This window comes from Podarcis bocagei (genome assembly GCF_964188305.1).
Source record: "Podarcis bocagei genome assembly, chromosome: 8".
NCBI classification, from domain to species: domain Eukaryota; kingdom Metazoa; phylum Chordata; class Lepidosauria; order Squamata; family Lacertidae; genus Podarcis; species Podarcis bocagei.
Window position 1 is genome coordinate 86,898,113 of NC_138133.1, and position 288,358 is coordinate 87,186,470.

Consider the following 288,358-nt stretch of genomic DNA (forward strand, 5'->3'; position numbering starts at 1 on the left):
GTTGTTGTTGTTGTTGTTGTTGTAGAATTAGAATGGGTCTTGAGTGCCTAATATGTACTGCAAAATGAGCGGTTCTTAAAGTCAACATTATGTCCTTTATTTTGTAAATGTGCTTCTTAGTTTTCCAAAACTGAGTTTTTTTGACACGTGCCTAAAGTAACACGCAGTTTTCTTGCAGGATGCCCACATCTTCTATAATGGACAAGCTTCTTGGGAAACGGCAAAGAGCTCCAGATCTGCTTCATATTTTGTGCCATTTGCAGTGTGCATCATATCTAGGTATCCCTACTTCAATGCCCTCAAAGACTGTCTGTCCTGGTAAGGATTATGATCTAAGCTACTTCAATGGCAGTAACTTGCACCCATGGCTGTGATTTTATTTGTTACAGAAGCTGTCAAAATATTCTATATCACAGTAAGAGAGCTTTTAGTGACCAATTACAACTGTTGGGAGGCAAAGGAAACCAAATTAAGGCAGCAGATTCACCTATTTGTAGGCAGCGCTGCAGCATTTTGCTTGAACGGTCTCTGTCTTCACAGTCAGTGTGGAACAGGAAACGATTTATTTTAAAACTGTCCTTCCAAGTAGGTTTGCAGATTGGAAGGAAAGTATGCCCCAACAGGCAGTGCTATAATTAATCAGTGTCCTTATAGGTGGAAATTAATTGGGTTCCCTGTGTTCAGAACGGCACTTAAAATGTATTTTTTTTCAACGGTTATTCAGAGGTTAGTGATGGTTGTAAGCATGGATTTAGTCTGTTGCAGTTACGTATATTGTGATGCATTTTGATTTATTTAACAAAATTTATATACCGCTTACTCAAGCTAAAGACAAACTAAAATATTCATCAAAAACTTATGAAAGCAAGGCATGTATTTAGATACATTTTAAAAATATATATCTAAACACATATTTTTAAAATATATCTAAGTATATTTTGTTGGAGCAAAGCAGTTTTTAGCAGGCACCAAAAACAACACAAAGAAGGACTGCAGTAAGTTGGTGGATATATACTGTACAGAAGAAAACATACTTTGAAGGAATGAGAATTTTACTAAAACTAATTTTGCCTTCTACTGACATATGCTTCACTTCTATTTGCTTTTTTATTATTTCAGCTTATTGGCACAATTGAAGTCTTACAAGGATTTAGATGTTGATAACTATATAAAAGAATTCGCCGCCAGACTGTGTTTAATCCCCACTCCTCCTCCAGGACCTTTGCACTTGGTAATTCTGCAAGATACTACATTTTATTCTGCTGTATATTAGCTTCCTTAGTGTTTGTCTGGAAATGAAGGAACTTAAAATAACCCTGTTCTGAAGAACTTGGTTCATGACTGGTGCTCAGAAGAGCAAAGGCTCATGGCCACTTTCCCTTCCTCTCTTATTTTTCCCTAGGCCAGCATGGTGTAGTGGTTAAGAGCGGTGGACTCGTAATCTGGTGAACCGGATTTGCTTCCCCGCTCCTCCACATGCAGCTGCTGGGTGACCTTGGGCCAGTCACACTTCTCTGAAGTCTCTCAGCCTCACTCATCTCACAGAGTGTTTGTTGTGGGGGAGGAAGGGAAAGGAGAATGTTAGCTGCTATGAGACTCCTTCAGGTAGTGATAAAGCAGGATACCAAATACAGTTAAATCAAATCTTCTTCTTCTCCTCCATTCTTCATTTTTCCCTCCAGACCAAACTTACCCTTCAATTTGTTGTCTACAGTGGTACCCTGGTTCTCAAACTTAATCCGTTCCGGAAGTCTGTTCCAAAACCAAAACGTTTCTAAACCAAGGTGTGCTTTCCCATAGAAAGTAATGCAAAACGGATTAATCCGTTCCAGACTTTTAAAAACAACCCCTAAAACAGCAGTTTAACATGAATTTTACTATCTAACGAGACCATTGATCCATAAAATGAAAGCAATAAACAATGTACTGCAGTCGTACAATCATTCAATCAGTCAGTAGCTGAACTGGGTTCCACACAGTCACAAAAACAAAACAAAAAGAGCAGCAAAAACAAAAATGCAAAATAAATAACAAAAACAGACAGACCTCAGTGTAACACTTAAAACGGAAGTGTGGCACTCAAATTGGAAGCGTAACAGTCAAAACACAGCATGTTTGATTTCCAGAAAAAGTCTGCAAACCGGAACATTACTCTAGACTCAGGTAGGTAGCCGTGTTGGTCTGACGCAGTCAAAATATGTATAAAAAACAAAAAAAAATTATGCAGGCCTAGGGAAAAATTAAGAGAGGAAGGGAAAGTGGCTTACAGCAATTTTAAAAACACACTTTCGGAATCAGTTAAAACAGATTACAGAATGAAGGGGCGAGGGCGTGTCCTAGAATGCATATCTCAGTTGTCAAAGAGAGGTGCACTTTCAGTGTATCAAGAAAACTACGCGATGAAGGTGCCTTGACACCAGACAGCAGCAGGCTTGTGTCTGCAAATTCAGGTCACCCCTGAGGCGTGTCCTGCCTATCTACTTATTCTGCCCAGCAACATCTCTGTGTGTGTGAGAGAGAGTCAGTCAGTCAGTGTATCGGAGAGAGTGAGAGTGTTAGAGATCCTAGAGATAAGATTGCTGCTAAGAGCAGCTGCAGACTCTCAGTGTAGCATTGATTTATGCTTAGAATACTCAGCTCTGTATATAGTTTTGTATCATAGTTGTAGTTATAGAATAAAAGGAAGATATTCTACAGAGCTGCTCTCCGAGTGGTTTATACTCTGCAAGACTCTGCAAAACTCTGCTGCGCAACGACTGTATTATTGAGACAGTGAATCCGGTGCTCTCAGCTCTAAGCTGTGATTCCACAGCACTGTGACCTGTTCCTGTGAGAAAGGAGGTCTCTGGCGGTGCTACCCAGCTCGCCTAGCCCAGTCGGGGTTGAGGTACATGAGTCCAGTTGGCGCACTGGCTCTAGGGCGATGCTGACAGAAGGTGCCTTGACACCCGACAGCAGCAGGCTTGTGTCTGCAAATTCAGGTCACCCCTGCCATTTGCAATAATATAGGACAGTGGAGTTTCAGTGGAGAGACAATGGTTGGGAACATCTTGTCTCTGCATTCCCTCTCTCCCTCCCATGTTATTTTGACTGTAGGGGAGGGAGGGGTTGCAGGGGGGAAATGGGGGTGTGTGGGAGGGAATGCTTTAGCTCTCCCTATCTTCTGCTTTTCCTGCTGGAAATCACTTTTCCTTCTTCTTTACTGCTATTTGGCAGTAATCCATGTTTGAAGATTCAAGTTCTGTTCCTGTCCTACACATTTCTGCCTTGGGTGTTCCCTGTCTTTTAGGACCTCTATTTCTACTCTGCTTTTAGGACTGCAACGTTTTTCTGCCCACGCTGGGATTTTTAGGTAGTGGCGCTGTGGGTTAAACCACAGAGCCTAGGGCTTGCCGATCAGAAGGTCGGTGGTTCGAATCCCAGCGATGGGGTGAGCTTCCGTTGCTTAGTCCCTGCTCCTGCCAACCTAGCAGTTCGAAAGGACGTCAAAGTGCAAGTAGATAAATAGGTACCACTCTGGCGGGAAGGTAAATAGTGTTTCTGTGCGCTGCTCTGGTTCGGCCACATGACCCAGAAGCTGTATGCCGGCTCCCTCAGCCAATAAAGCGAGATGAGCGCCGCAACCCCAGAGTCGGTCACGACTGGACCTAATGGTCAGGGGTCCCTTTACCTTTAAAGAGGAATAATGGAGGTTATCCTTATTTTGCAGGACATGACATAATTCATTGAAGAATGTGTGTTTCTGGGTATTTTTGTTTTCAGTGCAGACTGTAGGAGTTTGCATTCAATCTTCATTCTCTCTCTTTGTCCAGAGCCTGTCTAGGGTCTGGGTTGAGCCTTTGTCAATAGATATCTGATCACAACAGTTTTCAGGGTTTATTCCAGTATTTGGCAATCATGGGAATACAGAACAGTTCTGTAGTCTCCCCTAGGACCTTTAGTCTGTCTGAGAACTTGTCACCGAGTGATGCAATTTAACGTAAGTTTTCTGTTTGTGTTATAGTATCTGAGCCTGTACTGCAACTGCTCATGATTGTGCTTGAAATAATAATAATAAATAATAAATATAAGTTCTACAGGAGTTATTAACTAAATCTCATCGTACTTAACACCAGAATTTGCATTTGTTTTCACGGTTCATCCGCTCAGTAATGCAACTGTTATTTTCTCTTACTGCCCCCTCTCACATGAATTAACATTTCCTTGCTCAGAAAGGGATTAGACTAGACGGCTCATTATCACAGTAGATGTCAGATAAGTTTAATCTATTGTCAAATTCTCCGGTTGCTTTGTTTAGTCCCTTCCTGTAGATGAGCAAAAAAAATACAAAAGCTTGTTCATTTGGACCAAGAAATGTGCTATAATACTGCAGATCTGTGAATGTTCTGCATGCAAAAGCAGTCTTCTTGTTCCCGATTCTTAGGCCTGTTTTCACTGTTTTTGTTCGTAAAATATATTGTAGTTGCAGTTTGTGGTTATGACACAAAAAATAGCTGACCACCCACCTCTGTTGTTCCTCCTAGATATTTAATACGAAGCCTCTCCAGGTAATATTTCCATCTCAGGAGGATCCTGACAGCCCACTTATCGATCTGGATCTACACCTTCCCTTCCTATGCTTCAAACCGGAACAGGTGTTACAGGTATAGCATGGCTGTCTTGTTTTAAGCAGGTGGAAACTGGATCCGTGTATAGTTTGTGGGAGTTGCACAGAATTACTTTGCGCTCCGAGGCCCCCAAGCCCTTCCCCTGAAAATAACTTCACACTGACACGTAATTTTAGTTTAAGTTATTGGGCAAAATTTAGGCCACAACTTTATCGATTACAGCAAAGTGAGCGGTGTTGGCTTAGGCATTGGCAACAGACTATAACTGACTCCTGCCTCTCTGGCTGGAAGTCTGAAAGGGTAAACACCAAACGAGGGAGCCACATCGGTGAAGACCAACGAAGCTCACCCCGGGGTTCCTGCGGTCCTGGCATGGCCCTAGCCCCTCAAGCGGACTTCAGATGAGATCCAGACCCCCAGATTCCTTTACCGGAATACCCTTATTCATGGAGGGGCAGGTGAAGGCCGCACCTCCCCTCCCACACACTTCAATAAGCCAGTGCTTAACCGCCAAACCTTAGAAAGTTGTGACGATTGCTAAGGGGGTAGGCGAAAACCAAGTGGCCAAAGCCAATCTGCCAAATGGAAAAATTCCTACACAGCTCTTGCTCCAAAACAGGCGACCCAACCCAAAGCAAGGCCAAAGCAGCAGCACATAAAATTAGGGAGGGAGGGCAGGTGTTCGGCAGCGTGAATGCAAGTAACCCCAGTTACGCCGCCCTGCCGCTTTTATAGGCCCCAGGAATCGCGCCAACTGCCCTGATTGGCCCAAACAGCCTGGCATGATCCCGGGGCCCAACGGCTAAGGCTTGGGCCACTCCCGGCAACAACTCTCCCAGCGAGGGTGCCTTAGGGGCCCACGCGCAACCAGGACCCTCATTAAGGAGGATCCCATTTGTAAATAATTTCAGCCTAATGCCCTTGTTCTGAATGAGTGAAATGGGCCTCTGGCAGGGAGCATGCGAGAAGACATACCATACTTTTAACAACGGGAACACAGCGATCCCCATAACCAGGCAAAGTCTCGCCCGCCTTTCCATAGCGAGACCAGGGCTTTGACAGGGTTGCCGTAAATACTGAATGCTCATAGTGGCAGTGAGAGTAAGAAGTCAGAGGGATGTTGCCAGTTCAATTCTCCTTCCATCTTTCTGCTAGACGGGATGTAATAAGAGTTACTGAGATGAGGGCCTTCTCGGTAGTGGCACCCGCCCTGTGGAACGCCCTTCCACCAGATGTCAAAGAGGAAAAACAACTACCAAACTTTTAGAAGACATCTGAAGGCAGCCCTGCCTAGGGAAGCTTTTAATGTTTAATAGGTTATTGTATTTTAGTGTTCTGTTGGAAGCCACCCAGAGTGGCTGGGGAAACCCAGCCAGATGGGCGGGGTATAAATAATAATTTTATTATTATTATTATTATTATTATTATTATTATTATTATTATTATTATTATTACTTTTATAAAGTATGCCAAGCACTTAAAATTTGTTAAATAAATGATAAGGTGCTGTTACGCTGAAGCTCTCCCTATATGGAATTTATGGTGGCCTGTTTCCCTCCCTTTCCAGATCATAACCTGCATTTTAACAGAGCGGAAGATTGTTTTATTTTCCTCTGACTGGGCATTGCTGACCCTCATATCCGAGTGCTTCATGATGTACATCCACCCTATTCAGTGGCAGCACACTTTCGTACCCATTCTGTCTCATCAGATGTTGGATTTCGTCATGGCTCCTACATCCTTCCTCATGGGATGCCACATTGATCATTTTGGAGAGGTTTGCAAGGTCTGCTGTGGGTCATTTCCAGTTCTGCTTCTCTGCTTCTCTCACCTATAAAATGCATTCAGAGGTAGAGGTAACTCCACATTTGTGCTGGAGTTGTGTTCTGGGTTACTGCCCACTTGCATGGGATCAGAAGCCCATTGAAAAAGGCTGTGAACCCCTTTTTCTACCTCCATTCCACCCTTTTAGTGACGTTCCAGTAATGTCCTTATGACTTATCCAGGTCACTTCCAGGTATGTATTTACGGGACCGCCTCTCCTGGTCTGCCCTGCAGAAGACCTTAAGGTCCATGAATAACCATAGTTTAGAGGTCCCGGGCCGTAAGGAAGTCAGACTATCCTCCACCAGTGCCAGGGCCTTCTCAGTGATGGCTCCGGTCTGGTGGAATGCTCTGTCCCATGAGACTAGGACCCTTCAGGATTTAACCTCCTTCCGCCGGGCCTGTAAGACAGAGCTATTCCCCCTGGCTTTTAATCTGAATTCAGCCTCATCTTTTATTTCCCTTCTCTTCCCTCCTTCTCCCCTTCTATGAAGATCACCCACTCTGAGACCCCACAGCTAATTCTCCCCTGGCCTCCTCGCTGGCCCAAGTAGGACCAATTCAGCCAGCTAGCCCTGGGGATTATCTAATGCTTATCTAATACGAATTAAAAATGGAAAATGGTTTAGATGAACACATGGTATTATAGATAACTGGGCCCTTTTGAAGAGATTACGCATTTAATAATATTCGTCATGTATGTAGTGCACCCATTTACCGTATTTTGCGCCCCATAAGACGCTCCGGCCCATAAGACGCACCTAGTTTTTTTGGGGGGAAATAAAGAAAAAAAATTTTATTTCCCCCCCAGGTGCGGGGCTGGAAGAACCAGGTCGGGGAACAGTGGGAAGGCACGCTCTGCCTCCCCGCTGTCCCCCGAGCTTGTGGGGCTGGCGATGGGGAGAAGTGCACCAGTCCCGCGATGGCAGGCAGCTCTGTGCCGCCATCCCGAGCGGGGCGGGACTTAGCGCCCCGCTCGGGATGGCAGCGTAGACCTGCCTGCGGTCCCGCGACGGCAGGCAGATCTCTGCCGCCATCCCGAGCGGGGCGGGACTTAGCGCACCGCTCGGGATGGCGGCGTAGACCTGCCTGCAGTCCCGCGACGGCAGGCAGATCTCTGCCGCCATCCCGAGCGGGGCGGGACTTAGCGCACCGCTCGGGATGGCGGCGTAGACCTGCCTGCAGTCCCGCGACGGCAGGCAGATCTCTGCCGCCATCCCGAGCGGGGCGGGACTTAGCGCACCGCTCGGGATGGCGGCGTAGACCTGCCTGCAGTCCCGCGACGGCAGGCAGATCTCTGCCGCCATCCCGAGCGGGGCGGGACTTAGCGCACCGCTCGGGATGGCGGCGTAGACCTGCCTGCGGTCCCGCGACGGCAGGCAGATCTCTGCCGCCATCCCGAGCGGGGCGGGACTTAGCGCCCCGCTCGGGATGGCGGCGTAGACCTGCCTGCGGTCCCGCGACGGCAGGCAGATCTGTGCCGCCATCCCGAGCGGGGCGGGACTTAGCGCACCGCTCGGGATGGCGGCGTAGACCTGCCTGCAGTCCCGCGACGGCAGGCAGCTCTGTGCCGCCATCCCGAGCGGGGCGGGACTTAGCGCCCCGCTCGGGATGGCGGCGCAGAGCTGCGCTGGTCCCAGGAGCGCAGGCAGCTCTGCAGGGCCACCGGGAGCGGGGCGGAGCTTCTCCCCCGGCTCCCGGTGGCCGGGCAGAGCTGCGCTGGTCCCAGGAGCGCAGGCAGCTCTGCAGGGCCACCGGGAGCGGGGCGGAGCTTCTCCCCCGGTTCCCGGTGGCCGGGCAGAGCTGCGCTGGTCCCAGGAGCGCAGGCAGCTGTGCACGGCCACCGGGAGCGGGGCGGAGCTTCTCCCCCGGTTCCCGGTGGCCGGGCAGAGCTGTGCTGGTCCCAGGACTGCAGGCAGCTCTGCGCGGCCACCGGGAGCGGGGCGGAGCTTAGCGCCCCGCTCCGGATGGCAGCGCAGAGCTGCGCTGGTCCCAGGACAGCAGGCAGCTCTGCGCGGCCACCGGGAGCGGGGCGGAGCTTAGCGCCCCACTCCGGATGGCAGCGCAGAGCTGCGCTGGTCCCAGGAGTGCAGGCAGCTCTGCAGGGCCACCGGGAGCGGGGCGGAGCTTCTCCCCAGGCTCCCGGTGGCCGGGCAGAGCTGCGCTGGTCCCGATATTGCAGGCAGCTCTGCGCAACCCTCGGAGCCGGTCTCCCGAGGGTTGCGCAGAGCTTCCTGAAGCCTGGAGAGCGAGAGGGGTCGGTACGCACCGACCCCCCTCGCTCTCCAGGCTTCAGCGAAAGCCTGCATTCGCCCCATAAGACGCAGGCACATTTCCCCTTCATTTTTGGAGGGGAAAAAGTGCGTCTTATGGGGCGAAAAATACGGTAATCTGCTTCTTAGCTGTGCTGTAGCTGCAACCCCAGATAACCAACCGAGTGGCAAGGGACGAACTTCTCTGCCACTGCCCCTACCTCCTGAATTCTGGCTCTCGCTCGCACTGCTATTGCCATGATTGCTCTGTAAATCCCCTGACATTTCTCATAATTGCTGCCACCACCAGTGCAGTCTCAGGTCAGACCCTTTCGCAGGGGATTATAAATGTTGGTTCATCTTCCAGGGAACCCTGAGAGTTAGCTCATTTCCTGTTTTATAGGGTTGTGGCCGTGCTCTAAAGAATCAGCTCCCATTGTCAGCCTTCACATCTGAAAGGACTCTTCAGTCTTTTCGGAATGGGAAGATTTGTGTAGGATATTTTCGCACGAGTCCAAGCGGCTCCCCAGCGAGGCTGAGATAGACTGGATGGAAACGCAGGAAGTTGCCTTGTTCTGAGTCAGACATTTGCTCCATCTAGTTCAGTGCTGTCTACACGGACTGGCAGTGGTTCTTTGGGGTTTCAAATGGGCGTCTCCTGTAGTTGCCGGACATTGAACCAAGACTTTTTGCATGCAAAGTGTGTGCTCCACCACTGATCTCCTCCCCTCGGTTTGAACTGTGTTCTAATATTTTATCCACAGATAAGATCAAGATAAGATCAATGCTTTTGTTCATAGATTATTGCTCTGTGACAGGGTGGATTTGATTTAAATCAAATCGATTTAAATCATGATTTAAATCACTTGTCAGTAAGACTTGATTTGAATCCCCCCCCTTTTTTTACAGAAAGACTCATTCTTGCAGGTATAATCTTAATATTTACAACCAGATGAAGGTTTCATTTTTGGAATAATAAATTTTCAGAGCAGTTTTTACAGTTATATCAAAAATTACTGATTTGGTTATACTATTAGAAATACATAGGCAGGTAATTATGAAATTATTGTGAGGTTTAATAAGTTAACTGTTTATATCTGGACAATTTTTCTGCTGTACTTTATTGGAAGGAGAAAAATAATCATTTCCTTAATAACAATTTATTTAACTAAAACAATAACATTATAGCATATATATTCATGTTTGTTAACTGATGTGGTTAAACATTAAAAAACAAACAGCTTAGACTGAGTTTTAGCACACATGAAAAACTAAAAACAAATCCTTTTTTCTTGATGAATAGCCTTTGGAGTATAATGTAACTTAAATAGAAAACTATATTTGGAAAGGTTTTTCCTCCAAAAGCATTTTATTTTAACAATCCAATTTAAATTTTTTAAAAATCCAATTTAAATTTTAAAAAAATCCGATTTTAAAAAAATATTATTGATTTTTATCTACCCTGCTCTGTGACCAAAAATTTGAAACCTACGTATTTTTATTCATACGGGGCTGGATTCAACTACCTGGCTTCATTTGCAGAAGCCAGAGCATGCCAGCGCAGCAGGGCTTATTCCCTCCCCTTCCTTACTGTATTGCCCGCTAATTCATTCTGGGGGGTTGAGAAGAACCCCCAGAACAGTGTACAGAAGGAGGAAAGGGGAGAGCATCTCTTTGGCCAAGCAAAAATGATTGCACAAAACAATCTCCTAAGTGCTGCATTGAATTCCGCCCACGTTAAGTGAGATACATCGTGTCGTATTCAGCTAAGCATTGCTCAGGGTAGACCCACTGAGATTCACAAAATGAGGTTCATTAATTTCAATAGTTCTACTTTTGAGTGAAACTTAATTTTAATTGCGTCTTATGGGTGGTATTCAGTTATTCCATTGTTAATAGCGTCATAGCTTGCATTTTGCATTACTTCTTCCTGCTTAATCCATATTGTTTTAAATGATGAACCTGTCTGTCTCTCAAATAAAAAGGAAGCCGACGACTTAATTCTAATTAACATCGACAATGGCGATATCGCGCAATCCCAGTCATCGGAAGATGAGACTGAAATTCCAGATATCCCACTGGAGGCGGCAAAAATCTTCATAGCAAGGTAGAAATAAATGCTAAGGATGAAAAAATGAAATTGTTTGGCAAAGACACATAGTGCGATTTTTGTGCACCTGCTCATTCTCCTGCTTGGCGAAGGGGTGTGAGGTAGTGAGTTGCGCGGGGGCTGAACTTATCTTCATCCAGTGCGATTAGAAAGATGGATTCCTTCGGTGGATTGAGGGACCTGGGGTGGGGGGCAACAGGGCGCCTGAATGGGGGGAAGTGGTGTGCGTTAATTAAGTTATGCCATTCACCCAAATACACGCACAGAGATTGTTGATGGGTTTTCTGAAATAAACACCCAAAAACTTTGAACTGCAAAATTCTGATAATGGCGCATGATCCAGTAAGATAAAGAGTTTGTCTTCTAGGTAAAGGGACCCCTGACCATTAGGTCTAGTCGTGGCCGACTCTGGGGTTGCGGCGCTCATCTCGCCTTATTGGCCAAGGGAGCCGGTGTACAGCTTCCGGGTCATGTGGCCAGCATGACTAAGCCGCTTCTGGCAAAACCAGAGCAGCGTATGGAAATGCTGTTTACCTTCCCGCCGGAGCCTTACCTATTTACCGTATTTTTCGCCCCATAAGACGCACTTTTTCCCCTCCAAAAATGAAGGGGAAATCGGGGTGCGTCTTATGGGGCGAATGCCTGCAATCCTCGCGCGCCCGGCAGGAGGTCCCACCGGGTGCGCAAGGCTTGGGGCGGCAGCCTGTCGCCCGAAGCACGGGGAGCCCTCCGGAGGGCTCTCCCTGCTTCGGGCGAATGCCTGCAAGCCTCGCGCACCCGGCAGGAGGTCCCGCCCGGTGCGCGAGGCTTGGGGCGGCAGCCCGTCGCCCGAAGCACGGGGAGCCCTCCGGAGGGCTCTCCCTGCTTCGGGCGAATGCCTGCAAGCCTCGCGCGCCCGGCAGGAGGTCCCGCCCGGTGCGCGAGGCTTGGGGCGGCAGCCTGTCGCCCGAAGCACGGGGAGCCCTCCGGAGGGCTCTCCCTGCTTCGGGCGAGTGTCTGCAAGCCTCGCGCACCCGGCAGGAGGTCCCGCCCGGTGCGCGAGGCTTGGGGAGGCAGCCCGTCGCCCGAAGCACGGGGAGCCCTCCGGAGGGCTCTCCCTGCTTCGGGCGAGTGTCTGCAAGCCTCGCGCACCCGGCAGGAGGTCCCGCCCGGTGCGCGAGGCTTGGGGCGGCAGCCCGTCGCCCGAAGCACGGGGAGCCCTCCGGAGGGCTCTCCCTGCTTCGGGCGAATGCCTGCAAGCCTCGCGCGCCCGGCAGGAGGTCCCGCCCGGTGCGCGAGGCTTGGGGCGGCAGCCCGTCGCCCGAAGCACGGGGAGCCCTCCGGAGGGCTCTCCCTGCTTCGGGCGAGTGTCTGCAAGCCTCGCGCACCCGGCAGGAGGTCCCGCCCGGTGCGCGAGGCTTGGGGCGGCAGCCCGTCGCCCGAAGCACGGGGAGCCCTCCGGAGGGCTCTCCCTGCTTCGGGCGAGTGTCTGCAAGCCTCGCGCACCCGGCAGGAGGTCCCGCCCGGTGCGCGAGGCTTGGGGCGGCAGCCCGTCGCCCGAAGCACGGGGAGCCCTCCGGAGGGCTCTCCCTGCTTCGGGCGAATGCCTGCAAGCCTCGCGCGCCCGGCAGGAGGTCCCGCCCGGTGCGCGAGGCTTGGGGCGGCAGCCCGTCGCCCGAAGCACGGGGAGCCCTCCGGAGGGCTCTCCCTGCTTCGGGCGAGTGTCTGCAAGCCTCGCACACCCGGCAGGAGGTCCCGCCCGGTGCGCGAGGCTTGGGGCGGCAGCCCGTCGCCCGAAGCACGGGGAGCCCTCCGGAGGGCTCTCCCTGCTTCGGGCGAGTGTCTGCAAGCCTCGCGCACCCGGCAGGAGGTCCCGCCCGGTGCGCGAGGCTTGGGGCGGCAGCCCGTCGCCCGAAGCACGGGGAGCCCTCCGGAGGGCTCTCCCTGCTTCGGGCGAGTGTCTGCAAGCCTCGCGCACCCGGCAGGAGGTCCCGCCCGGTGCGCGAGGCTTGGGGCGGCAGCCTGTCGCCCGAAGCACGGGGAGCCCTCCGGAGGGCTCTCCCTGCTTCGGGCGAGTGTCTGCAAGCCTCGCGCACCCGGCAGGAGGTCCCGCCCGGTGCGCGAGGCTTGGGGAGGCAGCCTGTCGCCCGAAGCACGGGGAGCCCTCCGGAGGGCTCTCCCTGCTTCGGGCGAGTGTCTGCAAGCCTCGCGCACCCGGCAGGAGGTCCCACCGGGTGCGCGAGGCTTAGGGCGGCAGCGGACTGCTTGCGCGCACCTAGAAGCTTGGGGCGCGCTGAGCTCAGCACGCCCCAAGCTCCTGGTGTAGCGCAGCGATCCGCTAGCCCTGGGAGAGCCCCGCGGCTATCCCAAGGATAGCGGACTGCTTGCGCGCACGCAGAAGCTTGGGGCGCGCTGAGCTCAGCACGCCCCAAGCTCCTGGTGTAGCGCAGCGATCCGCTAGCCCTGGGAGAGCCCCGCAGCTATCCCAAGGATAGCGGACTGCTTGCGCGCACGCAGAAGCTTGGGGCGCGCTGACCTCAGCTCGTCCCAAGCTTCTGGATTAGCGCAGGGGTCCGCTAGCCCTGGGAGAGGCGCCCAGCTCTCCCACGCTAGCGGAGACCTTGCCTGCACGCAGAAGCTTGGGGCGCGCTGAGCTCCGCACGCCCCAAGCTCCTGGTGTAGCGCAGCGCACCTGGGGGGGGGAAATAAAAAAATTTTCCTTTATTTCCCCCCAAAAAACTAGGTGCGTCTTATGGGCCGGTGCGTCTTATGGGGCGAAAAATACGGTATCTACTTGCACTTTGATGTGCTTTCGACCTGCTAGGTTGGCAGGAGCAGGGACCGAGCAACGGGAGCTCATCCTGTTGTGGGGATTCGAACCTCTGACCTTCTGATCGGCAAGTCCTAGGCTGTGTGGTTTAGCCCACAGCGCCACCCGCGTCCCTTTGTCTTCTATAATACACCTAATCCCATTTTCTCTTGCGTACTGACACCTGACTGGTGAGCAAATTCCCCCACATATACTCCAAATTCTCTCTTAAGTCTGATTGCTTGTCGAGACAGGCATAGCTTAAGGCCCTTGGTTTCAAAGGATGCCCTGAAGCCATTCCACTCTGCTTCTCCCTTTCCCCCATCCCTGGGGTTACCATTGGGGCTGGGTGAGTTTTTGACTCTTGAGAAAATGCCTGTCCTGGCATCCCGCCACATCTCTCTTGGACGGGGAGTGGAATCCTCAGACTCCCCCCACCCAGGGTGGATTTGACTTAAATTTTAGGGAGTTAACGTGTTCTTTTCCCCCCTGCAGGGTTGAAAATCTTCAGCTGCACTATGACCTGCAGCTCTCCCACCGTGCTTCCTGCACAGACCTTGGTGAAGTTCAGCTGCGAAGGAGGATTTGGCAGCAGAGGCTCAATTCTGAAATTCAACAGATTACTCTGCAGTTAATAGTCAATATCTTTAGGTAGGTGCTGAAATAACCCTTGCACAGCGCATGATTCTGGAACTCAAAGCATTTGCACTTTCTCTCTCTCTCTGTCTCTGAGCATCTCCTGCTCCCTTCTGTACTAAAGCGAAGAGTTCCTCGATTCGGTGAAGGAATAAATGAGGCGTTGAATCTGAGGCTCAGTTATGGCAGTGTTTCTCCTGGGCATAGGGTTGGCTCCAGCAGTTGTCTTTCCACAAGGGCCGACATTGATGCCGAAATCCAGCATCACCTGAGCTCTGCGAGTGCGGCTTTCTCCTGATTGAAGTGCAGAGTGTTTGAGGACCGGGACATTCGCAGGTAAACCGAAATGCTTGTTTACAAAGCTATTGTACTACCAAGCTTGCTGTATGCCTGTGAAACATGGACCACTTATAAACGCCAACTGGAAAGATTCCATTTTGTCTCCGAAAAATCTTACACATCACTTGGGAAGACAGGCGAACTTAGGTCAGTGTACTGGAAGAAGCAAAGATCACCAGTGTTGAAGCAATGATTCTTCAACATCAACTTCGTTGGACTGGTCATGTTGTGCGGATGCCTGATGATTGTCTTCCAAAGCAACTACTCTATTCCCAACTTAAAAATGGAAAGCGTAATGCTGGCGGTCAACAAAAGAGGTTTAAAGACTGCCTCAAGGCAAATCTAAAAAATGTAGTATAAACACCAACAATTGGGAAACACTTGTCTGCGAGCGCTCCAATTGGAGAACAGCCTTTACCAAAGGTGGACTTTGAAGACACTCGAACTCAGGATGCAAGGGAGAAATGTGCTAAGAGGAAGGCACATGTGGCAAACCCTCACCATGATCAAATCCGGCCTGGAAACCAATGTCCCCACTGTGGAAAGACGTGTGGATCCAGAATTGGCCTCCACAGTCACTTATGGACTCATTGTTAAAACCGTGTTTAGGGAAGACAGTCTTACTAGGCTACAAGTGATCGCCAAAGAAGAAAGAAGATGGGTGGCTGTTGTGAGAGCAAGATGCTGGACTAAATGGGCTTCCATTCTGATGCGCCAGGGCTCCTTTTAACTTCATACAGGTAAAGGTAAAGGGACCCCTGACCATTAGGTCCAGTCGTGACCGACTCTGGGGTTGCGGTGCTCATCTCACTTTTTTGGCCAAGGGAGCCGGCGTACAGCATCCGGGTCATGTGGCCAGCATGACTAAGCCGCTTCTGGCGAACCAGAGCAGCGCATGGAAACGCTGTTTACCTTCCCGCCGGAGTGGTACCTATTTATCTACTTGCACTTGACATGCTTTTGAACTGCTGGGTGGGCAGGAGCAGGGACTGAACAACGGGAGCTCACCCCGTTGCGGGGATTCGAACTGCCAACCTTCTGATCGGCAAGTCCTAGGCTCTGTGGTTTAACCCACAGCGCCACCCACGTCCCTTTTAACTTCATAGTGAATGTTAATTACCCTAATTTACGTTAGGTGTACTTTTAAGCTGCCCGGCTGGAAAGTGCATCGCATTACTCATCAGACTTGCAGCTGGTTGGAGGGGGGGGCACTGCAAACAATTCAGTGAGTAATGTTATGAAGCTCCCCAAGCTTCTAGGACTTAGTCTTGAGGACAGAATCATTGTTAAGAGAAAGGGATTACATGCTTGTAGCAAAGGACTTTTTTATGCTGAGCTTTCAAGTGGGTTTTTGGCTGTTGCCAGTTGACTCTGTGTGAATTCATTGTAATGTGGCGACTGAGGGTGGAATTCAAATAAGTTTTACTTTGAATAGACCTATTGGATGGGCTTTAACTAAGTTGACGTGTGCATGGAACGAGGTCCATTCATGTAGCAGGACTTCCTCCCCCCCATCTGCTCTGGGGGGGGGGTTAACTGTGCCTAAATAAGGTTAACGGTCCACCTGAATTTTGGCACTCATTTGACATTTGCCTTTGTACCCATGCAGCTGTGACATTTCCTGATGCCTTGCTAATCTTAACTGTGGTTAAAATAAATGAGAGCATCCTACAAGTTTGTGTTCTCTCTTCTCCTGCTCAGTTCCTCCCCATCCCTTTCCAGTGTTAACTATGGGGTTGCATAGGTTGCTGACCATAGTTTGCTTCCAGTGAGAGCTAGAAATGCTCTTGAGTTGTTTTTAATGGTCACTTCAGTGCAGACATGATTCTGCTGAAAAATTAGTGGAGTTTTGGTGGAAGAAGATGAGGCGGTGTGGAAAGAATTAGAATTTGGAATCGGGGGGGACGGGGACGCTAGGGATGTCTTTTTCAAAACTGCAATATTAATTCACTGCACAGAATTGGTACCCCTAGCACCATAGTCAATCATACCAACACTCAAGGGAAATTATTGCTGCTTTCATAAATATTTGAGCCAATGCTTTCTATGAAGAGGTAAAGTGTTACAGTGCTAAAGCCAGTCAACGTTCTGTCAATGGGCTTGAGATTTTTGTTTCGTCCTTTTCTTCCAACTTTCCCTTTGTTCTTCTTTTCCAGTAGTGTCTTTCCTTTCTTCTACTGCTTTATGCGCCAGAATCCAGGACCAAGAAAAATACAAATGCGAAGCGTTTGTTGCTCGCGAATCGCGATGTGTGTGTTTGCAATAATTAACAATAAGGTATTGCTTGCAGACCATCTTGCTGTAATAGCCACTGGGGCAGATGGCTTTAAAAAGGGGTTAGACTGATTTGCAGAACATCAGTCTTTGGCTTCAGCTATTATACACAAGAGTGATCCTTCATGTGTATCAGTTTCCTAAACCTATTTGTGTGTGCACGTTCTGCGCTCTGAAATGCATTTCAAAATATGCCGAAGTGTGCTGTCCGATTGGGAGCTGTGTTCTGATCCACAAGCAAGTTAGGGAGTGTCAGGCCAGTTTGGTCCCCTGAGATAGCTCAGTCAGTCCAGCAGGAGACTCTTAATCTCAGGGCTGTGGGTTCAAGCCCCAAGTTGCAGGGGGTTAGGATCCCAGCTCTACACTTCTATGATTCTGTGAAAAGTGACCCAGACAAATTCCTTCTCCACCCCTAACTTGTACACTTCCATGACACAAGCCTTTTTCCTGTGTCATTTATATGTGGTGGGTGCTCTGTGCTGTATTAGATGTGTTGCTGAAGGTTTGCAGGTTACAATAGAATTAAGGGGGGGGGGGAGCGTGGGTTTAATGATTCCACCTAAAGAACTGGGCACAATTACTAAGGACTTTTATTCATGATTGATTTTGATAATTTTGTTTTACCAATAGGGAGGTGAAAGATCATCTGAATTATGAGCACAGAGTATTTAATAGTGAAGAATTTATGAAAACGAGAGCAATGTGCGACCAGCAGTTTTACAAAAAGGTAAATCTTCAGAACTGATTTGTATCATTTTGTCACTCAACATTATAAGCAGAGTTTTAAAGAATTCGGGTATTTTGGATGTGGCCTGTAGCTTTCCTTCACAAGTGTTCTTTTATGGGAAGTACATGAATTCAATGATTTATTTTTTTAAGCCATTTAGCTTCTAGCTGTTTATTCATTCATCCATCTCGTTGTATGTCCTTTGGTCTTACCTGTGCAGAACGGTTGAAAGAAGGATTTTACCTTTTGGCATAGCATTATGTAATGGGAGAACCTTGACTAAAACCACTGGAAAGGCCAGCTCCCTGAGTCCTCCTTCTGCCCTCTCCTCTGAGTGGAAGAGTCTGGACTATGACGTCTGTTGTCAAGGACCAGGAAACTGCCATGAATACCTCAGTGGTAGCTGGTGGACCCTGGACCTGGTAGGGTGAATTTGTGGGACCCAGAAGGATGAATTAGGCAGCGTTAGTGGACTGTTAAAAGTTGCCACCCACAACCTATAATAGGGGCTTCCTCAGCCTTCCAGACCTATGGGAAAAGATAATTTCCCCCCGGTCTATACATTCACTTTTAGGCCTACTTCCCAGATTATGAAATGAAGTGGTGGGATATTACTTGGTCTAGGATCTGGGAGACCACGCAGCCATGAGGTTCACTGCAAGATCTTGGGCCAAACACTGGGTTTGGCCCCAAATACCTACCCCACAGGGTTGTTGTGAGGGGAATGTGGGGAAATGAAAGACCATAAATATAAAACAAGAGGGGACATCTCCAGTCTTTCTGTCCCTGACTCTGAAGGGGATGGGGGAGGCTAGGCTTGGATTAACACGAGAACAAAAACTCAAGCATGACTAAATCTATATCAGTTAAATCTCTTTTAACATGACTAAATCTGTATCAGTTATTTGTTTAAACGTGCCATTCTAAGCTGTGAGATTGTCACACTTCGGTCTCAAGTGTGTGAGGACAAGTGTCCGACAAGGGTCCAAATTTGAGGGACCTCCTTGGAGCTTGTGTCTCAGATCCAAATGCCCCCCACTTCTTCCCCATCCCTCAACGCCATAGGTCGTGGTCATCCGTTGAACATAAGCCACCAGCATTGTTTTGGAAATGGATAACAAGAGTTTGCAGGGTGTCTTATCAACAAATTGTTGTTTGCGTGATGAAATTCTGGCGAGGCTGTCAGTGATGACTGCAACTGTTGTGAAGCCAATATCCCATGTCGATAACATGCCACCTAGTGGATGAACGCAGCTAAAAAGGCACATAGAGAATAAACAGAGAATTAGAAAAGAAGGAATTCCAACCCCCCTCCTTTCAGTTTTTCAGCCCTTGCATTGAAAAAGCGTAGCAGCTCTGTCTCTTTACGATCACGTGCCTGTGTTCCTTTTCCACAATTTTGGCCAGTGTGCCAGCTTTGCCTCTTCTTGGAGAAGGCAAATCTGGCTGCTGTCACGTCCTGGTTGAACTTTTGCAATTTGCTCTATGTGACTGCAATAGCTCCCAGGCGGCTTCTCCTCACATGAACCCACCCGGACCCTGTGATCATCAACTGAGGCCCTTCTTTGTCTGCCTCCTCTGTGAGAGGTCTGGAGGGTGGCAACACGAGAACCGGGCCCTTTCTGCAGTGGCTTGTGGAATACTCTCCCCAGGAAGGAGATTTGAAAGCTGCATATATATGTATATATATATAGGATGCGGGTGGCGCTGTGGGTTAAACCACAGAGCCTAGGACTTGCCAATCAGAAGGTCAGTGGTTCGAATCCCCGTGATGGGGTGAGCTCCCGTTGCTCGGTTCCTGCTCCTGTCAACCTAGCAGTTCGAAAGCACATCAAAGTGTAAGTAGGTAAATAGGTACTGTTCCGGTGGGAAGGTAAATGGCGTTTCCGTGCGCTGCTCTGGTTCTCTAGAAGCGGCTTAGTCATGCTGGCCACATGACCCGGAAGCTGTACGCCGGCTCCCTCGGCCAGTAAAGCGAGATGAGCGCCGCAACCCCAGAGTCATCTGTGACTGGACCTAATGGTCAGGGGTCCCTTTACCTATATCTATACCTATATATATACACACACATATATATATATATACACACACACACACACACACACACAAACATTGGTGCCTCGCAAGACGAAAATAATCCGTTCTGTGATTCTCTTCGTCTAGCGGTTTTTTCGTCTTGCGAAGCAAGCCCATTGAAGGATTAGTGGATTAGCGCTATTAGAGGCTTTTAGAGGCTTTTAGCGGCTTATCTGCTGATCGGATCAGCTGATAAGCGGTTTAGCGCTATTAGCGCTATTAGCGGCTTGTCTGCTGATCGGATCAGCTGATAAGCGGCTTAGCTCTATTAGCGCTATTAGCGGCTTATCTGCTGATCGGATCAGCTGATAAACGGCTTAGCGCTATTAGCGGCTTTTAGCTGCTTTTAGCAGCTTATCTGCTGATCGGATCAGCTGATAAGCAGCTTAGCAGCTTAGAAAAAGGGGGGAAAGGAAAAAAAAACCAGCAGGAACTCGCAAGACATTGTCGTCTTGTGAAGCAAGCCCATAGGAGATTCGTTTTGCGAAGCACCTCCAAAACGGAAAACTCTTTCATCTAGCGAGTTTTCCGTCTTGCGAGGCATTCGTCTTGCGGGCACCACTGTGTGTGTGTGTGTGTGTGTGTGTGTATGTGTGTGTATATATATATATATATATACATATATATATATGCAGGTTTTGGTGTCTTCGGGTGTCTTCCCGTGTAAGAGTTGGGGTGTCTAGGCGACGTTTCGACGAGGTCTCACTCGTCATCTTCAGGCTGGTGCTTTCGGCTTCTTGTTACTAGAACAGAGCAGGATCTCAGTGCTCTGTTCTAGTAACAAGAAGCCGAAAGCACCAGCCTGAAGATGACGAGTGAGACCTCGTCGAAACGTCGCCTAGACACCCCAACTCTTACACGGGAAGACACCCGAAGACACCAAAACCTGCATTCCTGTACCCGTGAAAATCTACGAAAGCAAATATATATATATATATATATATAGTGTTTTTCACCCCCTTGGTGCTTTGTTTGGCACCCCATCCCTCAGCAGGGTCCACACTTAGCGAGCTCTGGCTAAGTTTATCATTGAGCAGCATTATGCAGTTCTCTCTGTGGTCCTGTTCCCTGGGTTTGAGCACATGACTGCTCCCAGGGAGAAGATCCTGTTGTTTTTGTTTTTAAAAAGTAGCAGCAGCAACTTGGAGAACCAATGGGTGTGATTAAGAGCAAAAAGGGAAAGGGGGGGAAAAACAGCAAAAAGAAAAACAAACGCAGTATTGGGAATAACCATAAATAAATAAGAATAAAAATGTGACCCCACCACCGATACCATTCCGTTGTAACTATCCAACCTCACAAAATTCAACGCCTCTTGCAATGGTTTGACCCCTCTCCACTTTAACAGTACGAATTCTACAAACACTCTCCATATCTCCTCAAAATCATTTCTCCTTCATATTCCCCGTCTTACCTTAACGGCACGTGTTAATTTATCATTAATAATTATACTCCACATCTCTTTATACCATTCTTCCATTTTATATTCTGCTTGCCCCTTCCACTTCCTGGCTATAATAATTTGCGCAGCTTGTCAATAAATTTGTGAGCAAGTCCTAGCCTGCAAACCTTCCACCACATCGTAAATGGATAATAATGCTACCTCTGGTCTTTTGATCAGAGCATTGGGAAGTTTCTTAGATAAACGCTTCTCCCCTTCCCCTCACAAAAAAACTAAGCAGGTGAACTTCTGGTGTGAAGCACTAATCCAGGCTTTCTCAACCTCGGCTCTCCAGATGTTTTTGGCCTACAACTCCCATGATCCCTAGCTAACAGGACCAGTGGTCAGGGATGATGGGAATTGTAGTCTCAAAACATCTGGAGGGCCGAGGTTGAGGAAGCCTGGTATAAAGCAATGGACCTAGCCCAGGCACCCCCAACCTACAGCCCTCCAGATATTTTGGCCTACAACTCCCATGATCCCTAGCTAACAGGACCAGTGGTCAGGGATGATGGGAATTGTAGTCTCAAAACATCTGGAGGGCCGAGGTTGAGGAAGCCTGGTATAAAGCAATGGACCTAGCCCAGGCACCCCCAACCTACAGCCCTTCAGATATTTTGGCCTACAACTCCCATGATCCCTAGCTAACAGGACCAGTGGTCAGGGATGATGGGAATTGTAGTCCCAAAACATCTGGAGGGCCGAGGTTGAGGAAGCCTGCCCTAATCGTAAGTGTGCAGACATACAAGTCCAGCTTTAATGGGACGCTTTGGGGCTGTTTCACGTCAGTGAATAGCTAGCCCTTCAAATATGTCAAGATACTAACGTCGCTTTCCTGTTACGCTTTGCAGGTCCTGGATACCTATATATTTCACTTTTTCCTTAAAGCTCGCCTTAACAGAAGGATGGATGCCTTTGCCCGCCTAGAGCTGAGCACTGAAGCTGAGAAAGACAGGTGAAGAAGCCTTCTCACTATTTATACAGTGGCTGCATGGCAAAATACCCTTTTCTACTCCGCTGAACACATGGCCACTTTACTTTTCTTTTCAGGAAGTTTTGCTACAGAAGCATGATTTAAAATAATCTTTGAAATCCCTTGTCCCACTGCATCAAATAATTACATGGGTTGGTAAATGTCTTTGGGTTTGTGAAACGCAGCCTGGGCTATGCCCTAGCCTAGGTTTTCTTTTTTAAAATAATTTTTATTAAATTTCCAATTAACAAACCAATCATATCACATTAATTCCAAATTATACCAATACATAATAAACTCCAAATATTAGCCGAATTTTAAATTTTTGTTGGGGGTACCCATGCTTCGAGTTCAGAAAGGGTCCAATCATCTCATATTTCTGCTGCTTTGATGTTCACAAGTCCCATCTTTCCATCTCTTTGTTGTTATCCTTTACAAATCCCATCTTCCAATCTTCTTCTTGTTATCATTTTTCTTTCTTTATAACCTCTGAGATTATCTCCACAAGCGAGTTGAAGCAAACATTATTATAGTCCTGTGTGGATTTTCACGATGATCCAAAAGTTCTGTTCAAACGGCAGGCGCCATTTCAGCAGTTCCCATAAAATACAGTCTAAGCGTCTGCTCATTAACTTTCCCAGACCAGTTGCTCCATAAATCAGCCTTTCCAGGGGAGTTGTTGCCAATTCAGCCATGGAATTCAGATATGATAACAAAACCGTAGCACCTCTCCCCCTTTGACTGTAAATCTTGCAACTAAGTCTGTCTCATAAAGCCTGGGTTTTCCTGATGGCCAGAAGGGCAGAGAGTTTGTTGGATCTTGCAAGTAGGTTAGATATATATTTATGTTGTTATCTGTAGGTTAACTTCAGTGCTCAGCCCAAGGAGGCCAACCATGGAAAAAGTAATTTCGAGAAGGTTTAATCCTCAGTACATGATGAGCAGGCGAATGGGACTGAGCTTGCCTAATCTGCAAGAGATCGCGCCAAAGGATGGCCCGACGAGGAATTCGTCTCTTCGGCGTTTAGATGTGAAGCAAGGTAAGAGGAGAACTTAACTGGGCTGCTGTGGTTGTTTCTCTTCTCATTCCAGTGTAAATGAAAAAGATAAAATAAATGTCAAATACAGCACCCCTCTCTTGAACTACATTCTGAAGACCAATCCATGGCTGTTAGGGAAAGGTTGTCAGGTCTCAGAATCCAGTTTCGTCCGACTGCAAAGCGCTGTGCCGTTACTTTCGCCAGTCTCCTTGCGATCCTTTTCAGAAGAGTAAACATAAGCAAGCCTTATGGGGCGTTGAAACCAGTGTGGGACAAGCAAAACAATAGTCAATGGCCTATTGCAGGCATAGGCAAACTTGGCCCTCCGGATGTTTTGGGACTACAACTCCCATCATCCCTAGCTAACAGGACCAGTGGTCAGGGATGATGGGAATTGTAGTCTCAAAACATCTGGAGGGCCGAGTTTGACTATGCCTGGCCTATTGCTTCCTAATCTTACTTTCATTATCTTAATCTTATTTTTATTATTTGCACCTTGCCCATCTGACTGGGTTGCCCCAGCCACTCGAGGCAGCATTCAACAAATATAAAAGCATAATAAAACATCAAACATTAAAAAAAACTTCCCTATATAGGGCTGCCTTCAGATGCCTTCTAAAAGTTGTATAATTATTTTTATTTAGTTGCATTTGTTTTAGTTGTAAGCAATTGTTTGTTCCCTTTTCTAGATATGAGATCAACCTCTAAGTCAGTGACTACTTTCAAGATCCCAGAAATCCACTTTCCTCTTCTGAGCCAGTGTGTCTTTTCTTACTACCTTGAATTTAATATTCATCTCAGCAGAGCTATAGATATTTTGTCTCCCGATAACTCTGCGCTTCTGGCAAGGTATTTCTACCTCCGGGGACTTATTGGTTTGATGCAAGGAAAGCTTCTGAATGCGCTTTCGGACTTCCAGAACCTTTATAAGACAGACATACGGATATTTCCCACAGACCTTGTGAGGAAAGTGGTGGAAAACCTTCCTCCTTCCGAACGTTCCCAAGCGGATCAGAAGCCGGAGCTGAAGAGGCTGATCAGTCAAGTGATGGATAACCAAAGGGAGATAAGCAAAGTAGATGATCGTGTGAAAAAATTCCAGTTGCCGAAAACACACATGCAGCTGGATGACTTTGTGAAGTTCGTTCAAGAATCTGGGATTGTCAGAGACACAGACACGATTCATCGGCTGTTTGATGCACTGACAGTAGGTAAGGGGTAAAAAATATGCTCGAATGCAGTTGTTTTCGTCAGAATTTTTCATGCCTACCTTTTTCCTTCCTTGAAGATTGCTCTTACTGTTGACGTAAAACATGTTCATTCCCCAATATGTTTGTTGCTGCGAAGGAGATGCTGGCAAAGCTAACCAAATCAGCAAGGTACTGTACCATAAATATGGGATGTGGGTGGCTCTGTGGTCTAAATCACTGAGTCTCTTGGGCTTCCCAATTGGATGGTCAGCGGTTCGAATCCCCATGACGGGGTGAGATCGCATTGCTCGGTCCCAGCTCCTGCCAACCTAGCAGTTCGAAAGCACACCAGTGCAAGTAGATAAATAGGTACCGCTGCAGCAGGAAGGTAAACAGTGTTTCCGTGCGCTCAGTTTAGACATGATGGCCACATGACCCGGAAAAGCTGTCTGTGGACAAACGCCGACTCCCTTGGTCTGAAGCGAAATGAGTGCTGCAACCCCAGAGTCACCTTTGACTGGGCTTAACCGTCCAGGGGTCCTTTACCTTTACCCTTATCTGCTATAAACACAACACTCTGCACTGGACTAGAGCCTGAACTCAAATCTCTTGCTTGATCATACAGATCCACGGTGATATGCAGGTTCTAGGGTGTGCCAAGGCTCCACAAGCAGGGTGAGATTTCTCCTCGTGATGTAGAAGCCCATTGCCTACCAAGTGATTGCATGCATCCTGCAACCAATAGCCACTAAGCAAATACTGATCTGCACCCGCCTCTTCTTAGTTCTCCATTGCTAGCTTGCTGCATAGTGTCTGAGATGATTACTGCAGTGCAGACAACAACATTAGTAATAATCACTGATGACTGGTTGGATTCATATTCAGTTGTTACTTTGCTTCCATAGAATCATAAGAGTTGGAAGGGACCACAAGAGTCACCTAGTCTAACCCCCTGCAATGTAGGGATCTTTTGCCCCACGTGGGGCTCAAACCCACAACCCTGAGATTCCCAAGCTCTACTGACTGAGCCATCTCTCCTTCTCTCCATATTTCGGTGTTCTTATTATTCCTTCATGACTTTTACAGTCGTACCTCATGTTACATCCGCTTCAGGTTGCGTGTTTTCGTCTTGCGTCCCGCAGCAACCCAGAAGTACCGGAATGGGTTACTTCTGGGTTTCGCCGCTCACGCATTCGCAGAAGCACTAAATTATGCTTCGCGCATGCGCAGAAGACCAAATCGCGCTGCGCAGACGTGGTGCTTCAAGTTGCAGGCTTTTCGCATTACGGGCGGCCTCCGGAACGGATCCCATCCGTAACACAAGGTACCACTGTACAGTGGTACCTCGGGTTAAGTACTTAGTTCATTCCGGAGGTCCGTACTTAACCTGAAACTGCTCTTAACCTGAAGCACCACTTTAGCTAATGGGGCCTCCCGCTGCTGCCGCGCCGCCGGAGCACAATTTCTGTTCTCATCCTGAAGCAAAGTTCTTAACCTGAAGCACAATTTCTGGGTTAGCAGAGTCTGTAACCTGAAGTGTATGTAACATGAAGCGTATGTAACCCGAGGAAACACTGTACTGTGTTTGCCCTATTCCTGCATCCGTAGCTTAATAACGGTAGGAATGAAATGAGGCCAGTCTTGTTGCAGAGGAAAGTCTATGAGTGAAAAACATGGGATACTTTGGCTGATTCTGTTGCTTCTCTGCAGCGCTATCATCCAAAGTGAGATGGATTTTTAAAATGGCACCTACCTGGTGCAGGCAAAATTGCCAGCTTCACGTGGTTCGGTTGATGTCTCATTTTACACTTCTAATAACCTGTGCATGTTTGCTACTGAGAGCTGGCATGCTTTCCTGGGCCAGGTCTGGAATCTGTCTCTGTGTATATTGGCTTGCACTGCCTAGGCTCAGTGGGAGACTGCAGCTATGAAACCGGCAGCAATTGCAGAGTTACTTGAACCATACTTAAAATGGTAAATTGATAATAGCTGCTGAGGTATTTTTTCAGAAGGCAGTTCTGCAGTCACAGATGGTAGGTCTAGTAGCAGCTGATTTTGGTTTTATCTGTGGGACATGGCGGCAGGTTTAGCAATTGTTTTGTGGATGAGGTTTAGCCATCGCCTTGCTGTTGCTTCTCCATGTCTTGCTGCGGATCCATTTCTCCAGTTTCTTCTGCGACTGGGTTGCCCACTTAGTCTCACTTGCCCCATCTCTTCTTGTAAAGCCAAGTATTTATGAAGCCACTTCTTCCATTCAGAAAAAAGAGGATAGATACTTGAATTCGAGATGTTATGGGCCGTAATGGCAGAGGCAGCTGGCCAGGAAGAAGAAAAGCGAGAGCTTACTGTTTTTATTTATATATTATTGGAAATTTTCAGTGGAGAAATAAAATGGAGGAAGGAAGGAAAGAAATACAAAACAAAAAGAGAAAAGTGCTTTAAACTGTGACAAAATACAATGTACGGGTATATAAATAGTATGATTATTCCAATTAATATAAAATTATTAACAAATCATTATAATTTTTATAAATGCATTCCAAATATCATTATATTTATCTATACACAATCTGCATCTAAAAGCAATCAGTTCATATGTTGAGTTATCTTATATCCATTGATCTAAGGTATTCTCTTTCCAATGAACCAATATCAGTCTTTTGGCTGCAGTAAAGGTGCAAAGACTCCATCTAAGTTGACCCGCTGTCAGACCCCATATTGTTGGCATATGGTTTAGGATAATATTATCATCTGACAATTTTTATCCCCCACCCCAGTAGTATTTATGCATCCTAATAGGTAAAGGTAAAGGTACGCCTGACCATTAGGTCCAGTCGTGGCTAACTCTGGGGTTGCGGCGCTCATCTCGCTTTATTGGCCGAGGGAGCCGGCATAAAGCTTCCGGGTCATGTGGCCAGCATGACTAAGCCGCTTCTGGTGAACTAGAGCAGCGGCGTTTACCTTCCCGCCGTAGCGGTACCTATTTATTTACTTGCACTTTGACGTGCTTTCGAACTGCTAGGTTGGGAGGAGCAGGGACCGAGCAACGGGAGCTCACCCCATCACAGGGATTCGAACCGCCGACCTTCCGATCAGCAAGTCCTAGGCTCTGTGGTTTAACCCACAGCGCCACCTGCGTCCCTATGCATCCTAATACTTTCCTCCAAAAATTCGTAAGCTTTGGACATTGCATAAACATATGCTTCAAAGAATCATTTTCCCTATTACATCTCCAGCGACATGTTGTCGTAGATAATCCCTTTCTATATGAATGAAACAGAGTCCAATAAATTCTAAATGTTGTAAGGTGTGGTTTATAATCTCAAAACACATTTGCCACAGAAGCTAAAACCTTGTCCCACTGCTTGGGTGAAAGGAGGAACTAATTTGGCTTCCTGTGTCATGTTGAACCAGGTTAGCCTAACTTTTCTCAGGGTGTCTCAGGTTGTGTAGAAATGTTAACAGGAAATAATGGTTCCTTTCATTTAAGGACATCAGAAACAAATAGACCCCGAAACGTTTAAGGACTTTTACACCTACTGGAAGGAAACGGAAGCAGAAGCTCAAGAAGTAAACCTGCCCCCCAGTGTGATAGAACGCTTAGACAAAAACGAATGTGTCTACAAGTTGTCGTCCTCTGTTAAAACGAACAAAGGAGTTGGGAAAATAGCCATGACTCAGAAGCGCTTGTTCCTTCTGACGGAAGGAGTCCGGCCCGGCTACCAAGAGATTGCAACTTTCAGGGACATAGAGGTGAGTGCGATGTAGACTCAGTAGCTGAATTCCCTAATTTTGAAGATATGTATTATACGACTGCAGATTTGGGGCTACCTTATATCCCAGTTGGTGGCCTTTATAGAGGCCTTTTATATATTTATGTGCTTTAGGGCTGATGGTGGTATGCACAAGAAATAGTTGAGGCCATCCTATATCTGAAACAGTCATTATCATCTTGTGTACGTGTTTGGCTTTTAACATCAGTTTTGCCACGCCAAAGTTTAATTTTTCGGGTCAGTTGTGTCTGGGGGCATGTTTGGCAACCTGTTCAGCCCTGGAAATACTTGCCATCTCTTACTGGAACTCGCGTGCAAACTCTCCCACCCCCCAGTATTTTAATAATATCGCATACAATACAATCCAGGGGGCTCTGTTCCAGGTTTGGAGAACCTTTGACCATCTGGGTGTTGCTGCACTTCAGTTCCCATCAGCCCCAGCAAGCATAGCCAATGGCCAGGCATGATGGAATTTGTAGTTCAGCAACATCTGGAAGGCTGGTGGTTTCTCCCCACCTATGCTACTGTGACCATTGTTTGTTTAAAGCAGCCATGGCCAAACTTGACCCTCCAGCTGTTTTGGGACTACAATTCCCATCATCCCTGACCACTGATCCAGTTAGCTAGGGATGATGGAGTTGTAGTCCCAAAAACGAGCTGGAGGGCCAAGTTTGGCCATGCTTGGTTTAGAGAAAAGCAAGTCTCTGGAAAGAGCTTAGAATCCGAGGAACTGAAAAAGTTAGGGGGAAGGGATTTGGAGGAGACGGCTGTGTAGCTGTACTTTGCCTCACTTCAGTTTTAAGTTCTAATTTCTCTGTCTTCTCCCACTGCCCCCAAACCCAGGAAGTGAAGAGTACGACAGTTGCTTTCCTGCTTCTCCGGATTCCCACCCTAAAGATAAAAGCCATGTCCAAAAAGGAGGTTTTCGAAGCAAATCTTAAATCTGAATGTGACCTGTGGCACTTGATGGTGAAGGAGATGTGGGCTGGGAAGAAAATGGCGGATGATCACAAGGTCTGGCACTTTGAATTGGCAGTTGAAATACGTTTTGTATTGTCAAAAGAAAAGTTTTGTATGCTTTTACTATCTCGTTGACTTTCCAAATTCCCATGTTTCGTTCGCCTTCAGTTGTAAAAGATTAATTATTAGAGAAGTGAAGTGACCAATTTTGCCAAGACTGCAGCCATCGTTACAAAAACCACGATACTGTTGATGAATGTGCCTGACATCTTCTGTATCCATATTTTAAACAACTGTTTTATTGTATGGCTTCCTTGGCGCACATTTCAACCTGATTCTGGATGGATTGGTGCAATCGGTTTTTACTGTTAATGGGATGGTAGTTTAAGGTCCTGAAGGAAAGTATTTCCTCCCCTAAACTTAATAAGTAAATAAACAAACACTTCATATTGTTAGATTGAATTTGGTAATGTGATTATATAGAATATTGGAATATGCACACATGCAAAGCCGAATGGAATGATCATGGACATACACATTGGGAGATAAGCATGGGCTTTTTCTTAAAACAAAAGGAACAGAAGGCAAAAAGCAAGTATTATTATTATTTATTGAATCTATATACTGCCCTATACCTGTAGGTCTCAGGGCAGTTCACAGAACATAATGGCTTCTTTTCATTTTGTCCCCTAGGACCCTCAATATATTCAACAAGCACTTACGAACGTTCTCCTGATGGATGCAGTCGTGGGTGTATTGCAGTCCTCTAAGATCATTTATGCTGCTTCCAAGCTATCTTACTTTGACAAGATGAAGAACGAAGGTGAGCTGGTTTGTGGCTTAAATGCTCCTGCTAGAACCGTTCTGTATCTAAGAGCATTGTCCAGAACTCTGTTGGTTCAAGGCATCTCCAATCATGCACCAAGCCCAGGAATACCTAGGGGCCAGAGTACATTGTGTCAGAGTTTGACTGCACCCAAAGGCCCAGGGCTAATAGTGGGAGGAGCAGAATAATAAATAATAATAATAATAAATTTTATTTATATCCCACCCTCCCCAGCCGAAGCTAGGCTCAGGGCTGCTAACAACAATAAAACAATACAACATTCTAAAATCATTTCATTATAAAATTAATTCAAATTGAATTGATGGCAACCATTGAGCTAGAGTTCTGTGAAGATTGCCAAAGGAGGGGGTCAGACTGTGCCCTGGCCAAAGGCCTGGTGGAACAGCTCTGTCTTGCAGGCCCTGCGGAAAGATGTCAAGTCCCGCAGGGCCCTAGTCTCTTGTGGCAGAGCGTTCCACCAGATCGGAGCTACAGCCGAAAAAGCCCTGGCTCTAGTTGGGGCCAGCCTAACCTCCCTGTGGCCTGGGACCTTCAAGATGTTTTTGTTTGAAGACCGTAAATTCCTCTGTGGGACATACCAGGAGAGGCAGTCCTGTAGGTACGAGGGTCCTAGGCCGTATAGGGCTTTGAAGGTTAAAACCAGCACCTTAAACCTGATCCTGTACCCCACCGGGAGCCAGTGCAGCTGGTCTAGCACCAGGTGAATGTGATCCCGTGGCGAGGACCCTGTAAGGAGTCTCGCCTTCTGCATTCTGCACCTGCTGGAGTTTCTGGGTCAGTCTCAAGGGCAGCCCCACGTAGAGTGAGTTACAATAATCCAGTCTGGAGGTGACCGTCGCGTGGATCACAGTGGCTAGGTCAGGGCGAGAGAGGTAAGGAGCCAATTGCTTAGCTTGGCGGAGATGAAAAAATGCCCCCTTTGTTATAGCTGCAGTCTGCACCTCCATGGAAAGGGAGGTGTCGAAGATTACACCCAAACTCTTAACGGACGGCGCTGGCACTAATTGCGCCCCCGCAAGAGATGCTGGGACCTGTTGTGTGACTATTCCGACTGCCTTCCAAACGGACTTCTGTTTTCGTTCTGGCCTTTATTTCTTCAGGCATTTGCATGGGTTTTTCCTCCTGGGCCTGACAGTAACTTTGAAAAACAACAACATGTATTTGTCTGCTCTTCTTCAGTGCCCATGATGGTCCCCAAAACAACAAGAGAAACACTCAAGCACAAGATTAATCCGTCAGCTGGGGAAACTTTCCCACAAGCAGTAGAAGTCTTACTTTACACACCAGGTATGGAATACTGTATTCCTGGAAGGGCTGCGTGTCAGGGAACAATTGGAATTGGTGGCACTCAGTGACATTACAGCACCCCAGTGTGTCGGGATGGGGCATGTTGGCTTCTTAACCAGTTGGGGTAGATAACAGAAAGAGGCATCCTGGTGAGATACATGGCCGAGGTGAGGAGGCAATAAGAACTCTGATACCCTCATTCCAAGGCCAAATATTTATCTCACTAAAAAGGGACGCAGGTGGTGCTGTGGTCTAAACCACTGAGCCTCTTGGGCTTGCCAATTGGAAGGTCGGCAGTTCGAATCCCCACAACGGGGTGAGCTCCTGTTGCTCGGTCCCAGCTCCTGCCAACCTAGCAGTTCAAAAGCATGCCAGTGCAAGTAGATAAATAGGTACCGCTCCGGCGGGAAGGTAAACAGTGTTTCTGTGCGCTCTGGTTTCCATCAAAGTATTCTGTTGTGCCAGAAGCGGTTTAGTCATGCTGGCCACATGACCTGGAAAACTGTCTGTGGACAAACACCGGCTCCCTCGGCCTGAAAGCGAGATGAGCGCCGCAACCCCATAGTCGCCTTTGACTGGACTTCCAGGGGTCCTTTACCTTTTACCTTTATTTATCTCACTATTCTGTGTAGGCTAAATCAGGGTTTCCCTTAACTGGGTCTCCAGTTGTTTTGGACTACAATTCCGATCAGTGGTAAGCCACTGGTCCTGCTAGCTAGGGATGATGGGATTTGTAGTCCAAAGAAGAAAAAGCTGAAGACACAAGTTTGGAAAACCCTGAGCTAAATGACACATGACAGAGTAGTTCAGGAGTGAATACCATACTGCAGTGGTTCTCAGAGGCTGCGGCAGAAAAGGATGACATTCAAGGACAATCAAAGGAACATATAAGCATTTCAGTTTAGTATAGCATAGTATCAAAATAATTTATTTTCGCTATGCAACCAGAAAAAGTGTTTCTTCTCTTTGTGCTCCTCCCAGTCTAGAAAGTGCCAGTACTTTAAGCTGAAGAGTGGATCTTATAATCACCACCTGTGTTGGAAATAGTTCAAGAGCAGGTCTTCCGTGTAAAGCTGATGGATTGAAACCTGCATCCTCTTCATTCTTGGCTCTGTTAAGCTTTGTAAAATACAGGGACTGTCTTGAACAAAAACACAGTGAAAAAGGTAACAGCTGAGGGAGACGTTAATAGGCATCAGAAATACAGCTGCTCTTCAGTGTTCCCCAGTAACCCAATCTGTAAGATGGCATAGCCAGATGTATACTCTTAGATAGTTACATTGCTCGATAATGTATTTGGTTCAAACGTATTTTATATCAAGTGTGTCACTGTTTTCTCCTTCCAACGCTTAGGGCAACTTGATCCAGCAGAAAAGCATGGGGATGCCCACCCAAAATTATGGTGTGCCTTAAATGAGGGGAAGGTGGTCGTGTTCGATGCATCTACATGGTCCATACAGCACTATCTTAAAGTAGGAAACTCTAAACTGGTAAGCAACACTCTGCAAGTACCGCATAATTTTTAATTTGCTAGCAAAAAAGTATTGAAACGCACATGGGCGTTTTGATTTTTTAAGCTTTTCCATCCTTTTAGTTTTTGCTTTGGTAGATGTGAGTTGTATTGGGGGTTTTTCTGTTTCATTGTTATTTATGTGACAATATATTCTGTCCAGATATACTGTATCAGGAAATCCAGGGAATGGCGCAGAAGGAAAACTACCTATGTTTTCTTCTTGGTGGCTTGCTGCTAATGAAATTGACGCACACTGTTTAGAATTCTTCAAGGCTTCACTGAGAGATGGGGGCAGAGAGATACTGCCGGGAGGACCTGAGAGGCTCAAGTTTCTAAGCAGCATATATCAGAAAGGGGTACAGGTGTTTCCTTAAGTTCAGTAGAGACAGATGCTTCTCCTCCCTCAGAGAACAGTGTCTGGGATAGGGAACTGCCCATCCAAGAGACTCAAGGTTACAGACAGTTAAGTGGAATTTCACCTCTGGAAACCATTTGTGTGTCTTTCAGAATCATCAAGGCTTTTCAGGGATTTAACGTTTTGGTGTGATATTGAGAGCTTCCATGTTGCAGTGATATAGTCTTGCTGAGTATTTCTTCTTCTTCTTACAAATGCAGAATTGTATGGTAATGGTGGAACAAAGCCAAGTCTGGATCGGTTCTCAGGACTCCATTATTTATTTGATCAATACCCACAGCATGTCTTGCAATAAGCAGCTGAACGACCATCGCTCCGAAGTTGTGGACATCATCGTGAAAAATGGAGATAGCAGCTCCAGGTCAGCTGAATATATAGCATGGCAGGTTCTCTTGTTCAAAGACCAACTGGGATTGTATCCTGAGTGTAAGGGACCAGGGGGAGAGAGAGAGAGAGAGAGAGAGAGAGAGAGAGAGACTTCTATTGGTGGACCCTCTTTTTTTCAAAGTGTTTCCCTCAAAAGGGGACTATGATATGCTGCCCAAAACCAAACTGTGAACCTACTGATAAGCAGTTGCTTGAGGAATTTCTGAGCCCCTGTTTCTTAGGACCTCTTCTTTTCAGCCCACCTCTAGGTGAAAAATGGAGAGCAGCTTTGAATTTATTTCCCCCCAAACCTAGAGGACACAGAAATTATTAACAAAGCTTAGTGAGAACTATTGTTGGAATACAAGGGGGTAGCTTTACAACCATGCAGTCTCAGCATGTGGGGAAAATTTTAGTGAGAAGTTCATTTTTTTAAACCCAATGAAGCCAAATGTCCAAGTACAGTGGTACCTCGCAAGACGAATGCCTCGCAAGACAAAAAACTCGCTAGACGAAAGGTTTTTTCGTCCGCGATTTGCCTCGCAAGACGAATTTCCCTACGGGCTTGCTTCGCAAGACGAAAACGTCTTGCGACTTTGTTAAGCCGTTTAAACCGTGCTTCGCAAGACGAAAAATTCGCTAGATGGCAAAACTTGCGGAACGAATTAATTTCGTCTTGCGAGGCACCACTGTATGAGGAATTTCATGGGGAAGGAAAAGGAAACACAGTAAAAGGGTTGCACATGAGAGCTGTGGGAACTACAACCATTCATGGCTTTTGCGAGAGAAGCTGGATGATGCACCAGTTTGTAAAACATTTCTGTTCTCTTGTGCATGTCTGGGTATCTACTTGAAATATTTCACCTATAAATTTTAAGTGAAAAACAGACGGGGAGCCTGCAGTCCTCTTGTCGTCCTGCACTACAAAATCCCTGACTCCTGGTCATGCTGGTTGTGGCTGATTGGGAGGTGAAGTCCAATAATTTCTGGAGGTCCAAAGGTTCCCAAAGGTAGTGGCTGGTTCTCTCCTGTCACCTGCAGAACTTTCTAATCCATGAGATGTGTCAAAATAGCAAGAAAACTCCTTGCGAAGAGATGAGCTTAGAAACTAGAAAATGTACGTAATTCATCTTCCAGTCACATTTTCGCCTTTTGTCCAGGTGGACGTTGGGGAGGTATGAGTACATTTGAAATAAGAGCAGTCCAGTTTTGAGCCGAGGTCTTAGTTCCAAAAGCTGGTTCCTCAGTAGTGTGTGTGTGTGTGTCAATATCTAATTCAAGAGATCGGATATAGTAGGCTATTTTACGGATATAAACAGCAGCGCAGCCCTAAAGCAGGAGAAATGTTATTGGACAAGTTTTAGTTCACTCCTTCTGCATTGCATTGAAGGGAGGCTAAAATCTAGATACCACAAAACTTGGAATGTGATCTTTTTTTTAGCTTAAAAGCAGGAGGGGTAAAGGTAATGTTTGAAGACTGAACAATACACACCACACACACACAGACTTCTCTGGCAGATAGTGACTCATGAATAGAATTATATGTTGTTACCTCAACCACAGTACAGTGGTACCTCGGTTTTTGAACGTCTCGGAAGTTGAATGTTTCAGTTTTCGAACATCGAAAACCTGAAAGTAAATGCTTCGGTTTTTTAATGCTTTTTGGAAGTTGAATGTGCCACACGGCTTCCGTATTGAGTTTTGCGTAAGTAAATACTTCGGTTTTCAAACGTTTTGGAACTCGAGCTGTCTTCCGGAATGGATTATGTTCGAAAACCGAGATACCACTGTATTAATTTTTATGTCGACTTGTTAATTTTTTTTGTAACACATGTCCTAACATCACGTACTTTCCTTGCGCATGCGCAGTGAGGCCTGTTCTTGCAGCGTGGATGGGACAGTGATTATGTGGGACATCAGCACTTTGAAAGTGAACCACAGATTCCAGCTGCCCTGTGAAACTCTGACTGCTATCAAATTCCACAGTAACAGGCTTTGGTGCTGTAAGTTTCTGCGTCTTCACCTACCTGAAAAGAATGTGATTTAAAAGGAAGAGGGTGGGGAAGCCATATCTGACTTTGATTCATAAGAAATCGGCCACCTTCAGCCTTCCCCTGCTCTTTCTTGGAGACCGTCACCCAAATGCTTATAATAACTTTAGCGGACTTCAGCTGAAACCGTGGGACTCATTAATTTAAATTTCATTTCTGGGAAGACTCTTCCCTGCTGCAAATGTAAGCGTGTTGTTTCAGTGCTTAGTCAGAAGCATTTCTCTGCATTAGGAAGAGAGCTTACCTAGTGCTCATGAACCTGACAAACTCCTATCAGAAACAGGAGTTTTCCTAACAGCGTTGGTATTTCCCTTCAATGCTTAATAGGAAGAAGGCAGCACCAGAAAATAGGGGGAGCCCCCAAAAGGTGCAGTGAACCAGATTAGGGTCCCAAACATGTTCTCTTTTCTTTCCTATGAATCATTTTTCTTTCCTGTGAATCAACGGCTAAGGGAGCTGGGCATTTTTAGCCTGGAGAAGAGGAGGTTAAGGGGTGATATGATAGCCATGTTCAAATATATAAAAGGATGTCACATAGAGGAGGGAGAAAGGTTGTTTTCTGCTGCTCCAGAGAAGCGGACACGGAGCAATGGATCCAAACTACAAGAAAGAAGATTCCACCTAAACATTAGGAAGAACTTCCTGACAGTAAGAGCTGTTCGACAGTGGAATTTGCTGCCAAGGAGTGTGGTGGAGTCTCCTACTTTGGAGGTCTTTAAGCAGAGGCTTGACAACCATATGTCAGGAGTGCTCTGATGGTGTTTCCTGCTTGGCAGGGGGTTGGACTCGATGGCCCTTGTGGTCTCTTCCAACTCTATGATTCTATGATTCTATGATTTACAGTGGTACCTCTAGTTACTAACTTAATTTGTCCCGGAGGTCTGTTTTCAACCTGAAACTGTTCTTAACTAGAGGCGTCCTTTTACTAATGGGGCCTCTTGCTGCCGCTGTGCCGCCGGCACACAATTTCTGTTCTCATCCAGGGGCAAAGTTCTCAACTCAAGGTACCGTATTTTTCGCTCTATAGGACACACTCCCCCCCCAAAAAAAAATTAAGGGGAAATGTGTGTGCGTCCTATGGAGCGAATGCAGGCTCCCTGGCTTCAGCAATAGCAACGCGAAGCCTCTGAAGCGCAGAGGGAGCGCTCCCTCCACGCTCCGGAGGCTACGCGTTGCTTTCGCTGAAGCCTGGAGAGCTAGAGGGGTCGGTGTGCACCAACCCCTCGCTCTCCAGGCTTCAGAGATAGCTGCCTGAAGCCTCCGGAGTGCAGCGGGACATCGTGCTGCACTCCGAAGGCTTCGGGTTCCATTTGCTGAAGCCGGGAGAGCAAGACTCCTGGCTTCAGCAGAGAGGGGGAGCTGCGCAGCGCCCCTTCAGCGAAGCGGGAAGAGAAATGGAAGGGGCTCCATTTCTCCTGCCGCTTAGCTGAAGGGGCACTGAGCAGAGAGGGGGAGAATTTTTTTCCTCTTGTTCTCCCCCTCTAAAACAAGGTGCGTCCTATGGTTGGGTGCGTCCTATAGAGCGAAAAATACGGTAACTTTTCCAGGTTAGCAGAGTCTGTAACCTGAAGTGTTTGTAACTCGAGGTGCCACTGTATATCCTTTTGCTAAACTATTCCATAGTTAAGAATATTAGTGTTAAGGTTAGAAACAGAAATACAAGGTGTGACCGGAAAGTTGGGTGAATGGTCACAGAAATCGGACAGAAATCTGATACAGTGCACCATTGACAATGTTCGTAGAACTTTTGGAAACTTCTGGAGAAGTCCTCTTTTCATACTGCTTTCAGTTCCCTCGTCACAGCAGCTTGGACATGTGAAATGTTGGGAAATCTGTGCCTTTTCAGGGCAGATTTCAGTTTTGGAAAAAGAAAGAAATTCGGTGGAGCCGGACCGGGAGAATATGGAGGGTGGGACAACTCAGTAACCTCAGGAACTATTTCACATGGGATATGAAATCCTTTTGCCATCCTTCAGATGGCCAAACGTTGATCCCGCATCAATAACTCTTCAACTCTGTTGCCATTTGCCGCTGTTCTGCTTGTTGACAGTCTGCCACACTGAGGGTCATCTTCAGTGGTTTGCCGCCTGTTATGCCTATCGGGTGGTTGCTCGAGAGCGAACAGGCAAGATCCCTCACTGGTCTTTTCAAAAGCTTTATTATTGGTGCAAAGCATTTACAGTGCAGAACACCTAAACTCCACGTCTTCCTCAGTCACTAGCAGAATCTGAGAGTGGGCAGTCCTTAAACTTACCCCAGCAGAGTAGTTTCTTGACCCCCAGCCGACGCCTCCCCTCTCTGCGCGAAAACCTACTGCACAGGGAAGGCTTGGGTAAAGGGGGACGTCCCTCCTCCCCTCTTTGCTCAGGCACGGTGCCTTGGCTCTTCCTTTCATCCTCCAAGCCCTGCAGATCTTCCCCACTAGAGGCGGGGCTTCCTTCCTCCGCTGAGGAGGTGCTGCTTCCCACGATCTATGGGGGCTCTCTGTAATCCATCCGCACTTCCACCTCTCGCCTCTGAGCTGATGGCAGTTCCCTGACACCTCCCTTCACGGAAATGCTTAAACCACTCATACGCTGTCTTTCGGGTTACAGCTTCATCTCCGTACACAATTGTGAGCATTTCGTGGGTTTCTGATGCCAATTTACCCCGTTTGAAACAGAATTTCATATTGACTCTCTTCTCCGTTTTCAATCACAACGCACTGCACTACTAACATCGCAAGGGATCTTTGCCTTAGGAGAGCGAGAAAAATTCTCCGGGATGACTCACAGCCCGGCCATCACCTCTTTAATCTTCTGCCCTCGGGCAGGAGATATAGAAGTATAATCAGCCGTACCAACAGGCTAAAAAATAGCTTCTATCCGTGGGCTGTTAGGCTGTTGAACGGAAAATAACATAGCGAAATTGACTTGTGAGGTGGTGTGTTGTTTGATAAGAGATTGAGTGTGTGGGGGTGGGGGAGGGAGTCTCGTTTAATTTCATTGTACACAGGTTGTACAATGACAATAAAGGTATTATTATTATTATTACTAAACAACCCCCAGGTTGGACAGGTCATGGCCAAGAGTTTAGACTAAATGTGATCCACCTGCAGAAGGAACTGGAGAACCACTCCAGTATTTTGCCAAGAAGAAAGTGAGAGTTTCCAAGGCATGCTCTGGTTCATGGGGTCACAGAGAGTCGAACACGACTAAGACGACTAAACAACAACAAAACAGCTGTCACATGAACGTAGGCCGTCAAATAAATGCTGAGACACATGCCCCTATGGTAGCTGAGATACAGACAGACACCTCCCACATGTCTCTGTGAATCCAGCAGTTCCAATTATCACGTACAGGGGTGATTCACCCTACGTTTCGGTCATGCCTTGTATTTACTTATATAGTGTAAAGGATCCATGCACCACCATCTTCATTTCTGCTTTAATGAGACAATAATATCTTTGTTACTAAGCGCTTTATGAATGTTTGTTTTAAGGTATAGGGAGCTGTATTCTTGTCCTCTCAACAAATGGTATTATTCGGCAAAGGGTACAAATGGAAGACAACATGAAATCTATGCCCTTCCTCTGTTTCCAGTTGTTCCCCGAGGTATGTAACAGTAGATTGCGGCAGTCAATTTGTTACTACCACCTTAACCTAGACGTGCTAGACAATCCTTTGCATTAATATGAGTATTCTCCTGCCCTTGTCTTCGCTTTTGCCTTAGAGTGAGCAAGTGCTGGCATCATGTTCAGCGAGCACTGAGTTGTATTTCTGGAACATGACTGATCTCTCGACACCCTCTCAAAAGATCAGCTTGCAAGACTGCTCAGAGATCACGTGTATGATGAAAGTTAAAAACCAGGTAAATCGGATGCAAAGGAACTCTGTTTGCCTCTTGTGGCTTATTCAGTGATCTCAGCTATGATACAGAAGTCCGTCTAGGTTTATGCAAGAGCTGCTTGCTAACTCCATTGAATTGTGGTTCATTGAATTAACTTCTCCCCTCTCTATAATTACGAGCTGCTTTTGAAGCTCCTCTCAGATTTGCCACATCACAAATCTAAAGTTCGGTTCGGCTCATGGATTTGGTTTCAGGGTTCTTAAGCTACAATCCTCTCATTGTTTAATGAACCAGCTACACTTGGAAAGTATTTTTTTGTATTTTTCCTTCAAGGTCTCCAAAATGGCATTGCGTAGCTTTTTCATGATGCATCCAGAATTAGTGAAGGCAAAATGGTGTGTTCTGTCATTTATCAGTTTGCTTGTATCTGACAGCCTGTGGATAACCATACTCTCCCCTTCCTAGTTATAACTACCAACTATTTATAATTTACTTACAATGGAGTGGGCTGTTTCAATTACCTTATTTTAATTTAAATAACAATTACCGTACTACTCCGTGTATAAGACCAGGTTTTTTTATGTAAAATTTATGTTTAAAAGTTGGGGTCATATACATGGATAGTGCATAGGGTGGACGTTTGATTGGTTGTTGCTGCGGCTGTCAGCGGCTTTTGGGTGTCTTATGGTCATTGCATCAATGGCCGGTGTTGATTGGCTGGCGCTGTGGTAATAAGGGCGGGTGATTGGCAGCTTCTGCCAGCAAGAGGATAGTCAAGAGGCGGATTTTGTGATGCGTGTTGGTGAGCGATTTTTGGGATCCCCCCCAAAAAAAGGTCAATAACCCTGGGTAACCCCCCCAAGCTCAACAACTCTGTGCCATCTCCCCCCATTTTCTTAAATTAGAGCCCCCCAAAATAGGGGGTGTCTTATACATGGAAAAGTACGGTAATATAATATACTGTATAAAAGTATGGTAATATACGGTGATGCTAGCTGACATGGTTACTAAATAAAGAAATTCCTTCCAGTAGCACCTTAAAGACCAACTAAGTTAGTTCTTGGTATGAGCTTTCGTGTGCATGCACCCTTCTTCAGATACACTGAAACAGAAGTAGCCAGATCCTTCTATATAGTGAGAAGGTGGGGAGGGGTATTACTCAGAAGGGTGGTGGGAATGGGAGATTGGCAGATAGCTGAGATGAGCCTGTTGACGACTCTTAACGACTGCAATAGGTCTTACAGGAAAAGGCAAGGGGTGAGAAGGTGAAAAATGGCCTAGTCATGTATAATGAGATAAGAATCCAATGTCTTTGTTCAGACCAGGTCTCTCCATGGTTTTAAGTTTGGTAATGAGTTGCAATTCAGCAGCTTCTCTTTCCAGTCTGTTTCAGTGTATCTGAGGAAGTGTGCATGCACACGAAAGCTCATACCAAGAACTAACTTAGTTGGTCTTTAAGGTGCTACTGGAAGGAATTTCTTTATTTTGACTATGGCAGACCAACACGGCTACCTATCTGTAACTGGAACCATGGTTCCTAAATGTTAAACTTCACTTGGTTATGCAGCTAACATGTTGAGTTGATCCATATTACTATGTAGTTCTCTGTTTTCCTGTTTCAACAAAACATCTCAGAAAAGTATGCTGAGGCATTAAAGATGAGATATATATTTGTGTCTCCTGAAGGTGATCACATCTGCCAAAATAAGTTGGGCATTAGTACTTGTATTAATAAATTAGCTATTAGTCACCAGTTTGAGGTCTCCCCCATCTCCTTTCTTGCAGCTGCTCCTGTTACTGCTGGAATAAATGATTAAAATAATGCATATTTACATGCACAATGGAAATACAGTATTTTGTTTTAAAAGTACGTGTTTGCCTTTCAGATATGGGTTGGCGGCAGAGGTCTTTCTCAAGGCAAAACCAAAGGAAAGATCTATGTGGTTGATGTGGAAAAGAAAACAGTGGAGAAAGAATTGGTTGGGCACATCGACACGGTGAAAGCTCTTTGCTCAGCAGAGGACAGATACGTTCTTAGCGGCTCTGGAAAGGAAGAAGGGAAGATAGCAATCTGGAAGGTTGAATAAAGTTCAGTGTTTCAGTTTTGTTTAATTCAGTTTTTAAGGCTGGGCACAGAGAGCCCCTTGGCTTCAGTCTTGTGTGTATCTTGTTCTTCCTTCAATGTTTTAACTTATCAGATCACTTTTCAGGGTAATTGTTCTAGAATTTCTGTTCTAGAATAGCAGAAGTAAATTTATATTATGACCGTGAATACACTGAGTCAGAAACTTGAAAATGCACTAGGAAATCATTGAATGAGTCTTTAATATAAAATTGTAGATACCAGCTGAAGTTTATTATTTGCTGCATTGTAGGATCAAAGGCACCTTGTTCAGACAGCGTAATCGGGTTCTGTGCTTCCTGAATGACAAACCGTTGCAGTGCAATTAATCCGTTAAGCTTAGAAGGGTGAATGATGACTATTGCCCTTAAGACTATATAGGGTCTTTTAAATGGGATAAGTTGGTTGACAGAGACCTGTCTTTTCCTGGCTTACCGTTGTTGATCTCAAGACTCGTTCCAGGTTGAGTTACTCCACTGAGAATGAATGGGGATGCTTTTGCAAGAAGGGAGGTTCTCACTACACTGTAGAGATCACTATAGTAAAATATAAGCTTTCCCCGCCCAAGGTGCTGCAGTCACGAGACTTTTCCACTAGCACCAGTGCATTGAAGAAATTTCCCCTTCTGAGGATTGTGGTTACTTGCTGATCTGAAAGTTAATTGTAAATCAGGTTCTCAACTCCCTAAAAGTGGGACTGCTGCTTTCTTTGTTTATACGTTTAACACACTCCAGTGAGATGGAATAATTTTATATTGTACCTTAATTTTCAAAGGTGCTCCCATTTATTTGCGAACATAAGCTATGCCACTCCTCCCTTTTCAAATGCTCTTACTTCCCGCAGCTTTTCAAAAAGTTTGTAAGTTGCATTGCCAGGTGCATCACACAAAATGCCGACTTGAAGCAACTGGTGCTCTGATATGTTTCCCTTCAACAGACATTCACACCAAATGAGTCATTCCCCTGCCATTTTTTTGATATTTATAGCTGAAATGTAAATAAGCAATTCTGTCCTCCAACTTTTTAACATATAAAGCAATTACACAGAGAGCCTGAAGGAAACTTTTGACGGCCTTAACTTTCGTATTGGGATAGTGTGTTGGATAGCGTTGTAAAGACAGAAATGTTTGCTATTTTTGTAAACAGTTTAATAAAAGATTGAAGTGTTACAAATTGCTAATTTCATATACCCTGTGAGTAACAGAAGGATTTCTATCTACTAATAAAACCATGCCTTTTTTGAGTAGCTGAAGCTAACCTTTCATTTTCTTAGCTACTGAAAAATCTGTACTGAATGTAACGGGTTGGGATAGCGAATACACAGATCGGCTTGAGAAGGACGGGATTCTTACTTCAGCTGACATCAAACATCTGTATCCATACACATGTGGAAACTGTGACTTTTGTATTGCACTGCCATCTCTACCTCTAAGAGGAGCAGATTTCTCCAGCAGATTAAAAATAAAGGGTAAAAGGATCCCTGTCGTGATCCAGTCGTGGACGACTCTGGGGTTGTGGCGCTCATCTCGCTTTACTGGCCGAGGGAGCCGGCGTGCAGCTTCCGGGTCATGTGGCCAGCAGGACTAAGCTGCTTCTGGCAAACCAGAGCAGCGAATGGAAATGCCATTTACCTTCCCGCCAGAGCAGAAACTATTTGTCTACTTGCACTTTGACGTGCTTTCGAACTGCTAGGTTGGCAGGAGCAGGGACCGAGCAACGGGAGCTCACCCTGTCGCGGGGATCCGAACCTCCGACCTTCTGATCGACAAGTCCTAGGCTCTGTGGTTTAACCCACAGCACCACCCGCGTCCTTTCCAGCAGATTGCAGCAGTGCAAAAGTTAACGCATTAAGATAAATGGTAGCATTAATAATAAATAATAATAATAATAAATTTTATTTATATCCCGCCCTCCCCAGCCACAGCCGGGCTCAGGGCGGCTAACAACAATCAAATAATCAGTCAAATAATCACACAATCTAAAAATATTTCATTATAAAAATTAATTAAATCAAATTGATGGCAACCAATTAAGCAGAATTATGTGCAGGTTGCCAGAGGAGGGAGTCAGGCTGCGCCCTGACCAAAGGCCTGGCGGAACAACTCTGTCTTGCAGGCCCTGCGGAAAGATGTCAGGTCCCGCAGGGCCCTAGTCTCTTTTGACAGAGCATTCCACCAGTTTGGAGCTGCAGCCGAGAAGGCCCTGGCTCTAGTTGAGGCCAGCCTAACCTCTCTGAGGCCTGGGACCTTGAGGATGTTATTATTTGCAGACCGTAGGTTTCTCTGTGGGGCATACCAGGAGAGGCGGTCCCGTAGGTACGAGGGTCCTAGGCCGTATAGGGCTTTAAAGGTTAAAACCAGCACCTTAAACCTGATCCTGTACTCCACCGGGAGCCAGTGCAGCTGGTATAATACCGGATGAATGTGGTCTCGCAGCGAAGACCCCATAAGGAGTCTCGCCGCGGCATTCTGCACCCGCTGGAGTTTCTGGGTCAGTCTCAAGGGCAGCCCCACGTAGAGCGAGTTACAATAATCCAGTCTGGAGGTGACCGTCGCATGGATCACAGTGGCTAGGTCAGGACGAGAGAGATAAGGGGCCAACTGCTTAGCTTGGCGGAGATGAAAAAATGCCGCCTTTGTTATAGCTGTAATCTGCGACTCCATAGAAAGGGAGGTATCGAAGATTACACCCAAACTCTTAACGGCCGGTGCTGGCACTAATTGCACCCCCGCAAGAGATGGGAGTTGCCCCCTCGATCCCATATCGTCCCGCCCCAGCCAGAGGACCTCTGTCTTCGAAGGATTTAACTTCAACCGGCTCCCACGTAACCATCCAGCCACAGCTTCCAGACATCTGGTCAGTGTGTCTGGGGCCGAGTCAGGATGGCCATCCATCAACAGATAGAGTTGGGTGTCATCAGCATACTGATGGCAACCCAGCCCAAAACTCCGGACAAGCTGGGCGAGGGGGCGCATAAAGATGTTAAAAAGCATCGGGGAGAGAATTGCACCCTGAGGCACTCCACACACCAAGGAGTGGCGTGATGACAATTCCCCCCCAAGCGCCACCCTCTGTCCCCGACCAGAGAGAAACGAGCGCAGCCATTGAAGGACTGTGCCCTGGATCCCCACGTCGGCAAGGCGGTGGTCCAGGAGTTCGTGATCGACCATGTCAAAGGCTGCTGACAGATCTAGAAGGATCAGCAGCCCTGACCCGCCTCGATCCAGCTGCCTGCGGAGATCATCTGTTAGGGCGACCAGAGCCGTCTCGGTCCCATGACCAGCGCGGAAGCCGGACTGGAATGGGTCCAGAGCAGATGTTTCATCCAGAAACCTACCAAGCTGTTCAGCAACCGCTCTCTCAATCACCTTACCCAGGAATGGAAGATTCGAGACCGGGCGGTAATTGGATAGATCTGAGGGATCTAATGATGTTTTCTTTAAGAGCGGACGCACCACCGCCTCCTTCAGTTCCCCTGGGAATATCCCGGTGCCAAGGGACAAATTGATGATATCCCCCAGGGGGCCCCGCACCTCGTCTGGACACGCTCTAATCAGCCATGACGGGCACGGGTCAAGAGGACAGGTGGTGGGCTTTCCAGCTTGGAGGAATCTGTCCATTAAGATAAATTAAACATTGTAAACAAGTTTTGATGGTGTAACAATGGATTACCGAATGGTTTAGTTCATATAAAATATGCAGGGATGTATTGTATGCACAATGAACCATGGAAAGAGAAGAAGGGAAGTAATTGTTTTAAGGTCTAAGTGAATATTTTGAAATGTAAATTATTTTTTAAAAAATTATATATATATGAGCAAGCAGGTCAGCACAGAGTAAAATTTAATTGGAACCCAAAGTATTAATGGCACCAGAGACGAGGCATACAGCCTTTTTGTAGACCACCACCAAGTGAAATTTAACAAGCCACCTGAATTATTAGCAGCCAGTCTTTCAAAGATAAGTAGTACACAGCTGTTGTGACTTGCCTTCTTCGTTTTCGAACTCTGATAGCATCGGAGCTTTGAGCCAAAGAAGCATTTGTGCTGATTCGTACTCGTGTTGCTTGCATCAAATGAAAGGACATATCCTAGGCAGCACCAGCAATGGACACAGCAGTCGCTGTTCTGCTCACCGTTTGGTCGTGCTGATCGGCTGACACACAGCTCTTGAGGTTTGCAGTGTAAGAAGGTGCACCGGGGACAGCAAATGTGTCAAACTGGTACTGGGCACCTTCTGTATTGCTCACTAAGCTGGGCACAGAGCATCCTCCACAACACTCCTTGCAATACAAGGGCCATGCGGCCAGTCAATGCAGGGAGCAAAGTAAAGAGAAGCTGTGGTGCTCCAGTAGGTGCTGGAGAAAGGACATAAGCAAAGCCTTGCTGAATTTATTGATTAGATTCCCCTCCCACCTTTCCTCCAGGGAGCTGTATCTGCTGGCATGTATCACCCCCTCCCCATCTTAATCTCACAACACCCCTGTGAGGTAGGTGAGACTAAGAGACTGGCTGGTCCAAGGTCACCCAATGAGCTTCTTGACTGAATAGGGAGTGGTTCCCCATCCTATTCCACTGGGAAGCAATACAGAGAGGCAGCGGTCCTTGCTTACTAATGCTCCAGTAATTGGCATTCAATAGCGTGCCATACTGTCTCCGAAAGGTCCAAGTAACTATCAGAGCTAAAAGCTGTTGACAGCTGTCAAAGCCGTTAACAGATTTTGTCCTGTCTCCCTTTAAAGCCTCCTGGCCCAGCCCCCATCACTAAATAACAGCTTGTTGGAAACAGCAGGAGCAAACCCAGTTGGTTTTTCTGTAGGCTTCTGGATTGGAAGCGGGTGAGGGATACTGATATGGCACAACCCTCTGGTCTTGATAAAATGGCCTTGTCTTTTGCCTTGCAGCTTTTCAGGCAGAGAGAAGCCTTCTTCTCGTCTCCGCTTAGGAAAAGGGAGGGTGTATGTGTTAAATAGTCGCTCGTCTCTTCTCACCCCCCAACATAAACTTTACTAGCGGAGTGAAGAAACGGAGCGTAAGGATGACATGAGTCAGGAGCAGAATCCTGCCAACGCATCATTTGCCTTTTAAGTTGGTCCTCCCTCTCTCTGAAAAAAAGCCTGTCTTTGTAACGTGACTGATAACTCCACTTTAGCAGACTCTGGCAACTAACACAGGCACTGCTTGAATAGAGGCAATACCACCCATGGGGTTTGTCACTGCTGCTGCATTCATCTGCATAAATGCTTGGAAAGTGCCTCTGTCATTGCCAGGCAGTTTGGCGGCGGCGGGGGGGGGGGAGCAGCACACTCATAGGGGAAGAGATATTGGGAAAGGGATCTGAGGAATGGAGCGTGTGGATTGCAGCTGGCCCAGCACTTAGCCAGCAGGAGGGGCAGGGATAGCGGCAGATGTGTTCCCCAAAACCAGGCTGGCCCTGACCTTTAAAGCCCTAAACGACCTCGGCCCTGTATATCTGAAGGAGCATCTCCTCCCCATTGTTCAGCCCGGACACTGAGGTCCAGCTCCGAGGGCCTTCTGGCAGCTTCCTCACTGTGAAAAGTGAGGTTTCAGGGAACCGGGCACGGGGCCTTCTCGGTGGTGGCACCCGCCCCGGTTGAACGCCCTCCCATCAGGTGTCGAGGAGATGAGTAACTACATAACCTTTAGATGACATCTGAAGCCAGCCCAGTATAGGGAAGGTCTTTAATGTTTAATGTTTTGTTCTGTTTTTATATATGCTGGAGGCCTCCCAGAGTGGCTGTGGCAACCCAGTCAGATGGGCGGGGTACAAATAATGAAATTATTATTAAAATTCTTCTTCGCCAAGCACTTGGTTGCCAAGTTTATTATGTGTACATTACCTAGGGAGGAACTTCCCATGCTCCCTGTTTGGTGCTGTAGTGTCAAAAAGAACTGTCAGAATTCTAGTTGCAGATAGAATTCTAACTATGACTAAGCCATTTCTCACCTTCTCACCCCTTGCCTTTTCCTGTAAGACCTATTACAGTCGTTAAGAGTCGTCAACAGGCTCATCTCAGCTATCTGCCAATCTCCCATTCCCACCACCCTTCTGGGTAATACCCCTCCCCACCTTCTCACTATATAGAAGGGTCTGGCAACTTCTGTTTCAGTGTATCTGAAGAAGTGTGCATGCACACGAAAGCTCATACCAAGAACTAACTTAGTTGGTCTTTAAGGTGCTACTGGAAGGAATTTTTTTATTTTGTCAGAATTCTATCCTCCCCAACTCATTGATGATATGTGCCCATCAATATTTTCGCCCTCTCCAACTTAGTCTTCCAGTCACAGAATTGAAAGGGGACTTGGAGGTCACCTAAAGTCAACCCTCCTGGTGTCAAAGTGGGATGTGCCGTGCAGGAAGCAATTAGTGTGTCTCTGAGAAATGTGCATTGTGCCACCGAAATACTACAGCAAAGGAGAGGACCCCAACTCTCAAACCAATCTGTTCCATTGTCAAACAGTGCTAAGAAGTTCCTCCTTACGTTTCATTGAAAGCACAGAGGTACAGCTCTACCTGATCTGCGTCCCTTAGCGACTGGTCTACACCAGCTCTCAGTAGAGGCCGCTCATTGTTATGGTACAAAATTCACATCACAATCAGGCTGTTTCCACAGCTGGCCATTTCAGGAGTGACAGCAGAGGTTTTTCGGGTCTGGCGTCTCAGGAAACGCTGCATGGCAGCTATTAGGAAAAGGAACTGCTGCATCGCGTTCAAAGCCCTTTGTCCGCCTCCATTCTTTTCTGCTGCTCCCTGGGCTAAAATAATAAAAGGTTTTGCATCATGGCTTCAAAATTAAAGGAAAAGCGCCCGATAAAAAAATTGAATGGACAGAAGCCTGGAATTACGGGATGAAATCCGGTCCCATGAGTCAAGAGCAGTTGAGTGAATGTTCCCCTAAACAGAGAGCAGGGAGGGCCAAGGCTACATCTCTCTGCCATACTAGGTCAGGGCCTATTGTGCAAAGCATCATCACATTTTAAACAAGTGCATGGCTGACGTCACCTGTGCGTCTGGCCAGGCAGAAATGAGTCAGCCTCTTTGGCTGCTACTGCCTTCGCTACTGTAATTTAGCTAGGGCTTGTGGGAAGCACTAGATCGCCAATCTGGTACCCTCCAGGAGTGTTTGGGATCCCTCAGTGTGGGGTCTGTCCCAAGTAATTTATGGACCTATCCAATGCCTCCCCCCCCCCCTAGAAAAAGAGGTGCAGGAACTCTCACTTCTGTTTGGATGGACAACCCTAAGTTGTCGAGTATTTTTTAGGGGGAGCCAAAGTTGCTGAGCTTTTTTTAGGGGGGGGGAATGCTTTTTTGGAGGGGGCGGACCCTTCTCCGCCTGATTGCCCCGCCGCCAGCATCGCTGCGGCCACATTACTACATCGCCTCTGACGTGCTGCCCCACAGCCTCTGACACAAAGCCAAGAGCGGCATGCAGCCTGAAGCCTCTGAGCGCAGCTCTGGCTACAAAGAGGTGCTGCAATTCCCCAAAGAGGTGGCGTTCTGGCTGAAAAAAAGCCCTGGATCCCTCTGTGCTGTAGGGCACACCCTGGACTTGGTTTTCTGTCCCATCAAGCCCTCTGCAGCTTAAAAAGGTAACGGGACCCCTGACCATTAGGTCCAGTCGTGGCTGACTCTGGGGCTGCGGCACTCATCTTGCTTTATTGGCCAAGGGAGCTGGCGTACAGCTTCCGGGTCATGTGGCCAGCATGACTAAGCCGCTTCTGGGGAACCAGAGCAGCGCACAGAAACGCTGTTTACCTTCCCGCCGGAGTGGTACCTGTTTATTTACTTGCACTTTGACGTGCTTTCAAACTGCTAGGTTGGCAGGAGCAGGGACTGAGCAACGGGAGCTCACCCCGTCGTGGGGATTCGAACCACCGACCTTCTGATCGGCAAGTCCTAGGCTCTGCGGTTTAACCCACAACGCCACCCGTGTCCCCTCTGCAGTTTAGGTCCAAGCTAATTCTATCATTGTAGAGTTGGAAGGGACTGTGAGCATCACCCAGTCCAGCTCTCTAAAATGCAGGAATCTTTTGCCCTAAGTGGGTTTCGAATCCACAACCCTGAGATTAAGAGTTTCATGCTCACATAGGAGAGGGCCTTCTCCGTGGCTGCTTCCACACTCGGAAACTCTTTCCCCAGAAAAGCCAGACTGGCTCCTTCCTTGTTGTCCTTCTGCAGGCAGTTAAAGACCTCCTTGTTCCAACATGCATTTGGGGACGGACTGCTTTTAGTAAAAAAGCGGTGCTGTTGTTTTTTAACTGTAATCACTTGGATGGTTTTAATAGACTTTTAATGTGTGTTTGTGTGTGTGTGTGTGTGTGTGTGTGTGTGTGTTTGTGTGTGTGTTGTTTTATTTCTATCAGTGCTCGCTTTTAAATGAATGGCTTATGCCAATGCTTTTTATTTTATTTTATTTTAATACCCCGCCCTTCCTGGTTCAGAAAACTGGGCTCAGGGTGGCTAACAACAAATTTTAAATACTTAATTGATGCAACAATAAACAGCATAAAATACAGTATAAAATGTGATTAGCAATAAATTCAGAATTCAAAAATCAATTTAGGGGGAAAATCCATCCAATAAACATTAGATGGTCACCAGGGCTAGCTGGCTAAATTAGTCCTACTTGTGCCAGCGAGGAGACCAGGGGAGAATTAGCTGTGGGATCCCAGAGCAGGCAATCTTCATAAAAGGGAAGGGGGAGGGAAGGAAGGGGAATAAAAGATCAGGCTGAATTCAAATTAAAGGCCAGGCAGAATAGCTCTGTCTTACAGGCCCTGCGGAAGGAGTTTAAATCCTGCAGGGCCCTGGTCTCATGGGACGGAGCATTCCACCAGGTCGGAGCCATCACTAAGAAGGCCCTGGCCCTGGTGGAGGATAATATGACTTCTTTAGGGCCCGGGACCTCTAAACTATGATTATTCATGGACCTTAAGGTCCTCTGCGGGGCTGACCAAGAGAGACTGCTCTTTAGCTGCTCTTTTTCTTTAATCTGTAAGCCACCTTGTGTTCCTGTCAGAGAGGCAATGTGTAAATATGTATCATGACGATAATCTTTTCTCAAATGGTATGAATGCTGTGCTCTGCCCGGCTGTTGTCCTGGATCACAGAACTGAAGGGAAGGGCTGCAATATCAAGGGGGCACTAGGTAGGGTTTTCCCCACCCCTTCTGCATTGCTCGAGGGTTTTGTATGCAGCCTTGGAGATCATTTGGCCGAGTGGGGTGTGCGTGCATCAACCTGGAATACAAAAATCAAATTAAAGCTATCGGCATAGTCTGTATGCTGGGGGCTTCTAATTTGTTAACAGCTGGTTGATGCAGATTAAAAGACTTGTTTCTGAGACTTTGTTAACCATAATTCCCTGGGAGTCTTGTCTCGTTGAACTCGACTTTTTTGAAGTCGTCAGCGCCGTTTGTCTGCTGTAGGCCCAGAGGTGGCGAGTCTTGCCCAGTGAGCCCAGGCACCAAGATGCCTTGGGATGTCAACAGAGTAGAGCTCGCCGCTTTCACGCCAGCATTTTGTATATGTGAGCATTGTAACTGCTCACTTGGCACAGACAAATGTCAAATGGTGTAGCTAGTGAGAAGGGAGGGAGGAGTTATTGGGCTGCTGCCACACACAAGCAGCCACAAACAGCTTGAGTACCAGACAGGCTGCTTTCCTGCTCCTTGGTGGTGTGAGTTTTCAGTGCTGTGGACATGCCTGTCTGTCCTTTTGTTTTGCGTCTACAGTTTCAAAGGCTGGGAGAGTCAGCTGCGCAGCAAGAAGAGGGATGACTTTGGACTTTAGATGGAAGCAGGGAGGACGTGGGGGTGGAATGAACCTGCAAAGGAACAGTGCACACTCTGTTTAGGGAAGCTTTTAATGTTTAATAGGTTACTGTTTTTTAATATTCTGTTGGAAGCCACCCAGAGTGGCTGGGGAAACCATGTGTGTATGTATGTATGTATAAATATTATTATTATTATTCCAAGCTCCTTGTGTAATGTCTGAAACCACCTTCCACTTCCCAGGGGTAGTGGGAGGAAGTGTGGAAAGAGAGAGCATTACTGCGGCCTTAGTTTGTACAAAGGTGCAGTAACATTTCATGCCAGGCCTAGGAACCTAGAATCCTGGAATAGGGACCCCAGGGTCATCTAGTCCAACCCCCTGCAGTGCAGGAATCTCAGCTAAAGCATCCATGACAGATGGCCATCCATCCTCTGCTTAAAAACCTCCAAGGAAGGAGAGACCACCACCTCCTGAGGTTCCACTGTCGAACAGCTCTTACTGTCAGAATCTCCTTTCTTGTTAACTCGAATCCATGGGTTCAAGTCCTGCCTTCCAGAGCAGGAGAAAACAAGCTTGTTCCCTCTTCCATGTGACAGCCCTTCAGATATTTGAAGATGGCTTTCATATCTCCTCTCACTCTCCTCTTTTCCAGGCTAAACATGCCCAGCTCCTTCAACTGCTCCTCATAAGGCTTGGTTTCCAGACCCTTGATCATCTCGGTTGCCCTCCTCTGCACGTCTTCCAGCTTGTCAGTATCCTTCTTAATTTGTGGCACCCAGAACTGGACACAATATTCCAAGTGTGGTCCAACCAAGGCAGAATAGAGCAGGACTATTACTTCCCTTGCTCTGGACACTAGACTTCTGTTGATGCAGCCTAGAATAGCATTAGCTTTTTTTGCTGCTGCATCACACTGTGGACTCATGTTCAGCTTGTGGACTATTAAGACCCCGAGATCTTTCCCGCATGTACCGCTAGTAAGCCAGGTGTCCCGCCATCTTCTTATTACTGAGGGGCTGCGTATCAGAAGACAAGGAAGAGGGACCGAAACATTAGCGGACAGATTTGGAGAGGAACTAAGGCTAGAATGGGCTGGCTCTCTTAAATTCTATGTGCACCCAATTATTTAGATTTATGTAAAAGCAGGACTGACTTATTTCCCATTCTCCACGAACACAAAAACCCAGATCCATGGCTCATATTGAAATGTTTATTAAGATTGAACTGTAGAACAATGGATTGAACACATGTAAATGTGAAATAGTGGTTTGTTTTCTCTTTTAAACTCTACATTCAGCCATTTCTATCCATAAATGGGTGGGTGTGGGGGAAAATTACAAAGAGACCAAAAGTGCAGAACAGTTAAACTGTTTCACATGCAACAAGTCTTTACCTTGAAAACCAGAAAAAGAAAGCTCTGTGTCAAAATTAAATCCCAGAACATTCTGCCATCTAATCCACTCAGACACATTCATCGGTCACATTTCTTATTTATCCCTTTTTCCTCGTTAAACTCGAAACATTTATGTGTTTAACACACACTTATAAACATTGCTAAACTCAGCAAGAGCTACTATACTGCCCCAACTTAATAAGTTGATAAACAAGAAGTTGTCATATGGCCAGTTCACAATGGAACTAAATATATATATTTACTTATATTTTTTTTTCATTAAGAGATGCCTATATGCAGCTTTTCACTAGGGGAGGCATTTATTTTATTTTATTTTAGTATTCAAGCTGGCCATTTGGCTACCAAGAAGGTTTCAGGTCCATGTTGCAGCAGAAATTCAACAACAACAACAAAGTACATAGCGTAGGAAAGATCAGATGATCAAATTGTATTATCCAGGAGGAGGTTAGGCTTCTATCAAATTTAAAAACAAAACAGAACTAAAAGTCAATACTAACTCGGGTGATGACCAAGCCAGACAGAGCTGAGATTTTCTGGGTTCTAATTTTATGAAATTAGACGCTTGACACTTGATCAATGAAGTAAGCTATTTTGTGACCTGAAGAAGAAAAGGAGTTTACATTGTAATTCTCTCCCCCCCCCCCCAGTTTTATTTACCTGGGCGCTTTTCATAGGAAGTTAATTTACTGGCAATTATCTGGAAAATGCATAACCTCTACACCACCCCTTCTGTTTATCAGAAAGCAGCATGGTATGCATGTCCTGTTCTCTTACACATCAGACGAGGGTGCCTGCAAGACCTATCAGGTATCATTTTGTAACTCCAGGATGATCCCTCAAATTATTGCACCAGAGCTTTTAGGTGCACGTGGAGAGAAATTTACTGAATCTTAAGAGAGATGTGTTTAGAAGGAATTCCAGCAACTTTTGCTTGTTCCACAGCTCTGTATAGTGAGAAGTTGCAGTGGGTGGAATTCTCCCTCTTAGGCAACTGTTTGTTTTTTTCCAAAAGAGCCCTCAGGCAGTGGATTTAGTCTTTGCTCTCTGGAAACGGATCATAAAAACGCCCTTGATCAAAGGTGGCCTGGTCTACAAACTGTGCAGAAGCATCTTCACAGCTTCTAGCAAAGACCACCTTGAACACGCACAGAGAATTTGCACAGCATGTTTTCTGCACCCAGGAATTATTCCGGCAACTTGAAAAAACAAAACCAGCACCTTAGGGCTAGCCTACCTGTCAGAAGTTGCTGAAAGGAAGAATTCATCCCATCTAAGGTCCAAGTGTCACCTGACTCTTGAATTAAAGCCAAACCATTTCCCCCTCTGAATTTAATTGCCACAAGGAAGTTGTACATGTAAGAACTCTATGCTCCTGGAATTCATGTGGGTGTCTCCGAGACCCTTCCTCAATAAAATAAAATAAAATGGGGGCATAAACAAGTGTTTCAGCAGAAGATACATCCTCAGTAAAACTTTTTATTATGGGAGCAACATGAACCACAGAACTCTGGGTAGATAATATCTGCTTCTTTTTGTTCCGTTTTGCAAATGGCATTCCTCCCTCATTGCAGTCTTAAAAACCTTGTAGCTTGGCTGTTTAAATGACAAAACCTGCACGTTTAAGAATCCATAGTTAGGAAAAGACACACACAGGTGAAATTTGGTACCCTTTTCTTTTTTTCTTCCCAAGTCACACTTTCCCCCATTTCTGTGCAATATTTTTTGTGTCTTGTTACATTTATTTGGCCTATTAACGGGGGGGGGGGGGAGACAAGGGGTAGCCGCAAATGAATAAAAACCAAATCACTCCCCCCCGGCCCACAAAAAGACACTTCAGGTACTCAAAAGTTGCTACATGTGCTTACGCGGGGAGTCATGCAAGATTTCGGGTTGTGTAAGAAGGAACGGATGGATCTAAGTCAGAGCTGATTGCATCCTGCTAGCAGGCAGAAGGAAAGGGCAAGGGCAGGGAACACCATGTTTCAATGTACAGTGAAAACAGCAGCAGAACGAGGCCCAAACCCGTTCCGTTTTAATTCATCCTTAACCAGGCCCAACCGCTTTTCATTTTTAAAATAAAGAAAAAAGCTTTCCTGCGACTGAATGGCGAAAAGGTGGAACCAGAAGAATGCCTGGTGCCCAGGTGAGCTCCCCAAATTGAGCTGCAAAGAAGAAATACCCTGCTGGGTTTTAGTTATCATGCTCTGTTTTGGGGTGGAGGGATGGGTCAAGCTTTGGCTTTGCAGCCTAACAGCTTCACTGCCCCCTCCCTCCACAGCACCAGAGAGTGCCTTAAACTGGGTACCGAAAGCCGCCTTTAAAGATGGCACAAATCAGACCGAGTGGCACTAACTTGCCTTTCAAGACGATGACTCCATGCAGTCAGATGAGGTTATTTGCCACTCTCATGATATGGTCCGATTCTGGATTGCAGACCAGAAATTGCAGCTCTTTTGCCACAGCCTTCTCAAACGGGTTTCAGCAGAATGAATTCAAAACTGGAACCCGGGGCAGTTGATGCTATCCTCGCCCCAATGTATCCTGGCTAAGATTTGCCTTCTGGAAAATCCAGCCTAGGGACCCTTCGCCGGAGGTTTCATCCATAGGAACCGACAAGGAGGAAGAAAAGGAAACAGATATTCCCGGCAGAGACAAGATGGTGATAGGGAAGCCTCATTCACCGGTCCTTTAATGAGAGCTTATCCTCCACTTTCATGGAATGGCCGAAAGTAAAAAAGCACACTGAAAAATCACACGGGTCTTCCAATCTCCCAACAGCCTCGTCTCCTAAGACAGAAAGAGGAGGATTAGTCGCCCACATGGTGCGGTTGGGAATCTTGAAGAAAGCCTGGCTGACGGAATAGGCAGGGGAAAGATCAGAGTATCAAAAAGAGCATTTGGGCTCAAATCCCCACGTGCAAATCAGGAGGAAGAGGTTATTGCTTTTCTCTCCACAAGCTGTCATAAATATACAAGCTTGAAGTCCAGCTGGATATTGCCACAGGAAATCAATTTGTGTGATTTCTTTTTTTTAAAAAAAGATTACATATAACCCTATCAAGCCCTACAAAGTCCAATAAATGCTGCCCACAAGACCAGATATCTGATGGCAACTACAGACGATTTTCAGGGTGTTAAACATGTCTGTGAGCCAGACGCTCCACAAAGATTTGGTTGAAGGTGTGACGTCTCAAAATCAGCGAGGAAAAGGAAATGTCCCATTCTAACAGTATGCTTTGTAAGAGACAGATGAAAGAATGAGACGTGTGCTCATGATGTAAAAAACTCAGCGGCTGACGCTTCTCCTAAAGAACACTGGAAATGGTGGGGTTGTTAGGATGTGGGGGATTCAGAGACCCCTAAGCCAAAACCGGACCTACAATTCCAGGGTGTGTTGGCCTTAGATCTGCCTCATGCCTTCCTATGGCATGTCTGAACAGCTTTCACAGCCGGCAAAGGAAGCATACCGATAGCTCCCTCCACCTTTCCAAAATCAAGACGTTTCCCAATTCAGTTCTGCTCAACTGAATTTGAACTTCAGCATCTGAAGAAGGCAAATAGGAACGATGATGATCCCGTGCTGGGATTTAATGAGTCGGCACCAAGACACTAAATGCATCTACAAAGAGGAAAACACAACACGACTGGCTCCCAGACAGAATTTGGGGCTTGCCCTTTCCGCCTTGGCTCTGGGCTCATCGAGGCCCATTTGTTCCAAGTTCTTTGCATCTCTCCACAGGCAGCAGCACGTCTTGGAGGCTGCAGTTCAGAAGCCCTAAAGAGTAAATTCTAGAGCGCAGGAAGGGAAATGCTATTCAGAATCCTATGGCATAAATGTTGAAACAAGGAGGGTTTAAGCCCTGCTACAAGGCTAAATCTCTCGTTTGCCCATCTTCTCTTCACAAGGGTCCAAAAAACCAGAAAGCTCACCAAGACCTGGCAATTTTCTCCTAGCACCACAATGCACGATCGCGTTTCAGATTCTGGCAGAGCCAACCGTGACGTGAAAATTGTGACCCCGCAACTGCAGAGCTGGTCAGAAAGCCAGTGTTCGTAGGAACCAAGGAACTGCCAGGAAGCCTCCAAATTTCGACGTGCTCTTCTAAAAATAAGCTTTTGAGTCCTCTGAAAAGAAAGCTTTTTCCCATTTTGGAAAAAAAACACTTGCCTTCCTCATCCTCAATAGTTCGGGCAGAGCAAGGCGGAGTCAAGGGGGGGGGGAGAGAGCTTTCAAGGAAAAGAAATGTCAGAGCCGAATGGGTGACCTTCAAACTGCATCAAGGGGAAAGATCCAACTGAGGCGTTTGAGAGTGTTCCCTTTTCGCCTCCTCTTCAAAGCGTAAGGCAGGATTCAAGCCGCAAGCGGCAGCTTCCTATTTTTACAAGCCTTCGAGAGCGATGAAGTGGGGTCCTTGTAGAACAAGGTGCAATTTACGCAGAAAACAGCTATCTCAAATTAATGCCGTGGAGTAGTTTTTCAAAAAATAAAATAAAAAAGTGTAGTGAAAGGAGACTTTAGGTGGAGGAGGGGGCTCTCTTGGCTACAAGCTCCTGCCCCCCCCCATAACTGGATTGCTTCAGTAGTCTTATACTGTGCTCTGAAAAGAAGTTTCAAACAAAATGCACCAAATAGTCATCTTTTTTTTGGAGGGGTGGGGGACATTTAAAAAACAGTTTGTGAAACCCTGTATACAAAATGAGCATTCATGAAATCCCCGTGGCCTCTAAAAAGCCTATGCAAACCCTGTCCGCCCCCCGCCCACCTACAGAGGTAAAAATATGTAAATTGATGGAGAGCTAAGAAAACAAACAGGAGATGCCATCAAACTACCCAGAGATGCCAGCCAGGCGATTTCCATTTCAGCTATGTCAAACATACATACAATTGACAATTCAAGTAATTTATTAAAAACTGCTTTTCATTCTGAAATATATAGATAAGATAGGATTTTTGCTTTCGAATTGCTATACTTGCAGCATGGTTCAAGGCATGCATTTTAAATAGGTGAGTTTGAGGCAGCAGAAATCTCTCGCAAGAAAGAGCAGCCCGGGTTCACTGCGGTTTCAGCCTGCAAACCAGCTGCGGCCTCTTTTGGCTCCCACTGCCTGCAAGGCGCAAGGGGAACGTGCAAGGAGAAGTCCCGTCCCCCCCCCCCCATTTCTAAAGAGAAGGACCTTCTAAGCTGGCTGTTCTTAAGGACATCCTCTAACAGGCTGTCGATCCCCAGCAATGACACCTGGCTTGGTACGAGAGCCTGGCTTACCCGACAACCTGCTATGTGTGTTACTGCTATTGTCCTGGACCCGGAATTGGGGAGTTGGGAGGGGAGGGAGTCTGGGTTGAAAGGACGTGGGAAAACAGCTTAGTAAGACTCCGGTATACCTAGGAATAAAGTTACAGCATTATTTTTTTTTAAAAAATGGTGAATTTTGTTTTCTTTAAGGCCCAAAGCTGTTTCAAGATACATTTTCCTTTTTAAAAACAACAACAACAACAATAACAACACACGCAACACTCTCTCTCTCTTTCTCTCCAGGCTGCAGTTATCAAGAGGTAGGCCTTTGGTTTACGCTTGCGGGAGCGAGACTACCTTTCGAAAACTCTCCGCTATCGCAATTTCCAGCCCAGAAGTTCAGAAAAAAGTGCAATCGACGACCCCCTTTCTAAACAAAGGGGAAGCTCACAGCCCGTCTGCAGAAACTGACAGCGGGGAATCCGTGTCCCCATTAGCAGCTTCGTCACAAAGGAGATGATTGGCTTTCAAACGCCACCAAAAGATGAAAAGAAAAATAAGTCAAATTCTGATCGGCTCGCCGATCAAAACAGGTCACAGAATGTTCCACTGGTGCTCCTTAGAGCTACACATGTTGCCTCTCACCGTCCCGAGGAGAGCTGAAAGTCCCTCCCAACCACCAAAACATCGCCATCTCTGCGGCGAAGAGATCACACTCGAGGAATCCTTGGCAAGCAACAGTCGGCGGGGACGGGTGCTCCAAACAGCTTGAATCAAAACCAAAATAATAATAAAAAAATAAAGCGACAGCAATTCTTGCAGTAACTGATGCAATACGTCCAAGGGAAGTCGGGGGTGGGGAATACTTAGTAGTAATTGCACGGAAAAATAATGAAATCCAGACTATGGTTCAAAGGGGGGGAGGAACATAAAGCAGAGGCTGTCAGCCTAATAATAATGGCATCAGTTTTAAAACACACCATCCTACTGAACTTGCAAGGTCTGAAGGAGTCAGAACAAAAAAACAGAATACTTTTCTGCAAAAGCCACAGCCAGAATTGCTTTCGTTTTTTAATTACAGTTTTTAAAAATGGTGGTGTTGATGGAAGGGAAATAAACAGTCTAAATGGGTAATTTGAGAATTTTGAAAAACCGCCACGAGGTCTTAAAAAAACAAAGCAAACCACGCAAGAACGTTTTCCTGCCCATCGATAAAAGTCACCTTGGAAACGCGTTTTCTCGCCATTAAAAATACCTCTAAGAAAGGAGATTTTTCTGGATTGTAGAGAAAGCAATCAGCATCAAAGCTACCTATTCAAGGCTACCCTAAGACTATGGAATTTCATCTACATTTTTGCATGAAAGAACCATTTCAATCCGATGCTGCAGCAAGGATGTCCTTGGAAAAGTTCAGATTCTGCTTTGCGAGAACGTCCTGATTCATGCACCTGAAACGGCTTGGAATGTGTGCAAATGGTGGCGGTTCGCTCAAACGGCCGACTCGTTTTCCACTTCTGTCGTGGAGGCTTCTTTCCGAGAGAGCTTGATCACGGTTGGCTTCTCCCCATCTGCGTCGCCGCCGCTCTCGGCCGCCTCGGGAGGCGCCAGCCCTTTCTGCTCTTCCTTCGGGCTCTCGCCGACGTCGGGGTAAATCACCAGGAACGTGGCCGTCAGGAAGCCCAGGAAAGACCCTACCGATGCCACCATGGGTATGACCCGCACGGTGCCCACGGCGTCCACCACTCCTCCCAGCGCAGAGGCCACGAGGATCTGGGAGATGTAGACTTGGCAGGACAGGATGGCGCAGTCTATGCCAAAACCTCGCTTTGAGTTCCCAGGGCTATGGTGGATATACTGAAAGAGAAAGGGACAGGAGATGCTATCAACAAAACGGGGAATCGGGTAGCAGAGCACACATCGCGTTGCAATATCTGAAGCAGCTTGCTTTGGGGACTGACACTCTTGGGACAAGTCCTCTACGTCTGTGGTCAGGAACTGCAAAGAGGTGGAGGGAACGTTCTTTCATATGTGGTGGACTTGTAAAAGAGTACAATCAAACCTCGGCTTGAAGTTGCTTCAGGTTGAGCACTTTTGGGTTGCGCTCTGCGGCGACCCAGAAGTAACGGAATGCGTTACTTCTGGGTTTCGCCGCTTGCGCAGACATTCAAAATGATGCCACACGCATGTGCGGAAGCGGCGAATCGCGACCCATGCATGTGCAGACGCGGGTTGGGTTTACTTCAGGATGCGAACGGGGCTCCAGAATGGATCGCGTTCGTATCCAGAGGTACCACTGTATTGGGAAATAATCTATAATGAATGGGGGTGTGTTTAAAATTACTTTTCCAAAAAACCCAGAGTGCTTTCTGTTGGGGACAATTCAGAACGAAATTCCCAAGTGTCAAAAAAGAAGAAGGTTATTTATGTATGCAACTACTGCAGCCTGTGTTCTGTTAGCCCCAAAATGGAAAACAAGCAAGGTCCCTACTGAAGAAGAATGGCAACTTAAGTTGACGGAATATGCACAGCTTGCAGATTTAACATATGGAAGTAGAGAACAAGAAGAACATACGTTTAGAGAAGATTGGAAAACGTTTATTGAATATATGGGGGGAGCTGTGCACACCTGAAAAGGTTGGAAGCATTAAGATAAATTTGACAGTGTAAATAAGGTTTGATGGATGTATTGATGGAATATTTAATGGTTTAGTTTTTGTAAAATACGCAGGAATCTATGATATGAAAAACAAACCATGGAAGGAGAAGAATGGAAGTCATTGATATTTTAATGATGTTAAAATGAGAATTTTAAACTGTATAACAGAATATATGTTTGTGTGATATGTATATGTATATGTATATGTATATGTATATGCATATGTATATGTATGAGGAACTGGCAATCCTCGGGCCAAAAGCAGCCTGAAGTGTTGCTTGCTGGATACTGGGCTTTCCAGCTGCAAACTACAATTTGACGGGCTTGTCTCCCTCTCTTCCCATTCCCTGAAGGCTCTCCAGAGTTTAAAGACTGACTCCTGCAGGTCTGTGTATGCCGTGGGATGCCTTCAAAGCATCAAACCCCCTTCGTGCTGGCTGGGCCTGATGGGAAATGTAGTCCAAGACACCTGGTCAGGGAAGGCTGCAGCAGACAGCGGCTGGGCTGGGTGGATCTGGGGTCTGACTACATCTGTCCATTTGGTTCTTGCCCAACTCACGTTCCCCAACACCCGGCCCACGGCCACCTACCTGCTTGATGTCGTGATACTGCCCTAGAAGGGCGTAGGGGCAGTAGGATATACTCATGGAAACGATGCCCATGGAGCTGATCATGATCATGGCGACGTACACATTGGGGAACATGGCCATCACTGCCGTGCCAATGGAGAAGCCCAGAGTGCCCAGGATGTAGATCACTCGGATGCTGAGGTCGTAGTTGTCCAAGTATTTCTGTAGCAAGGCTGCAAAAAGGAGGCCAAGCATGTCGCCATTAGAGAAAAGCGCCCCGCGCTCTGGGTGCAATTAGCTACCCAACTCTCCCTCATTAAAGCACTTCGTGGCCAGGGCCTTCCTAACTTCCCCCGCTCAGTCCCCTTCCTCGATTCTCTTATCTGTCAGCCGCACACGGCTTCTCTGGTCTGGGGTGCAGAGACTTTCAGCTGCCAGCACAGAACCTCTTACCTGAACACACAGCTGCAGTAGCGGCATAGATGACCAATCCCCAACAGCCCATCTGAACGCCGGCACTGTAGGCATGCAGTTCGGTGGAATTTGAAGGGGCCTGCAGTGAAGCAAAAGAGAAGGAGTCAGCACACTTTTCCAGCGGGGGCCAGTCCACTGTCCCTCAGACCTTGTGGGGGGCTGGACTATTTTTTTTTGGGGGGGGGGGGAATGAACAAATTCCTATGCCCCACAAATAACCCAGAGATGCAGTTTAAATCAAAGGACACATTCTGCTCATGTAAAAACACGCTGATTCCTGGACCGTCCGCAGGCCAGATTGAGAAGGCGATTGGGCCGGATCTGGCCCCCAGGCCTTAGTTTGCCTACCCATGGCTTAGAGATTTAAGCAAAGGCCACACTATGAACAAGAGCATGGAAGTGTCAATGTTTGCACCTCTCTGCCTAGCCAAAGATTGATTGACTGATTTTATTAAATTTGCATACAGCCCTTCATCCGGATATCTCAGGTCGGCTCAGAACATAAAAACATTAAACAGATAATAAAAACAAGAAAGAAGAAATATCCCTCCCCAATATATTTAAAAGGACACAGAATATTAATCAGCCAAAGGCCTGGTTGAAGAGGAACATTTTTGCATGGTGAAATCTAAAAATCTAATGAAGGTGCCAGGCGAGTCTCCCTGGGGAGAGCATTCCACAAACGGGGAGCCACAGCAGAAAAGGCCCTGCTCTCGTGTCGCTGGTCTCTGAACCTCTTGCGGAGGAGGCACACAAAGAAGGGCCTCAGAAGATAACTGCAGGGTCCAGGCTGGTTCCTATAGGGAGAGGCGGTCCTTGAGGAATTCTGGTCCTGAAGCACTTAAGGCTTTACGGGTCAAAACCAGAACTTTGAATTGGGCCCGGAAACGAATCGGCAGCCAGTGCAATTGGGCCAGGATTTCCACTTTCGCTTATTCATCTGGCTTATTTTCAACCTGTGTTTCAAAGGAAGATTCTCGAGAAAATCGGAACGATAAAAGGAGTGAAACCGAAACCAAATCGGCCATAAAGCAATGCAGTTTTAGGCCACAAAGAACCAAATTTCAAAAGCCCTCGTCTGCCAGGTTGCCTAGAGGCGACACCCCAAGGCAAACAAACCTGGGACCCCGACAAACCTGGGAAATTTCTTTGCAGCGCCCTCTGCTTGGGCTGAGCTAATTTGCAGAGCGATGCTAAATATCTATGGACCGGAGGAGTGACTCTGTAAGTAGAACACGTGGCGGAGGCGACTCACCTTGGGGTCGCCGTTGAAAATGACCTGCCCCATGAAGTCGGTGTAGAACACGGCTTCGGCGATGATGGAGAACCAGGTCAAGAGGTGGCAAACGCAGAGGCGCAGGAGCTCCTGGGGCATCTTCAGCATGGACAGCCACAGGAGCCGGACGGTCGTTTCGGTCTCGCCTTCCTCGCTCTCAGTGTCGCCGCTGGAGTTGGTGGTTCCACTCTGGTTCCTGTGCCGGCACCTCTGCCGCTGCCTCTTCTGCATGTCGTAGATATCGTTCATGCTCCGCGAGGACTTGATCAGCACGATGGCGTTGGCCCGCCGGAAGCGGTAGCGGTGGGAGCCGATCTTGCCGTAGTAGGAGAAGGTGTGGGAAGGCTGCCGGTAGAACATGTGCTTGCGCCTGCGCATGGAGTTGGAGGTGCTCGACTGCTTCATGCCGATCCTCGCGTGCCCGTTCAGGAGGTCTTTTGGTAGGGAGCCGTTGCTGTTCGGGGCTTTGGCTTCGTTCAAGTGATTATCAAGTAACATGTCCTCCTCCTTCTCGTTCTCCCTGAGGAAAGCAGACAGGCGGTTGAATTTGGACTTCATGTACTCCTGGCTGGCGCTGTGCGGGGTGTTGGGGTAGGAAGAGTCCTGGAAGATGGAAGGCTCGATTTCGTGGAGGAAAAGCAGCTCGGATTCCATCTCCAAGGTGGCGTCGGGCATGTGCAGGACAGAGTCGCTCTTGCTGCGGACAATGTCCACGTCCAGGAAGTCCATGTTGAGGTCCTGCTCAGACTGCACCTCGTCCCGGTACATGGAGCTCCTGTAATGGTCTTCCTCGCTGATGACGTTCAGGCGGCTCAGGGGAGGGAGGCTGCCGCTCAGCTTGACGCTCGAAAGGGTGTCGGCCTCGTCATCGATCCTGTCCTGCTGGGGGTTGTATTGCTCCTCCTCGATACTGCAAAGGTGGAGGACGACGGAGACGGAGAAGATGATGGCGGCAAAGAAGAAGAGGACTTGCTCCTGGGAGACGAAGATGACCCCGAAGAACGTCTGCATCCAGTCGAGGCCTCCCAGCATGTAGCCAATGGCCCCTCCGAGACCTAAGGAAGGAGAGATGGGCAAAAAGTTATGCGCTGGCTGCTTTGTGAAAAGGCTGGGAACCACTCAAGTGGACGAGGCAGCGGTGCCTCCTATCTGGCTGCTACATAAAAGAGGAGAAAGGTTTCCAGGCTTGACTACTGTAATTCGCTCTACGCGGGGCTGCCCTTGAAGCTGTCCCAGAAACTCCAGCAGGTGAGGAATGCTGCAGCGAGGCTCCTCACAGGGTCTCTGCCATGGGAGCATATTCACCCAGTGCTTTTCCAGCTGCACTGGCTCCCGGTGGAGTACAGGGTCAGATTTAAGGTGCCCAAGACCCTCATACCTACGGGACCGCCTCTCCTGGTATGCCACATGGAGGACCTTAAGGTCCATTAATAGCAACACCCTAGAGGTCCCGGGCCCTAAGGAAGTTAGATTGGCTTCAACCAGAGCCAGGGCCTTTTCAACACTGGCTCCGGCCTGGTGGAACGCTCTGTCTCATGAGACCAGGACCCTGCAGGATCTGATTTCTTTCTGCAGGGCCTGTAAGACAGAGTTGTTCCACCTGGCCTTCAGCTTGGAATCAATCTGATTCCCTCCCCCTCTTCTTTTTTCCTTTCCCCTCTTCTGATGGAACCCTATTTGGGGACTTCCCTGGCTTTTTTCTGGCCCATGTAGGACCAGTCTGGAAAGTTAGCCTTGGCGACGACTTGATGTTTTCATCCCCCGAAAAGTTTTTGATTTGAGTTTCCATTGAAATGTGGCTGTATTTTAATATTTTAATGTTGTATTTTAATCTTGTTTTTAAGTTGCATTTCAATCAATTTGTTTTTATATTGGGTGTTAGCCGCCCTGAGCCCGGTCTTGGTTGGGGAGGGCGGGGTATAAATAAAATTTATTATTATTATTATTATTCCTTTTTGGAATCCATCAACAATGGGGGCACAGGATCCGCATCCGGTAACAGTAGCTCCATAAATATGATGTAGTTAATTTGTTTAGTTCAGCTGAGAACTGCAGCTTGCCAAACGGACAGACCTTGCTTCTGGCACAGCTGCAGACAAATGAATGGAGCCACAAGCAGTCATTTCAGTGATGAAGCCAAGCGACAGTTTCAGGTTGACCATGGTTCGGAACCCAAAGCGTGGTGTGAACTTCCAACCATACAGTAAAGCCAGAAGCATTTTTCTCTCAAGTTTCCTTCAAACCAAAGCTTCTTTGTTCTGCTTTGCTGGCTGATCAACCCCTCCCCCCCCCCCAAGAACTCTGGTGACTTTCCATAACCATGGTTTGGTGTCATCTCAACTGAGCCACCTTGGGAAAAAGGGTGCAATCTTAAAAGGGAAGCGCTGATGGAAGTTTAAGTATGCTCTTCTATGGAATAAATTGAAATAAAAATTATTTAAGGGACACAGGAAGCTGCCTTATACAGAGTCAGACCCATATGGAGTCTAGCACTGTACAGTCCCACACTGGCTGGCAGCAGCTTTTTGGAGTTCCAGGCAGGAGACATTCCCAAATGCTACCTGGAAATGCCTAGGACAGAAGGTGGGGCAGGTGTCCTTACAGAAAAGAACAGACAGAATCACATACCAGCTGAGAAGGCGTGGATGTTGAGCGCCATGTCCTGTTCCTCGCTGTCCACCACGTCCAGCAGATAGGCCCGGATCGGCCCCTCCGTCGCGTCAGCACAGAAATCCAAGACCACCACACCCAGCACAGTGAGAACGATGCCGATGGGCTGCTTGTCTGGGACATCTCCGATGGCCAGGCCTGGCAGGAAAGAAGAGCAAAGAAAACAAGGAGGGCGTTTTCTCTCTCCCTTTTTCTTTTCCTAGCAAAGAACCGACCCAAGAACAAAATAACAGTCCTTTTTATTATTAAGGAAACAAACGGATCTCCTTAACGGATCAGCTGCCAAGAAGAAATGCTGGAATTATCCCTTGGCCGCTCTGGCTGGGCATTTCAACCCTGCGGCATGGGTTAGGCCAGGGCTGGTTTGAGGGCTTGTTTTGCCTCGGTCCAGTATACCTGAAGGAGCGTCTCCACCCCCATCGTTCTGCCCGGACACTGAGGTCCAGCTCCGAGGGCCTTCTGGCGGTTCCCTCGCTGCGAGAAGCCACGTTACAGGGAACCAGGCAGAGGGCCTTCTCGGTAGTGGCACCCACCCATAGCTGACAACTTTTCCCTTTTTCTTGCGAAGAAGCCTATTCGGAATAAGGGAATTTCCCTTTAAAAAAGGGAACCGTTGATTGACACCTATGCACCCACCCTATGGAACGCCCTCCCACCAGATGTCAAAGAGAACAACAACTACCAGACTTTTAGACGACATCTGAAGGCAGCCCTGTTCAGGGAAGCTTTTAATGTTTGATGCATTACTGTATTTTAATATTTTGTTGGAAGCCGCCCAGAGTGGCTGGGGAAGCCCAGGCAGATGGGTGGGGTATAAATAATAAATTATTATTTATTATTATTATTATTAGGACTGACATGATGTGTTTCTGATGAGTACATTTTTATTTTGCCTTGGGAGCTCTTGATTACCTGCTTCTTCCCTTGTCAGACAAAAGTTGGCCGAGAAGGTCAGCCCAGGTTAAGGTGGTGTTTGAAAATTTTATTATGCAATTTGTGGGAGGTGGGGGGGGGGGGAAACCGAAACAGAAAAAGGAGGAAGTAATGAAATGTGCTTGGCTACAACAGCACAACAGAGTGAGGAATGTACTCTTCTAAAAAACCCCAGAGCTGCCAAGATTTGAAGCATTTGCTGGCGGGCGAGGGGGGCTTTTAAAATACACGTGTTGCTTGTGCTCAATTGCAGGCAAAGTCTTGAACGTTCTAGTGGGGCAGATCGAATGTTCACGGGCTGAACCACCTCAGAGAGATCAGAGCTTGCAGGCTTTCTAAGTTCAGAGCGGGAGGAAGTGCTTCAAGTCAAGCAGGGGAGAGAGGCTGTGAGCTCTGCATTCAGAAGCTGCGAGGGGCAATACCTGACATCTCTGGGAAGGGCTGGGAAAGACCCTAGATCAGTGCAGAGAGACAGCCTTTCCCTGCAGAGAACAGCTTCGTACGTTCCAACACATTCACTTTCCATAAGCTTTGGGAGCCTATTTTACAAAGCGTGACACTTGATGCTGCTCCCGTCCTCAGGATGAGAATGGCACAGAAGCGGGGGAAACTAATTGTTTTCCAAATTTGTTTATTGTTGTTGTTGTTTAGTCGTTTAGCCGTGACCCCATGGACCAGAGCACACCAGGCACTCCTGTCTTCCACTGCCTCCCGCAGTTTGGTCAAACTCATGCTGATAGCTTCGAGAACACTGTCCAACCATCTCGTCCTCTGTCGTCACCTTCTCCTTGTGCCCTCCATCTTCCCCAACATCAGGGTCTTTTCCTGGGAGTCTTCTCTTCTCATGAGGTGGCCAAAGTCTTGGAGCCTCAGCTTCAGGATCTGTCCTTCCAGTGAGCACTCAGGGCTGATTTCCTTCAGAATGGAGAGGTTTGATCTTCTTGCAGTCCATGGGACTCTCAAGAGTCTCCTCCAGCACCATAATTCAAAAGCATCCATTCTTCGGCGATCAGCCTTCTTATATTCTGCTTTTCCTCCAAGGAGCTCCAGTACAGGGTTTTCCTCCTCCCCCTTTTATCCTCACAACAAGCTGGGGTGTGTGTGTGTGTACTGTTTTGTTTAGTTATTGTTTTTATTGTGTTATTTGTGTTTTTATCTTGCATTATTATCCTGCGAATCACCCCGAGATCTACAAATGAAGGGTGGTATACTACTACTACTACTACTATTACTACTACTACTACTACTATTACTTACTACTACTACTACTACTACTACTATTACTACTACTACTATTACTACTACTATTACTACTACTACTACTACTACTACTACTACTAATTTAGGCTTAGAGTGTGTGACTGGCTCAAGTGCAGCCAGTGAGCTTCATGGCTGAATGGGGATTTGAGAAGATCAAACGCATCCATTCTGAAGGAAATCAGCCCTGAGTGCTCACTGGAAGGACAGATCCTGAAGCTAAGGCTCCAAGACTTTGGCCACCTCAGGAGAAGAGAAGACGCCCTGCAAAAGACCCTGATGTTGGGAAAGATTGAGGGCACAAGGAGAAGGGGACGACAGAGGACGAGATGGTGGGACAGTGTTCTCGAAGCTATGAACATGAGTTTGACCAAACTGCGGGAGGCAGTGGAAGACAGGAGTGCCTGGCGTGCTCTGGTCTATGGGGTCACGAAGAGTCGGACACGACTAAACGAATAAACAACAACAACTCTCAGGTCCTAGCCCTGCGCTCTTAACCACTGCACCACCTTGGCTAATACCCAGCAAATGTGAAGAGTTGCCAACGGAGTTCGCCTTAGGCTGAATCCCCAAAGAAGGTAAATTCCCAGCTTCTATTGTTTCCCCAGTGTGTTGCTCTAACAGCGCCGACAGAGATGAAGGAAAGAGTTATTCTTCCCCCTTTTAGTCATTTGATAAACAATTTTTAGATCTTGCCGTGTTCTCCCCCCCCCTCCTCAGCCTAAGAACAGAACAAGAAAAAGCGAAACGATCTTTTTGTCCTTCTTTCCCCCCCTTTTCAAATAATGCTGGAAACAGGATATGTTTGCCAGATATGCATTAAAGGGAAATCAGAGCACAACAGGAAACATTTCCCTGTGAACAGGTTCCTACAGTTTTCCCATGCCAAGAGCTGCAGTCGTTTCAGACCTGCTAGGATTTTGCTGGTAACCACTGAATCGGTGGGAAGGTGAGCTTGCAAATGCAGCCACCGCAAGCCATCACGATAAGCCCGGCAGTCGCTTCTGATGAGAAGAAACAGAGGCCAAGGCACTGAAATTAACAAGCCTGAGTAAGTAGGACTAATGGTGGATACCACCCAAGCAAATTAAGACAACTTTACTTTCTGCAGCTTTTCCCAGTCACAGAATTCAGGTGCTCGGTAGCAAAATCCCACAGCGTCTCCGCAATTAATGCTTTTTTAGCTGGCTGCGGAGTGCGGTCCTTTGCTGCTTATTGGAGCAGACAGCACAGTGACCCAAGAATACCCCCCGATTTACCTATAATGGAGCCGTTCAGGAAAAGGGCAACTCCAAAGAGAACACCAATGCAGAGGGCAAGGATAAAAGGCCGCCGGCGGCCCCAGCTGAGAGTACAGCGGTCACTAGCTGAACCTATTAGAGGAGTGAAGATCAAGCCCAAGATTGGGCTGAGGAACCAAGTGAGGCTGTAGTACTGTTCAGGAAGACCTAAAAGACAGAGAATTCAAGAGGGTTATTGGTTACATTTTGGAAAGCAAACATCTTCAACTCAACACAGGACCCCCCAGGCTAGCCAATGCTGTTGTAGGTTTAAGAAATGCAGTCAACCAGGCAAACACTGGCCTGGTTCAGACGCAACAGGAAACCATGGTTTCCTGTTACAAGATTATGGCTGAATGACCCTTGGGCTTGCGCTCTCCTTTTGGGTCCACGAGAAGGAGATGACAAGCACCCGCTTCTGCTTTTAAACAAACCACAGTTCCCCGTTGCATCCAACCTCAGGGAACTGCAGTTTGTAAGTAGTGAACAAGCCAGGATATGAAACCATGGTTTACGCCTTGCTTGTTTTCACTGACTAGTTCACACCCATGACCCCACTGGGAAATAAGAATGGAAACGTACAGATCAAATGTGGAAATCCACGCTAAATAGATATAACTAAACATTAGTGGAACAAGGGAATGCAACAGCTAAGGATGGGGAACATTTGGAAAGAAATAATCTTTGAGGAATCAGGAGTTCTAAGAGGTTAACAGCATAATGGTGCCGCTTGTGTGCATGCCACCAATGCAGAGTTAGAATCATAGAATCGCAGCATCTTAGAGTTGCAAGGGACACCAAAGGTCATCTAATCCAACCCTCTGCAGTGCAGGAACCTCAGCTAAAGCACCCACGACAGATGGCCACCCAACCTCTGTTTAAAAACCTCCCAGGAAGGAGAGCCTACCATCTCTCGCGGGAGTCTGTTCCATTGCTGAACAGCTCTTACTGTTGGAAAGTTCTTCCAAACGTTTTCAACACTTTTAAAAAATAAATTATTTAATCATTTTTTCGATACAAACAACAACCGCAAAAGACACAACAACAAAATCCACAATAACAATAACACAATTGACTGCACCCTTTTAACAATATTTTCCCACCTCTCTCTCCTCCCCCCACTTCCCACTATCCGCCTTGTCGTTTAAATATTCATTCCAGATTTCTTCATATTTATCCATTCTTAATGTGCGCTGACATGCAATTCGTTCGTATGTAGCTAATCTGCCCATATTATCAATCCATGTGCTCAATGGAATCTTTCCGTGGCTCTTCCAATTCATCAAAACAAGGTTTTTTTGCTTCTAATATAGCACGGTACATCCATTTTTTTTGACCCCTTGAAATCTCCCATGTATCCGGAATATAATTTAGAATTAAATTTAATTCCCCTAAATAACAATTTCTTTTTATTACTCTTACTCTAAATAGTTCACCCAGTGTTGATAAATCTTCTCCCTAAAGAGGCGGAGGGCCAGTAGAGCATTTGCCTTGCAGGTAGAAGCTTCCAGGTTCTAACCCCAGTATCTGCAGGTAGGCCTGGAAACAGACACCTGCTTGAAACCCCAGAAAAACGGCTCCCACTCAGTGTAGAGTGGAGCTAGATGGACCAAGGATAAGGCCCCTTCCTATGTTTCTATGGATGTGCTGTAGTGGGTTTTCTACCTGCTTGCCTCCACTCACACTCTCCTTGCATATTTGCAAATACAGCATATCTTAAAGGTAAAGGGACCCCTGACCATTAGGTCCAATCGTGGACGACTCTGGGGTTGCGGCGCTCATCTCGCTTTATTGGCCGAGGGAGCCGGCGTACAGCTTCCGGGTCATGTGGCCAGCATGACTAAGCCACTTCTGGCGAACCAGAGCAGCGCACAGAAACACTGTATACTTTCCCGCCGGAGTGGTACCTATCTATCTACTTGCACTTTGACGTGCTTTCGAACTGCTAGGTTGGCAGGAGCAGGGACCGAGCAGTGGGAGCTCACCCCGTCGCGGGGATTCGAACCGCTGACCTTCTGATCTGCGAGTCCTAGGCTCTGTGGTTTAACCCACAGCGCCACCCGCGTGCTTTAACTCTCTGCCAAAGAAAGCCAAAACCTGAGCGGAACAGCCCCTTGTTAATTTTTCACTATTCCATTAAGTAGGGAGACAGCAACAAGACGGTGGATTCCTCCGCCGTTTATGAAGCCCAACGAAGAGACATTTATATGCTGGGTTTGCTGTTTTACTGGCTGTGAAATGCCACCTTTTGAGTATCTGGGAAAAGATAACACTGTATATTGAAGAGATTATTTAGTACGTGTAATGCTAACTTGGAGCCTGTAGATGGCGCCAGTGTCAGAATAACGTGACAGAAGAGGCTGCTTTAAAAAAGGATTCCCCACCAAAATATACAACCATGTTTTTATTCGCCACTTCAAATAATCATCTGAGAGGTCCCCAATTAGCAACTGGGCAACCAAGGCCAATCTTTAAAACCCCACTGCGGTAAAAAACATCCGCTTCCCAAAGACACATGGCCAGGCTGTGCCTAGGATTTGACCTTGCAAACACGATCAACATGCATTTAAGGTTACTACTCTGTATTTGCCATCGGGATTACGCAATCTGTGTTCTGAGAACTGAAGCGGCTGTTTAGGCGAGACTAAAAGGGCTGTTATTTAAAGCACGGACAGATCTTATTCGTCCTGCAGACTTGCTTTGTGAGGTTATACGCCGGGCTTTCCAGAAGCCCCTGTAGCGTTTGAACAGAAACATTTAACATGCATCTAAGGTTACCTTTAAAACAATCCAATTAATATCCAACCTAAATATAAGGAGTGGAAACTTGTTTTTAGAAGATGTAGCTGAGATTCTGACGCCGAAAGCCAAGGCCAAGCAAAACAAGGTGGCGGCATTTAGGTTTATTTAACTCGTGAAATTTGTATCTCGCCTTCGCAAGCTGCAAATTCCTACATGGTAGTGTGAGCTTCTGCATCAATAACAATCATAATCCCAAGATTAATTTTAATTTGCATTTACAACCCCAGAGGATAGAAACAAGACAAGGGGCAACGAGGGATGGATTAAAAAGAAGAAGAAGATATATTTTGGGTGTGCTGTTTTATGCCAACAGCAATTTCCACCAGCTATGCTGTTTGCTGACTGGAAAACCTCTCCTTCAAAGAGGCTTGTTGACGTCTGCATTCCTAAATTGGTACAGCCTGTTTTAATAAGCCTGTCAAAACTGTAGCTGGCAGAAGGAAAGAAAGGACAAACCTGACTAGTACACAGTATTTTTTTAAGGTTGCTGGACGTTCACTGTGTGGCGTATAAACAAGGGAAAGGCACCCACCTGCAGAAACCCGTCCGACGCTTTCACTGAAATACTTATTATGTGCAATACAGCAGAGAATTTAGCAGCGTATGCATGGGTCTGAGTATCATGTATAGGGAGACCTGTTGCCCTCCAGGTGTTTGCTAAACTACACCTCCCATCAGCCCTGACGACTGGCAGTGATAACTGCAGCCGATGGGAGTTGTAGTTCAGCAGCACCCGGAAAGTCAAAGGTTCCCTGCACCTGCCGAGCACTGTGGGTTTCTGTTTAAAAGGAAGAGCAAGATTCTAGATGCCACCAGAGGGAACGCTCACAGGTGTATGGGAAGCAATGAGACTCGTCTGTTGTCTATGAGGCAGCGGTTATGAGAGAGGCGGCAATCCCAGTTTGCCCATTTCATGGGCTCCCACAGGTACTGTATTCTCTCTCCCAACACCCCACCCCTCAAGAAGTCCAACACACCTTTCCACAATCTAGAAACCACCCATTTCATCTAGGTTTCCAGTTCACTCTTTTCTTTCCACCACCCTAAAGGTACCCTTGACCATTAGGTCCAGTCACAGACGACTCGGGGGTTGTGCGCTCATCTCACTCTATAGGCCAAGGGAGCCAGCATTTGTCCGCAGACAGCTTCTAGGTCATGTGGCGAACATGACTAAGCCGCTTCTGGTGAACCAGAGCAGCGCATGGAAAGGCCGTTTACCTTCCCGCAGGAGCGGTACCTATTTATCTACTTGCACTTTGACGTGCTTTCAAACTGCTAGGTTGGCAGGAGCTGGGACCGAGCAATGGGAGCTCACCCCGTCTCAGGGATTCGAACCGCCAACCTTCGGATCGGCAAGCCCTAGGCTCTGTGGTTTAGACCACAGCGCCACCTGCGTCCCTTCCACCACCCTAGGCTCAGTTTAAAACAAAAAATTCTTCCCAAACTCAAAACTGGATACACACTGCCTGCTTTGTTTAATTCATTCTAGTTGCAGAATCCCAAAGTGAACACATAAACAGTTCCGGCTGCCCTATGGCTTTAGTATCAACACTGAAGACAACATTAACTATACTATCAAAAACAGGCAAGTTTGTACAGAGGTTTCCCGCACTTCTGATGGACGAGGCACATTCTTTTTTCACCCTTTATCAAAGCTGGAGCACGGTTTCTTTCCACCCCCCAAAACAGTGCAAGATTAAGGACTCAATCAACTGTGTTTCTTTCTGCAAGAGCTAAGGAAGTCCCTTGACTGGAGCAGGGACTCCTACAGAGATGCAACAGGCAGCTTCCTCTGAGGGAGAGCACTGCTGCTGCACCCCTGTACGGGAGTGACCAAGTGATCTAACCGCATCTGATGCAGAGAGCTATGGCAGACTTTCTTGCTGCCAGCAGGGGCTGAATAGAAAATGAGTGGCGCATGGCTAAGGACATTAATTCGGCGGATGCTGATACCATGTCCCCGGGGGATGGGACAGGTGTGCTCTAGCCACAAAGCAGCCTTCTATTAATTCACCACAACCTATTAGGGGGCTGTTTAGGAATTAATGCTGGTGGCACCCCACAAGACCAGCTGAGTGCAATATATCTGGGCTAGGGGCAAGGAACTCCCTTGTGGGCATAAATTTCCAAGTCTAAATCCAGGAAAGGCATGCAATGCGCCAGAGACAAAATACAAGCGTAACAAACCCGTAGGCAGTGAAAACAAAACTAATTTGGGGACCCTTCTTAGTACATCGTAAGTACAACTCAGATCTCAGTCAAGCAGCACAGCAAAAAGAAAGGGGGGGGGGAGAGAAGGAGGATTTCAGGAGCTAAGCATTGTGAAAACGCTGCTTGTCTCTGACCCTATCGCCTCATCTGACATGGAACAAAACACAGCCAGGAATTTAGATCCAGGTACAGCAGCATAAAGGAGGGCTCTGTCTCTGAATTCGCCATCGACAACTAAGAGAAAGGGACTCAACGCACCCTTAGCTTGTAGAGCGGCTCTTAATCTGATCCGAGCTGACCAAGCACAAAATTAAAACCCACTCTAAATGTTCTTTCAGCTGCCGATAGGAATACGCTCTTGTTTTGGAGACCGAGCGCTGCAGGGCTTTGAAGCATCATAAGCCAAAGGAGAGCTGGGAACACCATGTTTTCCCGTCGCCCACACCGTGTTACTTGCAGTGATTTAAAATCAGGCATCTTGGCAAGGAGTTACTTGGGCTTGCCATGCCTCTTGGCGCCTTAAACCCGCCTGAAGGCTCAAGGGGTTCCGTACGGATCTTTGCAAGTCAGGCTACGCTCACAGAGGATTTGCGGTGCGACCCCAGAAGGACTCGCCGAAAACCCGAGGAACCCAAACCAACCTCTACCATTCAAGCTCTCAGCTTCAAAGTAAGAAATGATGATCAACACAGCAGGAAAAGAAGTCGTGTTCCTTCTCAAAGCACTATCTGGGAACACCCTGGACTTTGGCCGCCCTCAAGAAATGACCACTCTCCCTATTTGGGGGTAGGAAGGAAAGTACTGTTGACACACTGGAACAGTAAACACGAGCACCCCATGCTGCAACATTCTGTTGCAGATCCCCCTTGTATATGTACACTAATTGCTTGTGCTTATACAGCAAGAGGTGGGACGAGGGTGGCGCTGTGGGCTAAACTACAGAGCCCAGGACTTGCCGATCATAAGGTCAGCAGTTCGAATCCCTGCAATGGGGTGAGCTCCCGTTGCTCGGTCCCTGCTCCTCCCAACCTAGCAGTTCAAAAGCACGTCAAAGTGCAAGTAGATAAATAGGTACCACTCCAGCAGGAAGGTAAACAGCGTTTCCGTGCGCTGCTCTGGTTCGCCAGAAGCGGCTTAGTCATGCTGGCTACATGACCCGGAAGCTGTACGGTGGCTCCCTCGGCCAATAAAGCGAGATGAGCGCTGCAACCCCCAGAGTTGGCCACAACTGGACCTAATGATCAGGGGTCCCTTTACCTTTTATACAGCAAGAGTATGGGGTGTTAGGGGAGTGGGTAGCACCTCTAATGGGGAACATACTGTGCTCCTTTTGGGGTGGTTTGTGCACCTTTGGACCCCACCCTGCACTCACCTCTCACCTGTGGCTCCTAGATGATGCCAGCATGTGACAGCAGCCACACTTCAGGAACAGCTGCGACTGGCTGGCTAAACCAGGTGAGGGTAGTCACTAGGTCTCAAACCCTCTGTGAGTTAGGGATTTCCTTTGCATGCAAAGACTGGCTCCAGCAGACTGAGCGGAAGAGACCAAGAGTGGGTCCCATGGCCAAGAAAGTGGTTTCTGCATGTGATGTAGAGGGGAAGGGAAGGACGGATGGGGCTCATCAACCTGGGAAGGTGGCCTATCTAGGAGGAAGAAAACTCTGATGCTAAACCTCCGCTGCCTCCCGGGACATCTTTAGGAGCAGAAAAGGCTAAGGAGTAAGCCCTGCACAGATCTGGAGTGGAGTCCCCAAGACAGTTGGGTGGCGCCTTGTACGCAAATCCTGCAGTCAAGCTGGTGCCAAACGTATTTCTCTGCTTTCCTTTGGGCCACAACAGCAAGGCCAAGAGGGGGGTCTTGTCCTCTGGGAAGCCTGTTACAGAAAAATCTAGGTGTGAGGCTGCTCAGTCACCCAGCTCGTTGGGCAGAGCCCACGGGTCCCTGTGGAGTAAAGGAAGGAGTCCAGCCACCAACCGGAGCAAATAGCTGTAGACCAAAGTTTATTGCGCAACAGGGTCAAAAAGGAATTTTGAACCCCGAGGATGGGCAAGCAATTGTCACCTCTGGGAACTTCCTGGACTTTCAAGGGGAAAATAGCTTTGGAATGGAGGAAACTGGCAAAGGAGTTGATTTCATATTATTTTTAAAGCTAGGTAACTTCCCTGAGCTGTCAAGTTGAAAGGATACATTGAGGCATAATATTTGTAACATTTAACTTTAAAGATGTGCCCCCCCAGTAATTTCCGTAACACAGCCCAAGACCTCCATTCACACTGCCCAGGTTTGCGTCCCGAGGAGGTCAGTTTGGCGCAACTAATGCAGCGGTTTGACTTCACCCATGGAGGCACACTCCATTGTCTCTCAAGACAGACGGATGCCAACAAGGCAGCGAGAATGGCACTGTCCCTACAGAGTGGGGAGGCATCAGGTAGTTTGCAGGGGGGACCTCAAATTTTCACAGAAGTATAAAATAACTTGGGATGGGGAGCTGTAAAATGGGAGCCCACCCAAAGCAGCCCTGTGAGGACTGAGCATGCTCAGCGGACATGATGGGAAGCTGGGGAGGGTGGTATTGGCAAATACACTCCTGCTAAAACAACCTACAGGCCCTTGATGGCTCAGTCGGTGGAGCACGAGACTCAATCTCAGGGCTGTGGGTTCCAACCCCACACTGGGCAAAATATTCCTGCGTTGCTGGGGGTTGGAGGAGATAACCTTCAGGGTCCCTTCCCAACAAATCTGTGATTCTATAACTCAAAGAACTGCATCCCAGCAGCTCTCTTCTGCCATGCTTATTCCAATGGGGCAACTGGAAAAGAGAACGAAATGATTTGGCAGCGCTCATTATCAGGGATTAGGCTGAGTAATGCTTATCTCTCCCCCCCCCCATTTGTTTCTGTTGACCTCCTGAGCGGGTGGGAATGATACACCTCTCCTGGAAGTTATTGAGGAAGTTCTGCAAAACAGTCTGGGAAAACAGGTCACCCAAAAAGCACCCCTGATAAGCAAAGTTGATTGTAACTTTTTTTTAAAAAAGAACCTGCCTTTTGCACAAAGCTGTGACGTGCCCACACGAATCAATAGAAAACAATTTCGTTTGTTTGCGGCCGCTGCTCCTGCTGAGACTCTGGAAAAATGGCATTTCCCAGCCAGCTACAAACAAACAGGACACAGGCCTACAGTAAATAAGTTTTGTTTGTTCTCTCCCCCCCCCTCCAGACACATAGCACACACAAAAAAGCCCCAACGACTGACTGGGCAACAATAGTGGGACCTGAGAAGTTGGCTGTTCACAGGAAATTGCTAGCACGAGTCTCGGTCACACGGCACATTCAATATTCCTTTCGTGATAAGGTCTGCAGGGACAGGGATCTCGCATGAGAACCATCTTGGATGGAGAAAAAGGACTGCAGAGAGTCCGACTTTTAAGGCCAAAGTTTCCAGGTAGCACAGGGAAGCTCCTTCTCCTGGGTAGCTCAGTTGGTCAGAGCATGGTGCTGATAATGCCCAGGTTGCAGGTTCGATACCCGCATGGGACAGCTGCATATAATAACAACAACAAACAACAACAGCAACAACCCCTCACTATTTATACCCCGCCCATCTGGCTGGGCTTCCTCAGCCACTCTGGGCGGCTTCCAACAAAATATTAAAATACCATAATACATCAAACATTAAAAGCTTCACTAAACAGGGCTGCCTTCAGAAGTCTGGTAGTAGTTGTTCTCTTTGACATCTGATGGGAGGGCGTTCCACAGGGCGGGCCCCACCACCGAGAAGGCCCTCTGCCTGGTTCCCTGTAACTTGGCTTCTCGCAGTGAGGGAACCACCAGAAGGCTCTCGGAGCTGGACCTCAGTGTCCAGGTAGAACGATGGGGGTGGAGACGCTCCTTCAGGTATACTGGGCTGAGGCCTTTTAGGGCTTTAAAGGTCAGCACCAACACTTTGAATTGTGCTCGGAAACATACTGGGAGCCAATGTGGTCTCGGCGGCCACTCCCAGTCACCAGTCTAGCTGCCACATTCTGGATTAGTTGTCGTTTCCGGGTCACCTTCAAAGGTAGCCCCACATAGAGTGCATTGCAGTAGTCCAAGCGGGAGATAACCAGAGCATGCACCACTCTGGCGAGGCAGTCCACAGGCAGATAGGGTCTCAGCCTACGTACCAGGTGGAGCTGGTAAACAGCTGCCCTGGACACATGGCCAAAGCCATGTGCTTGTGAAAGTCCCAGGAATTTCCAGGTTCCTGGAAAATGGCAAGAAGATGAAGGCTGTGATCCCCATCATTGAGCCGAGAGAGAGGGGGCGTCCCCCATTATTTATTGCAATAACTTTGGGGAAGTGATGTGGGGGTGCGAGACAATTTTCTGCAGAGCTATCAGCTTCCATCACTTGCTCAGCGCCATGCAAGGAAAGGCGGTGGATGTTTTCAGCATAGGGGATTGTGATGTGGTAGCAGATGTGGTAGCCACAAATCACAGATGATGGCTGGGACTTGGGCTCAGACTCGGAACCAAAGGAGTCTCAGTCTGCTCCGGATCTGTGGGCCTCACCCTGGATCTCACCTTGCATTACAGGGGGTTGGACTAGATGACCCTCAGGCCCCTTTCCAACTCTACAATTTCCAACTGACCTGCTGAGGACCCACCCCTCCTCTTAGGCGTTCTCACCCAGGAAAATGGGGAACAGCATTTGCGAAGTCTGTCGCGGGTCCAAGCGTCTAGCAGACAAAGCTTGGCCTGAGGAGGAGGAGCTGGGCCACAAAAATGCATTTTTCAGTTACTCTGCTCCTCTCACTTCCCCCACAAGACAGTGATAAGATGGAGAAAGGCACCCAAATTCTTCTGGTGGCAATAAAAAAAAAGGGCTCATAGAACTGTAGAGTTGGAAGGGGCGACGTGGGTCATCTAGTCCAACCCCCTGAAATGCAGGAATTTGTTGCCCAAGGTAGGATTCAAACCCATGACCCTGAGATTAAGAGTCTCACTGCTTTACCAATGCAGCTATCCTGGGCTCTGGCTTGGAGAAGAAGCCTATAGCTCAGTTGGTAGTGTGCCTGCTCCGCAGGCAGAGTAAGAGGTTCAATTCCTAGTATCTCCAGCTGGGGCTGAGAGTGTCCCCCATGCCTGTAATCCTAGATAGTGCAGAACGTTTCTCAAACTTGGGTTTCCAGCTGTTTTTGGACTACAACTCCCATCAGCCCTGACCACCGGTCCTGCTAGCTAGGGATGATGGGAGTTGTGTTCCAACAACAGCTGGAGACCCAGGTTTGAGGAGCACTGACTGTAGACAATACCGTGTCAAACAGATGCAAGGTGTGACTCAGTGCAAGTCAGCTTGCTATGATTGCAGCAGACACGGGCCTGCTATCAAAAAAGGCATTCTTGGGTCAGGATAATCCCTGCCTCTGTAATAGGGAGTAACACACACTCCACAGCCCGCAATTTTGAAAGACAGAGGTGGTTCGCGGAAGCAAATCCCTGGGAGAATCTGCTCACGCATGAACACAAGTGTAATAATAATAATAATTTATTATTTATACCCCACCCATCTGGCTGGGTTTCCCCAGCCACTCTGGGTGGCTTCCAATAGAATATTAAAAACACAATAAAACATCAGACATTAAAAAGTTCCCTAAACAGGGCTGCCTACAGATGTTTTCTAAAAGTCAGATAGTTGTTTATTTCTTTGACATCTGATGGGAGAGAGTTCCACAGGGTCGGCACCACTGCCAAAAAGGCTCTCTGCCTGATTCCCTGTAACCTCACTTCTCGCAGTGAGGGAACCGCCAGAAGGCCCTCGGAGCTGGACCTCAGTGTCCGGGCTGAACAATGGGGGTGGAGACGCTCCTTCAGGTATACTGGGCTGAGGCCGTTTAGGGCTTTAAAGATTAGCACCAACACTTTAAACCAACACTTTGCAGGGTCAGAAGGGACATGATTTACTTGCCCTTAATTCCCACTGCCCCCGTGCGAGCATGTACAACGAACTCTGCACATGCTCAATTCCACAGGCGCGCAAACTGACACGATGCTCACGAGCAGAGGGGGAGGAAAGGTGGTTTGGCTCCTGTCCACCGAGATCCTAATCAAAGGAAGCGATCTCCTCATCGTTCGACTGCGCCCTCTTCTTGTGGAAAGCTACTCAGCTCTGGCAAGGGGAGTGTTTCAATTGCACAGGTTTATTGCAGAGTTGGCTCAGGGCGTATCTTATATCTGGAGGGTGACCCAGCAACGGGAACACACCCTGCGTGACCATTCAGGCGAATGACTACTGCTCCGAACAGGCTTGGCAGTGGAAACTGCCACCTGCTGCTTGCTCGGGTTTGCTCGATGATGCAACGTGCATGAGATTTCTGTCTTTTCAGGTTTCAGATCGGCCACATGGAAACAAGGACACCTCCTTATATGCCAGGTGCCTTGGAGGCTGCCAACGCTGGCCATTTTTTATCTAGTTATCAAGGTTGTGTCCATGGAAGCGGTTTTTTGGAGAGCAGATTTCGGGAAGGAATGAAGTCTGTGCACCCACTTCCTGAGTTACTCACACACAAACCTGTACCGTTACAGAAGCATAAATGGTACCTCTAGAATGAGATCCACTTACCCTTTACTTTTCAGGAGATTGTGGAGAAGCAGCTGGAGTGTAGATGGGGCTCTAATTTTGGAACTACAGGAGGGCAGAAACCAAACTCTCCTGGTTTTGAAATTCTAACAATACAAGCCATGTCCAGAACACAGCTTGTATTAAGTTTGGCGTCCAGCACTCAACTCCCCCTCAAGCAGCCCTAGTGATTTAAAAGTGCAAGGTTGGAGATCAGGAGCAGGGAGTGGCTCTCTATTGTCAAGGAAAGATTTAAAGGCCTCATTCTTAATGCACTGCTTCCCGTTAGGGTGCATGGGAATAGTAGTTTTTATTTAAAAAAATATCTCCCAGGAGGCAGAAAAAACTAAGGTCCTATCTACACCATGCATTTAAAAGTCCTGGGAACTATAGTTCATCCCTCACAGAACTACAATTCTCAGCAGCACAGTTCCACGATTCTCTGGAAGAAACCCTGTGCCGTTGTTTATCAATAGCACATATTCAGAGTAAGTTGCGATTCCTGCATTGCCTTTCCAACTCTACAGATCTATGATTCTGTCAATGAAGGAACAATTGAAATATTTTACTGGGCAAACAAAAAAAGAGAGAGCTTTAAGTCTTTGGAGCAGGGAGATCTAAGACCAAAACAATGTGCTTTTAAAAGCAGGAAACAAGTATTTCTGCAGAACACAAAGAGGACACTGCCTGCCTTTTGTCATTCCCCAAACATTTTATTTGGACGAAACTGCTCCACGAGATCAGAGCAAGCATGAAACGTCCTCCCTTTGAAGTAAATGGCCTTGAATAAATTGAAGTGAGGCTCCTAGTACTGAAGCACCACTGGTTTGCAAGTAATTTATGTACTTGAGCAAGTAGCATCCCTCCTTGGTTAAGCTGTTTTGCCTTTGACCAGATCAAACGCTTGCAGAATTACTGATGCAACAGAACCACGAGGAGTCTGAGGAGGGAGCAATTGGGCCCTATTGAAAGGGGTCAACAGGCCAGTGGAGGTAATTGAGAGCCCTCTTTCCTGCTGCCAATTATCCCATCTGCTCATTCTTCACTGAATCCTACTCTGTCACTGCGTTCCCTGCCATCCTTCTGTGCTACACTGAGCGAGAGCTAAGTTAGTGTTATGCTGCTGTATTCATCAAACGTTGTCACGTTTTATTGGCTGTGCAACAAAAAGCCGTTGGGGCAGAACGTACATGCCAAAAAGGCAGCAGAGGAGCAGGGCATTCATGTCACCAGCAACATTGCCCAAGAGCGGTATCCGACAGCTGCTTTTCTTTTAAAAAGCAAGTTCCCAGGGCTTGTGACTTGCTGGGGGGGAAAGAAGAATTTGGGTGGCAGCCAGCGGGATGAAACTAAGCAGGCATCTGCTCTGGGTGGTCACCTCACTTTGTGGCTTGTAGGTGCACAACGGACCACAAGCGACAGCTTAAGTCAATGGAGCATGAGATTCTTAATCTCAGGGTCCCATGTAGAGAAGATTCTTGCATTGCAGCGGGTTGGAGGAGATGGCCTTTGGGGTCCCTTCCAATTCTATGATTCTTTGACAGAAAAGAAGTATAAATTTGCTTTTAAAAAAGGAAGGAAGGAAGGAAGGAAGGAAGGAAGGAAGGAAGGAAGGAAGGAAGGAAGATAACCCTGTTTCATTTCAGAGAGGTTCGCTGATTCCTTGAGACTCTTCATGAACACCTGTAAACTGCCCCCTTCCCCAGCGTACATGTTCACACTTAGAAATTTGCTGACTTTGCAATGGACCGCTGTTAGTCAACTGGCGCGACAGGTACAGGAGCCAGCTAATAACTACCAGCACCCCACACACTGAAGGAAATACAGTGGGTACAGTTAGGCCTGCCCCGAAAAAGGATCGAGCCTTTCCCAAATGGTCAGCAAGGCACTTGGAAGATCACACGCACCTTCCCAAATACTCCGCGAGAGATGCCAGCCTGCAAGGGCTCGGGTTTTTCGCTGTGCTATAATCTTCCCCTCCCCCTCTCCGGAGGGCTGTAATTAAAACGCACAGGCTGCACATGAGGCCCCCACTTATGCGCCACATGTGTTATGTAAGCCTGCAGTGCTCTTGCTGAAAGATTAGACATCAGTTCTAATGACATGTGTCGCCCACAGACATGCAGCAGCCCAGTTTACCCAAAGCTCAATAGAGCTTTTTTGCAATTCCTAGGATATTGACCAATTTAGGAACAAGTTCCCATAAGGGTAATGCACACAGTACGGTTTGATGGGGAAGCTTTAGGGGCAAACTTGGCTATATGTATTTAAAACGGATTATTTTCTGGATGCTCTTATAAACATGGGACCTCACAGCGTCACTATCAGGGTTAAAATCCCTGGCCTGCTACCAGGAGGACAATAATATTGATCTGTCTTGACTAAACCTTAGTTGTCTCTCTAAAATGAGAATTACCTGTATCAATTTCAAAGTTGAGGGGGGGGACCCTGTTTATACAAGATATGGGCAATGATCTCATTATCCCTGGGATGGAATGCCAGGAAATGCTGCGGGCTGAGAAGGAGGGAATCAATGAATAAGTTGTCCCAAAAAAATTGGCAGAGGTTAATGAAAATGGTTTCCAAACTGATCCAAGAAGCAGTGTGTGGTTTATTGGCAGAGGAAAGAGAAATTAATTTTTATTTTTTTTGAAACGGTGGGGGCAGCACAACAAAACCGACGACATCAGACACAGAAACGACGTCCTTTGTAAACATGTGGTTAGAGAACACTTTGCTAGAATCAATGAAAAAAGCAGCTGGATGCCATGAAACAATGAATAACACACACACACACACACACACACAGAGAGAGAGAGAGAGAGAGAGCGCTCAGTAGTGTGAGCTGCTGCTATTTTCTGGAAAAGCAGGAATACTATTTTATGTCACGTGTTCTACAACCGTTTGCATTTGTTCCAAATTAAAGAGTTCTAACGTATTTGCTGTTGCAGAAGAGAAACGGAAATCAGTATTAAGAAGCGTTAGGGTGCAATTTATGCTGCTCCAAAAATGCGTCAAGATGAACGCCATGAAAGTGTCCCCCCCCAAAACAAAAACCAATCTGGATCCCTCATTTTTGGAGATGTGGGAATGGGAAAAAACAAACGCAAAAATGTGTGCATTAATGGGAACACAGGGAGTTGTCTTAGACCACATTAGGCCACTGACCCACATAGCCCAGTGACTGACAGTGGCTCTCCAGAATTTCAGGCAGGGGAGATGCCAGGGGCGCACAAACCAGGTACTCTACTGGCTCAGCATGTTTTGGGCAATGTGATGCTATTAGCAGCACCTATTTTTCATATTAGAAAGACTTTAAAGCAATTAAGCTCACTTCGATATACTTGTTGCAGAAAGGACTGGATTCTGCTCCCTTCTCTTCCCATTAAACGGCAAGTTTTCTGCAAGTTCACATGCTCCGTGCTAAAATCTCCCCCTCTCTTCCTACCTCCAAAACCTTCTGGGTCCCAAGTTCATCAACGTTTTGCCTGGGAAGGTCTTTGTTTGCAATTCAAATATTATTTTGCTTTGCTATGGGGTTTTATTTCTATACGACGTACAGTGGCACCTCGGGTTACACATGCTTCAGGTTACAGACTCTGCTAACCCAGAAATAGTACCTCGGGTTAAGAACTTTGCTTCAGGATGAGAACAGAAATTGTGCTCCGGTAGCGCGGCAGCAGCAGGAGGCCCCATTAGCTAAAGTGGTGCTTCAGGTTAAGAGCAGTTTCAGGTTAAGAACGGACTTCCGGAACAAATTAAGTACTTAACCCGAGGTACCACTGTACTGTGGGGGTTTCAAATAGGCCTGATGGAACCCTGGGTTTTTTAAGCAGCTTATTGGGAGTTGAGCACCATGAGATGATCGGTATCGGGAGAACAGCTTTGCCTGAAGCTCAATCTCTCCATCACATCAAGAACAAACATGAGCCAATGGGGAGGCATAACAGGCTGGCCAGCATCTTCCATGAAGAATGTGCCCCAGAATCCTTTGCCATATGCCGGTGGCTTGTGGTAGTTGTGTGAGGGCTTCCTCTCCATAGATGAGTCAATTTGGGGTGGGAGGGTGTTGCAGTACACACCAAAACAGCAAAAGGGAAGGTTTAAGTTTCCTGCAGACTATGCATAGGAAACCACTGAGTTGCCGTATTTACCAACCCATTACAAAACGAAACGCAATCTTTGTTATCCTTTCAAAAAGGCCTACGATTACCTAACCAACAATGGCGATGAATGCACAGCGACTAACCCCCGCCCCCGGGTGTTTGCGACCCACAGTTGGGGTGTTCGGAGGTGGTTTTACTGCAAACACACACAAAAAGAACCACTCACCCCAATTCTTTTGTCGTCAAAAGGGAATGCAGTTGCTGATTCAAACGTTCCAAGCATTCCAATAGATCCATCAATCCCTTTAGCCCCACCGTTCATTGAAAACCTGGAACTGGGAGGGTGTTCTGAAATAATTGCCTACTAAGCTTCATTAAAAATAAAAGTGTTTGCCACTTCCGAGGCATGTGGCCTTTATTGAAGCTGGAGCTTCCTGCAGCGGTGAGCGAGATACACAAATCCTATTTAGTGCAAAACTGTGGGGGCTTCATTCTGTGTGGGGTTGGCTATTTAGACAATCAGCTCTGGGAAGCTTCTATATAGTACGCCGGTTGATGACTGAAGCTCATTCATGAATGGAGGACCATAAGTGCTTAGGGTATTAAAAGGGCCATTGTGCTTGCAGCACTTAATAAATTTAATTCAGCTATGCCGGTTGAATGAAGTGATAAAATTAATACTGCTACGTTAGTCTACTGGCTGCTCCTTCTACAACCCCCCTGCAAGCATATTTTAGAAACCGATTTTTATTTGGAGTGGGGAGGGACACAGGGACACAGCAGGAGATTTTACTTCCCCATCCCAGGAAGTCAAACCTGGTGATTCCAAACTGGCTGAAATTTGAGAATTCTGCAAAAACACAGAAGGATACTGTAAGAGTTTTAAACGCAAGGTGGCTCAGATACGCAGCGATGGGATATAAAAGAAAACCTCTCTCCCAGCCCATCAAGGGTTGTTATAAAACTATTTGCTTCTTCCAACCTCAAGAAGATTAAGCAGGGGTGTTTCCCTTCACCTGCATTTTTACCTGAAAGCCACAGAATCCCAAATGGGAACGATCCTTCTCCACATGCTTAATTTGAAGTTGGCAAGACAAAAGGCAAGAAATCAGGTTTATAACAGAGGCGCAGTTTCAAGGCATCCTCTAATATCTGAGGATTTCAAGTGGAGCATTCTTGAGACAGCTTAATCCCCTGACAATGCAGAAATCCAGTTTGAAGCTACAACAAGCTCTCTTTTTTTGTTAAGGCACAGAGCAGGTATGTCTTGATTTCTCTTTGCTAAAGAACTCGTTTGCCTTTAGCAGCCAGCTTTCCAAATTGGGAAACAGAACAAACCTGCAACTGACTTAAATCATCACAAACCACCTGCGGCCAATATGGTTTGCATCATTTCAAAGCCCAAGAGAGAGAACCACCAAGCAAGAGGGACGTTCGTGTTTGGCAGAGAGCAAACTTAATTTCACACCTAAAGGTAGGAAATAAGCTTAGATTTAGCTAGTTCTTGAAGACCCAAAGGAGGCCAGGAACAAGAACTGGACTCTTGTGCATTTTACAGACTTACTTTTTTGACCTTGCAAAGAAGAAAAGAAAAAAGAAGGCCAATAACTCACAAAATAATTAACTCTAGCTAGCATGCAAGAAAACTAGACTTCAATGGGGAAAGGGAGCTGTGTTACCCTGCCCTGTGCATGGTAGATCACAACATCCTCACTCAACCACAGGAGAGGCACCCGCTGTGTATTCCGCAAACTCCTTCTCAGACTGCAGCCAGACGTGGAAAGAGAAGAGGTGTTGCTTTTCCCAGAAATTATCTGCACCTTCTTGGGATGCCCACCTTTAACGCCAGAGAACCGATGCTTCCCAGTGTACTATATTCACTAAACGACTCCTATTCATCCCCCCCTACTTATTAAGTTGCTAGCCTGGGGTTGGGGGAGGGGTTAGAACAACAGAAAAGAAAGTCATGCGAGAGAAACCTGCCTGATAAATAGGGCTTACTTTCCCCCTTGTTGCTATGCCACTAAGGCCCCGGATATGGTTACATGCTTCCAGCTACCAATCTGGAGAAAGTACTGTTCGAAGGGTAACGCAGTTTAGAACAAGAACACGTGCAAATGAATGGCCACAATGGGGGGTTTGTTTGGAGAGACCTATATAGCGGAGGTCAAAGGTTCTCTTCCATGCAACTGGCACCAGGGTTACTGCAAGTCAATTTCGAAAGTCACAAAAAAACCCACCAGCAGCACAGCGGAGGCATTTTGCAATGGAATGTCAGAGGAAGCGCCCTCGTTTAAGTCTTCAGAAACTGCACATATAAATGTCGGCAGCACTCTACTTAACATGCAGAGTTATGTAAATGAGGGGCTGCTGAAACCAACTTGCCAACACACCTCAAAGCGATGAGGACATGAGTCCAGGTTTCAATGTCGAAAACAAGGCATAGTATGAGTTTCTAGACGCAATGAAATGAATGAGATCGCTCCCCCTAAATTTGCATAGCCTGGTCCTGTTTTTTAGAGGACAGCCTGGAGGCAGATCACTGGCTGTAGAGAGCATCACCGCTGAGGTCACAGAGAGGAAGGCAATACTGTGACCCACTTATCATCTCTTCTAATATCTACATTTTATCCCATCCTTTTCCGAAGGTGATGGCAGGACTAAACGGTAATCAGGCATTTAATACAGCACTGTTTAAAAATATCAGAACTTATGACACGAGTCCTGTATATCTTAAAGAGTTCCTCTGTCTATAAAAGAACTCCTCTACTGTCCTGGACTGGCTGGGTGCAGAGGAATGCGGGGAGGAGCCGGCTGGGGAACTCCCAACAGAAGAAGGCTCAAAGTCCGGGAAGAGGAGGTGTTTGAAACTGAAGAGGTAACAGGGCTTAGTGAGTGAGAGGAGTCTACGGCAGAGAGATGTCCAGAATCAATGGCAGAAGCTGAAGCAGAAGAGGGAGGCCAAGGGGCAAGGATGAGTGCAGCTGGTGAAGAAGCCAGGGTGTCTCCCCCGCCTGCTGCGACAAGCTCCCTTCCTCCCTGAAGAACCAGGAGAGATCTGAAGAAGGTGCAGTCTAAGATTGCTTGGGGTAAACCCTGGAGAAGAGGGGTCTTAGGCAGCTGTGGAGAGGTGGGGAACTCTAGTCTCCGCAACTGCTTCGCGGGGACAAGACCTGCCGGAGATGAGTAGTGTGCTCATTAGTCCAGACACTCCTGTGCAGATCCTGTTGTTGGTTTTTCCCCCCTAATAAAGAGTTAACGCCACTAACTGACTTCCCACTAGCTCACTCCTGGCATCTACCTACTTGCTGGGATAAAGGTTTCTGCTCCTTGATAAGGGAGATGGTGCCATCTGTAGCAAAGACTGGTTCAGTGCATTTTACGCTCCCCCACTCTTCACTGGGATGGGGAACCACACGTCCAGGGCTCCAATGCGGCTACCCAGGCCTCCCTGTTCTGGCCCTCGGAATCCTCCCTGGCCACACCCCTTAACACTGCACCCTCCTTGAGTGTTTTTGCCTGTCTAGACTGTGTCCCTGACCTCCAACAAGGCTTTGTGCTTGCCTGGATAGAGAACAGAGAGGGATGCATAGAAACTAACCTACGATTTGAAAGGTTAAAATGATCCGATGTTACACCACCCACTTTTCTCAGTCCCTGCCCAAAAGGGTATGTGGCAGCTCACCTTGGCCTCTCCCCAGGAGGCACACCTGCCCCACACAATTCTCAAGGGGCAGTTTTAAGTTGCCAATGCCAGAACACTGGCACACCCTTGGGTGAGTGTAAAAGCCTGCCTTGCGTCCAAACTGAGGTTTCTTCTGAGCCATCCAACCCACAGGTCTTTGGACAAGTTACGGCCAGATTAAGCTCACCGGGGTCAAAGAGAGGCGTTAAAGATTTCCGAGAAGAGTTATGGCACAAACACCTTTCCAGGCCAATATTTCGCAAGCTAGCTCCTTATTTGTAGGCAACATTTCGCAAACGAAGCTCTGCCTTCTACTGTACGCCTCCATATATATATTTTTAATGGCTTTAAATTATGCAGCAAAAGCCGCTGAACGTTCACTCATTGTGGATAATCTGTCTGAGAGATCTGCAGTTAATTGGGAGACATGTCTTGCATCTTAAGATAAAGTCTTCAACATTACTGAGAGCTGCCCGTCACTCATTTCCAACTTAGATCAATCCCTTTTGATAATCACTATCCCGTATGCTATGTATGTCACACTCTAAGGTTAACATTACAAATGCTCTGTGTAGACATCCTTGAGTCAATGTAAATAAGTTAATTTGTTCAGATTTCCCACCCTATCCTGAGGGTTCAAAACTAAAATGGTGCTTCTAAGCAACACTGTGTGAGGTAGTGTTAGGTAAGAAATGTGGCTTGCCCAAGGCCACACAGCAACTTGGCCCCTTTTCTTCTGCCTATGTGAATGAGACATGATCTACTGTTCTACCTGGGCTTCTTAAAAAAAAGACAAGGACTTAGATTAGGCTTTGGAACATCTAAACTGAAATCTGATTCTAAGCATTACTGTACTCCTTTTGCACAAGCAACAGCTTCAAACCATCAAAACATCAGGAGACATTGGTATATGATTCGCTGAGTAAGGTGAACTTCAAGAGCTGAGTCAACTTTGAAAGAAGATGGACTTTGGTACTGGAAGATCAACATTATTGCGACTTTAAAAGTGTGGTGAGTCAGTTGACGTTTCAAGGATAGCTGAAATAGTTGGCTTTTGAACAGGGATTTGCAATGACCTGGGGGGAACCTCAGAAAAAAGCAGAACGGCTCAATAGTGTGCTACAGGTAAGGCCTAGAACCACAAAAGGCCAGGAATGAGTACAAAAACATGTGTCCAGTAGTGTCCTTAGGGTGCGGTGAATGGGGGTGATCGTCTCAGTCCTCAAACCTAGGGAGGCCCTGCACAGGTTAACACAAAGCACTGTGTCACCCAAGGTGAATGTTACTGCCTTGGCTCTTTGCATCCCTCTCCTTTGGCTAAGGAAGCTGTTCTGCTGCTGCTAACATGGCAGTAGCCCCAACGCTCACTTCCCCTCTTACTCTTAGGAAGGTGGGGGGGTCCTTCTCCGAGCGAGGGATTCTCGGGGTAGCCCAGACCAGCGCTTGTGTCACCGCCACTTCAAAGTTGCTTTCAACATCACTTTCTCATAAATGAACGCTGGGCTTTCCTTTGAAGCCTGGAACAAACTAGCCTACCCATAAATACAGCAGAGAGCTAAATCCTTTAGGACTGCCAAATGCACACCTGGGGAGGCAATAATGGGATGGCTGTATTGGAAAGTGGGGGGGGGGGAATTTAGTGGAGTGCAACATGTAGCAGTATCTATTGCGGGGTAGTTGGATGTGCAGCTGGTGATATCGGCCTTGACCAGAAGCCAGGGTGGATTAAAAAAATAATCAGATTTTTAAAATTTAAATTGGATTTTTTTGATTTAAATTGGATTTTTAATATAAAATACTTTTGGAGGAAAAACCTTTCTAAAGATGGTTTTCTATTTAAGTTACATTATAGTCCAAAGGCTATTCATCAGGAAATAAGGATTTGTTTTAAGTTTTTCATGTGTGCTAAAACTCAGTCTAAGTTTTTTTTAAAATAAGAAATGTTTAACCACATCAGTTAACAAACATGGATACATATGCTATAAGGTTATTGTTTTAGTTAAATAAATTGTTTAAATTGTTATAAAGGAGATGATTATTTTTCTCCTTCAAATAAAGTACAGCAGAAAAGTTGTGCAAATATAAACAGTAAACTTATTAAACCTCACAATAATTTCATAATTACAGTGGTACCTCAGGTTACATACGCTTCAGGTTACAGACTCCGCTAACCCAGAAATAGTGCTTCAGGTTAAGAACTTTGCTTCAGGATAAGAGCAGAAATCGGGCTCTGGTGGCACAGCAGCAGCAGGAGGCCCCATTAGCTAAAGTGGTGCTTCAGGTTAAGAACAGATTCAGGTTAAGAACGGACCTCCGGAACGAATTAAGTACTTAACCTGAGGTACCACTGTATCTGTCTATTTCTAATAGTATAACCAAAACAGTATTTTTTTTATAATTGTAAAACCTACTCTTAAAATTTCTTATTCCAAAAACCTTCATCTGGTTGTAAATATTAAGATTATTGTTGGAAGCCACCCAGAGTGGCTGGGGAAACCCAGCCAGATGGGCGGGGTACAAATAAATTATTATTATTATTATTATTATTATTATTATTATTATTATTATTATTATTATCATCATCATCATCATCATCATCATTATTATTATTATTGGAATGAGTCTTTCTGTAAAAAAATGATTTAAATCAAGTTTTACTTACTAGTGAATTAAATCATGATTCAAATAGATTTGATTTAAATCAAATCCACCCTGCCAGAAGCTAAAAGTTTTGCAAGTCCTCTAAGGATGAAAGTAGAAAAAAGGAAAAGGGAAGGCACAGAAGGCAGAAAAATTAAGGTAACTCTTAGGAAACACAAACACACCAATAATGGGATCTGTTAATTTCTTCATATTGTGAGGGTGCAATTCTCTCCCCGATGCTTTTTAACATCTTTATGCGCCCCCTCGCCCAGCTTGTCCGGAGTTTTGGGCTGGGTTGCCATCAGTATGCTGATGACACCCAACTCTATCTGTTGATGGATGGCCATCCTGATTCGGCCCCAGACACACTGACCAGATGTCTGGAAGCTGTGGCTGGATGGTTACGTGGGAGCCGGTTGAAGTTAAATCCTTCGAAGACAGAGGTCCTCTGGCTGGGGCGGGACGATATGGGATCGAGGGGGCAACTCCCATCTCTTGCGGGGGTGCAATTAGTGCCAGCACCGGCCGTTAAGAGTTTGGGTGTAATCTTCGATACCTCCCTCTCTATGGAGGCGCAGATTACAGCTATAACAAAGGCGGCATTTTTTCATCTCTGCCAAGCTAAGCAGTTGGCCCCTTATCTCTCTCGTCCTGACCTAGCCACTGTGATCCACGCGACGGTCACCTCCAGACTGGATTATTGTAACTCGCTCTACGTGGGGCTGCCCTTGAGACTGACCCAGAAACTCCAGCGGGTGCAGAATGCCGCGGCGAGACTCCTTATGGGGTCTTCGCTGCGAGATCACATTCATCCGATATTATACCAGCTGCACTGGCTCCCGGTGGAGTACAGGATCAGGTTAAAGGTGCTGGTTTTAACCTTTAAAGCCCTATACGGCCTAGGACCCTCGTACCTACGGGACCGCCTCTCCTGGTATGCCCCACAGAGAAACCTACGGTCTGCAAATAATAACATCCTCAAGGTCCCAGGCCTCAGAGAGGTTAGGCTGGCCTCAACTAGAGCCAGGGCCTTCTCGGCTGCGGCTCCAATCTGGTGGAATGCTCTGTCACAAGAGACTAGGGCCCTGCGGGACCTGACATCTTTCCGCAGGGCCTGCAAGACAGAGTTGTTCCGCCAGGCTTTTGGTCAGGGCGCAGCCTGACTCCCTCCTCTGGCAACCTGCTCAGAATTTAGCTTAATTGGTTGCCATCAATTTGATTTAATTAATTTTTATAATGAAATATTTTTTAGATTGTGTGATTATTTGACTGATTATTTGATTGTTGTTAGCCGCCCTGAGCCCGGCTTCGGCTGGGGAGGGCGGGATATAAATAAAATTTATTATTATTATTATTATTCATATGATACCTACAAACCTGCCTGATTCAGTGATAGTTATAGTCCCTTCTAACTCCCAACCCCACCATACCAGCCTTATAGGGTTTGGATATTCCTTCCTGAACTAGGGTTTTGTTGAATGATACTGCAGCATGGCGATTGGCTGGCACACAGGGAGGCAAACTGGGTTGGGTGGCTGGATGGATGATGGGGTTACATCTCACGTCAGCATGGCACCTCCCTTGGAGCCAAGACACTGGTATGGAAAGTAATCGCATGATCCATTCAACCCGCATGGCTCCCGGTTACACTGATGTGGATTGATGGTTCCAACACAGGAGTGGGTTACTGAGAACCAGTGGATTGTATGCCGTGGTCTCTGCTTGCCTCTTGAAGAGGTGGGTACAGCAAAATCAGAGAACACCTCCAGAGGGCCAACTTGTTCTGCTGTTTCAGGGATAACAGAGGATGAACGATGGCGAATGTTCATGGTTATGCAATTCCACTTACCAATTTGTAACAATACTGGCGTCACCAAAGCTGTCTCCATGGCGTAACAGAATTCTCTGCCAAACATCACGGCTCCGTGCATCACCCAGAGACGTACAGGTATCCGGTCTATGGATCCTTCGCTTATGGTCTCTTCCTTACTTTCATTCTCGTTTTCTGGTTTCTGAAGCTGAACCACGGGTAGCTCTTGAACTTGCATAGATTCCGAGTCAGCATTCTGGGGAGCCATTTTCATTACCATAAAAATATATATAATATATATATTTATATATTTATTTATTTATTCTACCTATATAAATAACACTATCATCTCTAACGATAAGTTACGGTGTCTTCTCTTTCTGATGGCGTCACGTTCCTCGTGCAAGCAATATTTGTAATTCCCCTCGTTACGAACAGGTTCCGTCATCAATTTCGTGTGTAGGCGTTGAAACATTCAGAGGAACAAAAAGCTATATTTGGTAGGAAATTCAACATATGGCTTGCTGGGCTTGCGTTTTGTTTACTGTGAACTAGAGTTAAAAATCCATAATTGCCATTCAGTTAATACCAGTTTCATAATTATTATTGAAGAGGTGCTGAAGTTGTTTTGCTTGCTACACAAAGGTGGAAAGGTGACACAAACAGCTGCTCCACTGGTAATCCCCATCGAGTGGCTGATTAATCTGCAAAGAAGGACAAAAGGCAAGTCACCAGGGTGGAGAAATATCAATGGTTTCTATTTTTTTTTAAAGAATTGAATTTTTTTAAATTTAAATTGGATTTTTAAAATAAAATGCTTTTGGCGGAAAAATCTTTCTAAAGATAGTTTTCTATTTAAGTTACACTATAGTCCAAAGGCTATTCATCAGGAAATAAAGATTTGTTTTAAGTTTTTCCTGTGTGCTAAAACTCAGTCTAAGTTTCTTATTAAAAGATGTGCTTAACCACATCAGTTAAGAAACATTAATACGTATGCTGTAATGTTATTGTTTTAGTTAAATAAAATTGTTTGAATTGTTATTAAGGAAATGATTATTTTTCTCCTTCCAATAAAGTACAGCAGAAAAGTTGTCCAAATACAAACAGTTAACTTATTATCATCATTATCTGTCTATGTATTTCTAATAGTACAACCAAATCAGTATTTTTTGATATAACTGTAAAAACTACTCTGAAAATTTATTATTCCAAAAATGAAACCTTCATCTGGCTGTAAATATTAAGATTATACCAGCAAGAATGAGTCTTTCTATTAAAAAATTATTTACCGTAAATCAAGTCTTACTGACTAGTGATTTAGTTTAATTTGATTTGATTTGATTTAAATCAAATCCACCCTGCAAGTCACAGACCATCAGAGCACCTTGAGACGAGCTACCGTATTTTTTGCTCTATAAGACTCACTTTTCCCCTCCTAAAAAGTAAGGGGAAATGTGTGTGCGTCTTATGGAGCGAATGCAGGCTGCGCAGCTATCCCACAAGCCAGAACAGCAAGAGGGATTGCTGCTTTCACTGCGCAGCGATCCCTCTTGCTGTTCTGGCTTCTGAGAGTCAGAATATTTTTTTTTCTTGTTTTCCTCCTCTAAAAACTAGGTGCGTCTTGTGGTCTGGTGCGTCTTATAGAGCGAAAAATATGGCACATCTCCTCTCCGTTCTAGGAATGTAAATGAACTCAAATCAAGGCCTCTTCCACCACGCTTATGGACATGTCCCCAAATTATGCTCTCAGTGTGAACACATAGCTCCATGGAATCTATGGCTCCATGTTAAGTGACTTTTATTATATTATTTAGTACATTTATATTTCCTTCAATCAAGGAATTCAAGGACCCAGACCTTCTAAGCTTCAGCAAGGTGGATCCAACAGATGTCCTCAACTTTGTCAAGCAGCTTGAGGCAACTGAAAGGGCTGTGGCTGTTCAATTCTCCTGATCAGGCTGTACCCAATTAAGGTTCAAAAAAGTTTCTGTATCTGAGAACAAGTACTCAAATATGCCTATTTCCTCCACCCTCTCGATCCACCTTCTTTTTGTGTCATTTTTTAAAGGCTAAGCCTGAGGGCAGAGACGGCCTTTTTAAAAAAGCAATTTAAAAAAGCAATTTGTAAGTTGATATCTGGGAGTAAACAACCATCAAACATAGCACTTGCTAGTCCTGGTAAGGATCATAGTTGCACTGGTTGTTAATTATATATCAGTATCATTGTGCAGACTTCTAGGATGTACTATTGCAAGTAGCATACACCGGGGTTGTCCAGAAAGGGTAGGTTTGAGAGCTCAAATCTAGCTGCTCATTTAACTATATGATTTGCTTAAAGAACAAATGATAGCTTTCAGTGACTAAAACGTACAGCCCTAATTTAGGACGTCAGCACTGTTTACAGTGAGCTAATGCCAATCTGAGTTATTTAATGATTCTCCGCTCTGTCCAATTTGCATCTAATTCTGCACAGTTACAGATAGGTAGCCGTGTTGGTCTGCCATAGTCAAAATAAAAAAATTCCTTCCAGTAGCACCTTAAAGACCAACTAAGTTAGTTCTTGGTATGAGCTTTCGTGTGCATGCAGTGTATCTGAAGAAGTGTGCATGCACACGAAAGCTCATACCAAGAACTAACTTAGTTGGTCTTTAAGGTGCTACTGGAAGGATTTTTTTTATTTTGACTAATTCTGCACAGATTATTATGCACCAATATACATGCATCAAAGAAAGCACTGCGGACTGCAAGAAGGTGAAATGATGATAATATTCCCATGTTTCAGTTCCCCCCACCACTTTCTGGAAATTCAATGCTGGGACTGTTATCTCCATCCATTATCAGTGAATCACAAATCACAACAATGGTTTATCTTTCTAGGTCAGAAAGATGCACAAACATGCAAGTTCAGGCCTATAATCTCCATGGCGATGATTTCAAAGATATGAAATGATCTGGCAGATTCCTTAGTCACAAACACTCATGATACTTTATGCAGATATGTTCTGTTGTTGCTGACCTTGTTTGGCAGTTGTGCTCGGTACGAGTCTCCTCCACAACAAACAAGATGTGAGCCCAACAAGTGAAATGTGATATTGCACAACCATTAGAGACTTTTAGAAACTGGGGAAGAAGAGTCCCCGACTGGAGAGGCCCATTTATTAGCTCAATTATTCCACATTGATCTAGCCGTACATCAAAGCTGCATGCATTGCTGGTGGGGATGTGTTGGTAAGGAAACCCAGCTCACATGCAAACCAAACAGGCAATCACATTAAACGGGAGTGAATGAATGGCAAAAGGGAGACTTCACTGGGATGTGAATGCAGTTCCTTGTGGACAAATATTTCAGCTTCTGTTATTCAAGTGTGGGGCTTATCACAGGGCTGGCCTATAGCAGTTCAAGAAACCTGCAACTCTGACCTAATTTTCAACAGAAACTGACACTGAGAATTGTTTTGTATTAAAAATAAAAATCTGCTCCTGTAACAATAAATGATGCCGAATTATGTGCTTGCTTTTTAAATCACTTGCAAAATGCAAACCTGGTTATGCATAGGTAGGGTTGCCTTTTTTCAAAAAGTGAAAAGTTGTTGACCTTTTTTTTTTTTTTTTTGATATTTCGCCAAATTCTGCACGGACACGGCTTGCAGCTACAGTATTCCGGATGTGTCAGGGAAATTGTCATGTTCTGTGTTCAGGATCTAAAGAGCTACAGGTTAAGGCTGCTCCTTCTGAAAAGCAGACCTCCAGGCCACATCACAAGCCACTTTTGAAGTTCCCTCGGTTTCAAAATCAGCTTGCCATGTGGTACTGCAGGCTGCTTGTCGAAAGCAGGAATCAAATGTCCGCAGAACTAGAAGCATGATTATTCAGACATGCACAGTTCTACTACTGTTCCATAATAGTAACTGGACTTGTTGCAACTATTGGCAGCAATGATTTAAAAATGGAAAAAGAGAGCTAATAGTGGCCACCAAGATACCAATGGCTAGATTACTTAAATATGTGGGAGAGAATCACTGTTGTAATAATGGGTGTAGGCGTTGAGTTGTTGTGCCTTGATAGAAATACTAACTAATGCATAAAGACAGGGTCCCTTCCAACTCTAGAATTGTATGATATGAAGTTGAAACAAAAGAACTAACTTACACCTTCTGAATATAAAAAGTGCTGATAAGAGAAGCATCAGTCCAAAATGAGTAACCGCGCGCTGAATTTCAAACTCCTACATTTCAGGAATGGATGAACACAGCAAGTGTTATCCAACAACGATCTAAATCCTATGGGAATGAGCTCACGCAACCTAATAAGATCCAGGTTGTTGTTTTCTAACTTTGCTAGCAATAAGATCTCCTGCAAGGTTGGCACAAGGCAAGGCGTGTGAAGTGATACTCCAAGTTCTGCTCTATTTAGGCTGAGGCCTGAATACAATCCTCATTCATACAAGTGGTGGCTGGCTAGGCATACCAATGACTATGTTGCTTGGTATGGAACCTCCATGCTTAAGTGACGGCATGGCAGTGAATCCAAGACGTCCAGGGGAAGAAAGTAACAGAATGCGTCCATGTCTTTGCACCCTGTTCGTGGGCTTCGCTAAGGCATCTAACTGGTCACTATGGGAAGTAGGATGCTGAAAAAGATGGACCTTTGGTCTCATCCTGCGGGGCTCCTAATGAGTGTGGATCACTATAGACATTCCAGCAGGATCCTGACTGAGTGAACAGTTTGGTACTCGGAGACAAATAGGAGTGTGATTAGTCCATCCATCAAGGCAAGGCAACTGGCCGGTCTGCACCTAACTGGACCAGCCCAAGTGGCTGGAATGAAAAGTTGCATTTTGAAGGAAAATGGGGTTATATGTTAACACTGAACACGCATTATGGATGAATTGCCCCCACAGGATCTCACTGGGCCTTGGGGAGCACTTGTAAATGGTGACCCATTTTCAATATTCCTAAATTAGCTTGCAAACCTTTTCCTTTCATGCCCATCAGAGTCTTGCTTCTCTAGCATTTTGCAATGGCCTGAAAGGGCAATAAAACTTTGGCTGCAACTGTAGTGTCGTGTCTGTTCACATCCCCTAAGATAAGGAAGACATTGACTTTTCATGATCTGTCTTGCTGCCAGGCAAAGGTTAGCAGGTTTAATTATACCTTATGCCAATTATTGATTACAAGGGCAAACATTTAAGAAAGACTATTTAAAGCAAGACTATCACAATTAGCGATCCCTTTATAAGACACCCTAACTTACGGAAAGACTGTACGGTCATTGCAAAGGTCGACAAGACAGATTAGATTTGTAAATGGGAAGAATCAAGGGACAGTTGTGCCTATTGCTCCTGGATTCTTGTATCAGATACCTGTGGTCTCCCCTTTGCTTCTCTTGATTGCTCAGATGCTCTAATGTTATAGCAGTCCTGGATATCAAATCTATCCTACAGATCTGCCATTGTTCTGATGTTATGAAGAAACTTTCTGGCTTAGGCTCGAGGCAAGTTAATGCTCAAGAGCCCCTGAGAACCTGAATGCCAACACAGAAAAGCAACCTATGCAGAAGTGAACCTCTGTGCATCGAAACTTCAACATTAAGGCTCATTTGTGTGGCAGGCCCAGGAACTGTACACCTGCGTACTTCAATGGTGCACCGTGCTGCTCAGATTCTGGAAACCAGATGTGCCATTCTAACGCTTCAAAATCCTGCAGTTGCCATTCAGATGGCGCTTGCCCAAGGAGGACAGAAGGCAGGCAGTTATTTGCCTAGCTCCCTGAGCCAAGCATGACAACAGCACCCAGTGTGTACTATGCTGCATAGGCCAGGGAGTGGCATGCCTTTAGAGCTTGACGAATAGGGAATTATCTCAGAGATGCTATCTTTCAGCATCTAATATTGCAGGTATCATCCATGGGTGTACGTTCTCAGATTACAAGAGGCCCTTTGTGTGCCCCTTGTTACCAGCTTGAAATGTGAGAGTTCTTTCATCATGGCCCATTGCCTCATAATGGAGAGAGAGTGAGCAAGATGCGACTTGCTTCTAGTCTCATGATATTGACAACATCTCTCTTTACCAGCCTGTATGGATGCATGCAGTAACTCTCCGGACCCAGAATTTGTGCTCTTTTGGGGATCAGCAGCTATGGGATGCGTCTTAACTGCTGTAGGATTTCAGTATGATGATTACATGAGGCTTCCCTTTCCTAAAATTACCCGTATTCTAATAGATAAATGTCAAATTCCATATGGAAACAGGGAAGGCTTACCTCAAGAGTCATCACCAAACCAAAGCCACTTACCCATACCTCAACAGCTGTGTGGCCAATCATTTGGTGGCTGTGTCACAAGCCAAGGCCACAAGGAGAAACTACAGTGTCATTCACTGCAGGGGGTTGGAATAGGGTCCCTTCTAACTCTCCAGTTCTGTGATTAATGCACAACCTTTAGTACATATGTACAGTGGTACCTTGGTTCTCAAACTTAATCCGTTCTGGAAGTCCGTTCCAAAACCAAAGCGTTTCTAAACCAAGGTGTGCTTTCCCATAGAAAGTAATGCAAAATGGATTAATCCGTTCCAGACTTTTAAAAACAACCCCTAAAACAGCAATTTAACATGAATTTTACTATCTAACGAGACCACTGATCCATAAAATGAAAGCAATAAACAATGTACTGCAGTCATGAAATCAATCAATCAATCAGTAGCTGAACAGGGTTCCACATAGTCACAAAAACAAAAAAAGAGCGCCACAATAACAAAAACGCAAAATAAATAGCAAAAACAGACAGACCTCAGTGTAACACTCAAAACAGAAGTGTGGCACTCAAATCGGAAGCGTAACACTCAAAACGGAGCACGTTCGGCTTCCGAAAAACGTTTGCAAACCACAACACTTACTTCTGGGTTTGCAATGTTTGGGTTCCAAGCTGTTTGAGCACGAAGGTGTTTGAGAACCAAGGTACCACTGTACTACATATCTTGCTGTGGTGTGGCTTTGTCTCTAGGCTACTGAGCTTTCAGGTAGACAGCAGTGCAGAACAGACACAAAAGCCAAGACATGAGTTCAGACATCCCTGTACGACAGCTCCTTATCACTGTTGGCCCCTTATTCTCATCCAGGGATGTCACCAACCCTTTGCTAAGTGTGCCATTTGTTACACCTCCGCTGCAAGCTGGATTTGCGTGCCAAAGACCACTGCAATCCAGAAGAGGCCAAGGACTCGAGTTTGATTTTAAAAGCAGTTTAAGTTTATTCAACTCTGCCTGCATTACTCAGGTTATTTTCCATTTCCAATTCACTACTTGCAAAAAAAAGATTTCTGCAAAACACAAAGACTTTACCCAGACTGCTGCAAGCAAAATGAGCAAGTTCATGAAGAAAAACTGTATTTGCATAAATTATACTGATTTGCATAACTCATTGCATGTCTGAATTGACCGGGCACAAAAAATGTCTCCCATCTACAGGAAAGGGCAGCTCCATGTGTCAGTTGCGACCAGCTATATACATTCAATTTTAATTTGATTGTTTGCAGTTTAGTATGTTTGGTGTGAGATGCACCTCTTTTGAATATGACCAAAGTGAGCAGCAAGAAAAAAAATATCTGAACAAAATTGAATGAACCAACGCATGCTTATGAGCTTATATAAATGGCCACGGGATAGTTGCTCATAGAGGCTGGCAATTAAGGGCTCTCCTTTCATGCATTACAAAAGAAAACTAATTATCAGTTACTCTGCGCTGGAAAGACAGCGAAGGTCTGAAAAATACAAACCCGGTAATTTTTATTAAACGTCTAAGCATTCTCAGACAACATTATTGCAAGCGACCCATTGGGTGGCCATTTTTTACCTGTCATTCAAGCAGTCTAGGCATTAACACAGCTGGCTTCCCTTCCTCAAGCAGAGCAAATGAAGAGGCACAGTAAAGAGTTTTACCCAGGCAACGTCTATAGTGATGAGACCGACAAACCTCAGGGCATCTTAAATGCAAAAGGAGGAAACAATCAGTGCATTGTGACAATCAATATAGGGCTCACGACAACTTAAGGCAACCCAGTACTCCCCACTACCATCCACTCCAGATGTTTGACTTCTTCCTTCTTAGTAGTAGTAGTAGTAATATTGTGTGCTGTCATAAAATTAAGATGCGGTCCCAAAGTATCCACCCAGAGAAGGATACCAATTGCATCTCCACATGACCTCCACCGTGAGCTTTGCCTCCCTCCCATCATCATCATAATAATGTCAGTCTTATCAGTCTTATCTAGATGTGGTTTTCTGCATTGGATAAAGTGGGATCATTCAATTGCTTCCAATCCAGTACAGTTACCAACTGTTGAAGGAAGCCCAATGCGCCAGTGCTAGGACTTGCTGTTCTCGAGACATTGCCTCCTTCCAACAGGAAAAAGACCACCTCCCAGGCCAATAATTCATGCAGTGACACAAACAGATGGACTCTTCTGGAGGCAGTGAATTGCTAGACACTCTTTAAAATTATTTTGGGGTGTAGAGTAGAAATGTGGCTTTTATTCCAATTCAAAAAAACACACAACAATGCACCTCAGCTATTGGAAGTATGTGTCTCAGTATCTCTGTGTGGAAACACTCACAGAGAACTCAAAAAAGTAAACAGGCTGTAAAAAGCCCCAGAGGCAAATTCTGTAAGTGGCGAATGTGTGTGCTTTGAAGATGGGTAATTGTGATTCTTCCAAAGCTTTAGTCTGGCAATGCTGATGTTAATTCCACCAAATTGAAAGAGAACGGGGCCTGTGTCAAAAGCTAAGATTGTAGTAGGAAGGCAAACACGTGTTTGACTTTTACACACACATATATAAGCTACACTGTAAGAGGATAAATAAAAAAATTCCTTCCAGTAGCACCTTAAAGACCAACTAAGTTAGTTCTTGGTATGAGCTTTCGTGTGCATGCACACTTCTTCAGATACACTGAAACAGAAGTTGCCAGATCCTTCTATATAGTGAGAAGGTGGGGAGGGGTGTTACTCAGAAGGGTGGTGGGAATGGGAGATAGGCAGATAGCTGAGAGAGCCTCTTGACGACTCTTAACGACTGTAATAGGTCTTACAGGAAAAGGCAAGGGGTGGGAAGGTGAGAAATGGTTTAGTTATGTATAGTGAGATAAGAATCCAATGTCTTTGTTCAGCCCAGGTCTTTTCATGGTTTTAAGTTTGGTAATGAGTTGTAATTCAGCAGCTTCTCTTCCCAGTCTATTTCTGAAATTCCTTTGTAGTAAAACAGCTACTTTGAGATCTTGTATAGAATGTCCTGGGAGATTGAAGTGTTCTCCTACTGGTTTCTCTGTTCTGTGATTCTTGATGTCAGATTTATGTCCGTTTATTCTTTGGCGTAAGGTTTGGCCTGTTTGTCCAATATAGAGAGCTGAAGGACACTGTTGGCATTTGATGGCATACACAATGTTAGACGATGAGCAATTAAATAGTCCCGAGATGGTATGTGTGATGTTGTTGGGGCCAGTAATGGTGTTGTCCGGGTGTATGTGGCAGCAAAGTTGGCATCTGGGTTTATTGCAGGCTCTGGTGCCAGTGTCTGTGTTAAGTCTGGTTGTAGTATTATTGTGGGTTAGGAGTTGTTTAAGATTGGGTGGCTGTCTGTAGGCAATGAAAGGTCTTCCTCCCAGAGCTTGAGAAAGAGAACTGTCATTGTCCAGGAGAGGTTGTAGATCTCTGATGATGCGTTGTACTGTTTTAACTTGGGAGCTGTATGTGATGACTAGAGGTGTTCTGTTATTTTCTTTTTTGGGTCTGTCTTGCAGCAAGTTCTCTCTGGGTATCAGTCTGGCTCTGTTGATCTGTTGTCTAACTTCATCTGCTGGGTATTTTAGTTCTGAGAAGGTTTGCTGTAGATCCCTTAGGTGAGAGTCTCTGTCTGTAGAATTGGAACAGATGCGGCTGTAACGTAGTGCCTGGCTATATACAATGGACTGTTTGGTATGTTTGGGATGGTAGCTAGAGGCATGTAGATTACAGCCGCATCTGTTCCAATTCTACAGACAGAGCCTGCAATAAACCCAGAGCCTGCAATAAACCCAGATGCCAACTTTGCTGCCACATACACCCAGACAACACCATTACTGGCCCCAACAACATCACACATACCATCTCGGGACTATTTAATTGCTCATCGTCTAACATTGTGTATGCCATCAAATGCCAACAGTGTCCTTCAGCTCTCTATATTGGACAAACAGGCCAAACCTTACGCCAAAGAATAAACGGACATAAATCTGACATCAAGAATCACAGAACAGAGAAACCAGTAGGAGAACACTTCAATCTCCCAGGACATTCTATACAAGATCTCAAAGTAGCTGTTTTACTACAAAGGAATTTCAGAAATAGACTGGGAAGAGAAGCTGCTGAATTACAACTCATTACCAAACTTAAAACCATGAAAAGACCTGGGCTGAACAAAGACATTGGATTCTTATCTCACTATACATAACTAAACCATTTCTCACCTTCCCACCCCTTGCCTTTTCCTGTAAGACCTATTACAGTCGTTAAGAGTCGTCAAGAGGCTCTCTCAGCTATCTGCCTATCTCCCATTCCCACCACCCTTCTGAGTAACACCCCTCCCCACCTTCTCACTATATAGAAGGATCTGGCAACTTCTGTTTCAGTGTATCTGAAGAAGTGTGCATGCACACGAAAGCTCATACCAAGAACTAACTTAGTTGGTCTTTAAGGTGCTACTGGAAGGAATTTTTTTATTTTGACTATGGCAGACCAACACGGCTACCTATCTACTACTGTAAGAGGATAAGCATTGTGGGAGTTTTGTGGGCACTTACCAGCCTCTTAAAGATTATTTGCTACAGATAACATCTAGCAAAAAAAGCAGCCAGTGATACTGTGAATAACTTAAGTCATCAATCCAATTTGTCCAAATTCACTGTGAAATATGCATAAAACCCAGTTCTGGCAAAAAAGATACGCGGCAAACCAAAATAGCTTCCTTTTTCAGATGCAGGGCTTCACACAATAAGACAAGATGGCTGCTTGTTCCACCAACTGGAATGCTGTTAGCAAATGCACCTACTGAATAAATTCTCTGGGCATTTGTTGGCCGATATAAACATTTTCAGAAGCTGCAGTTCCTTCATTTTGAAAGAGCAGCATCTATTTCCCATGTCAGAGCTGCCTTTAACCTCCTTTCTGCACAGCATTCAAACAAACAGCGAGGTTGGTCTTCAATATCTTACACTGAGAAGCAAGCTTAATGTGGGTGTTTGTCTGCCCCTTTAAAGCTACAAAAAATATGAGTGGAAAAAGCTGCATTTGCAGCCTGGCACTCGCCAAAGCAAGCCTCAAGAGGAGAGGCCGAATCGAAACATTCCAGGCAAAAATCCTCTCAGCTGTGGCTGAGCCTTTCTGCACAGGAGTGCCAGCAATTCTTTCCTGTATTCAGTTTTCAATCTGCGGGAGTGCCAGCTTGAAGCATTTCATCCACACAAGTAAAATATTCTACCTTGCTTACTAAACAGAAGGATGACTCCAACTGCATATAGGCCTATGCGGGCATAAGTCACAGTTACCCTAAGCACAACTTCAAAGGAACTTGGGAGAAGGAGAAGGAGACAGATGTTTAGTGGTTCTATTTTGCATAAGGAAATATTATTATATTTGCATACCACCCTTCATCCAAAGATCACAGAGCAGTCTGCGACATAAGAATGCAAAATGAGAACACAAATGCATTTTAAAAAGTAAATAAAAATACAGTGGATGCTCATGTTGTGAACGTGGGATACGGGTGGTGCTGTGGGTTAAACCACAGAGCCTAGGACTTGCCGATCAGAAGGTCGGCGGTTCGAATCTCCATAATGGGGTGAGCTCCCGTTGCTCGGTCCCTTCTCCTGCCAACCTAGCAGTTCAAAAGCACATCAAAGTGCAAGTAGATAAATAGGTACCACTCTGGCAGGAAGGTAAACGGCGTTTCCGTGCGCTGCTCTGGTTCGCCAGAAGCGGCTTAGTCATGCTGACCACATGACCTGGAAGCTGTACGCCAGCTCCCTCGGCCAATAAAGCGAGATGAGCACCACAACCCCAGAGTTGGTCACGACTGGACCTAATGGTCAGGGGTCCCTTTACCTTTAAGGTGACTCAAGTAATGTAATATTGCTAATGCTTGCTTATGCATAGTAAAGAGGTTAAGCTACAAGTGCATGGCCTTGAAGCCTAAACAAAGGTGATGCAGGGAGTGGAGAAGGTAGGTAGGAGGTGGTCTTGGCCCTTGCTGAAAAATACAGGGGGGTCAAATAGCATCTCAAGCAAAATCTAGCAGGCCCAGGGGCAGTGAGTGCAACAGGGAGAGAGCAATACTACAGGAGATTCCAGAAAATGCCACTCGCAGAGAGACTATCCCCTGTAGACAGAGTCCTATAGAACCACTTTTGTGTGTTCTTTTGCACTGCCCCTTGTATCAGATAATTCAATCTAAATTCATTCATCAGGGAGTGCCAGTAAGACGAATTGCAAGGTAGGCTTCCTAATGTTTACTTGGGGCGGGAATAAGATGGCAATAGCAGCCAGGTTTCTGCAACATGCAATGGGGATTCGTGAATGTTATACAACAGTATTTTCATCATTAGATGCAGACTTTGCCGAGCGATTTTATTCTACTGAACCTTTCGGAATCTTGTCTATATGCCAATGAAGGTTTGAGATTTGAGTCTGAGATTGTAAACCGCCCTCTGCTAGCTGGGAGAGACTGCAACAGGGAATAGGGGCAGGGAGATTTGGTTCGGGGGACATGCATCCTGCAATATGTGGCAACTGGGGCCAATCTCCCCTTTCTGAGTGAAATTTTCATAGATCCTAGTCTGGCTATTTTCTGTTTTGAGCGACGTTATTTTACAAGCAAGCTTCGTTGTGGGTTCCTACTATTGCCTTGTTTTTTCCCAGTTGGCTGCACATATTTCCATGGGCTTAAGAATATCAACCGCGTTCACTGGCAAGCCTTTCATATTTAGTCCTGGCAATGTATGGAGCCCACGAAGCAGACACAGAGAAAGTTAATCTCAAATATAAAAACTTCTCAACTTGCTCTACTGAACTGCCATATTTAATTCTCAGGTATATTTGTCAAGAGTGCCAGGGTGGAAAACCATTATTATTTTTTCTCTCTCAATAACTGTAAGCATTCCTCTTGCCAATAACTTCTGGAATAGCACCCCTTCCAGCCCCTGATTTTTATCTTGCACTATAATAATAATATAATAATTTCTTATTTATACCCCGCCCATCTGGCTGAGTTTCCCCAGCCACTCTGGGCGGCTCCCAATCAAATGTTAAAAACAGTACAGCGTTACATATTAAAAACTTCCCTGAACAGGGCTGCCTTAAGATGTCTTCTGAATGTCAGGTAGAGAGTCACCACAGAGCCACTTCAGTGGCCCCTGATTAATTTGGGCTTCCAATTCTGACAACCAGCATAGAATCCAGCACTCTGTGCCCAATGGCAAGGTGGTCTAAACCACTGAGCCTAGGGCTTGCCAATCGGAAGGTTGGTGGTTCGAATCCCTGTGACAGAGTGAGCTCCCGTTGCTCGGTCCCTGCTCCTGCCAACCTAACAATTCGAAAGCACACTAGTGCAAGTAGATAAATAGGTACTGCTGTGGGGGGAAGGTAAACAACATTTCCATGCGCTGCTCTGGTTTTGGTGTTCTGTTGCGCCAGAAGCGGCTTAGTCATGCTGACAACATGACCCAGAAAATTGTCTGCAGACAAACACCGGCTCCCTTGACCTGTAAAGCGAGATGAGTGCCGCAACCCCAGAGTCGTCTGCAACTGAACTTAACAGTCAGGGATCCTTTACCTTTTTAAAAAAGTCTTTATAGGCAAGTCCGGAATGTATTTAGGGGCGTGCTTGAAGAGCACTCTGAAGCTCTGAGCTTCAAAGAAGCAATCTTCACTCTGGGACCCAACTCAACGTTTTCTGATCCTGCAGCACAAACACCGTCGTTGGTTGCGATTTTTGCTGCATCCCGCCCCCAAAAGTGCGCCAAACACCACAGGCCCTGTTTCTGTTGCCTTTTAATAGCTGCATCAACACAGGCATTGCTGCTGCGTAATTGGTGTTTGCTGATGCAAAGTGGAGGAGCAAAGCTGCCGCTGTTGTCCGAATTAACAACTTCCTGTATTGCCTTGTTTGAAATGTAAAGGCAACTGGTGCCAAGCACCGTTGACTTTCCCCAATGCAGTGCTGAGCCGTGAGTAGCATGCAGCTAACCTTGGCTTATGGCATCTTTCATCGTATGCCACATCTCCATAAGGCCAGTGCTGGGTGAGCAGATGCTCCCACTGAATGGCGACTAGCTCAACCACTTACAACAGGGATGACCAAACTTGGCCCTCCCGATGTTTTGGGGCTACAATTCCCATCATCCCTGACCCCTGGTCCTGTTAGCTAGGGATGATGGGTGTTGTAGTCCCCGAAACAGCTGGAGGGCCAAGTTTGGCCAACACTGACATACGAGGTATTATGATAAAACACTCTGGGGGATGTTGCCAATGCCTTGGAGATCCAAAGATCCTGGTTATAATTGAATAATTCAACCTTAGTTATGTACTCATCTCCAAGCCTCCCCAAAGCATTCTGCTGCAATAATGAAACAGTGATAACTCACGTGCCACATTAAACCATTGCCCTCCCTTGCTCCTACCATGCTATAGACCAGGGGTCAGGAAACATTTTCAGCAGGGGGCCGGTCCACTGTTCCTCAGTCCTTGTGGGGGGCTGGACTATATTTGGCAGGGGTGGGGGGAATGAATGAATTCCTATGCCCCACAAATAACCCAGAGATGCATTTTAAATAAAAGGACACATTCTACTCATGTAAAAACACGCTGATTCCCGGACCGCCCGCGGGCCGGATTGAGAAGGCAAATGGGCCAGATCCGGGCCCCGGGCCTTAGTTTGCCTACCCATGCTATAGATGAACCAAGCCGGGGTTTGGCTTGTTATGTTATGTGATCCTGGGCTCAAGGGGTAAGCCCCAAATGAATCTCGGCTGCGGCCTGTAGTTGGTGTGGAGGAAAGCAAACCAAAAGTCCGACTTCTCTGTGATTTACCTGCAGTGGAGCTGGCGGGAGCAGGAGAGGAGCACTCTGGGAACTTTTGAGCAGCTTGCACCAACATCCTGCTCATTCACATTACTTATCAAAATTTATACTGCTTTATTGTAAAGAAGCCTCCAAGCAGTTTACAAAAAAAGCACACAATAATAAATACATTACACCACAGTTCAAGTTATGGTTAGTGAGACTTGTGAACCAGGGTGATATCGGAAACTCAAGCATGGCATTCATCAATCATTTGATACCGCTAGACATACCCAGGCTGGAGTTAAGGTTTCCGCAGAGGGGGAAAATATGCAAGGACGTTTCATACCTTCTTCTGTAATTTATAATGGGGAGGCAGCCACAGCTGTCTGGCAAAGCACATGTTTTGCACACAGAGTTCCTGTTTCAGTCTCTGGCACCTCCAGATAAAGCATCAGAGACTTCTTCCCAAGATACTACAGTAAAACCACCACTTGGGCTGACTGATCTATGTGTATTATATAAGTTCCCGGCCCTTCCTCTTTCCAGTCACAAAGAACTTCAGACGTATCTTTAGGTATCGTATTTAACTATATTCCTTTACTTGGGAGTCTGCTTTCAAATTTGCTGTTGATCCTGAACTATGACTGGGAACCAGATCTCTGAACACGCAAACTGGCTGAAGAGGAGGCACCTGTTCTTAACTTACCGTATTTTTTGCAACCATAACACTCACTTTTTTCCTCCTAGAAAGTAAGGGGAAATGTCTGTGCGTGTTATGGAGGGAATGCCTACGGGTGGCATGCCTACGGATTTTCCTCCTCTAAAAACTATGTGCGTGTTATGGTCGGGTACGTGTTATAGAGCGAAAAATACGGTAATTTCATCTGTAGCCAATCACAGCTTTTGGGGTTGGGGGGGGGGTTAAAGGGTTGGGCTCCTGAGTTACAACTCATACCTCAGGTTAAGTACTTAATTCGTTCCAGAGGTCCGTACTTAATCTGAAACTGTTCTTAACCTGAAGCACCACTTTAGCTAATGGGGCCTCCTGCTGCCGCCGTGCCGCCGTAGCCCGATTTCTGTTCTTATCCTGAAGCAGTTCTTTTTTTTTTGTAGGGGAAAGCGTGAACGCAGTCCCCCCACTACCACAAATTATGCAGTCGAGTTTCCCACATTTGGGGAAATCGCAGGGGTCAGCACACCCGAAGTGCAATGGATGAACCTCACCCTGGGAAAACCACCTTTGTGATCATGGTATCTCCCCTGCCAGGTAAGTATCTGAAGCAAAGTTCTTAACCTGAAGCACTATTTCTGGGTTAGCGGAGTGTGTAACCTGAAGCGTATGTAACCTGAAGCGTATGTAACCCGAGGTACCACTGTACCTTCAAAAATGTCTCAGCTTTACATTTTAACCAACTGGGGCTGCATGGCTCTGTGCACAAAATATATATATTAGGGCCCCATAACATTTTCCTTTCCTCCATTAACTAGGTTAATTATAAGAGTGTTAATCTTGAGGCACTATGTATCTCAATACATGATATGAAAGGACGACTGAGGACGAGATGGCTGGACAGAGTTATCGAAGCTACAAACATGAGTTTGATGGGAGGCAGTGGAAGACAGGAGTGCCTGGCTAGCTCTGGTCCATGGGGTCACGAAGAGTTGGACACGACTAAATGACTAAACAACAACAAATTTTGGTTTTACAGACAGGCAAAGGATTAAAGACTAGTTCTGGATGTCCTGGGAGGAGATAATACTGTGTTTTCGACAGTGAAAAGCCCTTTTTCAAGGATTCCAGCCAATCGTCTGGGGTCACTAATTCTATGCCATTCTAGGCCATCATGTTTTATTGCTAGCAGATCCTCACATTCTTAAAATGTTTGCTTTCCTGAGAGAGGAAGGAAAGAAACTAAAGATTATATCAAGACGAAGCCTGGCTTATTTTGCTTTCTCATTCGAAAGGTGCGTGACTCCAATGCCCCTTTCTCTGTTTTGAAAAATCAAGTTTTGACTTCACCACTCAAAATCATGAATTAAACCCAGCGCCCGGTGGTAGGTCACAAGATTATGACTTCAGAAACAGTCCCTTGAAGCAGCCAGCTTCCACCAGCTCCTCCAATATGCCTGACAGCTCAACTATCCCCCACCACAAAGGAAATTCCACATCACTTATGATACCTTAACAATGGATTTGGCTGAATCAGATCTAGGAACCACTCAGTCCCTAAGCATTCTGCTTTCAACCATGGCCTGGCCAATGGCTGCAGGAAACACAGAAGCTGGGCACCATGCCCCTCTGCCCTGCTTGCCTCCAGTGCCTGATATTCAAAGTTACTTGGTCCCTGAACTCTTGTCCCTGGGCATGGATGGTCCCCCATTTAGTTAAAAAGGCTAACAGTGGTTGATGCAACCTTGGCCTACCCCAATCAAATGCGATTGACAACCATGGATTTGAGGCGCTTGTTAGTTCTTCAATCCTGTTGAGCGGAGGAGTTAGTTGTCTGACTTTTCTGCTTTTAAAAGAGGGATGGGAAGCCTGTGGTCTTCTATAGGTTGTTGGACTTCCGATGTCCATCAGCCTCAAACAATATGTCACTGTAGTCACTGTACTGTATTACTGTAGTCAAGCAATATATGGAGGGCCACAGGTTCCTCATACCTGTTTTAAAAGATGTTTCCTATGGCCAAAGTTCCAGATTTTTCAATTTTTTTTAAATCACTCAAGCACATTTCTATGCTTTTAGGCAGCAAGAAACGAAGACCTAACCATTCTGTCCATGGAGGACAGTACTATAACTACCACAACAATATCATCAGGCAAGAGATCTACATGACCCGGATAAGAGATGGGGTTGCACAATCAGCTGGCATCAATATTCCACCTTCCCATCCCATGATGCTATCCATCACTAGCAGGGGAAGTATTTTCTGAAGAAAGACTCCTTTTGCAATGCCAGCTGCATGCTTTGTCCCCATCTCATTAAGTGTAAAGAGGAAATGGTGTCGGCTGATACTTGTTTTTAAATTCTTGCATGCATACGCTAAGGAAATATATTACATTTATCTAAAAGAGGTGTCAGCAAACTTTTTTTAGCAGGGGCCTGTCCGGTCCACTGTCCCTCAGACCTTGTGGGGGGGGCCGGACTATATTTTTTGGGGGGACATGAACATATTCCTGACCTGACAGTTAAGTCCAGTAGCGGATGACTCTGGGGTTGCGGTGCTCATCTTGCTTTACTGGCCAAGGGAGCTGACGTTTGTCCGCAGACAGCTTCTGGGTCATGTGGCCAGCATGACTAAGCTGCTTCTGGTGAACTAGAGCAGCGCACAGAAAAGCCATTTACCTTCCCGCCGGAGTGGTACCTATTTATCTACTTGCACTTTGACATGCTTTCAAACTGCTAGGTTGGCAGGAGCAGGGACCGAGCAACGGGAGCTCACCCCATCACAGGGATTCAAACCGCCAACCTTCTGATCGGCAAGCCCTAGGCTCTGTAGTTGGGGGGGGGGGGGATGAACGAATTCTTATGCCCCACAAATTACCCAGAGATGCATTTTAAATAAAAGCACACATTTTACTCATGTAAAAACACGCTGATTCCCAGACTGTCTATGGGCCGGATTTAGAAGGCGATGGGGCCGGATCCGGCCCCTGGGCCTTAGGTTACCTACCCATGATCTAGACCTTGACTTCATTTGTTTTGTTGTATATAATCACTGGTCCTCTAGGTTTGGTTTCCCCAACTGGTCTAACACCACCCACAACTCCCTCCCCCCTAAATCAGGCTAAGAAACAAGAAAAACTGAAAGTGGACTTGTGTGATAGGACTGAGCTCAGTTCTCATACTGAAAACAAATTTATAGGCTCAGAAGCATCCTGTTCTTTAATTTAACTGTATTTGTTCTGGTTGGTAATAATAATGGTAATTATAATTATTATTAATCCATTATTTATACCCCACCCATCTGGCTGGTAGATCTTGGGGTTTGGGTGGGGAGAGGTAGATCTGATAAGCTTGAAGTCTGCCTATTCTGACATAAGGGACCTGGACTGAGACTCTGAACTTGTTTTAGAAATGCATATCCAACCTTTGAATAAATATATCCCTTAAACCCCCACGTACCCACTCTATTGTGCAAAAATGCTGAATGAAGTGACTGCACATACAACACCACTAAAAAACATGGACGTAGTTGCAGCAGCAACAAAGCCGAGTTAAGCTATAAATGTTTTTGTTATATCAGGATGACGGAACACCCAAGCAGTATGGCGGTGGTCCTGTTGTTATGCAACTGGCTTATTAAGGTTTTTTTCAGTAAGCGTGGCAAATGGTGAGTGTGGGCATTCCTGCACCGATTTTCAACTCTGCAAAAAGCATGCAGTCAGAAATGCTGCAGCGCACACACGGCTGACCCAGTTTCGAAACAGCAGTTTATGTGCGATAAGTGCTTCGTGGAGTCTGCAGCATCTGCAGAGCTCCAAGAGCAGTAGCTGTGGTATATTCACAGCTGACTTCAGGGTTTCTGAAAGAGCCACTTCCTGTCTCATAGGCTGGGCGAAATAAGTACTGATGCCAGAACGTGGAAAAGCTCCAAAATCTGCTTTTGCAACCTATATGCAGCTTAAGCAGGTATCCTTTAACTTTTGATACCCAGGTTCTCTCATTTAGAATATACTCTTACAGTGTTAAATCCTGTGCTAAGAATGCTGCAGGAGCTTCCCCTGTAGCTCTATAGTTCATTTTTCAAGTCCGTAGCAGTTTTAAATTAGATCTGGTTCCAACAGAGTTTACCAACTATGTTTTGCTTCTTGAATGCATTGAGTTGTGTGGGCCGTACCCTTTCGAAATGCTATGCATAGTGCCATGCTAATACTACTACTACTACTTTACTAAGGTAAAGGTAAAGAGACCCCTGACCATTAGGTCTAGTCATGGCCGACTCTGAGGTTGCGGCGCTCATCTCGCTTTATTGGCTGAGGGAGCTGGCGTACAGCTTCCGGGTCATGTGGCCAGAATGACTAAGCCGCTTCTGGCAAACCAGAGCAGCGCACGGAAATGCCGTTTACCTTCCCGCTGGAGTGGTACCTATTTATCTACTTTGACGTGCTTTCAAACTGCTGGTTGGCAGGAGCAGGGACCGAGCAACGGGAGCTCACACCGTCGTGGGGATTCGAACCGCCGACCTTCTGATCAGCAAGTCCTAGGCTCTGTGGTTTAACCCACAGTGCCACCCACGTCGCTTTACTACTACTACTACTAAAAATAAATGATAATTATTATTATTTATATGCTGCCCATCTGACTGGGTTCCCTCAGCCGCTCTGGGTGGCTTCCAACAAAGTCAAACATCAAATATAGTACAGCACAAAACATTAAAAACTTCCCTATATAGGACTGCCTTCAGATGTCTTCTGAAGTCAGACAATTATTTCCTTGACATCTGATAGGAGGGTGTTCCACAGGGCGGGTGCCACTACCGAGAACACCCTGTGCCTGGTTCCCTGTAACTTCACTTCTTGTAGTGTGGGAACCGCCAGAAGGCCCTCGGAGCTGGACCTCAGTGTCCGGGCAGAACGATGGGGATGGAGAGGCTCTTCAGGTATATGGGGCATGGTAAACCAGAGGAAAGAGAAGTTTGACTTTAAATTGCGCATGCAGATGATTCAGAAATGACATGGTGAACAGCTAAAGCTATATGGGAGAACTGGGAATTTTAAATTGGACAAATGTCACCATCGAGGAAACCACCTGACCAAAGTTTCACCCACACACTTTTGCTGGCTCAACCTTCAGCCCCATAATAATAATAATTTATTATTTGTACCCCGCCCATCTGGCTGGGTTTCCCCAGCCACTCTGGGCGGCTTCCAACAAAGATGAAAAATACACTAAAATGTCACATATTAAAAACTTCCCTGAACAGGGCTGCCTTCAGATGTCTTCTGAATGTCAGGTAGTTGTTTATCGCTTTGACATCTGATGGGAGGGCGTTCCACAGGGTGGGCCCCACCACCGAGAAGGCCCTCTGCCTGGTTCCCTGTAACTTGGCCTCTCGCAGTGAGGGAACCGCCAGAAGGCCCTCGGAGCTGGACCTCAGTGTCCGGGCAGAACGATGGGGGTGGAGACGCTCCTTCAGATATACTGGACCGAGGCCGTTTAGGGCTTTAAAGGTCAGCCCCAACACTTTGAATTGTGCTCGGAAACGTACTGGGAGCCAATGTAGGTCTTTCAAGACCGGTGTTATATGGTCTTGGCGGCCGCTCCCAGTCACCAGTCTAGCTGCCGCATTCTGGATTAGTTGTAGTTTCCGGGTCACCTTCAAAGGTAGCCCCACGTAGAGCGCATTGCAGTAGTCCAAGCGGGAGATAACCAGAGCATGCACCACTCTGGCGAGACAGTCTGCAGGCAGATAGGGTCTCAGCCTGCATACCAGGTGGAGCTGGTAAACAGCTGCCCTGGATACAGATTTGACCTGTGCCTCCATGGACAGCTGTGAGTCCAAAATGACTCCCAGGCTGCGCACCTGGTCCTTCAGGGGCACCGTTACCCCATTCAGGACCAGGGAATCCTTCACACCTGCCCGCCTCCTGTCCCCCAAAAACAGTGCTTCTGTCTTGTCAGGATTCAACCTCAATCTGTTAGCCGCCATCTGGTGACCAGCAGGACATAGGTGGAATTCTGGATACCAAAGGCCCACCTCTGGTCCAGCATCTTCTTCTCAGAGTGGCCAACCAAGTGCCTACAGGAAGCCTGCAAGCAGGAGCACAACTGTGCCCCCTCCCTGCTTCTGAATCTCCACCATTCCGTGTTCAGAGGCATGCTGCCTCCCAATATATTTCGTCATAGAGGTTATTCTCATCAGGACCAGAGTATGGAGGGAAATTTGCCCCTTTCTTCCACAGCTGTGATTGTGGAGCCCACCCACCCCTGAACACCACAAAAGCTCCCACTTAACACAAATGATGGTCCTTTAATATCTTCTGCACCAAGTAGTCACTAAGGCTCTCAAACCATGGAACTGTCTTCCATACGGAAAATCCGTATATAATTTGCGTTTACAATGATCTAGCCAGTATCATACTCAAAAACTTTCTTGCTGACTAAAACAAGGCAAGGTTTAACATTCATACTTTGTACTCTTATTAAAATATATATACACAAAATTTGCCATAAGAATAGCTTGGCACCACAAACAACTCCAATGTCTGAAATCCACTGCCAAGACCTAATGGTGCAAACTTCTTTTGTCTATGTGGGAGGGAGCTGTTGACACCATTTTTCAATATTTCCCCCCTTTTCTCATGGATAAAATACTGTCTTTGGCACCCGTCTAGTTATTAATCCCTAATCCCAAGCACATTTTCCTAAAAAAAACTTGAGTCATTTCCTTTCTGCTTCCTGTTGCATCCTGTCTGTAGCCTCTCCATCAGATAAGCCATTGGCAAAGCACAGACGGAGAATGAAAGAAGGTATAGAGGGCATGAGAAAAGGGCAGCTAGGAAACTAACTGGCACCCCTGGAAGACAAGGGGCCTCAGCAGTAGGGAGAGACAGGATACATTAATGTCTTAGAAAACATTGGCTGCACATGTGTTTTTTTCATGAGCTTAAAGACTGAGCTGGCATAGATTTATCTACTGTTTGTGAAGCACAGACGTCCAGCGCTAGCATTATGCATCGCACCTCATAACATCTAGTCATCTGCAGATGTGCTTTGGGAGTCCAGGCTGCTCTGAGTTTTAGACTTTATAAGCACAGGTAGCTGTGTCATTACAAGAGCTGCCATGCAAAATCCAGCTTCTTGAAAAGTGAAGATTCACCATTTGATCTTGTCCTAGGCATTTTCTTTTACTCCCCAGAGTAAAAACGTTCTGCTGATTTTTTCTCAATAGCTGGGTGCAGGGAGCTAAGTGAGATTAACAGGGTCAGCCTTGTGGCAAGAAATGGAGGCCTAGTTGCATTTCCCCCCTTTTATCACAAGAGTAAACACAGCTCTGGCCAGGATTCTCATTTCTTCTCAGCGGGAGCACATATAGAATCATTGAAGTGTTGAGTGGGAAGGGACCTTGAGCGTCCTGTCAAAGCCCCTGCAAAGCAGGAATCTCAATGAAAGAATCCATGACAGGTGGCCATCCAACCTCTGCCCAAAAACCTCCAATGAAGAAGTGTCCACCATCTTCCAAGAGAGACCGGCTGTTCCACTGTCAAACAGCCTCTTGCTGTCAAAGTTCTTCCTGGTGTTTAGTTGGAATCTCCTTCCTTGTAATTTGAAACCATTGGTTTGGGTCCTAGCCTCTGGATCAGGAGAAAGCAAGCTTGCTCCATCTTCCATGCGACAGCCCTCTAGATATTTGAGTCTCCTCTTTTCCAGGCTAAACATACCCAACTCCTCCAACCAAGCTCCCCCAGGCTTGGTTTCCATACCCTTGATCATCTTTGCCAGACTACGTCCATAACTATTAGTAGCATAGGAGTATCCCTGCAAGGTTGGTAGTCCTCTTCAGGTACAGTGGTGCCCCGCAAGACGAACGCCTCGCAAGACGGAAAACCCGCTAGACGAAAGGGTTTTCCGTTTTGGAGGCGCTTCGCAAAACGAATTTCCCTATGGGCTTCCTTCGCAAGACGAAAGCCCATAGGGAAATCTCCGGGACAGCGGGGAAGCGCAGCGCGTCTTCCCCACTGTCCTCGGACCTCCTCCGAAGGCTGGCGGTGGGGCGGAAAGCCCTTCTCCGCACCGCCAGCCTGGCAAGCGGTTTCTATAGGAACGCATTAATTGATTTTCAATGCATTCCTATGGGAAACCATGCTTCGCAAGACGAAAAACTCGCAAGAAGAAAAAACTTGCGGAACGAATTAATTTCGTCTTGCGAGGCACCACTGTAGTTTCAAGAGAACAGAAAACTCCCCAGAATTGTGGGTTTCTTCTAACAACCCCACATGGTTACAGAGAAGACTTGCATACCTTTGGAGGCTCCCCACGCGAGTGGGAACCCAGATCTCCAGGCGATAACATCTGAAGGGTGTTATCCCCATGCTGGAAACCAATTTGCATATGAAAATGTCTCTCTGCTTTGCAACTACCAAGCAAGCTCCTAGATCTTCACCAACAGCCTTGGGTGGTAAAATCCAAAGCTGGAAAGCAGATACTGGTTAGTGGGTTGTTAACATGCACAGTATACTTTCTCAGGGTGTCTGAACTTCTAAGTTCAAGGCTAAACCATGCTAAGGTTACAACTGCTTACTAGCAATTCTTGCGCTCCCTTCTCAGGTGAGGAAGAGGAACCCAGGAAAATCATGCATCCCAGGTAGGGCAGAGAACTCTTTTCCCATGCTGAGTGGTCAGGTAGTTTAAGCAACTCCTTTTTCATCCTGAGGAAGCGCTGTACACACAGCATGCATTCCTTGTGGACGTTCACATGGCCGGGAGCTCAATGTTTATCATGGCTAGCTTATATTTTTAGCCACAGCTAGCCCTTTAATCTCCTGACGTAGAATCTCACATGGCAGCAAATGCTGACGGTACATAGATCAGGTTTTCCTCTGAGCAGCTCGGCAGCTATTTATGCAGCCGTAAGCTAGCTAATCATCAAGCCCTCTGCTAACATCTTAAAACATGCAAAGGTTGTGGCATCTTCATTATTGAAAGAGGATGAACAATTCAAGTTGCAGTAGGCAGCTTCAGTATTTTTATCCTGTAGTTTCAAGGTTAACGGACCAAATCACACCTACCTCTTGTGAAGAAGGGACAGTTCCTGCTTGCACAGAAACGGATAAAAGAGTTGTACAACACTGAAGCTTACAGTCCCCATGCTAACATAGGTTGCTCAAAAGGGAGTGCCTTCATCCCTTTTGTATCTCATTTTAAGAGCCAGAATGAAACCTATTGGATCTGTTTCCAGAACTGGCCAGCCCGATGTCTCCAGGAAGTCTATAAACAGTGTATAAAAGCAATGGATCTCACTAACTCTTCCCCGCACCCCCTAGGTATTCAGAGACACACTGCATCTAAACATGAATGCTTCAATCACAATCATTTCACTATTAGCCATGGTAATAACTATCTATGCACCAAGCCAGTCAAAGTTAATCAGCTGTGTTGAGGTACAATAATTCATTCACCACCCAGCTCGATTTCAAAGCAGCTTGCGAGAAAGAAAAAAAGCAACTCAATCGTTAACGAAATCAGAATAAAAGTAACAGGAAGAATTATATTGAAACTTACTAAGAGCAACAAAATCACAAATGTCTCATTGAATTAAAAGACTTTTCCAGGTGCCTGGAGGGCAGCAGGGCAGGTACCAGGCAGGCCGCCTTAGGGAGGGGATTCCTTGACTAGGGGATTCCTTCCTTCATCTCCATCACTGAGCCAGCCTCATCAAGGAGGGAAACTATGCTGTCTTTCCTGTTACGGTTTACCCCGTTTCCAGTTGTGTTGGATAAAAACAGCCCTAATCACTAGCTGTGTAATGTTGCACCCGGTGCTGCTGTGTCTATCTCATGCAGCAGACTTCCACTTGCACAACGGAACTCCATCCCACAACTGTAGCACACACCCACCCCAGCACACACTCAAAATCTGTTCCAAAGGGTTGAGAGACCCTAAGATGCAGGTTTTTGGGGTGCACAGAGATGAGGGGAAGGGGAAGTCCTGTTGAGCAGGTGGAACACCATTTGTTGTTTAGTGAGCTGTCAAAAAGTTAAACTGAGGCAGCGAGTGCGAGTTCCTGACTTCATAGAGCAGTGGCTTCAAGCTTTCTGCCCTCAACAATCCCTTACACAAGATGCAAGAGAAAAATGGAGAGTAAGGGGAAGGAGCTCAAGACCTGCTGAGGGTGATGATGATAATAATAATAAAATAATAATAATAATAATAATAATAATAATAATAATAATAATAATAATAATAATAATAATTTATTCCCGGCCATCTGGCTGGGTTTCCCCAGCCACTCTGGGCGGCTTCCAACAGAACACTAAAATACAGTAACCTATTAAACATTAAAAGCTTCCCTAAACAGGGCTGGTTTCAGATGTCTTCTAAAAGTTTGGTAGTTATTTTTCTCTTTGACATCTGGTGGGAGGGCATTCCATAGGGTGGGTGCCACTACCGAGAAGGCCCTCTGCCTGGTTCCCTGTAACTTGGCTTCTCGCAATGAGGGAACCGCTAGAAGGCCCTTGGCGCTGGACCTCAGTGTCCGGGAAGAACAATGGAGGTAGAGACACTCCTTCAGGTATACTGGACCGAGGCCATTTAGGGCTTTGAAGGTCAGCAGCAACACTTTGAATTGTGCTCAGAAAAGTACTGGGAGCCAGTGTAGGTCTTTCAAGACCGGGGTTATATGGTCTCGGCGGCCGCTCCCAGTCACTAGTCTAGCTGCCGCATTCTGGATTAATTGTAGTTTTCAGGTCACCTTCAAAGGTAGCCCCACATAGAGCAGGCTGGCCCGGAGGAAGAGGGATGCAGGCATCTACACACAATTCAAGAGGACCATGATAAGGATTAAATAACTGACACAGTCGGAAAATACAGGTTCGGGAGAGGCAGCCCATTCCAGGTGTTCCAAGCATCAGTATGTAGGTGGCTCGTTTTAATATGATGCCTAGAGCAAAATGCTTCTCTAGCACTGCCAACAGCGAGTTCCAACACCAGGAGGAGTGGGGAGGAGAGCAAATCTGCAGGCAACATTTGCAAAGATTTGCAGCTGCAGTCAAACAGTGGCAATGAGAAAGTCATCCAAAGCTGTTGAACAGAAGATGCTGCCATTCACAGATCTAGACTTGCTGGTCCCCCTGACGTGCTGCTATCTTTTCTGATGCGGGAGCAGAGGGCTCATGTAACAATGCAAAACAAGGGCATAAAAAGCTATTTTTAATAATACCAAAGTCTGTCTGCAAGGTTTTGCTCTTCAGAGCTTATGCGCCTGAACGTGAGAAAGCCCAAACTGGTGATTCTCCAACTGTGTGCAAGTGAGAGGAACAAAGAGAATGCACCAGGTCACATTCCTCCTCTTCTCCTGGGAAAAGTCATCACACAGGACAACCCTGTTTTTAACCCAGAAATAAACAGAGCCTCAGATATCAGAAGGTGGAGAGACCAGCCTACACACTTCCAGGTTCCAGGTTCCTTAGCCACTGCCAAGAAAGAGCCGTTTCGTTCAGACATTTTTCACACACTAGTTTGGGTACAAGAAGAGAAATGGAAGGAAGCCTTTTTAAAAATTATGCAAATTTAAGAGTTCATGGGGGGGGGGGAAGATTCTTTTTAAGGCGCCCATTACCTAAGAAGCCTATTTTTCATCTTAGCAAGCCTGGCGAGGAAGACCATATTGCCTTATCCATCACCCTCTCATGCATTCCATTAGTGGCACTGCTTTTCTGTGAGAAACAAATCCATCAAATTAGGGATGTCAAAAAGCCACGGCCAAAAGGGAAGCAGTAAAATTTAATCAAAAATAAGAGCCAGCTTCATCAGAATCCTGTGTAGCGTAATGCTGACGGGAAGGAAAGCTCTTCTTTGGAAAATGGCCCATGTGCATGAAGACCCAGTGTCTGGATGCTGGCACAAGTGGTCAGCCAAAACGTCAGAGATTCCTACACCATAACTCCTTACATTCCCCAGCCATCCTGGAGTGCCTGGAGGCGGTTGGAGGATGGATGGCAGCTAACAGATTGAGGTTGAATCCTGACAAGACAGAAGTACTGTTTTTGGGGGACAGGGGGCGGGCGAGTGTGGGGGATTCCCTTGTCCTGAATGGGGTAACTGTGCCCCTGAAGGACCAGGTGCGCAGCCTAGGAGTCATTTTGGACTCACAGCTGTCCATGGAGGTGGAGGTTAATTCTGTGTCCAGGGCAGCTATCTACCAGCTCCACCTGGTATGCAGGCTGAGACCCTACCTGCCTGCGGACTGTCTTGCCAGAGTGGTGCATGCTCTAGTTATCTCCCACTTGGACTACTGTAATGCGCTCTATGTGGGGCTACCTTTGAAGGTGACCCGGAAACTGCAATTAATCCAGAATGCGGCAGCTAGACTGGTGACTGGCCGCCGGGACCACATAACACCGGTCCTGAGAGATCTACATTGGCTCCCAGTGCGTTTCCGAGCACAATTCAAAGTGTTGGTGCTGACCTTTAAAGCCCTAAACGGCCTCGGTCCTGTATACCTGAAGGAGCGTCTCCACCCCCATCGTTCAGCCTGGACACTGAGATCCAGCGCCGAGGGCCTTCTGGCGGTTCCCTCATTGCGAGAAGTGAAGTTACAGGGAACCAGACAGAGGGCCTTCTTGGTAGTGGCGCCCGCCCTGTGGAACGCCCTCCCTTCAGATGTGAAGGAAATAAGCAGCTATCTTCTCTTTAGAAGACATCTGAAGGCAGCCCTGTTTAGGGAAGTTTTTAATATTTGATGCTGTATTGTTTTTAACACTTGATTGGAAGCCGCCCAGAGTGGCTGGGGAGACTCAGCCAAATGGGTGGGGTATAAATAATAAATTATTATTGTTATTATTATTATTATTATTATTATTATTATTATTATTATTATTATTATTATTATTATTATTATTATCATCATCCTGCTTGGTGGCTCCTTGGAATGGCTTTGCAGATGCGAGAACCATCAACTTAATGTCCCCGGCCCCCTGCAGGCCCAGAACAAGAGCCCATGCACTGATCTCTGCTTTGCTTTTTTGTGCACAGGTAGGAAGACAACTGCCATGGAACATACTCTCCTTACCCTGCCCTCCACACTTTTCATTTAAGTCTGTGTGCATACTGCTTCAAAAATAGATACACACAGCTTTCTATAGCAGGTAACAAGTCAGCTGTACCTTGGAAATCCAGGTACAGCCTTTTGAGTGTTTTTGAACATGAGCCGATTTTGCAACAGCTAAATAAAGCTGAAACAGTTCCAGACAGATGTTACCAGGGTCCCCGGCATGGAGGTGGGCTGGCAGGAGGAACTACACAAGCTGCAGGGGGAAAAATCAGCCACTTGTGCAACATGGGGGGATTACTCGATGCTCATCTTCTCATTCAAGATCAGCCAGTCTGGCTCTTCATGCCATATATAGCTCCAGCAGAATGGAATAGAGCAAGGGTCTGTACCATCTTGCAATGGTGCCAGGTCAGCAAATACTGAAGTTTTGTGCTGCAGCAAATTCTTTCCTCCCATCCTGTTACATCGGCGCAGCCATCTTGCCTGACTACTGTAATCTCAAGGACGCAAAAACAAAACAAAACAAAACAAAAAAAGGACTTTGTACAGTTCTGAGATCTGCTCTGGCACAACGGCTGATGATTACTCAAGGCGGCCCAACTTGATGGACATGATCCAGTATGTCACCTCTGAAGTGCTTTCCATTTAGCAACTTCCTTCTATCTTATTTTGTCCTGACATGTTGTGCTGCTTGTTTTTGCTATCCACTCTTTACATCAGAGAATGAGACTAGGACCTGGGCTGCACCAATACCTGGGTTGGAGATGAGGGAGCTTGGCAGGAGGCGAAGAGAAGAAGCAGGGAGAGGAGGAGAGCTCGGAGGCACCGATTTTTAGCAGGTGAGAGTCCTGAGCAGATGCAGGACTCATGCGGGCAGACCCAATATCACTTATGCGCCAATTCCAGAGCATCTCAAAGCTGGCTCCGGGTCCATTGGAACAAAGCGCAGAGCACAATAACACCACCTGCAAAGGCAGTTCTACAAATTGCTACATACAGGATTAGCATGCAAATGAACTCCATGGAAAAAATATTAGGCAGCCAGAGACTTGCCCGTGCTGGATCCAGGCCACATGATATGGTGGGACTAAATGCTTTCATTAGCAAATCCACTTGCTCAATAGGTACGCCTCCCAACCCAAAAAGTGAATCACTTGGTTACTTTCCTTGCTAGGATCCGTGCCCTGTCCACACTTGCAACAGAAAGGCTTGCCATAGCCCTAAGTATTTTTGCCGTATTGTTATTTCACATGGACACAATTTAGCGACTAAAGTGTTTGTCATTATGTGTGAGTATTGGCAGGGCGTGTGGGTGATATTTTGAGTCCGTGGTTTCTTAACGCAGGTCACGATGTACCCCCGAAGCGGTAATGCTATGCCAACGAACATCCTGCCCTGGCATTTGTTGTGTTCCACGTAGCTGAAGACTGGAATGTTTGCAGGACATTCTTAAAAGTCAGATCCTCAATGAGAAAGCAAGCCTAGCTCTGGGCTACGCCACTTCAGACTGCAGGTGGGGACAAAAATAAGTGAGCATTCCTCCATACATTTCCATACATATACAAAACTAAATGTCAAGGAAGAACATGCCAGCCCAACCTTCTCACATACTTAACAGGGTTTATGCACTACTTTATCATCAAAATCTCCGAGCGATTTACATAAAATGGACATTAAAAAAATACAAAGAAAACTAGATGCTAAAAAGAGGTTGACTGAAACAAACCCCATAAAATTGCATGTTAAAATACATGTCATATTTACATGTCTTGCCCTAAACAAAAGGGTTTTTAGCAGACACCAAAAACGGAACAGTGGTACCTTGGTTCTCGAACTTAATCCGTTCCAGGAGTCCATTCGACTCTCGAAACTGTTAGAAAACCAAGGCGTGGCATTCAATTGGCTGCAGGAGCTTCCTGCACTCAATCAGAAGCCGTGGAAGCAGCGTCGGACATTCCAAAAAACGTTCGCAAACCGGAACACTTACTTCTGGGTTTGTGGCATTCGGGAGGTGATTTGTTCGGGAGCCAAGTTGTTCGGGAATCAAGGTACCACTGTACAGTGGAAGTACAGTGGAAGTCAGTGGGCAGGGGTCCCCAAAGTGCAGGTGCTTTCCCACTGAAGATACAATCCTTGAAAGTGTGTAATGAATATTATGCGGCAGACGTAAAAGTGCCGGTTCTGCAGATCGGCGCTAACGACACTTTCTGGAACAAGAACAAGCCCCACATGAAGTGCACTGCGGTGGTCCCATGCTGCAGTCACCAGTGCCTGGAGTACTGTGCTCAAGCTATCCTGGGCCCAGAAACAACGGCAGTTGTCACAGCCAGATCTGGTTAAAGGAGCTCCTAGCCATCAAGGCTACCTGAGCTTTCGGTGGGCAAAGCAAGATCCAGAACCACCCCAATATTGACCTTTGGCCAATACAGTGGTACCTCCGGTTGCGGACGGGATCTGTCTGGTCTGGTCAGATCCTGAGGTTTCAGCAACCTGAGGACCGCTTCTGCATATGCGCGCCGGGCGAAACCCGGTAAAATACTTCCGGGTTTGCCATACGCGCATCCCGAAGTTTACATAACCAGAGGGTTACGTAAACAGAGGTTCGACTGTAGTCAGATTTAGAGTGGGACTTGCACTCTAGTCTTCATCTGGCTTGCTTCACCGTCCCTGGCTTCCCATAATACCAATGAGTTTTCTAAGAGCAGGTATTCCTTTTCCTACATGGAAACTGTATGAGCCCCCACCTACAGGTCAGAGACACAGATTTAACACTTCAGTGGGGGAACTACAGATCTATAAGGTGTGTTTTAAAAATTTCCACCTCTCAGATAAAATCTGAGAACATGCAGCGAGGGCCTCAGAAACTTGGACGTCTCTGGGTGTTGAACACTGTTCAGGGCTCAGCATGCCTTCTCTTCACTCGAGCAGAATGATGCAGAAATAAGGAAATTCTCTTTGTCTGCAAAAATGTATTGAGGTCACAGGATTTTTGTTGTCCTCAGCACAGAATACGGGATTATTTCAACACCGCAGTTATATAGCCTGACTACTATTATCTTCCAGAGTTCAAAGGGCCAGTTTCTCGCGTCACCTGTTCAGTTACAATAGGTAGCTCTGGAACTTGTCCAGAAAATGATGCACACAATAAACGCTACGTTATTAGGCAGATCACCAAAATCCCATCTTATCCCTGAACTGCTGCACACTCTGCCGACAAGTCTCAATGCAAAACTTCACATGGATAGGAGGAATATTTACAAGCCCAGGTCAAAAACAATTGATCTGTTGACAAAAGTCCCGGGTCAGGGGAAAAGGAAGAGTATAGGCAAATGTTAAATAAACTAAGAAACTAACTAACTTACTTCTGAATGAAAGGGTTGAAGACTCGGAGCACAATTCATCTGTTTATATAAATAACGTTTCTATTTATCAGTAGAGAAATGACTCATTCAGGCAGATTAAGAAAGCATTCTGCATTAGACTAAAGTGTAGCATTTTAAACATGTATTTCCAAGATACATGTTAGCTTTGTGGTGTGGCGAGTCAGTCAGGAAGCAAAACTTGCTTAAACTGGGTTTTGTTTTCTTTCTTTTTTTACAAACAGAAGTGAAAATGAAGCAACTGCGTTGAAACACCAAGTTCAGATCAACAGCTCAGCCATCAGAAGCCTGACATCAGTGCTTCCAAAAGAGGTTTGCAAGCTATCTGGCATCACATGTTACTGGTCTCTGCAGCTACAGCAGGCACTGTGATTCTCAAGATAAACGAATGCCAACAACAATTTACAACATATTTCTGCATGGCTCTTGCTATGAATAATTTGGGCTATTCCCTGTTATACAATGTTTCTGCTCTGTGAATTAAATATGACTACGCTAGAGTAGGACAGCATTCTAAGCTGCTAGAGAAGTAACCCAGACCACTTGCGGGGGGAAACACACAGCTCAGAAATATTATTTAGACCAGTAGACCAAATTTAACACTAGTTTTAAACTAACAGCTTAAATAACATGGCCAAGAAATAATAGGAAACTATTTAAGTGTGTGTTTTGAATCCAGAAAAGTAAGGATGTGCAGCATTTAAAACAGGCAGGGGAAGGAAATCTATTTTACAAAATTTACACCCATTTGTTTACTCTCCGTTTAACTAGATGGTCTCACACTGTCTTTGGAAGTTTTAATGAACTTTCCAGGAAAGGAGTGCCTTAGATGCTGAGCACTTGTGGATACTTGCTTGTTTAAATACAATGAACACACTTAAATAAGGCGCTCTGGTGAATCCTCATTGGTCACAAGATGCGAATAGCCCTTTGCCCTCATCCAGCAGGCTCTTCTTGTGTTCTTAACTAAATATTGGTAATCTTAAAAACAGGTACATCTGCTTTTCAGCTGTCTACATGTACAGGGTTCATGGGTCAAACCCACCACCCTAAATCACCCCCACACCTTTTTTTTAAAACACAATATTCCTCCTCCTCCTGTGTCCTCACTGCCACCCTGATCATTATAAGTTGCAAGTCTGCAAGCGGACAGGCAAATCTGTCCTGATATTGAACAGCCCTAAGCCTGCAGGCACTTTAGGAATACGATTTCTGCAGCCTTGTCCTGCAAGGATCAGGGGGGCTGAGCCCCACTGCTGTGTCCTCACCCATTATGCCATGGCCCTAAGAGGACTCCAGGATAACTAGAGCTCCTTATGCACATCAAATTATGCACACAAAGCAGCTGTCTCCAGTTTCATTTGGCAACATAAAAATTAGTAGGGTGATCCTAAGATCTGCCCAATTCAGAGGATAAAAGAAAGTCAGAGAACAGGGACTTCAGCATCATTCTATATCCCCACTGTTTTCTTTCATGCAAAGGTGGAGGGCAACAGAGAACCAGATGTGGCTTCCTCTTCCAGGACCCACTTTCTTCCGAGGGAGACATGCGCCTGCTCCAGAATAGAGCTGTAGCTATTACAAAGCTGGTGCTTAAGTAGAAATTGCCTGAACAACTAGGATGTTAAATCACAAAAAGAGGCTGTTTGTCTACAGACCAGGCAAGGAGAAACAACACAGACTTCTGAGTCATTCATCTGGGACCACCCCAGCCAGCATCCAAGACACACACAGCTATCCCTTTACTAGTAAACATAAGCTAATAGAGAAAATATATCATGCCTTCCTGAAAAGTGAGTATGACATTCAATCAATCAATCAATCAATCAATCAATCAATCAATCATCACATTTCTTTACACTGTAAAGACACAAGGGAAGGAGCACTTGCTAGAGAAGGTTTCTGATGGCATGAAGGCCACTGCTGCTACCGGGGTCAATGAGAACGTCAGCTTCCACGTCTCCAAGACAGTTGGGTGTTGACGTTCTGCTACTTCAAGATTCACAGAGTTACTTTTGCCATCTCCCACTCACTATCAGAAGAGGGGGGAAACAAGGGCAAGCAATGAATACAGAGGCTCTCACATCCCCTGGACACAGCTCAGACTGTCCCCAGGTCTGCGGGGCTCCTGGGCTCAAAGAGGTCCAAGTCCCAACACTGCCTTGATGGACGTGTCCAGAATTACAAACAGCTTGGGCCAATGCCAGCCATATAGGGCCTGCACTATACAGCCATACCTCGGGTTAAAGTTGCTTCACATTGAGTGTTTTCAGGTTGCGCTCCGCGGTGACCCAGAAGTAACGGAACGCGTTACCTCCTGCTTTCGCCGCATGCACAGACGCTCAATATGACGTCACGCGTATGCGCAGAAGTGGCAAATTGCAAATCGCGGGTTGCATTCTCTTCAGGATGCGAACAGGGCTCTGGAACGGATCCCCTTCGCATCCAGAGGTACCACTGTATAAATGCGGGGGTGAAAAAATGCCCCATCCTCATTCACAGAGCACAGCGGCCAGCGACAGCTTTGCAGTTAGACGCTGTGACACTTGTCTTTGTGTCCCAACAAGAAATGGAAGATGCTGATGAAAAGCAAGTAGTGGAATTTATTTTACGCATATGCTCCCAGCTCCTCCCTCAACAACATTTAATGTCAAATTCCTATCGGGTATCAGAGGAGCATTTTCTACAGCAGCGAATGCAGGTTTTTTGTGCGAAAAACACACTACTGCAAAAAAGATCAGAGTTTTCAGGAAATTAACTGCCAGGGTGGTCAGCTTCACAGTTCTGGAACACAGCACCGAGTGACTGAACCACAGCATACTGGAAGCTGGCCAGGGCACAGCGATCAGATAAAACCAAAGGCAAGAATGGGAGAAATTAAGTGCACAGACCATCTTCATGAGGTTTGTCTTTAAATTCGCCCCTCCCCTCCAGTTATTTGGCACTTGATAATGGACTTGTTTTGAAGTCACTGGGCTTTTCTGTTTTTCGTTTAATGAGCCAGCAGTGCGTGCAACAGAAGGCTGGCCAGCTGAAGAGGGGAAATATGCAGGGTCAGCAAAACACGAGTGTCATATTCGGCTACAAAAACATTACTGTTCCCCTTTAAACAAAGGCAGACAAGTTAAAGGAGACTCCAGCAAAAAACTTCACTTCTCACCCCTACTGAAAAATCAGTATAATTTGATACTGATCACCACGTCAAAGAAACTTTTAATACTTTAATGCTACAACCAGGAGTACATGGAGGTTGCCATCAAATGGTATGAACCAAACTACACAAAGGATGATCTGGGGTGGTCCTTCTTGGAGTTCACACTGAACTTTGGAGGCGCATTTGCAGCTACTATCCCAAAGTGCAGTGTGAGATGAGGTTCTCAGGATCCTAGATTTGAGGCAGGAAGCAAGGGACTCATCATGTTCACCACACAGGGAAGAACACCTTCCACAACGAAACAAATTTGTGGATCCCAATATCTGAAATGTGCAAGCCAAATTTATGTCTAGAAGCCTTTGGCTAGCACAAGCACTTTGAGGCTTCAAACTGCGTGTCTTTTCTTCCTCACATTCTCTATGTAGCTAGGGAATCGAACATCCTGCATTTGGAGTTTTAAAACATTACTTCTACACCAACCTTATTATATTGGTCTTCCTCCCCCATATCACACTTTTAAACCTTGAGAACTAGCCCAGAGCATAGATCTCTAACATGCTTTTAGCTGTCAGTAATGGAATGCTTAATATCCATTTGCTGACAGTGTCAGCTGGCAATCTTTAGCGCATGAGCTGCTCTTACTCAGAAAACTCCCCAAAGGTCAAGTTGGAACATTATTATTATTAATTATTATTATTAAAGACAATTGCACGCTGTTCCTGGTGCAATGAAGGCCTTTCTCCAGCTATACTCAACCGCATGGACTTCCATGTCACCTAGGACTACCAGCTAAGTGTTTAAATACAAAACTGCCTTAAATCTACGGCAATGGAGAGCCAGTGTGGTGTAGTGGTTAAGTGCAGTAGTCTCGTAATCTGGGAAAACCAGGTTTGCGTCTCCGCTCCTCCACATGCAGCTGCTGGGTGACCTTGGGCTAGTCACACTTCTCTGAAGTCTCTCAGCCCCACTCACCTCACAGAGTGCTTGTTGTGGGGGAGGAAGGGAAAGGAGAATGTTAGCCGCTTTGAGACTCCTTAAAGGGAGTGAAAGGCGGGATATCAAATCCAAACTCCTCCTCCTCCTCCTCCAATGAGAGTGAGGCATCTATCAATGATGATCGGTCAAGTTACCTTCACGTCCGAGGGAGTAACAGTATTTGGACCACAGAGGGGCAAGTCAAGGAGCGTAGAAGACAGCAGGAAGCCCAGGAAAATTATATTTGGAACAGAGAACATTACACAGTAGTTAGGGCAAAAGACCAGGCCAGAGGAAGCAGCCTGAGCAGGGAAGGCAACCTGGGGGGAAATGCACATAACTAGCACTTGAAGGTGTGAGGAAAGCTCAAGCTCCAATTTGGAATAATTAAACACTTTTTTTTGGTCTGCAGGCCTTTAAGCATACATAATAGTATGTAAGTTTATATGCCTCCAGGTAAGTCATTATCGCATGCTAATTACAAAGCAAGCAACTACAATGACATAACCATGTGAGGATTTAAATTGCAACTAAATCTGGAAGCCATAACCTGAGGATAAGTGCAGTACACCCTCAATTTCGACAGAGATCGCCCGGGTTCCCCCCCAAAAGCAAAGGCTGGCTTCACAGTATCCAGAGATGCTGGATTCTGTTCAAGGGTTTAACCGCTGAGGCTTGTTGACTAGAAGTTTTAATCACCAGAGAGCCCGATCGTCTCCAAAGAATATGATCTAAGATTAGAATTGGTGCAAATTATGGAACAAGGTAGCTTGCCTGATTGTACACCACAATTCCTCTTGGCAGAGGCCCCACCACTCAAGTTCTGAGCAGTGCCAAGCACACTGTTGACATTAAGGTTTTAATTAGCATCAGTACGTGAAAAGCTAATCATCATCGCTTTTACAAGGTTTCCTCCCCAAATCTGAGACCTACCGGTATATTATGGGAAATTGAGGTGTTTTGTTTTCCAGCCTACATGCTCAACAAAAACATACGGTAAAGTCCTCCTCTGACGTTTCAGCCTATGGGTGGGGAAACAGCATGCTGTGATTTTTCTTCCACCTAGAAAAGCATCTCCCTGCATGCAGAAGACTAGCATACCAAAGGGAAGAGCTAGATTTAAATCTTTCTCACACAAGCTAGACCTTCCACAGGGAGATAGTTATAACATGGAGGAGCCAATAGATTAGACCAACTTGGCACAAGAGTACACGTTTACAGTGGTAACTCGGTTTACGAACTTAATCCGTTCTGGAAGTCCGTTCTTCAACTGAAACTGTTTTTAAACCGAGGTGCGCTTTCCCTAATGAGGCCTCCCACCACCAGTTCCCTTCCACCGTTCAGCTTCCGTTCTGAGACTGAGGTAAAGTTCGCAAACCGGGAAACTACTTCCGGATTTGCAAAGTTCGTAAACCGAATAGTTTGGAAACAGGGCTGTTCTTAAACCAAGGTACCACTGTATTCGCTGGGACCAAAGTGGCAACAGCTTATTGATACATTTCCTTTAACAAAACCAGTCCATATAGACAAACCTAGTAAAGGTGAATCTTTGCTTATTTTTAGAAAGCTATCTGTGTTCTATTAAACTTATTTCCAATGGGGATTATACGTACGGGCCATTGGGAATAACTTGGCCAATAGTGTGTTACTAACAATTTTAAAAATGGGGTTCACAACATAGGATTTTCATGAAAACTCCCCGTTGCTAACATTCTACCAATTATGCAAATTCCACATACTCTGGCTTTGTGGTAACTGTAAGGGTCAAACTAGATTTCAGTGTGGGAATTATTTCCAAAGTGTGTCACTTTCAGAGGCATGCTGAGATACAAAAGACAACATATTCTGTGCCTTCTATTCACATTAAAAACAAAACAAAAACTGGCACACTTAACGCAACTTTGAAGTCACGTCTAGTTTGGAACTCATTTGAAATCTTTCCCAGCAATTAAGAAGTGTTTGTGCGATCACTATGCTATTTTAAAAAAGCTACACCAGCTGGTTAGCTGGAGAATTAGTACAACCAAGCTCCACACTTTCCAAAATTATTTGCCATGCTTCACTTGCTGAAGCTTAAATACTTCACTGCAGAATTCCTCACACCTGTAAATACGATTAGGTAACGGTAACGGTACCCCTGACAGGTCCAGTCGCGGACGACTCTGGGGTTGCGTGCTCATCTCGCTCTATAGGCTGAGGGAGCAGGTGTTTGTCCACAGACAGCTTCCAGGTCATGTGGCCAGAATGACTAAGTCGCTTCTGGCGAACTAGAGCAGGGCACGGAAACGCCGTTTACCTCCCTGCAGGAGCGGTACCTATTTATCTACTTGCACTTGATGTGCTTTTGAACTGCTGGGTGGGCAGGTGCAGGGACAGAATGACGGGAGCGCACCCCGTCGCGGGGATTCAAACTGCTGACCTTCTGATCGGCAAGCCCTAGGCTCTGTGGTTTAGACCACAGCACCACCCGCGTCCCTAGAAATACGATTAGACTGATGCTCAAATTTAAACTGCTATAGAAACACCACAAAGATATCACAAAAAATATACCCACCAGTGGCTGACTCCAGTGTTTGAAATTAGCCAGGCGCCAGGCGCATTTTGCACCTGGCGTTTGACCACTTGCAACCAAGTGAGGATGCCTGGTGTCAGAATGGCGCCTGACATCTCCACCACCTGGAGGTGCACGCCTGGGGATCATACCCCGGCTGTTTTCACACACCAGTACCAACCACATCCTGAAAAATTCTCTCAGTTACATTTTATCTGCACCTTTGGAATGGATTTCTGGAACCAAAATGCTTTTTCTGCGCAGCCTGAGAAGGAGCAGTCACCATTAACAAAAAACGGGTTAGCATAGGCATATGTGTGAGGTGTCCCTAGATCAAGTGACTTTTCTTCTTTCAGTTCTCTTTTTTTAAAAAAATATATTTATTAAGTTTTACAAGAAAACACACATAACTACCACAAAAGTAAAAAGAAACAGAACATAATCAAAGAAACATATATGACAAATCAAAACAGTGAAATACAAAAAAATAAAAAATAATAAAATTAAAAAATTCCACCCAACAAAGTATAAAACATAAAAACTCCGACTTTTAAAATCATATTTAATTAGCTTCCTTTCTTGACTTCCTCACACCTCCCTTTTTTGCGTTCCTCTTTACCCAATCAGATACAGCAAATCCTAACCCTCTTTCAGATCTCATTTCTAATTATTAGATTCAATCTATTATGTCTCCAATCTTTCCTCCTTATACATAAACACCTTTAAAATGTTATTAACTTTCGACATAATATAACTTTGGTTTTACCCTTTTCTGTAGCCTTTTTGCATCCTTTTTTTTTTAACTATATCACTAATGCCTCTTCTTTCAGTTCTCAAAGCTCTTAAGGTTAGCTCAAGGTTGTCATCCGAACTAGCCAGATGTTTAACTGAGACTCATTCTCAGTCAGTCCATCATTTTAAAAAATAACACGTCTTTCCCAAAAATGTCAACAAGACATTCCATTTTGGCGACTGAAACCTTGGTTTAAGGAGGTACTGGGCACCTAGCTTATATATCTGAGTTTTTAACACTGCTGCCTACATAGCACTAATCTATGTGTCAGGGGACGTAGGGATGTCATCGGAACATTTTCTGGAACGGTGATCCTGGCCGCCTGGCCATGACTGAATGTAACATCTTGTTTACTCCCTGGATTTTCTTGAAGAAGCAAGATGGAATTTCAAATATGTGAAGCCTTGTAGCATATGATGTGGGCAGGAGTATATGCAAGGAGACAAGTGATCCAAGGGGAATGCAATTAGGCCAGCTCCAATCTAATCAGCCTGGCTTGCAAAATACATCTGACAGCTTCCAAAAGATGAGGCTACACACTGCAGCTGTGATTGAACTGAAACAGGGCAGGACTGGGCAAATTGCCCCCTGGCTTGAAAAGCTTCAGTGACCAGAACCTTGCAGCAGGTTAGCTTATTTGTGGCAGGGAAGCTCTGCTTCCTTCCAACACGCAGTCCACAACAGCCCATCTCTATAGTGCAACCAAGAGTCAGGTTAACGAACTAGCAGAATGGAACTGTACTTGCCAGAACCATTACCATCCTCATCCCAAAGAGCCCTACCAACGATGGCCTGCCTGAAGTTCGAGCAGGGATGCTTTTAGCTTCTGATGACTCCCGTAACAGAAAACATTAGGATTCTAAAGTTCCATGACATCATAATGTTAATGGAAGCAGCTTTCAGGGAACAGCCAAGCGATCGACATCAGATTTATGCAGGGCTTCTGCTGGGAGGGACTGCAAGCAAAGGATGAAATGCTTTGACGACAGTTCTCATGGATGCCCTATGCATTCAAAGCGAGCATGCATGCAAGAGAAGAACTCTAAACTTTCTCTACGTATTTGCTTCCCCTTTGAGCCTTCCCTTGTGCACTTCAAAATACATCACAGATCAATGAAGCTTCCCTGTGACCCCTTTCGTCTATTGATTTGCTTGAATTTAGACCCAGAACAAGGGCAAGTCCTGCCAAACCATAAGAAATTGCGGGTGGCTGGAAGGTGCTTAACATGCACCTAAGAAATTTGGAATATTTCCCAATTCATATATGCAGACATACAGGAAATTATTGTTAAATCGAAAGATGGATTTTTAACATACGTGGCATTAAGAGATAAATATCAGCTATTGGATGTAACCCAATGGCAATATTTGCAGCTACAACATTCTATTAACAACATTCTATTTCAGTTTCTGAGATGCTTGAGATACTAGAACAAGTGGCTAAATACTTTTTTAAAAAAAGTGATTACCTTTTGTTTATATTTGTTATCAATAAATCAATTTGAGATGCAGATGTTAAGAAATGAATGGAATAAAGAATTGGAGGTTCCTATGTTGCCTGGACAATGGTAGTGTTTTAACTTCTATAGCAAGGCTGTCAGTGGACCTGAGTTATACAACAGAAAATAATATTTAGAATTTATTGGACACTATGTTTACATAGAAAAGAACTATCTAAAACAACATTTTGTTGGATTATGTAATAACAGCATTATGTAATAAGCATGCTTCTTTAAAACACATGTTTCTAACAATGCCTTACACTTACTAAGTTTTGGGAGAAAATAATGGGTTAATGTAAGTATAACTGTGTGAAAAAGGCTAAATTTTTCATACGACAATATTCTTTTGAACCATGCACCTACTACATGGATTTTGAGAAATGGACAATGGATTCTCTGTACCCTTAATCTGGCCAAAAGATTGGTATTGCTGCATTGGAAAGATAAATATACAACTCTGTTTATTCAATGTGTTGAAGACCTGACTAGTGGATTGCTTATAGACAGACTTTGCATGGACAAGTACTGTATAATGAACTTTGGAATGCATTCATATAAAATACCGTAGATTAAAAATTGTAATTGTTAACCGTTTGCAATTGTTATAGTGAAATACCACATTTGGTGTGTTTTTTTAAATAGCAACTTATATGTAAAAAAGAGATACATACATACACTGAATTATTTTTAAAGTCATTAAAATGTATTTTAAAATTATTGAACACTGCACTTCTAAGGGCTTCTTCAAATGTTAGCTTTTTAGTGTGTGCCTGATATAGCATATCTAAACACAAAGTGTTGGTTAAAACCAGGTATTTTATATATGGACCATATAAATAACACTTGTCCAAGATCAAGGCTTGATTACAGCATGTCAGAGATTCTAACCATACTTGCATGCAAAATTAGTGTTTTGTGAGCTGTCAAAGTTAAAAGCTAGTTTCAGTATAACTTAACTCACTGTACTTTAAAGAACTGTAGCCACAGCAGTCTGTAGCAGCAAATGCAAGTATTGTGGCACCTTGGACAAGGAACCTGGATTGTTGAGTCAGGATATCATACAAATGAAAGGCTACATGAAGCAGATGGAGGGGAGACATTAAATCTGAAATACAGGAGGGAACAATGGTTGACGAAGGGCGGGTCTACACTGGTCGGCTATAACGTCAAAAATACGTTATAAAAATGTGACACCAGAGGGCGCTGCAGAGTAGTGACCTGTCAGCAATGGGAAATTGCATTGAGAGATATATAACTTTTTTCATGGCCTTTAACAGCGTTTTTATAGATCAGTGTAGATCCAGCCCAAGTGAGAAATAAAAATAATAGGTAATAGCCGGTTATGACTATTTGCTTGTGAAACGGAAACCCACATATGCAATGGGGCTTTCGGTCCCTCTTCTTCCCCCTCCAGTCCCCGTGCTCCAAAAGTTCTGCTAGCCTTTGGAGCAGAACTAGGAGGCCAAAGAGGGATGTAGGTTTTGAAGAAGTCCCTTTGCAGAAGCAGACACCTGCTAGTGCAACACAGGATCACACCCAGTGGGTATGCAGAGAGCACATCATAGATGAAACAAAACAAAAACCCTGCTTTATGCCAAGTCAGATCACTGGTCCATATAGATTAATATTGTCAACATGGACTGGCAGCAGCCCTCCAGGGTTTCAGGCAGGAGTCCAGCCCTACATGGAGGCACCAAGGAGTGAACTTGGGACCTTTTGCATGCAGAGCATAAGCTATGGCTCTTCCCCATGCTGACAACTGGTAGTGTCAAGCATGGACACGATTCAAACTCTTGCATTAGAGTTACAGTTATGCCGAGTAGCAGAAACAAGACTGGTCAAGTACACCAATGTGATCACATCTAGTAGATTGTTCACACAATGCCACACATCAGAAGCTGGCTACATTTAGGGCAAATGAAGATTAGCTACATGAGATGCTTTTCCCCCTGTTTCCATCTGCAAGTTTAAAAGCCAAGCACGGGGCCAGTAAAAGCACAAAAAAGGCCATGTTATGCAGTCAATCAAAGTCCACAATCAAGCTTGGCAGGGCGATGCCTGTGAGCTGCCAAGCCAATGACATCTTCTCCTAGGATAAACAAACATCTTTTTTCCAAGACCTTGGCAATGGCCCCAGACCTTGGGGTGAACTTCAGTCCTTCAGCCAGCCAAGTGGATGGAATGCAGGGTGTGAGAAGTCAAGAAGGATCACTCTGCAAGACAGGTCTGATGAAAAAAGGGCCACGAAAGGGAGCTTGGCTAAGCATCTGAGTATCTTAATATGCAAAAGGGGAACTGCTTAATTTAAAAGGGAGGCCGAGCACATATGAGGTATAAATAGTGCCAGCTTCTCCAACTACATTGGGCTTTAACAACTTAAGCTTTTATCCTGGCATTTGCAAAATTCCTAGCAGAGCTTACGTTAAAGTAGTCTCCATAAAGAGATCTTTAAGTACTCTTCGCTGGTAATCATAGCCCCAAATCCTTGGAAAGTGAACATGAACTCTAGAAGCTGCTATAAACTCCTCACCTTGCTCCCTTCACACGGGATGGTTCAAACTATGAATACTCGCCACTCTGGCTTTGTACCATTTTATGTTCTAAAGCCAAAGCTAATTAGGCAAGGAGAGAAAGTAATTCACCCGCAGAACCATTTGTCTCAGAGAGCTGGTGAAATCTGTATTTTTAAGGAACAGTCCCTGAACTACCCTGTAAAGGGCCGAGCTGCGTTAAGTTACCCTCTGAAATTATATAAAAATGGAGGCTCCGTAATAAATCAGCTAAAAACAGAAAAAGTGCTAAACCTCCGCAATCTTCTTGAAGCCTGACGTATGAATAAATCCAAGCACAATGCACTTAAATCAGAGAGCGAACAACACGGTGAGAGGGCCACGTGGTGAACAAAGCCAAGTAAAAACACTTGCAGAAACAGAGGATTATTCGTTCCTGCTGCCTCTTCTGCTTGAATAAGTAGTCTGAATTGTGAAGCATGCACAACAGCAGCAGTCTATATAAGCTAGGTTTATGCCTGGTTTCAGGCTCCTTCACTGTGTAAGCAACAGCTGAAAAACTATGATGTAACCTTCCCCTGAGTTTGCAAGAAGGGAGTTGTACAGCTGAGGCAATATTATATTAAGCTACAATGCCAGATGAACACTCTGAAAGAAATGTCGAGTGCAAATGCAATATTTGGAGTGTGCCCGTCGCGGCAGAACTAACGCCCTGCATTGCATAAGATTTCAGATTCAGTCACTGACATCCCCAGTGAAAGAATCTCAGGTAGCAAAGCGGGGGGAAAGACCCTGGCCCGAGATTGAAGAGAGATGTTGACAGCCAGCTGTTCAAAGGGGGCTAGAGAGACCAGTGACCTGACAGTGTCAGACCCAGCCAACACTTGCAGCAGAATGAGATGGTAAATTTGTGAGTTGGAATATACCACTTCAGGATGCAAGTGCGGGGGTGTGCATGCAAACCCCATTTCTAAGAATTACTGCACATAAAAGCTCCCTTAAGTAGAAAACTACCATGCAGATAACAGAGAAATTATCCCCTGTTGCTCCCCGATTTTTATATTTTGTTAATGTGCTGCAGCAGCATTCAAAACCGATCCCTCATCCCTGGCAATCTCAAATCGTACCATGTATTCTATCATCTCAGAATTTGGTCTCATTTTTCTGAACGTGTAAACCAAAGCATCTATGTATTTGCATCCCTGCCTGACTTATCAGCCTTTTCCCCGACTGCCGGAGCCTCTCTCAAGCCATGTCCCTGGAACGACTGCTTGAGAAAAACAACCAATGCCCACTAGATGAAAACTGTGCTCCTGAAAGCCCCAGCCTAATGTTTATTTCCAAGACAACAGCTGCTGCTGCTGCTACCTTTAAGTGCCTGCATTTCGGCATCAGCGTTTGTCATCTTTTTGGCAGCGGCCCCAGTAAAAAGTAGCCCTGAATAGCATAAATGAAGCTCGAAATACTTCACTCTTTGTTGTAAAGAACAAGATTGCTCAGAAACCATAAACTGTACAATTTTCCCTTTGGAGTTCCGAGCCCGTTCCTGAAGGAAGATTGGTTCTGAAGTGTTCATTACAAATGAGCTATTCATTTAAAGGCATAGTGCCCCAATTGTGCAGCCTCACACGAAAAAGCACGGACTCTTAGACCAAAGGCTTGCGATTTTGCTACAGTTCTCACCAGCAAGGCTATCTTGGTCTATGAAGCAACTGTGGGCAGAATAATATGTACCCGGCAGAGCAGAGTGCACATATAAACACACTAACCGAATGCTGTGAAGCAAGTATGACAGCTTACGAATCTCCCCCGCCTCCCAGTTATCAGACTGTTTAGAGATACACTCACCCTTCTGTTTCAAAGCCAAGCCAATATCCGCCCACTTGCGCCGAAAGCAAGCAGCAGAAGATGCGGCTGATTTTCAGCAAATGTTACCAGCAGTGCTTAAGCCAGGCAATGCAATGCGATACAGATCATAATCAGACAGATAATTATGCCAGAGCAGAGTGCCGTGCAAGCCATTTTAAATGTATACATTTTCAGAAGTTAAATGGCAGTAAACGGATAACACCATTAGCGCTACAACTCTAGGTAACGGACAGTTTGCAAGTGGGCATCCACATACCTTTGTAGACCAAAACCTCAGTTTGGGTATCAGTCAACACAGTACGCACAAGAGCCAAGCATTGCTGCTGAGCTTCTTTGCAGATCCTGCTCCTCTTAACAGGCAAGCTAGCTAATCAGCCTCTCAATCCACGTGCACCACCAGATTCGCTCCTTTTAGTTCCTCTAAAGCTGGAATCACTGACAACACCAACGAAAATAACGGGTGAAGGATCTGATGTAAGGATAACATGCAGTTAAAGCGTTATGGACTGTGGAGATAGTTATCAAGAAAACAAATTGCATTTTTCCAGGAGCAGCCTCAAGGTCAAGCATGCCTCCCCCCCCCCCCAACACTGAGAAGAAATTTCTCTTTAAATACACTTCAGCCATGCCTAAATAACTCAATATATTTCATGTGGCTTTGGGTACAACATTCCAAACAATATCTGAGAGATCTTTGACACACACACACAAAAATTACTTTTGCATTTTTAGGTCTGGAATGCCTGCTTTCAGAAGTCCTATGCAGTTAACTGTGTTTGCATCTGTAACATAACTTTACACAGGCTACTGCTGCATATTTATAGTACGGGGGCAAAGAATTTCACCCCCGTTGGGGTCAAACCACAAATATGCAAACTGAAGCACTTTACCTGATCAGCAAAACGAATTGAACATTTGCATTACAGGCAAAGTGACACAAAACAGGATTGATTGCTGGGTTTATAGATGACACCCAGTTTAAGCTTCTGCTCCCTCCTACCAGACCTGCCCAACCCCAACAAAACTTTGTCACGCAGGGAAGGTCCTCAAGACTGAAAGGGAAAACCCAATACCTATTCTGGGTGCAACAGCTACAGTGGGGCTGGCCCATTAGGCTACATCTGGAACAGCTCAGCTGGTACAGCATGAGACTCTTAAACTCAGGGTTGTGGGTTTGAGCCCCACGTCGGGCAAAGGATTCTTGCATTGCAGGGGGCTGGACTAGATGACCCTCGTGGTCCCTTCCAACTCTACAATTCTATGATTTAATGACCCACAAGCCATATCTCCACATAATGCCAATGCATACCAAAAGCTGCCCTCCAAGTCTCCCCCAGTAGATATAATAATAATCATAATAATAAATATAATAATAATACTTATAATAATAATTTATTATTTATACCCCGCCCATCTGGCTGAGTTTCCCCAGCCACTCTAGGCGGCTCCCAATCGAGTGTTAAAAACAATACAGCATTAAATATTAAAAACTTCCCTGAACAGGGCTGCCTTCAGATGTCTTTTAAAGATAGGATAGCTGCTTATTTCCTTCACATCTGAAGGGTGTTCCACAGGGTGGGTACCACTACCAAGAACGCCAATGAGGGAACCACCAGAAGGCCCTCGGAGCTGGACCTCAGTGTCCGGGCTGAATGATGGGGGTGGAGATGCTCCTTCAGGTATACAGGACCAAGGCCATTTAGGACTTTAAAGGTCAACACCAACACTTTGAATTGTGCTCGGAAACGTACTGGGAGCCAATGTAGGTCTTGGTGTTATGTGGTCCCGGCTGCCAGTCACCAGTCTAGCTGCCGCATTCTGGATTAATAGCAGTCTCTGGGTCACCTTCAAAGGTAGCCCCACGTAGAGCGCATTGCAGTAGTCCAAGCGGGAGATAACTAGAGCATGCACCACTCTGGCGAGACAGTCTGTGGGCAGGTAGGGTCTCAGCCTGCGTACCAGATGAAGTTGGTAAACAGCCGCCCTGGACACAGATGCCTCTCAGGATGGCAAAAAATCCCTCTCTCATGCTTTGCTACCTCCTCCTATAATCACCCTGTTTGGTCACCTACAGGACACTCCACACACCAGCAGTTCTTTACCTGCAACACTTTTCTCCCCTTCCACTTCTCTGGCTTTCCGCACCCCTCTTGTTCTTGCACCCCAAACCCTTCCCCCTTTGCCACAAGTCACTGCAACTTTCTCTGTGATTCTTTTCCACCCTGTATTCTGCCCTAGAAGTCTGTTCTGATAGTTGCCGACTCAAGCACTACAAGGAGCAAAGTTCCTCCCTCATTTCACTCTCTTTTCCAGGATCGACACATTTATTTGCTTCTTGCTTCTTCCCTTTTCTCCCCGTTGCACATCCTGCTTTAGAAAGAAACTCCTTGCCTCAAACCCCAAGACCTTTGCCCACACTTAACCCATCCTGCCTCCTCAACCTGACCTTGCAGAGATAAGAATCTCTTCTCTCTCTCTCTCAAGTTCTCTTACAGCCCCTTCAGCACCTGATTTTTCTAGGGTCGGTTTTCTCACCCCTTGCATGAGCCACACACAGATCCCAACACGTGATCTCTTCTCTTCTCTTACCTTATCAGACAGCCTTATGATCTCCACCCACCCCCACTTATTTCCTCCCATCAACCAACACACCTGGACACGCAACAAACTATTTGCTTCTGCAGTTATTTCTCACTCAACCGCTGGGATTTTTTGCTCACCTTTTTGAACTCTCTTGAAGAACATCTCAAGAGTAGTTCAAAAAATGTGTCTTCCCTCTTTTGCACAGGCTGTCTTCTTGTATCCCCTACCAAACCCAATTCTCTCCCTTGTCCCCAAACCCTGCCTCTCAAACTCACCTGCCCCCTTTCTGCCTTATCCTCCTCTCCAACAACACTCCAGCCTTTCTTCTTCTGAAGCCCATTTGCTAGGGCCCCTCTCTTGAATCTGCCCTGTGTTGTGCTTCCTCTGCCCTGTGTTGGCAGACCAACTCTGCGTTACAAAGATGCCTCCAAACACGAAGGATAGAGACATCAACCCCGACATGTGGGAATCTCTTACAGACAACCTCAGTCCCTAGAGACAGAGGTTGTGCAGCCACAGCAGCGACCAGAGGAGGAATGACCGCTGGGAGGAGCGCAGAAAGAAGGAACGCCGTGGTGCATCTGCAGCAGCATAACCAGACGCCTTCGTCTGCCCCAGCTGCAACAAAACATGTCCCTCCTGTATCGGTTTCTACTGCCACAACAGGATCTGTAACTCACAGATCCTCCAACAAGGCACAATCCTCCAACAACAAGAATCCCTCAGTCACACAACAGCCTCTGCATCCCTCCAACTCCCACCCAGAGACACACACACACCCTACTCAAATACACACACCTTTCCATAAAAATGCCCCCTCCCCAGCCATGAAATCCTCTTTCAAGGCAAATCCCCTAAGACACTCCTTTGTGTGTTTCCCTTCCTCCACCACTCTATTTCTCAAGGAGTTCTGATCCCTAAGCCCACCCTGATGTGGGCTTGGTTCCCGGAATTGCTCTGCTGGTCTGAAAGATATATATTTTAGAAAACCACAAATCAGGCAGCGTTTAGATTAACTGGTTTGTGGCAGGGAATGATTGGTAAATCTACACGGGGTTATGGAGCTGTCAGCCACATTAAGGCACCAAAAAACTCTTCTCACTCATTCTTTTTATTCCTTATGTTTACATGCCACTTTCTCCCCAAGGTGACATAAATGTGGTTCTTAGGATGTCTCCCATCCAGCGACTAACCAGGGGTCAGCAAGCTTTTTCAGCAGGTGGCTGGTCCACTGTCCCTCAGACCTTGTGGGGGGCCGGACTACATTTTGGAGGGGGGGGGGAAACGAATTTCTATGCCCCACAAATAACCCAGAGATGCATTTTAAATAAAAGGACACATTCTACTCATGTAAAAACACGCTGATTCCCAGACCGTCTGTGGGCTGGATTTAGAAGGTGATTGGGCCGGATCTGCCCCCCGGGGATTAGTTTGTCTTCCCATGGACTAAACCCAAACCTGGTTAGCTTCAACCAAGGTGGTGGCCTCATGTGTCTTCACACCAAATTCCAGGAGCTACTTGTTTGGTTTTCATATTCCAAGAGCACATTTTTTTTGCTGCTGGCTGCTCTTAGGCCTTGCTTCTGGGTACCCTACAACCACCAGACAGACCAATATCGAAAACAAAATACCGGGCAAGATTTTCGTACTACATTTATATCCCACCTTTTCTCCAAAGAGCTCAAGGTGACATCCCTTTCCCCAATTTAATCCTCACAGCATCCCTGTGAGGTGGGTTGGGAAGGTAGTGAGTGACCCAAAGTTACAGAGATACATCAGCTGAGTGGGAATTTGAACCCGGTCTCCCAGACCCAACACTTTAACCACTAACCCCATCAACACAAGGCAACTTGCAAGGCTAGAATACACATCGAAAACAAATCCTAAAGATTGCTTTATTTTTTCCCCCAAAATGGAGCCAAGCACATACTTGAATAAATTTGTTCTCAGGAGTTTAGATTACCTCTGCATAGAACCCACAAGTTCAGAATCACTCTACCCCTGATATTCTGGTATTCTTCAGCAATTTTACCTACAACAGCTGAGTAAAACCTCCAGGGGCAGAGGCACTGTACCTCCAAATGCCACCTGTTTCAGGGTGGGGCATTCAGCAGCAGGGAAAGCTGTAAAACCTTATAAGACTGCTATGGGGGGCAAACAACACAGAAGGCTGCTGTAGCTGGACCACTCCGATGTGCAGGTGTGTGTCAGGGACGTGGGACAAAAGCGTTGTGTGGATGGTGCATCTCAAGGAAACACCTCACCCCAGGCAGTCTGTTCCGACGTGCAGGTGAGTGTCAGGGACACGGGGCAGAAGAGTCATGTGGATGGCGTGCCATTGCCATCCCTGCCTGGGGAAACCCCCCACTCCAAACCACCTGCCCCTACACACAGATGCGTGTTATGGTCACGGGTCAGAAGGGCCGTTTGGACGGCGCGCCTGTGCTCTCCCTCCCTCACAAACACCTCCTACCCCTCCTTGTGGCCCGTTCCGACGTGCCGATGCGTGTCAGGGTCGCGGGTCAGAAGGGTCGTGTGGACCGCGCGCCTCCCCTCCCGCCCGCGGCCCTCCCCTCCGCGGCCGGTACCTGCTCCTGCCGGAGCGCGCTGCTCTGACGGGGCCGCGCTCTTCCGCAACCCCTCCCGCAAGAACACCTCGTACCCCTCGCGGCAGCCCGTTCCGACGTGCAGGTGCGTGTCAGGGCCGCGGGTCAGAAGGGCCGTGTGGACCGCGCTCTTCCGCAACCCCTCCCGCAAGAACACCTCATACCCCTCCCGGCAGCCCGTTCCGACGTGCAGGTGCGTGTCAAGGCCGCGGGTCAGAAGGGCCGTGTGGACCGCGCTCTTCCGCAACCCCTCCCGCAAGAACACCTCATACCCCTCCCGGCAGCCCATTCCGACGTGCAGGTGCGTGTCAGGGTCGCGGGTCAGAAGGGTCGTGTGGACCGCGCGCCTCCCCTCCCGCCCGCGGCCCTCCCCTCCGCGGCCGGTACCTGCTCCTGCCGGAGCGCGCTGCTCTGCCGGGGCCCGGCTGCTCCCCCTCGCAGGGGCGGGCTGCTTGCTGCGCCGGGCTGCTCCGCTGGGGCCGGGTCCTGTCCGGTCACGGTCCGGGGTCGGGGTCGCGGGCGGGTCGGCCGGGCGTCGGGCTCTGTCACGGCGACCGGGCGGAGGCGGCAGCGGGCTCCGAAGCGGGCGGCGCAGGCGGGCGCTTTATACCCTCGGCTCCTCGGAAACCGTCTCCGCGCAACGCTTCCGCTTCCGCCCCTCCCTCGCGCCCGCCCGCCTCATGAATATGCAAATCGGGGCGAGCGAGGAGGGGGGCGCCTGAGGAGCGAAGGGCAAGAGAAAGAGGGAGGGGAGGCGGCCAGCCAATGAGGGGGAGGGCAGGGCTCCCCCCGCAGCGCGCCGATTGGCTACGCTCTCAAGGAAATGGAACGCGCGCACCGCGAAGGTAGGAGAACCTGCAGAGCCCAGTGACGCTGCTGACGAGGCTGCAGCATCGCTGTGAGCGCAACGCCTGGGCAAAAGATGGGGGGGGGGCTGCTGGAAGGGCGCCTGCTAGGAATCAGAGGGAGGGAGGGGGGCATGGCGAGAGTTAATGGCGGGGGCAAGTGGAAGGAATCGCAAAGCACCTTGAAGGGGCAGGGAATGCTCGTCGGGGTGTGCAGAGGCAAGCGCTGCATGCGCGCACCGGGGGAGACTTAGAATGGGTTGCATTCTGTCCTGGGCAAAAGGTGCGTGGAAGGATCCTCGGCATTGCACGTTTTGCGTGTGCAGATAGGTGCCGGCTAGTTTGCAGCCGGTGCGCGCGCTGAAAAACAAGCCCCGCGGAGCGCAGTGGTGCATAACTCCCAAGCAGCCTCAGAATGCTGATTATTCTTCCCTAAAGTTAAGCTGGCTTTAAAAATAACAAACGCCCTTCTCTAAAGCCCTTCTGCACATGATGGATGGTGGAAAAGAAATCCTACACATGTCTGCACTTGCCTGGCTTGGAACTGATCCGCCTAGAATGGTTTCTAGCAGGTGCCTTTCATATGGCAGAGGTTTATTTGCTCATTCTCCGTATGGGCAAAAAACTCTTCTCCCAGGGAACTCAGATCTGCATACACAAAGTAATGCCAACAGCCCCATGAAGTAGGCATGGCTGAGAGGGACCCTGCCTTACCCAAGAAATCTGGACTTTGGTACAATGTAGTCAATGTAGGTTAAACCAGAGAGCCTAGGACTTAGAATCATAGAAGATCATAGAATCATAGAATCATAGAGTTGGAAGAGACCACAAGGGCCATCGAGTCCAACCCCCTGCCAAGCAGGAAACACCATCAGAGCACTCCTGACATATGGTTGTCAAGCCTCTGCTTAAAGACCTCCAAAGAAGGAGACTCCACCACACTCCTTGGCAGCAAATTCCACTGTCAAACAGCTCTTACTGTCAGGAAGTTCTTCCTAATGTTTAGGTGGAATCTTCTTTCTTGTAGTTTGGATCCATTGCTCCGTGTCCGCTTCTCTGGAGCAGCAGAAAACAACCTTTCTCCCTCCTCTATGTGACATCCTTTTATATATTTGAACATGGCTATCATATCACCCCTTAACCTCCTCTTCTCCAGGCTAAACATGCCCAGCTCCCTTAGCCGTTCCTCATAAGGCATCGTTTCCAGGCCTTTGACCATTTTGGTTGCCCTCCTCTGGACACGTTCCAGTTTGTCCGTGTCCTTCTTGAACTGTGGTGCCCAGAACTGGACACAGTACTCCAGGTGAGGTCTGACCAGAGCAGAATACAGTGGCACTATTACTTCCCTTGATCTAGATGCTATACTCCTATTGATGCAGCCCAGAATTGCATTGGCTTTTTTAGCTGCCGCGTCACACTGTTGGCTCATGTCAAGTTTGTGGTCAACCAAGACTCCTAGATCCTTTTCACATGTACTGCTCTCAAGCCAGGTGTCACCCATCTTGTATTTATGCTGGCCACATGACGGCTCCCTCGGCCAGTAAAGCGAGATGAGCGCCACAACCCCAGAGTCGGTCACGACTGGACCTAATGGTCAGGGGTCCCTTTACCTTTTTAGTCAACAACACCATAGTAGGGAATCCTGGAAAATGGACTTTAAAAAAGAAAAGAAAAACACAGCTGCTGAAAACTGACAAGCAATTGGCAATGAAATATAATTAAGCTACCAAGAAGAAAAGAAAAGAAAAGGAGCCAATTAAAGTTAGTTGGGAAATAGCAAGAAGCAATCAGAAAAACATACCATCCATCAGATTCTCTGGAAACTCCCCCCCCCCATGTGTTTTAGGGAAGGTTATTCTACAAATTATGAATTACAGTGCTGGATGAGACTCTTGAGAGTCCCATGGACTGCAAGAAGATCCAACCTATCCATTCTTTAGGAAATCAGCCCTGAGTGCTCACTGGAAGGACAGATCCTGAAGCTGAGGCTCCAATACTTTGGCCACCTCATGAGAAGAGAAGACTCCCTGGAAAAGACCCTGATGTTGGGAAAGATGGAGGGCACAAGGAGAAGGGGACGACAGAGGACAAGATGGTTGGACAGTGTTCTCGAAGCTACCAGTTTGACCAAACTGCAGGAGGCAGTGGAAGACAGAAGTGCCTGGTGTGCTCTGGTCCATGGGGTCACGAAGAGTCGGACACGACTAAACAACTAAACAACAACATTCTACAAACAAAGTCACAGCACAGAAAAGTCTATACCGTAGTTACTGATGAGTGGAGGCATGCAGTACATCCTAGCGCAAGGGCTCCCAATTAGTACTGCAGACTCCCTGTTCTTCAAAAGCCAAGCCGTGGACCCCCTACTTTTGAAAATGTTGATATCTCTGTGGTAGTTTTTGTTATGTGAACGGTGCCACTGTACCCTTCAACATGTCCCAGTGCAAAGTCAGGTCACACAACTTCTCGGCCGTGCTCCTGCAAGAGTCCCGTGCCCATGTGAGAGCATGGCGCCCAAAATGGGATGTCCCAGACAGTGGCCAGTTATGTGCCACGGGCCCCCTTGGTGGGTTACGGGGACCCCCTGTGGTCCACAGACCAATTGGGATCCACTGTGCACAACCAATCCCTGTGGGTTGTGATAAGGCTCTTACCTTGCTCAGATGTAATGCGCTGCAGCAAGCCTTGAGCTCACACGTCCCTCCTCCAGTGTGCCTGCAAGGAAGATTTGAGAAGCTGAAACTTTCATTTTATTTTTCTTAATTAACTGCATCATGCTGTGTTGTCTGAAGCTCAACAAACACCGCTCGGTTCTATGAGTACTGAAAACAAGTCCCCTGCAAACCATAGTTTATGACGCTGGCTTGTTCTCAGTAATCATTGATAAGACTGACTGTAGTTTAGGGTTTGGACAACACAGTAAACTTTGGTTCATCTAAAATGGGAACGCATGCTTTACAGAACCACCTGTTTCCATGGGAGAAAATTCAAAAACTGTAGCTCCAAGCCACAGAGTTCACAATAATCAGTTGTCTCTCATTATCTTCAGTCTTGTGACTTTTCCAAGAAATGAGTTAACCAGTTTGGGCAGCCTCAAGGCAAAATCGCCAGCTAAGTGGTGGGCACCCAAATTATCTGAGTAGTTAAAAATGCCACTAAGTTTTTGTTGTGGCTAAAATCTACCCACAGGTTTGAAAAACACACTCTCTTTTTCTCTCTGGTCATAGCCTGAGTCAACCAATGAAGTATTCAGATTTGCAATTTCATGCTATACCCACAAGGATTTTGTGTCAGATCTTCTTTATATATTACCGGGATGGGCAGTTGTCAAACCAAATAGAATTGTAGAGTTGGAAGGGACTCTGAGGGTCATCTAGTCCAACCCCAGGAGTACAGGAATCTCAGCTAATGCACCCATGGCAGATGACCATCCAACCTCTGCTTAAAAACACCTCCAGTGAAGGGAAGTCCGCCAGCTTCCAATAGAGTCCACAAGATTCAACCATCAAGGCAATGTTCTTCGGTCCTTGGTGATCCTACCAAATAATATTTTATTTTTTTAAAAGCATTTCTAAACTGCTTAATGTTTCAAATCTCTGAAGTGGTATGCAAAATACAAACATAAAAACAGTATAATAAAATTTGAGGGTTGAAAGTTCTGCTGAGAGTAGACCCATTGAAATTAACTATGTTTTTATATATGCTGGAAGCCGCCTAGTGTGGCTGGGGCACAAATAATAGATTATTACTACTACTAATACTACTATGAGTGTAAGTCATGCCTATTAACTTCAGTTGGTCTACTCTTAGTAGGTCTGGTATTGGATACAACCCAGAGATGATAATAAGAATCTACTAATAAAAAGAGTCAAATTTTACTGGTCAGGAAAAACCTGGTTAATCTTTACAAGACGTCCAGAGCAATTGTATTTATTTAAAAGCATCTTAATCCAGGTAGAGTTGAGAAGTTAGCCTGTTTTATTCACAGAGAGATGAAAGAAACATTTTAATGTCAATTTTCAGCGAACAGGTAAACAAAGTCACACATCTTAAAAGACTTGTTCCTGAAACCCCTGGTAGCAGCACATCTGGAAATCTCACAAAACTGGAAGAGGTTGGAGAATCTATTTGTAGCCGATACTCTAGAATGTGGCAGTTCACGTTGAATGAAAAGCAAAGCGATTCAGAAAAGAAAGGGGTGAGACAGACAAAAATAGATTTACTGAGGTATGGTCCCCTTGCCACCAGTTTGCCAGCTTCAGACACAGATGGCAGAACCCCATCATCTCAAATCTTATTCTGGCGTGCTGTGTCAGTAGCAGGAGTACATGGAATGCATTTTCGGATAATGTGCTCCCTATAATATTTGTGACACTGTAGTGTTGTTAAATACGTGTTTATTGGTTGGAAAACTTAATAAAAAAATACCATTTAGGTATTTTGTGATAAACATTTCCTTGGAAGTTCCTTTGTGTGGCCTGAAAGGTGGATTTGAAATGCTTTACTTAATAAATAAAGACCGGAGATTCACGAGAGCTGATTATTTCCCATAGTTCTTACCAATAAAGTAAGGATGCAAGTCCACTCCACATACCCCTAGCAGGAAGAAAAGGGAAAATTCCACTACTCCCTAAAGTAAATAGTTTGCCAGGACACATTCTCTTGATCACAGGGGTTAATAAGTAATGAATCGAGTGTCTGGTGCTTTGGTGGCTATTGTCTGGCAAAACCCAGAGGACTTGTGTCAAGGTGTGCTTTTGAGGCACCGTAAGAAAGGATACACAAAGCCAATGTCTTGTTCTAACTCGGAAACAGCTGTGTGCCAGGCTTGGGAATAGGGCACCAATGCAAGCTCCCAAGTCCTGCTCTTCCATATTTTCAAGATCCACAGTACAGATCAACATTTGTGATGGCTGCTTTTTTCATATCTAATAAACAGCCAGAGACATAAGTACTCCGGGCAGCGGGGAAGACATCGAATGGTCTATATCAGGTTGTGCATCTGGAACATAGGAAGTTTCCTTATAGTAGGTGAGACTATTGGCTCACCTCGCTCGATAATGTTTGCATTGACCTGTAGTGTTAACCTTGAAAATGCAAGAAGTGAGATGGCCATCTCTACAGCTAGAAAGCAGCAAGGAATGGCCAGAGAGATTTTGAGCCGTGCCTTGTGAGTGTTTGCCCTAGGTTTCCAAGTTTCCTAAAACTGGTCCAGGAACACAAAGGTTTAAAGAGGTGAAGAGCTAACTATGGCATGTTTATTATTAGCAAAAGCATGGAGGGGGGAAACACACACACTTGCCATCTGGGAGATTCTGGAGAAAGGAAATGTGGAATATTAACTTAATGAGGAAGATTACTAGCTTATAAGCCTTTATGGAGAGGAAGGAGGAAATAGCTTTTTTAACATACCATTTCCAACAATCATTACATAACTTCTTAGCTTATACAATATTTTAGACTTCCGTCAACAACTTCTGAAGATTTTCCATTCTTCAGCACTTGTTCTGCATTTCTTAATTTCTCTATTACTTTTAATTATCACTAACGAATAGTTCTCTTCATAGTTTTTCTTGCAATATTTCAAATAGTCCTCCTTACAGAACTTCTTGCAGTCCTACTAGCGTAATCTGTTTATTACAACTGCTTTTCAAATAATTCAAATATTTACTCCAGTCTTCTAAGAATCTCTGATCCCGCAGATTTCGAATCCTTCCTGTTAATTTATCTAATGAACTAATTCTGCATGTTAGCCTTGTTTAATATGCTTTGGCTTCAACTTTTTGAAAATACAAAAAAGCACTTGAACCCTTTGCAGCTGAATTTGCTAGCCAACTCCAGTGAAATGCATTGGGTGGCTATAGAAGAGGATTAGACAAATTCATGGAGGGCAAAGTGTTTGATGGTTCCTGGTTGTGATGACTGTGATGGCTGTGTAACCTTCCTCCACTGCTGGAGGCAGAAATACCTCTGAATTCCATTCCAGTGGTTGGGATTTGCAAGTGGGCAGAGATCTGTTGCTCCCAGGACCTCCTTGCAGTCTTCCCAGAGGCACCCATAGGTCACTGTGAGAACAGGATGGTGGACTGGGTAGGCCTTTGCCTGGTCCAGTAGACTGTCTTCTTATGCTCTTATGCCCTGTGCTTGGTAGAATGATGTGGAAGTCTCGTCCACCATGTTTCATCACATGCAGTCACAAAATGTTGAAAACGTGACCCTTAAAAACCCATGAAGCTGCCTTATATCAAGTCAGAACCACCGTCCTTGTTAGGATATAGTTCCGTTCCACCGTAAAAGGGTACAGGCATGATGTTTGTGTGTCGCATGCCTGTTTACTTCCAGCACTTGCTGGGAACTTCCGTTTGTATCTAGCTTTTGTGTTACTGCTGTTTTGCTGGACACAAAGGGAAGCAGACATGTTTTCCTTTGTTCCTGAACTATGCTGAATAAAGTGCTGTACATTATGCTGTAAGGTAAAGGGACCCCTGACCATTAGGTTCAGTCGTGACCGACTCTGGGGTTGCGGCGCTCATCTTGCTTTATTGGCCGAGGGAGCTGGCGTACAGCTTCCGGGTCAGGTGGCCAGCATGACTAAGCCGCTTCTGGCGAACCAGAGCAGCGCACGGAAACGCCGTTTACCTTCCTGCTGGAGTGGTACCTATTTATCTACTTGCACTTTGATGTGCTTTCGAACTGCTAGGTTGGCAGGAGCAGGACTGAGCAACGGGAGCTCACCCGGTTGCGGGGATTCGAACCGCTGACCTTCTGATCGGCAAGTTCTAGGCTCTGTAGTTTAACCTACATTGACTACATTGTACCAAATTCCAGATTTCTTGGGTAAGGCAGGGTCCCTCTCACCCATGCCTACCTCATGGGGCTGTTGGCATTACTTTGTGTATGCAGATCAGAGTTATGTAGGAGAAGAGTTTTTTGCCCATACGGAGAATGAGCAAATAAGCCTCTGCCATATGAAGGCATCTGCTAGAATGCCGACTCTGGGGTTGCGGCGCTCATCTTGCTTTATTGGCCGAGGGAGCCGGCGTACAGCTTCCGGGTCATGTGGCCAGCATGACTAAGCCGCTTCTGGCGAACCAGAGCAGTGCAGAGAAACACCGTTTACCTTCCCACTGGAGTGGTACCTATTTATCTACTTGCACTACTGCTAGGTTGGCAGGAGCAGGGACCAAGCAACGGGAGCTCACCCCATTGCGGGGATTCGAACCGCCAACCTTCTGATCGGCAAGTCCTAGGCTCTGTGGTTTAACCCACAGCGCCACCCACGTTCCTACATTATGCTGTACATTATGCTTAAACATCTCTCTGTCCGCGTCTTCTGCTGTGAGAAGATTTACACACACTGCTGACAGAGTGTGCACGGGTCTCTAAACGTATCTGAGGCTCGTGTCGTTGTTTGATGCTGTTCCAAGGGAGACCGGCTGCCGGCTGCCGGCTGCCGGCAGGTGGCTGCTGGAGTCAGCTGGGGGCCTGCCTGATACCCCCGTCTTCCTGACAGCATCCCAACAGTCCTTCTAGCTCAGGATTGCCCTTGAAGCAGATCTCCAGTGTTTTAGCCAGCCCCCACCCCTAAGACGTCAAGAATCTGGGCTCTTCATGTACTTGACCTCTGAGCTTTGATCCCGCCATAAAACCTAAACATCTCCATTTTGTTTTATTTCTGGCCCAGAAGCATCATGAGGCCCCAAACATTTGGGGGCAACTCCTTGACAGGGGAACTTTTTAAACACAAGGGTTCCTGTGATCTTGACCCTTGTGACTGAAGGATCGAGGTGTTATTCTGTGCCCTCTCCAATAAGCAAACCGGCACAGAGTTTCTTACATGCCGTCAGAACAAAAGTGACAATGATTAACCCATCAGTTAAGCATGACTGTAGCTAAACTGGGGTGTATATGTATGGTTTGTTTTATCTGATTGGAAGCCAAAGTGTGGCTTTCGGCTGGGTTAATCTACAATGAGAACAGGCCATCCAGCAATTTATGCTCAAGCTAGCTAGACTGGGGGAAATAAGTATCACAAGTTGGGCTGGTTTGAAGGCACACGGAGACTCCAACATTACTGAAGCTCAGCAGGTTTGGGGTGGGCCAATGGCTGTAGAGGAAGCCACCAGAAGGTTATGTACACGACCTTGATTTTGACTAGGCATCCAGCCTACCCCCTTCCCCCAACTCATGCCAATACGGAGCTAAATGGCTCAGTGGTCTGAGCTGGTGCAAGGCACCCTCTGTGTAAAAGCATGTTGGGAAGGGCAAGGTTTTGAAAGACCCCTGGACTTACTTTCAAGCTATTATTTTTGTCTCTCAGAAAAAGCAACCGAGTTCATCGCCAGACTGCGAATGCTTCCCACAGACTGCGAATGCTTCCTACATCTGCCAGTACATTCCTGACATTGGGACAAGCTTTGGTGGTAAGGGGGTGGAGGAGGATAGGAAGAAAGGAGATGGTGGAAAGGAAAAGAAGTATTTGTTCCCAGAAGGTGGGACAGGGGAGATGTAATCTCAGAACGACAATGTTCTGTAGGAAGGGGGGACAGGCGCTGAACCAAGGCCTGGGTCTAGACACATCAAAAAAAGCTTTTCAGAAAAAAATGTGTTGTAAACCTCAAAGTGGGAAATCACGATGGCAAAAGACAGGACTCCACAGCGCCATCTAGTGTCACAGCGCTATAACGTATACAGTGGAACCTCAGGTTACGTTACCCTTCGGGTTGTGAAAGCGGCAAACCCAGAAGTGTTTCGCCGCTTGCGCATGCGCGGAAGCATTCTACCGCCACTCGCGCATGCGCAGAAGCGGTCTCCGGTTGTGAAAACTTTGGGATATGGCCGGACCTCTGGAAGGGATCCCGTCTGCAACTGGAAGTACCACTGTATATAAAACACTTTTCTTTAATAATGTAGCTGAGTCCCAATTTAAGTCCTTCAGATGTCCTTAATTTATTGAGCAAGGATGATGGCTTGTGCTTGCTAACACACACTAACTCTCCCTACCCTACCCTACCCTACCCTACCCTATCATTTCACAACTGCGTCAATGGCTTTGTTGGTTGAGGTTGTGCATTTGAAAGCATCCTAAGACAAAACCCACACCTCATTAAACAAGCGCGGATCTCTCTTCAGTGTCCCTTATCGTTGTAAGCTGGTATTGCGCAGTACCGGCCACCTCCCTTTCTATTGTTGTTCTTCAGATTACTGTAATGCTTAATGTGTTTATTTCTCTGAGACTCTGCATTGCAAAGGACAATGCCAGGAATGCAGAACTGTCAGCTTTTGTGCTTGGTCGATATTAGAACACACTTCTGTCTTTGCATATATTCAATCCTTAAAAAAAGTATTGGCATAAGGTCCGAAAGATACAATAGGAGGAAATTTGCATCCATCTCAAGGAGTCAGTGTTGGCAGGTGAGAATGACTCCACAGCTATTATTCCTGGCCTGTTCTCAACTTTCTGAGATGGCAGTGTTGCGGGAGTGATAACCCCTTGTTGCTGGCCCAAGCTGGCTGATTTCTCCCAATAGATCACAAGCAGTGATGTTGGGAAGAGCCCAACTCAGGAGGCAGAGAGGCAGCTGGCCGAGCCCAGGCACTATCATAAAGACTCAGCCTTTAATAGGGTCGGCGTACGTCTGGAATTTCCCAGGCATACCCGGAATATTGTAGTCGGAAGCAGTGTCCGAGTGGAAATTGGGAAAATGGCAGAATCCGGACATATGGCAACCCATGTCTTTTGGCGGCGATTTGGCCCAAAAAACTCAACGACTTTTGCCAAAACTAAAAAAACAGCATCATTATCACTTATTGAAATATGGCAACCCTACTTTAGAGGGAGACGCCTGCTTCTTGGGAGAAAAGCAATGACAAACCTAGACAGCATCTTAAAAAGTAGAGACATCACCTTGCCAACAAAGGTCCGTATAGTCAAAACTATGGTTTTCCCAGTAGAGATGTATGGAAGTGAGAGCTGGACCATAAAGAAGGCTGATCACTGAAGAATGGATGCTTTTGAATTATGATGATGGAGGAGACTCTTGAGAGTCCCATGGACTGCAAGAAGATCAAACCTATCCATTCTTAAGGAAATCAGCCCTGAGTGCTCACTGTAAGGACAGATCCTGAAGCTGAAGCTCCAATACTTTGGCCACCTCGTGAGAAGAGACGACTCCCTGGAAAAGACCCTGATGTGGGGAAAGATGGAAGGCACAAGGAGAAGGGGACGATGGAGGACGAGATGGTTGGACAGTGTTCTCGAAGCTATAAACATGAGTCTGACCAAACTGCGGGAGGCAGTGGAAGACAGGAGTGCCTGGCGTGCTCTGGTCCATGGGGTCACGAAGAGTTGGACACGACTAAACGACTAAACAACAACACTTTAGAGGGACAACCTGAAGAATCGACAGATAAGAAGATGGGACAGGATTGCAACAGAGTGTGTGTGACAAGAGCTATGCCTACAGGACAAGATATACATTGGCCGGAGTCCAACAGAGGATCAAACCTACAGGCTTTCTATGGATTTCAGCCGTAGGCCTGTGCACCCAGATGCACGCTGCTTTATAGCTAGTAAAGAACCTGCTAATGTGATGATGGAAACTAGAGGTGGAAGGGTTCAAAACAATTCTGATGTAGAGAGGTGGGTGAGTTCAAGGCATTTTTTTTAAGTTGAAGCTTCATTACAGTGCATGGTTTCTTTAACATTTCAAGACAAATAAAAGAGTACTTATCCAACCAGCACATAGTTAACCTGTGGAACTCACTCTCCCATGAGGCAGGCATGGCCACTAACCTGGATGGCTCTAAAAGAGGATTCGGTATATGTACCATACATGTAAAGCAAATTGCTTCCCGCAAGGAATCCTGGGAACTTAGCCCTTACAATTCTCAGCACCCTCAACAAGCTACAAATCCCAAGATTCTTGATGAGTGTGTGTGTGCTTGAAATGGGCTTTATCTGTATATAGCCATTGCTGGACTCCAGCTCCCATCAGTCCCAGCCAACATGGCCACTGGAAAGGGATGATGGGACTTGGAGTCCAGCAACTACATTGGCAATACAGTGGTACCTCTGGTTGCAAACGGGATCCGATCCGGAGGCCTGTTTGCAACATGAAAAGAGCGCAACCTGAAGTGCCGTATCTGCGCAGGTGCGCAGCGCGATTTGTGCGCATGTGCGAAGCGTGATTTAGTCCTTCTGTACATGTGCGAGGAAGTAACCCATTCTGGTACTTCCAGGTCGCCGTGGGACGTAACCTGAAAGAACGTAACATGAAGCAAACGTAACATGAGGTATGACTGTATGGGATATCGGTCTTCAACTGGAGGCCATGACAGGGTCGTACCTCAGCTTAAGAGCCGAAGCTATTGTGGTGCTATTTCTAAGTGAGAAAGTAGGAGCAAAGGGGGCATTTACAAGGTGGATATTTACTGGATAAAATAAAATAAAAATAACAGTGGATCCTATTTTGCAGGTGGATTTGAAAAACGCTGTCACCAACTGCTCTAAGAAGAGAATATGAGTTTCAAGTGGGGCCTGTGGTAATTAGATTACAAATTGTCTGGCCTCTACTGGAGGGATTGAGTTACACAAAGTCAGAAAAACAAGGCAATGGGGGGGGGGAGAGAAAAAGAGCTAGCAAAGTGCAGCAGAAGCATTTCACAAATACTGCTGTCGTACGTCTAGATTAAAGGGACGCGGGTGGCGCTGTGGGTTAAACCACAAGGCCTGGGCCAATAAGAAGGGTGGCAGTTCGAATCCCCGCGACTGGGTGAGCTCCTGTTGCTCGGTCCCTTCTCCTGCCAACCTAGCAATTCGAAAGCACGTCAAAGTGCAAGTAGATAAATAGGTACCGCTCTGGTGGGAAGGTAAACGGCGTTTCCGTGCGCTGCTCTGGTTAGCCAGAAGCAGCTTAGTCATGCTGGCCACATGACCCGGAAGCTGTACGCTGGCTCCCTCGGCCAATAAAGCGAGATGAGCGCCGCAACCCCAGAGTCGGCCACGACTGGACCTAACGGTCAGGGGTCCCTTTACCTTTACGTCTAGATTTTCCTGGGCATTACCAGGATTTCAAAGGCAAGAAGAATTGGTGCCCGGGGGGAAGACAGCGCTTTGTCCTGGATCATAAGCAAGTCAATTTGGCATTTGTTTTTTTTAAAAAAAGCTCAACAGTTTTGGGTGTTTCCTAAAAGAAGCACAGCAACTTTCAGGGTGTCCTGGTTTTTTTACTCTTTGAAATATGGCAGCCCTATTCACAAAGGAGTTGCAAAGAAGCGAATTTTTAAGCAGGCGAGATAATTTGGGCTCCTGAACAGATTCACAGGGACCCTCCGGGCAGGCTGTTGTTTTTTGTTTTTAAAAAATAATCCTGCTGGTGTATTGATGCAATAACAGTGCATTTCCACCTGGAAGACCACTCTCGTGCCACAGCACAACAAAACAGAAGCAAAATATACAGTGGTACCTCAGGTTACATACGCTTCAGGTTACAGATGCTTCAGGTTACAGCCTCCGCTAAGCCAGAAATAGTACCTCGGGTTAAGAACTTTGCTTCAGGATGAGAACAGAAATCATGCTCTGGCGGCGCGGCAGCAGCGGGATGCCCCATTAGCTAAAGTGGTACTTCAGGTTAAGAACAGTTTCAGGTTAAGAATGGACCTCCGGAACGAATTAAGTACTTAAACCGATGTACCACTGTATTGGCATTATTTACAGCTCTCCTAATCCCCTATAAGGTGGAATTTAAAGTGGTAAAGCTGTATTTTTATTTTTATTTTGTGCAGGAAGCACCTCCCCATTGTCATATACTATCCAGCACGTTTCTGCACTTACGCTTGAATGCAATAAAAATTCCTTCTTATGATTGCTGTTGGCCAAAGGGTCAGATAAGTTGCAATCCATCACCCGTTAAGTTGGGAACTCCCTTGTCTTTTGAATAGAAAGTGAAGCGAAAAGGAAACTCGCCGTTTCCTATATCATCCTTCTGGGGATCCTGCACATGTCGGCAAAAGCCACTTAAGACAACATTTTCGTTGGAAGGCGGAAGGAAACGAAGCTGTGAACAAGCAAACAACCTTCCCTCTCTGGAGCTCAGCGAGGTAGATATCTCCAAATCTTGATGGAACAGAGGCTGCTGTTTGTTCAAAGCCACTTTCGCTCATCAAATTCCCTTCAAATGTTTTGGACTACAACTCCCATCAGCCTTGCCAAGCACTAGGTTGGCAAGAGATGCTTTAAAACATGGGTAAGCAAACTAAGGCCCGGGGGCCGGATCTGGCCCAATTGCCTCCTAAATCCGGCCCGTGGACGGTCCGGGAATCAGCGTGTTTTTACATGGGTACAGTGGTACTTCAGGTTACATATGCTTCAGGTTACAGACTCCACTAACCCAGAAATAGTACCTCGGATTATGAACTTTGCTTCCGGATGAGAACAGAAATCGTGCTCCGGTGGCGCAGCGGCAGCAGGAGGCCCCATTAGCTAAAGCGGTGCTTCAGGGTAAGAACAGTTTCAGGTTAAGAACGGACCTCCAGAACGAATTAAGTACTTAACCCAAGGTCCCATTGTAGAATGTGTGCTTTTATTTAAAACGCATCTCTGGGTTATTTGTAGGGCATAGGAATTCGTTCATATCCCCCCCCCCAAAAAAATAGTCCAGCCCCCCACAGGTCTGAGGGACAGTGGACCGGCCTCCTGCTGAAAATGCTTTAAAAGAATGTAAATCCTGTTTCTAACCTGCTAAAATATATTCCTGCTCCAGAGTTATTTGGGGACCTTCACACTGTATTTTGCGGGGGGCGGGGGAGAGATGAGCTCATACCAGAACTTTAGGTTTCTGCAGTTAAGTGGATTTATAGTGCATTGTCACTCTTACACAACAAATTCACTTTAAAAAGGGAAAAAAGCCATGACTTTTTGCAGTTTGGAAAGTGACAGTGGAATGTTTTGAAAAATGCGGGACAAATGGATGGTTGGGGGGAAGACATGTAAACACTTTGCAAGAAATTCAGGTTTGAAACAGTGTTGTCAGATAGCTATCCTGTCCACAAATCAGAAAGAATGATAACGACCAGGTATAGTCTAACCACAGCATAAGCTCTGTGCAAGCAAATCAGGACAAATGCGCAATAAACAGGTCACCCGGAGAAGCCAGTCGTCGTAGCCCACCTTGGTAAAACTAATACTCTTGCCACAAACCACACGCTTGTGGGAATTTTACTATCCTCCATGCTCTGACTGCAGAGTATACACGACTAAAGAACAGTGATGTCAAGCACTGGAAGGCAAAAATTGTGGATGGGGGAATCTGCCAATTTTTTTTGTATGTTTCTCTCGGTTTCTCATTTTTTCCATTCTTAAATTCAGTTCGCCTCATTGCAATTTGAAGAAGTCCACATGGAAATTTATATGCATTTATCCTATGGTTTTCCCAGTAGTGATGTATGGAAGTGAGAGCTGGACCATAAAGAAGGCTGATTGCCGAAGAATTGATGCTTTTGAATTATGGTGCTGGAGGAGACTCTTGTGAGTCCCATGGACTGCAAGAAGATCAAACGTATCCATTCTGAAGGAAATCAGCCCTGAGTGCTCACTGGAAGGACAGATCCTGAAGCTGAGGCTCCAATACTTTGGCCACCTCATGAGAAGAGAAGACTCCCTGGAAAAGACCCTGATGTTGGGAAAGATGGAGGGCACAAGGAGAAGGGGACGACAGGGGACGAGATGGTTGGACAGTGTTCTTGAAGGTACCAGCATGAGTTTGACCAAACTGCGGGAGGGAGTGGAAGACAGGAGTGCCTGGTGTGCTCTGGCCCATGGGGTCATGAAGAGTCAGTCACGACTAAACGACTAAACAACATCCGCAAAGAAACATACATAGCATACAACTTCGCTTAGTATAAGCACCCCTCACCCCAGGGGCATATGAAGGGGGGGGCAGAGTTGGCAGGCCGCCCCCTGGGCACCACTCGGGGGGTGACTAGATGGCCTGCTGCCCCCCAGCAGTAGAGTGGCCGATGGCGCGCGCTCAGTATGAGCGCCACTTGCACGGTGACTGTATGGGATGCTGTGCATGTGAAGTCTGTACGGATGTTGCGCATGCGCCACCGGGCGGTTTGCCCCACCCCTCGATGTCCCGCCCCGGGTGCTGGAGAGGGTTTCTCCGCCACTGCCTCCCCCTTATAGAATCCATTTTTGTACATTATTCCCCTCGACATGCAAATATTTGCATGCATTCTTTGGTCAGAGAAAATCAGAGATGGTGCGAATTTCAAGTGAAGCTGGGACACTTATGTTCAAAGGCAAGCTGAATGCGTTTCTCTGCCACCCCTGGCAAAAGCCATGCTTCGTACGAGCCAGTTTTCTCATTTTGCTAAAAAGCAATCAATTTTGGAAGCCTCGTTACACGGCTTCTTTGCAGAACCATCTCGAGAGGCTCCCAGGAGATGAGTGACAGGCCCATGGCTCCAGCAATGAGCCACAGTGGCATGAAAGGCCATAAACTATTCAGCAGGCCCTCTCTGGAAGCGTCTTGCTTTTTCCATCCCATCGGAGCAGTCCTCGTGGGAAGGGACTAGCTGCTGAAGGGGAGTTAGAGAAGCTATTTTAAGGCCCAGAAAAGGGAGAGGGAGAAGGGGGAAAGGCTTTGCAAAAGCTATTATTCATCTGTCGGAAGGCCCCATGTTCGTGACCACAGTGAAATATCATGCAATAATTACATTCAAGGTTAGTGGTTTGGCAGCGGGCGATGCCGTTCTGGCTTTGTACAGAGGACAGCGAAGGTGTCTTCTATTGGATCAACTTCTGCACGCTGTAGAGTGGCTGAAGGCATGCGCACAGTTAATATGGGCGCAGCTCGCGTGGCGTCCAAACGGGCTGCTGCTCTTGTTCACCATCCGTACGGGCGTATGTATGGACTGCCACATGCACCGTCCATGCGAGTGTCCCTACGGGCTGCCGCGCGTACGCAGTCAGTATGGGATGCCGCGCATGCCCAGTCCGTACGGACGTCTGCGTGCGCCACTGGGCGATTCGCGCTGCCCCTTGGCATCCCGCCCCAAGTGCCAGAGAGGGTTACATCAGTGGTCCACCACTGTCTGCACATTCATTTAGGCTTTAGAGTTACAGTGGCACCTCAGGTTAAGTACCATATTTTTCGCTCTATAAGACGCACCAGACCACAAGACGCACCTAGTTTTTGGAGGAGGAAAACAAGAAAAAAAATATTCTGAATCTCAGAAGGCAGAACAGCAGGAGGGATCGCTGCACAGTGAAAGCAGCAATCCCTCTTGCTGTTCTGGCTTCTGGGATAGCTGCGCAGCCTGCAATCGCTCCATAAGATGCACACACATTTCCCCTTACTTTTAAGGGGGGGGGGAGTGAGTCTTATAGAGCAAAAAATATGGTACTTAATTCGTTCCAGAGGTCTGGTTCTTAACCTGAAACTGTTCTTTACCTGAAGCACCACTTTAGCTAATGGGGCCTCCCACTGCTGCCATGCCGCCAGAGCACAATTTCTGTTCTCATCTTGAAGCAAAGTGCTTAACCTGAAGCACTATTTCTGGGTGAGCGGAGTCTGTAACCTGAAGCGTATGTAACCTGAAGTGTCTGTAACCCGAGGTACCACTGTACACAGAAAGCTTCATCAAGAATTACTTGCTCTCCTCTTTACTTAAATCTCCCTTTGTGTAGAGATTTTCAAAAGGGTTACATGACAAATCTGAAGATTCATGAACTGTGCAGGCTGTTTATGCTAGCCAGATTTAATATGTTTCCCTCGATGATAGTAAGAGGAAGATATTTAGCTCTCCCAGAAGCAGAGCGTCTCTGCAAATGTGGTAGGCAGGAACCTGATACATCGGAGCGTATATTCTTTTCTTGTCAAAATAAAAAAATTTCTTCCAGTAGCACCTTAAAGACCAACTAACTTAAAGACCAACAACTTTTCTTGTGATTTTGGCATTCATGCCAGAATACAATTGTTAGAGGCCTTACAACCTAACAGGCTCGATTCTATGCCGCCAACGGTTCAGGACCTGCTCTCGGACAGGAATGATCAAATTACTTTGATATTGGCTAAATTTTTTGAGTGCTGTCCATGTGGAAAGACTGGGCCATTATAGAGAGATTTAGTGGTTCTTGACTGGTAAATGATGTGTTAGACTGTATTATTTATGCAAATTGTTATGTTGAATTCGTATTTTCCACAATCTGCATACGGTGTTTGTTTTATAATGTGTGGTTGCTATGCCTAATAAAGGATTGATTGAATTACCATGGAAGCGATCAAAATGGATGGCTACCTAGGATGACTATGAAAAAGGTTCAGGTGGGGTTATGATATGATGCTGTTGAACAGCCACACGAAATCGTTGAGTCAGATTATCTGGGGATACGGAGTGAGATCTCGCCAGCTTGCTGAGGGAACTGAGCTCCACCTCTCTTTTCCATCTAAGAAGCTGTGCAAGGCCTGCAATCAGTACTGGAATGGATTGGTGCCGACAAAGTGAAGCTTAGCCCAGAGAAGGTGGAGGTGCTATGTGTGGTTTGGACAGAGGGGTGCTATTTAACCTGGATGGGGTCACTTTCCCCTCCTTAAAGAACTCCTATCTAATGTTCTATTTCCTGTCTCACCAGCTTAGGCTGGTGAGCCTCAGGTGGCGCAATGGGTGAGCGCATCTGGGTGTTGACCAGAAGGCTGGTGGTTCGAGCCTACCCAGGAGAAAGCTGTGGGCAAGGTTCCTGAAAGGGTCCTTTCCTACTCTTAGATTCTATGATCTACTGTGATACTTATTGGACAGTCTGACCTCAATTATTCACGCACCGGTAAAAACCAAGAGTTAGCGCAAAATACAGCAGCATTTTGCCAACGAAGGTCCGTATAGTTAAAGCTATGGTTTTCCCAGTAGTGATGAATGGAAGTGAGAGCTGGACCATCAAGAAGGCTGATTGCTGAAGAATAGATGCTTTTGAATTCTGGTGCTGGAGGAGACTCTTGAGAGTCCCATGGACTGCAAGAAGATCAAACCTGTCCATTCTGAAGGAAATCAGCCCTGAGTGCTCACTGGAAGGACAGATCCTGAAGCTAAGGCTCCAAGACTTTGACCACCTCATGAGAAGAGAAGACTCCCTGGAAAAGACCCTGATGTTGGGAAAGATGGAGGGCACAAGGAGAAGGGGACGACAGAGGATGAGGTGGTTGGACAGTGTTCTCGAAGCTACCAGCATGAGTTTGACCAAACTGCGGGAGGCAGTGGAAGACAGAAGTGAATGGCGTGCTCTGGTCCATGGGGTCACGAAGAGTTGGACATGACTAAACGACTAAACAACAACAGCAGCAGCATAGTAATTGGGACCCAATGTGGAAGGAGAATGTTGTGCAAATTCCAGAACAGCTATGCTGGCAGCAGGTCTGTTTCTGGCCATAATTCAAAGTCCTGATTTTAACCTGCAAAGTACCAACCGAGGATGGAGAAGAACCTATGGCCTTCCAGATGTTGTTGCACTCCAGCTGTTCCCATTTTACACCCGAGAAATAGAGCATGAGACAGTCACCTCCCCAAACTGCTGTCCATGGCTAAAGAGTTGCAACATCTCCACACAGCCCTCTTGGCAGGGAGCCCGATCCCATTACAGCTGTATGACAGGGAGAAATTCAACAGAAATAGCTTTTCCCAGCATGCTATATCTTTTCCTGTTTTGCAGTGCTTTAAAGAACAGGAGTAAGGGATGCGGGTGGCACTGTGGGTTAAACCACAGAGCCTAGGACTTGCTATCAGAAGGTCGGCAGTTCGAATCCCCGCAACGGGGTGAGCTCCCGTTGCTCAGTCCCAGCTCCTGCCAACCTAGCATTTCCAAAGCACGTCAAAGTGCAAGTAGATAAATAGGTACCACTCCAGCGGGAAGGTAAACGGCGTTTCCGTGCGCTGCTCTGGTTCGCCAGAAGCGGCTTAGTCATGCTGGCCACATGACCCGGAAGCTGTACGCCGGCTCCCTCAGCCAATAAAGCGAGATGAGCACTGCAACCCCAGAGTCGGTCACGACTGGACCTAATGGTCAGGGGTCCCTTTACCTTTACCTAAAGAACAGGAGCTTTGCGCACCACAGGTGGACCCTAGTGTCCCCAGATCGGCAGATCTCTCTCTTCTCTCTTTGCTTATTTCCGCGTCCTGCAATTAATTCCAGCAATCCACAAGGCAGGTGAATGCATCTTCCCATTCTTATGTAACTGCTCTGCTACACTAGTTGCCATGGCAACAATGAAAGCCCCATCAATGCATGTGTAAATCGACACACACTTAGCAACACGCTTGGCTTCCATAAATGGAAAGCTAAACCCCTGTTTTATTCATGCTTTCTTATCAAGTATATTTGGAAAGCAGGCATTAAAATTAGCTAGGGAAGGAGGTTGCTCGAGACAAACGGCGAACCAGAACAATTTACTCTTTTGGGGGGAGCAGTTTTTCCAACAGTATTGAAAAACACATCCCTTTCTCAACTATTTTTCAGCACCGCTTGCAAATTCATTTGCTTTGCCCCTTCTCCTGCCTTCCCCACTGTGATGGCCTGGGAAACCGATTCAGAGGCTGAACCGGAGGAATCCCAGCCTGCACAGGAGTCCCCGCCTCCAGGGCCGGCTGAACTGGGGCAGGGTCTTGATTCTGAAGCGCCTGCACCTGTGCCGGATCCTCAGGAGCAGGCACCAGGTGAATCCATTCTGGCTCCGGAGGTGGTTGAGGACTCAGTGCCTACAGGTGAGTCTCCCCCTGGGTCCAGTAACCCTTCAGCCTCTCCTGAACTGCAGAGGCTCAGGGCAGAGAGGCGAAGGGAACTGGTTTCTCCCAGGAGGAGTGCTCGCCTTTTTTTTTTATAATATATTTTTATTGCTTTTTTCCAGTTATCATATCAAACATCAAAAGAAGAAAGAAGAAAAGAAAAACAAAAGAAATCCAACTTTCAATTACATTTTTCCATGACTTATTGGACTTCCCCACATCTCCCTCACCCTGCTTTCTTAACAATAAAATGTCAGCAAATTAATGGCTTGTTTCGTGTGTTATTAATATTTTCAAATAATTCTCTTTTAGGTTCAAAATACTTATTATCAATTTACTTTTACTTTAAACTAAACACAATATTATTTTAAACTTTAGTCCTTTCCAGGTCATATCTTAATTTCCAATATACAAAATCTTATTACTGGAGCTTAGTTTCCCAGGTCATGCAAATTATTGGCATTCATATAACTTGTAATATTTTTGTAAATAGTCTTTGAATTTTTTCCAGTCCTCCTCCGTTGTTTCTTCTCCCAAATCTCGGATTCTGCCAGTCATTTCGTCCAGTTCCATATAGTCCATCAATTGCATATGCCACTCCTCCAGTGTGGGCAAATTTTGTGTCTTCCAGTGCTTTGCGATAAGTATCCTTGCTGCTGTTGTTGCATACATAAAAAATACTCTATCTTTCTTTAACACTTTCTGGCCGACAATGCCCAAAAGGAAGGCCTCTGGTTTCTTAGGAAAGGTATACTTAAATACCTTTTTTAACTCATTGTAAATCATTTCCCAGAAAGCCTTTACCCTTGGGCAGGTCCACCAGAGGTGGAAGAATGTCCCATCCGCCTCCTTACATTTCCAGCATTTGTTATCAGACAAATGGTATATTTTAGCAAGCTTGACTGGAGTCATGTACCACCTGTATATCATTTTCAGAATGTTTTCTTTCAAGGCACTACATGCCGTAAATTTCATACCGGTGGTCCATAACCTTTCCCAGTCCTCAAACATAATGTTATGCCCAATGTCTTGAGCCCATTTTATCATGGCGGATTTGACTGTCTCATCCTGAGTGTTCCATTTAAGCAGCAAGTTATACATTCTCGAAAGTACCTTTGTCTTTGGTTCTAACAATTCTGTCTCTAATTTCGATTTTTCCACCTGGAATCCTGTTTTTTTGTCCAACTTAAACATCTCTTGAATTTGAGCATAATGAAACCAGTCTTGCACCTTATGCTTTACTTTTTCATAGCTCTGTAATCTCCAATTGTCGCCTATTTTTTCTAACATTTCCCCATATTTCAACCAACCGGTCTCCATATTGGGTCTTTTTCGGGCCTTAGCCTCCACTGGTGATAGCCACCTCGGGGTCTTACTTTCTAATAAGTCTTTGTATTTTATCCAGACCATAAATATTGCTTTTCTGACAATATGGTTTTTAAATGTTTTGTGAATCTTAACCTTGTCGTACCACAAATATGCATGCCACCCAAAAACATTGTCAAACCCCTCTAGATCTAGGACATCAGTGTTTTCCAGTAACAGCCAATCTTTCATCCAGCAGAAGGCTGCAGCTTCATAGTATAACCTTAAGTCTGGCAGGGCAAACCCCCCTCTTTCTTTTGCATCAGTTAGTATTTTGAATTTTATCCGGGGCTTTTTGCCCTGCCAGACAAACTTCGAAATATCCTTCTGCCATTTACCAAAACATTCAGCTCTGTCCACAATCTGAAGGGCCTGAAACAAAAACAACATCTTTGGCAATACATTCATTTTTACTGCTGCAATTCTACCCAACAAGGAAAGTTTCAATCTTGACCATCAGGAGGAGTGCTCGCCTTAAGGCCAGGAGAGGTAGGTCTCCTGGGGGCCGGGACCGCCCCTGGCCTCAGAGAAGATAAAGGCCAGTCAGCCCGGTCCCAGGTTGCGGGAGCAACGTCGTTGATGAGCTGTTTCGGCCAGCATCCAGTCCTGTTTCCCCCAGTGTTCCTGTCCCCGCCCGGCTTCCTGCTTCGGACCTCACCTCGCTCCTTGTGAACTGTTTCCAGCCCAGTGACCCAGGACCGGACTTTGACTACGCCAACGGTAACCTTCCCTCCGGGACCAGCACACCCTCCTTCATCGACTCTCAATGATGTACCACACAGCTCAGTCTTGCTGACTATCGTGCTCTCATCTCATTCATTTTTCGATCCCTGGTTGCCCTATCTTTCCATTGACTTTTGCCCACAGGGACATCATCTTGTAGCTCAGGGTGAAAAGCCTTTCGGTGGCGAGGGCCATGTTCCTTCTGGGAAGCCTTCCAGGGGCCACCAGGCACCATCAGGGCTGTCTTAAGCATATCCGGCACTGTGGTGCAAAGCTCCCCCCGGAAACCCCCCGTTTCCCAAAGTTTTTTTAATAATAATAATACATTTTTATTTATGCCTTGCGCTTCCCGATTCAAAAACCGGGCTCACGGCGGCTAACAACAAATTTAAAACACTCCAAAACACTTAATTATAAATTATAAAATACAGTATAAAAACACGAATAACAATAAAATTCAAAAATCAATTAGATAATCCCCAGGGCTAGCTGGCTGAATTGGTCCTATTTGAGCCAGCGAGGATGCCAGGGGAGAATTAGCTGTGGGGTCTCAGAGGTGATCTTCATAGAAGGGGAGAAGGAGGGAAGAGAAGGGAAATAAAAGATCAGGCTGAATTCAGATTAAAAGCCAGGGGGAATAGCTCTGTCTTACAGGCCCGGCGGAAGGAGGTTAAATCCTGAAGGGCCCTAGTCTCATGGCACAGAGCATTCCACCAGACCGGAGCCATCACTGAGAAGGCCCTGGCCCTGGTGGAGGATAGTCTGACTTCCTTAGGGCCTGGGACCTCTAAACTATGGTTATTCAGGGACCTTAAGGTCCTTTGCGGGGCAGACCAGGAGAGGCGATCCAGTAGATACGAGGACCGTAGATAGGGAGGACAGCGCTGCCGGCGGGGCTGGAGGAGGCGGCCAGCGGCTGGAGGGCAGCTCCACTGATGGGGAAGAGGAGGAGGCTAGATGTGGCGCCTCCCAGCTCAGCTAGCCGCTCACCTCCCTGTTTCACCCGAAGGCGAGCACTCCTCCTGCGAGTACTCAGGTCTCTCCTTCTCTCAGACCTTAGTTTCTGCAGCTCGGGAGACGGCAGTGGGTTACTAGACCCAGAGGTGGCCTCAGCCTCTCCTGACCCAACTGGTAGTGGAGCAGCTGTAAGTGATGGCCCAGCTGGAGGCAACGAGGTAATCCCCACATCTGGAACCAGGGCAGGCTCAGGCCCCTGACTCGGCCCTGCTGGTGCTTGTTGCAGGGGAACCTGTGCAGACTGGGACTCTTCAGGATCAGGCCCCAGACCTGGTTCAGATGATGCCTGAGGCAAAGGATCCAGTGCAGACTGAGATTCCTCTGGTTCCGAGTCTGAGCTCGAGTCCCAGGCCATCATCTGTGATTTGTGGCTACCACATCTGCTACCACATCACAATCCCCGATGCTGAAAACATCCACCGCCTTTCCTTACATGGCGCTGAACAAGTGATGGAAGCCAATAGCTCTGCAGAAAATTGTCTCGCACCCCCACATCACTTCCCTAAAGTTATTGCAATAAATAATGGGGGAAGTCCCCTCTCTCTCGGCTCAATGATGGGGATCACAGCCTTCATCTTCTTGCCATTTTCCAGGAACCTGGAAATTTCTGGGACTTTCACAAGCACATGGCTTTGGCCATGTGTCTAGGGCAGCTGTTTACCAGCTCCATCTGGTACGTAGGCTGAGACCCTACCTGCCCGCAGACTGTCTCGCCGGAGTGGTGCATGCTCTGGTTATCTCCCGCTTGGACTACTGCCATGTGCTCTATGTCAGTGTTTCCCAACCGGTGTTCCGCGGCACACTACTGTGCCGTGAGACATCGGCTGGTGTGCCGTGGGAGGGAGGCGGGCGAGTCGGGCGGCGAGAGGCGGCGGCGGCGAGGATCCGCGTCGAGCCGGGGGCGGCGGGGCAGCGCGCGCAAAAGGGAGGAGCGCGAGACAGCGGAGGAGGAGGAGGCCGGCATGTCCGGGCAGCAGCAGCAACAGCAGCAGCAGCAACTCCCGGCGCCGGCTCCTCAAGCCCCGCCGCCGCCCCCTCCTCCGCCCGCTATCGCCGCCACCACCACAACAGCCGCCGCCGCCTCAGCTGCCCTCGCTCTGCTGCCTCCTCCCACCCCGGCAAGGGGGAGGGAAAAAACTTTCACTTTTGTGCGTCCCTCCCGGCGTGACGCTGCGCGCTGACGTCACGGGGCGGGGCTTTAATGGTGGTGTGCCGCGAGATTTTTTTCCGGTAAACAGGTGTGCCGTTGCCCAAAAACGTTTGGGAAACACTGCTCTATGTGGGGCCACCTTTGAAGGTGACCCAGAAACTACAACTAATCCAGAATGCGGCAGCTAGACTGGTGACTGGGAGCGGCCGCCGAGACCATATAACACCGGTCTTGAAAGACCTACATTGGCTCCCAGTACGTTTCCGAGCACAATTCAAAGTGTTGGTGCTGACCTATAAAGCCCTAAACGGGCTCGGTCCAGTATATCTGAAGGAGCGTCTCCACCCCCATCGTTCTGCTCGGACAGAAGTCCTGTATCAATTCCTCTTCACCTTTCCTTCCGGTAATGCCATCTATTGCAAAGCACATGGTGCGATATCATGGTTTTGCGAGTTTCCTGGCTCCCAGAAACGGCAGCCAACGACTTGGAGCCAGGACAGTGACAACATGGTGATGTTACATCCCATATTTTGGCATTCATTTCATGTTACAGTGGTGCCCCACAAGACGAATGCCTCGCAAGACGGAAAACTCGCTAGACGAAAGAGTTTTCCGTTTTGGAGGTGCTTCGCAAAATGAATCTCCTATGGGCTTGCTTCACAAGACGACAATGTCTTGCGAGTTCCTGCTGGTTTTTTCCCCTTCCCCCCCTTTTTCTAAGCCGCTAAGCCGCTTATCAGCTGATCCGATCAGCAGATAAGCCGCTAAAAGCCGCTAAAAGCCGCTAATAGCGCTAATAGCGCTAATCCGCTAATCCGTCAATGGGCTTGCTTCGCAAGATGAAAAAACCGCTAGACGAAGAGAATCACAGAACGGATTCTTTTCGTCTTGTGAGGCACCACTGTACAGGGAAGGAAGATGTGCAGCTTTGAGTGTAGGGATGGGCGAACTGTAAGCTTCTCCCATTTTCTATCAAATGGGATAGTTCTATCAAACTATCAAATTTCACCACAATTCTGCATTTCTTTTAAATTCCTCATGAAAATTCATCAGTATTTTAGTGGCGATTCCCCCCCCCCCAAATTCACATGTTTGCAAAGCGATTTGCCCCCAATTGAATACATTTTTGCATGTTAATTTCACTAATATATACATCTATATGCATACTTTACCCCACATCACCTTGCCGACAAAGGTCCGTATAGTTAAAGCTATGGTTTTCCCAGTAGTGATGTATGGAAGTGAGAGCTGGACCATAAAGAAGGCTGATCGCCGAATAATTGATGCTTTTGAATTATGGTGCTGGAGAAGACTCTTGAGAGTCCCATGGACTGCAAGAAGTCCAAACCTGTCCATTCTGAAGGAAATCAGCTCTGAGGGCTCACTGGAAGGACAGATCCTGAAGCTGAGGCTCCAATACTTTGGCCACCTCATGAGAAGAGAAGACTCCCTGGAAAAGACCCTGATGTTGGGAAAGATTGAGGGCACAAAGAGAAGGGGATGACAGAGGATGAGATGGATGAATAATGTTCTTGAAGTTACGAACATGAGTTTGACTAAACTGCGAGGGGCAGTGGAAGACAGGAGTGCCTGGCGTGCTCTGGTCCATGGGGTCACGAAGAGTCGGACATGACTAAACAACAACAACACACATTTTTGTACACATTGCTTAGCTGGAGAGCTGCATTGCAAAATTCAGAGAAGTGCGAATTTTGAAGGGCAGCTGCGTTTTGGTTCACATATTGTTTTAGGAACGTGCAGATTAAGAAAGTTCATCTTTAAATGCAAACTGAAACAAATTTCCTCCCTCTCACTACTTGAGTGGGAGCCATGTGGCAGCTGTAGCATCTAGGCCTGGCTTTACCACTGAAATAAGTGACAAGAAGGCTCTCGTGGTGGCAATGTAGCTCACCTAGTGCAGAAGAGGAGCCAAGAAACTCAATAGGCTGATCCCATATGAAGCATCTCAAGGAAGGTCCAAAATCAGAGTTGATTTTCTAGCGGTTGGAAGTTGGCCACCTTCTATTTGTGCACAGATATGTGCCGGGCTCTGTTGTTGGGCAACCTGGTTCTATGGCAACAGTTGCCAAGTGGTCCATGTCCAAGAACAATTCCAGGAGATTCAGGATTCCAGGCCTTCAGAGCTCTGAGACTAGACTCCCCATCAGTACCAATGGGGTCAAGCCAAGCGTAATAATATTTGCTGGCTCACACTGATGTGGGAAAAGAGCCACCTATTTCATTGCCCAAGTGAAAAACAGACTAAAATAAACAGAGTGTGGTGGGTGAGAAAATAGTCTCAAAGTTACGCATAGCTCCGCAAAGGAGGTACGTTGGAGTGTGTCCACATCAACTGCCAAATTAATTTGTGCCTTTGTGTCGGGAAGTTGTGGTAGCTCTGATTCTTCCCAAAAGAGGCTTCCATGGCCACAATGAAATGACTTCTCCTTTGGTCTCCTCAGCAGTCCCCAATAAGGACCCACACAAGGCATTTTTGCTACCTGGGTTTGGAACCAGAATGGGAAGATTCCACTCTCTAACACACAGAAGAGAGACATGAAAACAAATAACCAAGTCTTTCAACACCGGGGTAAAACAAAGCCCCCTAGCAGTTGCATTCTGCGCTAGCTGCAGCTTCCAAACCAGGTACAAGGCTAGCTCCCCACACAGTGCATTACAGTAGTCTAGCCATGGTTAGCATCTCTGGCCACTTTGTGGAAGGCTCTCTCCAGGGAAACACACCTGGCACCATCATCTGCTTTCCATCGTCTTTTTTGCTCACTCGGGCCTTGGATAACTAAGCTAGCCTCTATGGCCATGTTCACCATAGTCTTAGCCTGATGGCAGAAGCATAACCCAGAGCAGTGATGGCCAAACCTGGCCCTCCAGCCATTTTGGGACTACAGTTCCCATCATCCCTGACCACTGGTCCTGTTAGCTAGGGATGATGGGAGTTGCAGTCCCCAAACAGCTGGAGGGCCACGTTTGGCCATCACTGACCTAGAGGAAGCCAGTCTAACCTCTCTTGGAAGAGCATTCTGCAGTAGAGGAGAAGCCACTGAAAAGGATCGCTCTTGTGTCACCTGTGCTTCTGATGTTAATGGGATGGAGAGAAGGTACATACCCAAAGGACCTAGGAAGGTTCATCTAGAGCAGTGGTTCTCAACCTGTGGGTTCCCAGATGATGTTGGACTACAACTCCCATCATTCCTAGCCAGCATGACCCAGTGGTCAGGGATGATGGGAGTTGTAGTCCAACAACACCTGGGGACCCACAGGTTGAGAACCACTGTTCTAGAGAGACATGATAGAGAGGGTTCAAGAGCTGCATTTACTAATCCACCCCTGCAATATAGACCCCATACCCCCTCACTGTTCCCCACGAGGGTCCTCACTCCCCCCCACCGCCCTAAAAACAAACAAGCAGAGATCCTTTCTGTCTTTGCAGTATCGGTGAAGAATGACGTGGGCATTTGGCACTGAGAACAAATGAGGGACGGCAGTGCAGCCACTTTCTTGCCTCTTTGGCTCTCTCCAAGCGCACGCTGAGTGTGCTAAAAATGGCCTGTGAGAGAGGAAGGCGCAGCGATACCATTTAGAGTCTGGGTCAGCCCTGCTGTGTGAGGTTTTGGACGATGGAAAGTTCCAGGGGCCACGTACAAAACGTCTATAAAAGAAGCCAAGCTCGTTCCTGCAGCTTCACCCTGGGATCTATGTTCGTTGTGAGAGTTAGCTGTGAGATGAAGGGTCCCATGTGGGCAAGGCATAGGCTGTCATGGTTCACTTGCATTCCAGAAGCGCATCAGATGTGTGCTTCCTCACACTTTACGGGGCAATTCCTCCACCACTGTTTCCTGCAGCAAACATGCTATGTGTGAATGGTAGTTAGCCACATACATGTGCCAAAGGGATGCAAGTGGCGCTGCCGTCCAGACCATGGATCCTCCTGGGCTTGCCGATCAGAAGGTCAGTGGTTCAAATCCCCGCAACGAGGTGAGCCCCTGTTGCTCTGTCCCAGCTCCTGCCAACCTAACAGTTTGAAAGCATGCCAGTGCAAGTAGATAAATAGGTACCACTCCAGCGGGAAGGTAAACGGCTTTTCCATGTGCTCTGATTTCCATCACGGTGTTCTGTTGTGCCAGAAGGGGTTTAGTCATGCTGGCTGCATTACCTCAAAAGCTGTCTGTGGGCAAACACTGGCTCCCTCGGCCTGAAAGCGGGATGAGCACCGCAACCCCATAGTCGCCATTGACTGGACTGAACCGTCCAGGGGTCCTTTACCTTTACAGTTTTGAGAAGGATTTCTAAGGCAGAGGTGGCACCTAGAAGTCAGTCCTAGGTTCTTAACTGTTCTGGCTCATGGATAATTCTTTAGGGACACTTTGCGTTTTAAGATACACCCACATGGATAGCCCCCAAAAGCCAGCACTTGGATACAGAACACTACATTGCTGAGTTTGCTTCCTTGACCCAAAGTTGGCCAGAGTTAGGAGGAGAGAGAAAGAGGAAGGACATTTCTCTTGCAGTTGTCAGATTAATGAGCATTTAGCTGGTGTGCAATTGCCATTTAACCAACAAGTAAAGGTAAAGGTAAAGGGACCCCTGACCATTAGGTCCAGTCGTGACTGACTCTGGGGTTGCGGCGCTCATCTCGCATTATTGGCCGAGGGAGCCAGCGTACAACTTGTGGGTCATGTGGACAGCATAACTAAGCCGCTTCTGGCGAACCAGAGCAGCGCACGGAAAAGCCGTTTACCTTCCCGTCGGAGCAGTACCTATTGATCTACTTGCACTTTGACGTGCTTTCGAACTGCTAGGTTGGCAGGAGCTGGGACTGAGCAACTGGAGCTCACCCCGTCGTGGGGATTCGAACCGCCCTGATTGGCTAGGTTGCCCGACAAGCATGCATTGCATGTTTAGGAATAAGAATGTAAGAAAGTGAGAAGCGCCTGGTGGGTGAGGCGAATGGCGTATCCTGTTCTCGCAGAGGCCAAAAACAGACCTAAGAGAAACCAGTAAGCAGGACTGGCAGAGCAGAGGCCTCTCTCCTCCTGTGGTTTCCAGCAACTGATATTCAGAAGTATTGCTGCCTCCGACTGAGAGAGGGGGGCAGAGCAGAGCCCTTGTGGTTCACAGTTTATGAGCTTAAAGTGTGGAACGCTGTTGTGGCTGCAGCAAACAGGACTGTTGCATGATGTGCAAAAGTGACTCTTTGGCAAGAGTGGAGAGAGCCCTTTTCAGCCCAAGGGTTACATTCCTTTGTAAAGATCTTCCATGGGCCTTATACCACCAGTGGGTGCAACAAAAGTGGTGGGGTCAGCCCCCTGAAGGAGCGTCTCTACCTCTGTCGTTCAGCCCGGACACTGAGGTCCAGCTCCAAAGGCCTTCTGGCGGTTCCCTCCCTGTGAGAAGTGAGGTTACAGGGAACCAGGCAGAGGGCCTTCTCGGTGGTGGCACCTGCCCTGTGGAATGCCCTCCCGTCAGATGTCAAGGAAATAAACAACTACAGTGGTACCTCAGATTACAGACACTTCAGGTTACAGATGCTTCAGGTTATAGACTCCACTAACCCAGAAATAGTACCTCGGGTTAAGAACTTTGCTTCAGGATGAGAAGAGAAATCACACGGCAGCAGCGGGAGGCCCCATTAGCTAAAGTGGTACCTCAGGTTAAGAACAGTTTCAGGTTAAGAACGGACCTCCAGAACGAATTAAGTTCTTAACCCGAGGTACCACTGTATCTGACTTTTAGAAAGCATCTGAAGGCAGCCCTGTTTAGGGAAGTTTTTAATGTTTGATGTTTTTTCATGTCTTTAATATTCTGTTGGAAGCCGCCCAGAGTGGCTGGGGAAACCCAGCCAGATGGGCGGGGTATATATAATAAAGAGGCTTTGTGGGCACCAACAGAAGACCTCAAAGATGCCTATGGGAGCTGTATTGGTGACTCCTGATGCAGCAAATCACTGCTATTGAAGTAGAGCCAGCGTGGTGTAGTGGTTAAGAGTGGTAGTCTTGCAATCTGGTGAACTGGGTTCGATTCCCCAGCTGCTGGGTGACCTTGGGCCAGTCACACTTCTTTGAAGTCTCTCAGCCCCACTCACCTCACAGAGTGTTTGTTGTGGGGGAGGAAGGGAAAGGAGAATGTTAGCCGCTTTGAGACTCCTTCGGGTAGTGATAAAGCGGGATATCAAAACCAAACTCCTCTTCTTCTTCCCCTTGTCCAAATCTTTCCTTGGCAATGTCTCTCCTGCCCCCCCCCGTTCCACCTTCCCCCACCCCTGATCCTGAATATTATCTTTATGGCTCACGCAGTAAATAGGCGCACATTTCTTGAGATGCATTCTTCTGAGGCATTCATACACTTTAGGTTAATTAGAAACAGCCCAAACACTGAAACAAGGAAGGAGAGAGCAAAGTGGGGCGGGAGCCTGAATCATACATAGATGATAAAATGACTCTTTTAAGTAAATGGAACAGAACATCCAGCTCCTTCAGAAACTTATAAATTAATGGTAAGTCCAAAGAGAATGCATTAGGCTTGAAGATAATTGGAATTCTGAGCTGCTAGCAAGAAGGCAGACAACCCAAGGATGAATTCCTTCCACAAAATAAATTGCCAGGAATACAGCTCTTCATTGTACAGATCAGATTTGCTAAGGACAGAAATGATGGGGGCAGGCGGTGGGCGAGATCAGGCCTTCACTTTGCGAGTATAATTGTGGCTTAATAAAAGGCATCGGAAAATTATTGTGATGGAGCCATAATACAGGCTTGTCGGGGAATTTGGCCAAAGCTCAGCAGCAGAAGTAGTGAAGTGAATCATCACAGAAGGAGGGCAAAAGGGGGTACAGATTTGCATAAAATTTGTGCACCCACATTTATCACATTTGTGGCCCCTTACTAGTGGGACATGGGTGGCGCTGTGGGTTAAACCACAGAGCCTAGGACTTGCCGATCAGAAGGTCGGCAGTTCGAGTGAGCTCCCGTTGCTCGGTCCCTGCTCCTGCCAACCTAGCAGTTCGAAAGCACGTCAAAGTGCAAGTAGATAAATAGGTACCGCTCTGGCAGGAAGGTAAACGACGTTTCCGTGCGCTGCTCTGGTTCGCCAGAAGCGGCTTAGTCATGCTGGCCACATGACCCGGAAGCTGTACGCCGGCTCCCTCGGCCAGTAAAGCGAGATGAGCACCGCAACCCCAGAGTCGGCCACGGCTGGACCTAATGGTCAGGGGGTCCCTTTACCTTTACCTTTACTAGTGCAATACAGCTGTCAGGGCCGTCTTACCCATAGGCGTTAGGGGTATGGGGCACCTGGGCACCGGGCTCTCAGGGGCACCAGGCCGAGAGTCCGGGGTCGAGATTTGGAGTCCAGGGATTGTGAAGGGTCGACAGTCACTGTCGAGTGGAGCAGAACCTGTCGGAGCGCCACAGCACTTCTGCTGTGGGCGAGTGAGACGCTGAGGCAGTTGGCTGGCTCCACCCTCCTGTGAACCTGGGATTGGTGGGCCGTCGAGAGGCCCACCCAGCGCAGGATGCTTACATGAGGTGCCTGACTTCATTCAGTTGCCACCGCTGCCTTGGGCTCAACTGTTGTGTTGTTGCACTGGGCTCTGCTTACCCACGTCTTGCTCTGCTGCTGTCACCATCTTGGGCTCCTCTGTTGTTGTTGAGAGGCGGTCGGCCAGGCCATCTCCGCTGTGCCGTGCATGCCTTGCCGGCATGCCCTAAAAAAAGGTCAACAACTTTGGGCAACCTGGGGTGTGTGTGTGTGCTGGGCGGATCTTTGCACCCCGGCGCCGCATATGCTTAAGACGGCCCTAAAAGCCATTTACTGCCCTCCTTCCTGCTGTGATGGCCTGGGACTTGGGCTCAGACTTGGAACTGGATGAGTCTCAGTCTGCACAGGATTTTCTGCCTCAGGCGGCATCTGAACCAAGTCTGGGGCCTGATCCTGAAGAGTCCCAGTCTGCACAGGTTCCCCTGAAACAAGCACCAGCTGGGCCGAGTCAGGGGCCTGAGCCTGCCCTGGCTCCAGATGCAGGGATGACCTCGTTGCCTTCAGGTGGGCCATCACTTACTGCTGCTCCACTACCAGTTGGGTTAGGAGAGGCTGAGGCGGCCTCTGGGTCTAGTAACCCACTGACATCTCCTGAGCTGCAGAGACTGAGGTCTGAGAGAAGGAGAGACCTGAATACTCGCAGGAGGAGTACTCACCTTCGGGTGAAACAGGGAGGTGAGTCACTGGGGGGATCAGGACTGACCGTTACCCCATCAGAGATAAAAGGCTGTTGGACCCCGCCCCAGGTTGCAGGAGCAACATTGCTGCTTGCTGGAACCTGCCTGAGACTCTGTGCCCGACCTAAAACAAATGATGATAATTGTTTCTACATGTGCATCAGAACATACCTAAAAATGCAGATTTTATGTAAAGTGGTGTCCTCTCTTGTCCTGTTTTTGAGTGATGCGCAAGGGACCACTTATCCAAATTTACAGGATATCAGCCTCTCTCCAAGTGTACAGCCGGGAAGCAGCATTTATTTTTGGCAGAGGAGCGATAGAATGGTCCATGGAACGGCCATTCTTCACTCTCCCATATTCCAAGGAAGCAGCAACAGCAGAAAGCTGGCATGGGATGGCCAGGCATTCATGATGCTGTTTTATTCTGCTAAGATAAAATTATAGCTTTCAAAAGATAGTCTCTTTTGGAGTGCATCACACCCCTCATTTTTTCTCTCTTTTTTACTGTTGATGTTCCTTGTCTGTTTTGTTGACAATCAGTGAAATGGCAGGCTGTCGATTTGCTAATAAATTGATTTGATGGTGGTTAAAGAGAAGCAGTCTTAAGTCAGCCACATTTCTCTCTGTACACCTGTGTGTGGAGTGCACATATAATGCCCAGCTTCTTGTTGTATGGACCTTACACTCTATTTCATGGGTAGGTAAACTAAGGCCCGGGAGCCGGATGTGGCCCAATCGCCTTCTAAATCTGGCCCACAGACAGTCCAGGAATCAGCGTGTTTTTAGATGAGTAGAACGTGCCTTTTTATTTAAAATGCATCTCTGGGTTATTTGTGGGGCCTGCCTGGTGTTTTTACATAAGTAGAATGTGTGCTTTTATTTAAAATGCATCTCTGGGATATTTGTGGGGCATAGGAATTCATTCATATTTTTTTCCAAAATATAGTCCGGCCCCCCACAAGGTCTGAGGGACGGGTGGACCGGCCCCCTGCTGAAAATGTTTGCTGACTCCTGCTCTATCCCATACCCTCCAACACTTCTCTGATGAAAATAGGGACATCCTATTCCATCATCATCACCATCATCATTTTATACCCCACCCATCTGAGTGGGTTCCCCCAGCCACTCTGGGCAGCTACCATGACAGATCTTTTTTTTAAAACAAGTACAGGGAAAGCATTAAAAAGTGTGATTTGCAACCTGCCATCTAATGTGGCCCTACCTTCTCATCCCCACCTTATTTTGCTATGCCTACATGCAGCTTGCAGCAAGAGGAAGCTAACGGGGTGTGTACAGGGAAGTCAACACATTTAAAAAGAAAAGAAAAGAGAAGAGAAGGGAGACAGCTGAGCTGGTAATGGTGAAAGCTCCTTGATTGCAAAATAGTTTTGTCTTCCCCCGTGAGAAATCGTGTCCTCTTAACAGAGAGCACATGTTGTGGTGAAATCACTAAGACTGACCTTGTGTGGGTGGGAAGAAGAGGAGTTTGGATTTGATATCCCGCTTTATCACTACCCTAAGGAGTCTCAAAGGGACGCGGGTGGCGCTGTGGGTTAAACCACAGAGCCTAGGACTTGCTGATCAGAAGGTCGGCGGTTCAAATCCCCGCGACGGGGTGAGCTCCCGTTGCTCAGTCCCTGCTCCTGCCAACCTAGCAGTTCGAAAGCACGTCAAAGTGCAAGTAGATAAATAGGCACCGCTCCAGTAGGAAGGTAAACGGCGTTTCCGTGCGCTGCTTTGGTTCGCCAGAAGCGGCTTAGTCATGCTGGCCACATGACCCGGAAGCTGTACGCCGGCTCCCTCGGCCAGTAAAATGAGATGAGAGCCACAACCCCAGAGTCGGTCGTGACTGGACCTAAAGGTCCCTTTACCTTTAAGGAGTCTCAAAGCGGCCAACGTTCTCCTTTCCCTTCCTCCCCTACAACAAACACTCTGTGAGGTGAGTGGGGCTGAAAGACTTCAGAGAAGTGTGACTAGACCAAGGTCACCCAGCAGCTGCATGTGGAGGAGTGAGGAATCGAACCCAGTTCACCAGATTACAAGTCCACTGCTCTTAACCACTACACCACACTGGCTCTCCCACACTGGGAGCGATTGGATAAACACAACAACCTGATTGGTGGTCCCTCGGTTGCTGGGGTAATTCTGGTCAATGGGATCGTACATGCATTAGCCGAGGAACCTATATACACTGCTGCACATTGCGTTGAGCTTCCTCTTTTCGCCTCGTGCATCGGTTCAATATATATTTAGGGTCTTGCTATGACCTTGCTATGCCGTTGTGGGTTGTCTGTTTTTGGGACAGGGGCCCAGTAGGAATTTTCCCATTTGGCTGATTGGCTGTTGCCACTTGGGTTTCGCCTGCCGCATAGCAAATCTTCACAACTTTGTAAGGTTTGGCGGTTAGGCATTGGTTCAAGGTGGAGAGGAGGGGAGGTTGTCACAGTCCAGCTCCAAGGCCCTTCTGGTGGTTCCCTCTCTGCGAGAAGTGAGGTTACAGGGAACCAGGCAGAGGGCCTTCTCGGTGGTGGCACCTGCCCTGTGGAAAGCCCTCCCAGCAGATGTCAAGGCAATAAACAACTATCTGACTTTTAAAAGACAACTGAAGGCGGCCCTGTTTAGGGAAGTTTTTAATGTCTGATGCTGTATTGTTTTTAATATTCAGTTGGAAGCTGCCCAGAGTGGCTGGGGAAACCCAGCCAGATGGGTGGGGTATAAATAAATAAATTATTATTATTATTATTATTATTATTATTATTATTATTATTATTGAAGTTTATAAATTCATGTCTCCCGTGGACGGAGAAAAGTTTTTCTCCCTCTCTCATAATGCTAGAAGTTTTGCCCAATCAATGAAGACTCAGGACAGGTAGAAGAAAGTCCTTCTTCACTTGTTGTTGTTGTTTAGTCATTTAATCGTGTCCGACTCTTCGTGACCCCATGAACCAGAGCCTGCCAGGCATTCCTGCCTTCCACTGCCGCCCGCAGTTTGGTAAAACACATGCTGGTCGCTTCGAGAACACTATCCAACCATCTTGTCCTCTGTCGTCCCCTTCTCCTTGTGCCCTCAATCTTTCCCAGCATCAGGGTCTTTTCCAGGGAGTCTTCTCTTCCCATGAGGTGGCCAAAGTCTTGGAGCCTCAGCTTCAGGATCTGTCCTTCCAGTGAGCACTCAGGGCTGATTTCCTTCAGAATGGATAGGTTTGATCGTCTTGCAGTCCATGGGACTCTCAAGAGTCTCCTCCAGCACCATAATTCAAAAGCATCCATTCTTCGGCGATCAGCCTTCTTTATGGTCCAGCTCTCACTTTATGGTCCTTCTTCACTTAGAGCATAATTAATCTGTGGAACTCTCTGCCACAGGAGGCAGTGATGACCACCAACTTGGACGGCTTTAAAAGAGGAATAGACATCTTCACGGAGGATAAAGCTGTAAACTAGCCGTCTAAGCTACTCTCTGCCTTTGCTATCAGAAGCAGCAACGCTTCTGAATACCAGTTGCTGGAAACCACAGGAAGAGAGAGTGCTCCTGTATTCGAATCCTGATTGCAGGTTACCACTGTGGGAACAGAATGCTGGACTAGATGGGCATTGGTCTGATCCAGCAGGCACTTATTATGTTCTTGGCTGCAGCTCAGTATGGTGAGGGCATAAAAATGCTTGGGAGGGCCAGAGTTGGGATGAATTTGTCTTGCGTGAACCAGGGCAGCAGAAGACAGCGAATTTCTCATGTTCATTTGACCCCCAGCAGCAGGTCCCGTGGTTAACATCGTCCGCACAGCTGTATTTATAGGCTGTTCTCTCTTGCTCTTTTCCCAAAGAGATCTCTGGAAGCTCAGGCGATTCCACCAGCATTAATTGCCAAGTGAGAAGAAAATATGTTGACAAGCGTCCCTTGTCATATCACACTTTCAGCACATGCTGAGGACGGAAAGTGCAAACTGATTAGGGAGTTATGGGGAACATTTAACCGACACGCTCGCATTTATTTCGTACACAAACAAATCTCCTTTCTTCACGTCTTCATGGGAAAGCAAGCACCTTTTAAGGTATGGAAAATCTTTCCCCCACCCCAGTTTACCCCAGTTTGTCCTTTAATGGAATGTCTGTTCTTCATCGATTTGCAGTTTACACGATAGGAGGAGGTGAAAGAATGGAACTCCTCGGCCATTTTGTTTTTAGCTTATAAAATGGTTGCTTTCTGCCCAGAGGTTGTTTCTGGCAAGCTGGTCCAGGAGGTCAGCTCAGGAAACTGAAACTTAACGGGAGAAAAGAAACAGAAGTTTCAGAGGGAACCAGAAACTTAGCAAACCTTTACTTCCCTTCTGTAATTATGAGACTGGGAGTGCCTGTGCGAAAAAAGGTGAATCTGGTAAGCAGGAGAAGAGTGGCTAGAAACCAGTAGAAAGAAGCCTAGTCTTGCAGGGGACCCGAACTCCAGTGACAAAATATATAAACCACATGTCTGAAACCCCAGAGAAAAAGTCCTGATGAAGCCTTAGTTTAGGGGGGGATTCATTTGCAATCTATATTGTGACAGGGCTAAACACTCCCTCCCTTCACCGAAACCATTTTGTCCCTCCCAAATTGACCTCAAATATTTCTCTGCAAGGTCGAAGGAAAACGGAAAAGCCTCCCCATTGTCTTTCCGTTCACAAATCCTGTCTTAAGGGTATGTCTGTCTGTGTTTGAATAGGGTGAGCCTGTGACCTGGCTCAGGAACTAAGTATTTGTCATTACAAAAGACTGGCCAGGCTCCCCAGGCAATCCAATCAAGTGACCATTAACAGGTAAAAAAAAACCAAAAAAACCCCCCCACAAAAAACACACAACAACAACAGGTAACCTTCCAGACAGGAGATAAACAACGCACTCAGATTTCTGTTGTAGACCACCCTTTCTGTGATGCAGGTATGATGTATCTGGGGGTGGTCTTGGACTCCAGGGCGGGCAATTTAAAATGTCTATATAAGGACAGGCACACCTTGGTTCTGGGTCCTCCTCCTTTCCTGCGTGTGAGGGGAGCACCCTGTTGCAACAGTTTCAATAAAGATCAGGCTTACTAGCTGCTTTGCTTCTCAATATTCTCTGGTTGGCCTCTGTTATTTTCTCTGACCGATGGAGAACCTACAAAGGACTCTGTAAGGGCTCTTGTGTTCCCCATAAGGGAATAAGGGCAGATTTTTGTTTATTACACTGTGTAGACACCATACCTTTAAAGTGTATTATTTTCCCCAGTGACTATTGGGAACTATAGTTCGTTAAGAGTGCTGGGTGCTCTGTGACAGGCAAACTACAATTCCTTTGGAAAAGCCCTGTGCTTTAACTGTGTGATGGTGTGCACACAGCCTGGTTTGAGCTAAAATAAGTTGCTTTATTGCTAGGTCTTGCCTGAAGTAGGAAAATAGGTTTCATTTAGGTTTCATTTCACTAGCAACACCCTAGAGGTCCCGGGCCCTAAGGAAGTCAGATTAGCCTTAACCAGAGCCAGGGCCTTTTCAACACTGGCCCCCGGCCTGGTGGAACACTCTGCCTCATGAGACCAGGGCCCTGCAGGATCTGATTTCTTTCCACAGGGCCTGTAAGACAGAGTTGTTCCGCCTGGCCTTTGGCTTGGAGCCAATTTGATTCCTTCCCCCTCTTTCTTTTTTCTTTTTCCTTTCTCCTCCTGTGATGAGGCTGCATTTTAATATTTTAATGTTGTATTTTAATCTTGTTTTTAAGTTGTATTCATTCAGCTTGTTTTTATTATTGCTTGTTAGCCGCCCTGAGCCCGGCCTTGGCTGGGGAGGGCGGGGTATAAATAAAAATTATTATTATTATTATTATTATTATTATTATTATTATTATTATTAAGGGTGATGCAAAGCAGTCTGGTCCAACTTTTTGAATGGTAAAGAAGCAGTAGATGAGAATGCACCAGGAGGTGCATAGTTGGGACTCAGCTATACAGCAGCAAATAAAACGTTTCAAGTGTGTCACAAAGTGCATGGTAAAACCGTGACACTAGATGGCGATGGGGAGCTATGGAAAATTCAATATATTTTTCAAAACTTTTTTTAAAAAAGCATTTTCACAACATTTTAAAAACATGTGTCTAGATTCTACCTCAGTTTCATTAGTTGAGAACTCTATAATGTTTTGTAGCCAAGAGAGGCCATGCTCTGGGCAGAGAATGTTTCTGGGCACTATTGAAGAGGATGAGTCATAGCATCAGCTTATAGGAGCCAAGGGCTTATGTGGTCCAAGACAGGTGTTTGGGATGCAAAATGATAGAGTCATAGAATCGTAGAGTTGGAAGGGACCCAAGGGTCATCTATTCCAACCCTCTGCAATGCAGGAATCTCAGCTAAAGCATCCATGGCATAGGGAAAAACCTGCCAAGGAAACTGAAAAATATTTTTATGTACAGTGGTGCCTCGCAAGACGAAAAGAATCCGTTCTGTGATTCTCTTCGTCTAGCGGTTTTTTCGTCTTGCGAAGCAAGCCCATTGACGGATTAGCGGATTAGCGCTATTAACGGCTTTTAGCGGCTTATCGGCTTATCGGATCAGCTGATAAGCGGCTTAGCAGCTTAGAAAAAGGGGGGGGGGAGGAAAAAAAACCAGCAGGAACTCGCAAGACATTTTCGTCTTGCAAAGCAAGCCCATAGGAGATTCGTTTTGCGAAGCACCTCCAAAATGGAAAACTCTTTCGTCTAGCGAGTTTTCCGTCTTGCGGGGCACCACTGTATGCAACAATGGCGGCAAGAGTCTTAATAGCACGAGGATGGAAGAACAAGGAAATCACGACCAAAGAACTGTGGCAAGAGAAATTGATGGACTATGCAGAATTGGCAAAATTGACACACAAACTACATGACAAGGATAACTGTGATTTTGAAGATGAATGGGAACCCTTTACAAAGTATTTAAGGAAACAACAAAATGAACTGGACTCCTTGGCAGGTTTTGAATAAACATTCACAAACTTCTTATTGATAACATCTAGACAGATAAATTAAGGATGTGTACAGTTTTGTAACATGCAGAAAAAAACATATGTTGATAAACCAGAGAGAGGAACAGAGGGAAGTCTGGGTGGGGTGGGGAGGGTGGGTATATTTTGGGGAGGGGGAGGGGGAAAATGGGGGGGAATTAAGGATGATATGTTTTTTGATAAAATGTTATGTTGAATTGTTATGTTACAGAAATTACCGGGGGGGGCACATCTTTAAAGTTGTTAAATGTTACAAATATTATGCATAAATGTACCCTTTCGACTTGACAGCTCAGGGAAGTTACCTAAAAATCATATAAAATCAACTCCTTTGCCAGTTTCCTTCATTCCACCGCCAATTTGCTTCATTGGCCAAGGAGTTGGAAACCACTTGGTCCCCGCCATAATCCCTCAAGTGGGACGTCATGTATTCACAGGAAGGTACTTATAGGTGTCAGTCGCTGGGCAAAGGCACTCCTCCGGACTTGCCCAGGTGCCAGACCATGCAAACCAAAGTTCTATTTTTCCTCTTGTAGTAGGTTCTTAGAATGTACTTCCCAATACATATCCTGTATCCGCCTGTTGCCCCAACACATTCCTCCTATGTTAATCATGTATAACCCTCCCCTTTTCTGATGTAGCAATGATGTAGTGATGGTGCTTAATGAACTGTATGCTGGGATAAGATACAGTGGTGCCCCGCAAGACGAATGCCTCGCAAGACGGAAAACTCGCTAGACGAAAGAGTTTTCTGTTTTGGAGGTGCTTCGCAAAACAAATTTCCTATGGGCTTGCTTCGCAAGACGACAATGTCTTGCGAGTTCCTGCGAGTTTTTTCCCCTTCCCCCCTTTTTCTAAGCCGCTAAGCCGCTTCTCAGCTGATCCGATAAGCAGATAAGCCGCTAAAAGCCGCTAAAAGCCGCTAAAAGCCGCTAAAAGCCGCTAAAAGCCGCTAAAAGCGCTAATCCGCTAATCCGTCAATGGGCTTGCTTCGCAAGACGAAAAAACTGCTAGACGAAGAGAATCACAGAACGGATTCTTTTTGTCTTGCGAGGCACCACTGTAGAAACTTTTAAAAGTCCTTGTCACCCCATCCTCGGGGTTCAAAATCCCTCTTTGAACCTGTTGCGCAATAAACTTTGGTCTACAGCTATTTGCTCCGGTTGGTGGCTGGACTCCTTCCTTTATTCCGCAGGGACCCGCGGGCTCTGCCCGACCAGCTGGGTGACTGAGCAGCCTCGCACCTAGATTTTCCCGTAACAGTTTAGATCGGGGTAGTCAACAAATGCATCCTTCTTGATGGTAAAATTTCCTTACCTCCCACCAGTTCTCGATGGAAGAATGATTCAGCTTGTGCCATACAACCCCCTACCGCCCTCCTAGAATCCTGAAACGCCCACTGGTGGGCGGTAGGGACCAGGTGGACAACCGCTGGTTTAGACTGTCTTAGCTACATAATTTTAGTGCTAATAAATTCTTGCATCCCTTGCCCAGTTCTCCAAAGAGTGAGGAGTTCCAGGCGTGCAGCACTTACTCGCGTTGATTTCCTTTGGTGAAGAATATGAGTGGCAGCAGTGCAGAGGTTGGCTCACAAGGCTGCCTTGCCCACCCCACTCCAAACCTGCAGTTGGCACTGGGTGGGCTAATAATAATAATAATAATAATAATAATAATAATAATAATAATAATAATAATTTATTTGTACCCCGCCCATCTGGCTGGGTTTCCCCAGCCACTCTGGGCGGCTTCCAAAAATACAGTAAAATATCACAGATTAAAAACTTCCCTGAACAGGGCTGCCTTAAGATGTCTTTTAAATGTCAGGTAGTTATTTATCGCTTTGACATCTAATGGGAGGGCGTTCCACAGGGTGGGCGCCACTACCGAGAAGGCCCTCTGCCTGGTTCCCTGTAGCTTTGCTTCTCGCAATGAGGGAACCGCCAGAAGGCCCTCGGCTCTGGACCTCAGTGTCCAGGCAGAACCATGGGGGTGGAGACGCTCCTTCAGGTATACTCAATAAATAGTTAAATCAATAAATAGTTAAGACACCAGGAATGCAGCCGCTTTTACTCAGTTCATCGGCAGGAGCACTGACTGGAGCCAATGGCCCAGTTTACCCAGATAGGCAACAAATGTCTCCATGCAGAGAGGGACTAAAAAAGTGCTTGCCGTCCATTCTAGCACAAAGCCACTTCCGAGCTAGGGAGGAGGTGGGGTTGTGGGCTTCACGCCCCTCCCCACACTCGCGGGGGCTGTCTTCAGCCCCTGCGATACCAGGGAATCCTCAGATGCGTCGTCCCCGGGCCAGCCAATCAGGTGGCCCAGGTGCGTGGCCTCGCTGTACTTAGGTCTGGCGCGGTCGAGGGTCTCCCTCTTTCCTGCGCCACAGCTATCCAGGTTTTCCCTCCCCTCCCACCCATTAGGCTAGGCTCTCTGACGTTGCTATGGACTTTGGTTGGTCGCCGACAAGGGGCCTGGTAGGAATTTTTCCAATTGGCAGATTGGCACCAGTCACTTGGTTTTCACCTACCTCATAGCAATCCGTCACAACTCCTCGGTATTGGCGGTTAGGCATTGGTAGGGGTTGTGCAGATTGTTATGCAGATGAAGGGGGGGAGGGAGCGCCATCACCTTCCCCCAAATTAAGGGTAGTCCGGTAAAGGATTCCGGGGGGCATGGCCTTGTCCTAAGCCTAGGGAGGTGTGGGCCCCCGCACAGTGACCCCGGGGGGAGGTCCTAGTTGACGTGCCTCAGCAGGACTCCCCCTACTGGTGGTTAACCCTTACCGGTCTTCAAGCAAGCAGGCTGAAGCCAGTTAGTTGTTAGTACCAATGCCTAAGCCAATACTGCTCAATTCCTGTAATCAATAAAGTTGTGGCCTAATTTGACCTATTAACTCGAATTCTTGTGTCTCGTGTCTTTATTTCTGAGGGGGGAGGCGGGAACTCGCCACGCAAGCGCAGCCTTTCTGAGCCAAGCGTTAATGTGAGCTTAGCATTCGTCCTTCCTCCCTGGGATATTTAATTCCTGCTCTTGAGAAAGGCAGTGGTGGGGAGAGGATTAGTCCACTTTGCTGAGATCAGACCCATGTGTCTCCTTCAAGAAGAGACAGCCATGCCAACTTTGCTCTGAGCAAAGTGAAACAGGAGGGTGACTGATGGCCACCCGCCTGATCTTTCTCTGGCCCCTGCAAGCCCTCCCTGTGCCAGATTGGAAGTGCATCAACCCTTTGCAGCTGGCAAGCGCCTTTCTTATTTTCCGGAAGAGGTGCCTGCAAGATAAGGAGCAGCTGAAGACACCACCTCCCCTTGTTTCATAGGTGGGTGTGGCGCTTGCCCTCCTATGTGTGTGACATCATACTGGATTCATAGAGAAAGGGTTAAAAAGGTAAAGGGACCCCTGACCATTAGGTCCAGTCGTGGCCGACTCAGCGGTTGCGGCGCTCATCTCGCTTTATTGGCCGAGGGAGCCGGCGTACAGCTTCCGGGTCATGTGGCCAGCATGACTAAGCCGCTTCTGGTGAACCAGAGCAGTGCATGGAAACGCCGTTTACCTTCCTGCCAGAGCAGTACCTATTTATCTGCTTGCACTTTGACGTGCTTTGGAACTGCTAGGTTGGCAGGAGCAGGGACCGAGCAACGGGAGCTCACCCAGTCGCGGGGATTCAAACTGCCGGCCTTCTGATTGGCAAGTCCTAGGCTCTGTGGTTTAACCCACAGCGCCACCCACGTCCCAGAGAAAGGGTTGACTAATTGTAAAATGACTAACCAATGGGAACCCAAGGGCCAGAGTTAACTGTGTATAAGGTTTAAGCACAGAGAGAATTTGTTAAGAGGAGTTAGAGTGGTTGAGAAGACAGTCTGGACTTAGACAAGAGAGGGAAGATAAATCTGTGGGTTGGGCTAGTCTGGTGTGAGAGAGTGAGAGAATCTGTTAAGAGGAGTCAGTCAAACAGTTGAGATAATCAGTCAGAAGGTATTAGGAAGGTATAGGCCGGTAAAGAAACTAAAGTTAAGATACTGACAGGAATATTATCTGAGAAACCATAAACTTGTCAATGTTTGTAAAATAAACTTGGTGGTTTTCTTTTTTGTTCACTTTTAACAACTGACTGGACTCAGTGTTTTACCAGAGAGTAATGGGTTGATGGCAGCAGGGAAGCGATCAGAGTGGTTGCACAGGGATCAACAGACCGTTAAACATCCGGGGACCCTGTGTGATCACCACAGTGGGCTAGCCCTGAATTAAGATCTACATTAGATCTGCTGCCCCTATGGAACCTGCTGCCTGAGGTGATTCCCTGACCTTGCCTCATGGGTGGGCCGGCCCTCAAAGCTACCCTCAGAGTCTAATTTGTAGGACAACTGGAAGTGGCAATGAGAATGGGAAGGCACTGCTAAAGAGGGAGAAGGGAGAAGGGAGAAGGGAGAAGGGGGGAAGAGGAGGAGGAGGAGGAGGAGGAGAAGAAGAAGAAGAAGAAGAAGAAAACTAACTAGAAAATAACAATGATAGTAATCATCATCATCACAAGTGTCATTCTTGGGAGCATGTTCCTTGCTCTTGACCTCCCAACCTTATGCACATCTCTTTCTTTCTTTCTTTCTTTCTTTCTTTCTTTCTTTCTTTCTTTCTTTCTTTCATCGCCATCATATCCCACCTTTTTCTCTACGGAGCTCAACGATTCTCCCCCTCCTCATTTAATCCCCCACAACAACCCTGTGAGGTAGCTTAGGCTGAGAGGCAAATGAGCGGCTCAGTCACCCAGGATGCTTCATGGCTGAGTGGAGATTTGAACCCTGGTCTCCCAGGTCTTAGCCCAACACTCTAAACAATACATCACACTGACTCCCACTTCAAAGCTACGTTACTGTAATATAGTTCACAAGGGGCTGCCTTTGGTCAGTCCAGAGGCTTCAGCTGGCCCAGAATGAGGCTGCTGTTGGGAGTTCAGATAATATCACACGGACCCTCTCTTGGCATCTCTGGGTTAATTGTGGGGCATAGGAATGCGTTCATTTTTTCCCTCTTCAAAATATAGTCTGGCCCCCCATAAGGTTGAAGGGACAGTGGACCAGCCCCCTGCTGAAAATGTTTGCTGACCCCTGGTTTGGAGTGTGGAGGATTTGGCCAAGGCTCCAAGGGGAAGTAAGCCCAGCCTCTTCATTGCTTACTTTTAGCGAAGACAATTGTATTTAGTCACACTTTTTTAGCCTCTTGCTTTATAATGCTAATGCTTCTCACTCTGTATACCTGAAGGAGCATCTCCACCCCCATCGTTCAGCCTGGACACTGAGATCGAGTAATGAGGGTCTTCTGATGGTTCCCTCAGTGCGAGAATTGAAGCTACAGGGAACCAGGCGGAGGGCACTTTTGGTAGTGGCACCCACCCTGTGGAATGCCCTCCCATCAGATGTAAAGGTAAAGGGACCCCTGACCATTAGGTCCAGTCGCGGACAACTCTGGGGTTGCGGCGCTCATCTCGCTTTATTGGCCGAGGGAGCCGGAGTACAGCTTCTGGGTCATGTGGCCAGCATGACTAAGCTGCTTCTGGCGAACCAGAGCAGCGCACGGAAACACCGTTTACCTTCCCGCCGGAGTGGTACCTACTTATCTACTTGCGCTTTGACGTGCTTTCAAACTGCTAGGTTGGCGGGAGCAGGGACCGAGCAAGGGAGCTCACCCCTGAGTAATTATATAACATTTAGAAAACATCTGAAGGCAACCCTTTTTAAGGTTTGATGTTTTACTATGTTTTTATGTCTGCTGGAAGTCACTCAGAGTGGCTTGAAGAACCCAGCCAGACGGGCAGGGTACAAATAAATTATTATTATTATGGGCCAACAGCATGGTTTAGCAAATAAAAAAAAGGAGAGAGGGTTTTGGGGCAGCCCCTCTGTGGTTTGCTGGTGTAAAAGGTGTCGATTCCTCACACCTGCACAACAGCACTTAGGTGACCAGATGCAAAGCTCACCACGCCTTGAATCCTTCTGCAGAACCAGCATTCATTTCATGATCCATTAACCCCATTTGTTTACCACCCAGCTGTCTAATGCGTGTGATAAAAGCCCATAAAAGGAACACGAAGCAAGCAGAGGAGCTCTTGGCAGGTGTCAGGCGGTGGTGGTGAGAGAAGCTGCAGCAGTGAAAACTCCCCCCTCCTTTTGCACTCCATTTGAACATTCAGCCATCGGACCCTCTGCACCGGGTCCCCTTATTCAGCACTCAGAACCCCGCTCTCAATTTCACAGGTCGAAGAAACCTACAGCACGCTCCCATTGAGATGCATGTGTGTATTTACATTCCTGCCACTCCGCCGTGTCCCATGTGACCTTGCCCAATTCATTCCGAACAGCCTTTATCTAACACACTCGAAGCTGTTATACAATATCAATAACACAGCTCCCTTTGCCTTGCCTTGCACCAGCAGAGCTTACAGACGTCTGAATTCATCAGCCTTTCATCAGCCCTGAACGGCTGCTATATTTCGGAGAAGGAATTGTGCAGGCTGCTCCTTAAGTGCCATTTCCCTCTTCTTCTTTTTTGAAAAGTAGCAAAATATCAGTTCCGGCCAGTTCCACCATCTATGCTAGAACACACACACACACACACACACACACACACACACACACACACACGTACAGCTCTCGCTCTTTTTTCTTCTGCCTCCACTCATCAACAAAACTGCTTTGCTCACTGCTGATAGCAGGGGATGGTCATGATAGAGGTAGCTGGTTTTGCTGACTTACCCTTTCTCGCTTCTCTTTTCCTCCCCAGCAGTCCCAGCAGTCCCAGTGAGGCAGCTGGCTGAGAAACAGGACCCCCGCTTCCTCTCCTCTCCAAAATCCAGTCCGATCCTGCGGCGCTTGCTTGCTTGCTTGCTTGCAAGTTCTTCCTCTCCCCCACCATCGTATTGGGTACATCCGCGGACGAGGAAGATGCTCTCCCCTCGCAGCCTTCCCGCTCCCCAACCCCCCTCCCTGATGGATGAGATCAGCACATATTAAGATAAAAAGCAAAATTGCTTGCTTAATGTATGCCCGATGCTTGATGACCCCTAAGGTGACGACGGCATTCAAAGCCCGGTTCTGTCCTGCGACTCAATATTTGCCGATGTCCCTCGTTAAAGTAGGCTAAAAATGGATGTTGCAGGTCTCTCCTTGGGGGGCGGTGGTCCTCAGGCGTGTATGAAAGGGTGCGTAGCTAATTTGAGTAATGTCTAGTGCCATTAGAACTGACTGGCTTTCTGGCATTAAACTCAACTGGAGGCAGATTGCATTAACGTCTAGAAGATCGGGGTGTCCGAAAGGTAAGAGGGCAGACAAGGGGATGGATATGGCCCAAGCATTTCCCTGCTGATGAGTGAGACATCAGTGGCATCCGAGTTATGTGCCCCCAAGTCAGCTGTGGCTCTAGCTGCAACATGCTCTCACTGCTGGTGTTTGAAGCTAAGTATATATTGATGCTTTTGAATTCTGGTGCTGGAGGAGACTCTTGAGAGTCCCATGGACTGCAAGAATATCAAACCTCTCCATTCTGAAGGAAATCAGCCCTGAGTGCTCACTGGAAGGACAGATCGTGAAGCTGAGGCTCCAATACTTTGGCCACCTCATGAGAAAAGAAGACTCTCTGGAAAAGACCCTGATGTTGGGAAAGATGGAGGGCACAAGGAGAAGGGGACGACAGAGGGCGAGATGGTTGCACAGTGTTCTCGAAGCTACCAACATGAGTTTGACCAAACTGTGGGAGGCAGTGGAAGACAGGAGTGCCTGGCATGCTCAGGTCCATGGGGACACAAAGAGTCGGACACGACTAAACGACTAAACAACAACAACAAAATATATGACACCAGCCACAGCCCATATGCAACCTGGAGTTTCTTCAGCAATACGGTTGTTTGATGCATTCCCGGTCAAACCAGCCACCATCCCTTTAGGAAAAGTAAGCTGAGGTGCGTACAGCTGAAACAGCCATTGCACATGTGCAGATGAACAGGAGTTTGGGGGATTTCAGATCCTGGAAAACTAATCAGGTAACAGACATCTTAACCAGGTAGGAAGAGCCCTCCTAGATGTTGCAGGATTTAGGGTGGCTGGGATCTTTTTTTGCATGTGAATCATGTGCTCTAGCCCTGAACCACAGCCCTGCCCTAATGTCACTCCATTTTCATAGAATCATAGAATTGCAGAGTTGGAAGGGACCACAAGGGTCATCTAGCAGCCCAACCCCCTGCAATGCCATTATCTTTTGCCCCACATGGGGTTCGAACCCTTAACTTGGAGATCAAGAGTCTCCTTTTCTACCAACCAAGTTATCCTTTCCCCTTCCACTATGCTGCCCTGATATTCTTGCAGTCTGCACAGTCAGGAGTTGACTGAAGGCAGCGTCGCCTTGCCAGTCCATGGTCAGGGTTGCTCCGGATAACAATACCTTCTGTGTCGCAGCTGTGCCTTTCCAAGCAGAACATGAGCAAAATACTCCCTGGGCATGTTAAAACACGACCAAGCTGCAATTCCCGCATCTGCGAGCAGGGAGAATGGCTTGGCTGCATTTTCCAATGCCCAGGGACAGAGCAGCACTCTCTCTGCAGTGCTCTGGCTGATTTCTCAACAACCTGGCTTGAAGAACAAGGAACCTGGATCCCCGAAGCCTGGTTTAAATTGAGTTTTGGGATCGATGACGCCAGCGCTAGCTTGTGTATGAATGAGCTATTGTCAATGTACTGAAAAAGCAAAACCTAAAATAGAAAATGCATTTAACGAGCTACGTGCTATCAAATCCTAACCCCACAGGAAAGCCTTCTCTATCAATTGTTAATTGTGCAAATGAACCAGGACAGGTCTCCTTTGTAAAAACAGAACAAAACAAACAAGGACACACACACACACACACACACACACACACACACACACACACACACACACAGTGTGTGTGTGTGTAGATATGGAGTCCTGCAAAGTGGCATAGCTATGTTGCAAAGCTAAACATGCCAGTGGTGGGTGGGGCCACAGGCAAAAGTAGGTGGAGCCACTGATATCAGTCAGTCAGTTTTATTGCACATAGCCAAAGGCTGCCGCAATGTGCACGGAATCATTCAGCAATTAAAAGAAAATATGCTGGATTAATACAAAAAACTTAAAATATTTATATTATCAAGACATTACCTACTCTAAACAGAGCTATAAAAGTACCTTAATATACAGGTTAAGACATTAAACAATAAAATTTTTAGGCTAGAATCATCACATGGCCACTAATATATTAAAAAATAATGTTAATTAATACAATGTGCAATTATTTTCGGAGTTTGGTAAAGATAGAATATATATTGATGTAGATAGGGTCAAATAAATTCATCTCCTTTACAGTTGGTGGCTATTTTTGCTATATAATTTGCTCTAATTTTCCTAGCGGCAGTTGCAATGAGCCACTGATATGAACTTCGCCTGTTGTACAGTAGGCTTTCCCCACCATCACTGCCTGGCTCTCCATCCTCTTCTCAAGCAAGCCAGAGCCATTATCAGAATTCAAGGGCACATTCCAGGCAGGCAAAAACCACTCCAGCACGGCTGGTGTCATGATCCTTGCAACACGGCTGGGTTCGTGTTTGGCCTGGCAGGCCCAGGTGCAGGAGGAGGAAGAAACAGAGGGGTGGTGGTGTTAAACAGTGGGAACCAGGGTTGGAGGAGTGGGGTCTCCCCATAGTGCCTCGACCTCAGATGCTTTGTAAGTGGGAGCAAGGATATCAGCTCTTTTCCCTGGAGCAGAGAGCCTCAGTGGAGGCTGGGGAGGGCTGCAGACAGCTGACAGCAGACTGACCAGAAGCCGAAACAGGAAAGTGCAATAGAGCCAGGCCTCTGTGGATGGAAACGTGTTTGCAGTCCTGACATACCCACAAGAACAAGCAAGTTTCGTGAGTGAGCATGCCATGGATTTCTGGGAATGGAGTTGATAGATGACCTAACCTGGGGAGAAAACAGCAAAGACCTGATGAAGAGAGCACAGCAGAGGTTATATTTTCTGAGACTCCTCCGGAAAAACAATCTCTCAAAGGACCTGTTGATGGCATTTTACCATTGTACTGTGGAGAGCGTATTAAATTATGGTCTGTGTGTCTGGTTTGGGAGCTGCATGGTCAGGGAAAAAACAATGCTGTCCAGGGTTGTAAAGACTGCGGAGAGAATAATTGGGTGCACTCTTCCCACCTTGGATCAAATCTACGCTTCCAGGTGCCATAAGAAAGCGGCAGAGATAGTGCAGGATAGTGCGCACCCCGGAAAAGATCTCTTTCAGTTTCTGCCTTCTGGAAGAAGGTACAGGGTTATAAAGACTAGGACTAGCCGCCTGCGAAACAGTTTCTATCCAAATGCAATTTTGGTTTTAAACGCAGAATAAGGAGTCTCTATGGGAGTATATTGTATTTTAAAATGGGGTTTCAGAGTTTTTAGGGGTTTTTGAATGTTTTATGTAGATTTTCAATTTCATTGTTCTGTGTGGGACAACGACAATAAAGATATTGTATATCGTATGCCTTCCCCAAAATCATGGTGGGCGAGGGGGGGGGGAACTTGTTAGGATGTGTTCATTCTTCTTCTTCTTTTTAATTATTTTTATTGGAAATTTTATTTACAACATAACATAAACCCCCCACCCCCCAATACAGAAATCCACCCCCATTAAATGTGAACATAACATACAATGAGCATAACATACAACAATACAAACAACCAAATAAAAGACTTCCTTTATCCTGTATCTGGCCTCCTTATTTACTTCTTATAAGCTGTTTCCTTTATGAAGAATTATTAAGATTTTTCTAATTATAACTTAAATATCCACAAAGTCTCCTGCAGACATTAATTGAAACAAGTCCAGGTATGTATTTTAGGGCGCTGTTTTGTGAAGTATTCTCTGCATTTTCCCCATGCTTTTTGAAACTCTTGTCTAGTGTGATCTCTAATTGCCTCTGTTAATCTAGCCAGTTCAATATACTCTAACAGTTTGTCTTGTCATTCCTTTTTTGCTGGCACAGTTTCTTTTCCCCAGTTTTTAGCAATTAGGATCCTTGCCGCTCCTGTGGCATAGAGGAATATTTTCTGATCTTCTCTTGCTATACCTGTGCCGGTTATCCCTAGTAGAAAAGCTTCTGTATTTTTCATAAAGTCATATATATATATTTTAAGCTCGTCATATACTATGTTCCATAAGCTTTGGATTTGGACGTGTTCGTTCTGAATTCCTTGCCTGCTCCCTGAACTCTTGAATCACAGCTCCTGAACTCTATGTCTGCTGCTGAGCCTGTACTAAAGGTAAATGGACCCCTGACCATTAGCTCCAGTCGTGGCCGACTCTGGGGTTGTGGCACTCATCTCGCTTTATTGGCTGAGGGAGCCGGCATACAGCTTCCTGGGTCATGTGGCCAGCATGACTAAGCCACTTCTGGCGAACCAGAGCAGTGCATGGAAACGCTGTTTACCTTCCCGCCGGAGCGGTACCTATTTATCTACTTGCACTTTGATGTGCTTTTGAACTGCTAGGTTGGCAGGAGCAGGGACCGGGCAACGGGAGCTCACCCTGTCATGGGGATTTGAACTGCTGACCTTCTGATCAGCAAGTCCTAGGCTCTGTGGTTTAACCCACAGCGCCACCCACGTCCCTGAGCCTGTACTATTGTCTAAATACAGATCTCTTGCTTACATGTATGAGCCTTTGTCTTGGGACCGTTGGTAAGGAATGTGGCTCAATGTGTGTGTAGCTTGGGGAGAGTCCTGAAAGCCAGACAGAGAAACTTGGAGAGCTGCCATTGGTCCATAAGTCCCTCTTTCCCAATTTCATAGAATGATCGAATTATAGAGTTGGAAGGGACCCCTGGGGTCATCCAATCCAACCCCCTGCAATGCAGGAATTCATTTATTTACTTACTGAATTTACATCCTACCTTTCCTCCAAGGAACATAAGGTGTGGCAATCACGATTCTCTTTCTCCCTGTTTTGTCCTCACAACAAGCCTGTGAGGTGGGCTAGGCTGAGAGGCTGTGACTGGCCCATGGTCACCCAGTGAATTTCGTGGCTGAGCTGGGATTTGAACCCTGGTCTCCCAGGTCCTAAGGGACGTGGGTGGCGCTGTGGGTTAAACCACAGAGCCTAGGACTTGCCAATCAGAAGGTCGCGGTTCGATTCCCCGCGACGGGGTGAGCTCCCATTGCTCGGTCCCTGCTCCTGCCAACCGAGCAGTTTGAAAGCACGTCAAAGTGAAAGTAGAAAAATAGGTACCACTCCAGCAGGAAGGTAAACGGCGTTTCCGTGCGCTGCTCTGGTTTGCCAGAAGCGGCTTAGTCATTTTGGCCACATGACCCGGAAGCTGTACGCCGGCTCCCTCGGCCAATAAAGCAAGATGAGCGCCGCAACCCCAGAGTCGGTCACAACTGGACCTAATGGTCAGGGGTCCATTTACCTTTACCTCCCAGGTCCTAGTCTGACACTCTAACCACTATACCACACTGGCTCTCTGGCCAGCCCTGCCCTAAAGCAGATCCTTAGTCTGTAATAGCTTTCAGATGTTTTCCCTCCAGATGCATTTATTCCTTTTTGAACCTTGTGCATATTCTGACTGCTGTCCACGAAGCACCCTTAACCTTCCTCAACTCGCCCTGCCTTTCCCTCCAGTGTCCTTGTGGTTCGCTGCTGGAGCCCGACACAAATATCACTGCAGCTGCAAAGAGAAAAAGAAAATCAGAATTAGTTCCTCTATGGGAGCTGGGGCTTAATCCTATAATCAGCTGAGAAATTTTCATCCTTTGTGCTGCCATGGTGACAGTTTGAAGCTTAACTGTTTTGGTGCTAATTAGCAAGCCTCATCTGGGTACCTCTCCGTAGCTTGAAAACAGGCCTGCGACTTGCAGAGAAGTCACAGGGCATTTGGTTGAGGGTTGTTTCTGTCAAAAGGGATCTATCTCTGTTTATTGTTTTTGCGCCAGAGTTTCTAAGCGAAAAAGTAAATGCATTTTAAAAATTACAGTTATACCTTGGGTTACAGACGCTTCAGGTTGTGTTTTTTCAGGTTGCAGACCGCCAAAACCCGGAAGTACCGGAACGGGTTACTTCCGGGTTTCGGTGGCTGTGCGTGTGCAGAAGCACTAAATCATGCTTTGCACATGTGAGGAAGCGCCAAATCACAACTCACGCGTGTGCAGACACGCAGATGCAGGTTGCAAACGCTGTGGGTTGTGAATGTGCATCCTGTATGGATCATGTTCACAACAGAGCGTCCACTGTATACTGAATTGTTTTGAATTGGGAAGAGGGTAGTAAAGGTAAATGGACCTCTGACCATTGGGTCCAGTCATGACCGACTCTGGGGTTGCGGCACGCATCTCGCTTTATTGGCCGAGGGAGCCGGCGTACAGCTTCCGGGTCATGTGGCTAGCATGACTAAGCCGCTTCTGGCGAACCAGAGCAGCGCACGGAAACGCCGTTTACCTTCCCACCGGAGTGATACCTATTTATCTACTTGCACTTTGAGGAGCTTTCAAACAGCTAGGTTGGCAGGAGCAGGGACCGGGCAACGGGAGCTCACCCCGTTGCAGGGATTCGAACTGCCGACCTTCTGATTGGCAAGTCCTAGGCTCTGTGGTTTAACCCACAGCGCCACCCGTGTCCCTTACAGACTGCATGAAGAGACCCATAATTCCTGGTTACCTTCCAGTTTCTCATTTTGGAGCTGTCCTTGGTACTGCATCAGTGTCTCAAAGGGCCATTAACTACAACAGGTGAATGTGGTCCCTTATATGGGAGAATAAAGGGATGCAATCAGACACACCCCTGGGGCGGAGCCTAAACGTGCCCCGCCCCTGCTGATGCCAGCCATTGAGAACCCAGCCTGCTCTGTCTGTTTGCATAGCCCCGCCTCTCTCCCTGTGCTGCTCCACCCGGGCTCTGGTTTTTGGTCACACTGGGATGTGAAAGTGCGTTGGAAGAGAAGACTGGTGACTGGCTTTGACACAGGCTAGCTGAGTACTATACAAAGCTGGTGACCAGATGTTGAGATGCTCACCTGACCCCCTAAAAGCTCACCTGTGTTGGTGCAGAGGCTGATCATTCCTGACCAATGCGATGCAGCGACTGGGAAGCCTTTTCAGACAGAGGGCTATGCTCCTCCAGGGGCAACCCTGAATTCATTTATCCATTTATATACCGCTTAATCGCCAAGGTGTCTTCTAAACAAGTTCACAAGTATAAAACCAATTGCAATAAATATTAAAAACACATAATTAAAATACGCAAGGAAACAGTTCCGTCGTAAGGTTGCAATAAGCCATCCATGCTTAAAATATACAACAAAAGAGCCCATTAAAACAGCACAGCTATTAAAAGAATTGAAACAGCAATTGAAACAGGAAGCTCAAGTCAGGAGATCAGGGGAATACTTGATCAGGGGCAACTTCTGCCACATGTATGGGGTGAGCAGGGCAGGAGCTCTCTAGTAGGCTACATTCCAGCCATGCAAAACGTCAGAGGTTTCTATATGTATAACTTCTCCCCTCCCCCACCTGCCTAGGCAAGCATCATGTCAGAGAAATTTCCCTTGTGGATTCTACTACTCCAAACTCCTAATTAGTGAGACTTTATTCTGCAATGCATTACCGGAATGAGTACAAGAGTCCGTAAGAGCATTTCCAATAGCACACACCCTGTGCAGGAAGTATATACACAATTGTCAAGGGCGTTTCCCTGCCAGAGGAATGCACACGGCAGATAGTTAAGTATTTATTGTCAGAGATAACGCTTGCAGTCGTTTCTATGGCTCTGGATATTGATGCACACCGATCTAGCGTCCAGGCAGCTATTCCCAGGTCTGTGATCTATGGAGCAGCTGCAGCAACAGGCGACCACTCCCCCTCCAGCAGTTTGTGTACCTTCTACCAATGGGATGCACACATGCAGGCAGAGACTATGCCTGCGTGGAAGTTGCCTCTGCTCTTCCCACTTCAGCTCTCTCCTGGTCCTGGGAGACAGTGGTACAGGAGAGGGTGGGGAAGCACCCAGTCCTTCCCTTGCGTGGCCTTCTCTTCCTCCAGCTCTGAAGCTTCCCCTCCCTCTGATTCGTGCCTCCTGGCTGGTACAGGGCCCCACAAACCACTGCCCCCCTATCGTGAATCAGACGCCAGCCCCACTTCCCCAAATGCATACTCATCATCCATTACCAGTGCCGGATTTAAAAGGTAAAGGGACCCCTGACCATTAGGTCCAGTTGTGGCCAACTCTGGGGTTGCGGTGCTCATCTCGCTTTATTGGCCAAGGGAGCCAGCATACAGCTTACATATAAACTAAACGAGCTATAACTTAGGGCCCCACTCTCTTGGGCCCCACAAAAATAATTTAAAGAAAAAAAATACTGGATGTACATTTCCAAAATATAGATTTTTAAAAAATTGAAATCTACATAGAGCAACAGTGGCAAATGGCTTTAGATACAGTGGTGCCCCGCAAGACGAATGCCTCGCAAGACGAAAAACTCGCTAGACGAAAGGGTTTTCCGTTTTTGCGTTGCTTCGCTAGACGAATTTCCCTATGGGCTTCCTTCGCAAGACAAAAACGTCTTGTGCTTTTTTAAAAAAGCCGCTTGAAGAGGCGCAGTTGCGACGGACCGTGCTTCGCAAGACGAAAAACATCGCAAGACGAAAAGACTCGCGGAACGAATATAGCATATATTCAACACAAAAAACAGTGACAATTTGTTGTTGACAAAGGACAGCGGGACAAATAAAGGGCCCCATTACCTTCAGTAGCTGAGGGCCTCATCAGACCTAAATCTGGCCCTGTCCATTACCCTTCCCAATTTACCTCTGGCTACTCCCACCTCTGAGAGACACCCACAGAAAACGTTCTCCCTGAGAGAACATTGGGCTGGAAAATGTCCCCCACCCTTGCCTTATAGTAAGAACAATCAATATTTGTGGATGAACATCCTTCCAAAACACAACTTGTGCAACTGCGGTGGATAGACACCAGCGGGCGCCTTGTGAACAGGATCAAGAAATGGGTGCAAAAAGGAAAGTTATTTCACTGTACAATCAGGTCAGGAGTGGTGAACCTCAGGCTCAGGGGGCTGTGATCTATGGTGCAGCTGCAGCAACAGGCGACCTCTCCTCCTCCAGCAGTTAATGTGCCTTATGCTTCAGACTGAGATACTCAGCATTCACCATCCATGCCATCTTGGGAAAAATGGATGTTCTGGTTTATAGAGCATCATTATTTCTTTCTCTTGCTATTGATTATTTGTATGCTTTGGATATGGTAATATTCAACACCCCGTGACGGCACTTTTCTGTTTGTAGTAATACTAATGTTGTTGTTGAGTTGTTTAGTCGTGTCCGTCTTCGTGACCCCATGGACCAAAGCACGCCATGCACTCCTGTCTTCCACTGCATCCCGCAGTTTGGTCAAACTCATGCTGGTAGCTTCGAGAACACTGTCCCACCATCTCATCCCCTTCTCCTTGTGCCCTCCATCTTTCCATAGAATCATAGAATCATAGAATCATAGAATCATAGAATCATAGAATCCTAGAGTTGGAAGAGACCACAAGGGCCATCGAGTCCAACCCCCTGCCAAGCAGGAAACACCATCAGAGCACTCCTGACATATGGTTGTCAAGCCTCTGCTTAAAGACCTCCAAAGACTTCCCAACAACAGGGTCTTTTCCAGGGAGTCTTCTCTTCCAATGAGGTGGCCAAAGTATTGGAGCCTCAGCTTCAGGATCTGTCCTTCCAGTGAGCACTCAATGCTGATTTCAAAAGCATCAATTCTTCAGCGATCAGCCTTCTTTATGGTCCAGCTCTCACTTCCATACATCACTACTGGGAATACTAATACTAATACAGTGGTACCTCAGGTTACGTACGCTTCAGGTTACAGACGCTTCAGGTTACAGACTCCGCTAACCCAGAAATAGTACCTCAGGTTAAGAACTTTGCTTCAGGATGAGAACAGAAATCGCATGGTGGTGGCGCAGCAGCAGCGGGAGGCCCCATTAGCTAAAGTGGTGCTTCAGGTTAAGAACAGTTTCAGGTTAAGAACGGACCTCCGGAACGAATTAAGTATGTAACCAGAGGTACCACTGTACTAATACAAATGCTAATAATGCTAATAATAATAATGCTAATGTTAATGCTAATGCTAATAATAATATGAAGCAGCAGCAACTGAACTTTAAACACACACACACACACACACACACACACAAGTTGTCACAGTTAAGTATTTGAGGAGGGGGTGAGGGAGGCATGTGACATAGGGAAAATCTTTAGGGGCAAACAGAGAGGACTGGAGACCCACATTTGACCCTGGGGGCCTGAGGTTCCCAACCCCGATGCAAAGGCAACATCATCACGAGCAGCAGAGCTAGGATTGGAATCGCTCAAACTGCCATTATGACTCATTGACAGAAGTGTGTTGTGTTGACAGCTCACTCAACTGTCTTGCTGTTGCCCTGCAGTGAAGGGGGGGGGAGGAGGGAAAACACACAAACACACACCCTTGTGTTTGTTTAATGGTTTTAAAAAAGAGTAATTATTCCCAGCCCAAGAGTTCATTGTTTGTTTTTGTTTTCGCATGTGCGTCTTTCCCCCCCAAACTTGCTCCAAACCAGTTTTGCTTGGCACATCCCAGTGAGGGAAACAAAAGAACCCATTTATCTGGGTGCAGCAATGTTAAATATAGCTCCTGCCACAGTGGAAGCATGAAGCCTGAGTTCGCCCCACAACTGCACGATGCCTCGAAAAACCCCAGGCCTCCAAAATGACAACAAGCGGTGTTTCTGTTCAGAGAGCCTGGGATCTCCTAGATGTTTGGGGTTTATGTCAGAGCAGATTTCGGTGTGAAAGGAGATGGGTGGATGACCCAGACACACTGCCTCATGTGCATTATGGGGCACATGTGAGAGCGGGCGCTCATCCACGTGGTGCAATGCTTGGCTGGGATGACGTGCCCCAGATTACTGTTGTGTTGAGCGCTGTTGCATTTGCAAGCCCCCAGAAGAGGCTGCCATGAGAACAGAAATGCAAGGGAAGATGGGCCTTTGTGCCCATCTAGCAGCCTGTCAGAGAGTGAGCTGGAAGTATATCACACCGTTCAAAGTTGGAGCTAACTCGTTATTAGCCAAAACACCATCTTCATAGACTTGGCTGGGCATCCAGGCCAATGAGCACAGTAGATCATTCCTGGTAGGTCTGGCCCTATGAATCAGTTGCTGAGACTGAAAGTCCCCACCACCCCACAGCTGTCTATGTCCTCTCCTCTCCAGGGCTTCCACCAAGCATTTGCAGACGATGTCTGTGTGCAGCCAACCTTTCCTCTGCCCTTTTCATGCCTCTTCTGGTTCTGGGAGACAAGCAGGGTGGGTGTGATGGCCTGGGAATCGGACTCGGATGCTGAACCCGAGGGATCCCAGCCTGCACAGGAGTCCCCCCCCTCCAGAACCAGCTGAGACGGGGCTGGGGCCTGAGCCTGAAGGGTCCTCACCTGTGCTGGGTCCTCAGGTGCAGGCACCAGCTGAGTCTGCTCTGGCTCCGGAGGTGATGGAGGACCCATTGCCTGCAGGTGCTCCACTCTCAGCCCCGTCAGGGGAAGAGGAGGTTGCCTCTGGGTCCAGTAACCCTCCAGCCTCTCCTGAGCTGCAGAGGTTCAGGGCAGAGAGGTGAAGGGAACTAAGTTCCCGCAGGAGGAGTGCTTGCCTCCAGGCCAGGAGAGGCGAGTCACCTGTGGACCGGGGCCACCCTGCGCATCGGGACAGATAAAAGCCAGCTAGCCCCAGTCCCAAGTTGCGGGAGCAACGTTGTTAGTAGCCAGTTCCTGCCTACACCCTGTCCTGTTGGAGCTCCTGACCTCACCTGAATCCCTGCCTTGGACCCAGCTTCAGCTTTGACGGCCGGCCTCAATACTGCTCCCTTGACCTCGGACAGGACTTGGACCTCGCCTCACGGAAACCCATTGGACCAGCACAGTGGGGAGGGGAGCTTGTTGCAGTACAATGGGGAGACACTCGTGATTATTCATCAGCCAGACTCATCTCTGTCTCTTGACCTCCCTCGTCCCCCTCACCTGCTTCCACTTCTGCCTCTGATTCTGGACTTCTCTGCCACAGACTCTCCCTGCTCACTAAACCCTGTTATCTCTTCAGCTTCCTCCTCCTCCCTGTCTTCTCCCTCTTCTCCCTCTGACCACTCACCATCGTCCTCCCACCACCAGTCCCTGGGCTCTGAGCCTTCATCCCTTGGTGGTTCCTCAACTGGTTCCTCTCACTGTTCCTCTATATCCAACCATTCCAGGACAGCCAGACTCTTTTCCTGTTTGCAGCCTCTTCAGCCAACAGCCAGGATCGTTCCCCCATCCCCAATTTTTTAAAATTGATTTTCCACATTTATCACAAAATGACATAACAAAGAAACACAAAGCACAAAACCAAGCAAAACACATTACAATGCAATAAAATTAAACACAAAAAGAAGTGATTTCTTCTAATACCTAATTCTCATAACATTGACAACTGACTTCCTCGAATCCCCTCTAACTGAATTTCATTATATCACATTTAGTAGTAGTAAACACTAAGGACTGGAAGATTAATAAAGGAGAAGAGATTAGTAAATGAAAGGAGTTAATATTATTAGAAATATGAATTTGGAAAACTGTTATAAACAGGCAGGATGGTTTAGGCGTGCAGAGACATCATTATCGACAAAGGTCCGTATAGTCAAAGCTATGGTTTTCCCAGGAGTGATGTATGGAAGTGAGAGCTGGACCATAAAGAAGGCTGATCGCCGAAGGATGGATGCTTTTGAATTATGGTGCTGGAGGAGATTCTTGAGAGTCCCATGGACTGCAAGAAGATCAAACCTATCCATCCTGAAGGAAATCAGCCCTGAGTGCTCACTGGAAGGACAGATCCTGAAGCTGAGGCTCCAAGACTTTGGCCACCTTATGAGAAGAGAAGACTCCCTGGAAAAGACCCTGATGCTGGGAAAGATGGAGGGCACAAGGAGAAGGGGACGACAGAGGACGAGATTATTGGACAGTGTTCTCGAAGCTACCAGCATGAGTTTGACCAAACTGCGGGAGGCAGTGGAAGACAGGAGTGTCTGGTGTGCTCTGGTCCAGGGGGTCACGAAGAGTCGGACATGATTAAACGACTAAACAACAACAATAATAATAACCTAGGGTTGCCATCTTTGGTTGGGCAAAATAAGGGACAGGTTGGGCAAAATATGGGACATGTCAGCAGAGGAGAAGAAAGCGAGGCAGAAATAAGGGACAATCATCCCTTTTTATAAGGGACAAGTGGCAACTCTATGCCTCACAGCTCATGGAGGTCTGGTTTCCATCCTCCTTTATCCCAGCAAACCTCCTGCCAAAAATCCAGGCCTCTTGTAAAACAACACTTTCCCCTGTCACCTCACACCCTTCCCTGTCACCCTGGCAACCCCTGTTTTCCACAGACCTGAGAGCCTTATTTAATGTGTTAGATGCCAGGCCATTGTTTCATAATGGCTTGCAATCAACCAGCCCGGCAAGGCTGGTTTGAAAAGGACAAGGATTCCTTGTCCGGCACAGTTTTGTAGCTTGTACTTTACCTTCGTATCCCAAAAATTAGCTCTATTTTTGGCCCAGTATACCTGAGCGTCTCCACCCCCATCGTTCAGCCCGGACACTGAGGTCCAGCGCTGAGGGCCTTCTGGCGGTTCCCTCACTGCGAGAAGCAAAGCTACAGGGAACCAGGCAGAGGGCCTTCTCGGTGGTGGCACCCGCCCTGTGGAACGCCCTCCCATCAGATGTCAAAGAGATAAGATGTGAAAGAAGGAAGTTTTTAATGTGTGACATTTTAATGTACTTTTAATCTTTGCGGGAAGCCGCCCAGAGTGGCTGGGGAAACCCAGCCAGGTGGGCGGGGTACAAATAATAAATAATAAACAATTATTATTCATTAATTGATTTGGATTTTTTGGGGGGGGGGGTTCCTTCCCCCAAACTTATAACAAGATGAATTAATACTACTACTACTAATTAGTAGAATTACTACTACTACTACTACTACTACTAATCTGGGACACAGGTGGCGCTGTGGGTTAAACCACAGAGCCTTGGACTTGCCGATCAGAAGGTCAGTGGTTCGAATCCCTGCGACGGGGTGAGCTCCCGTTGCTCGGTCCCTGCTCCTGCCAACCAAGCAGTTTGAAAGCACGTCAAAGTGCAAGTAGATAAATAGGTACCGCTCCACTGGGAAGGTAAACGGCGTTTCCTTGCTCTGCTCTGATTCGCTAGAAGTGGCTTAGTCATGCTGGCCACATGACCCGGAAGCTGTACGCCGGCTCCCTCGGCCAATAAAGCGAGATGAGCGCCGCAACCCAAGAGACAGTCACGACTGGACCTAATGGTCAGGGGTCCCTTTACCTTACTACTACTAATATTTATACCCTGCCCGTCTGGCTGCTTCTGATAATGATGATGATCATAGAGAGCGAAATAAACCACTTGGTGGCCTCATACATAGCTGTGTGGTTGAGCAGCAGTCATATTTGAATGCATTTATTTACGCAGGCTGGGGCCTCTTCCTAGGGCGCCTCAGTCGTCACTCATCCAGCTTCTGAATGATTCTCTTGTTGGGTTTTTCCCGAAGGCTCCAGCACAACTTTCTAACGCTTGTTCGACCAGATAATTTGACAAGCCTTCAAGAAGTGGCTTCCCTTCTCAGCCAGCCCTGGGTCTTAACATTTCCAAAAGGAGAGAGTTCCCTCTCTAGCCGCCCCAATCTCGTCCAAGGCTGTGTGGCCCTGAGAGTCAGAGGGGTTGTCCCGAGATAAGGGACACCCACCGTTCCATCCCTTTGATTGATAACAGAGGACTCAAGGTGGTGGAAAAAGGAGCAAAATTGCTTCGAGCTCTGGCATTCCTGTGGGTTGACATGAAAGATGGAGAATATGTCTGCTCATATTCCACAACAAAGGGCATCATTTAGGAAAAGCGGCGGAGAATGTTGTTGCCTGGAACTGGGACCCCCGACTTAAACTCCCCCATGCTGTCTGCAAAGATTCCTTCCAATTTTTAAAATTGAGGGTGGTTTTTTTTTTAAAGGGGATTTTGTTGCTGTTGAAGGGAGTTGACTGTTTTCTTTTTTTTGGTTTTCCAATTTTTTGGGGTGGCCTGTTCCATCATGTGGTTTGTGTATAGCTATGTTGCTTTTGGGTGGGTGGGTGCATTTCCAAGCGAGCACCACTCATTTTTCCTGTGAAATCAGTCTTTTGTGGTCCCCGTGGCAGTTTCTTAGATTTCCAGATGTTTCCCTGTACCCAAAATACTCAGGGATCCCTGACTTAGGAGAACGTATATTTCAGGTCAGCTGACTTGTCATTTGTCTTGAGTAATTATTGCAATTATCAACAAGATGTCAGTGCCAAAGGCACAACTCCGTTTAAAAGGGGGGGGGGGAAATAACAACAACAAGAAGTGATTGCTTGACCTGTGTTGATAACATTTGCCGTAGTTGTTAAGGGATGAAATTAAACCAAAACAAATGCTCTTAAAATAGATTGCTTTGAAACAACAGTTTAACCTTGACTGTACACACACAGACACACAAGTATGCCTTTGAAAATGCCATGAATCTCCCATTCCTCTTGCTACAATCTCTTTGCCCTTGTCCAAAGTAAGAAATGGGCATTTTCCTGCCTCCCGGACAACACCCCCCCCCCCGCATCGCTGATCTGGTCCAAATAATACGTTTGGCACCAGCTGGGCTGCAGGAGTTGTTGAAAGGAGGCGTACAAGTTGCTCTCTAAACATCTTAGGGACTCAGCTTCAGATTTGTGTAGGGTTTACTCCTTAGGGCAGGGGTCAGCAAACTTTTTTAGCAGGGGGCGGTCCACTGTCCCTCAGAACTTGTGGGGGGCTGGACTATATTTTGGAAAAAAACCAAAACACAAACGAATTCCTATGCCCCACAAATAACCCAGAGATGCATTTTAAATAAAAGCACATATTCTACTCATGTAAAAACATGCTGATTCCCGGACTGTCCGCGGGTTGGATTTAGAAGGCGATTGGGCTGGATCTGGCCCCTGGGCTTTAGGCTGCCTATCCATGCCTTAGGCTTTTCTTCTCCTGAAGATATCCTGCAAGGCAGTGGAGGTTTAGGATCAGAGTTTTCTTTCTGCTAGATGGGCTACCATCCCAGGTTGACCCGGACACAGGTCCAGCACAGAGGGCCTTCTGGCAGTTCCCTCCCTGCGAGAAGCCAGGTTACAGGGAATCAGGCAGAGGGCCTTCTCGGTGGTGGCGCCTGCCCTGTGGAACGCCCTCCCACCAGATGTCAAAGAGAACAACTACCAGACTTTTCGAAGACATCTGAAGGCAGCCCTGTTTAGGGAAGTTTTTAATGTTTGACACATTACTGTATTTTAATATTTTGTTGGAAGCCGCCCAGAGTGGCTGGGGAAGCCCAGCCAGATGGGTTGGGTATAAATAATAAATTATTATTATTATTATTATTATTATTATTATTATTATTATTATTATTAATCTGGTAAGGTAGAGGAGAAAATAAGGCACTTTCTCTGGAAAGTGGGGCAAAACATTACAGTGGTACCTTGGGTTACATACGCTTCAGGTTACATACGCTTCAGGTTACAGACTCCGCTAACCCAGAAATAGTGCTTCAGGTTAAGAACTTTGCTTCAGGATGAGAACAGAAATCGTGCTCCGGTGGCGCAGCGGCAGCGTGAGGCCCCATTAGCTAAAGCAGTGCTTCAGGTTAAGAACAGTTTCAGGTTAAGAACGGACCTCCAGAACGAATTAAGTACTTAACCCGAGGTACCACTGCACATTCATGGCCCAAACGACACCCTCTGCAACTTTGCAGGGATGGTGAAATTGAAAGAACTATTTTGGCTCAGCTATTAAACCAAAACTCTCGTTGCCCTTATTATTACCTCTTCAGCTCTCCCTGCGAATCAAAGGCTATTATTAAGGCACCATCCGTCTTTTCTTGGGAGTGAAAGTCCCCCGTAGGCCTCAAGAGCTTTCCGAGGGCAGCCAGCACAATCCAACCAGGCAGTAAATTTCTTACAGATGCTGGTGCAACAGATCCCGATATAATCTGATGTTTCATAAATGTCTTAAGAGATTAAAGCATCGTCCGCTGTCCAGCTCTCTGGGAAGAGTCACGTCCCCGCAGAATAAACTCTTGGCAACGATCTTGCGTAAGAGGCAGGAGGCGATAGCTAAAGGTCTCCTCTGTGCATCCTTACAAGGGCAATTACATAATCGCAGGCCTTCATCTCTCAGAGGCGATCCTTTTCATTAAACAAAATGGCCCAGAGAAATGGAGCTCACATACATCCAATCTGGAAACAGGCCAGAAAGGGAAGATAACAATCAAATAAAGAAAAGTTTAACCCTGAAGCGTAAAACGACTCTTAAATTCTAATTTTGGTTGTTTTTTTTTAAATGTCCTACCCACTGAGAGGCCTTTCCTCTTCCATTTGTCTTCCAAGGAACTTATATTTAGGGAGTACTTATTTTTAGGGAAGCTTTTAATGTTTGATGTTTTATTGTGTTTTTAATATTCTGTTGCGAGCCGCTCAGAGTGGCTGGGGGAACCCAGTCAGATGGGCAGGGTATAAATAATATATTATTATTATTATTATTATTATTATTATTATTATTATTATTATTATTATTATGTTTTTTAACAAAAGTTATTTTAAACATCTTCTTCAGTTATTATTAAACATATTCTTCACTTATTGGAGCTTGTTCTATACATTTTTGCCATTTTTTCAGGAGTAATATACCATCGATACATCAGTTTCATATAATTCTCCTAGTTATACAATCGGTGAATTTTAAATTCACTTTCCACTGACACCTCCTTCTTTTGCCATAACCAAAACAGCTACTTGGTCTTCCTCTTCTCTTTACGTAACAGGGTTGAGCCCTGATGACTTTCATTGTCTTATTAAAATTCATCGGTCAAAGCCGTTCTTCTTTTTACAGATGCTCTTTTTCCTCCTCCGTGTCTCATGCCATCTTTGCAAACTATGAGGAAGCAGAATTGTTTTTCACCATAGCTATGTGCAAACTTGCACATCAGGAAGAGATCACAGGAGACTCTGGGGTGAGTTGCATAACGGGAGGCGTAGATTTGGTAAACAGAGTTACAAGATGGCGGCTGGTGGCTTATCAAACCTAGTTCATTGCCAAATAATAATAATAATATTAATAATAATAATAATAATTTATTTTTTATACCCCGCCCATCTGGCTGAGTTTCCCGAACCACTCTGGGCGGCTCCCAATCAAATGTTAAAAACAGTACAACATTAAATATTAAAAACTTCCCTGAACAGGGCTGCCTTCAGATGTCTTTTAAAGATAGGATAGCTGCTTATTTCCTTCACATCTGGTGGGAGGGTGTTCTACAGGGTGGGTGCCACTACCGAGAAGGCCCTCTGTCTGGTTCCCTGTAACCTTGCTTCTTGCAATGAGGGAACTGCCAGAAGGCCCTCAGCGCTGGATCTCAGTGTCTGGGCTGAATGATGGGGGTGGAGACGCTCCTTCAGGTAAACTGAGCTTCAGGTATACTGAGTCTCATAGAAAACATGCAAAACTCCCAGGAAAAATCTCCTCAGAGCAATCGCCAAATTAGATGCAATGCTCAATGAGTACTCGCCACCGAAAGTGGCACGTTCAGAACAACAATCGAATTGAAACACAAGCGCACTTTGAAATATGCCCTTCTCTGAACTTTGCAAAACAGTTCTCCAGCCAGGTAATAGGTACAAAAATGTACATACAGTGGTACCTCGGTCTATGAACTTAATCCGTTCCGGAAGTCTGTTCTTAAACCGAGGCACGCTTTCCCTAATGAGGCCTCCCGCTGCTGGTGCCCTTCCATTGTTCGGCTTCCGTTCTTAGACCGAGGTAAAGTTCGCTAACCAGAACAATACTTCCAATTTTGTGGAGTTTGTAACCCGAATAGTTCATTAACAGGGCTGTTCTTAAACCAAGGTACCACTGTAATACTAGAGTGAAATGTGCATTAAAACACATACAGTGGTACCTCCGGTTAAGTACGTAATTCGTTCCGGAGGTCCGTTCTTAACCTGAAACTGTTCTGAACCTGAAGCACCACTTTAGCTAATGGGGCCTCCTGCTGCCGCTGCACGATTTCTGTTCTCATCCTGAAGCAAAGGTCTTAACCTGAAGCACTATTTCTGGGTTGGCAGAGTCTGTAACCTGAAGCGTATGTAACCCGAGGTACCACTGTACTGTATGTAAGTGAAAAGATTTTTTTTTAAGAAAACATTTTTCTTTCTACAATTTGATTCATTATGAAAAAATACCCAAACATAACAAAGAAGAAAAACAAAGAAGAAAAAATGTAGACCATAAAACATTGTAGCTTACAAGGCCGAAATTTCAAAGATCCTCCAAGTGTCCCTATTTTTCACAGACCCTCCAAGTGTCCCTATTTTCCAGGGACAGTCCTGGATTTACAGACGCCATCCTGGTTTCTGATTTGATCCCGGAATATTCTGCTTTTCCTTAGGATGTCCCTATTTTCATCAGAGAAATGTTGAAGGGTAGGGAAAAGGTAAATTAACCCGTGACCATTAGGTCCAGTCGTGGCTGACTCTGGGGTTGCGGCGCTCATCTCACTTTATTGGCCGAGGGAGCCGGCGTACAGCTTTCGGGTCATGTGGCCAGCATGTCTAAGCCACTTCTGGCGAACCAGAGCAGCGCTCGGAAACGCCGTTTACCTTCCCGCCGGAGTGGTACCTTATTATCTATTTGCACTTTGAAGAAGAAGAAGAAGAAGAAGAAGAAGAAGAAGAAGAAGAAGAAGAAGAAGAGTAGTAGTTTGGATTTGACATCCCGCCTTTCACTCCCTTTAAGGAGTCTCAAAGCGGCTAACATTCTCCTTTCCCTTCCTCCCCCACAACAAACACTCTGTGAGATGAGTGGGGCTGAGAGACTTCAAAGAAGTGTGACTAGCCCAAGGTCACCCAGCAGCTGCATGTAGAGGAGCGGAGACGTGAACCCGGTTCCCCAGATTACGAGACTACCGCTCTTAACCACTACACCGCACTGGCTCTCAGCTTTGACGTGCTTTCAAACTGCTAGGTTGGCAGGAGCAGGGACCGAACAGCGGGAGCTCACCTCGTCATGGGGATTGGAACCACCGACCTTCTGATCAGCAAGTCCTAGGCTCTGTGGTTTAACCCACAGCGCCACCTGTGTCCCTTTGGAGGGTATGGTAGGTTGCCCTATTTTCACCAGAGGCATGTGTGACCCCAAGCCAAGGAGATAAGTAACTATACAACCTTTTAGAAGACATCTGAAGGCAGCCCTCTATAGGGAAGTTTTTAATGTTTAATGTTTTATTATATTTTTATATATGTTGGAAGCTGCCCAGAGTGGCTGGGGCAACCCAGCCAGATGGGCGGGGTATAAATAATAAAATTGTTGTTGTTGTTGTTGTTGCTATGGGGTAAAGGTAAAGGGGCCCCTGACCATTAGGTCCAGTCGTGACCGGCTCTGGGGTTGTGCCGCTCATCTCGCTTTACTGGCCGAGGGAGCAGGCGTACAGCTTCTGGGTCATGTGGCCAGCATGACTAAGCCGCTTCTGTCAAACCAGAGCAGCGCACAGAAATGCTGTTTACCTTCCCGCCAGAGTGGTACCTATTTATCTACTTGCACTTTGACGTGCTTTCAAACTGCTAGGTTGGCAGGAGCAGGGACTGAGCAACGGGAGGTCACCCCGTCGCGGGGTTTTGAACCACTGACCTTCTGATCGGCAAGCCCTAGGCTCTGTGGTTTAACCCACAGCGCCACCCGCGTCCCCTGTTGTTATGGAATAGGGTGTCCCTATTTTCATTGGAGAAATATTGGAGGGTATGGATACAGCACAGCTCCAAAGCTCCAAAAGTATTAACTCATGTAAAGAATCCCCTAACAAATAAGTATTCTCCACCTGTGAGTTCCATTGTGGTTGAGAATAAAGATCCCGTATAGTTTTAAATGAGCCAGTCATTTGCATATACCGGTGGCCTCAATATTTCTATAAGTAAGAAAATCATACCATATATGGGGGGGGGGTCATTTGAGTCCTGCCTTTTAGATACTTTTAGTTTATGAGATATCTTTTCAAGACAGGCCATTTGCCAAACCTTTGAATGCTAGCAATCCAAATTATTAAGATTAGAGGTCTTCCAGGATTTGGCAGCGCATATGGTTTTTCAATTGAAAAATAAATAAATGGAAAGAAGCAGCTATATCTCCTCTTCCTTCTGACACAACAAAAACAGCTTTGTTTTGGGACATTTTACCACCCGATTTGAATCTGGTGCGGAGTAGAAAAATATCTCATACCACTGTGCATGCCAGTTTCATGCTGCCTTGCAGGTCGCTCAGGGTGGAAAATCACCCCGTAAAACTGCTTATGAATTTTATTTTCTGTTTATTGTTCATAGGCTGGAGGGCAGAGAGTACATGACTTCCACACCTCTATGGCACTGAACCAGGACTAAACACACACACACACACAAATTAGGCCCTGTTTTGCTGTCATTACCAAATAGTTAAAATTCTGGTCGGTTCAGGTAGACACCACCCGAGGCAGTGAGAAATAGCACAAAGGTAGGAACAGTCAAAACAGCTGCTTATGCCAGACAGTTTGTCCTCATCTGAGTGTTCTGGGTCACCATATTGTTCTGGGTCCAGTATATCTGAAGGAGCGTCTCCACCCCCATTGTTCTGCCCGGACACTGAGGTCCAGCTCCGAGGGGCTTCTGGCGGTTCCCTCACTGCGAGAGGCCAAGTTACAGGGAACCAGGCAGAGGGCCTTCTCGGTAGTGGCACCTGCCCTGTGGAATGCCCTCCCACCAGATGTCAAAGAGAACAACTACCTGACATTCAGAAGACATCTGAAGGCAGCCCTGTTCAGGGAAGTTTGTAATATGTGACATTTTAGTGTATTTTTCATCTTTGTTGGAAGCCACCCAGAGTGGCTGGGGAAACCCAGCCAGATGGGCGGGGTACAAATAATAAATTATTATTATTATATTCTTTTGGGCATCCTCTCTCTGTGCTTTTCGAGGTGTGCTTAGAGAAAGACACCAGCAAACCCACCGCAGGCTAGTGTTGGAAGTTCTTCCCTTGGCTGCGAAGGCATAGGATTATAGAACTGCATAGCTGGAAGGGACCCCGAGGGTCATCTAGTCCAACCCCCCGAAATGCAGGAATCCCAGCTACAGCATCCATGACAGACCGCCATCCAACCGCTGCTTAAAAACCTCCAAGGGAGGAGACTTACACCTCTCATGGGAGCCCGTTCCACTGCCGAACAGCTCTTCTTGTCAGAATTCCCCCTCCGAATGTTCAGTCGGAATCTCCTTTCTTGAAACTTGAAGCCATCAGTTCAAGTCCTACCCTCCAGAGCAGGAGAAAACAAGCATGCTGCCTCTTCCATGGGGCTGCCCTTGAGACTGACCCAGAAACTCCAGCGGGTGCAGAATGCCGCGGCGAGACTCCTTACGGGGTATCACATTCACCCAGTGTGACACCAGCTGCACTGGCTCCCGGTGGAGTACAGGATCAGGTTTAAGGTGCTGGTTTTAACCTTTAAAGCCCTATACGGCCTAGGACCCTCGTACCTACGGGACCGCCTCTCCTGGTATGTCCCATGGAAGACCTTACGGTCTTCAAACAAAAACATCTTGGAGGTCCCAGGCCACAGGCAGGTTAGGCTGGCCTCAACCAGAGCCAGGGCTTTTTCGGCTGTGGCCTCGATCTGGTGGAACGCTCTGTCACAAGAGACCAGGGCCCTGCGGGACTTGACATCTTTCTGCAGGGCTTGCAAGACAGAGCTGTTCTACCAGGCCTTTGGCCAAGACACAGCCTGACTCCCTCCTTTGGTAATCCTCACAGAACTCTAGCCCAATGGTTGCCATTAATTTGATTCTGAATTGATTTTCGAATGAATTTATTTTAGAATGTATTTCAATTAATTGATTGTGATTTTATGTAAATTGTGTTACTTTTACTGTTGTTATCCGCTCTAGGCCTGGCTTCGGCTGGGGAGGGTGGAATATAAATAATTTTATTATTATTATTATTATTATTATTATTATTATTATTATTATTATTATTATTACTACCCTCTGTCATTCTTGTTTTTCTTTTGCTGATGAACCCCTGCTGTCGTGGGGGCTGCCTCCATTAAGGCAGGCGGGACTGGAAGCCTCCAACTCTGTAGCTCTATGATTCTATGAGTTGGTTCCCATCTCCTGAGTGACCAATGCTCTTCTTTGTCTAATTTATGCTTTTATGTTCTGCGTTCCAGGAATCTCCCGTGACACTTTGCTGCTTACGTGCCTTTCCTTGGCGCATTCAGACAGAGGAACATCTCTTATGAGATGCCAGCATGCTTCAATTAGAGGGAAAGCTCAACGATAATGATTACTCATCAGCCCTCTTTGGTGTGCCTGAGCCAGGGGGCACGGCACCTGCATGTAGGGTTGCCACCTGTCCTGTACATTCTAGGAGTGTCCCGTATTTCAGTGTAAAATGCTATGTCCTGCACTGATACAATTTGTCCTGTATTTCAGGTTTTCTCTGTCTCTCTCTCTCTCTCCCCCCCCGCAAAGTTAGGGATCCTCCTTCTCTCTCCCCCTCTCTCTCCCTTGGTCAACTTAGAGATCCTCTCCAAATGCATGTGCTTGAAAGGTAACAACAACAACAACAACAACAACAACAACAACAACAACAACAACAAATTTATACATACATACATACCCTGCACATCTGACTGGGTTACCCCAGTCACTCTGGGTAGCTCGCAACAGAATATTAAAAACACAATAAAACATCAAACATTAAAAACTTCCCTAAACAGGGCTGCCTTCATATATCATCTAAAAGTCAGATAGTTGTTTATTTCCTTGACATTTGACGGGAGGGCATTCCACAGGGCAGGCGCCACCACCGAGAAGGCCCTTTGCCTGGTTCCCTGTAACCTCACTTCTTGCAGTGAGGGAACCGCCAAAAGGCCCTTGGTGCTGGGCCTCAGCGTCCGGGCTGAACGATGGGGATGGTGACACTGCTTCAGGTTGTTTGAAAGGTCATGTATTTAAGCTCTGGCTACCCAAGCACAGACAGATTTGCAAAGCCATGTGTATGTGTGTGTGCGCATGCGGCAAATTCCAGAGGGGCAGTCCTGTTAGGCTGCAATGAATTGCAACGGGATTTTTTTGAACTAGATGGAAAGGGGAAAAATCACCTCCAACCGCCCTGCTCTGTTCTGTATTTTGCCAGGACAAAGGTGGCAACCCTACCTGTGTGAGCTCACCTGAGCCCTGCCACTCTTCCAGATGCTAATGGACAAAAAGTGGGTCAGGTAAGCCAGAAACACAAACCTTTTGCACCCGTCTGACCTGTCCGGTCGTTTGCCTTTGGGAGGCTTAAGGAAGAGCCTGTTCAGAAGAGCTCCAGGGCAGGGACCGCCCGAATGCCACAAAACCTCCGCCCTGGCCTTGGAGAAAATGTCTTGTGTAGCCAGATGCCCAGAGATCACGTAGTCACTGAATCACCGCTGGGCAATTAGGAAGGCGTTGCAAGATCTCCATGTCATCCACTTGACGGATTCATGCCCACCTGGATTTATAGCACGGGTTGTGTTTATACAAGAAGTCAGCTAAAATCTCAGGGAGCACTTCAAACAACAACAACAACAACAACAACAACAACAACAACAACAACAACAACAACAACAACAACAACAACAATAATAATTTATTTATACCCTGCCCATCTGGCTGGGTTTCCCCAGCCACTCTGGGAGGCTTCCAACAGAATATTAAAATACAGTAGTCTGATAAACATTCCTTAAACAAGGCTGCCTTCAGGTGTCTTCTAAAGTCTGGTAGTTGTTATTCTCTTTTACATCTGTTGGGAGGGCGTTCCACAGGGTGGGCGCCACCACCAAGAAGGCCCTCTGCCTAGTTCCCTGTAACTTGGCTTCCAGCAGTGAGGGAACTGCCAGAAGTTCCTCGGCATTGGACCTCAGTGTCCGGGCAGAACGATGGGGGTGGAGACGCTCCTTCAGGTATACTGGACCGAGGCCATTTAGGGCTTTAAAGGCCAGCACCAACACTTTGAATTGTGCTCGGAAACGTACTGGGAGCCAATGTAGGTCTTTCAAGACCGGTGTTATGTGGTCTCAGCGGCTGCTCCCAGTCACCAGTCTAGCTGCCGAATTCTGGATTAGTTGCCGTTTCCAGGTCACCTTCAAAGGTAGCCCCATGTAGAGCGCATTGCAGTAGTCCAAGTGGGAGATAACTAGAGCATGCACCACTCTGGCGAGACATTCTGCGGGCAGATAGGGTCTCAGCCTGTGTACCAGGTGGAGCTGGTAGAAAGCCGCCCTGGACACAGAATTAACCTGCGCCTCCATGGATTCCTGCAGTTATGACCCACCTTTCCTGCGAGGAGTTCAAGGTGGTGTGCATGGCTTGCCCCTTTCCCGTATTCTCCACACAACAATCCTGCAGAGCCGATCAGGGCAAGGGATAAGCACACAGGGGCCAAGGTCAACCAGTGAGCTTTATGGCTGAGTCGAGATTTGAACCCTGGTTTCCCAGGTCTAGTCCGACCATTTAACTACCACACCAAACCTGTTCTGGGCTGAGAAGCTGTCATAGCGAAAGAACGTAACCCCTCTCCCAATTTAATCTGGATTTACCCTCCCTGGTAAATGAAAAACCCTATTGCCAACGACCCCTTTAGTAAACACACAAGACATAACCGGCTGTAAAAGGTAAAGGGACCCCTGACCATTAGGTCCAGTCGTGGCCGACTCTGGGGTTGCAGCGCTAATCTCGCTTTATTGGCCGACGGAGCCGGCGTACAACTTCCGGGTCAGGTGGCCAGCATGACTAAGCTGCTTCTGGCGAACCAGAGCAGTGCACGGAAACGCTGTTTACCTTTCTGCCTATTTATCTACTTGCACTTTGACGTGCTTTCGAACTGCTAGGTTGGCAGAAGCTGGGACTGAACAACAGGAGCTCACCCCGTTGCGGGGATTCGAACTGCCGACCTTCTGATCAGCAAGTCCTAGGCTCTGTGGTTTAACCCACAGCACCACCCGCGTCCCCAAAACTCATAATAATTCTATGCTAACTAGATTTCTAGACCACCCAGCAGCTGAAGTTCTCTGGGAATGTGCAGTAAAGGCCAAGACAGCCACTCTCTCTCCTGACTGCCAGCTAGAAGCTCCACCTAGGCCTCTCAGCTCTCTCAACCAAGACTTGCAGAAATCTGTAATGCCATTAAACGCAACCCAGCTGGTGAAGCGTAGCCCTTTCGCTGGCAGCTGGTAAGCAGTAAGAACCTTATTGCTCGGATCAGCAGAGAGAGAGGATCCTGGAGGTTCGCCTGAAGATTATAACCGGAGGTGCTGCGGTTACGCAAGATGGTGAGGAACATGTTGCAAGGAGAAAGCGCGATCGAGCAAAATCCACTAGAGAGAAGAGGTGCAGGGAAAGGGTTGTTGGCTGAGTTGGGATGGCAGAGCAGTCCTTTATGTCGGCGCCATCTAGTGGTCGAGGGGGGGGGGACATCACAGAGGCACAACTTATCGGAGCCAGAGCTTAATTCTCTGAAATTGTTCCTGAAACTGGCAAAAGCGCTGATGTACTACATATCCTCCAAGCGTCCCGTTTTTCCAGGGACAGCCCAGAATGACAGAAGAAGAAGAAGAAGAGTTTGGATTTGATATCCCGCCTTTCACTCCCTTTAAGGAGTCTCAAAGCGGCTAACATTCTCCTTTCCCTTCCTCCCCCACAACAAACACTCTGTGAGGTGAGTGGGGCTGAGAGACTTCAGAAAAGTGTGACTAGTCCAAGGTCACCCAGCAGCTGCATATGGAGGAGCGTGGAAGCAAACCCGGTTCCCCAGATTACGAGTCCACCGCTCTTAACCACTACACCACACTGGCCACCTTGGTTTCTGATTTGATCCCAGAATGTCCCACTTTTCCATATTCCTCCCCTCCACATCCCAAAGAACAATTAAAAGTAGTTTATGTGTCTGTAGAGGTATAAAAATGGAGCCCTGCTTTTCCTGACAATAATATTCCTGCACAAAATGAAGGAACTGTTAAAGCTGGCATAGGAAGCCCTTCCTATAATTTTGAAGGAAAAGCTCACCAATTGGCTTCAAATTCTTTCGTTGCAATACTTCAGCAGGCAGCCATTTCTTAGGTAATGCACTGAGTGTTTATTCCTTTATTGTAAATGGAGCCTTTCACTGTCTACACACAAGTAAGTCCCAGTGTATTCAATGGAGCTTACTTCCAGGTAACTGGTACAGACTGAGCAGCCTTTTACTGCAATCCAAAGCATTTTTACTCAGAAGTATGTCACACAGAGATAAATAGGTATGTTCATGATGCTTTTGAATTCTGGTGCTGGAGGAGACTCTTAAGAGTCCCATGGACTCCAAGAAGATCAAACCAATCCATTCTGAAGGAAATCAGCCCTGAGTGCTCACGGGAAGGACAGATCCTGAAGCTGAGGCTCCAAGACTTTGGCCACCTCATGAGAAGAGAAGACTCCCTGGAAAAGACCCTGATGTTGGGAAAGATGGAGGGCACAAGGAGAAGGGGACGACACAGGATGAGATGGATGGACAGTGTTCTTGAAGCTACCAACATGAGTTTGACCAAACTGCGGGAGGCGGTGGAAGACAGGAGTGCCTGGCGTGCTCTGGTCCATGGGGTCACGAAGAGTCGGACATGACTAAACGACGACAACAACAAAAAATGTTCCTGATCATTCTCACTATTACTGTTGTTGTTGAGCAAATGTTTTTCTTTTTTTAAAAAAAAAATCATGGTGCATGTGTTAATTAACTTACCAATGCCATATTGTCTGTATTAGCAGCGATATTTTTGTAAATTGCCACAGTTAACAAAGTGATTATCAGCTCTCTTTGCTTTTCTACGTTGCATTACCTTCTGAGATGTTTACACTCATGCAGGCCCACAGGTGGCAATCCTAAGAATATGTCTGTGCGAGTGGGGCGGTGTGTGTGTGGGGAGAGAGATTAGATTCAGTTTGCATTTAAAGGTGGACCTACCTAGTTCACATTCTCCAAAACAATATGGGAAACAAAACCTAGCTATCCTTCAAATTTGCATTTCTCTGAATTTTGTGATGCAGATCCCAGCCAGGATACAGAACCCAGCAAAAATGCATAGATTTGGTGAAGATTGGACGTTTTCATCCCAAAAATGTTTTTGATTTGAGTTCCTACTGAAATGAGGCTGCATTTTAATGTTGTACTAAATCTTGTTTTTAAGTTGTATTTTAATCAATTGTTTTTACCTGGTGTTAGCTGCCTGGAACCCAGTCTTGGCTGGGGAGGGCAGGGTATAAATAAAAATTATTATTATTATTATTATTATTATTATTATTATTATTATTATTATTATATGCTTAGTGCCCCCAAAATTGCATATATTAGGGGAAATAACATCCCACAAATGCATTATGTTAGGGAAATTGCTTTGCAGAAAGATGCGGATCAGGCATACAAAAATGTGTATATTGGGAGAACTTTGCAAAACCATTGTGTTTTGTCTTGTGGATGTGATGCTGAGAACTGAAGAATAATAAGGAACAGAGAGAAACCAAAATTGACAGATTTGAGCATTCCTCTGTATTTGTGTGTGTTTATTATACACATATGTCATACATACACATCCACTGTCGGTCAAAGGAGACAATACTGTTAGCCACCTTCCCATGTTAGCCAAGTCAGTTCATGATAAGGAGAAGAGTTTGCAATTCTTCCCAGCAGAGGGCAGCAGTATACATTCTTCACCATTTCCATTGCTCGTACCTGCTAGAGCACAATCTGCCTGGACATTTAAGGCTATGAAAACCTGAAATGGGAACAGCGGTGTTCAGCTCCCTACCCACTAGCATCTAATCAGACTACAATCTTCTTCTTTGGCAATCACTGGTAGCCAAGTAAGATTGTCTTCCATAAACATGGTTTTAACAGTGAGTCCGTAAGTGATTGTGGAGGCCAATTCTAGATCCACACGTCCTTCCACAGTGGGGACATAGGTTTCCGGGTGGGAGTTGATCCCGGTGAGGGTTTGCCAAGCGTGCCTTCATCTTAGCATGTTTCTCTCTTTTGTCCTGCATTCAAGTGTCTTCAAAGCCCATGACACCTTTGGTAAAGGCTGTTCTCCAATTGGAGCGCTCGCAGGCCAGTGTTTTCCAATTTTCTGTGCTTATACTGCATTTGCGGTTAACAGACTGAGATTGAATCCTGACAAGACAGAAGTACTGTTTTGGGGGGACAGGGGGCGGGCAGGTGTGGAGGACTCCCTGGTCCTCGGGTAACTGTGCCTCTGAGCTGTTTATCAGCTCCATCTGGGACGCAGGCTGAGATCCTCCCTGCCCACAGACTGTCTCACCAGAGTGCTGCATGCTCTGGTTATCTCTTGCTTGGACTACTGCAATGCGCTCTGTGTGGGGCTACCTTTGAAGATGACCCAGAAACTACAACTAATCCAGAATGCGGCAGCTAGACTGGTGACTGGGAGCGGCTGCCGAGACCATATAACACCGGTCCTGAAAGACCTACATTGGCTCCCAGTACGTTTCCGAGCACAATTCAAAGTGTTGGTGCTGACCTTTAAAGCCCTAAATGGCCTCAGTCCTGTATACCTGAAGGAGCATCTCCACCCCCATCGTTCAGCCCGGACCTGAGGTCCAGCGCTGAGGGCCTTCTGGCGGTTCCCTCACTGCAAGAAGCAAAGCTACAGGGAACCAGGCAGAGGGCCTTCTCGGTAGTGGCGCCTTGCCCTGTGGAGCGCCTTCCCATCAGATGTCAAAGAAATAAACAATTATCTGACTTTTAGAAGACATCTGAAGGCAGCCCTGTTTAGGGAAGTCTTTAGGGAAGTTCTGATCTTTTATCGTGTTTTTAATATTCTGATGGGAGTTGGTCAGAGTGGCTGGGGATCGGCAGGGTATAAATAATATATTATTAAAATTAAATAATATATTATTATTGTTATTATTATGCTCAGCTCCCGTGTTTGGGCTCCCCCTTGGGGGACCTGAGGCTGTGAAAACAGGGCATTGGACTAGATGGGACCTGGGTTCTCCTATTGCTCCTACCATGTCTTACCTAGTCCTGTATTGTTCAACTCAGATTGGCAGTGACCAGCTCTCTGATCTGTGTTTAACTGGGGATGCCAACGATCAATCCTGGTAGCCTGCCATAGCTCGACTTCTGAGCTCAGCTGTTTTCCCAAATAGTAAAAAGCATGGGCACTCCTTAATCTATCAAAGTGTGCCTACAGACAGAGCAAAGACTTTGAATCCGCATTGGTATGTTCAGGGCCCTCTTAAGCATATTTGGCACTGTCGTTCAAAGACCTCTCTGGTGTGCCCCCCCCCCGTTTCCCAGAGTTGTCGACCTTTTCCCAAGCCTCTGTGGGGATCACTCTTCTCCCGCGGAGGCTAGGAGGCAAGGAGGCAAGCTGCACACCCGCCAGCCATATGGTTGACCGGGCACAGCTGGCAGGTGTGCAGGAGGGAAAGGAGAGGCTGCCGGAAAGCCACGCAGCTCCCCCACTCACTGGGGCGCCCCTGAGAGGCCAGCGCCCTGGCGCAACGCGCCAGTAAGCCCAATAGAAAAGATGGCTCTGGGTATGTTACTAGACGATAGCATGCTTTTCAGATTCATTAATCTAGACCGGTAGAGAATAAATGAATGTCAGCTGGGAAAACTGGATTGTGCGACGTGTGTACATGTTGGTTCATCAGCTCTGATATATATGATTCCCAGATACATAGCATTTCTATGTATTCACTCAGTGGATTTGTAACTGGCTGACTGACCAAACCCAAAGGGTGCTCATCAATGGTTCCTCTTCATCCTGGAGAAGAGTGACTAGTGGGGTGCCACAGGGTTCTGTCTTGGGCCCGGTCTTATTCAACATCTTTATCAACGACTTGGATGATGGACTCAAGGGCATCCTGATCAAATTTGCAGATGACACCAAACTGGGAGGGGTGGCTAACACCCCAGAGGACAGGATCACACTTCAAAACGATCTTGACAGATTAGAGAACTGGGCCAAAACAAACAAGATGAACTTTAACGGGGAGAAATGTAAAGTATTGCACTTGGGCAAAAAAAATGAGAGGCACAAATACAAGATGGGTGACACCTGGCTTGAGAGCAGTAAATGTGAAAAGGATCTAGGAGTCTTGGTTGACCACAAACTTGACATGAGCCAACAGTGTGACGCGGCAGCTAAAAAAGCCAATGCAATTCTGGGCTGCATCAATAGGAGTATAGCATCTAGATCAAGGGAAGTAATAGTGCCACTGTATTCTGCTCTGGTCAGACCTCACCTGGAGTACTGTGTCCAGTTCTGGGCACCACAGTTCAAGAAGGACACTGACAAACTGGAACGTGTCCAGAGGAGGGCAACCAAAATGGTCAAAGGCCTGGAAACAATGCCTTATGAGGAACGGCTAAGGGAGCTGGGCATGTTTAGCCTGGAGAAGAGGAGGTTAAGGGGTGATATGATAGCCATGTTCAAATATATAAAAGGATGTCACATAGAGGAGGGAGAAAGGTTGTTTTCTGCTGCTCCAGAGAAGCGGACACGGAGCAATGGATCCAAACTACAAGAAAGAAGATTCCACCTAAACATTAGGAAGAACTTCCTGACAGTAAGAGCTGTTTGACAGTGGAATTTGCTGCCAAGGAGTGTGGTGGAGTCTCCTACTTTGGAGGTCTTTAAGCAGAGGCTTGACAACCATATGTCAGGAGTGCTCTGATGCTGTTTCCTGCTTGGCAGGGGGTTGGACTCGATGGCCCTTGTGGTCTCTTCCAACTCTATGATTCTATGATTTCTAGTGCCAAGTCGGACACGATTAAATGACTCAAAAACAACAATAGTGCCATAGAGGCAAGGCACGTAGTTGAGGTGCAATCACTGGCTGAAATTGCAAGGAAATGGATTATATTCTGCCACCCAGTGTTTGAAAGAGAGGGAAGATGGGCTCCTGGAGGGGATTGCATGAGCTCCGCTGTATATAGTAGTAGGTCAAAAGGGGTCAGGCAACTGAGAACTTGCTTTGTGTAGCAGGCACAAACTGCCACCACCTGCTAAACAGGACATAACTCATGCCAACAGCTTCCCAGCAGATGCTCAGAGCCGTTGCTGTGAAAAGGCCGCAGAGGTGGAGCAAAGTTCACTTGACTGAGGCCAGAGCACCTTGAGAGTGTTCAGGATAAACCATGAATCAAAATGCTGCCATTTCCCCCACATTCAGCCCAGTCTGCTGCTTAGGAATGAGAAAGGTTAGGTGCAATTATTCCCCTTCTCAGAGGTTCTAGCTCTTAATGGCTGCCTGATAGGCAGAAGCTCAACAGGTGCAGCTCATAGCTGTCAAGTGTCCCTTATTTGAAGGGACAGTCCCTTATTCCAGCGCCATGTCCCGCTGCTGTCCCTTATTGATGGATGTCCCTTAAATGTCCCTTAAATGATGTCCCTTAAATTTCAAAGTAAGCAGCTCCTCTCCCTCCCTCCCTGCCAGCCAGGGAGGAGGGAGGCTCCAACTGTGTTGCTTGGCTGTGTTGCTCACCCAATAAGAAGTCTAAGAACGACTGGGGAGTGGAGCTTGCATGCCTTGTGTGTGGCTAGTTAATGCAAGCAGAGGGGTTTTTTGAATGCTGGACGCCATTTTGTTGCACGTGCTGCTGCAAACTTTGCAGTGCAAAGCCAGGCCGGGGAGCCATCTTAAGTTGGTTGGACAGTGTTCTCGAAGCTACCAGCATGAGTTTGACCAGACTGCAAGAGGACAGGAAGACTGGAGTGCCTGGAACAGGTGAGGCTGCAGGTCCCTTATTTTGGCTGCTGGTCCCTTATTTTCAAGGCTGTTGGTCCCTTATTTTCAAATCTGTAAGTTGACAGCTATGGTGCAGCTTCTGCTATTTTTTTTTGACTGGGTGGGGAAATCGGTGTCATTTTGCCTGGCATGATAACTGTTTAGAGACACAGAACCCCTCTTGGAAACTAAGAGGGCAACTCTTGGCCCTGATGCCTGATTTGACAGAAGCAAAATCCTCTCCGTTTGGTGGCTTTTCCTCTCCAATGTTTTCCACTGGCCTGCTGCCACGATGGCCTTAGATTGTCAGGACAGTGAAGAAAGCAGGAGGTCTATGGAGGCTGCCAGTTGTTTAATTTCCTGCTATTAATGGAGCGTAATCTAAACACCCATGGCAAATATTTACCTCTGTGCTCCCTCTGCTGAATGTCCTGATGGATGATGGACAGCCCTCCACTCCTCTTCCAATCTAAATGGTTGGACTTATTCAAGAACCCGGGAAGAGTGTGGGGCGAAGCCTTCCTCCCATCATTCAATTTTAAGACTGCCAACTTTGATTGTCAACTGAATTGGGCGTGGGAAGCTAGTCATGACAGAGGGGCGAACCAGCTTCCTTTGTTCAATTTTTTTAAAAAAGGATGATCTTTTAAAGCATGAGCAAACCCACTAGAGCAGTGTTTCCCAACCGGTGTTCCGCGGCACACTAGTGTGCCGTGGAACGTTGCCTTGTGTTCCGTGGGAGGGAGGCGGGCGAGTCGGGCGGCGAGAGGCGGGGCGGCGGCGGCGAGGAGAGGCCGCCCAGCGCGGGGCTCTCGCCGTCTGCCTGCCTGGCTGCCTGCGAGCTCGGCGGGCAGCGCTTCCGTCCACAGCGCCCGCCTCGCGGCTCTCCCTCGTCGCGCGCCTTGGCTCCCGCGGCCGGCGAGGGGAGCCCGGGCCGCGCGCGGCTGCTGCTGCCGCCGCAGCCTCTCCGGGCGGGAACGCTGCGGGTGCGCGAGGGAGGAGGGCGGCCCCCAGGGGCTGGGAGAGCCGGGCTGCCGTGGCCGAGAGGGCTGCTCTGCCGGGCGCCGCTGACATAATTTAAGAAAATTATCGCGCGCCTTGGCTCCCTCGTCGCGCGCCTTGGCTCCCGCGGCCGGCGAGGGGAGCCCGGGCCGCGCGCGGCTGCTGCTGCCGCCGCCGTTTGTGGTCATGGCTGAGCTGCCGCCTAGGGAGGAGGGGAGAGGGGGCTGGCGGGGGGGGGGCAGGCGGTGAAGGGGGCTTGGCTGCCCCTTGCAGGCTCAGGTGTGCACAGGTGGGTCCCTGGCCACCTGCATCTCTGTGTGTTGATCAATTGGAGGGGGGAAGGCAGGTAGAATTTGCAGCCTCTCAGGCCAGGAAGGGGGAAAGATTTGGGGTCTGGTGAATGTCTGGTGCGGTTCTTGTGACGCTCTGGCCATCCTGGGGTGTCCCCGGAGAAGAACTCAGAAAGGCCTGTGGGAAAGATCTGAGCCCTAAACTGGCTTTTCTGGTTCCTGGAGGGAGGCGAGAGCTGAGCTGCTGGTTCTTAGGAATGTCCTCCTCTCTCTCTCTCTCTCTCTCTCTCTCTCTCTCTCTCTGGCTCTTCCCGCCCAGGGCTTGTGGGCATCTGCTCTGAGAGGAAGATGGAGGTGACTTCCCTTAAAGGTCATGGAATCATAGAGGTGGAAGGAACCCAAAGGTCATCCAGTCCAACCCCCAGCAATTCAGGACTCACAGCTAAAGCATCCCTGGCAGATGCCCCCCCCCGACCTCTCCCTAAGAGCCCCTTCCCCTGTCTGACTGCTCTCACCACCAGAAAGGCCTTCCTAATGTTTTGTGGGAATCTCCTTTCTTGTTTCTTTATATTTTATTGAGAGTATTACAAGGAGTTAAATTGGCGGGGGGGGAGGGGGAAATAAAAAGGTTACATGCATTAAAAATAAATAGAAGCAGAGGAAAAGAGCAATAACAAAATAGCAATGGAATATAATTAAACCTACAGAGCTATATATGCAAATGGATCTACCTATTCTTTCCCTTGAAGATACATTGATTCGTTTGTTACTGTGGTTTCGATCAATACTTTCCAAAGATCTTTACATTTGTCCATGCATGATCTTTGTCTGAAAGCTCATGGGTTGCAGGAGTTGTCATAGGAGGTTATATTTTTGACCTTCCAACTGTTATGGAAATTACAGGGGGGGGCACATCTTTAAAGTTGTTAAATGCTGCCGGTGTCGACGGGGAGGACACCGGCAGCAGCGCCCCCCCCCCGAAACCCGCTCCGGGCAGGTAATTCACAGAGAGTGGACAGAAGGAAGCCTTAAAGGGCTTCAGCCTCCCAGAGTGGCGGGGAATAATAATAATAATAATAATAATAATAATAATAATAATAATAATAATAATAATAATAATAATAATAAAATTGACAGGTGGTGTTTTTCTAGGTGAGGGGGTGGGGACTGTAATAACAAAAAAATCAGCTGTATATCAACCGCTGTTTTGCAATGAGGAATTGCAAATAAGGAAGATCAAAAGGAGAATGTTTTTTTGGGGGGGACTCTCTTCCTCTTCCTCCTCCTCCTCTCGTTCTTGCTCCTCTTCCTGGCAAAAGGGCTGCTGAGACCCCTTCTCTCTTGGGTGCCGGTGGGTGCTGTGACGTTGACGCTGCTGTGGCAAGTGCCTTTACTTAGCAGAGTGCATTCCCCTTTACACAGGAGGGGAGGGAAAATAATTGAAACTTACACTTTCGTGCGTCCCTCCCGGCGCGACGCTGCGCGCTGACGTCACGGGGCTGTAATGGTGGTGTGCCTCGAGATTTTTTTCATCAAACAAGTGTGCCTTTGCCCAAAAAAGGTTGGGAAACACTGCACTAGAGGTCTCCAGTGCTCCACTGGGCTAGCCGTTGACATTTTAGATTTTCCACTATGCCCTATTTTGATGGGCATTTGGGGGGAGGAGGAGGTGAGGGATGGAGGCAGCCAGCCAGCAGGCACTCTCATTTTTGTGGCAAAGCCTACCCCCACAATGGTCCTTGGACTGGTGCGGTCTGGCAAATCTTAGATGACAGTGGATGACCCAAAGGAGAACTTAAAAATTATTTTGAATAGTGCCTGCAAAAGCATGTACCAGTTCAAGTTACATTGCCCTTCTTGTTCTATCCCCCAGTTTCCCTCCTTTGTTCTCAGTGATGTCATCATGAAGCCAAATCTGATTGTCTGTGTCATGCAGTGCTATCATCCCTTCACCGCTGCATGATCGCTGATTGGCTGGGTTTATGCTTTTGAATTTGGTTGAGGCGCTCATCTCGCTTTCATGCCAAGGGAGCTTTCCAGGTCATGTGGCCAGCAGGACTAAACCGCTTCTGGTGCAACAGAACGCCGTGATGGAAACCAGAGTGCACAGAAATGCTGTTTACCTTCCTGCCACAGTGGTACCTATTTATCTACTTGCATTGGTGTGCTTTCAAAAAGCTAGGTTGGCAGGAGCTGGGACAGAGCAATGGGAGCTCATCCTGTCGTGGGGATTGAAACCACCGACCTTCTAATTGGCAAGCCCTAGAGGCTCAGTGGTTTAGACCACAGCATCACCTGCGTCCCTTTACCTTTACCTTTCCTAACTAACCCCAACTGATTCCCTACAAGTTGACACAAGCCCTGCAAGGTTGGAAATCAGATAAGAAGGGAAACAGCAGCGAAAAATCAGCAGGCAGAGAAGGGGTTAAGAATTCTCCCTCCCTCCCTCCCTCATTTCTTTGCGGAAATATCCTGGTTTTACTTTTTATCCCCAAAATAGTCCACTGGGGTCTTTCTTACATCCGAGTGCCTGAAAAACACAGTTTGCCCACAGCTATCTTGGGTGACTTTTTCCAGAAATAATAATATTCCTGAGAAATAAGTCTCATAGTTAATCGTGCTTATAAATCTCTTGTTTATTGCTCACTTGGTTTTTTTGCATTCAGTTGGGATACACATTAATAATAATACCACCACCAATTTCTGAAAATTGTTCATCTCCTTTATTATTATCCTTCAAAGTTCTAAGTCACTGGTTGCTTCCAGACAGCATCCATTCTGATTTATTTGTGCAAAGTTTGTTGAGTGGTGAGACCATAGTGACTGTTTATTGAGCATCCATATTGATTTGTTTGTGAGGCGATTGTACAAACGTTGCATAAAGCAATTGTTATCTCACACTCTCCACTGCATTTCCTCATCAATCTCCTTATTGCAGAAAATTAATGATTTTGAAAAGAAAAGTGGATTTGCTGCATAAGAATGCCAAATCAGCTGAAATTTGCCGGTCCATGTCTGAATTCCACTTGAACATAGCAATAGTCTAGAAGCACCCATTGTTAACATTTCCTTCTGTCGTAGTTGAAACTGTCTATAGGAGTGGCATCTGAACAAAACAAAAAACAAAACACCCTTCTATGTTTCAAGTTTTCTCCAAGTGATGGTGGAGAAGTGGACAGACCTGCCAAAATATGTAGCTGCGACTGTCCTTTGCTCTGTGGTTCCCAGCTTGAGGGAGCTGGTGCTGCAAAGTCGGGATGCAGACTCCGTCCTGGGGTGCAAACCCAGGAACTGGCAATGAAGTGGAGACCTCGCCATATCATTCCCACAAGAGAAAGCCAGCCTGCCATTCTTGGTGCCACTGGAGAACCCAAGGAGTGTTGCTTCATATTTGATGAAGGTCCACGTGATGTTCTAAATTACTCTTAGGAAAGAGAATAGTGTCGCATATTCTGACATTTACAACAATGTACATGGGGACGCACCAGCCTTTAGGAGCTCGCTGTACTATTTGGTGAGGGCAGGGCCAGCGGGGTCCCTACAGCATTTGAGAAGGCCATAATGGCATTCGAGCCCGAGCCCTTGTTTACGCTGATGATGTCTCCACTGGTCTGCTCCGGCTCAGACTTCCTGAAGATGTTCTTCATGGTTGACTGGAAGTTGTTGGTGACAAAGCAGTAGACGATGGGGTCCATGCAGCTGTTGAGGCTGCTCAAGGTGACGGTCACGTGGTAGACGATCAAGCTGATGTCATTGGGCATGGCTGGGTTGATGGAGATGGCCAGCTGGCGCACGTGGAAGGGAGTGAAGCAGATCATGAAGATGATGAGGACCGTGATGAGGAGCTGCACTGCCCTCATCCGCCGCTCGCGACTCTGGTGCATGAGCGTCGGCTTGGAGAGGGCGCACATGATCCTGGTGGTGAAGAAGGTGATGATGACAAGGGGGAACAGGTACTCGCAGACCATGAGGGGCAGGATCTGGGCGATGCAGCACTCTGAGAACTGCATGGCCATGGTGAGGATGGAGAAGGTGACCACGGTGGCAAAGACCCAGATGAAAATGCAGATGCCTTTGGCATAGTTGGGGTTCCTCCACCGGCGGGAGGCTTCCACCTGGACAATGGCCAGGTACCGGTCGATGCAGATGCAGGTGAGGAAGAGGATGCTGCAATACATGTTGACGAAGTAGGTGAAGATGTGGACGAGGGCACACCTCTGGCAGTTCCTGGCGCTATAGTGCATGATGATCCGGATGGGCAAAGAGAAGCCCACCAGCAAGTCGGTGATGATCAGGTTGATGGTGTAGATGACCGAGGTGGTTTTCGTCTTGGTGCGGAAGCAAAAGACGTAGAGGGCCAGAGAGTTCAACACCACGCCCACCAGGAAAATGATGGCATTGATCACCACCAGCACTATCCACAGGGTATAAAACGTGTCCGACAGTTCTCCATCAAGGTGGACAAATTTGTTGAACAGGCTGTAAGTGGTGTAATTGGACGACACTGTGGAGTCATTGGAAGATGCCATGGTCGAGTGTTTTACAGGCACCTGCAAGACACCAAGCAAAGAGTCAGTCTCAGTTTCACATTTGCACAGAACTGTAATGTCAGATGCGGGTGGTGGTTGCTCATGAGTAACCAGGAAGGACTCCAACCTGTCTTTTACAGGTTTTATTTGTGCAAACTATTTACAGTGCAGATCCACAAAGTTCATGTCCATCTTAGTCACTTGCAGAATCCGGGCGTGGCCCCCTCTGGTTTCTCCCCCAACACAAGAACTTCGGCACCCCAAGCCTCCTCCTCCCCTCCTTGCGTTTCACCCCTCTGTGCAAGCTGGGCGACAGATGTGGCGTCCGTCCCTCCTGGCCAGCCCAGCAAGGCGAGGCACTGGGGCTCTCAGCAGCATCCTCAAGCTCTTTCCTCACTTGGCTGGCCCCTTCCCTCTGTGATGGCCTGGGATTTGGACTCGGACGCTGAACCTGAGGGATCCCAGCCTGCACAGGATTCCCCGCCTCCAGAACCAGTTGAGCCGGGGCTGGGGCATGAGCCTGAAGGGTCCTCTCCTGTGCTGGATCCTCGGGGGCAGGCACCAGCTGAGTCTGCTCTGGCTCCTGAGGGGATGGAGGACCCATTGCCTGCAGGTGCTCCACTCTCAGCCCCGTCAGGGGAAGCTGAGGTTGCCTCTGGGTCCGGTAACCCTCTAGCCTTTCCTGAGCAACAGAGGCTCAGGGCAGAGAGGCGGAGGGAACTAAGTTCCCACAGGAGGAGTGCTCGCCTCCAGGCCAGGAGAGGCGAGTCACCAGAGGATCGGGGCTGCCCTATGCTTCGGGGCTGATAAAAGCCGGCCAGTCCCAGTCCCAACATTGTTGGTTGCTAGTTCCTGCCTGAACCCTGTCCTGCTTTTTGGACAGAGCTCCTGACCCGCCCTGGCTCCCTGTTTGCATGCCTGTTCCTGACTTCACCCAACTCCCTGCCCTGCACCCAGCTTCAGCTACTACGGACTGCCTCCATGTTACACCTTTGACCATGGACTAGACTTGGACCTCGCCTCTCGGGTAACCCACGGGACCAGCACACCCTCTCTTCCCCCACTGGAGGTGTGGCTTTTACCACCGCTGGAAGAGGAACTGCTCCTCAGAAGTTTTGGAGGCTCTCTTTATCCCAACGGCCCCCCTGCCTCCCTCCCCTGTCCCGATGACAGTCCCCAGACATGTAATGACAGTAATTCATGTTGAATCCCATGATTCTTTTTCGAAGCTGGAGATGTGAGGACTCAAAGCCTAGCCTGGCCCTACCGTTATTTCCAGACATGTCTGGCTGCTCAGTGGTGAGGGAAACAGCAATTTGCACATGCCCATGAAACTGTTGTTGCTGTTGCCATATTGTTCTTACAGGAAACAGGTTGCAGGGCTTTTGTAGGGAAGCTAGGCTCAAAATCAAATCCTGATTGTGCAAGGACTCTGGGCCAGACTCCACACAGGCAATTGATCTGAACATGTGCTGCAAAATCCCTCTACTTCCATGTGCAAATCTTTCTGCCTGAATAACAGTGCATGATTTTCGTATAAGGAACTTAAAATGAGGAGGGTCAGTTGGGGACAGTGAGAAATGTCCCTATTTACCTTTCCCGCCCCAACCTGGCCACAGTGATCCATGCGCCGTTCACCTCCAGGCTTTACTAGTGTAACTCATTCTACGCGGGGCTGCCCTTGAAACTGTCCCAGAAACTCCAGTGGGTGCAGAATGCTGCAGCGAGGCTCCTCACGGGGTCCTTGCCATGGGAGCATATTCACCCAGTGCTCTACCAGCTGCACTGGCTCACAGTGGAGTATAGGGTTAGGTTTAAGGTGCTGGTTTTGACCTTTAAAGTCCTATGCGGCCTAGGACCCTCGTATCTACAGGACCGTCTCTCCTGGTATGTCCCACAGAGGACCCCAAGGTCCATGAATAATAATAGCTTAAAGGTCCCGGGCCCTAAGGAAGCCAGACTATCCTCCACCAGGGCCAGGGCTTTTTCAGTGATGGCTCTGACCTGGTGGAATGCTCTGTCCCACAAGACTAGGGCCCTGCAGGACTTGATCTCCTTCCGCAGGGCCTGTAAGACAGAGCTATTCTGCCTGGCCTTCAATTTGAATTAGCTTGATCCTCTATTCCCTTTCCCCCTTTCCTCTTCTATGAAGAAACCCTTTCTGGGACCCCATATTTAAATTATTCCCTGGCCTCCTTGCTGGCCCTAGTAGGACCAACTTGGTGATCACTTTATGTCTACTGACTGGGTCCTTCCTTCCTTCCTTCCTTCCTTCCTTCCTTCCTTCCTTCCTTCCTTCCTTCCCCAAAATGACCCCTGAATTTTTGAATTTTTTTGATATTGACGCTGCATTTTATGTTGTATTTTATGCTGTTTTATGCTGTTTTCAAGTTGCATTTTAATCAATGTTTTCTATTTGAGGTGCCGCCCTGAGCCCGGTTTTTAAACCCAAAAGGGTGGGGTATAAATAAAAATTGATTGATTGATTGATTGATCGGTCTGAGTTGTGTTGGAGGGTACGTGCCTAACCCAGAGTCTGTGAAGATGTGGAGGTGCTCAGCTCCTGGCCTCTCCAGCTACAAGGACCTTAGGGAGCAAACATCTGCCTGAAATCTCCAGCTGCCTATTGGACAACACTGGCCTAGATGGATTGCTTGTAAGACAACTCTGAGAATGACATAGGGCACAGCGGTTTTCAAACAACTCCCAGCTCCTTTAGCAAACTGCAGCTCCCAGAATTCTTTAGGAGAAGCCATGACTGCTTAAAAGGGTATCAGAGCGAATTCAATGTATGGTGGGAACACGGCCTCAGTATCTTCCTACATTCCTGAGAAAGAAGGCGAGATACAAAGATGCATTTTCCTGGCATGAAAACTCAAAAGAGCGCAATTTAAACAAACCGTCTGCATTAACGTTTCTGGCTTCCTGCATCTCCTAGACTTGAATCAAAGTTATTACTATTATTACTTCTTCCTTGCTCCTGCTGCTGGGCAAAATTTTCCCCCCAACCCTGTTTAATTCTCCAAAACCTCTGTGTTTAAACTTTCTCCCAGTGATTTATCATTTTATTTATAAATGAAGGGTTAAAACTTTCTTTCTTTCTTTCAAACGGTTCGCTTTGTCTCTTGGCAAGTTCTTGCTCTGCTCCAGCTCAGATTGGCCAAATATGGTATTTTACTTTTGTGGAAAGTGAGAAGGGCTGGCTGTGCCTTCAGAGAGGGCTCCTCAACAGCCCTGATGAAGGCTGAGAGGCAGGAAGAAGAGGCTGCTGTGAAGAGCAGAAGAGAGAGTATCTGCATGAAACTGGGAGAAAGGACTGAGAGCCAGGCAGAAAGGGGACCTGCAACCACCCTGAAGGACATGGTGCAAAATCCCTCTACTTCCATGTGCAAATCTTTCTACCTAAATAACAGTGCATGATTTTCATAAAGGTAAAGGGACCCCTGACCATTAGGTCCAGTCGTGACCGACTCTGGGGTTGCGGCACTCATCTTGCTTTATTGGCCAAGGGAGCTGGCATACAACTTCCGGGTCATGTGGCCAGCATGACTAAGCCGCTTCTGGAGAACCAGAGCAGTGCACGGAAATGCCGTTTACCTTCCCGCCGGAGTGGTACCTATTTATCTATTTGCACTTTGACTTGCTTTCGAACTGCTAGGTTGGCAGGAGCAGGGACCGAGCAACGGGAGCTCACCCCGTCGCGGGGATTCGAACCGCCGACCTTCTGATCGGCAAGTCCTAGGCTCTGTGGTTTAACCCACAGCGCCACCCACGTCCCTCTATGATTTTCATATATGATTTTCAAATAAAGAACTTAAAATGAGGAGGGTCAGTTGGGGAGAGTGAGAGATGTCCCTGTTTCGAACTGAGTTATGTTGGAGGGTACGTGCCAACCCAGAGACTGTGAAGATGTGGAGGTGCTCAGCTCCTGGCCTCTCCAGCTGCAAGCACCTTAAGTAGAAGCATCTGCCTGAAAACTACAGCTCCCAAAATTCTTTGGGAGAAGCCATGACAGTTAAAGAAGTATTGGAGTGAATTCAGTGTATGGTGGGAACACGGCCTCAGGACAGTGGTATCTCGGGTTACAGATGCTTCAAGTTACAGACGCTTCAGGTGACAGACTCTGCTAACCCAGAAATAGTACCTCGGGTTAAGACCTTTGCTTCAGGATGAGAACAGAAATCATGAGCTAAAGTGGTACCTCAGGTTAAGAACAGTTTCAGGTTAAGAACAGACCTCCAGAACGAATTAAGTTCTTAACCCGAGGTACCACTGTACAGTAGTACCTTGGGATGTGAACGGGATCTGTTCCGGAGCCCCGTTTGCATCCTGAACAGAATGTAAGCCGCGACAGCGTTTCTGCGTGTGCGCAGGTGATGTTTCACCGCTTCTGCGCATGCACGTGACGTCATTTTGACCATTTGCGCATGTGCGAGCGGCGAAACCCAGAAGTAACGCGCTCCATTACTTCCGGGTCGCCACGGAGCTCAACCCGAAAATACTTATCCTGAAGCGTATTTATCCCGAGGTATGACTGTATAAGGCATCTTCCTACATTTCTGAGAAAGAAAGCGAGATGCAAAGATGCATTTTCCTGGTGTGAAAACTCAAAAGAGCGCAATTTAAACAAACCGTCTGCATTAACGGGGAGCTGCAACCACCCTGAAGGCAGGGGCTGCTTTTGGTAACATGGCAACCCCCGCAAGGACAAAATTTGGTGCCCCCCCCAAAAAAAATATTTCTTATTTTCACCATAATTCCTTTTGGTACAGTTGCTTTTTTATTTATCTTCTCAGTAGGCAGCCATATAAATATGGGTTTTTAAAAATTATTATTATTATTCACACCCTTTTGGCTCAGCACCATGTGCACCTACAGGACACTTTGGAACTCCTTGCTTATTGAAATCAGGAAGACGCCTTCATTGACCCCTCTTTGGCGCTTGCCTAAAATGTTTTTGTTTAGACAAGCCTACCCAGATGTTTAGAAAGGTGTTGTGAGTTTTAGTCTGTTTTTCGTCTACTGTTGGTTTAACTTTTTGAAAGTCTTGTGTTGTGTTATTCTTGCTAAGTTTTCTTATCGATAATATGAGGAACGGCTAAGGGAGCTGGGCATGTTTAGCCTGGAGAAGAGGAGGTTAAGGGGTGATATGATAGCCATGTTCAAATATATAAAATGATGTCACATAGAGGAGGGAGAAAGGTTGTTTTCTGCTGCTCCAGAGAAGCGGACACGGAGCAATGGATCCAAACTACAAGAAAGAAGATTCCACCTAAACATTAGGAAGAACTTCCTGACAGTAAGAGCTGTTTGACAGTGGAATTTGCTGCCAAGGAGTGTGGTGGAGTCTCCTACTTTGGAGGTCTTTAAGCAGAGGCTTGACAACCATATGTCAGGAGTGCTCTGATGGTGTTTCCTGCTTGGCAGGGGGTTGGACTCAATGGCCCTTGTGGTCTCTTCCAACTCTATGATTCTATGATTCTAATAGCATTGTTTTATCTTTTTTCATAAACCGTTTTGCAGGTTGTTGCCACCCCCTTTTTTAAGTCAAGTGGTGTAAAAATTTTATGAAACCAGCCAACAACAACCAACAACAGAAGTCTAGTGTCCAGTACAACGTATTACCAGACGGAAAACTATGGAGAGACCTGGTCGGAATAGAGATACAGTGGACACTCGGGTTGCGAACATGATCCGTGCGGGATGCACGTTCGCAACCTGCAGTGTTCGCAAGCCGCAGCAGTAAATCTGCACATGCGCAGCTTGCCATTCGGCTTTCTGCACATGTGCAAAGCGCGATTTAGCGCTTCTGCGCATGCACGGCCGCCGAAACCTGGAAGTAACCCGTTCCGGTACCTCTGGGTTTCAGCGGGTCCACAACCTGAAGCGTCTGTAACCCGAGGTATGACTGTATTGGATTCTTGTCTCATTACACATGCTAAAGCTATTTTTGGTCACCTGCATACTATTCCTTGCTTTTTCCTGTAGGACTAATTGCAGTCGTTAACAGTCGTCAACAGGTTTACAATCACCCATCTCCTACTACCTTTCTGAGAAATACCCCACCCCACCCTCCCACTATATATAAGAGGCTGGTGACTTCTGTTTCAGTGTATCTGAAGAAGTGTGCATGCACACAAAAGTTCATACCTAGAACAAACTTAGTTGGTCTTTAAGGTGCTACTAGACTATTTTTTATTTAATTCAAGGAAAGTTATAGTATCACTCTATTCTGCTTTAGTCAGACCACACCTGGAATACTGTGTCCAATTCTGGACACCGCAATCTAAGAAGGATGTTGACAAGCTGGAAGGTGTGCAGAGGAGGGCAGCCAAGGTGGTCAAGGATCTGGAAACCAAGCCATATGAGGAACAGTTGAAGGAGCTGAGTATGTTTAGCCTGGAAAAGAGGAGACTGAGAGGAGATATGATGGACATCTTCAAATATCTCAAGGGCTGCCCCATGGAAGATGGAGCAATCTTGTTTTCTCCTGCTCTGAAGGGTAGGACCTGAGAACCAATGGCTTCAAGTGACAAGAGATAATAATAATAATAATAATAATAATAATAATAATAATAATAATAATAATAATAAATCATTTATACCCCGCCCAACTGGTTGGGTTTCCCCAGCCACTCTGGGCGGCTTCCAACTGAATATTTAAAACAATACAGCATCAGACATTAAAAACTTCCCTAAAGAGGGCTGCCTTCAGTTGTCTTTTAAAAGTAAAATAGTTGTTTATTGCCTTAACATCTGCGAGGAGGGTGTTCCACAGGGCAGGCGCCACTACTGAGAAGGCCCTCTGTCTGGTTCCCTGTAACCTTACTTCTCGCAATGAGGGAACCACCAGAAGGCCCTCGGCGCTGGATCTCAGTGTCTGGGCTGAACGATGGGGGTGGAGACGCTCCTTCAGGGATACAGGACCGAGGACAAGAGAGGAGATTTTGACTAGATTCGGAAGAGATTTCTGGCAGTAAAAACTGTTTGACAGTGGAGCAGACTCCCTTGGGAGGTTATGGACTCTCCTTCCTTGGAGGTTTTCAAGCAGAGGTTGGATGGCCGTCTGACATGGATGCTTTAGTCGAGATTCCTGCATTGCAGAGGGGTTGTACTAAATGGTCCTGGGGGCATAGCTGTCAACTTTTCCCATTTTTAAGGTAAATTCCCTTATTCCGAATAGGATTCCTCGCAAGAAAAGGGAAAAGTTGACAGCTATGCCTGGGGGTCCCTTCCCACTCTACAATTGTATGATTCAATCTATCAATCAAAATATCACAGAACTTGCTCCAGAACTTTCCCCGCGGAAACCCGCTCTTTAAAGCTCAGTTGGAGCAAACACAAATCTGTTGGGAAACCGGAATGGAAATTTGATCCAATTCAGCTTCAGAGAGTGGCTTTTTGCAGGAAAAGCTCTGATCCAAACAACCCACATACTCAGACATGGAAGCTCTCCCTGGAAAGAGCAGGGAGTGTGGCTAAGTTGGGTTGTGCATTTAGGGTTGTTGTTGTTGTTTTTATCTCCCAAGCTTTGTCTTCTCAGGGTACTTTTCCCTGCTGAAGTCACAGCAGCTAAAAATATTCCCTTGATTTGAAGAGCTCTCTTAAAAGAGACACTGCGGCGGGGCTCATTGGAATTGGTTCCTCACTCATCTCTATATTTATCGGCGCACACACTTCAAGTCTCATAAAAAACATTTTATTGGGGAGGCTGGGACAATTATATTGTGTATACACATCCCCTCAGCTCCCACACACAAGCCCATCACAAGCTTTGGGAGGAAAAGTCAGACAGCAGCTCAGGGCCAAAACAAGACGGCCTCTAAATATGTCACATTGAGCTACAAATCTTGATTTTTCTTCCCAAAGTAGAGGTATACATGGGTGGGGCTGGGGGAGCAGGGAAGGATCTTAAAAGGGAGCACAGTACACAGAGCGGGAGGAGACACATATCTCTTCCCAGTACAATACTATTGATTTCAGTCTCCAAACCAGACCAGGCACCAATGATGGTCACCAACTTGGATGGCTTCCAAAGAGGATTGGAGAAATTCATACAGGAGAAAGCTATTGTCTTTAAGCGCTCTTATGAAACAAAGAAGATTTATTCAGCCTCGTTGCAGGATTCCACAGGGCTGAAACGGCTATCGCTACGGTTAGCAGAGTGTTTTCAATGCCATAAAAATGGCAGCAACGGGGAGGATGGTTATTCTGAGCACTTTACTGGTAGAAGACATCCACAATAACATAAAAGCAACCCTGCTGGATCAGGCCAAAGGCCCATCTACGGCAGCATCCTATTCTCACAGTAGCCAACACAGTCAATATAGAGGGGTGCATTAGAGCACAATGGGGAAGCTTTTTCTTCCAGCTCAGGGGTTGCATTCTCCACATAGGGGCCACATACCAAAACTGGACAGGCCAGAGGGGAAAGTGGGAGGAGTCAGGGGGAGTGGGTGGAGCAATGGTTGTTGTCAGGGAACTGACATCGGAGGGAGAGGCGAAGGGGAGGCTCCCAGATGATGCTGGCGAAGGACCCAGCAGCAGGGGGAGAAACAGCTCAGTAGAGGGGGAAGCCAATCAACGCAACACCAGGGATAAAGGGGGGGCAGACGGGGGAAGTGGAGAGAGGGCTCCAGGACTCTTCACTGGACATCAGTGAGGAGAGCCCGGGTCCTCCGCTACCCACGCCTTCCCTGCGCAGAAGACTCCCGCGCAGTGAGAGGAGGAGGAGACTGGGTGTCAAACAACTTTTATGTTGGAAGAGGTTCAAGAAACGCCCACTGACGGATTCTGCCAGTGACTGAGGCAGCCACGATGAGAAGGGGCTGTGCAGTCAGAAAGGTTTAACAAGGCAAATTAACCGAGAAAGGCACCAGCTTACGCATGTGTAACTCATACCTATAACAGCTATTGATGGCCCTTGTGCATGAATCCTGCTTGTTGGTTTTCTGCAGGCATCTGGTTGGCCACTGGACTAGGTGGGCCATTGATCTGATCCAGCAGGTTGTTCTCGTGTTCTATGACGAGAATGGGTCCAGATCATCCATTTTACGCGAAAACACTTGGAACCTCACGGCCACCACCTACTGGAACACCTTGCCCCCCCAAAGAGAGGTTGACCATTAGCCAATAGTTACCCAGATCTCTTTCTTGAAAGACCTACATTGGCTCCCAGCACGTTTCCCAGCACAATTCAAAGTGTTGGTGTTGACCTTTAAAGCCCTAAATGGCCGCGGTCCAGTAGACCTGAAGGAGCGTCTCCACCCCCATCGTTCTGCCCGGACACTGAGGTCCAGCGCTGAGGGCCTTCTGGTGGTTCCCTCATTGCGAGAAGTGAGGTTACAGGGAACCAGGCAGGGGGCCTTCTCGGTAGTGGCACCCGCCCTGTGGAACACCCTCCCACCCTCCCACCAGATGTCAAAGAGAAAAACAACTACCAGACTTTTAGAAGACATCTGAAGGCTTTTAATGTTTAATAGGTTATTGCATTTTAATATTCTGTTGGAAGCTGCCCAGAGTGGCTGGAGAAACCCAGCCAGATGGGTGGGGTATAAATAATTAATAATAATAATAATAATAATAATAATAATAATAATAATAATAATAATTCCTGCTATTGGCACCATTTGTCGATGAATTCTTTTATTTTGCTGCATTTTGAACGCCCTCCCATCAGATGTCAAAGCGATAAACAACTACCTGACATTCAGAAGACATCTGAAGGCAGCCCTGTTCAGGGAAGTTTTTAATATGTGACATTTTAGTGTATTTTTCATCTTTGTTGGAAGCCGCCCAGAGTGGCTGGGGAAACCCAGCCAGATGGGCGGGGTACAAATAATAAATTATTATTATTATTATTATTCCCATCCCACCTTCCCTGCAAGAAGCTCAGGAAAACTTGCATGGCTCTCCTCCATTTTATCCTCCCAACAACCCTGCGAGGTATGACAGACTGAGAGGCAGTGATGGATCCAAGGTCACCTGTTAATGGAGAAATCTGATGGCTCCCCTGGACAAAAAAAAAAAACAAAAAAAAACAAGGACACCAGCCAGGAATACCAGAGCAAAACAGCAGCCAGTAGGCTTGGTCTTTATTGAAGACTGTTGCGACAGGACTCCCACCTGCCACAAGGTGGAACAAGATGGAAGCCCCGAACAAAAGAGCCCCCAAACTTTTATTAGCTGCTAATCCCCATGTTACACCCCCCCAAACTACATCACTCATACATCATGGTTACATCATGAAAGGGGAGGTCTGGGGGCAGTAATCTGAGCATCCTGGATCCTGCCCCATGGTTCCCCTTGCCCTCCACCAAACACCCATCAAGTGTAACCAAAGAGATATTTACATTTCCCTGTTTCCCACCCAAGTTAATCACACCCTTCTGTCTTCATCTGGGTTTGTTATTTCTGGAATGGCTACCTGTCTGGCACTCAGGTATCAGGATGCCAGGAATTATCACTCAGGCAGAGGGGCTGCTGAGTAGCTGAGCTCACATGTCTATATGAATTTCTGAAGTTTTCCCTGTGAGCCAGTGCATAGATACATTTATCAGTGAATTCTTACATTTGGTATCGTGCAGCAAAGGCCCTTTGAATTGATAGGAAGAAACTGTGATGAAGTGTTTTGTAGGGACAAATCACAAAAGTCGCAAAAGTGATTGTGCTGATTTTGGTAGTGGGCTGCATGTGCATGATATCTGCTGGAGGGGCAAACCCCCCCTCCAACCTATACATAAATTCCTGCCACACACCCAGTGCCCTTTGTTGTTGAAAGATTCAGAACACACATAAAAGGAACGGGTTTCCCCGCAGTGCAGCAACTATGGAACTCCCCCAAGAGGCAGTGATGGTGACCAGTTTGGATGGCTTTAAAAAGAGGACTGGACAAACTCATGGAGGAGGGGAGGGCAATTGATGCCTACAGACTGCGATGGCTCTGCCATGCTTCTGGGTACCAGTTTCTGGAAACCACAGAAGAGGAGAATGGTTTTGTGCTTGAATCCAGGTTGATGGTTTCTCACAGGCATCTGGTCAGCCATGGTGAGAACAGGATGCTGGACTAGTTGGGCCACTGGCCTCATCCAGCAGGCTCTCCTCATGTTCTTACGTAGCACAAGATGCTGAGACTCCATAATGATACAGAAGGGGGGGCATGTCTTCTTCACCTCCTTCTTCGCTACAATATATCCATTTATTTCCAATTGTCAATGTCAAAAGGGACTAAAATCTATAAAATTCATAGAAAATCAACGTGCCAATTTGCTCAATTTCTCTAGGACCCCATGACACCTCCCCTGTCCTCCGTAATCCCTCAAGCAAGGTGTCAAGACCCTAATCCGGTCAAATCGCTCTGCCAAGCCCTTCCTCCGGGCGATGCCAGGTGACAGACTATGCATACATGGACCATTGTCTTCTCAGGATGTGCTTATCTGCGCATATCTCCAGCTCTGCATATTCCCCCTCCCTCCTCCATATGTTAATCCGGTGTAACCCAACCTCTTCCTAATGTATTCGTGATGTAATCTGTGTAACCCAACCTCTTCTTAATGTATTCATGATGTAACTGGGATGTATTTTGCACTGTATTCTGGGACATGCAGGGAAATTTCAAAAGTTCATGCCACCCCTTTCTCGCTGTTCAATCTCGCCTTGAACCTGTTGCGCAATAAACTTGGATCTTCTGCAGTTTGCTCCTGTCCGGCTGAGCTCATTTTCTTCCGCAGGGACCCGCGGACGTAGTCCGACAAGCTGGGTGGCAGAGTAACCCCGCACCCAGATTTTTCCGTAATAATAAGAAAATCAGAGCCCTGCTGAATCAGACCAAAGGCCCATGCAGTTTAACATCCTGATTCCTACAGTGGCCATCCTTGCACCAAACACGAAACCCATCTAAGCCAATGAGAAGAAGAAGAAGAAGAAGAAGAAGAAGAAGAAGAAGAAGAAGAAGAAGAAGAAGAAGAAGAAGAAGAGGAGGAGGAGGAGGAGTAGGAGGAGTTTGGATTTGATATCTCGCTTTATCACTACCTGAAGGAGTCTCAAAGCAGCTAATATTCTCCTTTCCCTTCCTCCTCCACAACAAACACTCTGTGAGTTGAGTGAGGCTGAGAGACTTCAGAGAAGTGTGACTAGCCCAAGGTCACCCAGCAGCTGCATGTGGAGGAGCAAGGAAGCGAACCCGGTTCACCAGATTATGAGTCTACCGCTCTTAACCGCTCTTAACAACTACACCACACTGGTTCTCGGTGCTGCATCCTTTGGTACCGAATTCTGTAGTTTAACTATGCCAGGGGTCAGCGATTTTTTTCAGCAGGGGGCCGGTCCACTGTCCCTCAGACCTTGTGGGGGGCTGGACTATATTTTGAAGGGGGGGAATGAACAAATTCCTATGCCCCACATAGAACCCAAAGATGCATTTTATATAAAGGCACACATTCTACTCATGTAAAAACACGCTGATTCCCGGACCATCCGCAGGCTGGATTTAGAAGGCGATTGGGCCGCATCCGGCCCCCGGGCCTTAGTTTGCCTACCCATGAACTATAAAGAGATGGCTCCTTTCCCCCTCTCCTGCATCTCACTCTTGCATCAGAATAAATACAGCACTGTCTTTCAACCACCAACAGGGCATCCCCATCATCAGGGCATGAAGGCCATCTCTCCCAGAAATTTGGGTGCAGGGAATCCCGGCCTCTTGACCAAGAGATTCCATCTCCCAGTTAAGAGCCGCTGATCCTCCTCTGTCTTCCCTTTGGAAGACGATGCGATGCTTAAACAATTCCCGCGCTCCCAGTTCTGTAGCACGGCATTCAACAGGGAGTGTGGCTTGTTGCCATATAGACGAGTTACCCGAATCCAGCTTTGAGCGGGGGGAGGGGCTAGTCCCCACCCTCACACCAAACTACATCTGGTCACCTTGAGTGCAATGCAAGGTGTTTATTCTAAGGACAACAGTGGCAAATACACACACTGTAAACATCCTCTTGCCGCGCTAATCCCCGGACAGATGTACTATTTATATAAAACTGTTAACTGCCTAATAAGGGTGAAATGACACTGGGGAAGATTTACAGACACCACACGCACTCTCTCCCTCTCGGCTGAGCTTTGAGAGGACACTTTGCAGTTGCTGCAAGGCTGCTGACTTAAAGATACAAGGCTGCTATGTTAAGGAACAACAACACAAACATCAGCACCCACAAACATCTGAGCTTGAGCAGTTTCTGACGTACCCACAGCTGATTGCCTGGGGGGCAAAGATGGAAAGATTTAGAGCAGGCTAGCATAGTATAGTTAAAGCTATAGTTTTCCCAGTAGTGATGTATGGAAGTGAGAGCTGGACCATAAAGAAGGCTGATCAGTAAGGAACTGGTGCTTTTGAATTATGGTGCTGGAGGAGACTCTTGAGAATCCCATGGACTGCAAGAAGATCCAACCGATCCATTCTGAAGGAAATCAGCCCTGAGTGCTCACTGGAAGGACAGATCGTGAAACTGAGGCTCCAATACTTTGGCCACCTCATGAGACAAGAAGACTCCCTGGAAAAGACCCCAATGTTGGGAAAGGAGAAGGGGACGACAGAGGACGAGATGGTTGGACAGTGTTCTCCAAGCTACCAGCATGAGTTTGACCAAACTGCGGGAGGCAGTGGAAGACAGAAGTGCCTGGCGTGCTCTGGTCCATGGGGCCACGAAGAGTCGGACACGACTAAACAACAACAACAACAAGCATTAATGGTGTGACCCTTCAAACCGAATGCCTGCAGTGGATCATGCCCTTGACAGTCTCTCTGTTTGTCTAGAACCAAGATGTGCCTCACCCAGCACCTGCACACCAGGTGCCCAGGAAAGGTCCCAACAAGGCATGTGCTGAAAACCCATTGCCGGGCACTTGAGGGCAAAAACACAACCCCAAAGGCCAAAGATGGAAGATCTCAAACACACCCAAGTATTTGGAGGCAGGGATAGGACCCAGACTAGTCCTGGTTCTATACCCCTCTTCCTCCTCTCTTACAGCAGCTGCAGCAACAGAAGCCAAACTCCCAGGAAATGCCATGGATTTGGACAGCTGGCACCTTCCTGTATTACTAATATTATTATTCCATTGACATTCATAGCCTTCAAAGAACCTCAGGACGTAGGCATGGATTTCCCCCACTAAATCTTATATATATATATATGTACACACACACACACACACACACACACATCAATTCCAACAGTCATACAACTTAACTTCTCATCTTATACTATATTTTAGACTTCTGTCAACACCTCTGATGATTTTCGGTTCTCTATCACTAATTATGCATTTCTTAATTTCTATATTACATTTAATTATCTTTAACTAATAATTCTCCTCATAGTCTTTCTTGCAATATTTCAAATAGTTCACCTTACAAAGCTTCTTGCAATCCTACTAGCATAATCTGTTCATCACAATTGCTTTTCAAATAGTTCGTAAATTTACTCCAGTCTTCTGAGAATCTCTGGTCCCGCAGGTTTTGAATCCTTCCTGTTAATTTATCTAACTCTGCATAGTCCATCAATTTCATCCTTGAATTTCCCCCACTAAATCATCACAACTGCCCTTCTAGTTGCTAAGTTGGACTACCTGATGATCCTTCAACGAGATTCATGGCTGGATGGGGTTATCCACAGGTGAGGAGCCAACAGCATGTGTTTGTGTACAATGGGGAGGGAACCTTGGAAGGTGACTTGGAAACTACAACTAATCCAGAATGCGGCAGCAAGACTGGTGACTGTGGACTGTTGCCTGGACCATATCACACTGGTTCTAAAGGATCTTCACTGACTCCCTGTACGCACAATTCAAAGTCTTGGTGCTGACCTTTAAAGCCCTGAACGGCCTCAGTTCAGTAGACCTGAAGGAGCATCTCCACCCCCATCGTTCAGCCCGGACACTGAGGTCCAGCTCTGAGGGTCTTCTGGTGGTTCCCTCACTGCTAGAAGTGAAGCTAAAGGGAACCAGGCAAAGGGCCTTCTCGGTGGTAGAGCCCTCCCATCAGGTGTCAAGGAGATAAAGAACTACAGTGGTACCTCGGGTTACATACGCTTCAGGTTACAGACACTTCAGGTTACAGACTCCGCTAACCCAGAAATAGTACCTCGGGTTAAGAACTTTGCTTCAGGATGAGAACAGAAATCATGAGGCAGCGTGGCGGCAGCAGGAGGTCCCATTAGCTAAAGTAGTGCTTCAGGTTAAGAACAGTTTCAGGCTAAGAACAGACCTCCAGAACGAATTACGGTAAGTTCTTAACCTGAGGTACCACTGTACACACGTTTTAGAAGATATTTGAAGGTAGTCCAGTATTAGGAATTCTTTTACGTTTGACATTTTATTATGTTTTTATATTCTGCTGGAAGCTGCTCAGAGTGGTTGGCGAAACCCAGCCAAATGGGTGGGGTAATAATAATAATAATAATAATAATAATAATAATAATAATAATATGCATGTTCTCCTCCACATGCAGGTGCAAGGCTGTTCTGGAAGTGGCTGTCTAATTTGCAACTCTAAACCACCTTCCTTGCATGACCCATCTGGTTGAATCACAAAACAGAGAAACCAGTAGGAGAACACTTCAATCTCCCAGGACATTCTATACAAGATCTCAAAGTAGCTGTTTTACTACAAAGGAATTTCAGAAATAGACTGGAAAGAGAAGCTGCTGAATTGCAACTCATTACCAAACTTAAAACCATGGAGAGACCTGGTCTGAACAAAGACATTGGATTCTTATCTCATTATACATGACTTAGCCATTTCTCACCTTCTCACCCCTTGCCTTTTCCTGTAAGACCTATTGCAGTCGTTAAGAGTCGTCAACAGGCTCATCTCAGCTATCTCCCAATCTCCCATTCCCACCACCCTTCTGAGTAATACCCCTCCCCACCTTCTCTCTATATAGAAGGATCTGGCAACTTCTGTTTCAGTGTATCTGAAGAAGTGTGCATGCACACGAAAGCTCATACCAAGAACTAACTTAGTTGGTCTTTAAGGTGCTACTGGAAGGAATTTCTTTATTTTGCCATCTGGTTGGGTCCCTGACTGGCTCGTGGATGGAGGATCTGCACAAAAACTCACTTCTGGATTCTGGTTGGCTCCCTAGAGAAAGCTTTGCTAAGGGATACTGAAGGGGAGCAGCTGGCATGGGGACCAGGGTTTAAAAGTAAAAAGGGTCTTGCCCACAGGCTGTGTTATGATGATGCTTCTTGTCAAGGTGAGAGGTTTGTGGAGCCCCTGGGAGCTTCACATGGGATTCTAGAAGGGATTCAACACACATAGGCTACTGTGGATAAAATCAAACCATCAGCCCCGACTAGTCTGCTGTGACACAGGGTTCTGTCTTGGGCCCGGTCTTATTCAACATCTTTATCAACGACTTGGATGATGGACTCAAGGGCATCCTGATCAAATTTGCAGATGACACCAAACTGGGAGGGGTGGCTAACACCCCAGAGGACAGGATCACACTTCAAAACGACCTTGACAGATTAGAGAACTGGGCCAAAACAAACAAGATGAATTTTAACAGGGAGAAATGTAAAGTATTGCACTAGGGCAAAAAAATGAGAGGCACAAATACAAGATGGGGGACACCTGGCTTGAGAGCAGTACATGTGAAAAGGATCTAGGAGTCTTGGTTGACCACAAACTTGACATGAGCCAACAGTGTGATGCAGCAGCTAAAAAAGCCAATGCAATTCTGGGCTGCATCAATAGGAGTATAGCATCTAGATCAAGGGAAGTAATAGTGCCACTGTATTCTGCTCTGCTCAGACCTCACCTGGAGTACTGTGTCCAGTTCTGGGCACCACAGTTCAAGAAGGACACTGACAAACTGGAACGTGTCCAGAGGAGGGCAACCAAAATGGTCAAAGGCCTGGAAACAATGCCTTATGAGGAACGGCTAAGGGAGCTGGGCATGTTTAGCCTGGAGAAGAGGAGGTTAAGGGGTGATATGATAGCCATGTTCAAATATATAAAAGGATGTCACATAGAGGAGGGAGAAAGGTTGTTTTCTGCTGCTCCAGAGAAGCGGACACGGAGCAATGGATCCAAACTACAAGAAAGAAGATTCCACCTAAACATTAGGAAGAACTTCCTGACAGTAAGAGCTGTTTGACAGTGGAATTTGCTGCCAAGGAGTGTGGTGGAGTCTCCTACTTTGGAGGTCTTTAAGCAGAGGCTTGACAACCATATGTCAGGAGTGCTCTGATGGTGTTTCCTGCTTGGCAGGGGGTTGGACTCGATGGCCCTTGTGGTCTCTTCCAACTCTAGGATTCTATGATTCTATGACTTGCAGAACCTCTCTTCAGCTAGAGATGGGGAAGAAATTTGGTTTACCTGATCTGCACATCCTGAAACACCTTTCTGCATGTGGCTTTCACTAATATAATACATTTTTTGCATATTCCTATTGCTAACATAACACATTTTTTTCTGCATATACCCTGTTATACACATTTTGGAGTTGGGGAACTGCGTTGGGAAATTTGGAGAATTGTGGATTTCAAAGGGAAGCTGGGTTCGGCTAGTAACCAAACACTGGTGATGTTCATTTGCAGTATTATATATCTATTGTATATTTTCCTTTTCGGTGGGGGAAATGTCAAATTAAAACCAGAAGTCATTTCTTAGATGGGAAACAGAAAGCAAGAGTGATAGATAGTAGAGGTCCCTGACCAGGGTCAGATGAGGACATTCTTTCCCCCAACCAAAGGATTCTGGGAACTGTAGTTCACCCCCACAAAGCTGCAGTTCTCAGCACTAACTACAGCTACCAGGGTTCTTTGGGGTGAGGGGATGTGTGCTTTAAAAGTCCAGTGTCCATGCAGTCTGGGCTGCGGAGAAGCAGAGACAGTAAAAACAAGAATAAATTCTTACCTATGGAATTGGTGCTTTTCATTCAAGATGCTTGGGAGATATTCCGAATGGAAAGTAATGCCTCCAGAAGAAGAAAAAAAATCTTTCTTTCTTTCTTTCTTTCTTTCTTTCTTTCTTTCTTTCTTTCTTTCTTTCTCCCTCCTCCTTCTAAATATAGCGTTGGACGCAAAGACAGGCAGCAGAGTGTGGAATAGGCACTGGAAACCGAAAAGAGAGAGAGGAGGGGAAAAAATGAAACTCCTTGTCTTCTGTCTGTACTCCAAACTACTTTGCAAGCTCCTGGCTCGCTGCCTCAGATCTCTTGGAAATTTATGAAGTGGCATGGGACTTGCTGAGTATTTAAGCCTTGTGGGGTGGCTTTATTTATTTATTTATTTATTCCGGGCCAAGGCGTGGGGGGGAGGAACCCTCTGTGTCCCTTTGCTTGTGAGCAAATATGCTCAAGGTGGCTTAGAGAGACACAGAGAGATACGAAGTTAAAACCCAATAAACATTAATCTAGAATCCAAACACACACAACTATAAAGAGGGAGGCAAGGCTTAAAAACTAGATTCCAGCAGCACAAAGGCGACTGGAAAAGAAGAATGTGCTTCTGGTTTTTCTGAATGGGCGAGTGAGACAGGGCTGGGAGACCAACGGGGCCACCACTAAAAAGGCTTCTGTTCTGGAAGAACTGAAGTGAATCTCATCTCAGATGGTGGTATTATATTTATTTTTATTTATAAACCGCCCTATACCTGGAGGTCTCAGGGCGGTTCACATAAAAAGATCACAACATATAAAAAAGCAACTCTCACTGCAGAGGGTATTTGGGAGAATATGTTCTCTCAACTATCCTGAATCCATCACCTCTTTCTTTTTTAAAGCAAACACTTTGAGTCCAGCCTGGAAACTAAATGCTAACCAGTGGGATTCTTTGAAAACTGGTGTCATGTGTGCTCAGCTCAGCATGAGAGCCATTTTGTCAAATTGCTGCAAGTCACATCACCACCTTACATTGTTTTTACAGTCCTGGCTTCCCCCAAATAACCCTAGGATCTGCAATTTATCCTTCACACAGCTACAATTCCCAGCACCCTTAACAAGCTAAAGCTCCCAGGATGTTTTGAGGGAAGCCATGTCCTTTAAAGGGGTGTTGCCAAAGTTCCTGAACTGTCTCCAAGGGCAATCTCATATGGATCACATCACAGAAGTCAAGACAAGAAGTTAGCAGGACATGCAAAACAATAGCAAGGTTCTTGTTTCCCAGGAAGGGGCATTGCTGGGATACCCAGCCTTGGAAGAAAGAGTTTTTAGTCACAGTACTGTCTGTGCATTCACAAGCACTCTAAAACAGACTCTCTCTCCCTCTCCCTCTCCCTCTCCCTCTCCGTGTCTGTGTGGTGCAACTGTAAAGGGTAAAGGGACCCCTGACCATTAGGTCCAGTCGTGGCCGACTCTGGGGTTGCAGCGCTCATCTCGCTTTATTGGCCAAGGGAGCCGGTGTACAGCTTCCGGGTCCTGTGGCCAGCATGACTAAGCTGCTTCTGGCGAACCAGAGTACAGTGGTACCTCAGGTTAAGTACTTAATTCATTCCGGAGGTCCGTTCTTAACCTGAAACTGTTCTTAACCTGAAGCACCACTTTAGCTAATGGGGCCTCCTGCTGCTGCCACGCTGCCGGAGCACAATTTCTGTTCTCATCCTGAAGCAAAGTTCTTAACCCGAGGTACTATTTCTGGGTTAGCAGAGCCTGTAACCTGAAGCGTATGTAACCTGAAGTGAATGTAACCTGAGGTACCACTGTAGTGCATGGAAACGCCGTTTACCTTCCCGCCGGAGCAGTACCTATTTATCTACTTGCACTGGTGTGCTTTCGAACTGCTAGGTTGGCAGGAGCAGGGACCGAGCAATGGGAGCTCACCCCGTCGCGGGGATTCGAACCGCTGACCTTCTGATCGGCAAGTCCTAGGCTCTGTGGTTTAACCCATAGCGCCACCATCGTCCCGTGATGTGACTGTACTGGTCAGTAATAACACAGTTCAAAGTTGACATTGATTATTAGCCGAAACACGATCTTCACAGACTTGGTTGAGTGTCATTCCTAATGAGCACAGCAGCTCATTCCCAGTGGGCAATCATAGACTGCGCCGGCAGGCAGCCATCTCTCCTGCACCCTTTTCAGGCTTCTCCTGGTGCCGGGAGACAAGGTGGGTACAGGAGGAGGGGGAGACACCCATGACTCTTCAACAGACTAATTCATTTCTGCGTCTTCACTTCCCTCCTCTCCCTCGCCTGCTTCAGCTTCTGCCTCTGATTCTGGACTGCTCTCTGCCACAGACTCTCCCTGCTCACTAAACCCCGTTACCCCTTCAGCTCCCGACACCTTCCCCCTGTCTTCTCCCTCTGCCCACTCATTGTCTTCCCACCACCACTCCCCAGGCTCTGAACCTTCTTCCCTTAGGGTTTCCCAGCTGGTTCCTCCGAACTTTCCTCTGCACCCAACCAGTCCATGACAGTGTGCACCCCTTTCCAGGACAGATATATTTACTACCTCTGCAGCCAATGAAACAGCTGCTGTAGGTATCTCTTTATTGTAGGAAAGGAGCTTCAGTTTATTCCCTTTCTGGTCCGTTATTCCCTTTCTGCTCCACCTGCTTTTGATGGAAAGAGGAAACAGCTAGGCTTCATCAGCGCTGCCCCCAAATCCTCTGATGATCTCTTTGTGGATTTATAGCTTTGCGGACCTTTGTCGACAAGGTGATGTCTTTGCTTTTTAACATACTTAGGGCCCGTTAAGTCACTAAGAAACTTGCCTGGCTCCTTCAGCAATGGAATTCCCCCAGACTCGCAACACTACCATATTTTTCGCTCCATAAGACACACTTTTTCCCTCCTAAAAAACAAGGGAAAATGTGTGTGCGTCTTATGGAGCGAATGCAGGGGGGAGGCAGGTGGGAAAAGCCCCCAAGAGCCGCACACAAGCTCCGTGCAGCTCTCGCAGGCTTTTCCCCAGGAGGGAGAAGGGACTGACTGGCCGCATCAGTCCCTTCTCCCACCTTGTAAAAAAGCCTGCAGGAGCCGCATGCTCCTTAAAGGGTGTGCAGCTCCTGTGGGCTTTTGTGGGAGGTGGGGAATACTCCCAGAGTTTCCCCCGCCAGCCCCGATAAGCTCCTGAGCAGCTCTGGGGTAGCCCGCAAAGCCTCTGCAGGGCAGCGGGATGAAGGCTCAGAAGCCAGAACAGCTAGAGAGAGGGCTGCGCAGCGCTCCCTCTAGCTGTTTTAGCTTCTGCCTTAGCAGGGCAGCGGGGAGCCTTCATTCCGCTGCCCTGCAGAGGCTTCATGGGCTACCCCAGAGCTGCTCAGGTGCGCCTTATCAGGTGTGCCTTATGGAGCGAAAAATACAGTATTTTACAGGGTTGGAACCAGAAAGTCTCTCTTTCAAGTTCTCAGAAATTCAGATTCTGACTCAATATAAAAAAGACAATGTTGTGCCTGATTCAAAACAGCCCATCGACCTCTTGACTCTCAGCTTCTGTGAGATCTGGATGGCAAAGTGTTCTGTGGAACACCCTACAGAAGCAGTTTGTTGCAGTAATGTCCAAAGTTGGGCAGCCCCCATCTCTGGCGTTGCGTCACTTATTCCCACAAGTTCTGTCTTGCTTTTTTGTTACGACAAGCCATAAATATGCCTGGCTGGGATGTTGTTGTGGTCCAACTCCTCACGGAAGGAAACCCAAGGGCTCTCATTCGTCTTAATTGGTGTCACCGAGGGCTCCCTCTTGCTATGTGCTCCAGAGGCAGCTAAGGACGGAGTCTGTTTACCCAACCAATTCCGATGGATGGAAATCCATTAATCAAATTGCTGCTACTGGAACTAATGCTGTGCTAACAGCCCCCAGGCGCTTTGCTGTCCTCACTTGATTTCCCAGTGCAAACCGAGGACAGAAGGAATGACCTTCTTCCTGTCTCCAGCCGTCTGCCCCTGGAAAGCTTATACAAAAAAGGAAGACTTTGTTCTCAACTATGGGCTCATCAACACTTACTTTCTGTCCTGTACTTTCTAAGCACAGGTCCATGAGTGCTTTTTCTTTCCTTTCCTTGGAAAAACTGCTCTTTAATGCTGAATCGGAACAGCAATTCAGGTTATCCATGAATTGCCATTTGTTCCACTTCAGCAGTAAAGAGCAGGGTTTTTAAAGATCCTTAAATAATAGGGATGCGGGTGGCGCTGTGGGTTAAACCACAGAGCCTAGGACTTGCCAATCAGAAGGTCAGCGGTTCGAATCCCCGTGACGGCGTGAGCTCCCGTTGCACAGTCCCTGCTCCTGCCAACCTAGCAGTTCGAAAGCACGTCAAAGTGCAAGTAGATAAATAGGTACCGCTCCGGCGGGAAGGTAAACGGTGTTTCTGTGAGCTGCTCTGGTTCGCCAGAAGCAGCTGAGTCATGCTGGCCACATGACCCGGAAGTTGTATGCCAGCTCCCTTGGCCAATAAAGCAAGATGAGCATTGCAACCCCAGAGTCGGTCACGACTGGACCTAATGGTCAGAGGTCCCTTTACCTAAATAATAATAATAACGTTGGATCGTCACCAAAACTTTGAGACAATGGATTCCATATATTAATAACACCTTTGCAAAAGGGCCCCAGACTGCATGGCTATGCACACGGCTGTATTGTTTTCACACAGCCGTGCAGGGTTGTAACCTGGGGGAACAGCACTACGGAACTGCAGCTTGAGAACTCCCAGGAGCTGGGTGATTTGGGAAGCTGCAGTACCTCCTTCCCACCAGTCGCACTGGCGGTGCCCAAGAGCAGCAGGGCAGCAGCTCCCTCTTGTGGCGAAATGTCACAGTTGCAGCAGGAGCATAGAAGTGGAAGGGGGAGGGTTAAGCACCGGCGCTATCCCAATGAAGAGTTGGCAAAGCTCAAAATGCATTTGGATTAGGGCTGCAAACGTGCGTCTCTTTGACAGGTAGACCGAATCCAGGACAGTGCATGACACGGTATGCCAGAGCAGACAGAAAAGGACTTCCAGAGACTAAATCAGGGATCATAGAGTTGGAAGGGACCATGAAGATCAATTAAATTACATTAAATTAAATTAAAAGACACCTGCTTCTTGGGAGAAAAGTGATGGCAAACCTAGGCAGCATCTTAAAAAGCAGAGAAATCACCTTGCCAGCAAAGGTCCGAATAGTTCAAGCTATGGTTTTCCCAGTAGTGATGTATGGAAGTGAGAGCTGGACCATAAAGAAGGCTGATTGACGAAGAATCAATGCTTTTGAATTATGGTGCTGGAGGAGACTCTTGAGAGTCCCATGGACTGCAAGAAGATCAAACCTATCCATTCTGAGGGAAATCAGCCCTGAGTGCTCACTGGAAGGTCAGATCCTGAAGCTGAGGCTCCAATACTTTGGCCACCTCATGAGAAGAGAAGACTCCCTGGAAAAGACCCTGATGTTGGGAAAGATGGAGGGCACAAGGAGAAGGGGACGACAGAGGATGAGATGGTGGGACAGTGTTCTCGAAGCTACCAACATGAGTTTGACTAAACTGCGGGAGGCAGTGGAAGACAGGAGTGCCTGGCGTGCTCTGGTCCATGGGGTCACGAAGAGTCAGACACGACTAAACAACAACAACAAAGTATGTTAGTAAAATAAAGGAAGTTGCCTTGTGCCGGAGGGCACCTGGCTGGTGGTGAGAAAGATTAAAGCCAGAATGTTATGTATGTGGGAGCTGTGCTAGAAGCAGGCTGCAGGCAGAAGACTAAGAGTGAGAGCGATGCTTGATTTCTGCTTGAATCCAAGGCTGTATCTTTGGGAGAAGCAAGATATGGGATGCTAATGCTGTGAGCCCCTCCATCAAAGGCTATATCTGTGTAAATAAACCATATTATCGTAAAGACACCACAGTCTCCACTGCCCCCCATTCCAAGGAAATAGAACTTCACTTAAACACCTGGAACCTCTGGAATCTCGCACCACTCAGAGATCAGGGTGGTAGCCCCCAAATGGAAAATGAGTGAGGTCCTAACCAAAGAACTGAAGTTGACAGGGTATGCACAACTTGCAGACTTAACATATAGAATAAGAGAACAAGAAGAACATATGTTTAAAGAAAATGGGAAAACGTTTATTGAATATGCGGAAAATAATTGTGTACAGTTGAAAATGCTGGCAGCATTAAGATAAATTCAACAGCGTGAATAGGTTTTGACGGACGCAATAATGGAAAACCGGGTGGTATAGTTTTTGTAAAATATGCAGGGATTTAAGATATGTAAAAAGACCCATGGAAAGAGAGGAAGGGAAGTCATTGATATCTCAAGGATGTAAAATGTGTATTTGAAATTGCAAACAAGAAAATTTAATAAAAACTATATTTTGAAAAATCAGGCTTAAATGCAGGTGCATGTGGTTTCTTTTAAAAAATTGTAGATTTTTGCAGACATGTGGAGACTTGAATTTAACATGAAAAACTGAGAGAAACTGGAATTAACAGATCCATCCATCCCTAGGATCCCTGGGTCCATTTGTGGCTATAATTATTCAGATTTTCTGTGTCTGGGGAAAGTTTCTTAAGTTGTTACTGCCATCTCTTCCAGGTGGGCTGGAACCACCTGTCTGGTCCTGATTCAGCTGGCCACCCACTCCCTCCTAGATTTGAGAAGCCACGAGGGATAAACACCAAGCATGTACAAAGTTGTTTACTCCAGTCCAGGTACCTCACCCACATCCCAAAGCTGTAACAGCTGAAACTCAAACAACACAGCTCCAGATGGAAGGACCTGTTAGAATTCTGAAATCCAGAGGCAAGTGATGTTATCCTCAAAATGCCTTGCACACAATTTGTGGTGGGAAAATGGCCCTTCAACTTCAATCTACACTTAGCTAGCCCCACTCCTGCTGGCCTTCTGGCTTCCAACCAGCCCAGGATGTGGCCCAGGCTGCCAGCGTCCTCCTCCCCTGTCTCAGCTGAACTCAGCAGGGAGCAAAAGGTAAAGGTAAAGGGACCCCTGACCATTAGGTCCAGTCGTGACCGACTCTGGGGTTGTGCGCTCATCTCGCTTTATTGGCCAAGGGAGCCGGTGTAGAGCTTCTGAGTCATGTGGCCAGCATGACTAAGCCGCTTCTGGCGAAACCAGAGCGCAGTGCAGGGAAACACCGTTTACCTTCCTGCCAGAGCTGTACCTATTTATCTACTTGCACTTTGACGTGCTTTCGAACTGCTAGGTTGGCAGGAGCAGGGACCGAGCAACGGGAGCTCACCCCATCGCAGGGATTCAAACCGTCGACCTTCTGATCGGCAAGTCCTAGGCTCTGTGGTTTAACCCACAGCGCCACCCGTGTCCCTCTCAGCAGGGAGAAAGATGGGGACAAAACCAGAATGAGCTCTTGTTCCACCTACTGTGGTCCTCCTTGCCTTCTGCCCCACCAACGCCAATGGGCACCAGCCGCTGCTGCTGGGGACCTTCCTTCTCATTCTCCTTGAGTCTGGACTTCTGTCCCCTGCTGTGGCGTTTGCTTCCTATGTGTGTGACATCATATTGGGTTCATAGGGAAAGGGTTAACTAATTGTAAAATGACTAACCAATGGGAACCCAAGGGACAGAGTTAACTTTATATAAGGTTTAAGCACAGGGAGAATTTGTTAAGATGAGTTAGAGTGGTTGAGAAGACAGTCTGGAGTTAGACAAGAGAGGGAAGATACGTCTGTGAGTTGGGCTAGTCTGGTGTGAGAGAGGGAGAGAATTTGTTAAGAGGAGTCAGTCTAACAGTTGACATAATCAGTCAGAAGGTATTTGGAGGCAGAGACATCACCTTGCCAACACAGGTCCTTATAGTTAAAGCGATGGTTTTCCCAGTAGTGATGTATGAAAGTGAGAGCTGGACCATAAAGAAGGCTGATCGCTGAAGAATCAATGCTTTTGAATTATGGTGCTGGAGGAGACTCTTGAGAGTCCCATAGACCGCAAGAAGGAAATCAGCCCTGAGTGCTCACTGGAAGAACAGATTGTGAAGCTGAGGCTCCAATACTTTGGCCACCTCATGAGAAGAGAAGACTCCCTGGAAAAGACCCTGATGTTGGGAAAGATGGAGGGCATAAGGAGAAGGGGACGACAGAGGACGAGATGGTTGGACAGTGTTCTCGAAGCTACCAGCATGAGTTTGACCAAACTGCGGGAGGCAGTGGAAGACAGGAGTGCCTGGCGTGCTCTGGTCCATGGGGTCACGGAGAGTCGGACACAACTAAACGACTAAACAACAAAAGGCTGGTAAAGAAACTATAGTTAAGAAACTGACAGGAATATTATCTGTGAAACCATAAACTTGTCTATGTTTGTAAAATAAACTTGGTTCACTTTTAACAACTGGATGGACTCAGTGTTTTACTAGAGAGTAACGGGTTGGTGGCAGCGGGGAAGTGATCAGAGTGGTGGCACAGGGATCAATAGACTGTTAAACGTCCGGGGACCCTGTGTGATCGCCACACCTGGCCTGGTGAAGACAGCACCACTGCCCCCCTTGTAGTCCTCCTGAAGTCCTTTAGAAAGGATCTGTGCACCCGGTGATGAACAGCTGCGCGGCTTCAAGCTGGCTGTTGAGGCTCTGCCAAAGGAAGGCAGGATTCCCATGCTATCTTGCCTGACAGATGCCAGGCATGTGGGAGGAGACAGAGACTCCTGATCTGCCCGCAGCTCCCAGGGCCGGGTGGGAACCGTGGAGGAGCCTTTGAGGGGCAGAAGCGAGCTGCTGTTGGAACATGGTCGCCGGCAATAATAGCTTCCCAGAGAAATGACACATAGGGCTTAAAATACATTTCCTCCTGCTTGACTGAAACAGAGTCATATCCAGCAGTGTCTTGGAGATGTCATAAGGCTGTGTGTGTGTGTGTGTGTGTGTTTGTGTGTGTGTGTGTGTGTGTGAGAGAGAGAGAGAGAGAGAGAGAGAGAGAGAGAATGTACCTTTCCCAGACTGAGGATCGCCTGGTCTATGGACACGGGTGTCGCTGTAGTCTAAACCACTAAGCCTCTTCGGCTTGCCAGTTGGAAGGTCGGTGGTTTGAATCCCTGTGATGGGGTGAGCTCTCATTGCTCTGTCCCAGCTCCTGCCAACCTAGCAATTCGAAAGCACACATAAAAGGTAAAGGGACCCCTGACCGTTAGGTCCAGTTGTGGACGACTCTGGAGTTGCGGCCCTCATCTCGCTTTATTGGCTGAGGGAGCCGGCGTACAGCTTCCGGGTCATGTGGCCAGCATGACTAAGCCGCTTCTGGCGAACCAGAGCAGCGCACGGAAACGCCGTTTACCTTCCCACCAGAGCGGTACCTACTTGCACTTTGAGGTGCTTTTGAACTGCTAGGTTGGCAGGAGTGTGGACCGAGCAATGGGAGCTCACCCTGTCGTGGGGATTCGAACCGCTGACTTTCTGATCAGCAAGTCCTAGGCTCTGTGGTTTAACCCACAGCACCACCCGTGTCCCACATAGTGCAAGTCAGTAAATAGGTGCTGCTGCAGCATGAAGGTAAACGGCGTTTTCGTGCGCCCTGGCACTCAGCACAGTACCCCGTTGCTCCAGAAGCAGTTTAGTCATGCTGGCCACATCAACTAGAAATCTGTCTGTGGACAAACCCTGGCTCCTTCGGCCTGAAATTGAGATGAGCGCCACAACCCCATAGTTGCCTTTGACTGGATTTAACCATCCGGGAGTCCTTTTAAACTTTTTTTTTGCCGCCTGGTCTATTCATGCCACCCACGTTGTATGCAGGGCTGATGTACTGGGCGAATTAATTGGTTCAATTAATCAATTGAAATAAATGTGCTGTGCTGTTCTCGTGGGTTACCCGAGAAGCAAGGTCCAAGTCTGGTCCATGGTGAAAGATGCAACGTGGAGGCAGTCCGTAGTAGATGTAGCTGGATACAGGGCAGAGGGTCGGGCGAAGTCAGGAACAGGCATGCAAGCAGGGAGCCAGGGCGGGTCAGGAGCTCTGTCCAAAAAGCAGGACAGGCTTCAGGCAGGAACTAGCAACCAACAATGTTCCTCCCGCAACCTGGGACTGGGCTGGCCGGCTTTTATCTGCCCCGAGGCATAGGGCAGCCCCAATCCTCTGGTGACTTGCCTCTCCTGGCCTGGAGGCGAACACTCCTCCTGCGGGAACTTAGTTCCCTCCGCCTCTCTGCCCTGAGCCTCTGCAGCTCAGGAGAGGCTGGAGGGTTACCGGACCCAGAAGCAACCTCAGCTTCCTCTGATGGGGCTGAGAGTGGAGCGCCGGCAGGCAATGGGTCCTCCATCACCTCAGGAGCCAGAGCAGACTCAGCTGGTGCCTGCCCACAGGTGAGGACCCTTCAGGCTCATGCACCTGAGGATCCAGCACAGGTGAGGACCCTTCAGGCTCAAGCCCCAGCCCCGGCTCAGCTAGTTCTGGAGGCAGGGGAACCTGTGCAGGCTGGGATCCCTCAGGTTCAGTATCTGAGTCCGAATCCCAGGCCATCACATGTGCTCTTGCTAGTTCCGCCACCCTCATAAGTTCAGGGTGGTGGTGGTGGCCCAGAGGGGAAAGGCAAGCTCTGTGGTAGCCCTCAAGTTGTGGAATTCCCTCTTCACAGAGGTGAGTCTGGCTCCTTCACTATACAGCTGTTGACAAAAGCTGAAGGCTGACCTCTTCACTTTGACACCTGATATGTGTGTTTTCAGAGCCTGCCCTATTCAGCACCTCTGGTGGGGGACAAGTCATTGTCCACCTTTGGTCCCCACCCTGAACTCAGCTCTCACCTGTGGCTCCTAGAAGCTGTCAGCGTACGACAATGGCCACAATCCAGGAAATGGCTTTAACTGTCTCAAACCCTCAGTCAGTTAGGGACTTTCCGTGCACGTGAAGACAAGGCTCTGGCAGTTCAAATGGATGAGACCAATGGCAGATCCATTGGTCAAGAAGACATTTGGAGTACTGCAATGTGCTCTACATGGGGCTGACCCAGAAACTACAACTAATCCAGAATGCGGCAGCTAGACTGGTGACTGGGAGCGGCCGCCGAGACCATATAACACCAGCCTTGAAAGACCTACACTGGCTCCCAGTATGTTTCCGAGCACAATTCAAAGTTTTGGTGCTGACCTTTAAAGCCCTAAATGGCCTCGGTACAGTATATCTGAAGGAGCGTCTCCACCCCCATCATTCTACCTGTATACTGAGGTCCAGCGCCGAGGGCCTTCTGGCAGTTCCCTCCCTGTGAGAAGTGAAGCTACAGGGAACTAGGCAGAGGGCCTTCTTGGTGGTGGCACCCGCCCTGAGGAACGCCCTCCAACCAGATGTCAAAGAGAACAGCAACTACCAGACTTTTAGAAGACATCTGAAGGCAGCCCTGTTTAGGGAAGCTTTTAATGTTTGATGTATTACAGTATTTTAATATTTTGTTGGAAGCCCAGCCAGATGGGCGGGGGTATAAATAAATTGTTGTTGTTGTTGTTGTTGTTGTTGTTGTTGTTGTTGTTGTTGTTGTTGTTGTTGTTGTTATTATTATTATTATTTTCTACACGTGCTGTAGAGGGAAGTGAGGGGAAGATGGGGCTCATTAATTTGGGAAAGGAGTCCATCTAGGAGAAGGAAAACCCTGAATCTCTAAACCTCCTCTGCCTTGTAGCAATACTCAGTTGGGAGTAAACCCAGAGGGAAAATTTGTATCCACTGCCTTGTGGGACATCTTCGAGAGAAGAAAGATCCAAGGTTGTGGAATTATGCCTGGTCAGGTGCTCAGTTTCCTTCACGAGTGACAAGATTTCATTTTTTCCTGTCCTATGATGGGTTTCGAGGTAAGCAGCTTGGAGAAGAAGAAGAGTTTGGATTTGATATCCACTACCTGAAGGAGTCTCAAAGTGGCTAACATTCTCCTTTCCCTTCCTCCCCCACAACAAACACTCTGTGAGGTGAGTGGGGCTGAGAGACTTCAGAGAAGTGTGACTGGCCCAAGGTCACCCAGCAGCTGCATGTGAACAAGCGAGGAATCGAACCCGGTTCACCAGATTACAAGTCTACCACTCTTAACCACTACACCACACTGGCTCTCAAGAGAATGGAAATACTTTCAGAGGAAGATGGGACAAAACGCTGGCCAGCCAGACCTTCAAATACAGAGCAAACTGTTGTGTGTTGGGATAAGATTCCATTCTTATTTCCTAGATAGTGCATACCAAGCCTAGAGAACCTGCAGCCCTTGAGATGTTGCTGGATTATAATCTCCAGAGCTGGATTTAGCGCAGTTTTGGTGGTTCCTCCACACAGGAGGCCGAGCCAAAGGGGTACAAAATTGAGAAGATCCATAATGGAGAAGATCCATTTAGGGGTGCCAAATTTTGGGCTCGCATAGGGGCCAAAATTTGTATTATGAAAGATTACCTAAGCCCACCCAGTAACCTCTCATAATCCCTGACCCTTGCTACCAGGGCTTCCACTTCAGCCAACTGCTTTGCAACAGAGTTGGTTCACACATTCAGATGCTGATTCTACATGGACTGCGACCCCAAGTCACCATGTAGGTGCATTTGTGAACCGGAGATACTTAGTCACAATCTCTGTGTGTAAGTAGGGCACACTCTCATATTTCTCATATGATTATTCTATTTATCTATAAAACTTACTAGTCACTCCTCGGTTGCAGAAAAAGAAGATTAAAGCAGTAAAGATGGGAAAAAACAGGCACCATCAGACAACCAGCAAGCACACATACAATTGGGAAACAAACTCTCGCCAGAATGGTCTCTATCTTCCTAGTAAAGTTTATCAGAAAAATAGCTCTTGTGTTGACAGATGTTTGTGGGAAGCTTTTTCACACTGAGGCCACATTTCCACATTTCCCATTGGGAAACCTTTCTGGTGGCACTTATCAGTGGGGAGTGTGGCAAAAATGGGTGTGGTCTGACATACCACCATCCAGCCAAGCAAGAGTTTGAGTGTTGGAATTACAGTAGCAAGGATCATTCAGTTAGTAACCAAAGGGTTAATTCTCTTGACAGTTACTCCACCAATGAGAGAGTGGCGGAGGTGTTGCTTAACCACCCATCAGAGTGTCATGATGCTCACTGAGGTAACACGTGCTCTGATTGGCTGTGTGGTATTGAGGGAGTTTTCCTCAGTACGTGTGGTTGAATGTCTTCCTAGTATGAACAAGGCCAGAACGGAGAAAGGCTAATAATAATAATAATAATAATAATAATAATAATAATAATAATAATAATAATATCCTCTTCAGCATTCAGAGCATGTTGCAGCCAGGTAAAATCACTCGAGGGGAGCGCACCACAGGGCCAGAGGTATGTGTGGGCTGGGCAGGGTACCAAAGCCTGGATATATAGGTTTGGCAGGCAGCAAATGACAAACCTAGACAGCATCTTAAAAAGCAGAGACATCACCTTGCCAACAAAGGTCCATATAGTTAAAGCTATGGTTTTCCCAGTAGTGATGTATGGAAGTGAGAGCTGAACCATAAAGAAGGCTGATCGCCGAATTTATACTTTTGAATTCTGGTGCTGGAGGAGACTTGAGAGTCCCATGGACTGCAAGAAGATCAAACCTCTCCATTCTGAAGGAAATCAGCCCTGAGTGCTCACTGGAAGGACAGATCCTGAAGCTGAGGCTCCAGTACTTTGGCCACCTCATGAGAAGAGAAGACTCCATGGAAAAGACCCTGATGTTGGGAAAGATGGAGGGCACAAGGAGAAGGGGACAACAGAGGGCGAGATGGTTGGACAGTGTTCTCAAAGAGACCAACATGAGTTTGACCAAACTGCGGGAGGCAGTGGAAGACAGGAGTACCTGGTGTGCTCTGGTCCATGGGGTCATGAAGAGTTGGACACGACTAAATGACTAAACAACAACAAATAGATGAATATCAATAGGCAGGGAGTTCCAAAGGGTAGGTCCTGCTACACTACACGATTGAATTCTTACAAGTGCAGAATGGGTTTTTTGTTAGGGCTACCATTCCTGGACATTACCGGGATTTCAAAGGTGGAGGTAACGTCCGGGGGGACATCTGGTTTGTCCTGGATCTTTGGCACGTTAACTGAAAAATCACAGGTCTTCCTACTTCCAACTTTTGGGGTGTCCTGGTTTTTTACTTTTTGAAATATAGCAACTGAAGAAGTGTCTCTACCCTCATCGATCTACCCGGACATTGAGGTCCAGCACCGAGGGCCTTCTGGCGGTTCCCTCACTGCCAGAAGCCAAGTTACAGGGAACCAGGCAGAGGGCCTTCTCGGTAGTGGCACCTGCCAGGTGGAACGCCCTCCCACCAGATTTCAAAGAGAACAACAACTACCAGACTATTAGATGACGTCTGAAGGCAGCCCTGTTTAGGGAAGCTTTTAATGTTTGATGCATTACTGTATTTTAATATTGTGTTGGAAGCCGCCCAGGGTGGCTGGGGAAACCCAGCCAGATGGGCAGGGAATAAATAATAAATAATTATTATTATTATTAAACTTATCTTATGTGTCGCCTGTAATGACGATGATAGCAACCACAACCACCAGCAGCAGCTGGTTTCTTTTTAACTTATTTGCCAGCGACCTAGCAAATGCTGTTTTATTTCAAATTGTTATTGAATGCTGTCTTCTTGTTGCATAGGAATAGTGGTACAGAAACAGGTGAATAATGGAATACCGTATTTTTCGTCCCATAGGACGCTCCGTCCCATAGGACGCACCTAGTTTTTTGGGGGGGAAATAAAGGGAAAAAAAATTTCCCTTTATTTCCCCCCCCAAAGCAGGTCGGGGAAACCGAACCAGGTCGAGGAACAGCGGGATGGCGGCGCTGCGCCTCCCTGCTGTCCCCCGAGCTTGTGGGGCTGGCTGATGTCTGCCTGGCCCGAGGGGCGCTCTGCATCAGGGCGCCCCGCCCGCCAGGCGGCAGGCTGCTATCCGCAGCGTGGGGAGTCCTGCGGGGAACTCCTGCAAGGCTCCCCACGCTGCGGATGTCTGCCGGGCGCGGGGGGCGCTCTGCTTCAAGGTGCCCCACCCGCCGGGCGGCAGGCTGCTATCCGCAGCGTGGGGAGCCCTGCGGGACCTCCCGCAGGGCTGCCTAGGCTGCGGATGTGTTCCTGAAGCCTGGAGAGCGAGAGGGGTCAGTGCGCACCAACCCCTCTCGCTCTCCAAGCTTCAGCAAAAGCCTGCATTCGCCCCATAGGACGCACCCAGATTTCCCCTTCATTTTTGGAGGGGAAAAAGTGCGTCCTATAGGGCGAAAAATATGGTAAGTGAACTTAAAGAAAATCCACAAAGAGTACCTAGACTTCCTCAGACACCTTCAGTCGCAGTCCAAAGTGTCGATTGTAACATCTGGAGTGTATAAGCCAGATTCTGCTTAATCCTCTGGTCATAGCTGTCAACATTTTCCTTTTTTTAAGGGAAATTCCCTTATTCTGAATAGGATTCCTTGCAAGAAAAGGGAAAAGTTGACAGCTATGCTTCTAGTCAACAAACACCAACTATCTTCTAATTTTTATAGGAGTGTTAAGGGGATTTTTTTGCAGCAAATGAATGAGAAAAAGTTTTCTGGGATGTTAAAGAGGAAACTATTTATTATAGCATGAGTATTCACGTTTTGCAGTCCCATCAGACGCACAGAGCGTTATCCTGAGTCATAAGAATGTAAAACACATGGGTTTGGGGGGGGGGAAGGAGGAGCGGTTGTAAAAAGTGAGGTCAGAGCGAAATGAAATCCAAAACAGTACAAACAGGGATGTGTACATACTTAGCAATTGTCATTCACAAGACAGTTCCTGTTGACAAAGGCATCCTAGTGTTGGTAAGCCTAAATTTGTTTTGGCTCAGTCCATGAGTGATATATTATTCTTATTAATTAATTAAATGTTTATACCGTCCTGTACCCATAGATCTCTGGGTAGTTAACAACACAGAACTCCAATATAAAAGAAACAAGATACATAATAAAAACAGAAACAACCCCAAAATCCCCAATTCCACAATGTCTCAGGGTCCAGGTAGTTTTATATGGAGAAAGGTGGTCCTTAAGGTACTGCTGTCCTGAGCTGTAGGATTAGTATAGGTTTGTGGGCAGGCTTATCTAAGCAAAAATGTTTTGAATAGGTGCCAAAATGAGCTCAGTGCCTGATATCAATAGGCAGGGAGTTCCAGAAGTGTCAATACGCTCGATGTATTGTAATTCACATTTTACACCCCCACAACCCATAACCCAGGATAACACTCCATGGATCTGGCCGCGAAAGCTTACACCACCATCTATTTATCTCTCTCTTTTTGCAACATATTTACCTTTAACCTTCTGCAAGACTCTATGTCCTTCTCCTTGCACTAACAGTGGCAATGATAAAAATTGCAATCCCTTCACACAATTCCTTTTCACTGAAAAAATGCTGCCTTCTTATGAGACCCAAGTAGCAACCTCAGTTCTTAAGCTGAATCGATTCAGGAATTAGGGCACAAGACATAGCGGTGTTCTCCTCACTGCACTTTCTCAGGATCTGATCTCCAACAGTTTTCTGCTCGAGTAAATCTTTTCCACTCCACGGTGCACACAGCACGTTTAATGGATGTTCCCCAGCTTTGCTGTCTCACACACCAGTGGCTTAGTGATTCAGATACCTTCCTACTAGTCCTTTGTACCTCAAATGATGAAAATACACAGCAGAGGATGAGGGCCTCCAGACTATCAGTATTTCACAGAAAGCTCAATTGATCGAGCACGAGACTCTTGCATCTTGGGATTGTGAGTTCGAATCCCACGTTGGGCAAAATATTCCTGCATTGCAGGGGGCAAGACGAGTCTTGTTGCCCCTTCTGACTTTGCTATTCTACAATTCTATAAAACACACACCAGGAAATCCTCGTCTGTGGCACGCTCTGTCACCCTGGGGCAACACATACCCTTTTAAAAAATAATCTGACTCTCAGTAGTTTAGAAATTGATGGGGAAATGCGCTGGGAAATGTGGGGTGCATGAGTGACCAATTGTTGGATTGGGACCCAATGGTCATCTAGTCCAACCCTCTTGCAGCGCAGGGATCTCAGCTAAAGAATCCCTGACAGGTGGCCGTCGAACCTTTGCTTAAAAATCTCCAAGGAAGGAGAGTCCACGCCTTTCCTTCTTTTTTCTTTCAAAAATTTTATTGGTTTTCCAAGTTTGTAACAAATATAACATACAAAAGAGAAAAAAGAAAAAAAGAAAAAAGAAAAAACATACAAATAAACACTTAATCCTTCTGAAAATCCAATTTAGTTTTCATTGTTAAGTGACTTCTTCAAATCTCCCCCTAACTGAATTCCATTGTATCCCCTTGTAAAAGTTTTCCAATATCTTCTTTCTAACAAAATTTACTTTTTCAAATTCCTTTCTTTACTTCTTTTCATAGTTTCTCCCATAATGTTTTACCATTTAATCATATTCTATTCCTAAGACAATTTGATAAATTCAAGTTGCTTCTACTTGTCTTATATTACAATATTTAGCGAAGTAATCTTTAAATTTCTTCCATTGTTCCTGGTGGAATCCGCCGCTTTCCAAGGTAGCATGGGGGTAGCTGGGCGGGGGCAGGGGGGGAAGCTTCCCCCCCATCAAGTAATTATATAAAAATACTTAACTAAAAGTAGAAATTGCAGAAAGATTTTGACAGATCCCCCCCCCCGAGCACTCAAAAGAAAGTAATTTAAAACAACTGCTGTTGAGACGTTTCATCATTTTGAATCTGATAAACAGAGCCAGGCGGAGGATGATGGCCAAGGGGTGGGATCAAACCAAGGTCCCATCCAGTCCAGCGCTCTGTTCTGATGGGCGGCAGGAATCCCGCAAGCAGAAACATAGCACCGCAGCACTTTTCCCACCTGTGATTCCCAGGGGCTTCTTGCCTCCGACAGTGGGCTAGCAGTCTCTGATAGCCTCATCCTCCGTTTTTCGGTCTAATCCTCTTTCAAAGGCCATTGCCTCTTGCGGAAGTGAACTCTGCCGTTTGGCAAACCAGGATGAGCACAGGGCGACTGCCTCTCGCCCTTGCCACCTGCCCACGAACAAATCACAACAAATGCTCAGTAGAATGGAACCACCACAAAACCAAGCAAATCAGCACAAACACCCAATAAACAAGTTTTCTGGTGCAGCCACTAATCTCTCTTTCTCTTTTTTCCTCTTGCAAACCCAGCTCTCCACATACTATCCAGAGAAGATCACAGTCCTTACCTGTCTATTCAGCTTGATGGAGAAAGCATCGCTCCTGCCTCCAGATCCCTGAGTCAGCCTGGCAGCAGTCCCCTGTTACTCCAGAGTGCTAACTCAATGCCGCCGCAACAGCCAGACTCCTTTGGTTTACTTTGACATTGACGTCAGAGTCCTTTTTCTAGCGTCCAAAAAAACTTTGGCAAAAGGAAGGGAGGGAGGAATAAATATGCCTGCTGCAGAACCGCCTTTACGACTGGGAGAGACGTTCGGCCATGTGGGGGCATTTCCAGAAAGCAGCATGTCTAATCTCTCATGCAAAGGGTTTTTATTTATTTATCCTGTGCCCTGTTCGGCGGGGAAGTCAGGAGCAGCTTAGAGTGGGCTCCTTGGGCAGATTCCAGGCCCAGAGACCTGCTTAGTTTTAGCACAGTAACAGCTTTGTGCCGCTAGCAAGCCTTTTTTGTGGCAACGCATCTGAAAAATGCACCACGTCAGAAAATATGGAGAGCGTAGTCCTGGAAATGGCAGAGGAATGGCCAACCCAAATGATCAGGATAGCTTCCTTATGAGGAAAGGCTAACACCTTTGGGGATTTTTAGTTTTTATGGGGCAGAGGGAATGCCTGAGGCTGCAATCGTCTTCTTTGGCGATCCCTCATAGCCAAGTAAGGTTGACTTCCATAAACACGGTTTTAACAATGAGTCCATAAGTGAATAAAGGTAAAGGGACCCCTGACCATTAGGTCCAGTCGTGACTGACTGGGGTTGCGGCGCTCATCTCGGGTCATGTGGCCAGCATGACTAAACCGCTTCTGGTGAACCAGAGCAGCACACGGGAACGCCGTTTATCTTCCCGCCGGAGCGGTACCTATTTATCTACTTCCACTGGTGTGCTTTCGAACTGCTAGGTTGGCAGGAGCAGGGACCGAGCAACGGGAGCTCACCCTGTCGCGGGGATTCAAACCACCGACCTTATGATCGGCAAGTCCTAGGCTCTGTGGTTTAACCCACAGTGCCACCCGTAAGTGAATGTGGAGGCCAATTCTGGATCCACACATCCTTCCACAGTGGGGACATTGGCTTCTGGGCGGGAGTTGATCACGGTGTGGATTTGCCAAACATGCCTTCCTCTTAGCACATTTCTTCCTTGCGTCCTGAGTTTGAGTGTCTTCAAAGCCCATGACACCTTTGGTAAAGGCTGTTCTCCAATTGGAGCGCTCGCAGGCAAGTGTTTCCCAAGTGTTAGTGTATATATTACATTTTTAAAGATTTGCCTTGAGACAGTCTTTAAACCTCTTTTGTTGACCACCACCATCACACTTTCCATTTTCAAGTTCAGAATAGAGTAATTGCTTTGGAAGATGATAATCAGGCATCCACACGACATGTCCAGTCCATCGAAGCTGATGTTGAAGAATCATGAAGCTGCAATCCTTATCGTGTCTACGCAGTCAGAAGCAAGGCCCACTGAATTCAGTGGGGCTTCCTCCTTAGGTAAGCGAGATCAGGAGTGCCGCCCAAATTTTTCTAACAAGAGTTTTATGATCACTGCTTTAATGGTTAAGCGGGGATGCGTGTGGCGCTGTGGGTTAAACCACAGAGCCTAGGACCTGCCGATCAGAAGGTTGGCAGTTTGAATCCCCACAACGAGGTGAGCTCCCATTCCTCAGTCCTTGCTCCTGCCAACCTAGCAGTTCGAAAGCACATCAAAGTGCAAGTAGATAAATAGGTACCACTCCGGCGGGAAGGTAAACGGCGTTTCCATGCGCTGCTCTGGTTTGCCAGAAGCGGCTTAGTCATGCTGGCCACATGACCCGGAAGCTGTACGCTGGCTCCCTCGGCCAATAAAGCGAGATGAGCGCCACAACCCCAGAGTGGGCCACAACTGGACCTAATAGTCAGGGGACCCTTTACCTTTACCTAGTGATGAATATTGCCAAGAAAGAGGGTTGAGAGGTTTCTTTCTTCTCATCTATAGGGAACATCTAGCTGGCCAGACCTGACCTGCCAGGGGTCCCAATGAAGCTCACGAGGCCTTTAGTCTCAAATGTAGTTGTGTCCAGTGATATTTTAAAGTGAGCTTCCAATTGCTGCTTTGCTTGGAGTAAGAGGTGACCTCACTGCTCATCAGCTGAGGGGCAGAGAGGTCATACTTTGGTCCATGAGCAGGAAGCGTTTCCATCAAAACCGCTGCTAAATCTGAGATTTTTCTTTGCATGTCTTTTTGGTAGAGGCACCCCCGCACCTGGAAACAGCCCCGTTATCTTTCAACTGTGCTCCAATTTACAGCCACTTATTTAGATCTCTTTCTTTTCTCTCTCTTTATTACACAAACTATATATAACGGGATGGCAATCTGGAATGCAGGACATGTTTCTTGCTAGTCACCAGAATGGATTAATTTGCGACAGTGACGAAGTCCAGGAACAGGCTGCAGTCATCTCATTTGCCATACTGTTCTCCTTTTAGCGGGTGGCGTTGTGGTCTAAACCACGGAGCCTCTTGGGCTTGCCAATCGGAAGGTCAGCAGTTTGAATCCCCACAGTGCGGTGAGCTCCCGTTGCTCTGTCCCAGCTCCTGCCAACCTAGCAGTTCAAAAGCACACCAGTGCAAGTAGATAAATAGGTACCGTTTAAAGTATGGTTACCAGATTTTTTTCAATGAATTTTGGAAGCTGAGTAGCAACAGGGAGTAGTAGCGGGGATGGTGAGGCAAAAGACCCTGGGCCCAAGCACACATGCATATTGTATAAAGGTGCAAAGCCCTTCTTTTGCACCCTGTGAAACATAAATGCGCAGTTTTTTAAAAACTGGGCAACGACGTGCTGCCTGCCCGTGACTCTTGAGTCTCCCCCATCAGTCAAAACAGAGGAGGAAGGGGGCAGGAGATCTGTACCATCGGACATCCCTGGTCCCCTTTGACAGTGGTGCAAGACACATCATATGGGGACTTCCGGCGAGGAAAAATGGTGGGCACCACGGCAGTGAGCAGCTCCAGAAGCCAGCCAGAGCCAACTGCACTGCCAGGCTGGCTCCGGGCTGCTGAGGCTGTCACTGGCACATTTCCTGGGGACAGATTTGCAAATCCGGGGACATCTGGTAACCCTAGTTTAAAGGAGAGTAGGAGGTGCTTCAGAGCAATGGTGTTGCAAAGGGGTGTGTGGGGGCGGTGTGCCTTGGGTGCCATGTCTTGGGGGGTGACAAGAAGGCACCACACAGGGTCTTACCCCCACCACCCCGGTCGCTGCGGTGCAAGCAGCCATTGTGTTGCCGCTTGTGGAGGATCCCACCACCGTCCGTACAGCGTTCGGGTGCCACCACCGGCAAACCGCTACGTGCAACACATGTGCAGTGTTGCACGCATGAGCTGTACGTAGCAACGCTGCACATGTGCTGCACATAGCGGTTTGCCACCGGCACCGCCTGAGCGCCGGACGGACGGTGGTGGGATCCCTCCGTCGCTGCTACAGCCACGAGCAGAGGATCCCACCACTGTCCGCACGGCGCTCGGGTGGCGCCGCCGGCAAACCGCTACATACAGCGCATGCGCAGTGTCGTACCCTATGTGCCCTATGTGGCGCTATGCATGCGTCGTATGTAGCGGCCCAATGTGTGTGCAGCCGGCGGTTTGCCCCGCCCCAGGTTTTGGTTAGCCTTCATTCGCCTGTGCTTCAGAGAGCAGTTTGGCAAAGCACTATGTGAAACACCCCCCCACCCTACTGTAAAAGGGGTTGGGGTATGTTTTGGCCAAGGGGTTGGCAAGCCGAGCAAGCGGAGGCAGCAGCCCCCTAATATGTGTGTATTTCTCTGCTCCAACTTTTGTCCGGGGATTTGCTTGCAGTGAAACTTGCTAAATATTGCCTTAAATGCTCAAACAAGTCTGCTGCTGCGATTTCATCCACAGGGTTAAAAAACAAAACAAAATAAGGAGACCACTACTATGTAATCCTTTTCTTTGCTTTAAGCTTTTTCTGTGATGAATTGCACCCCTTTGTGTTTTGCCATCTTAAACCTAAAACATTCGAGTTTATTGCGCTCTGCCAAAAATGTTATTACAGCAGCTTTATGTTTCAAAGGCAGTTTAATTCTTTTCTTCATAGTGACCTTTGGTTATTTTTAAGCAGATTTCCCCCCTCGCTCCCACTCTTGTCTGGCCATCGTCAGCTCCTGAAATGAAACTTTCAATGCCTCTAGAATATTTTTTAAAGAATGGTGAGGGAAAGAGAGAGAACTTTCCAGGGTCCAAATTATTTATATGCTTCTTGTTGCTGGCTTAAAAAAATAATAATCAAAAATCACCCCACTCTCTCCAGATATCATTTTTATTCCGCATGCATGATGATTTGCGCTCATGATGGTATTGGAGTGGTTATATGTAATCCTGCTTTCATTACAATTCCAATATATATATATATGTATATGTGTGTGTGTGTGTGTGTGTGTGTGTGTGTATGTATATGTATATGTCTATCTATCTATCTATCTATCTATCTATCTATCTATCTAGACGCGGGTGGCACTGTGGGTTAAACCACAGAGCCTAGGACTTGCCGATCAGAAGGTTGGCGGTTCAAATCCCCACGACGGGGTGAGCTCCCGTTGCTCAGTCCCTGCTCCTGTCAACCTAGCAGTTCAAAAGCATAAAGTGCAAGTAGATAAATAGGTACTGCTCCAGCAGGAAGGTAAACGGTGTATCCGTGTGCTGCTCTGGTTCGCCAGAAGCGGCTTAGTCATGCTGGCCACATGACCCGGAAGCTGTACGCCGGCTCCCTCGGCCAATAAAGCGAGATGAGCGCCACAACCCCAGAATCGTCCACGACTGGACCTAATGGTCAGGTGTCCCTTTACCTTTACATATACTGTGGTACCTCGGGTTACATACGCTTCAGGTTACAGACTATGTAAGCGCCGGACGGACGGTGGTGGGATCCCTCCGTCGCTGCTACAGCCACGAGCAGAGGATCCCACCACTGTCCGCACGGCGCTCGGGTGGCGCCGCCGGCAAACCGCTACATACAGCGCATGCGCAGTGTCGTACCCTATGTGCCCTATGTGGCGCTATGCATGCGTCGTATGTAGCGGCCCAGAGCTCCCAGAAATAGTGCTTCAGTTTAAGAACTTTGCTTCAGGATGAGAACAGAAATCATGCTCCGGCGGCGTGGCAGCAGCAGGAGGCCCCATTAGCTAAAGTGGTGCCTTAGGTTAAGAACAGTTTCAGGTGAAGAACAGGTCTCCGGAACGAATTAAGTACTTAGCCCGAGTTACCACTCTCTATATATATACTTGTATACAGTGGTACCTTGGTTTGCATACGTTTTGGATTACAAACACGTCAAACCTGAAAGTGTGTGTCTCTGTTTGCAACATTTTTTTGGATTACAACCTTTTTTTATTATTATTACAAACAATTTTTTGGGGGAGGCCCCATTGGTGAAAGCACGCCATGGGTTACAACCTGTTTTGGTTTACAAACGGACCTCCGGGATGGATTATGGTTGTAAACCAAGGTACCACTGTACTACGCTTCATCCAAAGATCGCTGGGTGGTTCAGAACACAAAAAATACAGAACAGAAGCACAAAATATACAATACCAAAAAAGAAAAAAGAAAAGAGCAAAACAAAACAAAACAACAATATCTCTCCGTAGCCAGTCTAGATGGGCTCAATGGCCAATGTTACAGCCTCTGTAACACACTGCAGTTTTACCCTAAATGAGGTTGGCATGCGTCAGCCAATGATCCAACAGCCTTGCTCATTCTTGCAAGTCTTGAGAGACTTGTGCAGTTCTTAGACCTGCGATCCAGGCACGGCCAAGGGCCAAAAATCACTTCCCTTGGTGGGGCGTGTCTCTTGTTGGTAAGATTGAGAAAAACGCAGATGAACTGAGACTGCTCTGGCCTTTTGCTATATATAGAGGATCCAATGGCTATTTTTAAGTTGATTATTTGGAAAAGAATGGTAGCAGCGAGTCCCCTCTTGGGAATGTGGCGGAGAAAGAATAATAATGAGATGAAGTGGAGATAATTTAACAATGGAACTTGGGGCAAAGGCTGCCACCTAAAACTTTAAACAGGCGATCTTTCTTATGAGACACAACCTAGATCTACTCGAGTGGCAGTCTTGGCTTGTTGCACATCCTTGAGAGTTTCCACCACTGAGCTGTCTAAACATGCATATGTCGGAGCTATGCTGTCCTATGCCCCCTGCAGGGTTCTGGGTTCAAATCTCAAAGTCCTTCGGTGGCTCTGCGAAAGCCAATATTCTCCTGAGCTCACAGCGTCTATCTGCAGGCCTGTCTTACATGGTAGTCGTGACCAAGATAATGTACGTGAACTGTGTCGAGCGGTCTTCAGAAATGATAAGGACGATTATGGAGCAGTTTTCACCCTGGCAGCATGGGAATGATATACACTGCCATGATATACACTGCCATGAATGTGCAGTGGTACCTCGGGTTAAGTATTTAATTCATTCCAGAGGTCCATTCTTAACCTGAAACTGTTCTTAACCTGAAGCACGACTTTAGCTAATGGGGCCTCCTGCTGCCGCTGCGCTGCCAGAGCACGATTTCTGTTCTCATCCTGAAGCAAAGTTCTTAACCTGAAGCATTATTTCTGGGTTAGCGGAGTGTGTAACCTGAAGCATATATAACCTGAAGCGTATGTAACCCGAGGTACCACTGTATTTTTTTGTCCATCCTGAGGACTGTGATAACAACAACAACAACAACAACAACAACAACAACAACAATTTATTACTTATACCCCACCCATCTGGCCAGGCCTCCCCAGCCACGCTGGGCGGCTCCCAACAGAATATTAAAAACACGATAAAACATCAAACATTAAGAAACTTCTCTAAACAGGGCTGCCTTCAGATGTATTCTAAAAGTCAGATAGTTGTTTATTTCCTTGACATCTGACAGGGAGGCATTCCACAGAGTGGGCGCCACCACCAAGAAGGCCCTCTGCCTGGTTCCCTGTAGCTTCAATTCTCACAGTGAGGGAACCGCCAGGAGGACCTCAGCGCTGGACCTCAGTGTCCAGGCAGAAGGATGGGGGTAGAGATGCTCCTTCAGGGATACTAGACCGAGGCCGTTCAGGCAGGGCCGTCTTAGCCATAGGCGCTAGGCGTGTGGGGCACCTGGGCGCTGGGCTCTCAGGGGCGCCAGGCCAAGAGTCCGGGGCCCGAGAGTTGAGTCGGGGGAAAAGCCCGTCCGTCGGTTGGAGCGCTGTGGCAGGTTCTTCTGCTGCAGGGAGCTCTGCGCCGCAAGTTTGGGGGTGACCAAGCCAGCGAGACGCTGAGGCGGCTGGCTGGCTCCACCCTCCTACGCACCTGGGACTGGGCAACTGGGGGTGGGGCGCCGGGTGGATCTTTGCACCCTGGCGCTGCATATGCACCCTGTGTTCAGGGTGTCAGGTGTGCGTGCAGGAGCCAGGCCCTGTGACCAATAGGACTTTGCAGGACTGGGGCCTTCCTAAGTTTGTTCTGAAGAGGCAAGGCGCGGCGGCACAGGTGAGGCCGCTTGGTAACTCACAGCACCTGGTGGCAAGAGCTAGGAAGGGATATAAGGTCAGCATTTCCCTTCAGCTCTTTGCCACAGCAACACATTCCCTACCCTGCTGTGTTTGATTTTGTGACTCCTCGCTTCTTGATCCTCGGACCCCTGACTTCGTGACTCCTCGCTTCTTGATCCTCGGACCCCTGACTTCATGACTCCTTGCTTCTTGATCTTCGGACCCTTGGCTTTGTGACTCCTTGCTTCCTGGCTCTCGGATCCTTGGCTTCTTGACTCTCGGCTCTCTGACCCTTGGACTCCTGGCTTCCTGACTCCCGGCTTCTGGACCCCCCTTCCTGCTCCCACCCCGCCATCTTGCCCCTGGTCCTGACGTCCCCTGCTGGGACTTCGATCGCCCGTGAACCGGATCGTGACACAGGGCTTGAAAGATCAGCACCAACACTTTGAATTGTGCTTGGAAATGCCCTGGGAGCCAATATAGGTCTTTCAGGACTGGTGTGATGTGGTGTTGGCGGCCGCTCCCTGTAGAACTACCAGAGCTTTGTACAAGCGTAGAAAACGAGCCAGCCAACTGCTGGGACTTGGGCTTGGAAGAAGGCTCTCCTCTTTCGAAAAGGCTTTACAAAGCATTTTCAAATGGGCTCCGAACCCCCATCCATCAAGAGGATTCAGCACTCCCGCTCGGAAAGTTGGCAGAGGCGAGGAGACTGGGATGATTAAGCAGTTGGGGCTTCATTCAGATAGCACTAAATCACTGTTTAAGCCCCACTCCTTCCAGTGGGAGTGATTTAACTGCATAGTTCATGTTCCCATTGAAATGAACAAGGCTGACGTGTGCTCTGGACTGGCCTGGATCGTGTCCCAAAAACATTTAAGGGGCGGCCTTTGCTCTGCGTTGGGCAGAACGCAACAGGAGAAACTGCAGCCGTCAGGGTCCGTAGGCGACATTCCAGGTATCTTAGGAGGCATTAAGACCTAGGCTGATGGTGCCAAGAGCTGTTCTCTTCTTCAGATCTTTAAATAGGCGCTTGCATCAATTCCTCCCATTGTGATGCTGATCTTCTAAGGTCAAATATAGCCTGTATGTGGCACTGGGTCAGTTAATCGGTTAGCGGATTCAAAACCTCCATATGTTGTTGCACTAGAACTCTCCTGCTCCCTGGCCATTCATTGGTCATGCTAACTAAGGCTGGTGGGGATCGCAGTCCCGACATCTGGAAGTGTGAAGATCAGAGGATAACAGTGCCAAAAACAGGAGATAATCCTCTGCTGATCAGGTGAAAGACATGTGGGTCTTTCAAGGCACCTGTTAGGGGCCAGTTCTGGATTTGACTCTCTGGCTGACAAAGTTTCCATAGCATAATTTTAAATTAATGTCCTGCTTCTCCTCATTATCCCTCTACTTCCTGTAGCTTCAGGTCTGCTGCTTGGTAGCAACTGGGGGGTGGGGGGGAGGAAAAATTGTCACACGTGTGGAAGGCTTTACCCAGCTCATTCTGCTGAATGTTAACTGACCCAACTGCAATTTAGAGAAATATAACACTGGGGACAGCAGCCATGAAAAAAGCAATGACAAACATAGACAGCATCTTAAAAAGCAGAGACATCACCTTGCCAGCAAAGGTCCGTATAGTTAAAGCTATGGTTTTCCCAGTAGTGATGTAGGGAAGTGAGAGCTGGACCATAAAGAAGGCTGGTCGCTGAAGAATTGATGCTTTTGAATTATGGTGCTGGAGAAGACTCTTGAGAGTCCCATCGACTACAAGAAGATCAAACCTATCCATTCTGAAGGAAATCAGCCCTGAGTACTCACTGGAAGGACAGATCATGAAGCTGAGGCTCCAATACTTTGGCCACCTCATGAGAAGAGAAGACTTCCTGGAAAAGACCCTGAGGTTGGGAAAGATTGAGGGTACAAGGAGAAGGGGACGACAGAGGACGAGATGGTTGCACAGTGTTCTCGAAGCTACCAGCATGAGTTTGACCAAACTGTGGGAGGCAGTGGGAGACAGGAGTGCCTGGCGTGCTCTGGTCCATGGGGTCACAAAGAGTCAGACACAACTAAATGATTAAACAACAACAACACTGGGGAACAATTGTTTTCCATTTTCTGTTGCATGAGATTTTTGTTTACACATTTTTGTCTACTTGAGGAAGCCATGGTCCGATCTGAAAAATAAAAATATTTCGGTTACAAAACTGTAAAAATAAAGAAAAAATAATGATTAATTATTGTTTGCAAAACAATAATTACCATGTGGTTAGGGTAGATCAACGTGTCAGTCTCCACTTATCCCCAGTGTAAATATGACATATCGGCAAAAGTTGGAAACTGGAAGATAACTATAGCATGTACATGAAAATCGATTTCAGATTTGAAATCAGCATTGAGAGAACATATAAGAACAGATGAAAAATTTCATGCAAAAGAAAATGGAAAAAAAAAATTGTTCCCCAGTACTGTATACTGTGCATCCCAAGGGAATACATTTTTTTTGCATACCTCCAACTGTACATAGATATACATGTCATTTTCAATGCTATACATGTCATGTTCAATGATATATGTCACTTACATTTATACTCATATTGTACCATTTTGGCTATGTGTTTAATAAAATATTGAATTCTTGCATTGTGAAAAACAAAGATTATGGTGAAAAGTGAAAAACATGAATTGCAAAAACACTAGAGCTTACAGAACAAAACCAACTTCAGATATGAAATCAGCACATCGAAATTAGGTCAGAACAACTGCAGGTGTCAATGCAACAAAAGTTTTGTTCCCCAGTAAGAACAAAATCCTTCCTTCCTTCCTTCCTTCCTTCCTTCCTTCCTTCCTTCCTTCCTTCCTTCCTTCCTTCCTTCCTTCCTTCCTCCCTCCCTCCCTCCCTCCCTCCCTCCCTCCCTCCCTCCCTCCAGCATATTTCTGACAATTATCTGAATCTGATAATTTTGGCCTCTAATTTTTCCTTAAGTTAATTTCTCCATATTTCTACACCCGCTTGCAATAAATAAATAAAACAGTCCTCCTGAAAATTCACCAGCATTGTAGGGGAATTTCTCCAAACAGTTTGGTGTGCAATTTTTTGCAGAATATACACATTTCTGCAAAGCAATTTCCCCTTACCATAATGCATTTTTATATGCCATTTTCACTCATATATGCATTTCTATGCATGCTTTGCCTTAGCATGTGCAAATTTCTGTACGTATCGCTGGGCTGGAGAGCGGCGTTGCAAAATTAGGAGTGGTGCGAATTTTTAAGGATGGCTGTGTTTCAGTTCACAAATGGTTTCACAAAGTGCGAATTAGGTAGTTTCACTTTTAAACATGAGCTGAATTGAATTCGTCCTCCATCCCGACTCTGAAGAGGGGTAGGTAAGGGAGAAGATGTGGGGAGGGTTTATGTTTCCATACCTGGGTTCCCCTTTTTGTCTAAAATTGTCTCTACAACTCCCCTATTTTTTTTTACATGGTTGGGGCAGACCTAGGCTTGCTGCTTTTCCAACAGTGAAAATCTGGACCAGAAAGTTGTTAAGCTTTTTTGGGGCAAGGCTGTTCTACCCAAAACTGTTGAGCTTTACAGTGGTACCTCGGGTTACAGACACTTCAGGTTACAGACGCTTCAGGTTACAGACTCTGCTAACCCAGAAATGGTGCCTTGGGTTAAGAACTTTGCTTCAGGATGAGAACAGAAATCGTGCAGCAGCGGTGCAGAGGCAGCAGGAGGCCCCATTAGCTAAAGTGGTGCTTCAGGTTAAGAACAGTTTCAGGTTAAGAATGGACCTCTGGAATGAATTAAGTTCTTAATCCGAGGTACCACTGTAAATGGTAATTACTATTATTTATATGCAGCCCATCTGACTGGGTTCCCTCAGCCACTCTGGGTGGCTTCCACAAAGTCAAACATCAAATATAGTACAGCACAAAACATTAAAAACTTCCCTATACAGTGGTACCTCGGGTTACATACACTTCAGGTTACATACGCTTCAGGTAACAGACTCCGCTAACCCAGAAATAGTACCTCAGGTTAAGAACTTTGCTTCAGGATGAGAAGAGAAATCGTGCAGCGGTGGCGGGAGGCCCCATTAGCTAAAGTGGTGCTTCAGGTTAAGAACAGTTTCAGGTTAAGAATGGACGTCCAGAACAAATTAAGTTCTTAACCCGAGGTACCACTGTATTGGCAAAATAATGCCGTTTTTTAAATGGAAAATCGGCAAAAACAGGACTGCCAACTTGGGCTACCATACTGCCAATTTTTGTACCAATTTCCATCCGGACACTGCTGACAACTGCCGTAATCCGGATATGTCCGGAAAGTCATGGACATATGGCAAGCCTATGCTTCTGTGATTATGGACGTGGGTGGCGCTGTGGGTTAAACCACAGAGCCTAGGACTTGCCAATCAGAAGGTAGGCAGTTCGAATCCCCGTGACAGGGTAAGCTCCCGTTGCTCAGTCCCTGCTCCTGCCAACCTAGCAGTTCAAAAGCACAAAGGGCAAGTAGATAAATAGATACCGCTCTGGCAGGAAGGTAAACAGTGTTTCCATGCACTGCTCTGGTTCGCCAGAAGCGGCTTAGTCATGCTGGCCACATGAACTGAAAGCTGAACGCCGGCTTCCTTGGCCAATAAAGCGAGATGAGCGCCGCAACCCCAGAGTCGGCCATGACTGGACCTAATGGTCAGGGCTCCCTTTACCTTTACCTTTATGCTTCTGTGACAAGTCCTGTGGAAACCTCCTAAAAGAGATTACAGTGGTACCTCGGGTTACAGACACTTCAGGTTACAGACGCTTTAGGTTACGTACTCCACTAACCCAGAAATAGTACCTTAGGTTAAGAACTTTGCTTCAGGATGAGAACAGAAATTGCGTGGCAGTGGCGCGGTAGCAGCGGGAGGCCCCATTAGCTAAAGTGATACCTCAGGTTAAGAACAATTTCAGATTAAGAATGGACCTCCAGAACAAATTAAGTTCTTAACTCGAGGTACCACTGTAGAGGCAATGATTTTGCAGCAGGAAGTATCAAGAACCAACACCCAGCAAAGGATTTTGGGTTTCAGGCAGACTGTTGGCAGAGAGGTTGCTGAGTAGACCCTCAGTGGACGGGACATTTTGGCGACATGGAGGAAGGCTGTGCCTGCCGATCTCAAAGGCGATGGGAATTTGGATTAAGACTTTGCACAGGATTGCTTCCCGCAGACTGGATTCTTTATCACCTACTTGATCACTGCTTTTGCCAGAGAATTTGACAGAGGGTAGATATTTCTCGTTTCCCACCACCAACCCCTTTTCAGGCCAGAGGTTTCGTGGGACTGGGCCTTTAATGATGTCTGCTTGTCATTCACAGCTGAGCTTTCTTCCTAACTCTGGGTGGATTTCATGTAATAAAGGCCATTTATCAGTCTAGGTAAGTACAAGGCCTCATCTTGATTTGTTACAGAGTTCAGTCCCACGAGAAGCAGCAGGGGCCACCAAGTTGAGTTGTCTTTCAAATAGGATTAGGCCAGTGTATAATCACAGGCTGCCAGCGACAATAAGCCCTTGATAACACTTGCTGGGAAACACAGGTGAGGAAAGTGCTGTGGTGCTAAGTTTCTGCTTGCAGGATTCCACCAAGGGCCAGGGCCTTCTCAGTGATGGCTCCGACCTGGTGGAATGCTCTGTCCCATGAGACCAGGGCCCTGCAGGATTTAACTTCCTTCCTCAGGGCCTGTAAGACAGAGCTATTCCACCTGGCTTTCAATTTGAACTTACCCTGTGTTATGTACTGAAGTTCTCACCTTGGGTCAGCAGGGGGATACTGTAGATAGTTTTCACTCAGGTCCACATATGCAAATAAGGGATTGAAAGTGACGTTCAGTGATTGGATAGTTACAGAAAGTGGTTACTGTTGCGTTGTAGTGGAGCTCTATATAAGCAGGCTGGCTGAACCCTTCCGTTCAGTTCTGTTCTGGCCTGTGAATAAACAAGAGCTGTTTGAAGAATCGCTGTGTCGTCTGATATGTTCACCCACAATTTAACAGCCTGATCTTTTATTTCCCTTCCTTCCCACCCTCTCCCCTTTTTATGAAGATTACCCGCTCTGGGATCCCACAGCTAATTCTCCCCTGGCCCAAATAGGCCTAATTTAGGCAGCTAGCCCTGGTGATCATCTAATGTTTATTGGATGGATTTCCCCCCTAAATTGATTTTGAATTTTGAATTTATTGTTTTTCACATTTTGTACTGTATTTTGTGCTGTTTTCTGCTGCATCAATTAAGTGTTTTAAATTTGTTGTTAGCCGCCCTGAGCCCGGTTTTCTGAACCGGGAAGGGCAGGGTATAAATAAAAAATTATTATTATTTATTATCTGGTTGGCCACCATCAGAACAAGGTGTTGGCCTGGATGGGCCATTGGTCTGATCCAGAAGGGCTGACAGTAAGAGCTGTTTGACAGTGGAATGGTCTCCCTGGGAGGTTGTGGACTCTCCTTCCTTGGAGATTGGATGGCCATCTGTCATGGATACCTTACCTGGGATTCCTGCATTGCAGCGGATTGGACCAGATGACCCATGGGGTCCCAACTCTACACTTCTATGATTCTATGACAAGCTCTGAAAGATCTGATGAAGGATCCTTCCAGGGAAGACCACAAACAAGGTATGAACCCTGTCCTCCAGAAACTGGTATTCATTGAACTCAGGGGTCCCCAAACTAAGGCCCACGAGCCGGATAAGGACCGAGGGACTCGTTTATCCGGCTTGCGGCGACCTCCACTGCCTGCTTTTACTGGCACTGTGCTGTGTGGCTGCCCACTTCTGGGTCATGGGAGCACCGGAAATAGCTTGGGCGCATGCGCAAGCGTTATTTGTGCATGCACAAGCATTATTTCCGGTGCACATCCGGGTCGGAGAAGGCCCGTGCACATGCGCACAAGCTATTTCCGGTGCTCCTCCGACCCAGAAATAGCATGTGTGCACACGTATGGGCACGCGCTCCCCTGCCCTCTGGCCCACCGCGCGATCGGCACTGGAGACACCAGCCCGAGGCGCGGTAAGTTTGCTGACCCCCGATTTAACTGTTGTGACTAGTACCTTCTCCACGAACTTATCTTGTGCTTGAATCTTGCTTGAGGGTTTGCCAATAGAGGTATCTGTTTGGCCACTGTGAGAATGGGATTTTGGACAAGATAGGCCTGATCCAACAGGCTGTTCTTATGTTCCCCGGAGCCGCAGCCACATCCAGTGGTTTAAGGCTTCTTTGGTTTTGCTTTGCGTGTTTTCAAAAATTGAAATAAATAATGTGGGGTCCTTTTCCCCCCAGCCCGATTTTTGCCTTCTACCTTGGAAGGCCACCTTTCGCCTTGCTTCAAAGAGTTCTCTGCCTCCTCTGTGATGGAGTTTCGACACCGCTGTGAAGATCTGCCAGCTTCTCTGCAGCTCAGCCACAGGGCAGAAAACAGGGGCACATTCCTGGCTAGCCCAAGATAGAAAGTTTCCCATAACTTGCAGCCAGTGGGAATGCAGCTATTTACGAGAGCACCGCTACATCTGAAGTTAAAATAATCAGAGAGAGAGAGAGAGAGAGAGAGAGAGAGAGAGAGAGAGAGAGAGAGAGAGAGAGAGAGTTGAGATCCACTGAACTTGTCATACTCAGTGTCTTTCCAAGTTCTTTCAAAATCATTCTATTTAGGAACAGAATATTGCCCAATATAAATGCCAGGGGAAGAACAACAGCCCTGTGGTGGAGTATCTTCTTTGCATACAGAAAATCTCAGGTTTAATCACAAGCATCTCTAGTTACCAGTGGGCAAATCTGTCAGTCTGGGCTATTGTCAGTTTCTGACAGGAGTGAGCCAGTGGTAAATTACACTGAGCAAGTTGGAGTCAACTCCATGTTAGCAAAAACAGGATCTGAACAGGAGTGCCTGGCCTAATGAGCACAGCAGCTCATATCCGGCAAGTTCTGCCCCCATGAAGCAGTTGCTCTCCAGGGTTTCCCCCAAGCTATCTGAGACTGCATTAAGTTCTCCTCTGCCCTTTCATGTCTCTTCTGCTTCTGGAAGACAAGTGGAGAGTAGAACTTGTTGCAGCGAGGGGTGGACACACATGACTCTTCACCAGTCTGAATCATATCTGCCTCATTTTTTGGCTCCATGGCCTGTCAGTCACCGGCAATGGTGTGAGGTACAAGGTGCTTTGAAGTCCCAAAATCGGGACTTCAAAGCCCCTTGCAAGGTGTTGCTAAAATGGACTCTCCGCCTTCCGTTTCAGCAGGGTATTCCATACAAACCCCTTCCTGGAAGGAATTTGTTCCTGAGTTTGTTGATCTAGAGCAGTAAGACACGAGCAACGAGAACAAATGAGCAACGTGGTCGTGTCAGAGCCATTACTTCTCCATCTGGGCTGAGGCAGCACCATCTGACGTCTCCAGCAGCCCTGCGGCATCTTGCCGAATGCGGAAAGCTGTGTTAGGTTGCGACCTTGCGCGTTTCCTGCTTAGACAGGTTGTCAGACAGACACAGAGCAGAAGAGAATTTCAGGGCTCAAAGAGTGAGAAAAAACACCGTTTACTGACAATGGCTTTGTCAAACAAGATAGGGGCAAGGCAGGCAGGTCACTGGGTTGGCTGCTTTAGAGGAAATGGTGAGGAAAAAGCCAGTTCTCTTCCTATCAGTTGCTCCTGCCTGGGGACCTCGGAGAGAATTTGGGGCCCCTCAAGAGTCCCTAATGGAACAAATCTTGCATTTCCCACTAGACAGAGAAGAATGGGTTTATCTCCAGTGTTTGAGCAGGTGTTTGGAAAATAACATCTCTCTGTTTCCTCTTCCTCAATTAATCTCTTACCACGGCTGTTCTTCCAGAGGTGCCTTTGGTTTAAAATAAAATACAATCAATTGCTATTAATAATATAAATTGCACAAGGCATTGTGGAAACTCCCATTCATACACATCAGCTCCGGAGAGAGATGCTGTGAATTTTGGCAGCTGTGGGAGAGCTGCGCATGTGTTATGCTAACATTTTATTCTAGAAGGTATTGTGCGGCAGAGGAGGAAAAATGGAAACATCATGGAAAATGGGGCGGGAAGCTGAGAAAACACAAATTTATGGCGTATTGACGTATATATGTTAAACTTTTGAAAATTCAATAAAAAATGTATTGTAAAATAGAAAAAAGAAGATAACATTTTGTTGTCTTGTTAATTAATCTAGCCGCAGGACCCTTCTTACGTTAACACTAAAAAGAAACAACCTTTTCCTGTTTTCGTTAGTTAATTCACATACTGTATATTCTGTCTTAATGAATGACAGATGCCAGGAATATGCTTCATTGGAAGAACTCTGTTGCAAGGGAATGGGATGTTGAGCGTTTCCCCCCTCAAGCTCTCCACGCAATTGCTTGGGACACAAGGGCAAAACTCCCGCACTGATTGTTCCTTATAGGGGAGGAAGTGGCAGAAAGAAAAACGGTCATGGAAAAAGCGTATAGCCGCAGTTTCATTCGAGGGCGACGGATGGAGTGTGAGAACCCTGGCAAGATGGATGTTGAAATAATAGACAAATGAGCCTGGGAACGTATAGCAGTGTGGAATGATACGCAGGATATCTTTTTCCCCACTGGGGTTTCCCGTCCATGGAATTTGCTTTCAGGTAAACAAGTCAAATGTCTGGATGTTGTGCCATTATTAGGGACTGATTGCGATACCCCAAAGGGACCAACATCAGTGCAAAATATCCGGGTTCTGTAAGTTCCAACTCTCCACTGACTTAAAGAGAAATCCCTCCCACATTCCATCTCTTTGCAGAAGAGAGACACTTACTTATTTTTAAAAATGGGATTCGGACAGTCATGGTGAGACTCTCAAGGGGAAAGTCCCCTGGCTGTACCCAAATTAGTTCTCTTGACGTCACAAGCCGCTGTCCGCAACAACCCCGGCACCATCGCAACCAGGCCTTTTGAAGATCTTGGGCGCAGATTCAACAAACAGGTTCTGCTAGCGCACAGCCTTTCTCAACCTATGGGTCCCCAGATGTTGTTGAACTTCCCATCACCCCTAGCTAGCAAGGCCGGAGCTCAGGGATGATGGGAGTTGTAGTCCAACAACATCTGGGGACCCACAGGTTGAGAACCACTGGTAGCAGAAGCACTGTGCAAGGACTTGCCGTAACACAATGGGACTTTCCTGCCTCTTCAACTTGCATAAAGGGACCCCTGACCATTAGGTCCAGTCATGGATGACTCTGGGGTTGTGGCGCCTATCTCTCTTTATTGGCCAAGGGAGCCGGTGTACAGTCATGTGGCCAGCATGACTAAGCCGCTTCTGGCGAACCAGAGCAGCTCACGGAAACACCGTTTATCTTCCCGCCAGAGTGGTACCTATTTATCTACTTGCACTTTGACATGCTTTTGAACTGCTAGGTTGGCAGGAGCAGGGACCAAGCAACGGGAGCTCACCCTGTCGCGGGGATTATACAAGAAGTTAAATAGAGATATAAATATCATATCTCCCAAGTGCTCCAGAAAAAAGGGACATCCAATTTTTTCACGTGAGATCACAGCAGCCATTTTGGGTGCTCTTTTATACTGTGATCTCACATGGTTCCCCAAAATGTGCATTTTTGGGGTGCCTCACAAGATCTCACCCTGGAAAAGGCTCCTTTCCAGGTTGAGAGCACGGCATGGGTCACATGACTCACCCAGATTTTGGCTCTGGAAAAGTTGGATGGGACGAAATACGAATAAATCACAGCTCTACACTATACAATATGTGTGCCTGATAAATATTGTAATGAACAAAATGTAAATATTTTAACCCTCAGTCAAACATGAGCTTTCCTATCTCTACTCAAATAAATCACACAATTCAGTTGAGTTTCTAAGAAAAATATTACCTGATCTGTACTCCCAGGTGATTATATGGAATTAAACTCCCCGCCCTTTAGCAAAGGGCATAGATTTGCAGAATCCTGAATTTCACTCTCCCAATAAGAAATAAGATCTTGTTACTTTAGTCCCTGTGGAATGAGGCTGGTGGTTTCAGTGCTTGTGACTTTGTACTATGCTGTGCTTGCCTCTCTCTGCCTGGGGTTTGACAGGGTTAGGTTTTAAAGGTTTATTATGGATTTTCTATTGTATTACATTTTTACCGATCCTGTATGCTGCACACAGAGGGGTTGTTTTATGAGGTTCCTAGCAAAGTACATGCAGACACGAAATTAAAAGACGCCTGCTTCTTGGGAGAAAAGCAATGACAAACCTAGACAGCATCTTAAAAAGCAGAGACATCACCTTGCCAACAAAGGTCCGTATAGTTCAGGGGTCTGCAACCTTTAAGACAAAAAGAGCCACTTGGACCCGTTTCCGAAGGGAAAAAAACTGGGAGCCGCAAAACTCGTTATTATAAAAATAACTTTTTGGTCACTTTTTACTATTATTTCTTTGTTTGACCCCTCAGAATTACTCCTCCTCATAGAAATAAATGTTAAATTAACAAGTTACCTTTTTGTGTGTGTGTGTTCTTCACTCCCCTTCAAAACAGTGACCAGCATACATGCCCCCTTTCAATGCAGTGACCAGCATACATGCCCCTTACAATGTAGCGGGCAGGTGGGCGGGAAGGTGATGTCGGGACGGTGCGTGACCACCCCCATGCGACGTCACAGCCAGCACAGCGCCCGCCACAATGGGGAGTGTCGGGGCCAACAATGCGCCTCCTCCCCTCGCTAGTATCCGCCCCGGAGCTGCAGCAAAGGTGTAAAAGAGCCACATGCGGCTCTGGAGCCGCAGGTTGCAGACCCCTGGTATAGTTAAAGCTATGATTTTCCCAGTAGTGATGTATGGAAGTGAGAGCTGGACCATAAAGAAGGCGGATCGCCGAAGAATTGATGCCTTTGAATTCTGGTGCTGGAGGAGACTCTTGAGAGTCCCATGGACTGCAAGAAGATCAAACCTATCCATTCTGAAGGAAATCAGCCCTGAGTGCTCACTGGAAGGACAGATCCTGAAGCTGAGGCTCCAATACTTTGGCCACCTCATGAGAAAAGAAGACTCCCTGGAAAAGACCCTGATGTTGGGAAAGATGGAGCGCACAAGGAGAAGGGGACAACAGAGGATGAGATGGTGGGACAGTGTTCTCGAAGCTGCCAGCATGAGTTTGACCAAACTGCGGGAGGCAGTGGAAGACAGGAGTGCCTGGCGTGCTCTGGTTCATGGGGTCATGAAGAGTCGGACACGACGAAATGACTAAACAACAACAACAAAGCAAAGTACATAAAAACAATGATTGATTGATTGATTGATTGATTGATTGATTGAATGAATAGTTTAGGGCTAATTGTGATGGAGAAGAGAAAATAGAAGTCCCCCCCCAAAAAAATAGCTCAAATATTTGACTGAAAGTTTTTTGCTGAGTCCTTTTGGCTGTCTGCGGGGTGGAGAATGTCATTTGTGAAGCAGTTCCTCTCTTCTGCATTTTGGGAGGTATGAAAGAAATGTTGGGGGCAGTGGCAAAGGTCACCTCCTGGTTTGTTTGGGGGGTTTTTTTTGCTTCTGCTGGCCACAATATTTATTACCCCAAAAACTACTTTCTGTATTCCAGATTACAGCAGTGGGGAGCGGAGAGGGATATCTGTGAGTTTCATCTTTTCCTGACAAAAATTTCCCCACTCTCGAAAACAGTCCCCCTGTTTCATGGCCTAATAATATGGAGAACATCTTGTATCAGTTAAAAGATGTTAGGAGGAGGGAACAGCCCCCTGTTCTCACAGTGGCCAAGCAGATACCTCTATTATGAAACCCGCAATCAGGTTTCAAACACAAGACCACTCCCCGCTTCTGCAAAGTACCAACATCTGGAATAGTCAAAAGCATGCTTGTTGTCATTTTCCATCCCTCATAAGTAGTTGCCATGGAGACTGAAAATGCTAAGAGGGGACGGGAGGAAATCTGCATACCCTCCAACATTTCTTTGATGAAAATAGGGATGCCCCATTCCATAATAATAATTTTACTATTATCTTACTCAGCAGGCATCCCCAAACTCGGCCCTTCAGCTGTTTTGGGACTACAACTCCCATCATCCCTAGCTAAGAGGACCAGTGGTCAGGGATGATGGGAATTGTAGTCCCAAAACAGCTGGAGGGCTGAGTTTGGGGGTTCCTGTCTTACTGGGTTGCCCCAGCCACTCCAGGTGGCTTCCAACATGTATAGTAATAAAACATTAAATATTAAAAAAACTTCCCTATACAGGATTGCCTTCAGACAGCTTGGGGGTCGGATAACTCCATAAAAAGGTAAAGGTAAAGGGACCCCTGACCATTAGGTCCAGTTGTGGCCGACTCTGGGGTTGCGGCGCTCATCTCACTTTACTGGCCGAGGGAGCCGGCGTGCAGCTTCCGGGTCATGTGGCCAGCATGACTAAGCCGCTTCTGGCGAACCAGAGCAGCACATGGAAACGCTGTTTACCTTCCCGCCGGAGTGGTACCTATTTACCTACTTGCACTGTGTGCTTTCAAACTGCTAGGTTTGCAGGAGCAGGGACCGAACAACGGGAGCTCACCCCATTGCGGGGATTCGAACCGCCGACCTTCTGATCGGCAAGTCCTAGGCTCTGTGGTTTAACCCACAGCGCCACCCACGTCCCAGGATAACTCCATACCCTCCAACATTTTCCCAATAAAAATAGGGACATCCTGAGGAAAAGTGGGAAATTCCGGGATCAAATCAGAAACCGGAACGGCGTCTCTAAATCAGGGACGTCCCTGGAAAATGGGGACAATTTGGAGTGTCTGCAACCCTCTCTCCAGGGCTACCTCCTTACCAACCGAAACCTGAAGCAGGAAAAAAAAATGGGTGCCATTACCACAGCAGGGAAAGTATAATGGCTGAAGGGAACAACCAGCCGGTCTCCTTCCATTGCTTTGAAAGCATGCTGTGGAAGATTCTCCAAGACGTGAGAGCAGCACGGGGCCTCCTCGGCTGCGGTTTCCTCGCATTTCGGGTGCACTGGGTTTATTTTGCTTTGGAAAGGGGATTTGTAAAGCCGCTGACATGGTTTACACATTTTAAACCACAAGGAACACGAAGCGGCCGGACTCTATCTTCCCGTTATGTCAAACGTTCACAGTTTGCTTTGACGAAATCTCTGCCGAGATGGGTCTCGCCTTGTATTTGAATAAACAGAGAGTGAGAGGGTGGGTGGAAAGGGGGGGAAACCAAATTCCTGCCCTCCTGAACCAGACAAGACAGAGGAACTAGACAAGGGAGAGGCACATGGAGAAAGCAGTGGTCACACAGACAGACCGCGAAAGGAATGGGCCTGGTATTTTACGGAAAGGGCCACAGCGCATTAGCTTTAAATGCAGAAATTCCCAGGATCAATCCTTGTTGTTTTTATTAAATATTTTAAATTAGTTTTTTAACATATAATTTTAAACTATTTTAAACTATTACATTTAAATATCATAACTCATATCTCTCTTCTTTCTCTTCTTTGCAATATTTCATATATTCCTCCTTACTAAATGTTAAGTTGTGGATGAATATATCAGATGACACAACGATTCTTCAAACAGCTCTTGTTTATTCACAGGCCAGAACAGAACTGAACTGAAGGGTTCAGCCAGCCTGCTTATATAAAGCTCCACTACAATGCAACAGTAACAACTTTCTGTAACTATCCAATCACTGAACGTCACTTTCAATTCCTTATTTGCATATGTGGACCTGACTGAAAACTATCTACAATATCCCCCTGCTGGCCCAGGGTGAGAACTTCAGTACATAACACTAAACTTCTTGTAGTCCTACTAGTGTAATTATTGATTACATTTGCTCTTCCAATAATGCGTATATTTCTTCCAATCTTCTGTGAATCTCTGGTCCCGCAGGTTTCGAATCCTTCCTGTCATTTTATCCAATTCTGCATAGTCCATTCTTCTTTCGTTGGTATTTCTTCTTGCTTCCATTTCCGGGCCAACAATACTCTTGCCGCTATTGTTGCATATAAAAACAATTTAATGTCCTGTCTATTAATATCCTCACTTATAATGCCAAGTAAAAATGCTTCTGTTTTTTTTTAATGTATATTTCAACATCTTTTGTCAGCATCGCCCTAGAGCCAGTGCGCCGACTGGACTCATGTACCTCAACCCCGACTGGGCTAGGCGAGCTGGGTAGCACCGCCAGAGACCTCCTTCTCACAGGAAACGGTCACAGTGCTGTGGACTCACAGCTTAGAGCTGAGAGCACCGGATTCACTGTCTCAATGATACAGTCGTTGCGCAGCAGAGTTTTGCAGAGTCTTGC

At 46.9% G+C, this 288,358-nt stretch overlaps 3 protein-coding genes and 2 long non-coding RNA genes across 16 annotated transcripts in view; 3 read left to right on the plus strand and 2 right to left on the minus strand.

Annotated features, from left to right (window-relative positions):
• The window catches only part of DENND3 (DENN domain containing 3), a 52,625-nt gene extending 9,938 nt beyond the window's left edge, over positions 1-42,687 (plus strand). For both annotated transcript variants that reach the window (XM_081204367.1, XM_081204366.1), the window contains exons 5-24: positions 179-318; positions 1,120-1,231; positions 4,524-4,643; positions 6,175-6,393; positions 10,669-10,790; positions 14,077-14,232; positions 17,461-17,557; positions 21,926-22,029; positions 22,909-23,087; positions 23,777-24,298; positions 27,768-28,030; positions 28,894-29,064; positions 29,704-29,833; positions 31,037-31,144; positions 32,498-32,634; positions 33,273-33,433; positions 35,308-35,441; positions 38,973-39,085; positions 39,204-39,341; positions 41,207-42,687. In XM_081204367.1, the coding sequence (XP_081060493.1) occupies positions 179-318; positions 1,120-1,231; positions 4,524-4,643; positions 6,175-6,393; positions 10,669-10,790; positions 14,077-14,232; positions 17,461-17,557; positions 21,926-22,029; positions 22,909-23,087; positions 23,777-24,298; positions 27,768-28,030; positions 28,894-29,064; positions 29,704-29,833; positions 31,037-31,144; positions 32,498-32,634; positions 33,273-33,433; positions 35,308-35,441; positions 38,973-39,085; positions 39,204-39,341; positions 41,207-41,407 (3,327 nt within the window). In that variant the 3' untranslated portion in view covers positions 41,408-42,687. The remainder of the gene's footprint in view (positions 1-178; positions 319-1,119; positions 1,232-4,523; positions 4,644-6,174; positions 6,394-10,668; positions 10,791-14,076; positions 14,233-17,460; positions 17,558-21,925; positions 22,030-22,908; positions 23,088-23,776; positions 24,299-27,767; positions 28,031-28,893; positions 29,065-29,703; positions 29,834-31,036; positions 31,145-32,497; positions 32,635-33,272; positions 33,434-35,307; positions 35,442-38,972; positions 39,086-39,203; positions 39,342-41,206) is intronic.
• A 7,686-nt stretch (positions 42,688-50,373) lies between these two features.
• Positions 50,374-54,464, plus strand: LOC308593227. The gene is made up of 2 exons (XR_014010869.1): positions 50,374-51,710; positions 51,792-54,464. It is a non-coding gene; the product is annotated as an uncharacterized lncRNA (long non-coding RNA).
• Positions 54,465-57,196: 2,732 nt separating this feature from the next.
• Positions 57,197-190,648, minus strand: SLC45A4 (solute carrier family 45 member 4). Of its 11 annotated transcripts, XM_081204573.1 has the most exons (11): positions 170,366-170,501; positions 157,258-157,480; positions 147,077-147,137; positions 100,703-100,832; positions 92,895-93,559; positions 68,978-69,166; positions 65,487-65,666; positions 62,838-63,913; positions 61,562-61,661; positions 61,130-61,341; positions 57,197-59,737 (listed from the first exon to the last, which is right to left on the minus strand). In XM_081204573.1, the coding sequence occupies exons 5-11, from the start codon at positions 93,133-93,135 to the stop codon at positions 59,372-59,374; spliced, it is 2,364 nt and encodes a 787-aa protein (XP_081060699.1). In that variant the 5' UTR covers positions 93,136-93,559; positions 100,703-100,832; positions 147,077-147,137; positions 157,258-157,480; positions 170,366-170,501; the 3' UTR covers positions 57,197-59,371. The 11 variants fall into 11 exon arrangements, with proteins under 11 accessions (XP_081060699.1, XP_081060700.1, XP_081060696.1 ...); XM_081204574.1 differs by lacking the exons at positions 157,258-157,480; positions 170,366-170,501 and adding an exon at positions 190,412-190,648; XM_081204570.1 differs by lacking the exon at positions 157,258-157,480 and having other exon boundaries at positions 170,366-170,505.
• On the plus strand, positions 112,015-118,759 carry LOC308593201. The gene is made up of 3 exons (XR_014010841.1): positions 112,015-112,572; positions 117,211-117,247; positions 118,279-118,759. It is a non-coding gene; the product is annotated as an uncharacterized lncRNA (long non-coding RNA).
• Positions 190,649-227,619: 36,971 nt separating the features above from the next.
• Positions 227,620-265,703, minus strand: GPR20 (G protein-coupled receptor 20). The gene is made up of 3 exons (XM_081204984.1): positions 265,565-265,703; positions 247,375-247,571; positions 227,620-229,484 (listed from the first exon to the last, which is right to left on the minus strand). The coding sequence occupies exon 3, from the start codon at positions 229,461-229,463 to the stop codon at positions 228,426-228,428; it is 1,038 nt and encodes a 345-aa protein (XP_081061110.1). The 5' UTR covers positions 229,464-229,484; positions 247,375-247,571; positions 265,565-265,703; the 3' UTR covers positions 227,620-228,425.
• Between the last annotated feature and the right edge of the window lie 22,655 nt (positions 265,704-288,358).

Excerpts from the sequence above, each read along its gene's own strand:
- SLC45A4 (XM_081204571.1), bottom strand. The coding sequence starts at position 93,135 with ATGGTAATGAAAATGGCTCCCCAGAATGCTGACTCGGAATCTATGCAA. Across the intron at positions 65,667-68,977 it reads CCTGAACGGCTCCATTATAG|GCCTGGCCATCGGAGATGTC; the intron begins GTAAATCGGGGG and ends CTTTCCTGCCAG. Across the intron at positions 61,342-61,561 it reads TACTGCAGCTGTGTGTTCAG|CCTTGCTACAGAAATACTTG; the intron begins GTAAGAGGTTCT and ends TCCTTTTTGCAG.
- GPR20 (XM_081204984.1), bottom strand. The coding sequence starts at position 229,463 with ATGGCATCTTCCAATGACTCCACAGTGTCGTCCAATTACACCACTTAC.